This window comes from Delphinapterus leucas, unplaced genomic scaffold (assembly GCF_059928025.1).
Source record: "Delphinapterus leucas isolate spDelLeu-1000000601 "Yukka" unplaced genomic scaffold, BTC_Dleu_Yukka2 spDelLeu_asBTCV2_sq25, whole genome shotgun sequence".
Classification (NCBI taxonomy): Eukaryota; Metazoa; Chordata; class Mammalia; order Artiodactyla; family Monodontidae; genus Delphinapterus; species Delphinapterus leucas.
Genome location: NW_028322234.1, coordinates 16,608,542 through 16,893,435, shown reverse-complemented (window position 1 = coordinate 16,893,435; position 284,894 = coordinate 16,608,542). Strand labels below are relative to the sequence as shown.

At 50.3% G+C, this 284,894-nt stretch overlaps 7 protein-coding genes, 1 long non-coding RNA gene and 3 pseudogenes across 18 annotated transcripts in view; 4 read left to right on the top strand and 7 right to left on the bottom strand.

The window, feature by feature from the left end:
* Positions 1–818, bottom strand: part of NCLN (nicalin) — a 15,960-nt gene extending 15,142 nt beyond the window's left edge. The window contains exon 1 of one of the 4 annotated variants that reach the window (XM_089905683.1): positions 461–818. In XM_089905683.1, coding sequence (XP_089761809.1) covers positions 461–644 — 184 coding nt within the window. In that variant the 5' untranslated portion in view covers positions 645–818. The remainder of the gene's footprint in view (positions 1–460) is intronic. The other 3 variants (XM_089905682.1, XM_022557285.3, XM_022557284.2) reach the window with 3 other exon arrangements.
* A 4,531-nt stretch (positions 819–5,349) lies between these two features.
* On the bottom strand, positions 5,350–7,779 carry S1PR4 (sphingosine-1-phosphate receptor 4). Its single transcript, XM_022557481.3, has one exon. It carries the CDS (start codon positions 7,749–7,751, stop codon positions 6,594–6,596), a length of 1,158 nt encoding a protein of 385 aa, XP_022413189.2. The 5' UTR covers positions 7,752–7,779; the 3' UTR covers positions 5,350–6,593.
* An 8,951-nt stretch (positions 7,780–16,730) lies between these two features.
* On the bottom strand, positions 16,731–33,078 carry GNA15 (G protein subunit alpha 15). 2 transcript variants are annotated; one of them, XM_022557419.3, is made up of 7 exons: positions 32,648–33,078; positions 25,084–25,268; positions 23,324–23,478; positions 22,574–22,702; positions 20,089–20,218; positions 18,716–18,869; positions 16,731–17,726 (listed from the first exon to the last, which is right to left on the bottom strand). In XM_022557419.3, the coding sequence occupies exons 1-7, from the start codon at positions 32,790–32,792 to the stop codon at positions 17,500–17,502; spliced, it is 1,125 nt and encodes a 374-aa protein (XP_022413127.2). In that variant the 5' UTR covers positions 32,793–33,078; the 3' UTR covers positions 16,731–17,499. The 2 variants fall into 2 exon arrangements, with proteins under 2 accessions (XP_022413127.2, XP_022413128.2); XM_022557420.2 differs by lacking the exon at positions 32,648–33,078 and adding an exon at positions 32,141–32,387.
* LOC149744090 (uncharacterized) lies at positions 32,904–35,699 on the top strand. The gene is made up of 2 exons (XR_016391525.1): positions 32,904–33,097; positions 34,683–35,699. It is a non-coding gene; the product is annotated as an uncharacterized LOC149744090 (long non-coding RNA).
* A 4,015-nt stretch (positions 35,700–39,714) lies between these two features.
* Positions 39,715–59,182, bottom strand: GNA11 (G protein subunit alpha 11). The gene is made up of 7 exons (XM_022557328.3): positions 59,015–59,182; positions 48,342–48,526; positions 45,915–46,069; positions 45,370–45,498; positions 42,415–42,544; positions 42,177–42,330; positions 39,715–41,425 (listed from the first exon to the last, which is right to left on the bottom strand). Exons 1-7 carry the CDS (start codon positions 59,148–59,150, stop codon positions 41,235–41,237), a joined length of 1,080 nt encoding a protein of 359 aa, XP_022413036.1. The 5' UTR covers positions 59,151–59,182; the 3' UTR covers positions 39,715–41,234.
* Positions 59,183–81,945: 22,763 nt separating this feature from the next.
* Positions 81,946–90,583, top strand: TLE5 (TLE family member 5, transcriptional modulator). The gene is made up of 7 exons (XM_022557130.2): positions 81,946–82,091; positions 83,205–83,302; positions 85,669–85,732; positions 87,140–87,184; positions 87,853–87,915; positions 89,291–89,365; positions 89,455–90,583. Exons 1-7 carry the CDS (start codon positions 82,065–82,067, stop codon positions 89,674–89,676), a joined length of 594 nt encoding a protein of 197 aa, XP_022412838.1. The 5' UTR covers positions 81,946–82,064; the 3' UTR covers positions 89,677–90,583.
* Positions 90,584–105,337: 14,754 nt separating this feature from the next.
* TLE2 (TLE family member 2, transcriptional corepressor) lies at positions 105,338–125,330 on the top strand. Of its 6 annotated transcripts, none has more exons than XM_089905680.1 (21): positions 105,338–105,663; positions 105,741–105,838; positions 106,222–106,285; positions 106,761–106,805; positions 109,248–109,310; positions 111,400–111,555; positions 111,656–111,730; positions 111,950–112,133; positions 112,475–112,494; positions 114,072–114,179; positions 114,528–114,572; positions 115,154–115,303; positions 116,822–116,960; positions 117,795–117,955; positions 119,012–119,088; positions 119,822–120,071; positions 120,501–120,748; positions 120,878–121,025; positions 122,606–122,756; positions 123,556–123,632; positions 125,040–125,330. In XM_089905680.1, the coding sequence occupies exons 1-21, from the start codon at positions 105,640–105,642 to the stop codon at positions 125,145–125,147; spliced, it is 2,391 nt and encodes a 796-aa protein (XP_089761806.1). In that variant the 5' UTR covers positions 105,338–105,639; the 3' UTR covers positions 125,148–125,330. The 6 variants fall into 6 exon arrangements, with proteins under 6 accessions (XP_089761806.1, XP_022412835.2, XP_089761803.1 ...); XM_089905677.1 differs by having other exon boundaries at positions 105,538–105,663; positions 111,953–112,133; XM_022557127.2 differs by lacking the exon at positions 111,400–111,555 and having other exon boundaries at positions 105,342–105,663.
* Positions 125,331–127,173: 1,843 nt separating this feature from the next.
* TLE6 (TLE family member 6, subcortical maternal complex member) lies at positions 127,174–130,791 on the bottom strand. Its single transcript, XM_022557142.2, has 11 exons — positions 130,512–130,791; positions 130,387–130,409; positions 130,034–130,094; positions 129,849–129,952; positions 129,725–129,762; positions 129,128–129,380; positions 128,779–129,029; positions 128,345–128,486; positions 127,778–127,928; positions 127,438–127,514; positions 127,174–127,278 (listed from the first exon to the last, which is right to left on the bottom strand). Exons 1-11 carry the CDS (start codon positions 130,678–130,680, stop codon positions 127,174–127,176), a joined length of 1,374 nt encoding a protein of 457 aa, XP_022412850.1. The 5' UTR covers positions 130,681–130,791.
* A 22,656-nt stretch (positions 130,792–153,447) lies between these two features.
* LOC111165983 (uncharacterized) lies at positions 153,448–206,194 on the top strand (annotated as a pseudogene). Its single transcript, XR_016391524.1, has 10 exons — positions 153,448–154,633; positions 166,578–166,660; positions 178,600–178,664; positions 182,464–182,547; positions 191,064–192,427; positions 192,587–192,721; positions 193,106–193,158; positions 199,949–200,075; positions 202,247–202,436; positions 203,191–206,194. The product of XR_016391524.1 is annotated as an uncharacterized LOC111165983 (transcript).
* Positions 206,195–243,530: 37,336 nt separating this feature from the next.
* On the bottom strand, positions 243,531–244,401 carry LOC111165982 (protein FAM76A pseudogene; annotated as a pseudogene).
* Positions 244,400–284,012, bottom strand: LOC149744089 (protein KHNYN pseudogene; annotated as a pseudogene).
* Positions 284,013–284,894: the final 882 nt, after the last annotated feature.

Genomic DNA, 284,894 nt, shown 5'->3' with positions numbered 1-284,894 from the left:
GGAATCAGAGAGAGAGGACCCAGGAGAAAAGGAGCAGGGACAGCTTGGCCTGAAGGTGGGAGGAAGCTCTGCGTTCTGGAGCATGTAGCCCTTGTCGGGGACGGGGCCGGGGTGCTGTGGCAGCCAGCGCAGCGGGTCCCTGGGGCAGAGAGAGCTGGGGGCCTAGCGTCGGTCCAGGTATCCAGGCTCGGACTTGCCTGGGATCTGGGTAAGTGTCTGGTGGCCCAAGTGAGGTCTGCGGGCTGGACTCCTGCTGGACAGGTAGGACAGGCAGGTCCTGGGGCCCGGGGAGCAGAGACCGAACCGAGGGAGGGGGCATCCTGGCCGGCATAGGCCGGAGCCCCGGAGACGGGAGAGGCTGAGCGGAAGGTCAGGTGCGAAGAGGCAAAGGTGGGGGAGGTCAGGAGCCCATGGGGAAAGCCCGGCCCCGGGGGGAGGCCAGGGGCCCGGGTCCACGCACCGTAGGGTTGTCCCTGCAGGTCGTACTGCTGCATGCGGTACACAGTGAACTCGTGCGCCGCGTCAGCGGCGGGCAGCGGCGGCGCCACGAGCAGCAGCACGGCGGGCAGGAAGACGATGAAGCCGAGCGGCAGGCAGGACGCCTTCAGCATGTTCTCCAGCACCTCTCCTGCTTCCTCCAGCATCCTGGCCGGCGGCGTGGCCGCGCGGGGCGGCGGCGGGGACGGGACGGCGGCAGCGGCAGCTCACGCGAACTCACCTAGGCATGAGTAGGTGCCGGGGTCCTGCGGGAGCCGCGCCGGGCAGCCCGCGCCCGCTCCGGGGTCCTGCGGGCACCGCCGAGGGCCGCCCGCCCGCCGCGCTGCCTGCTGGGAGTTGTAGTCCGACCGGCGCGCGCGGAGCCACCTGGGAGTTGTAGGCCTATTCCGTTACTCCCCGAGAGAAGCTGTGGTGGACCGTTTGACTAAGGTTTCACATAAACCCCAAGTCAGAAAATACGGAGACTTAAAAAAATATATATAATCGGCGGAACTTACTGAGGCCCTGTCTTTGCTGTGATAGAAGGTGGAGGGGGGAAGGGGGTTGTGCAGGACGTGACCTTGCGACCCGGAGGAAAGTTGGGAAGAAGGAAGAGAGGGGCCGGCCTGATGCGCTAGGTCTCCTGGGAATTGTAGTCTCATTGAACAAGCACAAGGGGTCATGGGAGCTGAAGTCTTCCTGGCAGAAGTTCGGAAAAAAAATCACTTAAAACTCCCAAGAAATATAGATGTTAACACCGTGAGGGCAAAGACTTGTGTCTGCTTTGTGCACTGATGTATTCCTCAGAACTTAACACAAGGCCTGGCACACAGTGGGTGGTTTATATAATTTTTGGATAAAAGAATGAAAGAAGAATCAAGAAATCATGACAGAAGTTTCCTAAAGGGATGTCGCAATGGATTATGGGACTTGTAGTCTGCAGCTTGGTGTTGTGCCGGGGTTGGTGATATATTTATACTTAGGCGTATTTATATTTGGGACATACTCAGTAAAAAAAAATAATATTCGCTCATCAGAAATTCAAATTTTACTGGGTGCCTTAAATTTGTACTTTCTAATCTGGCCCCCCTGAGAACCCAATTCTCTCTGGGCCAGGGGCCTTAAGGGGCATCAGTAACTCACACCCCCTTGTACAGACGGGAAGACTGAGGTCAGAGGGTGCAGAGCACATGGCCCTGGCCCACAGGTTCTGATACCGTTGTCTAGGGAAGTGGGCCTCCCTTCGGTCCCAAGTGAAAGGTGGCAGTTGTGTTGATTAACAGCATGGGTTCAAGTCCCAGCTCCTCCACTTCCCAGCTGTATGACCTTGGGCAAGTCGCTTCACCTCTCTGAGCCTCCATTTCCTCAGCTGCCAAATATGATGATAAATAATCAAACACTCTTTCCCGGCTCCCCAGGGGTGTGTGAGGATTCAATAAGATAATCCACGTGAATGCACTTAGAAACGATGAGGCATACATGAAGCGCTCAGTAAGTGTTGGTATTATGAGAACGCACCAAGCTCGTGCAGCCTCAGAGCCGCTGCATCCACTGTTCCTGCAAAACACTCGCGGGCCCCCTCCCACTTTCTGCATGGCTAGTTCCTTACTGAAATGATGTTGGACATTTCTTAGTTTGACGTTTGCCACCCCCAGCAAATTGTGACCTTTCCGCGGGCAGGTACCAGGTTGTTTATAGCTGCAACCCCATTGCCCAGAATAGAGCCTGACACACAGTTGTTGAATGAATGAATGAGTCATGAAAACACCAACACACCGGCCCCTCCCTTCCAGCTGTGTCCCTTGCTTCCGGCCATCCCCAGGCAGGTCCTAGGCATGAGGAGTCAGGAGTGGCTTGGCAGGGCAGGGAAAAGACTGAGAAATTCTGGCCCACATGGTCTTCATCAGCAAATGTTTATTACCTGCTTCTCCATCTACCCCCACTCTTCCAGGTCAGGCTATGAACAGGCAAGACACGCACACTCACCTAGAGACAAAGCAAGAAAGGGGCCTAAACTTGGCTCAGATAACGAGGCTTGGACTTTAGGGCTGCCCATTCCGCCTCCTCTCCTGAGCCTTGGTTTTTCTGTCTGTAAAATGGGGAGGTTCAACTAATCCTGCTTTGTGGAGATGAAACCTTGGGGCAGCCCGAAGAATGAAATGGAACATTCATTCTGAGTTTTCCAAAGGAGAGAAGGAACTGGTATTCATTCTTTCATTCATTCATTTATTCATTCATTCATCAAAGAGGCAGTAACAGACAGGGATCCAGAAGTCACCTGTGGGGACTTCCCTGGCGGTCCAGGGGTTAATACTCCACGCTTCCACTGCAGGGGGCGTGGGTTTGATCCCTGGTCAGGGAACTAAGACCCCAGAAAACAAAAAAAAAAGTCACCTGTCTGGGTTTGAATCCCAGCTCTGCCTCTTCCCAGTTGTGTGACCTTGTGTAAGCTACTTAACCTCTCTGGGTCTTAGTTTCTCCATCTATAAAATGGAGTTATGATGGTACCTGCCTCCTGGAGATTTTCCAAGGATTAAATGAGTTAGTACAAAGGTGACTAGGATAACGTTGAGTGATACATAAGGCATTTTAAAATGTTGTCAGGGGGTTTCCCTGGTGGTGCAGTGGTTGAGAGTCCGCCTGCTGATGCAGGGGACACGGGTTCGTGCCCCGATCTGGGAAGATCCCACATGCCGCGGAGCGGCTGGGCCCGTGAGCCATGGCCACTGAGCCTGCGCGTCCAGAGCCTGTGCTCCGCAGCAGGAGAGGCCACAACGGTGAGTGGCCCGCGTACTGCAAAAAAAAAAAAAAAAAAAAAATTGTTGCCAAACGCAAGTTCCTGTGCCCAATGCACAGTGAGGACAAACAAACCAAAAGTTGGAGTTTGGAGCAGAGAAAGGTTTATTGCAGGGCCATGCAAGGAGACCAGTGTCTCATGCCCCATAAACCCCGACTCTCCAAAGGGTTTCAGCCAAGCACTTTTAAAGGCAAGTGAGAGAGGGACGTGGTTAGTTGCTGCAAACTTCTTGGTTTTGGAATCCTTTGTTCTTGCAGCTGTGCAGGTCAGCTCAGGTCAGGATGTTCCTGTAAACCTCCAACAAAACAAATGTTATTCCCTATTCTGAAACATTTTACCTCTATGTGAATGGACTCTTAAATGTCAGAGCCTTGAGAATAGGCTCACCTGTATATTTCAGGCTATAGGCAACATTCTTGTACAAAGCCTGTCCGGAGCCTGTGCTCCGCAACGGGAGAGGCCACAACAGTGAGAGGCCCGCGTACCGAAAAAAAAAAAAAAAAAAGAGTCAGATTTGCTCTTCCCTATTACAAAATCAGACACTAAGTTTGAGGGCCTTTATATTCCTTGTCTTAACAACATCCCAGGAGGGCAGGGGATATCAATATCCTCATTTTACAGATGAGGAAACTGAAGCCCATGGTGAGCGGCAGAGCTGGGGAACGGTGATGCGTTACAGACACCTGAGCCACCTAAGAGCAGAAGTCAGGATTCATGGGAACAGTTTCATCGTAGTCAGGGAGGAAGGTGGGGGTGAAGAGTAAGGAGGGGAAGAAGTTCCCCAGGCTCATTGTAAGGCATGATGCTAGGACTAGTTCTCCCAACACTCTAGGTCATGGAGCACCTACTATCTCCTGTGCTGGGTGCCAGGGACATAGCTGTGGCCCAAACACTGTCACTACCTCCACTCACATGGAGCTCCAAGTCCAGGGGAGAAGGTGGATGAGTAACCAGGTGCGATCGGATCTATGATGGAGTTGCACAGGCAGGTGTGGGAGCCCGGAAGAGGGCTGAGGAGGAGAAATAAGGGAGACTTCCTGGAGGAGGTGATGCTAAAGCTGAGACCTGAAGGATGGGCAGGGCACGTGCCGGGCAGGCCACTCTACTGGGGACAACAAAGGCAGGTGCAAAGACCCCAGATGGGAGGGAGCAGCAAAGAGTGCAGCTCAGTCAAAGCAAAGTGTGACACCCCACAGGGCAGAGGGGGCCACAGGGCCAGCTCACACAGGCCCAGGACACAGGCTGAGAGCTTCAAGGAGGCCCAGGCTCCCCTCACACCAAATTCCACCGAGACCTCACCCTGCCTGCCACTGTCCCGAATAAACACACGTGGACCAGGAATCAGGAAAATGTAAGAAGTATCCCAGCTTATACATGCTTGGAACGTTTTCCAGTCCTGTCCAACAGAACTTTCTGTGATTATGGACATGCTCTGTGTCTACACTGTCCAAAACAGTAGCCACAAGTCCCATGTCCCATCAAGCACTTGAAGTGTGGCTAGTGTGACCAAGTGTTATGGGCTGAATTGTGTCTCCAAAATTCATGTCTTGAAATCCTAACCCCCAGGACCTCAGAATAGGACCTTATTAGGAAATAGGATGGTTATAGGTGTAATTAGTTAAGCTGAGTCACACTGGAATAGGGTGGCCCTAATCCAATAGGACTGGTGTCCTTATAAAAAGGGAAAATTTGCACACAGATGTGCACACAGGGAGAACCCATGTGAAAATGGAGTCTACAAACCAAGGGATGCCAAAGATTGCCAGCAAACCCCCAGAATCTAGGAGAGAAGGCTCAGAACGAACCAAACCTGTTGGCACCTTGATCTCAGACTTCCAGCCTTCAGAACCATGAGAGGATAAATTTCTTTTCTCTTTTCTTTTTTTTGACCGCACCGCTCAGCATGCAGGATCTTAGTTCCCTGACCAGGGATCCAACTTGTACCCCCTGCAGTGGAAGCGTGGAGTCTTAACCACTGGACCACCAGGGAAGTCATGAAAGAATACATTCCTGTTGTTTAAGCCCCTCGGTCTGTGATACTTTGATACGGCAGCTCCGAGAAATGCACCAAGAAACTGAATTTTTAAAATTCATTTTAATTAATTTTACATACCCACGTGTGGCTAATGGCTGCTTTATTGAAACAGCGCAGTAAACAGTTTCCCATCGCTGCATCCCCCATCCTGCAGGGGAGAAACGGAGGCTCAGAACGGAGCTATCCCATCCAGAGTGGCAGACGGGATGCTGACCCAAGAACTTGGCAAGACGGAGGCAGAAAGACCTGCGGACATTTTCTTGGCTAGGAAGATGGAAAGAGAGCACTTTCTACCAGCCAAAGGTGGCTACATCCGGAGGGTGGACCCCTGCGGCGCTGTCCCATACCATTGCCGCAAGTCCTGTGAACTGTCTAAATGCAAAGGAATTCCAAGTTCAGTCTTCAGTCGCACAGGCCACTTATCGAGGGCTCAGTAGCCACATGAGGGTCCCACACTGGCAGCACAGATGTAGAACATTTCCACCGTCGCTGAATGTTTTGTCAACACACTGATGCCACGCGCCATGGCAAAAAACACTGAGCGAGTACCGACCGCCTCCCGTGGTGGGTTCCGTCTGCTATAGGCCCATTTCACAGATGGGGAAGGAAGAGGCAGGTAGTGCTAAAGGGAGAAGTGGGTGAGATTTCCCCGAGGTCAGGAGGGCCAGTCGGCTCCCCCTCTGCTGGTCTCCAGACTGAGTCCTAAGAGATGCAGAGGCCAGAGGTGGGGGAAGGAGGCCGCCCAGGACCCAAGATGAGAGATAGGGCAGGGAAAGGGGAAGTGAACAGGAAGGGGCGGGTGTCGTGGCCCTCCCTGTGCTGCAGGCACAGCTCCAGCAGACCCACAGCCCTCATCCCATCACCCTGATGCCACATGTGAATAAGGGCCTGCAGCATCTCATCCCATCATTGAACTCTCGCGTTGCCGGGGCATAGACACCCCCCTACCCAGCCTAGCCCTGGCAGCCTGGGAGCCCCACTGAGGCCCACTGTGGGGCTGGGATTTCCTCAGAATCTCACAGGAGGGGGGCTGCGTACACAGCAAACCCATTCATCCCTATTCCAGCGCGCTCTCTATTCCTCCTGTTGCCTCCTGCCCCACGGAGACCGTGGGAAATCCACTCGGCGTCAGCAGCCTCAGGAGGCTTCGGGGAGGACTGCAAGGCCCTGGGACGCATGCCCCCGGCTGCCCTCTTCCTTCCTCTGCATCCAGCCTGCCTGCTGCTGCATGCCTGCGCGCCCGGGCGTGCACCCGGCAGCTGGACCACTGCCCCAACAGTGGGCTCAGATGCTCCGTACGCTGGAGATACTGGACAGGGGCTCCCGCATCCGGAAGCTGTGCGAGCGGGAGCCCCGAAAGCTGTCCCTCGGCCTCAGCGAGCTGTCGGTGGTGGAGGCGACGGATTGGGCCTCGGCAGCCCGGGCCAGGCAGTCCCCAGGCCCTCGCAGTCCCAACCGGAGACACGCACAGCAGAGGAAGCCCAGCACGGCCCGGCACACCTCCCGGCTGCGGAAGGAGTAGATGACCGGGTTGACCGCGGAGTTGAGCACGGCCAGCGCCAGGATCCAGTCCATGCCCCGCAGGTACTCCTGAGCCCAGACGTTGGAGCCAAAGATGTCGGCCAGCAGCAGGCCGAAGAGGGGGCCCCAGCACACCACGAAAGCCACCAGGATCATAAGCACCGTCTTGAGCAGCCGCTGAGCCTTGCGGCGGGCCGGGGTGCACGGGGCCTTCTGCCCGTTGGAGCGCACCACTCGGAAGATGGCCCCGTAGAGCACCATGATGGTGGCCAGGATGCAGGCGAAGACCACCACGCAGAAGAGGATGTAGCCCTTGGAGTAGAGCGGGAGCAGGCTGGAGCAGCGCTGGAAGGCGCAGACGCAGTTCCATCCCAGCAGAGGCAGCAGGCCCAGCAGGGCTGCCAGCAGCCAGCAGAGTCCGATGAAGCTGCACACGCGGCCTCTCTTGGTGGCCCCGTTCTCAGCCACCGGCCGCACCATGGTGGCGAAGCGCTCGCCCGCCGTGAAGAGCAAGCTGAAGGTGGAGGCGGCCAGCGCCATGAAGAGCAGGCCCTCGCGCAGGAACCACTGGGCCGGCGCCAGGCGGAAGGTGCGCGCCCCGGACAGCAGCACGTTGGCCAGGTACGCGGCGCCCGTGAGCAGGTCGCTGAGCGTGATATTCACCAGGCAGTAATACACCCAGCGGCGGGAGCGCATGCGGCTGGCGATGGCCACCAGCACCAGCAGGTTCTCCAGCACCACCAGGCAGCTCACAGCCACGAAGAGCCCGCGCAGCACCCCCAGGCCGCCCTCCTCGGGCCCGCCCCGCCCCGCCAGCCGGCCAGAGTGGTTGTAATGCAAGACGATGAGCCGGCTGTGCCCGATGGCCGCCAGCAGCTGGCAGGACTCGGGGGCCTCGGTCGGGGCCCCCGTGGCGTTCATCGCGGTCCCCGGGGGCAGACTGAGGCCCGGGGTGGTTCGCCCCAGGCAGGGTGGAGCCGCTCGCCTTGCCCGGTCTTGGTTTCCTGTTATTTGAAATTTCCTGTTATGTTCAAGGTACCCCCAGGGTGAGGGTGAGGGTGAGGCCGGGACGGGGAGGGGCATCCCAACGGTCGCTTCCCACCCGGACTCCCGGAGGGCGCTGCGGCTGCTGCCTGCTGCGAGCCCGCGGTCCCTCATTGCGGGTGGGGTCCCAGAGCGGGGGAAACCTGTTCCCCTGTGACACCCGGGCTGGATGACTTCCCCGCCCCCATGAGCTACTCCCTGCAGGACCCGCTGTTCCGTCACCGGCTCCCCAACTGCTCCAAACCCGCCTGGCACACAGTAGGTGCTTAATAAGTGTGCGTCAAGCGGCCGCACACACAGGAGCACCACCAGCTTCCTCAGCGATACCGCAGATGCACCCCGTTTTAGCCTCACGACAGGGCCAGGACCACGCAGTCCACAGAAGGGGAAACCGAGGCCTGGAGAGGCTGTGTCTGCCCCGGGTCCCGCAGAAGAGCACACAGCCGGGAGGTGAATCCCATGCACCCACACGTTTACCCGGGGCTTCCGTGGCGGGACCCTCTCTCCCCAGGTTTTCCGTTGCCTCTCCTGCCCCTGAGCTGGCTTTGCTGGGAGCAGAGCTGCTGGGGACCGCCACCCGGGGCAGCACCTCACATCTGGAGGGGGAGGGGCTCACAGAAGTGGGGAGCTCTCCCCACCGCCACCGCACAGCCATCCTGACCCGGCTCACACTGACTCAACCAGAGAAGGGTGAGGACGGAGGTGTGTGGGCACCAAGTCGGGGAGAGGAAGTCGGGGATGATGTGCGGAGTGATGTTTGGGGGGCCTGAGGCGGGGGGACACTGCCCTGACCAGTGTCTGAGGGGGGAGACACAGGTGTCTGAGGGGCTCTGGTGTCCCCCATGAGTGGCGGGTGGGCAGGACACAGGGGTTGAGGACAGCCCAGGGACTGTGGCCCCCTGAACCCTGAGTTCATTGCTCAGCTCTGGAGCAGGACAGTTACAGGGAAGCTCAGAGGGAGGGGCGCCCTGGGAAGTAGCAACATCTGGTCACTGGAGGTGACCAAGCAGAAACAGATCTGAAGGGGGGGTTGTGAGAGGAGGGGTTGTGCAGGCAGCTGGGGGGAGGGGGGAGGGGATGAGCACCCGAGCCCCAGTCCCGGCCTCACGAGGGACCACCTGACCCAGGCACATTCACAGGGAGACACATGGCATGTTCTGAGCCTGGGCCCTGGACTGAGCCCTGATCCCAGGCTGAACCCTGACCTTGGCCGAACGTGTGACCATAGGCTGACCCCAACTCTGATCCCTGACCCAGGCTGACCCCCAACCCCAGCTGAGCCCTGATCCCAGGCTGAATCCTGACCTTGGCTGAACCCATGACCACAGCCTGACTCCAACCCTGACCCCTGACCCTGGTTGAGATTTGACCCTGAACTGAACCCTGACCCCAAGCTGAGCCCCAATCCCAAGTTGAGTCCCACCTCTAGTGGAGCCCCAACCCCAACTAAACCCCAACCCCAGCTGAGCCCCTCACCCCAGGCTGAGAGAGCAAATTGAGAACTAGACTAAAATGCTATGAGAGAGCAGAGTTTGGCTAATTTGAGGCCAAGCTGTCCAACAGTGGTGACCTTCTGCCATGAATTACCTGCTGACTGGGTGAAAGGCCATACGTGCATTAAACCTTATTTAATCTTACGATTATCCCCATGCTACAGAAGAGCAGTCCCCCTTCTAGAAATCTGTCCTGAAAACGCAGCTTCAACAACACACAAGTGAGTATGCAAAAGGTTACTCATTGTCATTTGTAAGTGTAAAATATTGGAAGCAACCCAGATGTCTGTACACAGGAGAGAGGCTGATGCATTACACTGCACTTCACCATGGAGTACTACGCAGCCATGAAAAAGAAATGAGGGTGATCTCTGTGAGCGGAATGGGGTGATTTCCACGATGTATTGTTAAGTTGAGGGGGAAGTACAAGAGTATATGTAGTATGTTAACTTTTGTATAATAAAGAAGGGGGGAGTAAAATACCCACATATCAGCTTGCTTTTGCGAAGGAAAGATAAACCAAGAACCAATCAAATTGGTTACCTACAGGAGTGGATGGGATTGAAATTGAAGAGAGGAGGGGATGACACCCTTTGTGTTTTCCTCTTTGTATAGTTTTTAAACTGTTAATGCTTTCTATATTCAACAAAAATTTAAATCAACAACGATGGAGGACGGAAGCTTTAAGATGGACCATAAATAGAAAACAGATTAACTGAACCGTATGTCAAATGAAAAACATAACCTCACAGAAATAGAAAAGAACCAGCTTATGCAACTTTTGGACACACTACTCACTCTAAAGGCAAAGGGAACTGCAAAAAAAAATTTAAACTTGGTTCAGTACATTTGTTTTTGGGAGTGGTATAGATGTAGTGATTCTGAAACTATCCTGTACTGTGGGACTGAGTGAAGTAGCAAATGTGGCGAAGTAGCAAGTGTGTTGATATTATTAGGAATCAGGTGTTCACTGGGGGAGAAAGGTGCAAAGATGAAATAGAAGAGCCCCACAGGGATGAAATGGGATTAAAGTATCCATGTGGACTTGATATTTAAACACAAATCAATTTCCTAACTCCATCCACTGAGATAACCCAATAGGAATGAGCACACCTAGCACCCAGATCTTGGCTTCTAAATATCATGCCCTAAAAAAAAAAAAAGAAGGGATCCAGGACTCTAGGGAGAAATGACTGATTCCAGGGATGGGGCAGGAAGCATACAAGGTGAGCCTGGAATGTCTTGATGCACCAGAGAGTAAGGAACGGCTCCGAGAAGGATGGGGACCCATGGGAGAAACACAAGCTGGCCAAACCTGAGACAATTTGAGCATCAACAATGAACAATCTTAAAATCACACAGACATGGGTCTTCCCTGGTGGCGCAGTGGTTAAGAATCAGCCTGCTAGTGCAGGGGACATGGGTTCGAGCCCTGGTCCAGGAAGATCCCACATGCTGCAGAGCAACTAAGCCCGTGGGCCACAACTACTGAAGCCTGCACTCTAGAGCCTGTGCTCTGCAACAAAGAGAAGCCACTGCCATGAGAAGCCCGAGCACTGCAACAAAGAGTAGCCCCCACTCACTGCAACTAAAGAAAGCCCGTGCACAGCAACGAGGACCCAACACAGCCAAAAATAAAATAAATATTTTTTAAAAAAATCACACAGACAGAAAGTAGGATGGTGGGTGCCCGGGGCAGGGAAAGGGGGCATTCAGAGTTAGTGTTCAATGAGGACAGAGTTTCAGTTTTACAAGGTGAAAAGAGTTCTGCAGGTGGATGGTGGTGACAGTTGCAAAATGACGAATGTATTCATTCAGCCATACCTCTGAAATGTACAACACGGTTCATTTTATGTTATGTGTATTTTAAAAAACAATTAGGAAAAAAAAAAAAAAAGAATGACCATTCCATATGATCCAGCAATCCCACTCCCAGGCACGGACTCAGTAACAGAGTTTTAAAAAATCACCATTTGGTAACCATCCCAGCAATAATTGATCCAAGCAGGATTCGTCAGTGGATGCTAAAGTAATTAGGTGGAAGTTTGTTGGGGAGCAGGATATTTACATAATCTCAAAGTATTTTCCTACAGATGATTTATCGGTTACAAAGGGGAAAATGCCTTACTTAGAAACCGGTGAACAGCAGCTTAACCAAGACACCAAGTAAACACACAGGGAATGGGGGAAAAAAATGGGCTTCGTGGGCCTCCTGGGCCTCCTGATACAAGGCACTGAGAAGGACACATCACTTCTAGGATATTCCTGCCAAACGTGGATCACCTGCATCTGATCGTGGGAACCATCAGACAGACCCACACTGAGGGACATCCCAGAGAAAAATTGGCCTGGCCTCTTGGAAAGAGTCAAGGTCATAAAAGGTCATAAGAGACAACAACAACAAAAAAAGCCTAAAGCTGTCTCAGAAGAAAGGAGATCAGAGATATATGAAACTACATGCAATGAGTGACCCCCAACTGAATACAACAACAGGGGAGGGGGGAGGGGGGAGTTGCTATAAAAGACAATATTGGGACAACTGGTGAAATTTTCATATGGGCTGTATATTAAATACTATTGTTGTATCAGTGCTAGATTTCCTGAATTTGACCAACACCTTCTGGTTACATAACAGGAGGTGTTTGTTTGCAGGAAATACATTTGGTTTTTTTGTTTGGTTTTTTATTTGTTTGTTTTTTTGGTTTTTTGGAGTCAAGTTGCATGATGTTGCCCACTTCCAAATTACTTAGAAAAAAATTAAGAAAAAGAATAAAAAATGTGTATATTCTTTATGGAATAGATTGTATACTTTTAGATTATGTTTATAGAGAAATATAAAGCAAAAGGTTAACTGTGGGAGCATCTAGCTCAGGGGTCTGCAGACTTTTTCTGCAAAGAGCCAAATAGTAAATATTTTTGGCATTGAGGGGCAGACAGTCTCTGTCACAATGACTCTGTTGTCATCCGGAAAGCTGCCCCGGACCATGTGTAAATGAATGGGCCTGGCCATGTGCCAATAAAACTTTATTTACAAAAACAGGCTTAGAGCAGGTAGTGACCCCTGACCTAGAGGAAGGGTCTATGGGAGTTCATTGTCATCGTCTTGCAACTTCTGTAGGCCAAATATTTTCAAAGTCAAAAGATGAGTGAAGAAAATGTGGGTTTCCTAACTTTGTGGTCAGATTGTGGTCTCCAAATATCATCTCCCGTTAAAAGGAAGCAGGGCTCCTTGGAGAAATGGCCGGGTCCAGGGCTGGGGCTGTGAAGTATGGGATGAGCAGAAAGCATCGTGCTGTGCCAGAACTATGAGCTCTTTTTTTTTTTTTTCTTTTTGGCTGCACCACGCAGCATGTGGAACCTTAGTTCCCCAACCAGGGATGGAACTCATGCCCCCTGCATTGGAAATGCAGAGTCTTAACCACTGGACCGCCAGGGGAGTCCCCAGAACTATGAGCCCTTAAGGCCACTGGGTCACATCAAAAGGACTTAGGGACCAACTCAAAGAAGTTTCCACTGGCCAAAGATGAAACAATGTGGGCATAAGAAGAATAAGATATGCAGTGGATAGCAACACATCAGATGTTACATCCATGACTTCATAGTGACACAAAAGGAAAAAAAAAACTCTCTGGTGATCTTTTGTGGATATTGAGGAAGTAACAAATTATTGTGAAAACTGCTAAAGAAAAGTCAAGAATCAGACATTTACCCTGTCTTTCCTGCACAGCCTTTACTTCTGGGTAACTAATTACTTGATAGGGGAAAGATGTTTTTTCAATCATACTCCATTTTTTAAATTGCTTTAAATTGTGGTAAATTACATGTGACATTAAATTACCATTTTAACAATTTTTAAGTGCACAATTAAGTGGCATTAAATACATTCACATTGGGGCTTCCCTGGTGGCACAGTGGTTAAGAATCTGCCTGCCAATGCAGAGGACACGGGTTCGATCCCTGGTCCAGGCAGATCCCACATGTGCCACCATTACTGAGCCTGTGCTCTAGAGCCTGCAAGCCACAACTACTGAGCCCGCGTGCCTAGAGCCCGTGCTCTGCAACAAAAGCCACCGCAATGAGAAGCCCGTGCACCGCAACAAAGAGTAGCCCCCGCTGGCTGCAACTAAAGAAAGCCCACGCACAGCAGCGAAGACCCAACACAGCCAAAAATAAATTAATTAAAAAAAAATACATTCACACTGTCGTGCAACCATCCCCACCATCCATCTCCAGAACTTTCTCATCTTCCCAAACTGAAACTCTGTCCCCATGAAACACTGACTCTCCATCCCCCTCCCCCAGCCCCTGGCCCCCACCATCGACTTCCTGTCTCTGTGGATCTGACTCTTCTAGGACCTCATGTGAGTGGAATCAGACAGTACTTCTCCTTCTGTGTCTGGCTTATTCCACTGAGCATAAGGTCCCAAAGTTCATGCATGTTGTAGTGTGTGTCAGAATTTCCTTCCACTTTAAGGCTGAATCATGTTCCGCTGGATGGGTGAACCATATTTGTTTATCCATCCATCTCTCAATGGACACGGGTTGCTTCCACCTCTTGGCCATTGCGAATAATGCTGCTGTGAACACGGGTGTACAAATATCTCTTTGAGACCCTGCTTTCAGTTCTTTTGCTTGAGCTGGGTATTTTAACAGAAAAATTCCAGGCAATAAATGCAGAAGAAATGAAAGTGTTCAAAGTCACCATTTTTGCAACCCCTAATGATGTATGCAAGCAATGATCACCAGTGGCCACTAAGACCATTATGAGAGAGGTTCACGTGGAAATTTCACAGTAAATGAATCAGACTTGTGCCACCTGAACCCACTGGTCATTTTTAACGAGGTAGGGGAGGGAACCAACTGGGTGTTAATGTTGTTACATGTCTCACGGAGAGAGAGACAAAGACACGGAGACACAGAGATACAGAGAGAAAACAAACTAGATGTGTTGTCTGGAGGAGCTCACACCACCTAGGAAGTCCGCTCATGTTTCTAGGTAGATCGATTCACAGGGATTACAGGGGACAGAGGAAACCATTAATCCACACCAGGGAAACAACCCACCCAATCAGGAGGCTGGTAAACTCTACCAGATAAACGACCTGGTTTCTTCAACAAATAAATGGCAAAGAAAAAAGGTTGGGTGATGGTTATAGGTGAAAAGAGACTAAGAGATACAGCAACCAAATGCCACGTGTGGGCTTTGTTTGGGTCCTGACTCAAAGGAACTACCTGCGGAAAAAACACGTATGACATTTCATCAGCAGCAATGAGACATTTTGCCATCATGGGCCCACCAGGCTGATGTACTAAGAGGGACCCTGCGGCATTCTCGCCCAAAATGCATGCCGTTAATTACATCATGAGCAAACATCAGACAAGCCCAAATTGCGGGACGTTCTATAAAATAACCGGCCAGGACTTTTTTTTTTTTAATTTTATAAATTTCTTTCTTTTCTTTCTCTCTTTCTCTTTCTCTCTCTCTTTCTTTCTTTCTTTCTTGCTGCATTGGGTCTTTGTTGCTGCGCGCAGGCTTTCTCTAGTTGTGGCAAGCAGGGGCTACTCTTCGTTGCGGTGCGCGGGCTTCTCATTGCGGTGGCTTCTCTTGTTGCGGAGCACGGGCTCTAGGTGCACAGGCTTCAGTAGTTGTGGCATGTGGGCTCAGTAGTTGTGGCTCACGGGCTTCAGTAGTTGTGGCTCGTGGGCTCAGTAGTTGTGGCTCGCGGGCTCTAGAGCGCAGGCTCAGTAGTTGTGGTGCACGGGCTTAGTTGCTCCGCAGCATGGGGATCTTCCCGGACCAGGGCTCAAACCCATGCTCCCTGCATTGGCAGGTGCTGAGCGTGCCTAGAGCTCGTGCCCCGCAACAAGAGAAGCCACCGTGATAAGAAGCCCATGTGCCGCAACTAGAGAAAGCCCACGTGCAGCAACGAAGAACCAATGCAGCCGTAAATAAATAAATAAATAAGAATTGGGTGCCTAACTCAGGGGACCAAGGTCATGTTGACGGCATGTACTCTTGATATAATGGGACAAAACCTTCTTCACTTCTGTGCTCCTCTGACCTAAAATCTAAACCTCAGTCTAATCATGAGAAAAACATCAAACGAAACTCAACCAAAGGACGTTTGACAAAATACGTTTTAGGAGAGGTATCTGGGAACGTGACCTTCTTTGGAAATAGGATCATTGCAGATAGAATCAAGTTACGATGAGGTCATTTGGGCGGGCCTAATTCAGCGTAACTGGTGTTTCTGTAAAAAGAAAATCTGGACACAGACACACACAAGAGGAGATGGCCACGTGAAGACACAAGCAGAGATGGGAGGGACACAGCCACAAGCCAGGGATACACAGAGCCACCAGAAGCTAGAAAAGGCAGGAAGGACTTTCCCCTAGAGCCTCTGGAGGGAGCACGGCCCTGCTGACGCTTTAGTCTCAGACTTTGCCTCCAGAACTGTGAGAGAATACATTTGCGTGGTTTTAAGCCCCTCTGTCTGTGGTACTTCGTTACAGCAGCCCTGGGAAAGTAAAAGCTGTTCAGCACTCCTCAAAACTGTTAAGGTCATCAAAAACGAAGAAAGTCTGAGAAACCATCACAGCCCAGAAGAGCCTAAGGAGACGTGATGATGAAATGTCGTGTGGGAACCTGGGTGGGGTCCCAGGACAGAAAAAGAACATTAGGGGAAAAAAGGAAATTTGTTGGACTTCAGTTAATAATGGGTCAATATTGGTTCATTAATGGAAAAAAATAAGTACCATATTAATATATTAATAGTACGGGAAATCAGGTGTGGTTTCATAAGGCAACCCTCTGTATTTGCAATTTTTCTATAAACCTAAGACTATTCTAAAAATTAAAGTTTATTTTTTAAAAAGTAAAACAGAACAAAAAACCTCTTAAATGAATAATAGAATCTTGGCTTGGCCACCACCCAGGTGTTTAGCCTTAGTCAAATTATTCAGTTTCTCTGTGCCTCGGTTTTCCTATCTGTAAAATGGGGGTGATGGGGTTCGTGCTACATGGGCCTGCCCTGAGGATGGTGGGAGACCAGGATCTGGAGTAAGTGGAAGCATCATCATCTCCATCAGGGATAGGCGGTGGCTGCTGCTGGAATTTTGGGTGAGTAGCAACAGAAGGTCAGCTCAAATGTCCCCGGGGCCAGGGAGAGAGGCTGAACTCCACTTCCTGGCTCAAAGTGCACACAGTCCCACACAGCTCTGTGTACCATGCCCTACACAAGTGGGTGCACAAGTAGAACTTCTTCCTTCCTTGCTACCCTGCCCGGGACAGACGACCTGAGATGGGACCGCGCGGGGCAGGGGGTTGGTTGTTAAACAGGACGCCCCTAAGAAATCAAAGGTCTCCAGAATGTCATTTCTTTAATGTCCACCCTTCAAGGGGCCCCGCAGAAGGTGAGGTAATAAATACAGAAGGTTGTAAGATGCAGCACGCCCGGCCCCCAGCCTGGTAAGGAAGGGGGGCGGGGGATGCCTGTAGACCTCGGTTTCCTTCATCTGAAAACTGGGGCAGAACACTCTTCGAACCACGAGGCTCTGATACGGCGGCGTTTTCTGGGCGTCTTTCTCGTAAGAAAACGCAAGTCCCTGAGCTACGCAGACCTCAGGCTGGGATGCGGCTCCTTTCCGCTAGGGGGCGCCAGAGTCCGCGTCCCTCGGCATGAAGGACCACTCCCCTGTCCCGGGGCTGGTGCATCACCCGCTGGTGCATCACCCCCAAAAGGGTCCCAGACCCCTGCCCAAGGCGGGACATACCTGGAGGTGGGGGTCCTGAGAGGACCCCATCCACCCAAGTCCTAGATCCCCTGCTCTCTTCACCTTTTCCTGCACCCCGGCCTCCCAAAAGGCCATTGTGCTCCCTCTCCAAGGAGATACAGTGAGTCGAGGAAAGGAAGACACAGAGGCTGTCCTGCTGAGGGGCGGAGAAAGGAGGAGGCGCCGATCGGCCTTCCACCCCGGCTCACTCATGGCCCTTCTGCCACCTGGGCCTGGGGCTGGAGCGACAAGGGGCACCTGGGTTCGCTGAGCGCTGGCCCACCCCGCCCCCACCGCCCCCACCGCCCTCAGGTCCCGCCTGCCACGCGCGGGTCTGAGTCCGGAGCGTTGGGCCTAGGTCACAGCAGGTTGATCTCGTCCAGGTAGCGGGCCAGGACTGAGTCCCGCACGTCCTTGAAGACCTTGCGGATGTTCTGTGTGTCCGTAGCACACGTGTAGTGGCTGAAGAGGCGGCGGGAGCGCGAGCCCTTCCTGCTCCCATCTGCGCCGTCCACGCAGCTGGTGTACATGCCAATGTACATGTCCAGGATGAACTTCTTGGCTGCCTCCGTGTCCTGCTTCGGGCCTGGGGACAGGGGTGGGCAGTCAGGGCACACGGCTCATGGGGCAGGTGGGAGCCTCTCCCTCCTGGGACCAAGGTGGGCTCTGGAGACCCTGTCCCCGATATGGGCAGCAACAGGGCTGCAGGGACCACCCACCAAAGTTCCTGCCTGCCACCGCCATCTTTTGCCTTTCTAGCTGGTCACTTGACTCAGGCCAAGCCAATAAGAGCATCAGGTATGTGTTCATGTAGGTCACATGATCTGGAATGGACCAATGACACTGGTCTCTGGGACTTTGGGCTGAACTGTGTTAAAAAGAGACCCTCTCTCTTGGCTGGGCTTGGAGCTGGGGGGATGGGAGCCTGGAACTGCAGAGAAAGACATCCTGGGGAGGTGCAAATGGGGAAACCGAGGCCGAGAGAGAGGGGGGAAGGATGGCCATCCTGGTGAGGCACACATGCGATTCCCCCCACCACCATCTCACATTCATACACATATATGAATATTAATATATATATTCATATATATATATATGAATGAATGACTGGTGTCATTATAAAAAGACAAGAGACAACCAGAGACAAAGTCATGTGGTGACAGAGGCAGAGATTAGAGACATGCATCTACAAGTCAAGGAATGCCAAGGATTGCAGGTGACCACCAGAAGCTAGGAGAGAGGCCTGGAACAGATTCTCCCCTGGAGCCTCCAGAAGAAACCAACCCTGCTGACAACTTGATTTCAGACTTCTGGCCTACTGAACTGTGAGGGGAAAGATTTCTGCTGTTTTCAGCATCCAGTATGAAGGCTTCTGTTAGTTTATCCCCATTCTACAGAGGGGGAAGCTGAGACTCAGAGATCTTGGGCAGAGGACAAAGATGGGTCTGGAACTCAGGCCTGTCCCATTGCATTCGAAACCCCACTGGCTCTAGGCTGGGGTAGGACCTGGACCAGCATCTCTCTTGGGAGCTGCTTTTGGGAAGTGAAGGGATAGAAAGTTCTAGAACCACTCACCCCGGAAACTGGGGAAGTAGGTAGCCAGGTGGGAGGTGGGGATCTTCTCTTCCAGGATGTCGGTTTTGTTGAGGAAGAGGATGACGGAAGTGCTTTTGAACCAGGGCAGTTCCAGGATGGTGCCAAACAGGGCCAGGCTCTCCTTCATTCGGTTCTGGGTTGGGGGGCACAAGCAGGTCATTGATCCAGACGGCCAGCTGGGCCCAAACAGGAGCCCTCTCCCCACGTAGAGATGGGGCTGTCGGCCCCCCATCCAGCAGCTTGAGGCTCCCCAATTCCCACCCAGCTGGGTCTGAGTGTGGTGTGGCCAGCTGCCTATGTATGCCCGAGATGGTTTTGTGCCTGTACTGGTTTGGGTAGTGTCCCCCCCCACCCCCAAAATTCATATCCACCTGGAACTTCAGAATGAGACCTTATTTGGAAATAGGATCTTTGAAGATGTAATTAGTTAAAAATCGGTCACACTGGAGTAGGGTGGGCCCTAAGTCCAATGTCTGGTATCCTTATAAAAAGGGGACTTAGGACACAAGGAGATGGCCACGTGAAGATGGAGGTAAAATGGGGTGCTCTTTCTATAAGCCAAGGGATGCCAAAGATCGCCAGTGGCCACCAGAAGCTGGGAGAGCCTGGAACAGATTCTCCTTCACAGGGAACCAGCCCCACTGACACCCTGACCACAGATTTCTGGCCTCCAGGACTATGAGACGATACACTTCTGTTGTTTCAGCTCTCCCCCACCCCCATGCCCACCACCTCCCAGTTTGTGGTACTTCATCACAGCAGCCCTAGCAAACTAGGACATCTCGTGTGGCTGGACTGGAGCAAGGTCTGTGTCAGAATGACCTCAAATTGATTCTATTTGATTCAGTTTGAAAGTCGAAATTATAACATCTGATCCTTGGATCCCGAAACTGTCTATAGGAAACTTTAACCCTGAAAAGTGCACATGTCAGAGATGATAATGTGTCCGACCTTCACGCCGGGGGTTAATTAGGAGAAGAGTTCACGAAAAGGAGAAGAATTCTGAGTAAAAGCAGGACATTGTCCCCATGACCCACATTCCCAGGATAGCTTACATTGTGCTTCAGGGGGTGCAGGGGTGTGTGTGTGTCTTGAGGCTTGAGTGTCCGACTCTGTGTGTGTGTGTGTGTGTGTGTGTGTGTGTGTCAGGGTCCTGGCCTCACAAATGCTTGTAGATCTGTGTGTTGGGGTTCAATGGTCTGACCACAAAAGAGTGGACGGTGAAGCTCAAAGCCACGCCAGACACACAAAGACCCACTCAAGAGTGCCTGCTCAGCTGTGGGTCCCCAGGCCAAGATGGGGGTAAGAAAAGCAGGGGAAATGGTGCCCCTGCATCCATCGTGGCCCCTCACCTCTTGGTTGTTTTCCTCCAGACACTGGTCGTATTCGCTCAGCGAGGCCAGGTAGATGAGGGCAATCACATTCTCGAAGCAGTGGATCCACTTCTTGCGTTCTGACTTTTGGCCCCCGACGTCCACGATCCTTACCGGGAACAACTCCCTTTCAGAGTTCAGGCCTAATCGGGAGCCCCATGACGAGGCGTCCCAGACCCCAGTCATGGCTGGGACATGCCATGAGCAATATTAATAGCAACAAGAATAGATGCCAGCCACCTTGTGTGTTACAGCATTTCACCCCATGGAGCAAGTATCGCTATTATGCCCATTTTATGGATGAGGAAACTGAGGCATAGGGAGAGAGGGCACTTTCTAGAGCTTCTACTACACTGGGCTGCCTGATTTCTACCCCATGGTAGAAGACAGCTGGTTGCCCTCACTCTGCCCTGGTTCTGGCTGGGTGACAAGAGGGAAATTGCAGATCGTCTCCAGAACTCAGTTTCCCATCAGCTGTGTTCTAGCTGACCGTGAGAGTGTCCAGTGGCCACACAGACGGGCAAACGCCATCCCCTCTGTGTGTGGCCCAGGGAAAGGGTTCGCCTCCACCCCCCCACACACCACAGCAAAAGCCTGGGCCCTCCTGCCTTTCTGTTCTCTCTTCTAAGAAACGTGGGTTACTGATAACAAGCCCTGTGTCACTTCCCCAGGGATGGGACCATTACTCAGGCAGCTGGAAGGAAATGCCAGAAGCCTCAGAGCAAGAAGGGACTTGCCCTGCTGTACCGGAGGAAAATCCAGGCTGATGTCTGCAGCTCCTGATTCCTGAAACCAGCCTCTCTCATGATCCGCAGATTCCCTCAAACCCCGTATCCAGAGCGGGGTGTGTGATGCAGCGGTTGAGACTGGGGCTCCGATGGCTGAGATAGGTGTGGGGTATGCTACTTGCCAGCCTCCCAGCTCGGAGTCTCAGTTTCCTCTGAGCCCTCACCTTTGGCCTAAGAACGGACTCACGTTTCCCCATCTGATAATTCCCCTCCTCAGCCCAGCCTTACTTCTGAACTTCCCCAACCACTACTTTTACTCCTAAACTTTTACCAACTCATCCATCCATCTATTCATCCATCCAACCAATCACCCACCCACCCATCTATTTGTCCATGCGTCCACATACCCACCCATCAATCCATCCATCTGTCTATCTATCTATCCATTTATCCATTCATACATACATACACCCACCCACCCATATACCCATCCATTGATCCATCTATCCACCCACCTACCCATCCATGCATCCATCCATGCATCCACCCACCCATCCATCCAACCATCTTTCCAACCATCCACTCACATTTCCAAACTTCCACTCTGACCTTCAGCTGATCATCACCAGTGAAGCAAACTCAGCCCCTAACTTTGAGGGTCTCTCCATCTAGTGGAGGAGACCCAATGCAAACAGATAAATTATGAACCTTCCTGCTAAGGACTATTGCAGAGGCCAGAACAACATGGGGCCGGGGGGGGGTGGTGTTCAGGGAAACAAGGGATCAACATGGGTGGGTTGGACACTGAAGGGTCTCAAGCATCACCCTGCACCCTCCACAGGTCCCTGCCTAAGGTCACTGAAGATTCTCTAAAGGCCACTCCCAGAAGTCGCTTCTCTCACTGCATTCTTCCTGACCTCTCCTTGGCCTTTGACACTGACCATGACTCTGCATGGACCATCCTTTGCTGCACTGGCCACCCACACCTCTGGCTTCCAGCTCAGGCCTGTGTGCGCCCAGCCACCTCCCAGATGCCCCAGACCCCTCAGACCCAACCTGCCCCAAATGAGTTCATCATCTATTGTAACACCTCCTATCCTGCCACCACCACTGTGGCTCCACCATCTACTCTGTCACCTTGATGGGAAACCCATAGGGAGTCACTTTTGACTCTCTGCCCTAAATCCCATGCTCATCTAGTCCTGCCCATTCTACATCAGAAAGCATTCTCGCACTGTCCCCTCATTTCCATCCCCAAGGCCACTTCCCGGGCACTTCCCAACTCTTTCTACCTGAACCATGGCTCCTGCCTTCTCCTGGGTCTCCTGACCTCCAGCTTCAACCCTCATTTGGGGCTGGGTAAGCTCAAAGGGTGAGCTTCCCCAGCCCCAAATCAATCCCTCTGGTCTAGCCCTGACTGCACACTCTCTGTCTCTTCCTTCCCATCACCTCCTAGCTCCAGTGAACTCCTATTCATTCTTCAATGCCCTAATAACAATGTCCCCTCCTCCAGGAAGACGTACCCTCCCAGAGCTCTGGGGGCTCAGTTTTGGCTCCCCCAGGTCCCAATCCTGATTCCATGGAGGGGCTGGAGGTGTCTGTGTCCAGCCTTGCCTCCTTCAGCCTGGCAGCCCCTTTGGGGGCTGGGACTAGGCAACTCCTACTCATCCCTCAGTGCCCCAGTTCCTTTGCCCCTCCAACAGGAGCCTTCTCCACCCACCAGGCTATGCGCTCACCGCAGGTTGGTTTTCTGCACGGAGAAGCAGTACTCGTTGATGCCGGTGGTGGGCATGCGGCTGCGGAGCACGTCCTGCGAGGTAGGGATGTAGCCCTCCTCCATGATGCGGTCCAGATTTGACAGGTAGCTGTAGAGCCAGAAGCCCTGAGTCTTGGCCTTGAAACCTCCCTTTGCTTCTCAGGCCCACCACCCAGGGCCTGGTGAGGACCTTGCTGGGGGAAAGAGAGCCCCCAGGGCAGGGCCAGGATCTCTGGGGTCCCAGGTGGCTCAGGAGCACAGCCCAAGGCCATGGGAGCATCGGGAGAAGCAGCTTCACCCTCAGCAGCGTGACCCCAAGGACTGTCTCACTGGCGCGGGCGTCACCCTGGGAAAACTGTCACCCCAGGTGTGTCACTGCCCCAAGAACAGTGATAGCTTGGAGCACTAGACACCCAGCGTCGTACCCAGGACAGCTTCACTGCATGATGATGAACAGCGTCACCCCAGAAACGGTGTCACCCCAGGAATGATGTCACCCCATGAACAGTGCACCCCAGGAGCTGTGCCACCTGGGGAGCAGCGGCTCCCCAGGGACGGCCTCGCCCCGGGGCAAGACCACCCACAGCATTCCCAGCAGTGGGAGCTGGCCAGCCTGAGGCCCCTCTGCCGGCTCCGATCCCTGGGACTGGGTCTCCTCTGGCTCCGCCTTGGCACCGCCTCGCGCTCGGCACCCCGACCCCGCGCCCGTCCCCGCGGACCCCAGACTCACTACACTGCCGAGTCGAGCAGGTGGAAATCGCGCCGGCGCTCGTAGCAGGCGCGGATGCCGGAGTCCCTCCACAGCCACTGCATGGCCACGGCGTAGTGCTTCTCGAAGGTGGTCACCCTGTAGGGGTCCTGGCTCATGATCAGGTTGGCCCGGTGCTGGGGAGGGACAGACGGACAGGGGCGGGTCAGGGCAGCCGGGCGGGGCGGGTTGCCCTCCTGACGTCTCCACCCCCTTTCGTGCCGGCGTCCGTCCATGGGCACAGGCAGAGCGCACAGCGGCGCGAGGGGCCAGCAGGGGCTTGCTTGCGTGCAGGGAGCGCCAGTTCTGGGTGACCCTGCCTGGGGCAGTAACCTCTTCTCTATCTGTTCTCCTTTCTTTGCACCGGAAGCAGGCACTCCTGTTGTTCATGTCTGAAGATAGGGTCTTTACAGAGGTAATGAAGTCACAATGAGGTCATGAGGGTGGCGCTAATCCAATGTGACTGGTGTCCTTGTAAGAAGAGGAGATTGGGACACAGACACACACAGAAGGATGACCACGTGAGGACACAGGGAGAAGACAGCCATCTACGAGCCAAGGAGAGAGGCCTCAGAAAGAACCAGTCCTGAGGTCTTGGGGGTTGGAACCCTCATGCACTGCTGGGGCGATGCAATCTGGTACAGCCATTGTGGAAAACAGTATGGAGGTTCCCACCAAAATTAAAAATAGAGCCACTGGGAATTCCCTGGCGGTCCAGTGGTTAGGACTCCACGCTTTCACTGCTGAGGGTCCGGGTTCCATCTCTGGTCGGGGAACTAAGATCTCACAAGCCATGTGACATGGCAAATAAATAAATAATTTTTAAAAATAGAGCTACTCTATGATTCAGCAATTCCACTCCTGGGTATTTATCCAAAAGAATTGAAACTGGGACCTTGAAAAGATATCTGTACACCCAGGTTCACTGCAGTGTTATTTACAGCAGCCAAGATGTGGAAAGAACCTAAATGTCCATCGATGGTTGAATGGATAAAGATAGATATATCTCGAATACTATTCAGCCTTTAAAAAGAAGGAAATTCTGCAACAGGGGACAATGTGGATGAACCTTGAAGACACCATATTAAGTGAAATAACACAGTCACAGAAGGACAGATCCTGCACGATCCCACTTATATGAGGCATCTGGAAGAGAGGCAAGTTCATGGACACAGAGAGTAGAATGGGCTAGGGGAAGGGAGCTGGGGTTGCTATGAATAAAGTTTCCCTTAGGCAAGCGGAATACATTCTAGAGCTCTCCCTGATGACATTGTGTCTGCAGTTACTGATACTGCATCGTGCGCTTAAAATTTGCTAAGAGAATAGATTTCATGTTGAGTGCTCTTCACACCATAAAATAAAAATTTTAAAGAGAAGGGTGATGTGACGCACAGTCTGCATAGCACCCCTCCCCCCAGCATGGTAGGGCAGGGCTCAGGAACCAGTCCACCGTACTAATATTTCTAGAACAAAACGCCTACTGACTCAGGACTCCTACCAGGCATCATGGGGTCCAAGGGAGAGATGGCTGAGCCCTGGGGGTCCACGGGGAACCTGCGAAGTCGGTGGGGGGACCTGCTGGTGCTGAGCTGCCTGGAATGCAGAACAGGATCCCAGGAAACCTTGGAGGAGGTGGTTCTCAACAAGGACTTAGGGGATCTGAAGGGACACAGTCCCACCCTGAAGTCCTAAGGAAACCCCTCCCAGTGTGGCGCCCATGCGGTGAGACCCGGGATGCTCACCTTGCTCTCGGGCCAGCTGAAGGGGATCTGCAGCCGTTCCATAGCCTCAATCATGGTCTGCATGGACACGAAGATGTTCTGGTAGACCAGGCTCCGGAAGCTCTTGCGTTCCTCCTCCGAGTAGCCCGCCCCGTGGATGATGCGCATCTGCTTGATGAACGTGCTCTTCCCGCTCTCGCCAGGGCCTGGGGAGATGACTCTGCGGTCAGCTCAGCCCTCCGGGGCTCCCACCACCCGCCACCTCCCGCCACTAGGGTTCAAATCCCCGCTCTGTGATCCTGGGCAAGCAGCTTCATGGCTCTATGTCTCGGTTTCCCCACCTGTGAAACGTGGTTTGCTGGGTGGACGTGAGGGGTAAACTAGTTCATTAAAAGTTTGTCCCAGGAGGGGCAGCAAACCACGGCCTGCCGGCTGCTGTTTTTATTTTTAATTTTGGGGTTTTGTTTTGTTTTGTGTTTTTGTTTTTGTTTTTTTGTCACACCACGCGGCTTGTGGGATCTAAGTTCCCCGACCCGGGATGGAACCGGGGTCCCCTGCAGTGAAAGCGCTGAGTCCTACCACTGGACCACCAAGGAATTCCTGACAGCTGCCTGTTTTTGCATGGCCAGAAAATTTTTACAGTTTGCATGGTTTTTATATTTCTAATTCTTTTCACCCTTACAGTTTTTACATTTTTGTAATGGTTACAGTTTTTGCATTTTTTAATGGCTGAAAGGAATCCAAAGATTCCTTTTTGGTGACACCTGAAAATGACATGAAATTCAGGTTTCAGGGTTGGTCAATAAAGTTTTATTGGCACATGGCCGTGCCTTGTTGTATACAAATTATCTAGGGTTGGTTTCTCGGGACAGCTGCAGTATTGAGTAGTCAGAGACCCTCTGGCTTGCAAAGCTGAAAAGATTTACCATCTGGCCCTTTACAGAAAAAGTCTGTGGACCCCTGGCCTAGAGTGTGCTTTGACATAGTAAGAGCTACATTCCTGTCCACTATTATTAGCAATAGTAGTCTTTACCATGATTATAATTACTATTATTATTATTCGCTATAATAATTTCAGGAAGAGAAAGTTTCGTGAAGGAAATACAATAAGATAAATAGATAAAGAGTGATTAAGTGACTACTACAGCTAAGTGTCACAGAAGGCTTCTCAGTGGAGGTGACATTGGCATTGAGATCTGAAGGCTGGGAAGGTTGCTCTCGTGCCAAGATCTGGAGGAGGGAGCACCACGCAGTGGACACAGCACGTGCAAAGGCCCTGGGGCAGGACCAGGCCTGGTGTGTTGGAGGAATAGCGAGGAGGCCTGTGTGCTTTGAGCTGAGTGAGCGAGGGGGAGAGAGGGAGGAGGTGAAATTATGATTGTGGAAGGGGTTCTAAGGAGAAGGGGGCTTTGAGTTAGGCTGGGTAATCTAGGAGGGCTTCACTGAGGAGGTGACATCTCATCTGAGACCTGGCAGATGACAGAATTCATTAGAAGAGAAGGGGGAATAGCATTCCCAACAGCAGGCACAGCACATGCAAAGGTCCTGGGAGAGGACCATGCCTGGCATGTTGGAGGAACAGCCAGGAGGCCTGTGTGTCTGGGGCAGAGTGATCAAGGGGGAGAGAGGGAGGGGGAGGGCAGGGAGGGGACAGGGCAGGTCATGCAGGGCCTTGTGGGCTGTGGGTAGAGGAGGGGTGGGGCCTGACCCAGGGGCTCACAGGTGGCCCCTGACTACTGAGGGGAGGGCAGGTTGGGGAGGGGTGAACCCAGCCAGATGGGACTGTTCTGGTCCAGGCTGGACCCAGGTGGCCGCGTGGAGCTAGAGAGAAGAGGACATATGCACAAGATATTTGGGAGACAGAATACACACGACCTTGCTGATGGACCAGAGTGGGGAGGGGGTCCTTGCAGGCTCACCTACAGAATCTCCAGGGCCAAGTGCTGGATGAAACCACAGGGCCCTTCTGAGTGCAGGGTCTCACGTCAAAAAGCCGGTCATGGGTCTGGGATAGTAACACTAGAAACTTTGGAAGCTCAAAGAGCAAGGCCTGGCTCCCTGCTGTCTGAGCCCTGATATCTCCCTGTCTGAGCCTCTGTTTTCTCGTCTGTGAAATGGGCATGATAGCCAGGCGGGAGGTGTGGGGTCGGGAACCACCTCCAACACCTTGTCACCCTGCCGGCTCCTGGGGGACACTGGTGTGGGGGTCCCTCCAGGGGTGGGGAAGGGGACTCGTGCAGGGGGAACTGGGACCAGCAGCAAAAAGGGAAGGGGTGCCCTGGCTGGAGCCAGAAAGAGGAACGAGGAGCAGAGGAAACACAGCAGGGAGGAGGCGGGGAGTGTAGGAAGCAGCAGAGGACGGGGTAGAACTCTGTTGTACCGCCCCTGGGGGGCTCTCGTCCCCTCCCACTCCCAGCAATTCTGAAGGCAGCGAGGGCAGGACCCAGCGACACCGCTGCACTCGAGATCCAAGGAAAAGAGTCACTTTTCTATGGCCCTAAAGGACATTCATGGAGAAACTGGGAATGCCAGCGGGATGTGATGGTGACGGGATTCGGGTCGTGATGGTGACGGGATTGCATCACGCGCATCGCCTGCTCACCATTGCCCTGGGGGGGGGGGTGTCTTTGCTTTTTAGTGGGACGTAAACCCACTGAAGTACCTGGGGGGGAAAAGGTGTCAGGGCTGCAACTTTACTCGCAAACGGTTCTGATAAAAATGAATACGTATGTATTAAATATAATATATAAATGTATAACAAATAAACTATAGCTATGCATTATGTAAATTATAAGTATATACACATATACTTATATATAATGTGTGTGTATACATATATATATATATATATATATATAGAGAGAGAGAGAGAGAGAGAGAGAGAGCAGGGTGGGATGGGATAAAGGGCATGTGATAAAATGTTAACATTTGCAGAAGAATCCGGTGCAACTTTTTTATAACTCTGAAAGTATTTCAAAATGAAAAGTTAAGAAAGGGGAAAAAAAACCCTCAAGGGCTTCCCTGGTGGTGCAGTGGTTAAGAATCCACCTGCCAATGTATGGGACATGGGTTCGAGCCCGGGTCCGGGAAGATCCCACATGCCGTGGAGCAACTAAGCCCGTGCACCACAACTACTGAGCCTGCGTGCCACAACTACTGAAGCCCATGCGCCTAGAGCCCGTGCTCTGCAACAAGAGAAGCCACCGCAATGAGAAGCCCGTGCACCTCAATGAAGAGTAGCCCCCGCTTGCCACAACTAGAGAAAGCCTGCATGCAGCAACGAAGACCCAACACAGCCAAAAATAAAATAAACTTATTATAATTAAAAAAAACCCTCAAATGCCATGTGAGATGCTGCATTGGAGTCTGAAACAGAAAAGGGGCCGTGGTGGAAAAACCAGTGAAATCTAAATCTGGAGTTTAGTTAACAGAAATGTAATGGTACTGTTCCCACATTAATATCTCAGCTGTGATGAGCACACGGCACTTATGTAAGATGTCACCACGAGAGGAAGCTGTTTAGGAGGAGACGGGAACTCTCCGGACTATCTTTGCCACATTTCTGTCCTTCGAAAATGATTCCAAAATAAAAAGTTTCCTGCAAACAAACCAACAACAAACAAAAAAACGCCCCACAGTTCCACAATCTGAAATGCTTCAGTAAGAAGCCACATGTGTCTCAGATTCCTTGGATTTCAGGACGGGGATACATCAAACTCAATAAATATTCCTGCAGTAGAACCTCTGACTACCACAGGCAGTGAGATAAACCCACAGCCTCGCGTCCCACTGGGAAACCTGGGAGAGGGGCTGGTGTCCGGAGCTTCTGCTATTTGGAGGTGGAAGAGGTACCGTAAGCCCCGCTGTCCTCCTAGGGTGACGGGGGGTCCACACGCACCAGCTTGCCCGAGCCCACAAGAGGAATGGCTCTTGGCTCCACATTTCACGTGGGGCAACTGAGTCCCAGATCGGTTGGGTCATGCAGCTGGTGGGTGGCCAAACTGGGACTCAAACCCGGTTCTGAGTCCAGAGCTTACGGGCTTTTTAATAATCATTCCGGGAAGTTCCCCAGGCACTGCCTGAATTATCGTCACTAAGATTCCCACTGTTTTCCCATTTGCAGTGGAGACGTGGGGGCTCAGAGAGGTGAAGTGACTTTCCCAGGGTCACACAGCTACTGGAAAAGCAGAGGAGTAAACACAAGCCCTTGTGGATCCTTCACCTTCATCAAAGTATCAGTTCATGTGATGTTTCTACGGACGCTCGGAAGCTCGTCGGCTCCTCTGGGTGCTGCCAAGACGGCGGTGAGACCTACGGCAGGGGGCTGCACCCTTTGACCTTCCTCTGGGTTGCCCCCAAAAGTGTGGAGAACAAAGAAAGATCGCACCAAGAAACTTAATTTTTATTTATTTATTAATTTTGGGGTGCGTTGGGTCTTCGTTGCCGCGTGCAGGCTTTCTCTAGTTGCAGCGAGCGGGGGCTACTCTTCATTGCGGTGCGCGGGCTTCTCATCGCGGTGGCTTCTCTTGTTGCAGAGCATAGGCTCTGGGCACGCTGGCTTCAGTAGTTGTGGCACATGAGCTCAGGAGTTGTGGCTTGCAGGCTCTAGAGCGCAGGCTCAGTAGTTGTGGCACGTGGGCTCAGTAGTTGTGGCGCACGGGCTTAGTTGCTCCACGGCATGTGGGATCTTCCTGGACCAGGGCTCAAACCTGTGTCCCCTGCATTGGCAGGAGGATACTTAACCACTGCACCACCAGGGAAGTCCGCAACGGTTAATTTTGTTGAGATGCACCGATTTCTTTTTTTTTTTTTTCCTCTTCTGTTTCATTAAAGAAAAAAAATATCCTGGTTGCCACCCACAGCTTGGGTTTTGTGACTCACAAGTGGCTCACAACCTGAAGTCTGAAAAATTCCACCTTTGCAGCTGTGACTGTCCTGGAGCCACTGAGGAATCAGGAGTCTCTCTGCTCCCTCTCCTGATGTGGTTCAGCAAGCCCCCCAAATGGGACTGGGAGCTGCGGGGAGAGCTGTTGCCACCTGGCGCGTCCTCGCAGCCAGACGGGAAGTGATTGCTTCTTTCTGGGAATGGGTGAGGAAGTAGAAACTCGCAGAGGCCAGGAGCCGTGCCAAGCCCCAGGCATCGCGAGACGCTGTGCAGCTCCTTCCATGGGTGATGGCAGTCCCAGCCCTGCCATCCTCCCCTAGGAAACTGGGCCACTGGGACACAGGGAGCTGCCTGAGAGCAGACAGCTCATCTTCTTTGCCCAGCTCTGCCTCAAAACTGGCTGCAGACCCCAGACCCATCCTGCCGCCGCCCTGGGCCTCAGTTTCCCCATCTGTCATTGGGCTTCTGTAGAGGCTCGTTCACAGGGCAGTCAAGCGTGTGGACTGTGGAACCAGAATTCTAGGTTCCGATCCTGGTTGTGTGACCTTGGGCAGGTCGCTTCACCTCTCTGGGCCTCGGTTTCCCCGTCTGAAGTGGTTCCTACCTCACATAGTATGGACAGAGCTGGCTCCTTTAATTGCCTTATTCTGAGTCTTCCCCCTCCTCAACGTGGTGACCACTTCCTGTCAGGGACAGACCCCCCAGCCCCTTGGCCTTCTTCCTCCAAAGGGTCAGCCACCTCCCAGAAAAAACAAAAAAACTTTTGGATTCAATTCCTGTTTTTAAGGAGGGCAGGTGTGGAAGCAGCTCTCAGGGCTTGGATAGGGGTGTTGAAACCACAGTCCAGCGGGCTGTCCATAGGGCCACCATCTGTGCTTGGGCATGTGGACAACCTCCCCTCTCCCCTCTCCCACCCCTACCAGCAGAAGTGGCTTCCTGATTTGGGACTGGCTGTGCAGTGGTCAGTGGGGCAAGGGACTTTCCCAGCTCCAGGAAGATGTGGTAGAGCTCTGGGGAAAATCATCCCTGAAACAGGATTCATTCATTCATTCATTCACTCATTCATAAATCATGCATCGGGTATCTGCTCTACGTCAGGTCACCGTACTCCTGAAATAGATGCTGGGGACACAGGAGTGAATAAGATGGACATGGTCCTCACCTCTGTGTTGCTTGCTGTGTAACTGGAGAGACAGACAATAAACAAGGAAACAAGAAAACACCTGAGAGAGCGTCAGCGAGTGAGTGGTATGAAGAAAAATCAGGTGAGAAAGAAAGATGGGGCTGACTTTGAAGCCCGGGAAATCAGGGAAGACTTCTCTGAGGAAGTGACACTTGAGCTGAGACCTGCCTTGAGTGAAAGGAGTGAGAGCACCAGCCATGCAAAGGCTTGGGGGATGCTGAGAGCCCTTGGCAGGGAGAATGGCAAGTGCAAAGGTCCTGAGGTGTGGTTAAAGAAAACCCGAGATGTGCAAGGAAGTATCACTAACACTGCCAAACCCCTAGCCCAACAGGTCAAGAAAAATGGAGCAAAGACAAAGAATGAAAAAGGAGACATCACTACAAATCCCACAGACATGAAAGGATGACAAGGGAATGTTATAAACAACCTTATGCCTATACATTTGACAACTTTGAAGAAATGGACAAATTCTTTGGAAGATACCAATAACCAAAGCTCACTCGAGAAGGAATAGCCCTATTTATTAAAAACTAGTAAATAACATATATATACTAGCCTAGCTATTACAGAAAATGAATAGAGATAGCTATGAAATTAAATTCTTAATTAAAACCTTCCAGGCTCAGACAGCTTCACTGGGGTCCCATGCCCCCACCCTCTCCTCTCTCTCCACCCCTCAGGGCTGCCGCTTGCCACTGAGCAAGAGAAGAGAGAGGACGGCCATCCAGATGACCAGGCTCTTTGCCCCAGGACAGGCAGATGGGACTTTGGAACACTTCCCCGGCCCTCGCTCAGGGCTCAGGCAGTCCCAGGAGACCCTCCAAGACTGGCATCCCTGGGCTTAGGCCAGCAGGGTCATACACAGGGCAAGGTGGCTGGGGGAGTGGACACACGTGGACAAGAAGACATTAGGTCTCAGAGGCTTCCAATCCACCACACCCAAGTCACCCCCACTCCCTCACCCTGTTCTATTTTCCTCCTGTTCTTCGTGCTGCCGGAAATTATTTTACCTGCTTATTAGTTTGGGGACTTAACATCAGTCTCCCCCACCGGAAGCTGAGGTCCCCAGAGGCAGGGACACACTCCATCTCCTCTGCCGCTGTGCCCCCACGAATTACGCAGTACGTCTTGAATGAATGAACCGACCAGTCAGTCAATCAATCAATCAGAGGCACGTGGCAATGCTCTCTCTGCCCACACGACTCGTGCTGATAAACCACCAGAGCAGACCCAGCGCTCCAGAGGGACGGGAGGGTCTCGGAGGGCGAGGCTGGAGCTCCTCGGGCTGTGCGGCTCATTCCCTTCCTATGACGCGGAACCGGTGGGGCAGGCCGGGCCTGCCCGACAGAAGCCAGGCCGCCGGCCCAAACCGCCTCTGCTCCTGCAGATGCCCAGGAGATGGCCGGACCGCGGGACGGGCCCACAGCTCACCCCTTGGGACTAGGAACCGGGCCTCAGTCGACTCATCCTGAAAGTGGGCTCCCAGGCTGTCCCGCCCGGGGTGGCCGCGGACTCACCCAACAGCAGCAGCTTCAGCTCCCCTCGGTCCCGCTTCTTCTGCTCCAGGAGGATCTTGTTGATTTCCTGGTCGATCCGGGCCGCCGACTTCTCGTCCTCGGTCAGGCACCAGGCGCAGCAGCGCCAGGTCAGCGAGCGGGCCATGGTGGGGCCTCAGCGGGCACCAGGCGGCATCGCCCCCGCCCCCGCCCCCTCCCCCCGGGAGGCACCCCGGCCGGCCGCTCCGGGGTGGGCTTCTGACAGCCGGCGGCAAGAGTCTCCCTCGTCGTGGGGGTCTCCCCCCCTGGGACCCCCGGCTTCCCGGCCTTGGGCACCCGGCGGCCCAGCTCGGCGAGGCCTGCGGGGCGGGTCAGGGGTGGAGAAGGAGAGGAGATGCCGGCTTAGGGCTCCCCGCCCATCCCCAGACCTGCCCGGCCCGGCCCGACAGGTTGACGGCAGTAGAGCGAGAGGTGAGGTGGGCGCCCCGGGGGAGGGCGGGGCGGGGAGGAAAGGCCCGGCGTCTGCAGTCTGGGTCTGCGCTGGGCCTCCTTCCTCATTCTGGAGAAGGGGTGGACCCTGTCCTCCTGGGCCTCTGACGCCCGGCCCCGGCCACCCACCTCTCCCCCTCCTCTGGGCCAATTAGAAGCAGTCATCAGAATACCCCACAAGGTCTTTTTTAAAAGCACAGCCAGGGCCCGGCGTAACTTACTGTTTTAAGTGCTTTTGTGTTTGACGGGGTGGGGGTTGGTCATGCGGACAGCACCCCAAGTTCCTTGCCATTCCCGCTGCACAGATGGGGACATAGAGGCACAGCCAGGCAGTGACAACCCCCGGGGAGCCTCTCCCATCCGTGGGGCCTCAGTCTCAACTGCAGAGCTGGCAGCTTTGGGACTTTGGAACCGGGCCATTCATTCTTCTTGCAAACATTTATGCGGTGCCTACTGTGTGCCAGGCATTCTACGCACAGCAGGGACCCAAATGACAAAAAACCCGATCTCCCTGCCTTATGCTCTAGACAGACAGATAAAGAAATACCTTAAATATATGTATATCTAAGCCTATCAGATGGCCATAAATTGTGAGAGGAAAATAAAGCTGGGAAGGGGGATGGGAGATTGGGGGGGGGCTCATGTGTGGCTTGAAACAGGGGGTCAAGGAAGGTCACTCTGAGAAGACAGGCATTTGGGAGGAGAAGTTGGACAGGCAGCCTGGACATAGGGGGACCTTGGGAGTCAAGCCCGCATCCCAGCGAGGCCATGAGGCCCCGTTCCCTGACGACTCAGCCCTCAGGACCTTAGAAGCAGGAGGGGACACAGGGGTGGCTGTGTAGCTGCGTCCCCACAGAATGTCTCCAATCCAGCAGCTCTTTGCTGTGTTCGGGGACAGAATGCTCTTTGAGAGGTTCTAGAAAGCTCTAGAAAGTTCCCAAACACCCCTCCCCCCCCAGAGATACACAGAATCTGGGAGACCCCGGGCCCCTCCCACAGGCACTGGTGAGGCTCAGAAAGGGTGCGTGCTGTGCCTGAGGTCACACAGCCGCAACTGTCTGCCTGTGCCACGCCCCAGCCGGCACCAATGCGGTTTTCTTCGCTGTTGATTCATAACGACCAGCAGATGGGAAGTTCGATAGGGGCCCCGTTGGGTCACTGGGTCCTGGCAGGCACTGCCCTGCTCAACCCCGTTCCCACCCCCGACCAGATGGCCGTGAGGAGGGGGGGCCTGAGGCCTGGGTGACTTCCCACTACCGGGGAAGGTGAAGAAAAGCAGAAATAATAATCTGGGCCACACAGAAGCAGAACGGAGGTAACCAGCTTGGCAAAACCCAGAGGCCAGGCTGAGTCACAGACTGGAGGGTGGATGGCGGGGCAAGGCCGGGAGCACCTGGGGCCACCCCTCTGTTTCCCAAAGGACACCAGGCCCCTAACCCATCACACAGGGCCAGGGCGGCATCCCGCTGACTTAAAATAAAAACAGGCGCCTTGATTCCCCCTCCTCCAGCGCCCATACTCTGAATTTCTTCAGCCTCACAACAAATCTTTCCACTTCCCCAAACAGGCGAGGAGCTGCTTCCTCTCCAGATGAGGTGCCATCCTGGCGGGACACCTGTCACCTATTAGTTCATTCGGGAATAACAGGGTGAGCTGTGTGTGTGTTTAAAAAATACACACACACGGACTTCCCTGATGGTCCAGTGGGTAAGACTCCACGCTCCCCATGCAGGGGGCCCAGGTTCCATCTGTGATTGGGGAACTAGATCCTGCATGCCGCAACTAAGAGCCGGTGCAGCCAAATAAATAAATAAGTAAATTTTTAAAACGTATATTAAAAAAAAATACACACACAGACTTCTCTTGCAGTCCAGTGGTTAAGACTCCACCCTTCCACTGCAGAGGGCGTGGGTTCCATCCCTGGTCAGGGAACTAAAAATTAAAACAAACACACACACACACACACACACACACACACACAGAAAACACATAAAACATGAACATATAACCTAATAATTTCCTGTGAAACTGATACCCACGTGATCCCCACCCAGGCCAAGATTCAGGGTATCGTCAGCCCCAAGAGGGTTCCCAGACACCCGTTCCAACAAGACCCCCTTCCTCCTGCTGGGCAGTCGGTACTGCACCAACTTCTATGGTATTTCTGTGTTTGAGGGGTATTTTTGGTAACCAGATTTATTTTGCTTTTTGTTTTTTCAATTTACATGGCTTGGTAGGTGCTTCCTTTGGTGTACGGTTTTGTGTTTTAACAAATGTACACAGTCATGTAAATTATGGCTAAAACAGTTGACAGAACATGGTCTGTCACCTGAAGAACCCCCTCCAGGTACCTCTTTATAGCCAGACCCTCACCTGAGCCCTCACCCCTGGAAACCATTGATCTGCATTTTTTTTTTTTTTTTTTTTTGCGGTACGCGGGCCTCTCACCGCTGTGGCCTCTCCCGTTGCGGAGCACAGGCTCCGGACGTGCAGGCCCAGCGGCCATGGCTCACGGGCCCAGCTGCTCCGCGGCATGTGGGATCCTCCCGGACCGGGGCACGAACCCACGTCCCCTGCAACGGCAGACGGACTCTCAACCACTGCGCCACCAGGGAAGCCCGATCTGGTCTTTGTTGCTATGGTTTTTTGAATCTTTTTGAGACTGTCATATACATGGAATGATACACTGTGTAATTGTTGAGACTGGCTTCTTTCACTTAGCATCTGAGATCCGCCTATGCAGTGGGGCATGTCAGGAGCCCTCTCCTTTGGACTCTCGGGTAGTTTTCTGTTGTGTGGGTTCATCACCCTTTATCTGTTCACCCGTAGAAGGCCATTTGGGTTGCTCCCAGTTTGGGGGTGATCACGGATAGCGCTGCTGTAAGCATGCACTGTAGTCATCATCAGTGCTCATTTCTCTAGGATAGTTCTAGAAGCGGGATGGTTGGGTCATAAGGTACTTGTACGTATAACTTTGTAAGAAACGGCTGAATGCTTTTCTGGTGTGGCTTTCCCATTTTGCACGCCCATGAGGAATGCCCTGAGGGGGGCTTCCCTGGTGGCGCACTGGTTAAGAATCTGCCTGCCAATGCAGGGGACAAGGGTTCGAGCCCTGGTCCCGGAAGATCCCACGTGTTGCAGAGCAACTAAGCCCGTGAGCCACAACTACTGAGCCTGCGCTCTAGAGCCCGTGAGCCACCACTACTGAACCCGCGTGCCACAACTACTGGAGCCTGTGCATGTAGAGCCCATGCTCCACAACAAGAGAAGCCATCGCAATGAGAAGCCCACGCACCCCATCCAAGAGTAGCCCCGGCTCGCCACAACTAGAGAAAGCCCGCATGCAGCAATGAAGACCCAATGCAGCCAAAAATAAATAAATTTATTAAAAAAAAAATACCCAACTGTGGAACTGCTGGGTTACAAGGTATTTCCCAGATATTAGCTCCCTTTTGCCAAAGTGCGTGTACCAATTTACAACCCCAGTAGCTCTGGTAAGGTTTTTTTGTTTGTTTTTTAAATTTTTGCCCGTGCCACCGGGCTTGCAGAATCTTCGTTCCCCGATAAGGGATCGAACCCGTGCCCCCTGCAGTGGAAGCCCGGATTCTTAACCACTGGACCACCAGGGAATTCTCCCTGATGAGTTTTTTATGGACCTAAATTTATCCCATCCAAAAGTCTCTCCTTTATTCAGAAACGACGATCTCCTTGCTGTTCCTTTGGTATGAGAAATGCCCTTTCTGTTTAATGAGGAATAGGATGTCTACATGGTTTTACAGTACCTCACAGTCCTCAGCTGATGGGAGGCCACAGCTGGGTCATTCCCTGGCCACTGCCCTTGGCCATACCCAAGATCATGCCCCCGCCCCCACCAGGGCTGGCCCAAGGCTGGGGTACAAATGTCCATCCCCTCCCTTTATTAACTGATGAATCACGGATTTGATTCCACTTCTGCGAGTATATCCATACCGAAAGCAGGTTCTCCAGAGGGTCTTTCCCACCCAAGTTCACAAAAGCATGATTCACCGCAGCCAAAAGGAGGAAACACCCAGGATCCCCTCGCCGGCCACCTGGGCCGGCTTCGTGGGCGGGGTACTCGGGCTCGGAAGGTTTTCTGTCTTGAAAGCCTCCTGGTTTTGTAACAAGGGCCCTGCGTTTTCACTTTGCACCGGGTCGCGGCTGGTGCCCAGGCTCGGGGGCGCCGCCTACCGTCAGGGCAAGGGCCCGGCCGCTCTGTGCCTCGGTTTCCCTGTTGGAACCGGGATGCGGAGAGGACCTCCGGAGCGGATGCGCGTTCGCGCGGACGGGCGCGGAAAGCAGGCGAGCGGCACCTGCCGGCCGCGGAGGACATGACGGCCAGGCGCGCCGGCAGCATCCGCGGGCTCCCTCCCTGCACCCACCTCCCGAATCCCACTCCCTCCTCCGCCTCCACCTGGGACCACTCCATCATCTCCCACCTGGTCCAGCTGAGTCCCCTCCGTCCGGGTCCCTGGTTCCGCCCTCAGCCCCACAGTCTGTCCTCCCGGCAGCGGCCACCAGAGGGCGCCTGTGAGCACTGAGTCAGGCCCTGTCCCGCCCCTGCCCACAGTCCTCCAGGGTCCCACCTTCCTGAGGGTAAAAGCCCAAGTCCTCCCCGCGGCCCACAAGGCTCTGCACGACCTGCCCTGTCCCCTCCCTGCCCTCCCCTCCTCCCTCTCTCTGCCTCACTCACTCTGTTCCAGACACACGGGCCTCCTTGCTGTTCCTCCAATGAACCAGGGCTGGTCCTGCCCCAGGGCCTTTGCATGTGCTCTGCCCTCCGCCTGGCAATCCCCTCCCTCAGACCACAGCATGGCCCCTTCTCTTCACGTCTTCCAGCATCCTATTCATACGCCACCTTCGCCACTTTCTCTGAAAGCGCTTTCCTGAACAGCCTGCCTGAAATGGCCACTATCGCTGCCCATGACTCTTCCCTGCTTTTTTTATTCATAGATTGAGTCATGGTGATAAGTGCTGTCTCCCTGTATATGCAGTGCCTAGGACAGTGCCTGGCACACACGGGGCCTTCAGGGCATTTCCATCCCGCTGATGAATGAGTAAATAGAACTGGAGGGGGATATGGAGAAATGCGACCCTGGCGTACAGCTGGTGGGAAGGAGAAATGGGGCAGCCGCCGTGGAAACAGCCTGGCGGTTGCTCAAACGGTTAAATGTGGAATCGCCATTTGACCCAGCAATTCCACTTCTGGGTTTATAGCCAGTAGAATGGAAAGCAGAGTCTCAAAGAGATACTTGCACACCTGTGTTCACAGCAGCGTGATTCACGACAGTGAAACGGGGGAAACAACCCAAGTGACCATCAACGGATGGATAAACAAAGGTGGTCCATCCACGCAGTGGAATGATTCAGCCTTAAAAAGGAAAGAGATCCTGACACCTGCTACACCATGGATGTACCTGAAGGACATGATGCTCAGTGAGAAGCCAGACACAGAAGGACAAATACTGTGTGATTCCACTCACATGGAGTCCCTGGAGGAGTGAAATCCATAGAAAATAGGATGGTGGGGGCCAGGGGCTGGGGGAGGGGCGGGGAGTTATTGATTAATGGGTACGGAGTTTCTGTTTGAGGTGATGAAAATGTTTTGGAGACAATTACTGCTGATGGTTGCACAACATTGCAAATGAAACTAATGTCACTGAACTGTACATTTAAAAATGGTGAAGCTGGTAAGTTATATGTGTATTTACCACAATGTAAAAAATATTTTTTTTAAGGAAAAAAAGACTGAGAGATGGCAGGGAGATCACTGGTCCAACATCTTGGTTTGCAGAAAGAAATGGGGCCGGGGGGAGGGGCGCGTCTTCCCAAGAGGATCCTCGACAGTGAGTGGCCAGTTGGGCCCAGAACCCAGGCCCCATCTCTGTCCCCTGCCCCCAACGAGGAGGAGTTCCTCTTGCAGGATGCTCCAGCCCACAGCACAGCACATTGACCTGAAGTCAGGGACCCTGGGGCCGCAGTCCCAGCTCAGGGAAGGAGGTACACCCCGGGCGGCCGAGCTGCGGCTCCCGTGACCTCAGACCCCATCCTGAAGGTGCCAGGGCCCCGCAGGCCACACAGGAGTCAGGTGACACCCCGGGGACCTCAGGGCCCCTCTGCTGCCCCCCACCCCCAGTCAGGAAATAAGCCACAGGGGGCCGAGTGTTTAGGAACAAAATTTATTCCAATTTAAAACAGAATTCATTTCAGGAGAAAGGTATGAAAAGTCTATTTCCATCACGTATCTCTGGATTAAGGGGTCAGGGCCCCGACACGCTGCCTGAACATGGACAGCTCCGGCCACAGGAGACTGGCACTGAGCCGACGGCGCCCGCCCCTCAGCCCGCACGGACAATACATGCATTTCAAATGACAAAAGGTTTAAAAACAGCATTTTTATATAATATTCTTTTTTAAATAGATTAAGGTTTAAATTGTCTGAAATCAGGACTGTTTAATATACAAGTACAAGCGGGCGAGGTCACCCCCGCCAGCCAGCACGGCCCCTCACACCACTGGGGCGTTGGCACTCGGAGGGCAGTTCTGCTGGGTGATGTGACACAGCGGTGGGGGTAGGTTGGCACTCGGGCAAGCGCCTCGGAGGCGAGCGGGCCAGGCGGGGAGGTTGGGCACAGCAGCCGGGCTTGCCCCGGGATCTTGGCACTCCGGCCCCTCCGGAAGTTAACACTCTGGATGCACCCCCCACCGCCTCCCCCTCGAGGGCCTGCCCCGGGCTCCCTGTGCGTTGTGGGCCCCTGGGAGCCCACCGCCAGCGGCACCACCGTCCCCGGCCACACGTCAGGGCTATGGCACAAACCCCCGCAAGTGGACGCACGGCACCAGAGAGGGCCCTTCGGGTGGAGATGCCCGAGGAGAACAGGCCGAGAAGCCTGCCCCCCACCCTGGGCCCTGCGTATCAGGCACAGGAGGGAGGTGGGAGGCGGACGGACGGGGACAGGGCTGGTGCGGGGCTGGTCTGACGTGTGCGCTGTTTCTCTGCACTCCCTGGTCAAGGGCCGCCCTGAGCACTCACTCGCAGGGCCCAGGTGCGCGGGGCAGGTGCGGGGCGCCACCGGCGGGCCACTCCCGTCACGTTGGTGCAAGAAACCAACCACACAAAACCAACCACTGCAGTGCTCGGCCCACGCCACATGAGACGGCCACTTCCTCCCCCCAGAAACCGGCCCTCAGGCCCTCGGGGAGGCCCCCTCAGTGCGTGGCCGTGGCCAGGCTGAGGGCCCACCTCCAGCTGCCAGGAGCCCCGACAGCTCGGCTCCGGGCAGAGTGCAGGGCAGTGGGCACCTCCCAGCCACCCACAGCCCTGCCAGGGCGACCCTCCCTGTGTCTCTGCCTCTCGGGGACAGACCTGAGAAAATTCTGAAAGAAGTCCCTACCCCACCGTCACTGCTTCCAAACTGGGTACAAAATGGAACAAAACAAACAGTGGCTCCCAGTCCAAGCGGGCTTCCTCGGGGTTGGGGACCGGGCCCAGAGCCCAGGAGTGCTCCCAGCGGAAGACCCAGAGAGCCCCGATGCCCCGGGCCCCCGCAGCAGGCAGGGCTGTGAGACAGGGCCCCAGGGGCTGCTTTTTGTTTCCTCAAAAAAAAAGAAAAAATGGTTAGGCACTTCCCAGGGCGGGCAGCGGGGGGCGCCACCCACCCCCACGTCTTGGAGTCCGGGGCAGAAACCCGGCAACAGTGGTGAGGGCGTCAATAACTTAAACAAGGAAGAAAGAGAAGTCCCAGCCTCTGCGTCTCCACGCCTTCCGAGATCAGAAGAAAGCAGGCCGACAGCTGTCCCCGGAGGCCGTGTCTCGCGCCACTGGGGGCCAGGTCTCATCTCTGCCCGTCTTCTGTGGGTTCTCTTTTTTTTTTCTTTTTCCTTTTTATTTTTTTTTAGAAAAAAGCAAGCCACGAGTCAAGGCCAGAAAAAGGCGGCCTCTGCCACTGACAAAGATGAGAAGGTGCACGAGGTGTGTAGGAAGAAAGATGTACATCCCCTGATAACTGTGAAATAAAAACCATTTGTTTAAAAATATGAAAAAACCCCGACTCCTGGGGCAGACTGGCGACCAGCAGGCGGCTGGCGGGAGTCCGCATGGTCACACCAGGTTGTACTCCTTCAGGTTGAGCTGCAGGATGGTGTCCTTGACAGCGGCGAAGACGAAGCGGATGTTCTCCGTGTCGGTGGCACACGTGAAGTGGGAATAGATGATCTTGTCGCTGTCGGGGTTCAGGTCCACGAACATCTTCAGGATGAACTCCCGGGCGGCCTGCGCGTCCCGCTGCGGGCCTGGCGGAGGAGGGGGGAGGGGCGGGATGAGTCGAGGGAGCCGCGCAGCCCCCCTGCCCAGCAGCCCCTCACTCAGGCCCACCCGCCAGGCAGACCCACCTCCCACCTCCCTGGCTCCCGCCTCCCCTCCGTCCACCACCCCCCCCCCCCACTCAGGCATGTGTCCACAGCCCTGCTGCCCCCTGGCAGCCAGCCTCCTGCTCTGGCCCGCCGCCCACCCCACCCCCACCCCACACCCTACCCCACCCCCACCCTCCACCCTACCCCACCCCCACCCCCCACCCTACCCCACACCCCCACCCCCCGGCCTCCCGGCTCCTCAGGCAGCACCTCCGGGAGACGCCGGGGAGGGGGTGGCAGAGCCCCGACTGCCCCCCAGGAGCGCCCCCAGGGGTCTCCGCGTGGGGGGGTGGGGATGGCAGGAGGGGTCCGGCTCACCCCGTATCCCCCGCGCCTCGCTCCTCCCCATGCCCAGGCCCTGGGCAGGTGGGGACAGGCTGCCAGGCGGTGGCTGCAGGGTGCCCCCTCCCACAGACGACGCTCCCCCGGGGGACACGAAGCTCTCTCCACCATCCAGGGCCCTGCGAGGCGCCCACCGAGCTCTGGCCACACTAACTGCACCGCGGCCTCCGTGCGGCCTGGGAAACACCGTCCTCGTGTCACTCCAGAGTCGCCAACAAGGCCACCGAGGCCCAGAGAGGGTGAGGGAGGCGCTGGCAGCGTCCAGGACAGGCCGCTAGGGCGGGCTCACCGTCGAACTCGGGGAAGTAGTCCACCAGGTGGGAGTGGAGGATCTTGTCCTCCAGCAGGTCCTTCTTGTTGAGGAAGAGGATGACAGACGAGTTCTGGAACCAGGGGTAGGTGACGATGGTCCGGAACAGTGCTTTGCTCTCCTCCATGCGGTTCTGAGGGGCAGGCAGCAGGTTGGCGGCAGGTCCCCCAAAAGGGCCTGTGGGCACCCCCCTCCCTGGGCCCAGCGAGGGCCTCACCTCGTTGTCCGACTCCACCAGCACTTGGTCGTACTCGCTGAGGGCCACGAGGAACATGATGGACGTCACGTTCTCAAAGCAGTGGATCCACTTTCTCCGCTCGGACCTCTGGCCCCCCACGTCCACCATCCTGCAGGGCAGGGTGCACGGGCTCAGCACGGGGCTGCAGGTGACAATGCCCACCCCCAGCACAGCCGCCTCTGCCAGAGCCACAGCGACCCCTGAGGCATCAGAGCAACGAGGGCCCCCTCAGTCACCTGTCAGAGCCAGCAAAGCCGCAATACCATTAAGCCAGGAGAACACAGCACAAGCGGGGGGGGGGGACCCCCGAGACAGCCAGGCGCCTGCTTGCCGAGAGAGGGGCCCTGGCCTACAGGGGGCGCCGTGGAGCGTGTGAGGCACAGACCCCGGTGGGGCTGAGCCGGGCGACCTCGGATGTCCCACGTCTGGAAACCCGTCTCCCCTTGTTGGACACCACACGGCATCATCTATGAAATGCTGGAACCCACCCCAGCCATGGCGAGAGCAGGCTGCTTGTCCAGCGGGAGATGTCGGCACACAGACGCTGACACCAGGCAGGGCGGGGACACGCTAGGGACGGTGCCCTGACCATCACGACTGGTGACAGGTCCCCGCTTCCTACTTGTGAGTTTCTTAAGTTTTCTATGACGAGGAAGCCCTCTACTTTTTTTTTTTTCGGTACACGGGCCTCTCACTGTTGCAGCCTCTCCCGTTGCGGAGCATAGGCTCCAGATGCGCAGGTTCAGCGGCCATGGCTCACGAGCCCAGCTGCTCCGCGGCATGTGGGATCTTCCCAGACCGGGGCATGAACCCGTGTCCCCTGCATCGGCAGGCGGACTCTCAACCACTGCGCCACCAGGGAAGCCCCAAAGCCCTCTACTTTTGAAGACGATGGCGAGAAAGAACAGCAGCCTGAGAAGGCAAGGGTCCCCGGGCCAGGCCCGTCCACAGCTGCTGGACAGTCAGGCAGCAGAGGCCAATCCGCCTGGCGGGGGTTTCTCAGAGGAGGTTCTAGCAAGCACAGGCAGATGGCGGATGTGCCAGGGTGACCTAGGGGATGGGAGGGGGGTGAGTGGACACCAGGCCCACACGGGCTGCCGCTGCCAGTCCGGGGAGCGCCATCGGGCCGACGGCATCAGGGGCCACAGCCTTTCTGGAGCTGAGTCTCCCCAGTACAGCCAGGCGGGAACCTGGGCTTCCAGGGGCGGGACCGGGGAGGGGGGGGTCAGGTCTTTGCAGGAGGTCCGTGTGGGACCAGGCTCAGGCCTCACACATCAGGCCAATCGCACTGTCACTGGATGCTGTGTGAGCTCCGATCAAGATGGGGGCACAAGCTCCCTGCCCGGGCCCCCGGCCTGCCCTCTGTAAGCCCTCGACCAGACAAGGGGGGAGGTGGGCAAGGGGTGGGCTGGCCAAGGGACAGTGGTGGCAGAGGTGCAGGGCCACTCTGCAGTTTGGACAGCAGCAGAGCGCACACACAGGCTTGGGGGAGGGGCGGGAAGGGAGGGGGAGAGGCATTCTGGACAGAGGGCACAGTAGCTGCGGAGGCCAAGGTGAGGCCGTGTGAGGGGACCCTGGAACGTGGGGTCGGGAGGAAGGCCAGTGATAGCCCCGGCCTGTGCCCCGCAGGCCTCTGAGGTCCCGGACCCCATCGAGAATCTGACCAAAAAAGAAGGAAACCAAAATGCTGAACTCTCACCAGAAAATGTACCATCAGGCATGTGCAGTGTGATGCCTACAACTCCTAAGGGTCCAAGGGCACCCCGGGGGCTCTGACAGGTGAGAAAGGATGGGGGGCCAGCTGGGGGCACCCAGACTCTCCCCCTCTCCCAGAAGTTTCTGCCTGAGACGTGCGGGTCCCTGGGGGCAGAGGTGCGTCTTGGGTCTTGGGCCAGAGGGCACCTCAAGGCAAACCCAACAGACTCCCTGAACGTCCCCGGGGCTGGCGCTTCAAGGCAACAGGGCAGGACCACCACCAGCAGCGCTGTCTCTGGGGCCCCTGGGGTGGGCTCGCCCAGCAGAAGGGACCCCATGCAGTGGCGGGGAGGGAAGGCTCGCAGCCAGAGCAGGAACCCCACCCCGGAGCCTGGGCCTCAGAGCCCTGGGCGAACCGTGTCCCCCAAAGCCAGTCCCCCTGGAACCTGGGGACACAGCCTGATCTGGAGGCGGGGTCCCTCCAGATGGCACTAGTTCAGACAGGGTCACTCCGGAGCAGGAGCCCTGGATCCAGTGATCGGTGGTGTCACCGTAAGGAGGAAACATGGGCACAGACCCAGGGAGGGGCCATGTGATGACGGACGCAGAGACGGAGCGAGGCTTTTACAAGCCAAGGGACGCCGCGGGCTGCCAGCACCCCCAGAGCTGGGAGGGACCGGACAGCTTCCCCTCACGCCCTCAGGAGGACCCAGCCCTGCCGATACCTTGACCTCGGAGCTAGGAGAGGATACATTTCTGTGATTTTACGCTGCCCATCTGTGGTCATTTGTTACGGCTGCCCCGGGAGACACACTTGGCCTTGCCGCCTGGCAGCTCTGGACAAGCTGTGACCTCACGGGGTGGCGGGGCCCATCCTTGGGGACGGCCCTGAGTTCACTCTGGCCGCATGGGCTTCGGAACTGGGCCACAGAGGGGCCTGGAGCCACCTTCCCCTGGGGCCCTCAGGCTCCTCCACCGCCCGCCTGGAGCACCCCTGCTCTGGCCTGGACTCCAGACCACCCGCCCGCCCGCCCGCACGCACGCGCTGGCACCCTCCCCCCATCTGGGACCCACGCGGAGCCCGCACCAGGAGGCCGTTGCCCCCGGGGCCGCCTCCATTCAGCCCTGCCAGCGCCACCAGGGCCTGGCTCACTCGGAAACCTGGTGACAGCCACGGACAAGGCCCCTCTCTCGCTGCCCCACAGCGGGGGCTTGGGGCTGGGCCGGGGGCGCAGGTACCTGAAAATGATGTTCTCCAGGTCGAAGGGGTACTCGATGATGCCGGTGGTGGGCACGCGGACTCGCAGCACGTCCTGCTGCGTGGGCAGGTAGCCCGAGGCGGCGATGCGGTCCACGTCAGTCAGGTAGCTGCAACACAGCAGGCAGGGCCGCTCAGGCCAGCCCACCAGGGGCCTCCCGGCCGTCCCGGGTCTCCTGAGCACCGGGAGGGGCCCAAGCAGCCCAAGTACTTGGGACGAGAACGGACAGGGGCGAAATGAGGCTGCAGGGAATGCCTGGGACAGAACCCCGCCCCAGCTCTGAGGGACGTCTGTCCGGGGATGGGGACGGCGCCGGGGTTCCGAAGAGAGGCTGTGGGCTGGAGGGGTGGCTTTTCACAACCAAACCTGTCACTTTGGAATAGTTTGAGAGACACAGAAAAGGGGCAGAGAGACAATGGAAAATCCCCGCAGACACCCACCTCCCTGTAGGGAAATCGCCCCGTCACGGCTAACGAGGCGCCATGCAGACCCTCCTCCGCCCAGGCCTGGTCCGGCCCCACTCACTACTTGGCAGAGTCCGAGAGCTGGTACTCCCGCCGGCGGTCGTAGCACTCCTGGATGCCGGGGTCGTTCCACAGGGTCTTGATGGCACTCACGTACCGGTGCTCGAAGGTGGTCACCTTCTCCACATCCACCTCCCGGATCAGGAGCGCGTTGGCCTGTGGGGCGAGGGGCAGGCCGGGACGCTCAGCGCCAGCACCCGGCAACCAACTCGGAACCATTGACTCCCATTTCCCATGAACACGCGTCAGGACGACGCAAGGGCGACCGGCAGCGATCGCCCCCCAGTGCCAGGCCCCTAAAGGAAAATGCAGATGGAGGCAGCTCCCGGAAGCAGGGCCCACCCGGCCGCCACGCACCTCAGTGCCGGGGCACCCAAACAGGACAGAGGAACAAACACCACTGGCTGCCCCTGTGTTCCCATGCTGCAGGTAAGGAAACCGAGGCACAGAGAGCTGCTGTGACCTAAGAAGAACCTGCCCCCCGATTCCAAGCACACAGCTCCTGAAACCCTCGGGATCTCTGAAGGCATAGGTCCTCTCATGTGCAGCCTGGGATGGGGTCTGGGGACCAGAGCAAGCCACCAGGAAGGGGAGGCTGAGCTAATCATAACAGTCCAGTGGTCCAATGACTCATGCCCCTGGGATGGAGCCTCCACACAGACCCTGGACCACAGGGCTCGGAGACCCGCTCCTAAAGAGCCTCGCTGAGACACACCACCCCAGAGATCCACGCACGCGCACACACACACCTACACACACACACACACACACACCGCCGGGGGCAGAAGGCTCCCAGGAGACCCCTGTCTCTCCTCCAGCCTGCTCCACATGCCTGTGCTCGGGATGGTCCCACCCACACGGCTGAGGGACTGGGGAGGGGACACAGCTGGGCAGAATCCCAAACAAGGAATGAGGGGGCCCCAGCCCAGGCTCTGGAACCCACCGGTCGCCTCCCAGGGATGCTCTCCCGCCCCAGCCCCCGCACAACAGCGTCCTTCAGCCCCGCCTCACCCTCCCAGCCTCCCAATCTGGGCCTGGAGAAGCAGACACCAGCCCCAGAAAACCCCCGACTGCGGATGCATGTAGGCCAGGGACCAGACGTCTGTTTCTACGGCCACGCTGTCCCTGCTGCTGCAGCAAAAGCCGCCACGGATGACGTGTAAGCAAGTGGGCGTGGCCCGCGCCAGCAAAGCTGCACCTACAGAGACAGGCCTTAGTCTGCCAATCCCTGTTCCAGATGCCTCTGGACTTCCACGGTTAAAGTGGGGCCTGGACGCTGAGGGGCCTCAGCTGCGAGCAATCCTACGAACCAGAGGGTGAGAGGCTCCAGCAGGCCCTACATGCTCATTCCCACAGCCAGGCTGGCCGGGCCCCAGACCCAGTGCTGGGCCCTGTAGGGTCCCTGATGACCCGTGAACCGGGCACCAAGGCAGGAAGACGCCAATATCAGAAATCTGGTTGACTGGCCTTCTTAAGCTTCCAAGTAAACAGACTAATTTAAACCCTATTGGACATACATGGTCCAATACACGGTGCCACGTGCCAGCCCAGGCAAACTGCTGGAGTTGAAAGAGAAGTCCCCGAAAACAGATCCACAAAAGCAAAGCCAAGGGAGGCCGCCAGAGAGAGCCCCCTGGTGCACGGCCGGGGCAACGCCTCGGACAGCAGGCAGGCAGCCCCTCTGGAAGGCGAACCGAGAGTTAACCTGGACCTCGCACCCCCACTGCTGGGGACGCGCCCAGGAGAAACCAGGACAGGCGTGCAAACAAAAACCTGCACATGAGTGTTCCAGCAGCATGTCCGCGAGAGCCAGAAGAGTGGAAACAACCATGCGTCCGTCGATGGACGATGGACAAACCATGTGTCCCTCCACACAGTGAGCATCATTCAGCCACAAAGAGGAGAGAGGCACTGACACTCGCTACACCGTGGACGGACCCTGAGATCACGATGCTCAGTGAGAGAAGCCAGACACAGAAGGACACACAGGGTGTGATTCCATTGACGGGAAACGTCCAGATCAGGCAGGTAGATCCACAGAGACAGGGAGTGGGTTCCTGGTTGTCAGGGGCTGGGGTAGGGTAGGGGAGGTGGCTGCCAGTGGGGACAGGGTTTCTTTCTGGAGCGATGAGAATGTTATGGAATTAGAGGCAATGGTTGCACAACTCTGCGAATACGTTAAAAATGAGCGAGCTGCACACTTTGAATGGGTGACTTGGTATGTACGTTTTCTCAATAAAGCTGTTACTGAAAAAATAAGAGAACGTGCCACCCCCCGGGGTCAGAGGCCCTGATACAGTGCGTGGAGTGCCTGGTAGGACGCTGGCCCTCAGAGGGGGGCCAGGACTCACTCTGCCAACTGTAGGACGGGGCTGCGAACAGCTGCCAGACGCCCAGCCGTGCCCGGCGCTCCCACCCAGGGCCTCACCTTGTTCTGCTCGTACTTGTAGAGGATCTTCAGGGTCTCCATGGCCCGGATCATGGCCTGCATGGCGGTGAAGATGTTCTGGTACACCAGCTTGGTGAAGCCCCGCTTGTCCTCCTCCGAGTAGCCCGCCCCGTGGATGATGCGCATCTGCTTGATGAAAGTGCTCTTCCCGCTCTCGCCCGTGCCTGCAAATGGCCCAGTGAGACCCAGCGGGACTGGACCCGTGACCCGAGCCGTGGGCTCACCGCACCCTGCACACGAGAAGCCCCGCCCACAAGGAGCCCCGAACACGCGGAGTCCCGCCCACGAGGCTCGAGGTGGGGATGCGCCTGGCCAGCCGCTGCTGCCTGGACAACAGGGCGGGCCGCGTCCTCCCACGCACACCCTGTCTACAGGGGCAGCCGCGGCTCGGAGGAGGTCGGGACAACAACGTGGGCAGGGACGGGAAGGGAGCAGCCGCGGCACCTGCGGCACCTGCAGCAACTTGGGTCTGAATTCAACTCTGGCCGCAGCCGAGGAACTGGAGGCCAGGAACAGTGAAGTGTCTCCCCCAGATGCTGCCACCCCCTTAACTGGTCACTTGACGAGCTCCCTTGTCCCACATGCCCTCGTGTGACAACATCCCGCCGACCCACGGCTGTTCTGATCAGAACAGCTTTCCTTCAGGGCACGAGTTTGGCATCTGCGTCGAGGCCACGCTGGGCCTTCGCAGGGCGCCGGGCCATGCCCCCCACAGTCCCCAGCAGCCCCTGAACCTGTAACTCACCCAACCTCACGCCACCCCGAGACTGAGCGTGACTCTGGCGCTTGAACAGCCCCAAGGCCCATGAACAGCCCCAAGGCCCACGTCCCTGTCAGCCCAGAGGCCCTGTGGGTGCCCGGGGCCCCTCCCCTCTCTGTCCCACCACCCTCCGGGTGTCAGGCGTCAAGGCCCCACCTCAGAGAAGGGCGCACGGAGGCTCTGTCTCCAGGATCAAGGGCTGGCCAGCCCCACCCGGCACCAGCGCTGCGGCGGGAGGGAGGGCTCCTCTCCTGCTCCAGCCTCTCACCGCCCTGTCACCCTCTAAGCGGCAAACCCGTACCCCCACTTTTGTTCACCTCCACACGCAGGGACTGCAATTTAGTGGCTTTAATGTGCCCACAAATCTCTGGGATGTCTTCCATGCAGAGGGGGAGCCTGACCCTTCCCGGAGGGCAGGCTGGACTCAGTGCCTCCCTTCCAACCAAAAGAATCTGACCAAGGATGGCCTGTCACTTCCAAGACGAGTCACGGGGCTCCCCGTCCTCTGTAGGACTTTCGCGGGGGCCGGGGGGCAGCGCCGTCCCTGAGGGCCCATGTGGACAGGAGCCACGTGAGGGGCCACCCTGGAAGCGGCTTCTCCGGCCCCATTGGGCCTTCAGATGAGGCAGCCCCGGCTAACACGTGCTCTACAACCTCCTAAGGGACCCCGAGCCAGAGCCCCCAAGACTCCTGACCCTCAGAATCTGCCTGTGTGTTATTTTCAGCTACTAAGTTACAGGGTGGTTTTATTGCACAGCAGGAGAGAACTTCTACAGCCTAAGGACACATGGCCTCAAACCCCTACTTGATAACCAACACAGGTCCCCGCTCACCCATGCCCTGAAGCCCCCAGGCCCCCTCTTGGGGACTCAGAACCCCCCAGACTCGCCCCAGCCCGCCTGGGCTCATCCTCCCCACCCTGTCTCAGAGTCACCTGCGTCCCCCACCCCAACAAAGGGGCCTGAGCTGCGTCCTGCCCTGCACGCCATCCGGCTCACAGCCACCGGTGCCGTGGGCGCAGGGCAGGCAGCTCCCCTCTGCACTGGGACCCATCACCGCTGTCTTTCAGGGAGTCTCTCTCAGGCATCTGCTGCCCGCCTCCTTGCCCAGGAGCTCCCGGAGAAGACATGGGTTCTGAGCGGCCTGCAGTGACCACACCGCCCTGCAGCAGGAGGCCCTCCGCCCGCGTCTGAGTAACTGACCACGGATGCCTGAGCCCACCTGGGGAGACAGAGCAGAGGCCGCCTCACTGCAGCTGCCCCTTTCTAGGACCTCCATCAAGGCCCTGGGTCCTTTTACGAATAAAAGAATACGACTCTGGTTCTGTCACCGAGTGGTAACTACCCCAATGCCACCTCCCATCCCACCGCTGCCGCAACATCAACCAGAGGCCAGGCGCCCACTCCCACCAAGGCCCCACCACAGCTCTGAGGCAGGGGGGGCGAGGACCCCACGTAACCCCACACCTCCCTGAGGGGTCCACACACTCCCCCATCGCTGCAGGGGGCGGGGTGGGGGGGGGGAGGCGACACGCAGGAATGCCATGCCCTGCGTGGTTTCCTCTGGACCAGGGTCCCCGCACCACTGCTGACACTGGGGCCGTCCCGGGAACTCTGGGGTGTTAAGCAGCACCCCTGGCCCCGCCCCCTCAATGCCAGGATCCCCTCAGTGTGACACACAGACATCCCCAGACATTGCCCAGTGTCCTTTGGGGGCAGGACCCCCCAGGTGAGAACCCCTGTTTTTGACACTATGCTACTATAAAAAGATACGTGCCCTGCTGGTGTTTGGAAAGGCCTCTCACCAGAAACATCAGACCAGTGGCCACTAAAGCCCAACCCCCTGCAGCCACAGGTCAGCTGAGGTGGAGAAGGGCAGCCACTCAGGCCCCGGGGCGCTGCCCCTTGTGTCCACCCCCCTGAACTGCAGGAGGGGCAAGCGAGCTGCACGAGCACAAGGGCGCGGGGAGATCCAGAGAGAGCCTGCTGACTTCAGACCACAGCCAGCATCTCCAAAACGGGTGCGCAAAGGACAGGCAGCCCCCCCAGAGCTCCCCAGAGGCAGCGCAGGGCACCGAGGGTCTCACACACGTGCACGCGCCCGTGCCAACAGCCAAGGGACAGCGGGTGTTCACGGAGGAGCCGTGATCACCGGCCAGAGAGTGGCCGAGGGAGAACGGGGGACGCCCCGGTGCCCAACACAGACGACGCAGCTGGGACACGCCCCGAAAACCAAGAAAGACCCCTCGGAAGATGGACCCCTCGGAAGATGGACCCCTCGGAAGCCAGAAACACAACTGGCCCTGGAGACGTCGGGGGTCCTGGACGAGGCACACGGCCCGAACCCTGCCGGGGGAAGAGGAGCCGCTGCGAAGACAGCACCGTGATCAAGTGCAGGAGCAAAAGGCACTAGTGAGGTGAGGGGGCGGTGACGGGGCGGTGACGCGCCTCACGAGCAATCATGTCGCAATCCACGTGTCAAGTCCTCACGTGCACCCCTTAAACCACACAACACGCGTGGCACTTACGTCTCAATAAAGCTGGGGGAGAACGCAGCAAAAGGGACACCCTGGGGACAGTGCGGCCCAGGAGGTGGGACGGTCAGTGACCCCGCCCGGGCCATGCCACCTTGCCAGGAAGGACAGAGAAAGGAGGTTGTGGAGGTGGCGGCTGCAGAGGCCGTGCCCCCGGAGGAAAGCCCCACCAGCCGCATGTCGAGGGTGGCGTGTCACCTGTGCTCAGGGCCAACAGCGACTGAGTGACAGGTGCCAGTCCCAGCAGGCACCTTCCGGCAGAGCTGTGGGCCCTGGGCTCTGGAACCGGCAGGCCCAGCTGGCCAGAGCTCGGCCACCACTGGCCAGGGAGGAAGGGAGGAAAGGCTCCGGGGGACGCAGAACCGCCACAGAGTCCTCTCCAGGTGCCCACCCCCTGGCCCAACTCAGCCCACATGCTGCCGGCACCCGGTGCCGGGAGCTGGGACCCGGGCCCCCCAACACGCCCGAGCCAACAGCCTCCTGCTCAGAGAAGTCTCGGGGTGCGAGGTCCACCTGGACCTCACGGCCAGGCCTATCTGCTGTAGCCACCACCCGGGGGTCCCTGGCAGCTCCAGCTCATCCTGCCCGGCCCTTGGTCAGTTCCCCCTGAAGATCTGGTCATGGGGACTTCCCTGGTGGAAGATTCCACGCTCCCAATGCAGGGGGCCCAGGTTCGATCCCTGGTTGGGGAAATAGATCCCACATGCATGCCACAACTAAGAGTTCGCATGCCACAACCAATAGTTCATGTGCCGCAACTAAGAGTTCACATGCCACAAATAAGGAGCCTGGGAGCCGCAACTAAGGAGCCCACGTGCTGCAACTCAGGAGCCCGCAAGCTGCATCTGAGACCCAGCGCAACCAAATAAATATCTATATAAAAAAAAAAACCTTCAACAGCTGCCCACCAGGGAGAAGAGCAAGGCCCCCCTCAAGCAAGACCGTGTGAGACCCCGTGATGGGCCTCGTTCTAGCCACGCACCTGCACAGGTGCAGAGGGCACCTACCGCCACACCCCCTCCCAGCGAGGACGCCGAGTGGCCCCAGGTCCTGGCTGTACTCAGACTCCGAGCTCGTGTCTGTGGGTCCCCTGGCCCCCACTGTCCTCCACAACGCAACCAGCCCAACCTTGCACGAGGACAGCCGTGGCACTACGGCCCGGGGCCGGCGCGTGACACCACTGTTCACGTCGCCCACGCATCGGGCCCTGCCCCTCCCGAACGCCACCCCAACTCCCTGCACAGAAACCCAAACTCACGTTTTCCAGGAAGGGCCCCAGCGCCCCCAGTGCCCCACCTGCTCCTGGCCTGCTGCTCCCGTCTGTCCCTGCTGGGAGCCAGATCCCCAAGGGCGGGGCTCTGCCAGCAGCCTCACACCCAGCCCCAGCACAGGCCCGGCCCACAGAAGGTACCGCACACATTTTTCCCAAATGAACCAAATGAACTCAGCCCCAATCCACAGTCCCGGTTCTGTCACGTGTCCCCCTCAGGTCCTCTGCATCCCCTGTCCTAACTCCAAGAATGGGGGCCCCTGGGGGCACCACCCATGTGAGGGGTCCTGCCCCTGGGGGCCTGGCAGGGGCCAGACAGCACAGCGGGGCCAGGAGCCTGCAGGACGATCTCTGGGCGTGCTCAGTGGCATCACCAGTTGCCCAGCCGAGACTAACTGGAGAAGAGGAAGGAGGAGAGCAGCCCCATCCCTGCGACAGAGGGAGAAAGCCACTGTCTCGCCTGCACGGTCGGCCAAGGTCTAGGACCGCAGACCGGGAGGAATTATGTCTGAGCCCAGGCAGCCACTCCTCAAATGTGGGAGAGAAGAGGGGCAGGGAAAGGGCCTGGAGGACAGGAAGGATGGTGCTGGTCCGACATCATCCCAGTGGGACTCAAGGTGTGCAGGATCCGTGACCCCCGGGGCAAGTGGCCACGATCTAGCAAGAGAACACTAGTGTCAGAAGCTGGTGTTCAGGGCTGCCGCCCGGCCATCCCTAATTCTAGAATGTGGGCAGTGAAGCCAGGAACCCCAGGACCACAGGAGGCCCAGGCGAGAGCACTGCCGGGGATCTGGGCTCCTGGAAACACAGCCCGGAAATCCAACACGGCCCTGAGCTGTGTCAACAGGTCCAAGATCAAAGAGGCACGGCGACCTTCTGCTGGAGAAAGTGCAAACACCTCGTGCAGCCAAGGAAGGCAACTGCACGCTCCCCTCGCCCCCGCTCATCCATTCATTCAGTGGTACATCTATCACCCCACCTCCTGCTGGACAAGTGAAGGAGCTGAGGCACAGAGAGGTCAAGCAGCTTCACTGAGGTCACACAGCCAGTAACTGTCAGACCTCAACAGGCTAAGGTCTTCGGGCTTCACGTCCGTCCATCTCGTCATGGTCCACGGTCACCGCCACCCAGGGAAGTGAGCGAATGTGAGAGCACTGGGGGAGCTCTCCTGGGCCAGCCACGGGCCTTTCAGAGACACCGCAGCAGCGGGCGCCAGCGCAGACAGGGGCCAGGAGGGAGGACAACAGGGCAGACCTCGGGACTCATCCCTTCATCTGACCTCCACACCGTGGCCGCTAAGTCAGCAGGTCCAGCGTCCCCTGCCCAGGTGACTCCAGGCGCAGACACTGGTCCCCTGGGCCAGCCCCCCTCTTGTCCCACGTGCCAGGTCCTAGTGCAGCGCTTCCTGAAGCCTAACGCTCAGGAGTCGGGGAGACTGGTATGAGCCCCAGTCCCGCCCAACCCTGCCGGGCAGCTGGGCTGCCCGGCCTGGGGGACGGGAAGGCCCCCACCCACCTGTCGAGGCTCAGCAGAGAGGACCAATGGGGCAGAGACGGGGCAACCCGCCTCCGTGGGGGGTCTGACCTTTCAGCTCTAGGCCAACCGATGTCTGTAAGCAAACCTCCTTGGCAGGCACTGGGATCAGATCAGGAAACGAGAGGCCCAGCCCTGAGGGCCAAGCTCCGGAGACCCCACCGCAAGACAGGGAGGTCCCCGCTCGGCCGCAGAGGGACTGCCAGCCAGCGCAATACTGTGAATAAAGACAAAGGCACAGACGGCACTCCCCAGTTTGACATGCATCGCCCCCACTGACCCTCCCACAGTCCGGGAGTTGGGGGACGCTCTCCTTCCACAGCAGGGAAACCCGAGGCTCGGGAGGCACGGGGACTGAAATCCCACCGCGCTCTCCAGCTCAGTCCTGGCGGGACCCGCCTCCCAGCGCTGCCGGGGCAGCCTGTCAACCTGGGTAAAGCCCTCTGTCGGGAGAGCAGTGACCACGGGAGGGCACAGCGCCTCGCAGGTGTTGCGGCCTTCCCCCCAACAGCGCTGCAGGTGGGGAGCCGAGGCTGTGCTCGCTCTGGAGCGCCCCCAAGCCCACTCACGAGGCCTCGGGAGGGTGGCAGCTGCGAGCTGTGCCCCTAAGTCCCTGTCTGTCCACGCGTCACAGCAGAGGGCCACCATCAGTGGCAACGGGCCCCGGAGCAGGGAGCCTCACGTCCAGGCAGGATGTGAGGATGCCCTAAGTCAGGGCGCCCAGTCACCCCCATTCGACCTGCTTGAGGGAACTGTGTTCAGTTAGCCAATCAAAGCCACCCAGCAAACATCTCAGGTCCGCAGGGCTCTGTGCTGGGCCGTGGGGTGGCAGGGCCTGCCCCGGAGGGGGGATGTGGTGGGGAAAACGAAGGGGAGACACCTTGGTAGTGACCGGCCAGGCGCCCCACGCCTGGGCCAAGGGCAGAGACCTCGGCCACCCAGGAGCAGGGGGCTGGGGCGCATTGGCACAAAGTCCTCAGCCAGCAAGCCTGTGGCCTGGGGCCCGGTTGTGAGAGCAGCTGGAGTTCTGCCAAAAAATAACCCCACACGCGGGTGCCCCCGAAGCCCGTGGAGATGCCCCAATCCCGTCCACGGACACTGGGCTGACAGGCCCCGCGGCTCACTGTCCTGATGGGAGAGGAGCGCCCTATGGGGACCAGAGATGGCCGTTCCCCCTGAGTGCAGCCCAGCTCCGCACACCCGGCCCAGACCAGACCCGCCCACCCAGGGCTGGACTTTGCCCCCAAGGCCCTCCGAGGCAGAGCAGGGACAAACAGGCTCCCGTCCCTCCTGCCAGGGGTCCCCACTCGGCTCTGTCTGCAGCTGCTCCAAACTCCCAGCCCAGGAGTAGCAGTGACTGCGACCTGTTCTCAGGCCACAGGGAGAAGGGCTCCACCACAAAAATCAGAAAGTGAAACCTTTTGTGGTTAAACATCTGAGGCTCTCAGGCAGCGACCAGCGGAGCTCAGCCGAGGCCGGGAAGCATCTGTGCACACGGAGTCCGAAGCCCAGGGACACGCGTGGCGAGGCTGTGCTCGGGCCCAAGGGGAGGGAGATTCCCACTGGCCTGGCACGCAGGACACCGAGGGAGAGGGGCTCTGACAGCAAGTCTGGGCTCCTGCACCTCCAGGGATGGCGCCCACCCTTTCAGCGACACAAAATTTCATCTAACTTTTAAGCCCCTGAGACTCATCCTGGGGTGGGCCACGAGCGGTGGCCCAGGGCCCCAGGTGCTTCCAGCTATCGGGGTCTGCGGGGGACAGGCAGGGCCACCGCCAGGAGCCACGGCCACGTTCCACTCTGCGCCTCCAAGCAGGGCAGGCGCACCCTTCCCGCCGGGGCCACCACACCCCAGGCCGGATTCCGGCCCTTTCTACCGCCCTCGGGGCCACAGCGGGCTGGACAGGAAGCCTGCGGAACTGACCGCCCTGCTTTATTTAGAAATCCCGGAGCCACTCAGCTCCTGGAACGGCACTTCCTGCGGTAGGCCTCGGTTCTCAAGGGGAAACCTGTCCTAAGGAATGGACGAGGGGCCTCCTTGGTTGTTCTCTGCTGAGTGGCAGAAACGTGGGGGCAGGGGACTGCACCTGCACCAGGAGGGATCACGGGAGGCAGAAGCCGGCGGGCCTGCCCGGGACCCCCACCGGAGCTCCTAACTAGGCCTGGGGGTCCTCTTCCGTAAAGTGGGAGAGCGACGCCGAGCCGTGGGGATCCAGGTGTATCCCCTGCAGGGACGCTCACTACCCCCATTCCTCACCACAGACGACTGTGAATGAGGATGTGGCCTGGAGTAACAGGACCAACAAAACCGAACACACCTATCACACGTGTTCGTAGACGTGTTGCGTGTTGACGGCACACACATATGTGGCTCTGGACCGTAGTAACAAAAGCATTCACCTTTCAAGCACCCACAAAGCATCTGACAAAACAAGCGAACACTGATCGCATACCGGCTCTGCAACATGCATTTTACACTGTGTGCTAACACAGGGCAGGGGGTGATTCTGCCCCCGGGGGACACTGGGCCACACCTGGGGATGTCTGTGGTTCTCATGACTGGGGGTGCTCCCGGCATGGAGTGGGTGGGGCAGGGATGCTGTTCGGCACCCCCCGGCTCCCAGCACGTCCCCTGGACCTCCGCCTGGCATTCACAGCCGCCCTCCTGGTGTCATAAACCTTCACCTTGGACCCACAAGCTCTCATCTTCCTATCTGCCCCCATGCCTAGGACTTAATAGCTTCCCAGGAGGGTGCAGACTCCCTGTCCTGCAAGCCAGCAGGGGGAGGGGTGGGACCTCAGACCCAGGTGCTCCTGCAGCCAACAGCCCGCACCCATGGGTGGGCGCTGGACACATCCAGATCCCCTGCAAGGCTCCTCATCCCCGGCCCAGGGAGACCAGAGACACACAGCAAGGCTGCAGGATCACAGGCCACCGACCCATACCCTTGAACCCCACGTCAATCTGGAGCCTGGGTGCGCACAGGGCAGGCAGCAGGGGCGTGCAGAGGTTCATGCAGCCCCCAGCCCCCAGGCGAGGCCGACTGTCTGGTAACATTAACATGCTGGTAACTTCTCAACCCCCCTCTGAAAATAAAGTCTACCTCTGTTGATGAAAGGCAGCCAGGGCCATGCTGTCCTCCCAGGTGCCACTGGGACCCCACTGCAAGTTTCCTCCAAACTTTACCATTACTCTCTGCCTGTCTTTTCTGCAAAGATGGCCCGTTTTATAGCCTTTAGGTAAAGTGGAACGTTTGGGAAAAAAAACAGGGAAGGTATTTTAATCAAAGGGAGGACCCAGAGAGTCCCCACAGGTGGGAGAAGCGAGGCAGTCCCTCCAAGACCCACGGCCTCCAGCGACTCACCGCCTCCGACCCTGCACCGTCCTGCGGGTGGACCCCTCGGTGGCAGACCCCTCCTCCACCAGGGGCCCATCACAACAGCATTTCCAACCTTCCCCACAGTGCAGGAATGCAGCAGAGCTCCGGAGAAGGCAGGGCAAGGGCTTCGCTTGTGTAAACGACCTTCTTGCCTTCGACTGCGGAGGTAAGTCCTCCAACAACCCTTATTTGGGGTGACAACAGCTTGCCGACTGCTGGGCCGACTGGCTCCGTGCAACAGGTGCGCAGTGGGGGAGACGGAGACTTGGACAGGAATCCTCTCCAGGAGGGGGAAGAGGACCCAGGAGACCCGGCTCCCACTAGGACGTAAGGAGAGGGGCCGGACGGAGACGGTTGCTCCGTCAGGGCTCCACCCGCCCCGGCCCCAAGAAGAGAGAAAAGGCTGTCTTCTCCCCCACAGATTGCACTCCACTGGGGAGGGACATGGGTTTTCCGACTGGCCTCAAGGAACGGGGGCTGGAGGGGAACAGGCCCAGCCTGCAGGGAACAGGGCTCCACCTGGTGGGAAAAGTAGAGAAGGGATGCCAGGAGGCAAGGGGTGCGTCTTGTGGATTACAGCCCAAAGGTCTGGCCCTGAATAGATGCTGGGGGCAGCGAGGGGGCACACCTGTTGGGGGCAGGGATGGAGGGCCAGTCCTGTGCACGGAGGAGGCTTGTCTCCTGAGAAGGGGCAGAGGGCAGACCCTCGAGGGTTTTGGGGGCCCGAACGGGACAGCAGAAGCTGGCCCTGCAGGGATCAGGGGCTGGGCAGCAGAGGCACGGACTGATCCCAAAGGGTCCTGGGGACCCCGCCTGGACAGCAGAGACAGGGGCTGATCCTGAAGGAAACTGGGGCTTGATCTGGACAGCTGAAGCAGGCGCTGACCCTGCAGGGACTGGTGACCTGCCACGGACAGCATAGGCGCGAGCAGATCCCGAGGGTCTGGGGCGTTGATGTGGACAACAGAGGCAGGGCCTGGCCCCTCTGATGTCAGGGACTCAACCTAGACAACACAGGCTGCAGAGATCGGGTGGCCCAGAGGTGGACAGCACAGGTAGGCAAGGGCTGACCCCCGCGGGGGTCGAGCCCGCTCTGGACAGCACGCAGGGCCGCCCCGCCCGCCCGCCCGGCACGCGCACCGCCGGCCCGAACCCCGCAGGCCCGGCCCCACTCACCGAGCAGCAGTAGCTTGAGCTCGCGCCGGGCGTCGCGCTTGTCCCGCCGCAGCTGTTTCTCGATCTCGGCGTTGATCCGCTTGGACTCCTTCACCTCATCGCTCAGGCAACACGCCATCATGGACTCCAGAGTCATCGTCCCGGCCCCGGCCCCGGCCGCCCGCCGGCCGCCCCCGCCACCGCCCCCCGGCCGGCCCGGCCCTGGCCCCGAGCCGCCCCGGCCGCGCCTGCCCGGCCCTCGGCGCTCGGCCCCTGGGCCGGCGGTCCGCCTCGGCCGCCTGAGAGCACCGGTCCCGTTCAGCCGCTGGTCCCTCCCGGCCACCCTCCACCCGCGCCGCCACAACCACTGCCGCCGCCGCCGCCGCCGCCGCCGCCGCCGCCGCCAACCGCAGCCGCCGCGACCGAGCGACAGCGCCTCACAACCTAACCAGCGCGCGGACAGCGCCGACGGACAGGCGGCGCGGCCAATGGGAGTGGGAGGCGGCCCGCGCGCCCGCCGCGGGGGCGGGACTAGCGGTCGGGATGGGCGGGGCGTCGCGCGGGCGGGGCGGGGAGGGGCGAGGCGGGCGCGCCCGCGGGTTTGGTTGCGCCGACGTGGGAAGGGGGACGCGCAACCGGGAGCCGGGCGGGGCCGCCCGGGATTGTGGGAATGTGGAGGACTCGTCAGGCTGGCTCGGCTCCGCTCGGCTCCGCTCGGCCCCGCTCGGCCCCGCTCGGCCCCGCTCGGCCCCGCTCGGCCCGGCGGCTGTCTGGGCCCCGGAGCGAGAAGCTCGGACCCGCAGCTGCGGTCGCGAGGCTGAGCGACCCAGGCCCAACGCGAGGCACTGGGGTACCAGCCCTCACGGCCTCCTGGGGCGCCCTGGCATTACCTGACCGGAAACGAACCTTCCTCTCCTCCGTTCTTGGAACAAATATTAATGGAACGCCTTCTGTATACCAGGCCTGGGCTTAGCATTAATACAGAGCCTGCTATATGCCACGTATGGGACGAGCATTAATGGAGTACCTGCTGTATATCAGGCATGGACCAGCCATTAATGTAGTGCGTGCAGTATACCGGGTATGGACCAGCTTTTAATGTAGTGCCTACTGTGTAACCAAGCATTAATGAAGTACTTGGTATATACTGGGCAGGAAACAAACATTAGTGGAATGCCTACTGTAAACTGGGCATGGACCAGGCATTAATGCAACACTTGCTATATACCAGGCCTCGACCAGGCATTAGTGCAGTGCCTGGTATAATTCCAGGCAGGGAGCAAGCATTAATGAAGCACCTACTATAAACCAAGTACTGCCGGGTTGCTATGGGAGCATAGCCACACACATTCATTTAAGGAGCTTGGCTACTTTCACCCTGCACCGGCAGACCTGCATAGTTGCAACAGCCCTAAAATATTTACCATCTGGCCTCTTCCAAAAGGAGACCTAGAAGGAGGCCTAAACACAGGAAGCGCCATGTGTTTCTGTGCTCACCTGTCTTGAGATAAGGGGAGAAGGGAGGGTCAAAGTCTCCATTTATTAGTTGATTGGGACTGAGGAAAGTTTGGTTTCTTGAGACACTCATCTTGGGGGCTTCCATCCCCACCCCAACTGGACACGCAGCCAGAGCAGGGGCCGCTGGGGTCCCCCCACCAATAGAGGAAAGCTCCACTTGAACAAAGAACCCACAACCAGGGAACCTGAACAAAAACATTGGTCTTGGCTCCAACGTCCCCTCCTCCAGGGGAAGTGGTCAGGCCAGGTGTTCCCTGAGCACCCCTTCTGATGACACCCACACCCCACCCCGGCACCACCCTGCTGGACTTCCCCAGGCCCTTTTCATGGGCTGAAATCACCTGCTTTCTTCCCTTACTGTCCTGTTCCCTCCCCACCATGTTGTAGGGTATCTATGTCCTGATCACTGCTGCATCTAGACCCCAGCCTGGTACACAGTAAGTGCTCAGACACGCTGGCACCTGGGACCTGGGACCCTTTGCTGCAGTGCTTGCACCTGGAAAAACGTCTCCTCGGGCAACAAAATACAAAGAAACCATAAGGGAACTAGAAATAACTGTGTGCATGCGCAGTTGGGGCAAATTATGGACAACAAAATACAAAAAGACCAAAAAACCCAACTGTCACTTCTTTTTTTTTTTTTTTTTTTTTTGGCTGTGTTGGGTCTTCGTTGTGGTGCACGGACTTCCCATTGCGGTGGCTTCTCTTGTTGCGGAGCGCGGGCTCTAAGCGCTTGGGCTTCAGTAGTTGCGGTGCATGGGCTCGGTAGTTGTGGCTTGTGGGCTCTAGAGAGCAGGCTCGGTAGTTGTGACGCACGGGCTTAGTTGCTCTGTGGCATGTGGGATCTTCCCAGACCAGGGCTCGAACCTGTGTCCCCTGCGTTGGCAGGTGGGTTCTTAACCACTGGACCACCAAGGAAGTCCCAACTGTCACTTCTGAAGACCCGGAAGCAAAAGCAGGATACTGTGCAGGCCCACTGCACACTACACCACGAAAGGGGTGGGCAGACCACCTAAGTCACCTCTCTGGCCCAACCGCTGGACACACCCCTACCCTCACCTCATATAGGGAACCAGCTCGTTCCCCCCTGTCCCACCAAGGGAGTGAACAAGCAAGGGAACCTGTTGCTTGTTCTCACTCCCACCTGCTGCAGCAGGGGCCCTGAGTTTCTTGTCTGGCCTCATCAATTTCTATTCAGTAAGGAAGCCAAGGACGCTGGTCAGTAACAAATAAGTATTGCAGGGAAGAATGGATGAGCTCTTTGTTGTTTGTTTTCCATCTCACCCAACAGACTGTGAACTTCAGAAGGGCAGTGACTGCATGTGTCTCGGTCACCCTGGGGTCCGCAACGTCCAGCACAGAGCTTCAGTCCTCTTCCCTCCTCCAGCAAAACTGTGCACCAGTGCCGGCCTGAATAGTGATGAGTGGAATCACCCACCGACATGTGTGAGTGCCACGTGCTCCGGGATTGTCCATCTTGTTCTCTGCAGTGTCCCCACAGCCTAAAATAGCCCCTGACATACAGTAGGTGCTTGATACATGTTTGTGAAACCAATGAAGGAACACAGCTCTCCTGGGTGCGTCTTCTCTTGCTCTGGAGGAAAAAAATAATTGCGCTCTCTTCGCTTCTCTGCACCTATTCCTTGCCACCGCTGGCCTCCTCCTCACTCGGGACTTAAACCTCAAGATGGAACCTTCCTTTTGCTGCTTACTCTGGTGTAGACTGTCGGCGGGTGACTTAACTTCTCTGGGCCAGTTTCCCTGTCTGCAAAGTGGCCAGACTGTTGTTTTTCAGAGCGCTTGTTGTCAGTAGCCAAGGGGAAGGTTCTTGTCACGTACACAGTAGAAGCTTAATGTTTGCTGAAATATTCAAACACTAGGGAACTGTAGGATGGCCCCCCAGTGAGCCCCGCTTCCTGGTATTCATGGTCTTGTGTAATTCTCTGCCTTGCCTAGGGTGTGTGTTGAATTTAGTGATTCACTTCTAACAGAATACGGAGGAATAGACTTCAGACATTTGGTTACAAAAGGCCTTTTGCTTCCATCGTGGGCTCTCCCTCACTCGCTCTTACAGCAAGCTCTTTACCGATGTCTAGACCATCCTATTCTGCTCGAGAAGCACATGTGCAGGAGAACTGAGGCCTCCTGCCAACAGCCCAGGAGGGAACCGGTTTGGAAGCGGCTCCTCCAGCCCCACTGCATAGCTTGATTGCAAGCTCATGAGAGACCCCGAGTCAGAACCATGCAGCTACACCACTCTCAAATTTCTGACCCTCCCAAACTGTGTGAGACCATGAATGTTTATTGTTTTAAGGCAGCAAGTTTGGGGGTGTTTCGTTATGTAGAAATTAATAACAACACATGTACCCAAGAGAAACAAAAGCACAGGTGTACATAAGACCCGTACACACGGGACTTCCCTGGTGGTCCAGTGGTTAGAACTCCGCGCTTCCACTGCAGGGGGCTCTGGTTCGATCCCTGGTCAGGGAACTAAGATCCCACGTGCCGCGTGGTGTGGCCAACACAAACAAACAAACCAGCAAAAAAGACCTGTACACACATGGTGTAGCAGCTTTATTGATAACATCTCCAAACTGGAAACAACCCAAATGCCCACCGACAGACTGAGTGGATAAACAAAATGGGGTCCATCCATTCTCTGGAATATGATTCAGCCATAAAAAGAAAAACACACAACATGAATGAATCTTAAATGTCTTATGCTGAGTGAAAGACACCAGACACAAAAGAGGATGTACTGTATGATTCCATTTATATAAAATTCTGGAAAACACCTACTATGGAAATCTATAGTGAGTGAAAATAGATTGCTGGTTGCCTGGGGCTGGAGGGTCAGGGCGGGGAGGGGCCCAAGGAAACTTTCTGGGGTGATGGAAACGTTTGGCTGTGCCACGCGGCTTGCAGGATCTTGTTCTCTATCTTGATTGTGCCTGTGATTGGGGTAGACATATGACAAAACTCATCAAAATATACATTTTAAACACGTGCAGTTCGTGGCATGTCAATTACACCTTCATAAAGCTGTCAAAATAAGAAGTGTCCAAGGAGGTGGTACTTGTAAAGTACATAGTAGGTGCTTAGTAAGTGCTTAAATGTTTCAGAGGACACTGAAATGGAGCAGAATCCATAGGGGGTGGCTTGTCATTCTCAGCCATTCACTAAGTGCTCTCCTTGTGCCGGAGGTGGGTGGGGACCAGGTGGGTAAGATGGGGAACGGAGGCCCACGGAGAGATGGTGAACTGGTCCCAGGGCCCAGCTGGTGGCTAATTACTGACCGTGGCTTCTCCACCCAGAGGCCCAGAGAGACAAAGCCCACGGCTGCACTCCTTGATGGTTGGGAGGCCCTGTCCTCCTGTCCCCATGGCCTCCTCCCCTCCTCCATCCTCGAATATTGGCCTCCCATGCCCTGAAGGATTCTATTTTATGAGCAGGTCCGGGGGCCAGGGAACAAGGCCATTTCCTGGCACAGAGCTGAGAACGTGAGCAAAAGTGAGTGGGGCCCAGGCTGGGGGCACGTAAGGTGGAGGGGCACCTGAGGCCAGAGCACCAGCCCCGGAATCGGGGGCAGATTCCACTGTGTTCAAGTCCCTGTCCTTCTCTGGGCGTCAGAGCTGAAAATAGGGCAATCATCACCCATCCACGTGGACATTCAGTGTCAGAGGAACCAGAAAGGGGTCACATCCTTAACCCGACTTAATGCCCCAGCCTGCAATCCCAGAGGGTATTTATTTGTTTTCTTCTCTTTTAATTTTTTCTTATTTGGCTGCACTGTGCAGCATGCGGGATCTTAGTTCCCCACCCAGGGATTGAACCTGAGCCCCCTGCAGTGGAAGCGCAGAGTCTCAACCACTGGACAGCCAGAGAAATCCCTCTTTTAAATTTTTTTCAAAGGCAGGGACTTCCCTGGTGGTCCTGTGGCTAAGACTCCGCTCTCCCAATGCCTCCCAATGCAGGGGGCCTGGGTTCGATCCCTTCCCTAGGGAAGTAGATCCCACATGCCGCAACTAAGTAAGACCTGACACAGCCAAATAAATATTAAAAAAAAAAAATTTCAAAAACAGTGATCAGGGTGAGGGGTCTGGGTCTGTCTGGATGACAGTTTTGTAGACCTGAAGACACACAATGAATGTTTACTGCACAACTCCATAAATATTAGCTTTTACTCTTTACCAAAAAAGACATACAGGTGGCCAATAAAATAAGCACATTAGGAAAAAGCCCAGGAAAACCTCAGTGAGGTGCCGCCCACCAGAATGGCTAAGACCATACCAAGTGCTGGCGAGAAGCAGGGCAACTGGGACCCTCATCCACGACAGCTGGTGGGAATGCAAAATGGGCAGCCTCTGCGGAAAATAGTGTGGCAGGTTCTCAAAGAGTTCTTAAAATCATACACCTGCCACGGGATCTAGCCATTCCATTCCTAAGTATTTACTCAACAGAAATGAAAACATACGTCCATACAAAGATTTGCACACGGATGCTCACAGCAGTCTCACTTTAAGCTAGTAGGTCAGAATCAGACTGCCTGGTCCTCATCCCATACACACTGCCCTGCAGGCTGTGTGACTTTCAGAAAGTGGCCATCCCTCTCTGAGCTTCCGTTTCATCATCTGTTAAAATGGGGGTGAAGATGAGAATTTCCAGGCACCACTAAGCACATGAAAATATGCTCTGCACATAATAGACACCCAACAGTTGGTTTGTGTGAATTAAAAAAAAAAAAATGTTCAATATCATTAGTCATCAGGAAAATGCAAATCAAAACCCACAGTGAGATACTATTTTACATCCACCATGATGGCTATCATAAAAAAGACATAATAACAAGTGTGGGCTAGGATGTGGAGAAACTGGAACCCTCATGCATGGCTGGTAGGAATGTAAAATGGTGTAGCCGCAGTGGAAAACAATTTAGCAGTTCCTCAAAAAGGTAAACACAGAGTTACCATTTCACTAGCAATTCCACTCCTAGGGACCTATCCAAAAGAATTGAAAACAGGTGTTCAAACAAAATCTTTTTTTTTAATAAATAAATAAATTTATTTATTTTTGGCTGCATTGGGTCTTCGTTGCTGCGTGTGGGCTTTCTCTAGTTGCGGCAAGCGGGGGCTACTCTTCGTTGTGGTGTGAGGGCTTCTCATTGCGGTGGCTTCTCTTGTTGTGGAGCATGGGCTCTAGGCATGCAGGCTTCAGTAGTTGTGGCACCCGGGCTTAGCTGCTCCAAGGCATGTGGGATCTTCCTGGATCTGGGCTCAAACCCGTGTCCCCTGCGTTGGCAGGCAGATTCTTAACCACTGCGCCACCAGGGAAGTCCCTTGAACAAAATCTTGTACATGAATATTCACAGCAATATTATTCACAATTGCCTCCCCCAAAATGCAAACAACCCAAAAGTCCATCAACAGATGAAGAGATACACAAAATGTAGTCCATCTACACACTGGAATATTATTTGGCCATGAAAAGGGGTGAAGCACCGACACTCACTACAACGTGGATGAACCTTGAGAACACGATGCTCAGTGAGAGAAGCCAGACACAGAAGGACACACTGTGTGTGATTCCATTGATGGGAAACGTCCAGAACAGGCAGATCCACAGACACAGAGAATGGATTCATGGTTACTAGGGGCCGGGGAGGGGGTGGGGGTGACTGCTCATGGGGACGGAGTTTCTTTTTGGGGTGATGGAATGCTCTGGAATTAGATGGTAGTGGCAGCACAATATACTAAAAACCATGGAATTGTACACCTTAAAATGGTAGATTTGTGATTTGTGAACTATATCTCAAAAAATGTGTCAATGATTTAAAAAAACAATAACAATTCCCACATGGCCTGGCACACAGAAGGTATCCAATAAACATTCAGGATTATCATTATAATAGGCTCAATGGACACAATAGAGCCAGTTTTGTAATCAACATTTATTGAGCACCTACTGTGTCTCATGGTTCGGGGTGCGGGGATACAGCAATGAAAACGCAGACAAAGATTCCTGCCCTCATGGAGCCAATGTTCTAGGTAAGGGTAGACAGATAATAAATATAAAATAAAATATACTGGGTCTTAGGAGTAAATGCTTAAGAGAAGGGAAAAAAAGCACAGTAGGGGGTTTGGGAAGGGAGTGGAATTTTAAGTACCAGGATTAGGGAAGGACCCTCTGCAAAAGTGAGCAAGGCACCCATATATCTACCAGCAGCAGGGACAATGTATGCAAAGGACCTGGGGCAGGACCTGTGCCTGGCATTTTGGAGGGATAGGGAGAAGGCCCGTGTGGCTGGAGCAGACTGAGAGAAGGGAAGAGAGGGAGGGGGAGGGAGGAGGAGAGGGCAGGGAGGGGACGGGGCAAGTCGTGCAGGACCTCGAGGGCCGCAGGGAGGACTTGGGCTTTTACCCCAGGGAGGTGGGAGCCTAGGAGAGCAGCAGGCAGGGGCGGGGCGGGGCCTGACTCCGGTGCTCACGCGCGCCCTCTGGTGGCTGCTTCGGGGAGGACAGACTGTAGGGATCGAGGATGGGCAGTGTGAGCCGACAGCCTGCCTTTTACCCCCAGGAGAGAGGAATAGCTAACAATTTCTGAGTGTTATCTTCCTGCCAGGATCCATTCTCAACAGTTATGTGTCTGACCACGTTTATGCAGGAAGGGAGTATGATTATCTGATTTTCCCTCTTAGGATAAAGGCTAGAAGCGATCCCAGGACGGTGGGCACAGAGCAAACCAGGTCTGGACTAACCAGGTTTGTTTTGTTTGGTTTTGTTTTTTGGGTGAGCCACGACTTGTGGGATCTTAGTTTCCCGACCAGGGATCGAACCCGAGCCTTGGGTTTTGTTTTGTTTTGTTTTACATTTTTTACTTAATTTTTCTCAGTTGTGGTAAAATAAACATAATGTAAAACTCACCCTCAATCATTTTTAAGTGCACAGCTTGCTGGCATTAAGCGTATTCACCATTGTTGGGCAACCATCCCCACCATCATCTCCAGAACTTTCTCATCTTCCCAAACTGAAACTCTGTCCCCAGGAAACACTGACTCCCCAGCCCCTCCCCCAGGCCCTGGCCCCCACCATGTACTTCCTGTCTCTGTGGATGTGACTCCTCTGGGGACCTCATGTGAGTGGAATCAGGGAGTATTTGTCCTTCTGGGTCTGGATTCTCTCACTGAGCATCATGTGCTCAAGGTTCATCCATGTTGTAGCGAGTGTCAGAATTTCCTTCCTTTCTAAGTCTGCATAATATTCCAGTGTGTGGATGGACCACGTTGTGTTTATCCATCATCTATCAATGGAAACTTGGGTTGTTTCCACCTTTTGGTTATCGTGAATCATGCTGCTATGAACACAAGTGTACAAATATCTGTTTGAGTCCCTGCTTTCAATTATCCTGGGCATGCACCTAGGAGTGGAATTGCTGGGTCATGTGGTGATTCTATGTTTGACCTTTTGAGGAAGTGCCAGACTGTTTTCCACAGGGGCTGCACCATTTTCCATTCCCACCAGTGGAGCACGATGGTTCTGATTTCTCCCCATCCTCGCCAACACTGGTTACTTTCTAGGTTTTTTGTTTGTTTGTTTTTCATAGATGTCCTAATCAGTGTGAAGTGCTATCTCCCTGTGTTTTTTTTTGTTGTTTTTTTTTGTTTTTGTGGTACTCGGGCCTCTCACTGTTGTGGCCTCTCCCGTTGCGGAGCACAGGCTTCGGACGCGCAGGCTCAGTGGCCATGGCTCACAGGCCCGGCCACTCCACGGCATGTGGGATCTTCCTGGACTGGGGCACGAACCCGTGTCCCCTGCATCGGCAGGCGGACTCTCAGCCACTGCACCACCAGGGAAGCCCATCTCCCTGTGGTTTTGATTGGCATTTCCCTGATGACAAATGATGTCAAACATCTTTTCAAGCACTTCTTGGCCATTTGTGTAACTTCTTTGTAGAAAAGTCTACTCAAGCCCTTTGCCCATGTCTTCATTGGATTAGTTTGATCTGCTCTTGAACTTCATATATGTGCAGCCGGGCCACTAGCTCTCCATGCTAGCCTCCATCCACGTTGTGTCTGCAAGACGTGTCAAGGTCGTGACAGTACCCATTGACCATTTTCCATGCTGTGACCCCAGCATAAAGCTATCTTGCTTGAGGTCAACAGGCTTCAGGATTAGGGTTTCTGATTTGGGTCCTTCCCAGCCTGGACTCTGAGTCATTGCTTTTGGCCATCTGCAGGTCGAGAAATCAATTTAGTGGGTCATGACCCACATTTTTATTTTCAGTGATACAGTAGAGGAAATACAATGCTTCATGCTGGGAAACAGCAACTGTTATCTTGGGCACCTTTTATTGGGGTGATGTCTGTATTTAAATGTGTGTCCTGAGCATGTGTGTATAAATTTTTTAATTAATTAATTAATTTAGTTTTACTGGGTGAAGATGTCATGGTGAAAAAAGTTTGAAACCCCCCTCCCCCCTTATAGACTGAGTCTTTTTTTTTTTTAATGTCCTTTTCTTACTTTTTTTTTTTTTTTTTTTTTTGGTCACACCACACAGCTTGCAGGATGTTCCCGCACCAGGGATTGAACCTGGGCCACGGCAGTGAAAGCCCAGAATCCTAACCACTATGCCACCGGGGAACTCCTTAGACTGCATCTTATTTCATAATTTAAATATTGATGTGTGTGATGAGTTGATTCACTGGAATCGTGATTCCCAACTGGGGGTAATGTTGCCCCACCAAGAGACGGTCAGCAATGTTGGTGACATTTCTGCTTGTCATGACTGGTGGGGGGGTGATTCTGCCCCCAGGGGACACCGGGAGATGTCAGGGGACTTCTGTGGTTGTCACACTGTGGGGCGCTTTCGGCGTCAACTGGATAGGGGCTGCTCAACACCCCACAGTGCCCAGGCCGGCCCCGCACAGAGGATGACCTGCACCAGTGTCCAAGCGCAGAGGGGGTTAACTGGACTAGACTGTCTGGTGTGCAGCTCCGTGTGCAGCCCAGAGCCTGGCCCACGGTGGGCGCTCCCCAAGGATGTGCGGAGCGGAGGGGATGAGGGCTCCTTGCTCAGCCTCCCTCCCCGGGGCGCAGGTCCTGGGACACGCTGCCCCCATGTGGACGGTCGTGGAACCGCGGCCTCCGCTCCCCTGTGCAGGGGGTGGAGCCAGCACTGCCAGCCTGGCCTGACCCCGGGGAGAGTCTCGACGGGGCGCTGCCCACCTGCACTTTCCGCCAGGGTAGCAGTATTCTAACTCGGTGCTGCCCAACATCCTCGCCGCCTGTGTCCACTGAGCCCCTGAGAGGTTGCCAGGGCAACTGCGGACATGCGTTTTTCATTTCATCTCATTTCCATCAATTTCAGTGTAATAATATAACGGTGCAGGGTAAGTGGCTCCCATAGCTCTAGTCCAGGGTACCCTCCTCTGCGCCCGCCCCCCCGCACTGTGGACATTTGGGCCGAGCTGTGCATTGTGAAATGTGAGCAGCAGTCCTGGCTGGGGCAGGGCCAGAGATTTTGCATTCTTCCAAGCTCCCAGAGGAAGCCGGTCTGGGGACAGGTTTGAGATCCATTGCCCTACCCCAGGGTCGCCCCAGCACTGCTGACATGGGGCCGGCTTATCCTCTGGGGGGCCATCGTGGGCTCTGTGGGGTGTGGAGCAGCCTCCCTGGCCCCCACCCACTTGATGCCAGGAGCCCCCCCAGTATGAGAACCACAAATATCCTGACATCTCCCAGTGTCCCCTGGGGGCACGGTCACCCAAGTTGAGACCCCCGGGGTTAGGGATTCCACGGACCCCCAGGAGACTGGGTTCCATGACCACGTGACCTCTGAGGTCCTGGGATGCTGCACACATTTAAATACACAACTGAGAGGGAGGGAGGGGAGGTGACTCAGACACTGAGGACCCCCGTGGTTTACACTGCCTGACCATCGGGGATTTATCCTGGCATGTTATGTGAGCAGGGATCAGACTCAAATTTTCCCAAAATAATTAATACGGGGTCTCCCCCCTCTATTACATTTGGGGCCAGATCATTCTCTGGGGGTCCATCTTGGGCTCTGTGGGTGTGGAGCAGCCTCCCTGGCCCCCACCCACTCAATGCCAGGATCCCCCCATTCGTGACAACCACAGATGCCCCCAGACATCACCTGGTATCCCTGGTGGCAGAATCACCCCTGGCTGAAAACCACTGCTCTAGAACGTTCGAGACCATGCTCTCCATAGAATACCCTGCTGTGGTGAGCGATAATGGGCACCTTCACTGTCCAGTGTGATGGTCACCAGCCCCAGTGACTAATGAGCCCCTGAGATGTGGCCTGTGCAGCCTAGGAACTCAATTTTTAAATTTCCTTTCATTCAGTTAATTTACGTTTAATGCACATAGGCAGGGGAGCTCTGCAGTAACCAGGGTGGATAACGCAACTGGTAGAGAAGGCAGCCACTCATCCACTCATCCCTGGGCAGGAGGGGTCCCAGTGTGTGTGTGTGTGTCCGTGGGCATTGTGTGTCTCCACGTTGGTGGATGTATTTGAATTTATGAACTTTTAAAAAAATTATTGTATATCAAGCATTCATTGGCACCAGACCCTGTTCTGAGCACTTTACTGTCATTGACTCAAGCACTTTACAAAGGTAAGTACTGACATTATGCTCATTGTATAGAAGAAGAAACTGAGGTTCAGAGAAGACAGTTGCCCATGTGCTCTTTTTAAATTTTTAAAAAATTTTTAATTAAAAAAAATTTTTTTAGGGAACTCCCTGGCAGTCTAGTGGTTAGGACTCCACGCTTCCACTGCAGGGGGCATGGCTTCAATCCCTGGTCAGGGAACTATGATCCCGCATGCTGCATGGTGTGGCAAGGAAGGAAGGAAGGAAGGAAGGGAGGGAGGGAGGGAGGGAGAGAGAGAGAGAGAGAGAGAGAGAGAGAAAGAAAGAAAGAAAGAAAGAAAGAAAGAAAGAAAGAAAGAAAGAAAGAAAGAAAGAAAAAGAAAAATAATAAATTTTTTTTACCAAGTGCTCTTACTTTGTGCTAATGCCCAGCTAAGGGACACTCACATCTCATTTCATTCCATCCTCACAACTTTCTGGAACTGTTAGGACTCCTGTTTGCGATGAGGAGACGGAGGTGCAGACAGAGGACATGCCTTGGTCCCAGTCACTCAGCAAGTAGAAGGCCAGAGTGAGGATTTGAACTCACCTCTGTCTATTAACCAGGAGGCTACACTGCCTCCCAGGACTGTCTTGGGGTGGGGGTGGGGATGGGGAAGTTTAGGGACATACAGGCACAGGCGGGACTCAGAACTAGCCAGACTGGAGTTGGAATCTCATCTCTGTCATTCCTGTCTGTGTGACCTTAGGGGTGTGTCTTGCCCTCTCTGAGCCTCTGGGTCTCCTCAGCTATAGCTACTTCCTCCTGGGATTATTCTGGGGATTAAATCACATAACTCATTGCCTTAGTCTATTTGGGCTGCCATAACATAACACCATAGATTGATTGACTTAAACAACTGAAATTTATTTTCTCACCATTCTGGAGACTGGAAGTCTAAGACCAAGGCGCCAGCAGAGTCAGTGTCTGGTGAGAGCTCTCTCCTTAGGTGGCAGAGAGCCACCTCTTGCTGTGTCCTCACATAGCAGAGAGATAGTTCTGGCCTATTCCTCTTCTTATAAGGACACTAATCCCACCATGAGGGCCCCACTCATGACCTCATCTAACCCTAACCTCCTCCCGAAGGCCCCACCTCCAAATACCAGCCCACAGAGGATCAGGGCTTCAGCACAAGTTTGTTGTAGGGAAGACACCATTTATTCCATAGCACTCATGCAAAACACTAAAGGTGTTGCCCACATTCAGTTAGCATGTAGGGAAATATTTGCTGGTGGTCTTAGGATGGCGATTGAGATTTAAATCCTGGCTCTTCCTTTCATAGGCTGTGTGTTCCTGAGTCCATTTCTCAAATTCCCTGGGCCTCAGTTTCCTCAGCTGTAAAATGGGAGTGATCATCATGCCCACCTCAAGGGCTTGGAGCAGTGCTGGGGATATGAAAGAACTTAGTAGACTCTGGCCTCTTACAACGAAGAGAGTATTTATTTTGTTGGGGTGGGGGGTAGGTGGAGGGATCTAGGCACCAGAGAGCGAGGGGAGCGGTGCAGGTCCTGTGGGGTCTGCACTATGCCCTCCCCTACTACATAGATGGGAAAGCAGAGGCCCAGAGAGGGACAGAGAGTTGTCCAGAGCCACTCAGCCCACCAGCTGCAAAGCTGCAGCTAGCACTTGGCCCTTAGGTATCTCAGAGGAGGCAGTGGGGGCCTCTGAAGGGCAGGCCAGGTGGGCAACCACGCCTCCCTGCTCCCCACAGTCCCCAGATGTCCCCAGAGACACGCCTGCTGGGGGTGGCCTCCTAATCACGCCCCCTAATTACAGCACCTAATTACCACGCAGCCCCAGGGAAAGGCTGGGAACACTTTTTTTTTAAATAAATTTATTTATTTATTTATGGCTGCGTTGGGTCTTCATTGCTGCGGGCTTTCTCTAGTTGCTGCGAGTGGGGGCTACTCGTCTCATTGGGTGGCTTCTCTTGTTGCGGAGCACAGGCTCTAGGCACGCAGGTCAGTAGTTGTGGCTTGCGGGCTCTAGAGCGCAGGCTCGGTTTTTGTGGCTCATAGGCTCAGTTGCTCCATGGCATGTGGGATCTTCCCGGACCAGGGCTCGAACCCATCCGTGTCCCCTGCATTGGCAGACGGATTCTTAACCACTGCGCCACCAGGGAAGTCCCCTGGGAACACCTTTTAAAGGTCTTTAAACACCCCAACAGTGGCTCCCGGCCCTGCCAACGCCAGGCTCCCAAGGGTGCAGGCAGAAGCTCCGGGGAGAAGGATAAGCACAAAAACAAAACACACTTATTGTCAAGCTCAGCCCTGGGGGGCAGTGACAAGGCCTAGAGGCCTGGGTTCCCAGTCCCTGCCAGGCTGGTGACCTCCAGATGGGCCACACTCTCTCTGAGCCTCTCTTGTCCCCATTTGCAAAATGGGTTACTAGTAAATAAATGCGTAAAGAAGACTTAGACTGGTTCCCAGCATGCAGGAAGTCTGTGCCATCCGCAGTATCATTACCATTGGTTGTTGCTGTGGCCAGGTTCAATCCGTGGTTGGGGGAACTAAGATCCCGCGCATGTGCAGGGCCAAAAAAAAAAAAAAGTTACGGGCAATAATAAGTCCTGGCAAAGATGTAGGGAGATCTGAACCCTCTTCCAGAGCTGTTGGGAATGGAAAATGGGGCAGCCACGGTGGAAATCCGTTTGGTGGTTTCTCTAAAAGTTAAACCTGGAGTTTCCATCTGATGCAGCAATTCCACTCCTTGGTACCTACCTAAGAGAAATGAACATACGTGTCCACATGAAAATCTGTACATGAATATTCACAGCAGCGCTACTCACGATAGCCCAAAAGTAGAAACACCCCAAACGTCCATCAACAGATGAATAGATGGACAAAAGTTGGTCCCTCCACACACAGGAACATCACTCGGCCATGAAAAGGGGTGAAGCCCTGGCACTCACTACAACGTCGATGAACCTTGAGAACACGATGCTCAGTGAGAGAAGCCAGATACAGAAGGACACCCAGTGTGTGATTCCATTGATGGGAAACGTCCAGAACAGGCAAATCCACAGAGACAGAATGGATTCCTGGTTGTCAGGGGCTGGGGGAGGGGGATGGGGTGATTGCTCATGGGGACGGGGCTTCTTTAAGGGATGTTGAATGAAATAAGACAGATACGGAAGGACAAATACTGTCTGATCCCACTCACAGGAGGTCCTAGAGGAGTCAAAACCATAGAGACAGAAAATAGTTGGTGGGGGCCAGGGGCTGGGGGAGGGGATGGGGAGTGTTTCATGGGGACAGAGTTTCAGTTTGTGAAGATGAGAAAGTTCTGGAGATGATGGTGGCGATGGCTGCATGACAGTGTGAACGTGCACCTATTGCCACTGAGCTGTGCGCTTAAAAACAGGTAAGATGGTTAATTTTGTTTATCCATTCCTCTGTTGATGGAGATTTGTTTCCACTCTTGGCTATTGTGAATAATGGTGCTATGGACATTGGTGTACAAATATCTATTTGAATACTTGCTTTTTATTTTTATTTCATTTTATTTTTGGCTGCATTGAGTCTTTGCTGCTGCGCGTGGGCTTTCGCTAGTTGCGGCGAGCGGGGGCTACTCTTCATTGCAGTGCACCAGCTTCTCATTGCGGTGGCTTCTCTTGTGGAGCACGGGCTCTAGGTGCGCGGGCTTCAGTAGTTGTGGCACGCAGGCTCAGTAGTTGCTCCGCGGCATGTGGGATCTTCCCGGACCAGGGCTCGAACGCGTGTCCCCTGCACGGGCAGGCGGATTCTTAACCACTGTGCCACCAGGGAAGTCCCCGAATCCTTGCTTTTTAAATTCTTTTGGGTATATACCTAGGAGTGGAATTGCGGGGTCACTCTCCTGCCATGGTCCCCATTTTTTAGAGAGGGTTTCCACGTTATGGAGAAGGAAAATCAAGGCTTGGAGGTTGCACAGAAGTTGCACAGCTAAGGATCTGAACCCCAGTCTGCATCTTCCCCTCTGGTTCATCCCCCTCCTCCCCCATTCACTTCCCTGGCAGTCCAGTGGTTAGGACTCGGCGCTTCCACTGCAGGGTGTGTGGGTTCAATCCCTGGTCGGGGAACTAAAATCCCTCATTGGCCTCATTACTGGCTTAGGAAGGGTGGGGGATGAGGAACAGCTGCCACAGGGCTGGGAGGAGGGAGTCAAGTAAAGCTGGTGATGCAAGTGAAGGGCTGGATCCTGTTTTTATTTAAAATTTTGAAATTTTGTTCATCATGGAAATTTTTTCATTACTTTTGATTTGTTCAAATATTGCCTTATGCAAATCAAAACCACATTGAGATGCAACTTCACACCCACTAGAATGGGTATTATATATATATACTTTTTTTTTTAAGGACAATTTCAATTATTGGCAAGGATGTGGAGAAATTGGAACCCTTGTGCACTGCGACTGGGAATGTAAAATGGTACAGCTGTTGTGGAATACAGTTTGGTGATTCCTCGAAAATTAAACATAGGATTACCCTATGACCCAGCAATTCCATTTCTGGTTCTACACCCAAGGGAAATAAAATAATACATTCACATAAAAACTTATATATGAATGGTCACAGCAGCATTATTCACAATGGTCAAAAAGTGGAAACAATCCAAGTGTCCATCAACAGACGAATGAATGAATACACAAAATGTGGTCCATCCTTACAATGGAACATTAGCCACAAAAAGGAATGAAGCACTGACATACAATACAATGTGCATGGGCCTTGAAAACATGATACTCAGTGAGACAAGCCAGACACGAAAGGTCACATAGTATACGATTCATTTATATGAAACGTCTAGAACAGGCAAATCCACAGAAACAGAAAGTGTACTAGTCGTTTCCAGAGGCGGGGTGGGGGGATGCTAATGGGGATGGGGCTTCTTATGGGGGTGATGGAATGGTTTCTTTTCCTTATAAATTTTATTTATTTATTTATTGGCTGCACCACACAGTTTGTGGGATTTTAGTTCCCCAACCAGGGATCGAACCCGGGCCCCCAGCAGTGGAATCTCGGAGTCCTAACCACTGGACAGCCAGGGAATTCCCGATGGAATGTTTTGGAACTGGATAGACATGATGGTTGCACGCCATTGTGAATGTATTAAATGTCTCTCATAGTAAATTGTATGTGTATTTTACCACAATTCAAAAATCGATTGCACTAAAATAGTATTTATCTTGTTGACTGAGATTTTGGTCTTAAATTTTACGCCTGAAGAAAGTGCCTGACTAGAAAGTACACTCATCCTAGTCCCAGCCCTGCCAGAATTAAATAGGAAAGTCACAATACAGCTTCATTGAGAAGGTGACATTTAAGTCAAGACTGGAAGGAGACAAAGGAATTAGCCAAACTGGGTTGTGGGGATGAGCTTTCCAGGCAGAGGGAGCAGTCAGTGCAAAGGCCCTGGGGCAGGACCGGGCCTGGTGTATTGGAGGAACAGCCAGGAGGCCCGTGTGTCTGAAGCAGAGTGAGCGAGGGGGAGGGATGGAGGAGGGGAGGGCAGGGAGGGGACGGGGCAGATCTTGCAGGGCCTTGGGGAGGACTTGGGCTTTTACCCCGAGGGAGGTGGGACCCTGGCAGGCTGTGGGCAAAGGAGGGGCAGGACCTGAGTCAAGTATTTAAAGCCTGTCTGCTCTGCAAGGGGAAGGATTTTTGTCCTCCTTTATCACTGCTATAAACCTCCACCTAGAGCCATGCTTGGCACACAGTAGGTGCAATAAATGTTTACTGAGGGAATGAATGAATAACAGCTCCCTTTGGGGAGGGGGGCACTAGGGTACAGACCAGTAAACTCATACTGCCCTGGGGTCACTTAGCCAGGTTATGGCAGCCAGGGGCTCAAACCCAGGCCCGGACAGCTGAGGCCCCAGCTCCACCAGGCCTATCACAGGGAGGTCCCTGTGCACACGGCAGCCACCTGTTTCCTCCCCCGCCTCTGATTAATGACCCTGCAGCCCCATCCATCACGCGCCAGCCAGCCAGCGCCTGGCTCTGCCCTGGAGGCGCGGGGCCCAGCGCTCATTTGTAAGCAGGCTGCGAGGCTGGTCTCAGGCTGTTGGATACGTGAGACAGATCCCCGCCCCAACTTGGCCCCAGATGTGGCCCTAAGAACCCCAGGAAAAGGAAAGATCAGGATATGGACCCAAGGAGTAGGGTAGGAGCTGGTGGGGGTGGGTAGGATGGCAGCTTCCCAGACAGGAAGGTCTTCAAAAGCCCCAGTTTCCCCCAAATTAATTATACGATGAAGACTATTCCCTCCTGGGCTGCAGCCTTCTGCCCTGCCTTTCCCCGACTTGCCGGCATTCTGCTCTTTCTACCCGCAAAAGCTCCTCCACACAGAGGGCCCGGCTCAGCCTGCACCTCTCCTGAGCCTTAGTTTGGGGATCCCCTCTGGTCTCCTGACCTCCCACCTCATCTGCATCCACTCCCACTACCAGTAAGCATTTTCTACCACTCGCCCTGGTGGTCTCTCTCTGCTGCGCTAAGCCAGGGCTTCTCAGCTGGGGGCAATTCTGCCCTGAGGGACACTTGGGACTGGGGGTACTCCTGGGATCTAGTGAGTGGGGGCCAGGGATGCTTCTCAATACCCCACAGTGCCCAGGACGCCCAACCCCCCCGACCAGAGAATGATTCGGGCCAGAATGTCGAGAGTACAGACTGACAAACCCTGCTCTAAACTCTTCCATGGCTCCCTAGTGCTCTCCAGGTACAAGCCCAACTCCTCAGTGCAGAATGCAGGGTCCTGCATCATCTGGGGTCCTGGCCCTCTCCAGCCAGTGTTCCCACCATGACTTGCCTTCACACCCCACCTGGAGGGGCAGGACTGCATAGCGATCAAAGGCCCAAGGACCTGGGTTGACATCATGGTGCTGCCACCCACCAGCTATGTGATTTTGACCAAGTCTCTTAACCTCTCGGTGCCTTAATTTCCCCATATTTCAAACGGGCATAATGGTAGTACCCAAGGTTAAAATGCTAAAGCAGTGACTGGTTCATGGTAAAAACTCAAACAGGTAGGAGGGTGTAGAGAAAATGGAACCCTCTTACACTGGTGGTGGGAATGTAAACTGGTATGAACAGTATGAAGGTTCCTTAAAAAACTAAAAATAGAGCTACCATATGCCCCAGCAATACCACTCCTAGGCATATACCTGGAGAAAACCATAATTTGAAAAGATACACGCACCCCAATGTTCATAGCAGCACTACTTACAATAGCCGAGACATGGAAACAACTTAAATGTCCATCGACAAAGGAATGAATAAAGAAGATATGGTACACATATACAATAGAATGCTACTCAGCCATAAAAAAGAACAAAATAATGCCATTTGCAGCAACATGGATGGACCTAGAGATTGTTATAGAGTGAGGTAAATCAGACAGAAAAAGACAAATATCGTATGATATCGCTTACATGTGGAATCTAAAAAAAGGGTACAAATGAACTTATTTACAAAACAGAAGTAGAGTCACAGATGTAAAAAACAAACTTATGGTTACCGGGGGTAAGGGGGGGAGGGATAAATTGGGAGATTGGGATTGACATATACACACTACTATATACAAAATTGATAACTAATAAGGACCTACTGTATAGCACAGTGAACTCTATACTCTGTAATGGCCTATATGGGAAAAGAATCTAAAAAAAGAGTGGATATATGTATATGTATAACTGATTCACTTTGCTGTACACCTAAAAACTTAAACAGGGACTTCCCTGGTGGCACAGTGGTTAAGAATATGCCCGCCAATGCAGGGGACACGGGTTCGAACCCTGGTCCAGGACGATCGCACATGCCGCAGAGCAGCTAAACCCGTGCACCACAACTACTGAAGTGCATGCGCCTACAGAGCTCGCGCTCCGCAACAAGAGAAGCCACCACAGTGAGAAGCCCGCACAACGCAACGAACAGTAGCCCCTGCTCACCACAACTAGAGAAAGCTGGCGCACAGCAACGAAGACCCAACGCAACCAAAAATAAATGAATAAATTAATTAAACAGGTGGGTTGCTTTATTCATAGTCTGGGTCACACTTCCAGGCTTCTCTACCGCATGGTGAAAGGCCTGCCCTGACCCCACTGTACTGGAGATGTCTGTGTCCATCTCTGCCCACCCAAGGCTAGGGTCTGCTAAAATGGTCACCAAGAGCCCTAATACTTGGAGCTGCCTGCCTAGATGCAGAGAGCCTCCCAGGAGAAACGGTGTCTGGTCCCTGTGTGGGAGTGGGGAGATTTGGGAGCAGGGCTGGTTTGTTGGGCCTGTGACTCGTGCAGTCTTACAGGACCCTGTACTTGAAGGAAGGGCCCTGCTCTTAGTTTAATGCTCTGTTGTCACCATCCTGAAATTCCTGATCCTTTTTGAACCTGAGGCCCTGCGTTTTCATTTGGCCCTGGGCCCTGAAAATTCTGTAGCCTGTTCCACTCAGGGACCCCAATACGATTTGTGAGGTCTGCATATTCCGGAACCATTCGGAATAGTAAACTTTCTATAACTTTTTTTTTTTTTGGCCGCACCACACAGCTTGTGGGATCTTAGTTCCCCGACCAGGGATCCAACCCATGTCCCCAGCAGTGGAAGCAATGAGTCCTAACCACTGGACCACCAGGGAATTCCCCAGGAATAGTAAACTTTCTAAAAGTTTGCGCTTTTTCTCTTAGGGCATCGGGACTAGGGAGACCCTGCATCCTCCTAACTCGTCTCTGGCCCCACTGGATGCTGTTTTATTTATTTGCTTGTTTGTTTATTTAGGCCATGCCCTGTGGCATGTGGGACCTTAGTTCCCTGACCAGGGATCGAACCCGGCCCCCTACAATGGAAGACTGGCATCTTAACCACTGGACCGCCAGGGAAGTCCAACATGCTGTCTTATTTAATGTGTTACCTTGCTCGTGATGAATTTCTGGCATTAATTTTTATTTTAAAAAATATCGTGTTCCGGGCTTTCACTACCATGGCCTGGGTTCAATCCCTGGTCAGGGAACTGAGATCCCGCAAGCCGCACTGGGTGGCCACAGGAAAAAAAAAAAAATACGGTGTTAAAGTACTGTTTTACCTTGAAGGGCTTTTTGGGTGGAAGGGGCTTCAATTTTGCTTACTCACGTCAACCTAGTCCTAACCCTTCCTCTGCCCAGGAAAGGTGACCAGAGTCCTAACTCCAGATGGGAAAACCCAAGGCCCATCCAGGAGGCAAGGTGCATAGTTGATGGTGATAGTGATAATTAAGAGCTTGTCTATTTAGCACTTGCTAGGGGTTCACGTGTATTATTTCAACAGCTTCTTCGAGGCCTGAGTCAGTCCTGTCCCTCCTCTGCCCACAGCCCTTCAGGGCTCCGACCTCACTGAGTAAAAGCCTAAGTCCTTCCCACAGACCCCGAGGCCCTGCACCATCTGTCCCGTCCCATCACCAGCTACTGAATTTGCAGGGCCCTTGTTCAAAAATTGCAAAACAAGGGCTTCCGTGGTGGCGCAGTGGTTGAGAGTCCGCCTGCCGATGCAGGGGACACGGGTTCGTGCCCTGGTCCGGGAAGATCCCACATGCTGCGGAGCGGCTAGGCCCGTGAGCCATGGCCACTGAGCCTGCGCGTCCGGAGCCTGTGCTCCGCAACGGGAGTGGCCACAACAGTGAGAGGCCCGCGTACCGCAAAAATAAATAAATAAATAATTGCAAAACAAAACTGTGAGGCCCCTTGTTCAAAAATTATTAGGAATTTCCAGACCAAAACGGCAGATCATTAACCCAAGCGCAGGCCCTTCTGGGAGCAGCACCCATGTGTGAATGCAGGAAGCTGCTGCCTCCCTGCCCCCATCTCCTCCCAAGCAACCCACTCCGTGCCAGCCACAGTGCTGCCTCAGGGCCTTTGCACTGGCGTTTCTCCCTACTTGAATAAGCCACCACCCCCACAGCCTACTGGCTCGCTCTCTCACCTTCGGGCCCTCCTAGAGGCCAAGCAGGCCCCCTCTGACCTTCCTCTGCGAAAAATCGCACCTTCCCAGCCCTCCCTCCTTCTTTGTTTTCTCCATAGCTGTTACCACCTTCTGACCTGCCAGGGATTTGGTTCATGTGTTTGCCGTCTCATGTCATCTCCACCAGGGTCGGGACTTTGTACCCCTTCCCACCCCCACGTCCTGGAGCGGGGCCTGGAACACAGTAGGCGCTCCATAAATGTGTGTTGAAGGCATGGCTCCCAGGAAGTCGGTATCACCACCTCCTTTCTACAGAAGAGGAAACCGAGGCTCAGAGAACAGCCCGTAAGCCAAGATTACAGAGCATGTCCCTGGCACGCGTCCGGGTCGCGCCATGACTGCGCCGGCGGTTTCGATGGGGGCAGCCGGGCCCCCCGGCTCTGACACATGGGGAAACCGAGGCCCTGGCGGCTGCCTGGGCCACCCGACCGGGAGGGGCCGCAGAGAGGCGGGGGCGCGCCGGGCCCAAGGTCACTGCGCCGGCCGGCCCGGGGGAGGCGGATGGGTGGGGATCCGCGGGCCTCCCCGGGCGCGCGCCCCCCCCCTCGGCGGCGCGCACGGGGCCCGGGAAGCAGCAGCAGCGGCAGCGGCGGCAGCAGCAGGTGGAGCCGGAGCCTCCGCTTAGCCGAGGCCGCGGCCACTGCCGGCGTCGCCGCCATTAGACAATAGGAGCGGCGGCCGGGCGTGCGGGGAGGCGGGCGGCGGGGAGGGGCGGGGAGGGGCGCCGGGCGCGCAGGAAGCGGGGCCCGGGGCGCGCCGGGGCCGGGCGCGCGGGGAGGGAGCGCAGGAAGCGGGCGAGGCCGGGCGCGGGAGGCGGCGGCGGGGGCCCCGGGAGCTGCCGATCGGCGCCGGGACAAAGGCGCGGCCGCCCGGCGCCCCGAGCAGCCCGAGCCGGGGCGCACAGCCGGGGCGCAGCCCGCGCCCCCCGCCGCGACTGACATGATGTTTCCACAAAGCAGGCATTCGGTAAGCGGGGCCCGCCGGCCCGGCGCCCCCCCCATCCGGGCCCGGCACCCCTCAGTTCCCGGCCGGGCCATCCCCCCAGCTCTGGGCCCTGCGTCCGCCCAGGTCCTGACCCGGTCCCCCCAGTTCCCAGCCGGACCCTTCCCTCCCCCAGGTTCGGGCCCTGCGCACCCCTCAAGGACCAAGCCCTGCACCCCCCACTCCAGATCCCAGCCAGACCTCCCCACCCCCAGCTCGGCGTCTCTCCCCCACCTCCTAGGCCCAGTCCTCTACAGCTCTGGGCCCAGCGCTACTCCCCACCCCCAGTTCCGGGGCTCCCTCCCATCCCCGGTAGCTCCCTGTCCCCCTCCCAGCTTCCGGGCCCAGAGCACCCCCCACTAGCTCCCAAGCCAGGTCTCCTCCAGATCCCAGCTCAGATCCCCCCAGCCCCGGCCCCAGCTCCTGGGCCCTGTGCCCCCGCCCCCATCAAGCCAGCCAAGGCCTCGGCGGCCTTTGCCTCGGGCCTGGGGCGCACCGGGAGCCCCACCAGGCACCTCTAACGCCGGGGCTGCTTTCGGGGCTTGGGAGTGGGGGGAGACCGGAGGCGCACCCCTCCCGGAAGAGCGCGGCCCGGAGGAAGGGTGCTAGGAATCTGGGGTGCGCCCCCCCGGAAGATTTCGGGTGCTTAGAGAGGCCCCTCCCCCAAGGGGAGTTTGCGAGGAAGCCTCATCCCCCCCACACCGCCAGCTTGGGGAGGGGACCCTCTAGGACGCGTTCTCCCCCCTCCCAGAGGCAGTTGGGGCGCTCAGACGTGCACCCCCTCTCGGCGCTTTGGAGGCGCGGTAGAGGGCGCACCCTGCCCCCCACCAAGGGCGGGCCTTCAAACGCACCTCCACAGCCTGGGGGGGGCGGGGGACGAGAGCCTCCGGGCGCGCCCACCCCCCTCGGCTTCGGGCGGAGAGGCGGGGTCAGGAAGTGCGGGCGGGGGCCGCTCCGGGGGCTGTAAACACGGGCCCGGGAAGTAGGGCGGGTGGGGGGGGAACACTGCAGCTGCGCCGGCCGCTGCCTCAGGGCAGCGGGGGAGAGAGGTGGGTGGCGGCCCCACCGGATCCTGACCCGGGCCGCCCCTCCCCACAGGGCTCGTCGCACCTCCCCCAGCAACTGAAATTCACCACCTCGGACTCCTGCGACCGCATCAAAGATGAGTTTCAGCTGCTGCAGGCTCAGTACCACAGGTGAGCTGGGGCTGGTGGTACCCGCCCCGGGAGAAGCTGGAGCCCCCTGCTCAGATGGCAAGACTGAAGCCTGCAGCGGAGGTTGTGGCCCCTGCTATATATCTAGGCTCCGAAAAAGTAGAGGCGTTGAATGTCTTAGGCGGCAGGCACTGCCTTTAGCACTTTGCCGATATGAAATTCATTTAGTCTTTAAGACAGTCCCATTTTGTAGCTGAGAAAACTGAGGCACAAAAATTTCAATAATTTGCCCAAAGCCTCAGCTGTCTGGTGTCAGAGCCCCTCTCCCCACCCCCACCTCAATCTGCATTGGATAAAAGACCTCCCAACAGCTGGAGTTGGGGATGGGCCCTCCACCTCCCCACCCCCCCCCCCAAAATCTGTAGCATGTTATCTCTCTCTGCCTAGTTTTGGAGAAAGGGTTCCTGCCAGCCCGCAGAAAGGCGATTCTCTTTCCAGAACTGAATCTAACGTTTCTAAAGGGCTTGCCAATGTGCCAAATCTAAAGAGAAAGGAACTATTATTGTGTTCATTTTACACTTAGGGGAACTTAAGCCCAGAGAGGATAGGAATTTCCTGGGGTTGCACAGCAAAGAAGTGGCAGAACTGAGATTTGTACCCAGTCTCTGGGTTGAAGAATGCAGATTCTCAAGGTTTTGCTACGGAGGGGGGCTTTGAACTAGGAATCAAAAGGGGGTCCATGGCCACGAATACCTGTGGGGTCTTAGGCTCTCTCTGGACCTTAGTTTACCCACACAAAAGTATTCTTTGAAGGATCCCGAGTTGTCTCCAAGAAGAAATTGGGAACAGTGATATATTTGTTCTTTGGAGGTACTTCCCGTTCTCCCCATTTGCTGAAGATGGAACATACATCCTTCTGTTTAATCTTTACTGCTGCCCTATCATTGTGCTCATTTCAAAGGTGAGAAAACTGAGGCACAGATGGTTGAAGGGCAGGCCTAGGAACTTTGTTCTGGTCCTGTGATGTGGAGGGTTTAGGGGCTTTGCCTGGCAGGCCTGGCCTTTCTGAGCCTCTCTGGGGGGTCCACCCCCACCCCCACCCCAGCCTGGCCCATGCCCATGCCCATGTCACAGTGAGCACTGGGGCTGATCCAATTCCAGAGACCGAGCAATCTGACGATTGCTGCCACAGTGCTATGTGACCTCGGGTAGGCCACACCCCCTCTCTGAGCTTTGGAGTCTCCATCCGTTGGGCCTGGGCTTCCTGCTTTACACTGAGGGGTCCTACCATGTTGGGGGCTCACACAGGATCCACCAGTCCTTCAGGAAGGGCCAGAAATGCAGAGTTTGGAATGAAATTGCGTGATTTAGTTTTTAATGGTGGCAACAAATGCATATTTTTAAAGAAAGTTGGAGAAACCAACTGTGGCTGTCCTCCCAACTGGGGTATACAAGTCGTGGTCAGTCTGGCGAAGTGAAACTCCAGTCTCCTGGGGTGACTACAAGAGCAGCTAAGTTTTTATTGGGTGCTTGCTGAATACCAGCATTAAGAGTGTTTCTGGTCTTAATTCATTTCATCCTCACCACCTCACCCTCGGAGGTTGGAACTCAACAGACTTGGAGACCAAGACCCAGAGAGGCAGAGGGGTTTGCCCAGAGTCACACAGCATCAAAACAGCAGGGTTGAACTTTGGACCCAGTCTATCTGGCTTGAGTTTGTGCTCTCAGCTCTTTACCTGTCATCCTGACACCCTCGTGAGGGGCCTTTGAGAAATACCCAAAGCTTATCCTTGCTGGGGGAGCTTGAGAGAGGCGGGGGCGGTCACCATCTCTATTACCCAATGCTGGAAATTTATGCCCCACTGCTAGGGAAATCAGGACCCACAAGAGGGGCTTGGGTGCCTTTGAAGATTCCTTGGTAAATCCAATCCAGAGCCCTACCAGCCAACTCGGCTCTCGCAGCCTCTCCACCGTGTCTGTTTGTTCCTCCTTTGCTGGAGAGTTTTCCTCAGTGCTTGAGAGTATGGCGTCTGAAGCCAGCTTCCTGGCTGTGTGACCTTGAGCCCGTTCACTCAACCTCTCTGGGCGTCCATTGCATCATCTGTAAAAACAGAGTGATGGTAACAGCCCTGACCTGTTCGGGTTTCAGGAGAGGTAAAAGTTTCTTTGAATCCCTGTCTCAGCTACAGTCAGGGCATTTGCTCTGACTTTTGTTATTTTTATTATTTTCATTGCTTTCTCTGCCCCCAGATCTGCAAGGTTGGTTTCATAATCCACATTTTCTAGCTAGGGCACCTGAAGCTCCCCCTGCCCCATTTTCTGCCTGTCCCCCACCAAAGTTAGGGGCTCCCCTGCACAATGGGGGGGACCTCAGCCCAGCCCCCGCCCCACCCCGTGTTCTTTTTCAGTCTGAAACTCGAATGTGACAAGCTGGCCAGCGAGAAGTCAGAGATGCAGCGTCATTACGTGATGGTAAGCCAGCCCTGGGGTCCAGTGGGCAGGGATGGGGGACCCCTGGATCCCCCTCCAGCACCAGCAGCTGTTGCCCGAACCCTGGCCGCCACCTCTGGGATGTATGAGGAGTCAGGGTCAGCTCTCCATTCAGCCTGCCCCTGGGCCGGGCTGAGTCCGTCTTGCTGGCCTGGCTGCCGGCCCAGGCAGTGGCCGAGGTGCCAAACCACCGGGTTGCAGCCTGGGCCTGCCAGGTCCCCCAGCTGTCCTTGGCAGGAAAGGAGCCAATGGCTGGGAAAGCCAGGATCTGACTGAGGGAGCAGCCAGATCCCTCCCCACCCCCATGGTCCAGGCATCCCAGGCTTAACCCCTCCTTGCCCAAGCCTGGGAGGAGGACTCTCTGACGTGGGTGGGAGGGAAGGGGTGTCACTGTGTTCTTGGGCCTGACACTTGAGACCCTGCCTGAGCGCACACTGCCAGAATCACTTGCTAGGTTTCCTACCCACCAGGTGGCGATTTCTGCATCAACCCCACCCCACCCCCGCGCCCCACTGCGCCACCTCCGTCCAACCCAGAGCCCACTTCTCCCAGGCTGTGGGGGAAGCAGAGCCAGACACTGAACCTCTGGCCTCAGAGGGAGGGATGGGGCTGGGGCAGAGAGAGGGACCCGGGACTGGGGGACTCCAGAAGGGGGTGCTCCCGGTTTGAGAAAGACTGCATGGAGGATGGGGCATTGCAGCTGGGGTCTTGAAGAATGAGTAGGAGCTTGCTGGGCAGAGAATGGGAGACCACACAAAGACTTGGGAACAAACTTGGCTTCCCCCCCACCCTCCCTGGGGTGACAGAGGGGCGCCATGGGACTGTTTAGAGCAAGGGAAGGGGCAGGGTCAGATCTGGGGCGTGAGGGGGCTCGCTGCTGGCCCCAGAGCCAGACCCAGCAGGATTTGTTTATCCTCGATTATTTATACCCAGGAAGGCAAACTTCCCTGGAGTCCAGGGCCACCCGCAGACAAGACACATAAAGATAAAAGATTAGGAGCCTTGGAGAGAGAGAGAGAGAGAGAGTGTATGTGTGTGTCTATGTGTGTCTGTCTGTGTTTGTGTGTGTCTGTGTGTGTTAGAGGTTGGGGTGTGATCATTATTCCAGAAACCAGGGCACCCACACCGCTGCTGGGGCCCTGAAGCTCCCCCAGCTTCCGCAGCAGCCCCACCAGGCACCTGGGCCCCAGTGCCTGGTGTGGGTGTCTTCCCACTTCCATCTCCATCTCTTTCGCCTGCCCTCCCCTCCCCATCTCTCCATTTCTCCCCTTCTCCCCCTCTCCCCTTCTTTGTCTCTCTCTCTGTCACTCCCCCCATCTCTTTGTCTCTGGAGCCCCCCATTCTTCACCCGCCCCCATTTCTCTCTGTCTCCTCTCCGCCCCCATGCAGTACTACGAGATGTCCTACGGCTTGAACATCGAGATGCACAAGCAGGTACGCCCTCTTCCCCCCTCCCCACGCTTACTTCGGCACTCCCCCAGGCAGGTAGGAGCTTGCCCACCCCTTGGCTGAGCACCAAGTCTGCCTTGGTATCCTGTTACCTCCCAACCCACCCCCCTTCTTTCTTAGGCCTCCCTGATGGGTTTCTCTCCCTGAGGGGGAGGGGCAGAGACTTTCCGGGGACGTGCCACCCCCCACCCCACTGTCTCCCCTTTGCAAACAGCAGGGGAGGGGTGATGTGCCAACCCGCCCTGGAACCCCCAGATTGCCCCTTGCCCTGCAGCCTTGCTCTTGCCACCTGTGCCCTGATGAGGCTACCCTCGGGTATGTTGTAGAACACTGATGCCAGCTGCCCCCACTCCTTTTCCCCTCTCTCCCACGGAGCACTCACTACCTATCAGGCACTGGGCATCATCTTCCCAGGGCCACCGGGACCCCAAGCGGCTGGGCGTGGGTTTGTCCTGTGCTCTTAGCCTACAGGGCAGAGAGCCAGCCTCAGATTCCACCTTTGCTGCTGGTTGGGTGCCCGTGGGCCCAATGAGTTGACCTGACCCTGGGCCGAGCTGGCCTCTTCTTAGATTAGACAGAACCCCCAGGCCTCCTGGGGCTGGTCTGCGCCTGCCCCAGCTGCTGCCCAGGGCTGAAGCATCTGTGTGTTTCAGGCTGAAATCGTCAAGAGGCTGAATGGGATCTGTGCCCAGGTCCTGCCCTACCTTTCCCAAGAGGTGAGTGGAGCCCCCAGGCCTCCCAGGGCTGCGGGGAGGAGGCGGTAGATGGACCGTGAACTTTCCTCAGGCCCTCCGTCCTGCAGCCATCTGGGGCAGCAGCGTGCTGGGTACCCCAGGGCACACGCCTTCCCTCTCTGGACCTCCCAGCCACCAGCCAGTCTGTGCAGAAGAATCCCCAGGTTGGAGAAACCCCAGGGGTGCAGGGCAGTGGAGGGAGGGGCCTCACCCTGCTGTGGAATTCCCAGCCTGAGTGAGTCATTGCACTGTAAAAATGTCAGCTACGCTGAAGACTGCACCAAGAATTCTGTTTCCCTGTTTTGCTTCCGTCTTTCACCCCCTGAGATTCATCTGCGGGGCCCTGCTGGCCGCTGTGTGGACAGTGGGGCTCTCAGCACACATAGGCAGACATACAAACAGCTACAGATAATGCACAGATGTGACACTTAAACACACGGCACACAGACACACAGAGGTGCACACGGACAAACGGAGGAACCAGGTACCCAACTCTTCCTCTTTTGTTTCCTGGGGATCTAAGACTCTTGGTGTGAGGCCCACTCTGTACACACACAAACACACACACGTCTGGGTCATGTAAGGCCCATCTGCTCTCTGCCAGATTTACTCTTGATAATCATTTTCTCTTTAGCCCCCATCCATATCTTGGGGTCCCTCAGGTGATGCCCGGGAACAATTCCAGGAGGACACCATGAAAGCCCCAAAGAAGGGGACTCTTAGGACCCTGAAGACCTAGCCTTGTGGTTTCCGTTCACAACAGGGGCTCCCTGGTAGCCAAGGCAAAGAAGGAGCTTGGCAGATTCTAGCATCTGATGGCCAGAGAGACAGACGTTCAGGGAGGGCTGGGGTACGGGGTGGGGGATTGCCCTGAACCGAGACTCGTGCCCCAGTCCTGCCAGAATTCACTGGGCCTTCCCAGGCTGTGGAGGAAGAGGAGCTTGGGTTAGCAGATCTCAGCTCTCTTGGACCAGCAGTCCTGGTCTGAGCTCTTAGAACCAGGACTTCCCTGTACTGTTGACCAGGTTGTGCACTGCACTTCTGCTTCTTTGCACATGGCATTGGTCGTGGTTCAGGCTTTTTCAGACTCACCCAAAAGCTTTTTCCTAAGATTTTGGTACCAAGCCCTTAGGGTCTTCTCTGCATCTCCGTGTATCCCATTTTCCAGATGAGGAGACTGAGGCTGGATGAAAGGAATCAGCTGGAGAGGGGGGGGTTTCGGGAGGCGTGGGAAGCTGTGGAGAGGGAGGGCTCTAATAGCCCAGATGGGAGCGGGGCTTCTTCTGGGCTCTGAGCCACAAGCCCTAACAAGATCGGGGCTGATCAGTTGATGTCTCTCCACCCTTCCCCCATCCAGCACCAGCAGCAAGTCTTGGGAGCCATCGAGAGGGCTAAGCAGGTCACTGCTCCTGAGCTGAACTCCATCATCCGAGTATGTTTGGGGTCTTCGGGGGAAGCAGCGGGTGGGAGAAGGACAGGTGGGCCCAAGGGGACTAACGCTCCCCTTCCTCTGCCCTGCAGCAGCAGCTCCAGGCCCACCAGCTGTCCCAGCTGCAGGCTCTGGCCCTGCCTCTGACCCCACTGCCTGTGGGGCTGCAGCCCCCTTCGCTGCCGGCGGTCAGTGCAGGCACCGGCCTCCTCTCGCTGTCGGCGCTGGGCTCCCAGGCCCACCTCTCCAAGGAAGACAAGAATGGGCATGATGGTGACACCCACCAGGAGGATGATGGCGAGAAATCGGATTAGTGGGCGGCTGGGATGGGGGCTGGGGGACAAAGGGGAGACAGACACGGAGAGAGAGGAAGATTCAGCATAAGACACAGTATAGCTCGGGATTGGCTCAACTTTGGTAGTATTTATGGTAGCCGCCTGCTGGGGCCCTCGCCCTGCTTGTGTGCCACCCCCTGACTTGGCTCCTACCCCCGACTCCCAGCCTCCCTCCTCCTCCCCTGCAGCCTGAATGGGTCATTACCCGCTCATACCACAGATGAGGCAAGCTGAGGCCTGGAGGCACAAGTGGGAGGCCAGGTCCAAAGGGAGCAAGACCTCAAGAGGTCCAATACCCCCTGCACTTCCCCAATTCGCACACCTGTAACTGACAGCCCGCTGACCCCCCCCCGCCCCTCCTCGGGGCACACCCTGGCCTCACACCCTGGCACTGCATGCAAACACAATGCTAGCTGCCCCTCCCCGCCCTGGGCGCCCCGCGTCTCCCCTTCCCACTCACTCACCCTCTGCTAGTTCCCGCCGCCCACACCCACCTAGTCCTGTCCCCTCACCCATGAAAGAAAGAGGGGCCATGGACAGCAAGCTTCGCCCGGGGAACAGGGTGGGGTGGGCGACCCAGAATTCCCTTTCTCCCTTTTCCCAAATAAAGATGAGGGTACTCGAGTTGTCTTGGTTTTTATTTTTTATTTTTCCTTTTTCCAGTGTACTAGCTTGTCTTTTAAGAAAAAGGGATATTAAAAAAAAGAAAAAGACAGAAAAATGTTAAAAAAAAAAAAAAGCAACACCCACACCTGTGTCTGTATATAGCCTTTTAGACTGTCAGCCTTTGTTGTGTTCAGTCGTTTGATCTCTACGGAGAGAAGTGAAAATGCTGTATCGAGGGTGGGCTTAGCTGTGCCTTTCAAATAAAGATGTGAGAAGGTTGGTTGCTGTGTTCCTGCCTCTGTGTTGTGAGTTGCCCGCGGTGCCCCCCTTCCCGGAGGAGGAGAGGGCTTCAAGTCTGAGACCCCCTCGTCTGTTACAGGACTGGATATTGAGAGTCCTAGCTGAGTCTGGCTTGTAAATGTAGTCTAGCTCCTGAACTTGGCACCTAGCCCAGAGAGGGCCAGCTGGAGGCTCTAGGTCACACAGCACAGCCTAGGTGCTTGAGGTCTAGCCAGCCGTTTTGACAGGTAGGCAAAGGGACTCAGAAAAGCTAAGGGGTCCCTAGTTTCTGAGTCCCAGGCCAGAGGGTTCCTAAATGACAGTCTTTATCCTTAGAGACAGCTGCTGAGACTGGACAGTCACACTGCACACACAAAACGCTTTTTTCCAGATCAGAGAACACAGACCCCCAGCTGGACCTCAACTCTCCAAGGACCACTTGGAGCCCACCCTCGCCCCCCTGCATCCAAGCTGGACCAGCCCAGGAGGGGGAGCCAGCAGGAAAGGTGATTCCCAGCACACTTGGCATTTCAGTCAAGAGAACTTCAGGGACTTCCCTGGTGGTCCAGTGGTTAAGACTCTGCGCTCCTGATGCAGGGGGTGTGGGTTCGATCCCTGGTCGGGGAACTAAGATCCCACATACCCCGTGCTGTGGCCAAAAAATTTAATAAAAACTAAGAGAAGTTCAGGCTCCCCACCCAGGATACGGGCCTCGTGGCGGGGAGGTGGGTGGAGAGTGGGGACAGCCATCTGGACTTGGTAAGATCTTCGCAAGGGCTTCATGCCGCAGAAATCCCACCCTCGAGGAGCTGGGAGCACGAGGGATGCAAGGAATTCTCACCTGTCTGCCCAATCCAGTGGGTTCGCATGGGGGCCAAGGGCACAGGAAGGGAAGGAGGGAGAGACAGAGGTGATGATGAACAGCCAACCTCAGGGTAAATGTCCCCTGTCCCTAAGGAGAGAAAGGAGGCAGAGGGGACAGGGGGACCCTCCTGCTGGGCCCCTCCCCTCCCCCACTGCGGCCAAATCACCTCCAAAAATGCCAGTGAGATGGGATCGCTCCCTGCTTAATGTATATCCTTGTGCTGAAAACCAGAACTCATCTCTGCCCCTCTCTTGGGGAGTGTAAATTGTTACATCTGCCTCAGAAGGCTGCTTAGCACCCCGTGATACCCCCGGATTTGAATGCTGGATCCACCCAACACACGTGCCACAAGAATGTTTACAGCAGCTGTAATTAGTCCTCATTGCCCCAAACTGGAAACCACCAGCTGTCCATCAAAGGGCAGAAGGGTAAGTTGTGACATTAGCTGCCCGTGGAATACTACGCAGCCAGAAAAAAGAACCAGACCTCAGCGCACTTGACACCGTACATCTCGCACACAGAACACTGAAGAAGCCAGGTATGGAAAAGTCAATGCTGTGTGACTCCACTTATATAAAGAACAAAGACAGGCCCAAGGGACCCATAGCACCAGATGTCATGGAGTTACCAAAGGAGACTTCTAAGGCTGATGGTAATTTGGGAGTTGATTACACAAGTGTATTCACTTCGTGATAATTCATCGAATTGTTTGCTTACAATCAGGGCACTCTTCTGTGTGTTCTATTTCACAGTTTTTTTAAAAGGATTTAAAGAATAGATAATCTTTGGCCTCCATGGTCCTTGGAATAAATTCTAGGCCCAGGAGACCGCAAGGGCCTGCTACCCAGCCCTGTAATCATTCCTTCCCAGCAGGCTGCAGCCAGGTTGAAACAACTGGTTGTTCCTTGCCTAGCGGCCTTTGCACATGCTGTTCCTTCTGCTTGGAACAGTGTTCTTTTTTTCCCCTCCCCCCCATTCTAATCCCCCAGGACTCCCAGAAGTCACTTTTCTGAAGGCCACCCCTGACCCTCCCCCCAAAGCAAGGCTCTGGGACACCCCCACCCCTGGAGGGGAACAGTGGTTGTTATTAATTTGTCACATACTGATTCTGGGCATGGGGTCTCCAGCGTGGGTTTAAATCCTGGCTCTTCCTGTCACAGCAGGGTGATCCAAGCAAGTGGCTTCACCACTCTGGTTTTTGGTTTTCCCTCCCTATCTGTAAAATGGGTATAATCACAGAACCCACCGTTGTCATGAAGATCCTATTACTGACTCCGTGGAAAGTGCTTTAGCAGACCCTCACCCATTCATTCATTCATCTTTTTCATTCATTCATTTATTGCACCCCTACTCTGAGCCCTGGGGACACAGCAGGAAACAGGACACTTAAGTCCCCGCCCTGTGGCCGGCGGTAGGAAAATACAAAATGTGTCAGCAGGTGTCAGCAAGCAGAGGAGCTATGGCGAGTGAGGCGAGTGAAATCACTTGTCTGATCTGTTTCTGGGAAGAGGGTTCCGAGGATTAGCAGAAAGCCTGCAAGAGCTCACCAGCCCTCAGCTGATATTATTATTACTGATGTTGCTGGCAGATGAAGGGCGTTGGGGAGGGGGGCAAACCCGACAGTCCCCCTCAGGGGTCTTCGAAGCAGAAGGGGGTCCTGCCTAGCCACGGACACATCTGTGACCTGGGGTCTCTTTGAGGGCTTCGAAGCCCCTCATCCCGCCCGTGGGGCTGGGGAGGGTATAGGGCGGGCCCAGGAGTCCGCAGTGGGGAGCGAGACCAGAGGGTCCTGGAGGTACGCCATCGCGGCCGGGAAGCCGGGGCGGGTGGAGGTGCGGCCTCCCGCGCTTAACGACCGGGCTGCCGGCGACCTCGGCTAATTGATCCGCTAATGGGCCCCGCGCCGCGGGCACGCCTAATGAGGCGGGAGGAAGGGGAGGAGGGGGAAGGCGGGCGGGAGGAGGAGGGGAAGAGGAAGGATGGAGATAAGGGAGGGGGGAGGGGGAGAGAGGGAGGGAGGGAGGGCCGGAGGGAGGAGGGGGGTTAGGGAAAGGAGGGAGGAGGGAGAGAAGCAAAGAGAGGGGGACGGAGGGCGATGGGGAGGAGGGATGAGAGAGAATGAAGGAGCAATGGGGAGGAGGGAGGCGAGGGGGAGGGGCAGAAAGGAGGAGGAGGAGCCAGAGCTACGCTCCCAGCTCCTGGGACTGGGTGAACCCATCCCTTCTGACTCCCCGCCCCCCACCTAGACCCCAGGCCCTTCTGGGAGTCCCCTCTTCCGGCCCCTTCCCCCTTTATAGGGGTCTTTCCAGGGAGGGATCTGTGTACACCGGGGTGTGAGGCTCCCTGACTCTCTCTGAGCCTTGACTTCCCCGTGCACACAATGATGTCCACAGCGCTGGAGAGTCCCACAGGCCCCAGAGTGGCATGAGACTGACCCAGCCCCGTCCCCACACACCCCTCCTGCACCCCAGCACCCCCCCCCCAGAGCCAGGCCCACCTCCTCCTGGTTTGGCCTCCAGGGCTCAGGAGGGGTCAAGGACTAACAGATTCCCCAGCCCGGGAGAAGAACATCCTGTGAAGGCCAGCGAAAACTAGGATGTGACGCGTTAAACATTCACAGTCCAGGCGGGCCAGGTACGTCTACTGCCTGAAATATTTACGTGGCCTTCCTCCTTCCAAAGTCTGTGTGTTTGCGCCTTGGACTTGGACTTGGAGGAGAAACAAAAAGAAGCTGCAGTGACATGGAATCAGAGATCTTGGAATGACCACATGCTCTCCCCATTGTGCAGACAGGAAAACTGAGGCCGGAGGAAGGGTAGGAAGTTGTCAAAGTCGCAAAACAAGGCAGGGCCACAGCCAGTCTCCTGCCCTCTGCTGGCTGGCGGAGCTCTCAGCCACGCTAGGCACAAATAGAAATAATCAGGGGACTTCCCTGGTGGTCCAGTGGTTAAGACTCCGCGCTCCCAATGCAGGGGGCTCAGGTTTCATCCCTGGTCAGGGGACTAGATCCCCCATGCATGCCACAACTAAGAGTTCGCATACCACAACTAAGGAGCCCACCTGCTGCAACTAAGACCCGGTACAACCAAATAAATAAATAAATACATATTTAAAAAATAATCAGGAAAGCAACGCAAATCCTAAGGGTAACAGAAATCATAGATGGCTGCAATCTGAACATCTACCATGCTCTGGCTTCAGCTCAGGGCTTCAGCTACAGCTCTCAAATCAGTTCTTGAAAATGCCTGGTGAAGGAAGGACCATTTTACAGATAAAGAAACTGAGGCTTGAGATATAAAGTGACTCGCCCCGGGCACACAGCCACGGAACCAGGATTCTGATGTGGGAAGATGCAAGCTGCCAGGTCCAGATCTTAGCCTGGATCCAGTGCAGGTGGGCAGAGCTATGGCCGTTCCCCTTGCTCAGGGCCTTCATTCTAATTGGCCTCTTTTCCGTGTCTGAGGGTGACCAAGCACGGTGCCACCTCTGGGCCTGACCCTCTGCGTGGAACACACTGTCCCCACAGTCAGCGCACTCCCGGCCATCACCACCCCCTCTCTCCTGCTTGCTTTATCTTCACAGCATTGATAGCTGTGAACAACTTAGGTCAACAAATATTCCCTGTCCTCTGCTTTTCCCCACTCTGAGATGAGTTTCAGGACAATAGGAATTGGGTCTGTTTTGGTCACTGCTGAATCCCCAGGGCTTAGACTCCTGCCTGGTACACAATAGGTGTTCATGGAAGATCTAGGGACAAAGTGAGAAAATGGCAAAGGAGCCAGCGAGATGGGTGGGCCTGGGCCAGCCCTGCAGGAAGATGCCTGCTCAGTGGGAGAGACAGCTGCAGGGAGCATGGAAGGTGTTTGAGCGGAGGAGGGGCGCAGCCAGGTGCACGATGAGCAAGATCTTCTGGGGTCGCAGAGGGGCCCAGCTGGAGGGGAGACAGAGGCAGGGCCGCAAGAGGAAGCCCGCGCAGTATTTAGATGTTTTCTGACTTTAGGAGCTGCAAGAGGGAGCTGCATGCACCCCAAGCCCCCGTCCCACAGCCAAGCATCCTGCTCTGAGGGTCTCTCCCGGGATCTGCCCCTCTCTATCTCTTCACCCCCACTGCTTCCGGGAACCTCTGGGTCTCTGTCTCTCCAGCTTTGTTTCTGTCCTTCAAGGTCCTTCTCTATCTCTCTCTCCTCCCCCTTGATCTCTCCCCCCTACTACGCTCCCTCCCCGCCATCCTTGCCTCTCAGCCGACCTCGCCAGTACTCTCCCCACACCCTCCCCCGCAAACCTCTCCCACCCACCCAGGCCCCCCGGGCCGGGTTGCTGCGCGCCGGCCAGGCCAGGAAGCCCGCTTCTCCCCGCCCTTGACCCTCCGCCCCCTGGCGTCCTCCTCCCTTCCCCGCCCCTCAACCCCTTCCTCCTCCGCCCCCTTCGCCCTCTGCCCCTCCCCCCGCCACTCCGCCTCCACCCCTTTTGTCCCCTCCGTTTGCTCCTCCCCCTCCTCGGCCTCCCGGATCCCGGGCGGGGAAGGGGCGGTGCCCGCGCTCCCCGTGCCCCGCTGGGCCTGTCCCGGCCAGTTGGGGTGACGCGCTGGCCCGGCTCACGTGGTTACAGGTGTGTTCCCCAGACGCGGCGGCGCGGGGAACGAGGGGACGACCACCTGGCACGCGGCCCCCTCGGCCTGAACTGCGTTGGGGGGTGGCCCCGGGACCCCAGGACGCCAGCCACCGAGCGCCCACCCGGAGCGCGGCTCTCTGTGACCCTGGATAGATCCCTAGGCGTCTCTGGCCCTGGCCGCCTCCCCTCCCCCCACTCCGAAGCCAGACTGACCGGCAACCGGAATTTATTGGGCGCCTGATGTGTGCCAGGCTCTGTGGTGCCTGCCCTGGACCCAGGACAGGGCCCATCTTGCCCCTAGTGGAACCCACAGCGTGTAGGGAAGACAGACAACAAATAAACCAGCGAATAAGATAATTTCCAAGAACAGTCAAGTGCTAGGAAGAAAAATCCACCAGGGGCAGGAGACAGAGAATGACAGGGGGCTACTTGAGCCAGGAGATGGGAGGAGGCCTCTCTGAGGAGGTGACATTCGAGCCGAGACCTGGATCACAGAAGGAGCCTGCCTCAGGGAGATGGCTAGGGGTGGGGAGGTGTTCCAGGCAGAGGGAGCCCAGGACAGAAGCCTGGAGGCAGTTCTGCCTGGTCCACAGCAGGTTCTCATCCCCTACTTTGCAGTGCAGTTGTGAGCGTCAGACACAAGGTCAACTGAATAAAGCAGCTAGCCCAGAGTAATAACTGCCATGGGTACCATTATCAAGGGCAGCCCCCTTTTCCAGATGAGTAAACTGAGGCCCAGAGAGGATAAAATGTCTCTGCAAACCAGAAGCTGGGGAGTAAGATTCATATGAGGCCACAGGGTTCCACCCACACCTGTGCAGTGCCTGGGGGCTGGGTGAGTCTGCGGTCCAGCAGGGAGCACCCTCCCACCCCCACCCCCCGGCCCCAGGGGAGAGATGGAGGCACAGCTCACAGAGATGCCAGACGGAAGGGTCCAGAGGGTGAGGGTCTGGGATGGCTACATGGACTAGGAGACCCCAGGAGTTTAAAAATAGGAGATGCCTCGGACTTCCCTGGCAATCCAGTGGTTAAGACTCCGTGCTTCCACTGCAGGGACGGGGGTTTGATCCCTGGTCTGAGAAGTTCTGCATGCCGTGCCCGGAGTCCTATGACACAGGATGAAGAAATTTCTGTCATTACCCACATTTGACAGAATCACAGCAACACAACAGCTAAGGTAGGATTTGAACCCAGGCCTTCAGGTTGCAGCGGACCCCCGCAGGTTGGGTTAGCACTGGGCAGGTTGTCAGGGGCTCTGGGGCCCTGCCCCACATGTTGGGTGACCTGGGAGAGGCTCTGACCCTCTCTAAGCTCATCCCTTTATCTTCCCCACAAATACGTGGAGCAGGCATTGTGTTGGGCCTGGACAGACCATAAACACATAAGCAAATAAACTGTAAGTGTTCAGAGAGTGATGAGGCTTCTGAAGGACGTGAAATGATGGAGGCTGACCAGGTAGGGGGGTTGGGGGCTATTGCAGCCAGGCTGGCCAGGCCAGGCCTCCCCAGGTGCTGATGTTTTGAGCCAGCTGTGGTCTAGGCAAAGGAAACGGCTTGTGCAAAGGCCCTGAGGCAGGACCATGTCTGGTGTGTTGGAGGAACATCAAGGAGGCCGGTGTGGCTGGAAGGGAGTGAGTGACAAGGAGAGAGGGAGGGGTGAGAGTAGGAAATTGATGGGGATCAGATCATGTAGACAGAGGTGGGGAGTTTGGATTTTACTCTGAGGGTGATGGGGAGCTATGGAAGATTCTTGAGCAGAGGGAAGAATAAGATCTGATTCACATTTGGGTGATCAAAAATATGGGAGGAGTGGAGAGTGAGTGCATAGCCCAGCTGTGGGGTGTGAAGTGAGGCTGGGAGAGAAGGGCCCTTTGGAGCATAAAGGGAGTGCAAATGGCTACCCCGTTCTGAGCATTTACTATGAATTATTTTAAGTACTTTATAGACATGAACTTATTTGAAGATTCTATTATCAACCTCGTATTCCAGATAAGGTTACCCACTGAGCCCAGGTCCACCCTGGACTTCCAAAAGCCCTTTCTTTCTTCCCCCTGAGCTGTCCAGTTCTTGCCCAGGGGAAGGCTGGAGTTTGGAGCCCGCAGCCAATGCTAGTGCCTCTAGCCATTGGCTGCAGTTTCTCATCTCCCACTGGTCAGAGCCTACTGGGACTTTATGGACCCTTGTGAAAGTAGGCAGAGGGGTATTACACCCATGGGTGTGTCCACTCCCCACTTCACAGCCAGGGAATGTTCAGAGGTCCACTCAGCAAGGCAAAGGGTCAGAGCTCAAGGCTCCTCAATTCCAGGGCAGGGTTTAAAGTTGCCCCATCTTTCCTCTTCCATGTTGGTCTAGGGTTATATAAAGGCACAGCTCAAATGAGGCAACTCCTATGCATTCTGCAGAACCCCAGCTTAAACACCCCCACCTGACATCTAGGAAGCCTCTCCATCTTCCCAAGCAGACACCTCACTCCTGGCTCTGCCCCCACCCCCACCTCCACCCCAGTGCCTCCCTTTTCCCCAGCCCTGACCACTCTCAGGGGTCTGAGAGCTATGTGCTTGTTTTCCCCCTACTTCCCCAAACTCAGGAACCCCTCCTGCATGGCCTAGCCCTGGCTGCTCGCTTGGGGCCAGCAGAAAGCATTGGTTTCATGAATAAGTCTTGTGCAACCATCTCACTGTACAGGTGGGAAAACTGTGGCCCAGGGAGAGGCCCTCAAGAGTCTCTAGGTCACATGAGGAGGTCGGGGGCGCTAGAACAGGCAGGAGGGCGTCCCAAGTTCTTGGGTGGAAGGAAACCTGTGTGTAATTTTTCTGAGGGGGGCTCACCGCCAAGGTAACCGAGGCTCAGAGGTCACCTACGAGCCCTGGCCAGCAGGAGGGGACAGGCCTGGCTGGTGGCCCAGCAGCTCGGCTAGGGGGGCGGTAGGCAGAGGTTGGCGAAGTCGGAAGCCAAAGCCTTGGCCTCCCCGAGGGAGCCGCTTTCCCGGCCCGGGTCGGATCAATGGGCTGTAATTATACCGCGCCGGGCCCGGAGCCGACGGGGAGGGAGCGGGCGCTGGCAGGAGAGAGGCGGCGGGCGGGGGAGCGCGGGTCGGAGAGGGACCCACGTTACTTTGATTGACAACCCGGGCGAGCGCCGCGCAGGAGCTTCTGGGGCTCGTAGTCTTTCGTAGAACCCCTGTTCCAGTCTACTGTCCCGCTCGCGCCCGGGGAAACTGAGGCGCGGGGACCAGCAACCCCCTCTCCTCGCCTACCCCTGGGCCCATTCCTCCCCATCCGACCTGAAGACAGAAACTGAACCATGCTGGGAGCCTCCGGGCTCGAGTGAGAGTCTCAGTTCTTCCCCGAGCGTCCGCAGTGACTTAACGTCTCTACCTCAGTTTACCTATCTGCGAAATAGGGCGAAAGACGCTAGTCGGTCCAGCCTGCTGGCCTGGCTTTTGCAAGGTAGTATGTTGGACGAGGGACTCTTGTTTTTAAGGGAAAACCCGCCAGGCTTAGGTGGTGGATCGCTTCTCCCTGTTTTTTGGACACTAACCGAGCCGGAGATCCCCCCACACACACACACCCCGCCCCAAACCCGCCAGGATCAGGCGTCCACGAGGGTCTCAGTTCTCTTAGGGAGGGGGAGCCACACTCTCCATACCCCGCTGGGAGTGCCTCGCCGCCTTCTGATTGGCCCAGCCGATCCTAGCGCCTTCTGCCATTGGTTGCCGGTTCCTTGATCCCCATTGGCCAGCGCTCATTGTGACGTCACGGACCCATGTGGGAGCTCCGCGGGCTGATTGGCTGGTGAGCCCAGCCAACCACCGCGGAGAAAGGAATTTCCACAGTAGCTGGGGCGGTGAGGCTGATTTAAGGTGGTCTGAGCAATCCCGTGTCCCAGGGCTGCTTCTCAGCTTTTTACTTTAAAAAAAAAAAAAAAAAAAAGCAAAAACATCCACATCATAAAAACCCAGCCAGGAACCGGGGCTGCGTCTTTCTGTACAGTGGGAGGGGAGAGAGCAAAAGCTAAACCCCTTTCCCCAGTTTTGCACCTTCCCCCTGGGTTTTGCAGATGGGGAAACTGAGACCCCAGAGGAGTGCGGCTTGAAGCCCTGTATGGCAAATGAGTTAGCTGCGGAAAGCCTTCCCGGAGAAATGAGAAGGTTGTGCTAGACTGCCCAGGCTGTAACTCATGCCTGGCAGTCCTTTCCCTGCCTCCTGCTCTGGCCGGATGTGGCATTTCAGTAAGTTATCAAGTAAGTGCTGCCTAGGGGTCCCCCTGAAACTGTGCACCTCAGATTGGGACTTGAACCCACGTGGCTGGGACTCAAACCCGGCCAAAACCCACACTCTTCCAACTGAGATCACACACCTGGTTTCAGGACTTAATGAAGCTCAGGTTCTTTTTTTTTTTAAGTTTTATTTTTATTTTATTTATTTATTTTATTTGTTTATTATTTTTGGCTGCATTGGGTCTTCGTTGCTGCCCGCGGGCTTTCTCCAGTTGCAGCGAGAGGGGGCTACTCTTCATTGTGGTGTGCGGGCTTCTCACTGCAGTGGCTTCTCTGGTTGTGGAACACGGGCTCTAGGCACGCGGGCTTCAGTAGCTGTGGCTCACGGTCTCAGTAGTTGCAGCTCGCGGGCTCTAGAGTGCAGGCTCAGTAGCTGTGGCGCACGGGCTTAGTTGCTCCCGGCATGTGGGATCTTCCCGGACCAGGGCTCGAACCCGTGTCCCCTGCACTGGCAGGCAGATTCCTAACCACTGTGCAACCAGGGAAGCCCCGAAGCTCAGGTTCTTGATGTCTCAACGCAGAAAGAATTCAGTGAGAGACAAGTGATAGGTAAGAAGTGGATTTATTTAGAGAGAAACACACTCCACAGAGTGTGGGCCATCTCAGAAGGTGAGACGTGCACCAGGCTATGGGGTTGTCAGTTTTTATAGGAGTGGGTAATTTCATAGGCTAATGAGGGGGAGGAGTATTCCAGCTATTTCGTGAAGGGGTGGGGATTTCCAGGAATTGGGCCACTGCCCACTTTTTGATCCTTATGGTTGGTCTTGGAATTGTCATGGCGCCTGTGGGTGTGTCATTCAGCTTGTTGATGTGTTACAGTGAGCATACACTGAGGCTTAGGGTCTACTGGAAGTTGACTTGTCCGACTTATCTGCCATCTTGGACCCATTTGGTTGTAATCAGTTTATGTCATGTCCTCAGGCTATGTCATTCAAGGTTGTGCCTTGCCCCCTCCCCTCCTGTTTCATCCCCATCTCACAGACTGCTGAGCCTCCCCAAATTCTCAAAGCTGCTCCCCAAACGGGTTGCTGCTGCTCAGAGCAAATCATCTCCTCCTTCCTGGTAGATTACACACACTAAGAGGTGTGTGTGTGTGTGTGTGTGTGTGTGTGTGTGGTTTTGTGGCTTCTCAGGCAATCCACAAATCTGTATTTACCCTCCCCTGTGGAGTGTGCCTGGCTGAGGGATCTAAAAACTGATGGGTAAAAGTCCCTTCTTCCAGGAAGCCTTCTCTGAACTCACCAGGCAGAGCTCCTGTTCGTCCTCTGGGTCCTTTAGGCCCTGGGCACTCCGTTTTCCTGGCACTGATTAGGTGGGCCTGTGGTGTGTCCTCAGCTCTGTCCCACCCACCTTGGGAACCTCCCAGGCTAGGCCTGGGGCTGGTCCTCGCCAGGGCCCCATCATCTTCCCCATGAAGAGGTGTTTATAGAATAAATACCCATGTACCTGCCAACTTTAAACAGTCTGTGTGTGGAGGGGGAGATGCCTTTCGGAGAAGCTGCCTGGAGGAGGTGCCTTTTGGGTTGGGCTTTGACAGAATGGATTTTCTCCGGGCAGAAAAGGAGAGGGAGGGAATTCTAGAAAGAGATAACAACATAAACAAAGACCCAGAGGTGGGGAGGAGCACAGATTAGGTAATCTGGCTGATGTGGCCAGATCAGAGAGTGTTTGAACAGGTGGAGGGAAGTGAAGCTGGGCTGGGCCAGGTGGTGCAGGGCATCTGATGCTTGCTTGCCTAAAGATCTGGAACTTTGTCCCAAGGACCATAGGAAGCCATGGGAGGGTTTTAAGTGAGGGAGGGCCAGACTCAAACAGAAGGTGACAATAGTGAAAGCTGCTCAGAGTGAGAAGGTGGCTTGAGGTCCAGATGGGAGAGGATGAAGGGCTGGTGCAGGTAGGGGGCTGTGTGAATGGGGAGCAGGGTTGCATGGCAGGAGAAGGGGAGAAAAGAGGCTAGGCTGATGCTCTGTCCTGGGGGATCAGGGTGGACTGGGGCCCGACAGGGTGAGGGACAGGTCTGGGCGAAGGTGCTGCATCTAGTGGCCTGGGTAACATCCAAGGGGACATCCATTATTTGGTGGCTCTACTCACAGGGCTGGGTCTCAGGGTAGGACCAGGAGTGGAGCCAGAGCTTGGAACCATCTCCATGAAGGTGATGCCTGAAGCCTCCAAGAGAACATGGTGGCTCAGAGCCTGGGCAACCAGAGGTGTGGGCAAAGGTGACGTTCAGGTGACTGGGCTAGGAGGACCAGCCCTCAGAGAGGAAGGAGGGCCAACAGATCAGGAGGGCATGGGGGCAGGGAGAGGAAAGGCTGCTCTGGGCAGAGCTGCGAGATGAGGGTCAAGAAGGAGCTGTTGAACTTGAAGAGGTGGAAGGCTTTTTTTTTTTTTTTTTTGGCTGCATTGGGTCTTTTTTTTCTTTTTTTGCGGTACGCGGGCCTCTCACTGTTGTGGCCTCTCCCGTTGCGGAGCACAGGCTCCCGACGCGCAGGCCTAGCAGCCATGGCTCACGGGACCAGCCGCTCCGCGGCATGTGGGATCTTCCCAAACCAGGGCAAGAACGCGCGTCCCCTGCATCGGCAGGCAGACTCTCAACCACTGCGCCACCAGGGAAGCCCTGCATTGGGTCTTTGTTGCTGCACGCGGGCTTTCTCTAGTTGTGGTGATCAGGGGCTACTCTCGTTACAGTGCATGGGCTTCTCATTGTGGTGGCTTCTCTTTTTGCAGAGCATGGGCTGTAGGTGCGCAGGCTTCAGTAGTTGTGGCATGTGGGCTCAGTAGTTGTGGCGCACGGGCTTGTGGGATGATCCCAGCGTGTGGGATCTTCCCAGACCAGGGCTTGAACCCGTGTCCCCTGCATTGGCAGGAGGGTTCTTAACCGCTGTGCCACCAGGGAAGCCCCAGGAGGAGGGCTTCTGTCAAGAGAAGGCCCAGGAGAAGACAGAGGCTCTGAAGGAGAAGAGGATGAGGAAGGGGTACCACTGCTTGGACTAGTGGCCCAGAGAGGGGACCTGTTGTCTTCCCAGGGGAGGTAAGGCACCTCCTGGAAAGGTTTTGGAATTAGGACTTCACAGATGCCCCCAAACTTGGAATGATGAACTTTCGGCATCATGGAATTGTGGAACCCCCTGTTTCTTAGAATTCCCCAGCAGGAGTGTGGCCAGTGATTTCTGGTTTTAGCTGAATCTCCTGTTTCTTCTTCTCACGCCAGTGCCTGTTCATTTACTGAGCACTTACTGTATGCCAGTCTCTGCAGGCACCAAGACGGGCTCTGTCCCTACACAACCTAGCGAGGGAACCAAATAATGAGTACAACAACCCAAGAAGAAACACAATCATGTCAAAACAAAACACAAACGAAACAAACTCTGATAGGACCTAGAAAGAGAGAGAATAGGAGGCAGTGTTTGAGAATTACAGGGTGGAGTGGGTGAGCACTGCTTAGATGGGTGGCCGGGAAGGGCCTTTCTGAGGAGATGACATCTGAGCTGAGACCTGAATGATGAGAAGCAAGGGAACAGCATTCCAGGTAAAGGGAGCAGGAAGTGCAAAGGCCCTGGGGCAGGACTGTACCAGGTGAGCAGGAGAAGCCTGTGTAGCTGGAGCAGAGTGAATGAGAGTGAAAGTGAAGGAAGTTGGGATCACGGAAGGGAGGGTGGGGAGGGGGTTTGTGCAGGGCCTTGTGGGAAGAGGGAGGAGTTTGGATTTTATCTTGATGGCAATAGGGAGCCATCAAATACTCACTCCCTCTAACACACATACACACTCATATCTTTATCCTCAGGATCTCTCTTCCCCTCCCTTCCCATGGCTGCCCATCTTTATCCTCCAGGTCTCATCTCCAACATTACCTCCTCCAAGAGGTCTCTCCCAGACACCCCAGATAAGTAGATTCCCTCCGCTACCTCTATAACTGCCCCCTAAACTCCTCTTTGTATGCACACAGAACTTCATAATTTCCAAGCTGTGATCTTGCCTTATCCCCTGAACTCAGAGAAGGCAGGAATCTGTTCTCCATCCACCCTGGTGCCTGGAAGGATGCCTGGCATGCCATAGATGCCCAATGAATTTGTTAGGGCTTTTGTATGCTTCTGCTTACTCAATGACACAGGGGCAGCTATTAACAGGAGGCCAGGGATTTTCTCTGTCTGCTTCCCTGCTGAGCTCCAGTGCCTAGAACAGTGTCTGGTCCACAGTAGGCTGTAAACACGTGTTTGTTGATTGACTTTACAAACAACCCTGAAGTTTCTCAGAAGCATGATGGGAATAAGAATGTCCCACCTCCTACCTCACTGGATATTTGTGGTCTGCGATGGGAGATGGAGCCCGTGCCCTCAGCGAGACCTCAGTCTGATGGCAGAGATTCGTTTTCATCCTCCTTGGGACCTCTGCTTTCTAGGAGCCCATCATCTGAAAGGGGAGACAGCCCAGTCTGCTGGTGGTGGCCACCAGAACCCAACTCCCAGCTCTGGGAGTCTACTCTGTGCCAGGCCAGGCTGAGGGCTGTTCATGTACCGTGTCCTTTAAAAATAGCCCCTGCCTCTGCCATTTTACAGATGCGAATACTGAGGCCAGGAAAAGGCGAGGGCCTAGCTCTGCCCCCCAGCCCCATCCCTCACCTGGTCCCTTTCTGTGCAGGCAGGTTTCCCAGCCAGCACTCGGCAGGCTGCTGCCTCCCGACACTTGTCTTAGCCCACTTCCTCAGAAAGGCCATTTCTGGCCCCCAACTGCCCCTCCCCACCAAGCTACTCCCACAGTGGGCCACTAGGTATTTATTGCGCTTTTCTCTCATGGGCCCTCAGGGAGGGCGAGGGGGCGACGTTTGCGGGGTTGGACGCGAGCCTCAGTTTCCCGGCTCGTCCCTGGTGCAAGTGAGGGGTTGGTCCCAAGGCCGCGGCCGCGGTCGCGGGGGTGCACGGGGCGGGTGAGCCGGGGGGCGGCGGCGCCACCTTAAGGCGGCTCTGCCCGCGGCTCCCGGCCGAGCCCCGCCGGAGGGAGGCGGCTCTGCGCGGGGCCCGTCGCCCGCGCCTCTGAAACCGGCCGCTGCTCGCCCGACCTTCTGCGCCGGCCTCGCGCCCCCAGCCCGGCAGGGGCCTCGGCGCCCCTCGGTCCCCGCGACCCCGCGCGCTCGCTCGGGGGGCGGGGGACTCCGGGGTCCCCTGCCCCACGCCGCTGCCCCCTTCTTTCTCGGGCAGCCCCCCACCCCAGTCTCTCCCCCATCCCGCCGCCCCCGCCTCTCCGCCCCCGTCCCCATATCGTCAAGCTCAGGCGGCGTGGGAAGGGGGGCCTCGCGAATCGACAGGATGTACCCCCAGGGAAGGCACCCGGTGAGTGGGGGGCCGGGCTGCGGGGGGTAGGGAGGGTCGCGCGTCCGGGAACTCAGACCCCGGCTTCCCACCCCCAGACCCCGCTTCAGTCCGGCCAGCCCTTCAAGTTCTCAATCTTGGAGATCTGCGACCGCATCAAAGAAGAATTCCAGTTTCTTCAGGCTCAGTACCACAGGTGAGGGGGGGCGGGGGCGTCCCGCCCCAGGGGCCCCGGGATCTCACCCGGGGGCTCACCTGGGGGCGAAGGGCGGGGCCCGCTGGGGCGAAGGGGCGGGGCCTCCAGTGTGCAGGGAGGAGGGAGGAGCCCCAGGGGCGTGGGGAGGGAGGGCTTCCAGGTAGAATCGCAGGTGAGGAGGACGGATGGTCCAGTGCTGGGACATTTTGAGCCTGGGAAGGGATGGGGTGGGCCTGGGGGCGGGAGGTGGGGTGTGTGTGTGAGGAAGAGGGGCGGGGGAGAGCCAATCCCATCGCTTTGGAAACTGGCCCAGAAGGGGTCCGTGGGTGTCCCTGCTGCGGGGGCAGGGAGAGTGGGATGCCGATGCCCCGTCTCCTTCCCAGCCTCAAGCTGGAGTGTGAGAAGTTGGCCAGTGAGAAGACAGAAATGCAGCGACATTATGTCATGGTAAGGCGGGTTGTCAAAATGGGGCGGGGGGGTGGGGGAGAGTGGGGAAGAGAGCGAGTGAAAACACGTGGGGTGTGAACCCCGACTCCAGTACCACTCTGGGGCAAGTCCCCGGCTTGCTCTGGGCCTCATTTTCCCTCATCTGTAAAGTGGGCAGCTTGGGATTTCAGGCTGTCTCCCAGGGCCCTCCCAGCTCTTAAGAACAATAAGGCAAGGATGCCCACTTTCCTCATGAGCATCTCTGAGGGGCTAGGGTATCTGGGTACTGCCCCCCTCCCCCACTCCCTTGGGGAGAATGAAGGGGGTTCCTGCTTTCTTCTCTGGGCTCCCCCTCTGGGCCCCCAAGGAGCTGGGAGGCTCTGGGTCCTGCTGTGATCCCCCCCAGTCTGGAGGCTGTTGGAAGACCCAGCGTCACCCAGAGCAGCTGGACATCCATGGGCACGGTGGACATTGCCAGACAGCTTTTTCTTTGCAGTACTATGAAATGTCCTACGGGCTCAACATTGAAATGCATAAGCAGGTAACTGTGTGTTGGGGGTAAGGATGTCCAGTGGCGGGGGGTGGGGATGGAAGTTGTGAGAGGGACCCATCGCTCCCTCTGCTCCAGGGAACAGAGGTCTTATCCTGAAATCTCTGGGATCAGGGGGCCAGATTTCAGCCTCATGAAAGGAAAATGAACTTCTGGAGATCTTGTCTACGAGAGAGTCGGGCAGTGGACAGGGGCCAGGCGTCCCTGTCAAGGAAGGTTCATAGCAGAAGCCAGCAGCCAGGTCAGCCAGGCTGGGGAGGGACTTCTGTCCCAGGAGGGGGACAGACGGACAGTCTTAGAGGTCCCTTTCAGATCAGCATGTCTGACATTTGGAGATGGATCCTGAGAGTCTGAGATGGACCCCAAGGTTCTGTCGCTGTTTTGAATGTTCTGAGATTAACCCTAATGATCTGAGGTTCTGAGATTGTACTCAGCTTCTGAGTGTGATCTCAAGGTTCTGAGTTAGACCTGAAGGTTCTGCAATTGACTTCAGTTGCTCAAGATTAACCCCCAGATCCTGAGACTGAGCTCAAGATTTTCTGATGGTTTCTAAGGGCAGGCGAGGATTCTACCACCCATGCACCCTGATGTTTTCTAAGGGGATGAAAGGGACCCCAAGATTCTGAGGTTGAAGGAATCTTGGATTTTGTCCATCCAAATATTAGAATAAACGGGCAGAACCTAGGGTCTTTCTGGTGGGTGGGAAGAAGTAGGGGTACACTGGGAGTGCCTGGGGGCACCTGCCTTGGCGTGCTTTTCTGGGTCTCTGGGGGCTCTGTTGCGTCTGGTGTAGGTGGTGGGGGGCTTGTATGCCTGGAGCGTGGTGTGGTCCCATGGGTGCATGAGATAGATCCCCTTATAGGATGGAGGGTAAGGGATAGGGTACCGGCCCTAGGAGCCTTCGTTCCACCCTCCTGGTAGCAGATGGAGGACACAAACCTCACCCAGATACACACAGCACCCAGCACTCCTGTAACTGAGGCAGAGGCAAAGCACAGGCTGACAAAACACCCCCTTACCCACCCACATGCTTCCCCTCTGTTCAGCCTCTATGGGCGTCCCCGGCCCAGCCCCGGTCCCAGGTGAAACCTACAAGTAAAACCACACTCTTTGTATCCTATCTCTATCCTCTGACACCAAATATTTTGCTTTTGCCATACCAACGAGTTCTCCAGCTCTGACACCAGCTGGGTGTCCTACACTTCAGCTCAATCCTAACACACTACCCAGAGTCAGTGTAGACCCCACAGGTTCAGGGATCAGCCCCCCAGGACTGCCCCCACTTCAGATGCCTATCGCAAGTCCAGACCTCCTGGGCTTCTGACCCACCAGCTATACATCAAGGTTCCCGCGACCCACTCCTTGGTCTGATAATTTGCTATAATGGCTCACAGAACTTGGGAAAGCTCTTACTATCACCCTTTCATGATAAAGGATATAACTTAGGAACAGCCAGATGGAAGAGATACACAAGGCAAGGTATGGAGAAGGGCATGGAGCTTCCGTGCCCGCTCCGGGCGCCCCCTCCCTGCACCTCCATGTGTCCACCCACCAGAAGCTCTGGAAACCACTTCAGTTAGGGGTTTTTAGGGAGGCTTCATTACCTAGGCACGATTGATTTCACCACTGGCCACTGGTGATTGACTCAATCTCCAGCTCCTCTTGACTCCCCGGAGGTCGGAGTTGGGGGTGGGATTGAAAGTTCCATCCCTCTTAATAAACTCACGTGCCGGTGAAACGGGCTTATTGTGAATAACAGAAGATGCTCCTCTTGCCTCTAATACTCAGAAATCTCTAGGGGTTTAGGAGCTCTGTGCCGGGAACTGAGGCAAAGACCAAATGTATATTTCTTTCTTTTTCTTTAACTTTTTATTTTATATTGGACTATAGTTGATTAACAATGTTGTGTTCATTTCAGGTGTACAACAAAGTGATTCAGTTATACAATATGCATGTATCTATTCTTTTTTAAATTCTTTTCCCCCAAATGTATATTTCTTATATCACAGCATCACACCCCTGAGTGTGGTGCTCTGGGATCACCCCTGACTACAGCCCCTGGGCGCAGGCACGACCCAGAGAGGGGCCATGCCCGAGAGAGACCTGGGCCCAGCCAGGGCTCAAACTCAAAGCTTCTCGGGGTCCCAGTCTGCGCTGGGTGGCTGCGCAGCTGCTTTCTGGAAATCTCTGTTGAGTGGGTCTGGCGGATGGTGGATCTGTCTGTCCTGTCTTCCGGCTCAAGGCTGCCCTGGATATCAGGTGGACGATGTCCTCGCCAGGCTCTCAGTCTATCCCGGAGCCCGTGCCCCACACTCGCACCTGCGGGTGACAGGCCCCTCACCCCAAGCTTTGCAAAGGCTTGTTATGCCCTGGAGTGGAGGTTCTGGATTGACAGCCTCCCCTCCAAGCCTCCTCCCCATTGCTTCCTGCCAGGCTGAGATTGTGAAGCGCCTCAGTGGTATCTGTGCTCAGATTATCCCCTTCCTGACGCAGGAGGTGAGTGGGCTTGGTGGGGGGATGGGGAGCGGAGCTGGAAGAAGGGTGGGGGAGGGGGTCTGGCTGGATGCCACAGGCACTGGTTCTGCTGGGTGGCCTGGGGGCCTGGGCACTGGCTGGGCTGGGGCCTTAGGGATGGAGAGGGGGTGTTGGCTGAGGGGGAGGAGGGGGGCTCAAGCCTACAGCCAGGCTGCCTCGGTCCAAGTCCTGGCTGTGTGGCCTTGGGCTAGTGGCTTGCCCTCTCTGTGCCTCTGTCATGAAATTTAGAACAGTTGATACGTACAAGGTGGTGAAGATGATGCTGGGTGCTTAGTAAACATCCAATAAAAATTAGTCCTTAGCACTTTGTCCCTACATTATGTTGAGTGAAATCAGCCAGTCACAAAAGGACAAATACTGTCTGATTCCACTCATAGGAGGTGCCTAGAGTCATCACATCCATAGAGACAGGAAGTAGATGGTGGGGGCCAGGGGCTGGGGGAGGGGGGTTGGGAGTCAGTGTTTCCTGGGGACAGAGTTTCCTTTTGGGAAGATGAGAAAGTTCTGGAGATGGATGGTGGGGCTGGTCGCAGGACAGTGTGAATGTACTTAATGCCACTGAGCTGTGCACTTAAAGATGGTTAAAAGGGTAACTCTTACGTATTTGTAACCACAATAGTACAAAAAGGTGGAACAGGGCAGATAAAACTATAGAGTATGAGCACTTCATTGAAACTTAAAAAAATAAAGTTAGCCCTTGTGCGAATGCCCCAAGTTATTCAGGACCTTTGCATCCCCTGTTCCTGCTTCCATCTGGAGCATCCTGTCTCCAGAGAGACAAGAGGATGGATTCTGACACAGGGTGGATACAGGGGGGCCCTCACTGTGTTGGGGACCAAAAAAGGGAAAGGTTCTCCTCTTGGTTTGGACCTCATTGAATCTGAGGTTTCTGGGCTCTTGGGATGGAGTGAGATTCTGTCTGGTCTCAGACTTAGAGATGGTGTCTGAAAGCCCAGGATGGGGACAAGGTGGCCCGGAGTGAGAAAGGCCAAAACCACAGGAAACAGGGTAAAAAGACTTTAGGAAGGAGTGAATTAAGACACATGGGTGCCCCAGCAAATTCCATGCTTCTAGACTAGGAGTCAGCAAAGTACAGCCCGCGGGCCAAGTTACCGGCCCTTCGCTTGTTTTGTAAATAAAGTTTTATTGGCACACAGCCATGCCCACTCATGGCCTTATTGTCTATGGCAGCTTTCCCCATAAAATGGCAGAGTTGTGGAGTTTCCATAGAGACCCTCTGGCCTGCAAAACTGAAAATATTGACTCTCTGGCCCTTTACAGTCAAAATGTACTAATCCATGGCCTGGACACGCTCTCACAGGCATGACCTGTACAGGAGCGCCTGGTTAGCATCCTGACACCTCCTTAGCGGTGTCACACAGCCCAAATCCCCATCCTGGGTAGTTGCATGTGCACAAGTGGCCTTAGAGCACACACAGGAGCAACCAGCCGTGTGTGGCCATTTACATTTGTATTAATTTATATTTCTTTTAAAATGTATTACATTAAATTTACATGTAAATTTCTATTAAATTAAATTAAAGGAGGCATTCCGTTCCCAGTTGCACCAGCCACATATCAAGTGCCCATGGCCACATGTGGCTTCCGTATCCAACAGTGCAGACTGAGGACATTTTGTCACTGCAGGAAGGTGGGGAGAGGGAGGAAGGAGGGTGGGACGAGGGTGGGGCGTACGGGGCCTCTAGAGGCTGCCGGTTTGTATTTTGTGACCTGGGTGGTTGGTACTCGGGTACTGATTTGTACAGTGGTTCTTTACTGGAGGTGACTCTGCCCCCAGGGGACACTGGGTGATGTTGGGGACATTTGTGGTCATCACCCCTGGGGGTGCTCCTGGCATCGAGTGAGTGGGGGGCCAAGGATGCTGCTCCACACCCCACAGTGCCTGGGACGAACGCCCACAGAGGGTGACCCGGCCCCCATGTAAGCAGTGCCCAGGGAGGGACCCTGGTGTATAAACCCCGATTTCTAATTATTAGTTTGAACTGCACTTAAATGCTTTGTTTCTTTGTCTGTTTCATGATTTTGAAAGGAAAGGGAGAGAGGGAGAGAAAGAAACTACAAAGAGCAAGCGAGAAAAGGGACTTCCCTGGCGGTCCAGTGGTTAGGACTCCACGCTCCCATGGCAGGGGGCACGGGTTCGATCCCTGGTCAGGGAACTAAGATCCCGACGCCAAAAAAAAAAAAAGTGAGAGAAGAAGAGGGGCCCCGGAGGGCGTGGCCTGGGAGGTGGGGTTGCCGAGCAGATGGGGGGCTCTCCTGAGCGCCCTCCCCCCACCCACCCCCAGCACCAACAGCAGGTCCTGCAGGCCGTGGAGCGGGCCAAGCAGGTGACCGTGGGGGAGCTGAACAGCCTCATCGGCGTGAGTCTTCCGGCCCCCGCCCCGCCGTGGGTGGTGAAGCTGGGGGTGCCGGGTGGGCAGCTGGCCTGGGCTCTGGCCGCCCTGGAGACCTCAAGGGTGCCCCTTCTGCCTGGACCTCTGCCTGTCCCGGCTCTCTCTCCATAGCCTCTTGGTGGGGGTGGTAGGGCACGGCCGGGGCCCCGCCCCCACCCGCCCCTGGCCCACCCCCCTCCTCTCCAGCAGCAGCAGCTCCAGCCACTGTCCCACCACGCCCCCCCTGTGCCCCTCACCCCTCGCCCGGCTGGGCTGGTGGGCGGCAGTGCCACGGGGCTGCTGGCCCTGTCGGGAGCCCTGGCCGCCCAGGCTCAGCTGGCCGCGGTCGCCAAGGAGGACCGGACAGGAGTGGAGGCCGAGGGGTCCAGAGGTGAGTGGGCATCACCAGATGCCGCGGGCTGGGGGCACGCAGGGGCCCAAGGAGAGGATAGCAGGACCATCAAACTCACCAAAGGGGCTGCAGGGTCGCGGGTTCAACTCTGTTCCCAGTGGGCTATGTGTCCTTGGGCAAGTTCTATCCCTCTCTGAGCATCTATCTGAATGGTGCAGGGAAGGGATTGTCCACCCCTTGCAAGGGTGTTGGAAGGAGAAGGGGGTTTCTGAGCTGGGAAGGGGGTTTTATACACTGTGGAGGGCTCTGCGCTCTGGCACGGTGGCACAGACACCTCATTCTTTTTCCTTCTCTCTCTTCACCACGCCCCCGCCTGTCAGTGGAGAGAGCCCTGAGCAGGGTAAGTTGAGGGGCATGGGGGATTTGCCCTCTTATCTAACATTTGCTTTGTCTTCACATGTGGCTTAAGCTGCTTGTTCTGAGCTGATAGGGGCCTCAGAAGGAGACCACATCCTGCTTTCACACTGTGTAGCCATTTTTTTTTGGTGGGGGGGATGCCCATAAGACTAGAGTTTTATTTATTTTAAATTTTCCATCTCTAGCGAGTTTTTGCAATTGAATAAATGAATGCATGCTCAGGTAGCATTCCATCCATCCCTCCATCATTAATTTATCCCTCATCCACTCCATTTTATCATATACAAGAGTGCTGACCAATAGAAGTATCATGTGAGCCCTGTAGGTAATTTTTTAAAACTTGTTTAATTTTTTTTGTTTTTTTTTGCGGTACGTGGGCCTCTCACTGCTGTGGCCTCTCCCGTTGCAGAGCACAGGCTCCGGACGCGCAGGCCCAGCAGCCATGGCTCACGGGCCTAGCCGCTCCGCGGCATGTGGGATCTTCCCAGACCGGGTCATGAACCTGTGTCCCCTGCATCGGCGGCGGACTCTCAACCACTGCGCCACTAGGGAAGCCCTAAACTTGTTTAATTTTGAAATCATTACAGATGCCCAGGAGGTTGCAAAGAAATGTACAAGGAGGTCCCGTGCACCCCTCACCCAATGATAACATCTTGCAAAACTAAAATACCATATCAAAGCCAGGAAACAGACATGGGTGCAACCCACAGGGCTTATTCCCACTTCACGGTTTTACATGCACTCGTGTGTGTGTGTGTGTGTGTGTGTGTGTGTGTGTTTATTTATGCAGTTTCAGTCACACGTTTAGCTTTGTGTAAACATCACTGTAAATTTTCTAGTAGGCACATTAAAAAAGTTTGGGCTTCCCTGGTGGCGCAGTGGTTGAGAGTCCGCCTGCCGATGCAGGGGACATGGGTTCGTGCCCCAGTCCGCGAAGATCCCGCATGCCGCGGAGCGGCTGGGCCCGTGAGCCACGGCCGCTGAGCCTGCGCGTCCGGAGCCTGTGCTCCGCAACGGGAGAGGCCACAACAGTGAGAGGCCCGCGTACCGCGCAAAAAAAAAAAAAAAAAGTTAATCAGGTGAAATGAATTTCAATAGTAAATTTTATTTAACACAATGCATCTAAAATATTTCAACCTGTAATCAACATAAAACAGTCTTGTTTTTTTGTTTTTTGGGGTTTTTTTTTGGAGCAGAGAAAGGTTTATTGCAGGGTCATGCAAGGAGACCTGCAAGGTTGGCTCATGCCCCCCACAAAACCCAAACTCCCAACATAGAACAGTTTTAATGGGATCTTTTCCGTTCTTTTTCTTGTACTACGCCTCCAAGATCCGAATGCATTTTGCACTTAGAGCTCATCTCAGTTCACACTAGTGCCCCCCCCAGGGGACCCTGGGCAATGTCTGGGGACATTTGTGGTTGTCATGACCCCACCGAGTCTGCCCTCGGAAGGTCCCTTTTCCCAGATGGGAAGCTTGAGGCACAGATCCTAGTAACAGTGATGGGGATCCTTGGTTTTGGCTGGACCAGGACGCAGTCTGGGGCCCTGTGTCTCTGCAGAGTGCATCCCCCTCACCCCCAGAGAGTGTGGCAGAAGAGGAGCGACCCAGCGGCCCGGGTGGCAATGGGAAGCAGAGAGCGGAGGAGAAGGATCTGTCGGGACCTTATGTGAGTGAGGGGCACACATGGACTGGGGTGGGCAGACAGTGTGGGAGGCGGACCAGCCTGAGAGATTGATTGCCCCTGTGGGTCGAGAGCTGGGAAGGAGGTAAGGATGCCTCCTGGTCTCTGGCTCTTCCCCCACTGCACAGAGGAGTAAAGTGAGGCCACACAGCACCTCCTGGGCACTCAGCTCCATCTCCTCCATTGAAGGATTCCCCCCTCCCCCCGGCCTCCTTTGTACTTGAGCAAATGAACCAAACCACAGAATCCCAGTCAAACCCCCCTGAAGAGATGTGAGGGGGCGTGGAGGCAGGAGCATGGCCAGGGTGAGCTCTCTCCCCACTGTCCCCCCAGGAGAGTGATGAGGACAAGAGCGATTACAACCTGGTGGTGGACGAGGTGAGTCGGGGTCCAACCTCCTCCCACTCTGACCTCAGGACTAGGAGGTCTGGGCACAGAGCAGGCAGTGGGCTATCTGGGGAGTTGGGGGGCCCAGAGGGAGTGGGTGTCCTGGTGTTCTCCTCTCTATGGGATGGCTGGGATGGGGATGGCATGGGGCCAGGGGAAGTAGGAGAAACTGGGGCACCCCAGGCTGACCTCCTCTCCATAGCACAGGTGGGGAAACTGAGACCCAGAGAACCCTGGATGTGGGCAATGGAAGCGGCTTCAAGCCCTGGCTCACCGTGTCACTTTGGGAGAGTGACACCCCCTTCCCCGGCCTCACTTTTCCCCATCTGTTCAATGGGGGAAAACAAAACCAAGCCCATATATAGTCCTTGCTATGTGTGCTTATGTCATTTAACCCATTTTACGGCTGAGTCCACTGAGGCTCAGGGAGGTTTCATAATCCTCCCAAGGTGGGTCCTAGGTGCCCAGTCTAGAGGTTGGGGTAGAACACGAGCAGGGTATAGAGAGGGCCTCTCTATACCTGCCACTTTACCCCGCCCCCACCCCACTCATCATCACCTCCTCCAACCCAGGACCAACCCTCCGAGCCCCCCAGCCCAGCAACCACCCCATGTGGAAAGGCACCCATCTGCATCCCTGCCCGTCGGGACCTGGTGGACAGTCCAGCCTCCTTGGCCTCCAGCCTTGGCTCACCGCTCCCCAGAACCAAGGAGCTCGTCTTGGTAAGGAGTAGGGGAAGCCTTGAAACTCATTTTATTCATCCTGGGGACCTGGAAACAGATTCTACCACATTAGGTGTGGAGTGATGAGAAATGAAACAGGCTGTTGCGGTCCAGGATTCCCTTAGTGATTATTCTGCTGCCTTCCTAAAAGACGCCTCTACATCAGTCCAGTAACTTTTCCTAAGTGGGCTCACTCTGGAGCCGCAGTAAATCTGAAAAGGCAACTTTGTAAATAATATTAAAAGGCAGCTCACCATCTTATGTGGAAACCAAGTATCTCTTGCAATAAATAGGAAATCTGGTGAAAATAAACACAGTGAAACTATAGAATTGCTGGCTTGGCCAGGCTGATTCCAGCCCTGGGAGTGTTAAGGCCTTGGGGACACACCAGCCCCAACCTGAGATGTGGTCCCTGCAAGAAAAGATGATCCGTATCAGAACAACTCTCTCCTTGGGCCTCCTGATGTTTAATGCCAGCTGTATGGACCACCTAAAAGCACTCCCCCAGGCATTCTCAATTCAGCTCCTTTTGTCCCTGCCCCCAAATCTTCCCCAGACCCCTGCCCTGCCCTTACCAGGGAGACTGTGTCGGTTTCTAGGCCTCCCCTCCCAGCAGGTTGCTATGGCAACCGCCAAGGTTGGGGCTCCCATCGCATCTCTTGTGCCCTCCTCCCACTCCAAGGAGACAAAGAGGGGGAGGGGCAGCGCTGTTCTAATGGAGAAGCCCCCCCCCCCCCGGTCCCCACGTTGGCACCATCCACTCCCTGTCGTGGGTGTGTGAGTGTGGCTGTCACAAAATGTGTGACCTTGTAAAGGAAGGATAGGGTGCAGCCCACACAAGACGAGGATGTGAAGTTTCTTGAAAGGCAAAGGAAGCAACGGCGGGAAGCCGAGACAGAGCTTGTTCCTCCGTGAAGGAGGTCCGGCTTCCCCTCTCCTCCAGGGTCCCCACGGGGACGGACAGCAGTGGGGGAGCTCCTCGTGGGGAGCAAGGGAGTGCCCAGCAGTACCGGGTGAGGGTCTTGCATCTGGGAGCATACTGTGGTCTCCTACTTCGAGAGCCCATCCTAGAGTTTGTTCCTTGGCCCTGAAGGATGCGCCAGCCTCTAACTTTGTGCATCGCCTTCTCTGGTGATCCCTGTGCACCCACCATGCCCCAGATGTAGGAATGTTCACCGCATCCCTTACCCTGTGGTTGCCCTGTGTACCTTATCACCCGCATGCGCAGTTCTCCCAAGATTGCCTGGGTTCCCGTGGGCACGCACGTGTGTGCACCCCGTGGGGTGGACGCTCAGGCGCCCGCCTGGTGTTCCGATGCGTGCAGGGACACACACCAGGGGAGCGGGCCCCATGCTCAGGAGGTCGGCTGTGGGGCCCGCTCCCCTGGTGTGTGTGTCCCTGCATTAGCCCTGGCCTGCTCCAGGTGTACTCCCTCCTCCAACTCACCTTCTGCCCAGATCCTTGGGCTGCAAGGCACCAGGTGCCTGGGGGTGTTCAGTGCTGCCCTCTCTCCCCCAGAACGATCTTCCTGCCGGCACCCCTGCCTCCAAGTCCTCAGACTCCTCCCCGCCCCAGGACGCGTCCACCCCTGGGCCCAGCTCTGCCAGTCACCTCCGCCAGCTCGCGGCCAAGCCAGCACCTTCCACGGACAGTATTGGTGAGCACCTGCTGGTGCCTGCCAGGACAGGCCTCCTTTCCGGGGAGTTCTAAACAATGGTGGGGGGTGGGGGAGGCAGGACGTGTGGATTCCAGCTGGGGCATTGCCTTGCCCTTTCCATGACTCAGAATAGACACTGCCTCACTCTGGGCCTCCGTTTCTTCATTGTCTTGGCCCAGACAAGGGAAACTGAGGCCCAGAGAGGGGAAGTGACTTGCTCTGGGGCTTCAGCCCAGTGCTGGAGAGACAAGCTTTGGAGTTAGACAGGCTTGGGTTTCAGGCCAGCTTTGGACACTCACCAGCTGTGTGACCTCGGGCAAGTGATCAACCTCTCTGAGCCTCACTTTCCCCATCATTAATATGGGGATGACAGTGCTCCTCTTTTCTGTCTTATGGCCGGGCTTTGGCTGGTTCTGGAGTCCCAGAAAGAAACTAGCCCTGGAACTTGCCTTCAGGGAGCTCCCAGGTGGTGGGGGAGGAGACCCAGACCCCAAAATTCCCAGCTCTGTGTGATCAGGTCTGGGGTGGAGGAAGGGACCCAAGATGGGCCAGGTTGGAGGCAAGGGGTGGAGTGGGGAGGCTCAAGGATGTTCCTGAGATGTTGCTGGACATTGAGTCTGGGTTTTGAAGGATGAGTAAGAATTCAATAACTGAAAAAGGAAAAGGAAAGGCTTGTTGGCCAGAGGGAACAGCAGCTGTAAATGTCTGGAGATAGGACAGGGTATGGTGGATGCTGGGCCAGAGCATGAGAGCCCTGGAGCTCCCCCAAGGCAGTGGAAGGCAGGATCTGGATCCAACGTGTCTGAAGATCTGTCTTTGTCTCTTCTCTCTCAGCCCTGAGGAGTCCCCTGACCCTGTCCAGTCCCTTCACCACATCCTTCAGCCTGGGCTCCCACAGCGCCCTTAATGGGGACCTCTCTGTGCCCAGCTCCTACGTCAGCCTCCACCTGTCCCCCCAGGTCAGCGGCTCTGTGATGTATGGACGCTCCCCCATGGTGAGTCGTCAGGGTGGGAGATGCCAGGAGGTGTGAGCAGGGCCCAGGGGCTGGGGGCTGGGAGGAGAAACCAGGTACACACCCAAAGACCAGGGAATTGGGAAAGAGAGGAAAGTCCTGGCCTGGCAAGTGCATGTGGGAAGATGATCTGAGGGTCTCAGTAGTCCCACAAGCTTAATACAAATAAGCACCTGTGACTGTGGAAGAAACAACTGTGATTATGTTGCGTTAAGAGAACCAGAGAACCTCAGCCATGGGATGTGAGGGTGTGCTTCAGCCTGGTGTGCAGTTGTTTGCCCTGATTTTTAAGGGACGTTGGTGATTCTGGTAGATTGTAGAGGAAGGACTACCCCAGGGAGAGGACTGGAAGTGATGTACCATGGGAAAGAGTTGAAGGAGAGGCATGAGACTCCTGAGCTGGTGCGTGGGCCCCAGAGGGCAGTACTGGGACAGATGCTTGCTAGAGTGAGCCATCCTGCAGTGGGTGTAGATGCCTCCAGAGGGAATAAAATGCCTGTCATTGGAGTTATTCAAGGCCTGAGGCTGGGTGGGCACTTGCAAGGGGTGTTGTAGAACAGAGGTCAGCAGTGTTTTCTGTAAAGGGCCCGATGGTAAGTATTTTTGGCCTTGCAGACCAGTTGATCCCTATCACAACTACTCAACTCTGCCTTCATAGCTCAAAAGCCACCATAGACAACATATACAGGAATGGCTATGTGCCAATAAAACTTTATTTATGAAAACAAGCAGGGGGCTGGAGTTTGCTGACCCCTGTTCTGTGCATTGGACAGAAGATTCATCAGGATCCTTCCACCTCTGGGGCCGTAGGATTCCCCAGCCAGAGATCTTGGGGTTCCCTCATGTGAAAGCCTCCACTTTCCCATCTGTAGGATGGGTAAAGGAAAGGGCATCTCCCCTTTCTTGGGGAGGGGCTGATAAACAAATTGGGGGGTGTGTTCTCTGATAAACAGAGAGGAATATGGCAAGTGAGCATGGGAGAGGGCAGTTGTGGGTTTGAGTCATCCGCCCATGACACCCCCGTTGGCATGTTGGCAGATGGCATTTGAGTCTCATCCACATCTCCGAGGGTCGTCCATCTCTTCCTCCCTGCCCACCATCCCTGGGGGAAAGCCGTGAGTACCAGGGTGGGGCTCCCTGCCTCCTCTCAGGTGCTTACATTGTGGGGTGGGTGTTGGGCTTCCCTGCTGCCTTTCCAGAAAGTCTCTTCTGTAAGATAATCGGGGCTCCCGGAGTTGCTCTCTGTAGAGAGGGTTATGTAGGGGGTAGATTTTGTGCTTCCTTACTGCCCCCCCCAACCCCAGGACATTTAGTGATGTCTGGTGATATTTTTGGTTGTCACACCCAAGTGCTTCTAGCCTCTAGTGGGTGGGGGGCCAGGGATAATACTCAACACACTACAATGCACAGGACTGCCCCACCCCAGAGAATGACCCGGCCCCAAGATCAGTAAAACTTTCTGCCGTGACGGGAATGTTCTACACTTACAGCTGTCCAATCTGATTGCCATCAGCTATCTGTGGCTTTTGAGCACTTGAAATGTGGTCACTGCGACTGAGGAACTGAAATTTTAAATTTCTTTCAATTTAACTGGCCCTGTGGCTGGTGGCTGCTATTGGACTGCGTTCTCTGGAGCTCACAGGGCATCTTCCTGGATCCTCTGTTCCACGGAGATTCACTAAGTGCTTGCTTACCATGCACTAGGCCACGGCCGGACCCCTTCCTCTTCAGTATCACGCTGACCTTTGATCCTGGGGCCCCGTCCCTAAACGCATGGGGGCACAGGCAGGGGGGTGAGGGTGGGGAGGGTCCCGGCTCCCCGTGCGTCATGCCCCACCTCCCGTCCAGGGCGTACTCCTTCCATGTGTCTGCGGACGGGCAGATGCAGCCGGTGCCCTTCCCTTCTGACGCGCTGGTGGGCGCCGGCATCCCGCGGCACGCGCGGCAGCTGCACACGCTGGCGCACGGCGAGGTGGTCTGCGCGGTCACCATCAGCGGCACCACGCAGCATGTGTACACGGGCGGCAAGGGCTGTGTGAAGGTGTGGGACGTGGGCCAGCCGGGCGCCAAGACGCCAGTGGCTCAGCTGGACTGCCTGGTGAGGGCGGGGCGGAGCTTGCAGGCCAGCGGGGCGGGGCTTATAGGCCGACCCGGGTGGACCTTACAGGCCACCTAGGGGTGGGGCTATAGGCCAATGGGTGGAGTTTATAGGCCAACCAGGGTGGGGCTTGTTGGCCAATTTGGGGCAGAGCTCTTAGGGCACCCACAGGTGGAGATTATAGCCCAACAGGGTTGGGGCTTATGGGCCAGTGGGGTGGAGCTTATGGGCCAACCAGGGGCAGGATTTATAGGCCAATGAGGGTGGAACTTACAGTCCAACAGGATTGGAGATTAAGGCCAGTAGGGTGGCGCTTATAGGCCAACCAGGGGCAGAGTTTACAGACCTACTGGGGTGGTTTTTTCAGCTGGGCTCTGGCAGGCATGGCTGAGGGTGCTACCCCACGCCCTTGCTTCTCTCCCCTCCCAGAACCGGGACAACTACATTCGTTCCTGCAAGCTGCTGCCAGACGGCCGGAGTCTGATAGTGGGTGGTGAGGCCAGCACCTTGTCCATCTGGGACCTGGCGGCCCCTACCCCTCGCATCAAGGCGGAGCTGACCTCCTCGGCGCCCGCCTGCTACGCCCTGGCCGTCAGCCCCGACGCCAAGGTCTGCTTTTCCTGCTGCAGCGACGGCAACATCGTGGTCTGGGACCTGCAGAACCAGACCATGGTCAGGTGGGTGGCCGGTGCCCTGTGACCTCGGGCAAGCCCCTGCCGTCTCCCCTTTGTGCTGTGGGAGCGGCCTGGGAGGATGCTGGAACAGCACCTCCTCCAGGATGGACACCTGGGCCCTCCTTCCTCCAGGCAATTCCAGGGCCACACGGATGGGGCCAGCTGCATCGACATTTCTGATTACGGCACTCGGCTCTGGACAGGGGGCCTGGACAACACCGTGCGCTGCTGGGACCTGCGGGAGGGCCGCCAGCTGCAGCAGCATGACTTCAGCTCCCAGGTGCCGCACGGGATCTGGCAGAAGGGGGACACAAGCTCCAGGAATCCGGCCTCCCTTCCTCTCCCCCTGAGGCACCCACTTCCAGATGCCGGGCAGGACCAACTACCTGCTCTCTGTGCCCATCTTTCTTGTCCTTGAGACAAATTCACAGACCTTCCTCTTTAATTCTTCAAAGACAGCACAGGGAAGCACAAAGGAGCTGATTTGTATCAAGCTGTGGGGCTACTAAGACCCTCAGATCGTCTTCCCAGATGCTCTTGCCAAGCCATTCCTCTGTTCCTTTGTCTCTTGTGTAGCTGGTTTCTCCTGCCAGCCTTCAACCCCTTGACCCTACTGAGAGCTCTTGACCACCTCCCCCCACCAGGACTCATCGTGGGGGAGCTGCTGACCCCAGGGGACAGATAGGAGCCGGACACAGAGAGGTCTCTATTGGGGGTGCTGTGGAAGGCCAGATTGAAGGATGTGGTGAAGGGGTTGGACAGAATCATGGGGCTCCCCAGGGCTGAGCAAAGAGTCAAGGACAGGTCTCCAGATACCCTGGACCCAGATCCTGTCTCCCATTGCCTTAGGGGCAGGTTGTGAGCTCCTTGGCCTGTTCTTTAAGACCTCTGTGCTCTAGTCTCACACACACCATGCCATGTGATACCTCTGGACCTCCCCACTTACAGTTCTCTCTGGCTGATGTGCCTTTCCTTTCCTTTCTCCCATTGGTAAACTCCTACACATCCTTCAAAACCCATCTCCAGTTTGCCCCCTCCTTGAAATCTGGTGGGCACTAGCCCCCGAACTCTTTCTTTTTTTACCTTTTCTTTAGCTTGAAGCTTCCTTTGATAGGGAAATCAGGGGTGCAGGTGGGTATAGTTGTCCATCCCGTGTCCCCAAAATTTAGATGGGTGGCATATGTATCTGGTGATCCCATGGTGAATATCTCCCATCCCACCGGGCCCTTCTTTATACAGGAACACTTCTATATGTCCAGGAACACGTGAAACCTTCCAGGCTTTGCTGTGAATTTATGGTTCTTTCCACACATGTCTCATTTGTCAGTAAGACTTTGAGAGGCTTAGGATGGGTCAGGGTCTTATGCCTCTCTGTGCAGCGCTGGGCATGGGGCACAGACTTATGTAGCCACCACGTACTTTCAAATCAAAGTAAAAATTGGTGTTGCCAAGTGGGGAAATTTCCAAGTTGGGAGTCAGAAGGCCTGGTCTTTGATGGACTTGCTATATGACCTTGAGCTGGATGTGGCCTCAGCTTCCCTTCCACCATCTGCTAAAGGGGAGCTACCGTCCTTGCTGGCTTCGCCCGCTCCCTCCCTCCCTCCCTCCCAGAGCTGTTGTGCGTTCAGAGCAGATAATGGATATGAGGCCCCAGGGTTCCGTGTAATTCTGATTAATATTAATGATTCAACACGCAGTTGCCTGCTGTGCTCCAGGCCCAGGGCCAGCTGCTTCTCCACGCGGGAGCTGCAGCGGGAGAGTGTTGGACATCTCCCCTCCCCGCCCTGGCCCCCCAGCTCTGGGCATCCCCCCCACATCCCAAGGGGTTTTTCATCTCCTGTCTTCCCTCTTCACCCCCAGATTTTTTCCCTGGGCCACTGCCCCAACCAGGACTGGCTGGCGGTTGGCATGGAGAGCAGCAACGTGGAGATCCTGCACGTCCGAAAGCCCGAGAAATACCAGCTGCATCTTCACGAGAGCTGTGTGCTCTCCCTCAAATTCGCCTCCTGTGGTGTGTGTCTGCCGGTCTGGGGTGGGGACTCCGGGCTGCTGGGGCAGGGTTGCCAAAACACAACCACAACAAAAAAAACCCACGACAGAAAAAGAGGATCCCTGGTTTAATTTGAATCTTAGGTAAACAGCAGTCATTCCTTACTTGTCCCATTCTAAGTATTGCATGGGACATACTCTAAAGGACAAAGAATTAGTTAGCATAAGTAAGTAGATCCCAAGTATTTTGTGGGACATACTTACACTAAACAACACATAATTTATTAGCATAAGTATGTCCCTCAAATACGTGGGACATACTTATACTAAAAAGCAACTAATGTGTTAGTGCAGATATATCTCAAATATTGCATGGGATATACTTACACTAAAATTTTAATTTTTTTTTTTAGTATAGATATGTCCCAAGTATTTCATGGAACTTACATATACTTAAAAAAAACCCCGAACAAACAGATAATGTACTATATGGGACCCACCGGTACTAAAAATGATGTGTGGTTGATCTCGGATTCAGATGTAACTGGGCACCCTGTTTTTATCTGGCAACGTTCTCCTGGGGCTCCCCCTTCTTGAAGGCCAGTTGGAGCCCTTTGAGGCCTTGGCTTCAGTATCTGGAATGTGGCGGGGAAGCTCGAGCATCAGCTAAGGGGCCTCCTATCCCCCAGAGACGGGCAGAGGTGTGAGAAAGGGAGCGAGAAGAGAGGCCAGACCAGGCTGCCCCGACTCTGCCCGCAGCCCCCAGCCCTGGCTTCCTCCAGTCTGCCCCCCTCCTGAACTCCCTGCCCTCCTTCCCCCAGGGCGGTGGTTCGTGAGCACCGGCAAAGACAACCTGCTCAATGCCTGGAGGACGCCGTATGGAGCCAGCATCTTCCAGGTACTTCGTGTCTGAGGTCCCCAGCCCCGCAGGACACCAGGTGCCTGGGGACCCAGTGGGGATTGAACAGGGAAGTGTCCCCACCAGCCACGAGCTACTAAAGCAGAGCGGTCAGTCCGAGGGCCACATCTGTGCACAACCTGTTTTTGTTTTTAATTGTGATAAAATATATATAAAAGTTGCCATTTTAACCATTTGTAAGCGCACAGCTCAGCGGCACTAAGCACATTCACACTGTCGCGCAACCATCCCCACCATCCATCCCCAGAACTTTCTCATCTTCCCGGACTGAAACTCTGTCCCCATCAAATACTGACTCTCCATCCCCTCCCCCAGCCCCTGGCCCCCACTGTCTACTTCCTGTCTCTATGGATTTGATGACTCATATGAGTGGGATCACACAAGATTTATCCTTTTGTGTCTGGCTTCTCTCACTGAGCGTCATGTTCCCAAGGTCCATGAACGTTGTAGCAGGTGTCAGAATCTCCTTCCCTTTTAAGGCTAATATTCCACTGTATGGATGGACCACATTGTGTTTATCCATCACCCGTCGATGGACACTAGGGTTGTTTCCACTTTTTGGCTGCTGTGAACATTCATGTACGAGTTCTCGTGTGCATGCATGTTTTCATTTCTCCTGGGCAGATATCTTGGAGTGGAATTGCTGATAATTGTTTAATCTTTGGAGACACTGCCAGACCGTTTTCCAAATTTTCTGTTCCCACTAGCAGAGTGTGAGAGTTCCGATTTCTCCCCATCCTCAACGATGCTTGTTCTGTTGTCTTTCTTATAGCCATCCTGCTGGATGTGGAGTGGTTTTTACATTTTTTAAAGGGTTGTAAAAGAAAAAGGAGATGATGTAACACAGACTGATTTGGTCTCTGGACCTATGGCCAGAGCACATTTGGACTTAAATGAGCTTTCAGGTCAAAACCTAAAAATTTACTATTGGCCCCTTTACAGAAAAAGTTTGCAGAGCGCTGGTGTAGGTCATCCTGCTGTGAGCTCAGCCCTCTGCTGTGCTGTGTGGCCTCATGCTTGGTGCACACCCTCTCTGAGCTTCCCAGGAAAGGGCAGTTCTCCTGTTCCAGAGAACCGAGGTCTCACTCTTCCCAGGAGCATTGTCACCTGTCCAGAGGCTCAGCTCCAAAGGACCTTTCTCTGGAAAATGTGTCACCCTCCTTCCCTCCCCCCTGCTAGGCTCCCCACGCTGATAGGACTCCCCTGAGTCCTATCTTGGGCCCAGCCTGGACCACAGATTCACCCTTGTGGGCAGTCTCCTTGCCTCTTTGCTCTGAACTTGCAGGTGGTCGGGAGCACGAACCAGACCGTGCTGGCCTTGGCCGTGCTGGCCTTGGCCGTGCCTCACTCTCCCTTCTCTCTCCCCCTTCCCCTCCCTGTCAACAGTCCAAGGAGTCATCCTCCGTGCTGAGCTGTGACATCTCCGGGAATAACAAGTACATCGTGACAGGCTCTGGGGACAAGAAGGCCACCGTGTATGAGGTTGTCTACTGAGACACCACTCTTCCTGCACCCCTGGCCTAACTCCTGAGGGAGAGGCAGCCAGGACCGCCTCTCCAGTCCTACTCTGAGCACCAAATCTCATCTGCTCTCTGGCTGACCCCCTTACGTCCTCCCCTGCTGGATGTGGGACCAGATGTGCAGGGGGACTTTGGGGAAATAAATGTATTTATCACAGCCGCCTTTCTGTCTTGGGCTGAGGAGCCAGGCACCTTTGCTCTTTCTGGGCACTGTTCCGGAGGGAAGGCCACTTGCTGGCTGTGTCAGCCTCTTTTTCCTCACCTGGACACTGAAGGAATTCATTCTGCATGAAATGCTGAGGGGTCGACCACAGGAAGTGGGTGTTGTCTTGGGCCGTGTGGCTTCCATTGTGCCATGTAACAAACAGCCCCCAGATCTCAGTTGGTTGAAACAATAGATGTTTATTTCTCACCCACGGCCCTGTGGCAGGTGGGGCTCGACTCCAAGCAGACACTCAGGGCTCCAGGTGGAGGTTTTACCACCTCAGTGTGTAGCTTTTGAGGCTAATGTAGCAGGGGGGATGCTTTTACATCCTTGGCCCCAAAGCTTCACCTATCTGCTCTACTGCCAGCCTGTGGGACAGACTCACCCCAAGACCCTGCCCACGTACAGAGCGTTAGGGAATATGGTAGACCACGAAGGTTTTTGGGGTGCAGTCATGTTTCCTTTGAGACTCAGTGATAATTCCTAAGAGCCTAGCACACGGTGCCCAGCCCACGGTCAGGTGCTGAGCGGAGGTCACAGTCCCAGAGGAGGTGACAGCAAAGAGAAGAGCTAAAGGAGGAGAAACAGCCATTTGGAAGAGTGATGGAAGGATGTGCTGGGAACAGAGGGAACAGCATGTGCGAAGGCTCAGAGGTAAAGAGCTTGGCCGTTGTGGAAGTCAGGAGAGCAGGGACGTGGGGTTTCCTCCTCAGCTTCAGATCAGGCTTAAGCAGAGAAAGCCCGTGGAAATGTGAGCCAGATTTTGGGAGAGGCCGGTGGGGGTGGTGAAGCCATCAGAGCTGGGTTCTGGAAGTTCACAGGGGCTGCCACGAGGACCATGGGTTAGAGGGGGCTGGGGGGCAAAGTAGGGCTGCTGCTGGGAAACTTGTGGAGGGAGGTGGCAGGGTCGCTGCCGGAAACAGTCATGCCCAGGGGGTTTCTGAAGGCATGGGATGGAGATAGGATAATTCTCCAGTTAGGGAGACCAGACCCGTTGATGCCACCTGGGACGCTGCTCATCCCAGAGGGGCAGGGTGAGCAAATGGTGATTTCAGAGCCCTAATGAGAGGGTGGAGAAGTGCTGGCCAGCAAGAGCCACCCCTGTAAACTAGTCTTCCCCTCGGCACAGCTGACACTGGCTGCATAATTCTTGGTTGTGGGGCCGTCCCAGGCATTGTGGGGTGTTAAGCAGCATCCCTGGCCCCCAACCGCTCAAGGCCAGGAGCCCTCCCAGTCGTGACAAACCACGTTTGTCCCCAGTGTCCCCTGGGGGTCAGACTCACCCCCAGGTGAGAAGCACTGATCTAATGGAACACAGGTAACTTGGGAAGGACTGAGGACCCCATCCCTGGGACTGTGCAGGCAGGGCTGGGAAACATCTCTCCATGACATCAGATGAGTTCAGTGGAGTAGAAAGAAGGGCTCCAGGCAATTCCCTGGCGGTCCAGTGGTAGGACTTCATGCTTTCACTGCCGTGGCCCAGGTTCCATCCCAGGTTGGGGAACTAAGATCCCACATGCTGCGTGGCGTGGCCAAAAACAAAAAAGAAAAAAAAAAAAAGAAGGGCTCTACGTCCAGTTCCCCCGACGGCAAGCGTCAGTGGCTCTGATCCGATTCTCAGGGACTGTGGACTCAAGAGGCTCAGAGACCCAGGCTGGAAAAGTCCTTCCAAATCTCCACAAGATGACCAGGGGACAGGATGCAGCACTGCAACCGTGCTTTTTCCAAATGCTTTATTACACGTGACAAAGATCATAGGTCCAGTTGTGCTCACCCCACCCGCCCTGGTGAGCCCTCAGTATGTGATCTGGTACACTGAGGCGTGGTCCCTGGACCCCGTGACGATCAGATGGTTGCTGGGGGACACGTCACAGCACATGATGGAGGACGTCTCAGGTACCTGGAAGAGTTGGGGAGCAGAGCGACGGGGTTCACCCATCCTTGCCCTTAACATTTGCCCATAGATTCAAACGTGGTCCCTGGGTGGTGGTGGGGGTCTCTGCGTTTGGACCCCCGGGCTCAGCCCAATGAATGCCGCCCACCTGCCCCACCCCCGTACCTGGACCACTGTGGTCCCCATGGGCATGCTGAAGACGCTGACCAGGTTGTCCGTCCCCACGCTCACCCACCACTGGCCTGGGAGAAGGCAGAGGGGGGCCCGGTCATAGGGAAAGCTGGCAGCTGAGGGCTGGACCCCTGGGGATCTGGGAAACAGGGAGCCCCCCACCTCCCTCACACTCCTGCGGAGAGCATCACTCAGGGCGGTTCCTGCTGATGAAGGCCTTGGGGGGGGTCAGGAAGGGTCAGAAAGGGCTGGGTGGAGTCAGTCTTAGTGAGGCAGGGCCCCGTGGGAGGCTGGGGACCACGGCAGACTCCCCGCCGCGATCCTGGCCACTCACCCAGCGGGGAGAACTTGAGACCGAGGATGGTGCCGTCCTTACACCCCACCATGTGCTTCTGGCCCCCAAGGCTGGGCTGCAGCCACTGCTGGCCATTGGCTGTGCCCACCAGCACCCAGTCCTCCCAGGGGCTGGGGGACAGGCTCATTATCTGGGGAGAAGGCAGCGGGGAAACATTGTCCAGGTCCCAGCGGGGCCCGAGAGGTGGCAGGAGCACAGGGACCCATCCCCGGGGCTGACTGCCTGCCCGCTTCCTGATTGTGAGACCCCCAGAAAGCAACTTCACATATCCGGCCTTGGCTGGCTCATCTGCAAAATGGGTGTGGTCCTCTCTACTTTGTGGGATTATCACAGAGACTCAATGAGAATAGGAACCCCTGATACAGAGTACGAAAGCATCCAATGTTATCTGGGCAACTGGGGAAGATGTAGCTAAGGTCCCCTCTCTTCAGAGCATCACTGAGACCTGAGGTAACACTAACCCCTGCCCTTCCCGCCAGCTTCCACCTCCTTCAGTCCACAGCCCAGCTGCTACGTGGCCAAGCAGGCCCCATCCCAGCTGCACACCTGAGACTCAAACTGGTATTCCTGGGGCTCCCCAGTGGTCCTCAGGTCCCAGCACCGCAGGCAGGCGTCCAGACCCCCTGTCCAGATGTGCTGGTCTTTGACAGCGATGCTCTTGGCACCGTTCAGGTGACCCAGCAGGTCCCTGGCCAGGAGAGGCATTGGAAGGGGGGTCAGGGCTGAAACTCTAAGCTTTGGGCCCCGGAGGACACCCCCCTCCAATCACACCCGGGTGACAGATGGGGAAACTGAGGCAGGCAAGAAGTACCACAACTGGGCTTCAAGGACCCAGCCACAGTTTGAACCTGGGTCTTCAACTCTCAAATGCAAGAGTTCTTTAGGGAAAGGGGCTTTGGCCTTGAGACTGCTGGGTCCCTACTCAGGGATCCAGGTGGGAAGCAGCCCTCAGGGTGGCCCCGCCCACCCCTGGGCCACACCTGACCACGCTCTGGTTCCGCAGGTCCCAGATCCTGACACTGCCATCGGTGAAACCGGCAAAGGCCAGGTTGTCCTCAGGGCTGGCGGCCAGGGCCTGGCAAGTGAGGCCCGCACAGGGCAGCTCCGCTCTCACATACAGGGAAGGTGCTGTCAGGTCCCACAGGCTCACGCTGGTCAGGTTGTGGCCACCCGTCAGCAGGGCTGTGCTGTTTGAGAACAGCAAGCAAGTACGCAGGTAGGCCCCCTGGGTCTGGGGTGGGCAGAGCCTGGGGTGAGCTTCCTCCCCTGCAGGGTGGGGGGCTCTCCCTGCTCCCACAAGCTCCGCCCCAGAGCCAGCCCTACCCTCACCTGTACACGCAGGTAGCTCTCTGGAAACCTGGCCTCCACCACCTGGCTGACCAGGCTCCACACCTTGACGCCACCCCTGCCACAGGTGAAGGCGTGCCGCGTGAAGCTGCTGACGGCCGTGGCCAGCACGGGCTCCCCATGTTCTAGCCTCCGTATCTTCTCCACTCTGTGTGGCACGGCCAGCTTCTTGGACTGCCAGGGCAAGGCATCAGGCCTATTCCACGTGTTTTCAAAGTCCTCAGGGTCCCAGCATCTTGGGAGAGGAGGCCTCAGGGTCACCAGCCCGCCTGTGAGCCTCTCTGCCCAGAGCAGGGCACCTATCAAGCCCCAAAGGGGCTTCGTTCTTTGTCAGATTTGGAGTTCTCTCAGGCCTCATTTCTCCACGGCACTCTATATCCTCCCAGGTTCTACCCACACCCCTCCAAGTATTCTCCTTCTCCCATGACCAAACACTGCTCCCTTCTGCCTGGCATGTTTTGCCCTATCCCAGCAAACTCCTACTCATCCTTCAAGGTCCTAACCATCATGTCCCTTCCTCCAGGAACCCTTCTCACCCCCACATCTGGGCTCCCAACCACAAGGTTGGGACATACTTACATGGGCTTCAGAAATTGATAGGTTTTTACAGGAAGCTCCTGCGGGTGGATGAGGTCACAGCTGAGCCACATTCTCCTCCCGCCCCAGCCCCCCACAGCCTTTGTGTGGGGTGCGGGGGTCTCACCTGGGCCATGTGGGAGAACACCCCCTCTCCTACAGTGCCCAGTCCTGTGCTTCCCTTTCGGGAGCCCTCAGAGGAGTTGGGGGAGGGCGTAGCTGGGCTGAGAACTGGGCAGAGAAAAGAGTGGATCAGTGGCAGGTGTGGCTCCCCTCCCCCAGGGCGGGCTGCCCTCCTCCCACCAGGATTACCCAAAGTGTCCTTGGGGAGCAGTTTCACTCCCAAGTATCGTGGTGCTGGCTCCTGGCTTTCCTGCCCGCGGGAATTGGGGAGATCAGTTCAGACCAAAGGACCTGACCAGGGTTGGTCTGAGAACTGGAACACGGCAGGCGGGCCCAGGCAGTGTGGACAGGATGCTCCAACTGCCTGAAGTCCCATCCTCCCGTCCAGGCGGAGCTGCAGACAGGCTCAGGTCCTCTGAGGGTATCCAAGGGCTGAGGGTGGGGGAGGCATGCCAATCCCACAGGCATCTAGAGATCAAAGCCAGGGGGCCCAGCCAGGGCAAAGCCCACCCTTCCAGGTACCGAGGATTCCAGTTACTTACCTGGCCTGGCGCCTGCTCTGTCGCTATGACAACAGAAGGGGATGAGGGGGAGAAGCCAGTTCAACCGGTGCTGTCCCTCCACGCAGCCTGATTCCCCACTTCCCCTCACCCTCAGGGAGACTCACTCCTGCGTCTTGGGCGCTCCTGGGTCCCAGTAAAAATCTGCCAGAGCTGCTCTGTCAGAACATCCTGCCAAAACCGGGGCTCCGAGTCCCAGGATGGCCGCATGTCTGGCTGGTGGACCGTGTCCACTCCGGGGGTCTGCTGGAGCCAGTCAGATGACCTTGTGGCCATGATGTCTTCGAAGTCTGGCCCCTGGAGACTGGAGGGCTGTGGGGTCTTGGCCTCTGGGTGCTGGGGGTCCCGGTTGGGCTGCTCACTGGGGAACTCCTGGTTTCCCTGGTGCTGTAAGCACAGGGTCGCGAGGGACAGGAGGATGTACCCTTTGCCCCAAGCCTATCCCCACCCTACTCAAGGACCCAGGAACCTACCTCCCCCAGCTGGAAGCCCAGGGATTGGTTGCAGGTCTCCACTATCTGTAGGAAGTTTTCTGCCTGGAAGGGGAACGTCATCCCAGCTAAAGCTTCATTAAAGGACAGCCCTGGGTGCGAATACCTTCCTACAAGCCAGTTTCCCTGTTCACAAAGTGAGGCTACACCCTTGAACGTTTTTGGGTGGATTCATGATCACCTAGCAAAAAGCAAGCTCTCGGTACCCAGAGGCCACCCTTGGCTGCGGGTGACAAAATTGAGCCCTAATGACCAGTCACCAGTATAATATGGTCGCAAGTCAAGTCAGATCTGGGTTCGCATCCCAGCTGCTTTTCTTGGGATGTTTGGAAACAAAAGCCTGAATGCCACCCCCTTGCTTAAAATGGTTTCAAGAAGCAAAGCCGTGTGTACACATGTCCCCCTTATGGGGATGACATTTGAAGCTGCTGAAACATTGCAAAGATCCTAAGAAACCAATGGTTACCTCTTGGGGAGCAGGGCTGGCGACGGGGAAGTTAGGGGCCCTGGTGGGAGGGTCACTTATTTTATATTTAAAATCAAGCCACGTGGCTGCTACCGATTCCAGATTTAAGTGAACAGTTTCTGTGGTCATGGAAGGCACCCTAAATTTTCTTTTTCTCCCTCCCAGCAGGCTGCCCATCTGTTCCTTTAGGACAGGCTCCCTCCTATGGCACGTCCTACTGCTTTTCTCAAGAGCATTTATCTGGCCCAGGTACCAGATTTGTGTTTAACCTCTCCTTCCTCAAGACTGTACCTCCCTGCACAGCGGCTACTGGCTGCAGGTCACTATTTAAATATAAAGTTAAGTTTAATTAAAAATGCGATCCCTCCTATCCCACGGGCCACATTTCAAGGGCTCAGCAGCCACGTGGGGCTGGGGGCTGCCAGAGTGGATGGCGAGGCACGAACCTAGAATGTGCCTGGCAGCCAGCTGAGGACACAGACCACGCAAGACACGACCTGCCAGTACTGCCAGGAATTCGCTGTGAGGAGACCCATCTTCTCGGCCCGATAAGGGGCTCTACGGGAATGTGCAGCTATATTTAGTCCAGATGGACTAAATACAGTGATATGAGGAATGTTCTAGACCCGCCAGCTAAGGTTGAATACTTGAAACGTGGACGGTGCCACTTGATTGCCAATTAAAGTGTAAATAGCCACGTGTGTCCCGTGGCTACTGCAGAGGGTGACACGGATTTAGTCTTGGGCCTTTGGCTTTGGAGGCAGTGCCGTGGGCCTTCCGAATGCACATGCACCTCCATGGTGGATGCCAAGAAGCTGTCTGGCCCAGAGTGAATTCCAAAATCCTGGGGAAATATTGTGATTCACAGAAAGAAACAATTGCTAAGGAACGTGGCATAAGGCCTGTGGCTGTCAGTTCTGTTGAACGGGCACCACTGGCGTTCCCATTCTGCAGATGAGAAAACTGAGGCTCAGAGCATCAAAGTCAATTTCCTAAAGTCAGGACACCTGGGGCCCAGCAGTGTTTCCCTGCCTCCACTGGCAGCCTGGTCCCACCCCCTGCCCCTCGCTGGTTGGGGTGGGGGGGGGCGAGTAGGATGGTGGAGGGAGAGGCTGGAATGGAGGACCCCCTCCCTGAGCTCTGGGCGCTCCAGGTGGCTGCCTCCTAGGGTAGCGGGCGATGGATTCCCCAGCTGGGCCTCCCAGCAGCACGAGGCCCAGGGGAGCCTTCCCCAATCCTCCTTGGCTCGTTAATGCGCAATTTACTGGCACTTTAATGCACTCAGCATGAAAAGTGCTGCTGCCCCCTGCCTGCATGCGGGTCCTCCCTGGGGAGAGCTGTGTGCAGGCGGGCTGCGGAGCCGGGGGCGTTGCCACTGCTGCTGCTCAGGATTTTAAATACACAGCAAGGAGGCTGGGAGACAAGGAACAGGAAACAGGGGAGGGGGAGGTGGTCCCTGTGAAACCACAAGTCAGCTAGGGATCACCACCTGGGGCCTTCTGTTGGGGGAGGAGGGTGCTCAGGGGCGACCCTCCTGGGTCCTCCTCATCCCCTTACATCTTATTTATTTTTTTTGGCAGCACCCCATGGCATGCAGAACTCCCCCGACCAGGGATCATCGATCCTGTGTCCCCTGCAGTGGAAGTGCGGAGTCCTAACCACTGCACCACCAAGGAATTCCTCCCCTTATGTCTTGATACTCAGCACATGCTGTCAGTTTCCTGACACATCCACACTCTGACTGCTTCTCACCACCGAACTGGCTCGGTGACCAGCCTCCCGCACCTGGATGGTCCAACTGGACCCCAACTCCTATCCTGGCCCCCAAATATCCATCCTCCTCAAAGCAGCCACCAGAGGGCGCAAGTGAGCATCTGAGTCAGGCCCCGCCCCTCCTCTGCCCACAGCCCTCCAGGGTCCCACCTCCCTGGGGGTAAAAGCCAGAGTCCTCCCTGCGGCCCACAAGGCCCTGCACGACCTGCCGCGACCCCTCCCTGCCCTCCCCTCCTCCCTCTCTCCCCCTCGCTCACTCTGCTCCAGACACACGGGCCTCCTTGCTGTTCCTCCAATGACCCAGGCCTGGTCCTGCCCCAGGGCCTTTGCACAGGCTGTGCCCTCTGCCTGGTCTACTCCTTCCAGACATCTACACTCCCTCTCTGATCTCCTTCAAGAGTCTGCCCAAATGTCACCTTCTCAGCGAGCCTTCCCTGACCACCCTGAATTGTAACCCATTCCCACCTTGGTTCCCCCCACGTCGCCTTGGGGCTGCTCAATTCCACCCCCGCCTTGCCCAGCCCTCACCATCTGACACTTCTGTTTACCAAGCTCCTCTCACCCCAAGGGCAGCGGTTTGTCTGTGTTCTCCTTTGCTATTTCCCTGGCGCCTACAACTGCACTTGGCAAGGAGGTGATGGATAAATATCTGTTGAATGAATAACCGTGTTCTGGTTGCTTCCTGCCCCACCCCACCCCCGCCTCTGGATCTGTCTTTCCCTGTTCCCTGAGCTACCCACCCCAGGCCCCACTAAGTCGCAGACACAGCCCTGGCCCTCTGCCAGTCACATCTGGCACAGGCAGAAAGTCCTGCCAGCACCCAGGAGAAAGGGGCCAGGTGGCGGGAGGACAGGCGGGGTGGAAGCCATGCTCAGCCTGGGCAAGGCTCCCCGTGCTGGGAGCAGGGCCCCCAGTGCAGGCCTGTCCCTCCCCCCACCCCCGAGTGTGAGCCAGGCCCTTGGGAACCTCAGACACATGGAGACCGCATCCGGCCATGCCTGGCACATAAAAGCCCCTTCCTAGCACAGGCAACTAACCTGCGATGTGCTGACAGGCCCCTGGCCTCCTCCAGGCACGCGGGGACCCGCGAGCAGGACAGGAGGGAAGAGGCTCAGGACCAGAGATGCACTCCTGAGATGTGGGGGATCCACTGATACCCTGGGGATTCCACTTTGGGCCCCGCCCCCTCTGCCCCCAGCCCTCCAGGGCTCCCACCTCCCTCAGGGGGAAAAGCTCAAGTCCACCTCCGCGGCCCACAAGGCCCATTCACCTGCTTGTGATGTTCCTGGAGCCCCTGCCGAATCTCCTGGAACTGCAAAGGAACAACAGTGGTCACACTGGGAGGTGGTCAATGGAAGTGGGCAAGAGTGCAGAACTGAAATGCTGTGCATGTTTCTCCCCAGCTGTATGACCCTGGGCAAGTCATGCTACCTCTCTGGTCCCTGCTCTCATCAAATGGGATACTGCCTACCATACTCAGAGTAGGAAGTAATTAGGGAGACCCCTGGTTTTCATTCTAGGTATGAAGTGGAGGTCAAAGAGGGGCACAACCTGCCCTTGCTCCCTCCCTGCCCTCCCCTCCTCCCTCTCTCCCCCTCGCTCACTCTGCTCCAGACACACAGGCCTCCTGGCTGTTCCTCCAACACACCAGGCCCGATCCTGCCCCAGGACCTTTGCACAGGCTGTGCCCTCTGCCTGAAACAGCCTTCCCTGTTCTCTCTAGGGTGGCAGGAACTCCTTATCTTCCATGTCTCACTGTGAACGTGAGACACAGTGAGACATGGTGTCACTGTGTCTCACGTTCAAGAAGCCCTTCCTGACTACCTTAGCTCAAAATCTTGACTCACTTTCACCGCTTCACCTTCTATTTTCTTTTAAGCACTTACATTTTGTGAATCTTGTTTCTCTATTTACTTATTTGTCTCTCTCCTTCCCTTAGAGCTGCCGGGTCCTATGGGGTAGCCACTAGTCAAACGTGGCTCTTTAACTTTCAGTCAATTAAAATTCAGCTCCTTACAGGAGCTCAGTAGCCACATGTGGCTGGTGGGTGCCATACTGGACCCTGTTGATAGAGAACATTCTTATCTTTGTGGAAAGTTCCAGAAGACAGCACACAGTAGAACATACATTCCTGAAGGGCAGGGACTCCTATCACGTGCTGTACCCCTAACTCATCAACTGTGGGCTGAAGAAACTTCTCCTTAATTTAAATACAGAATTACTTGTTTTCACAGCAAGGTTATTAATTAAGAAAAACTCACATGAAGTTGTTGCTCACTGGGTTAACTCACTTGCCTAAAATAAGCAAAGTAAATAGAGGAGAGGGTGCCCCCAAACCCGGATCCTGAGGCCAAACTCAACAGCCTTTCCAGGAGGCTCCTGAGGGGCTACCTGGTGGTGGTGGTGGTGGTGGTGGTGGTGGTGATGGGGAGAGTAGGGGCGGGGCTTCCCGGAGAGGGCGGGGCTTCCCGGGCCGGGGCTCACCAAGTAGTAAGCGCTGTCCATCTGTGTCGTCAAGTGAGTGGGGAACCTGCCAGGAAAGACAAACCCGCTGCAAGAGGAGGCCTCAAGACCCTTCCCCAGAATGAGCCCTGCCCCCAGCCCCCCAGCAGGGCAGTTCTGGCAAGTGAGCTAGTCCCTTCCAGGTGCCACATTGAAGAAGGCGCCAAGACGAATATGATTTTAATGCGGTATTTTAAAAAAAACGTAATTGAATGCAAGCAAATTCACACTGAACAACAACAAAATCAAAAATTTAAATGAAAGCCAGGATCGGTATTACTGGCTTTCCTTTCCTTTTGCTTCAGCCTTCAATATGGCTCCTCCCCCCCCCTGCCCCCCCACCAGCACTGGTCCTGTCTTTTGGGCCATGGAGACAAGGATGGGATTCTTTCCCTCGGTGGGACTTAGGGCCCCAGCGGGGCCTCCAGCCCCCGAGAATCGCCCTCACCTGGGGAAGTGCTGCTTGAGCTGATCCAGGGCGTTCTGATAGTAGCCGGCCTCAGGATGAGCCTGGAGAGGTCGAAGGAGGGATGAAGAAAACCCACAGCCTCCCCGTATCCCTGCCGTCAGGTCATCAGCCCCAAAGAGGGTGAGGTGGGGCCTCCTGAGGCCTGAGGGTAGTTTGCTTTCTCTCTTATTACTTAAGTACCCACAGGGTATCTTCCATCTTGATTTTTGGCCTAAAGATGAAAATATTTACTCTCTGGCCCTTTACAGAAGCTTGCCCGCCCCTGGCCTAAACTGTTAGAAATGGTTTTCCCTGGGAAGTAATGGCGGGTGGGGAGGCGCAGAGAGGGACTTTTGCTTATAAAATAGTAACTGAGTAGGTGATGTAGCCCTATGTTTTATCACCTGGGTAATAATAAGTTTAAAAAGAAAGTGCCTTAAAGTATGATGGGTTACTGTCCCCAGCTGAAGGCCTGGCCAGCCGGCCCATGTCCATCCCTCAGGAGCAGGAGAACAAGATTTGAGCCTCTTGCCCCCTCCCCCAGGGGCTAATGCCTCACCATCCTTTGAGGGTGCCCGTGGGGGCTGAGATGGCCCCAAGAAGTCAGTCTTCAGGCTGGAGTCACAAGGACTTTAGCCAGGGACTCTAAAAGTAAAGAGGGGATGTCAGATCATGAGCGCAGAAGGCTGGGCAGTAGCAGAGGACAGAACTAGCCCCACCCCACCCTCAGCCTCCAGCACCACCCACCTTGGTCTTCTCTCCTCCAGGACTCAGTCCCGGGCCCCCAAACCCCTCCCTGACTGCCAGCACCCCACTGCATTCCCTACATCCTCTGTTCTTTCATTCATCACTCTGGTGCTTCCAGCTGTGCTGATTAGTGGTGGGGACCCCCTGAGGCCTCACCCTATGAGGTGGGGGGCACCGTATGGTGCCAAACATACTCCCTGACAGGAGCAGTTAGGGCTGGAGGTACCCCAGAGAAAGATATCAAAGCTCAACCTTAGTTTTGAGACAATTTCCTAAAGCACGGGAGAACATCATTTGGAAAGGGGTTTTGAAGGATGAGTAAGAGTTGGCCAGGTGCATTCGGAGAAATTTCTCAGACAGGAGGAAAGAGACATCTCTCTACCCCCAATCATTCCTGCGGCACCAAGCCCCTTCTTTACTTCGCTTCTGCCCCTCAGCTCCCCTCTAGGCTCCTCCCCAGCCCAGGGACCATGGGGCCCTCCAGGAGACTGGCAGGCCTACCCGCCTCCCTTAGGATGGCGGCCCAAGAGGAACGAGGAGGAAGCCGCGGGATCAGCCAAGTTCAGGCTGACAGGAAGCACGTCCCCCCATCCCCGGGGGCCAATTGACCCATTGGGCCCCGCCCCGCCCCGCCCCGGCCCCGCCCCACCGCCACCTGCAACGCGAAGCTGGTCAGTGAACTAGCAGCAGCTGCACGTGGGCTCGGGCTCCGCGGGCGGCCGCTGGCAGTACCGACCAATCGTGAGGCCGCTTGCCCACGTGGGCCACGGTCGCCGTCGCTGATTGGTCGGCTCTCCCCAGCCTCTGGCCGGGCTGTCAATCAGCGCGCGGGGCGCCGCCGCTTAACCCTTGCGGTCCCGCTGCGGGGAAGGGCAGCGTGCAGAGTCGCAGGCAGGTTGGGATCCAGGCGGGGATGAGGATATTTAGAAGGGCAAGGGGCTTGGAGTCAGAGAGTGCAACTTGAGGAGGGACTGGGCGGTGTGTATTTGCCTTGTTTGGTGAGAAGCCCTGTCAATTTTTCGTCTTGCCCAGGAGTGGCTCATGGCTGGGGGTGGGGATGGGGGGAGTCTTCTGCACTCTCACTCCAATCCTTAGATCTGGACTAAGAACCTTTTCCTCAATATTAAATAACGTGCAATGCAAACGAAGCTTCAGTCCCCTTTCTTGGGGAAAACTCAACGGCTCCCTTTTATCCAGGCTTCCTAGGAGCCAAGCCCGGGGCTGTGCATCTTATCAGCGAATTTTCCCAGCTGCCTTTCAAGCCCGGGGACCGAGACTCTGAGAAATCTGAGAATAAAAAGCCGGAACTGCAAAGGCCTTGAGGCTGGTACAGTTTTTCCAGGTTCAAGGCCAAGGAGGGAAGCGTAGTGCCTACTCTAGGCTTAGGGTAGCCTCAGAGATAAGTGGTGGGGTGTATGTGGAGGGATTCAGGAGTCCTGTTTTGGTGTGAAATGCCTGCTTGAGATGGGAAGTGGTCAGTCCAGAGTCTGGGGGTGAGAGGTCAACCCCAGAACATTGGCACTGGCTGTTCCTTCCTGGGCCAGGGAGAGTCTGTCCCCTGACTGCCACTGGCTGGATCCCTCACCTTCGGCTCTGGTACAGAGGTTACCACCTCAGGGAGGCCTCCATCCCCCCTTTCTTATTTTTCTCCAAATCTGGTTTCTGTTGGAGCTAATCTTGTAATCTCCATGGCCCTATACCCTAATGTGTTCAGAATTCACCGAGTGCTGACGGGATTCTCCCACTTGCTCTCACCTGGTCACAGGCACTTGGGTGGGTATGCTGGCTCGGGATCCACACAACCAGAGCATTCTCTCTTTCCCCCCACCCAAGTCTGTGCTTTGCCATGGGGGGAGGATGGAAGGAAACGGGTGACTGAGGGTTCAGATCTTTGGATGCGTAGCCCCCAGAGGTTATGATGTAAACACACAAATTGGGTTTTGTGGCTTGTCTATGGAGGACAAAGTGAGGACTGCCATGTACGAGCCACAAATAAAGGTTTTCACCCACAATCCCTCCACTGGCCCTTAATGGAAGTGTATTTTATTTATGGTCCAGACTGCTAATTGCCCCTCTCCCTGTTTGTAGACAGTCAGCTGGACATACCAGTTTATCCGAGGCTATCTTGTCTTCTACTGTATCCACTGGGTACCTGTGGTTATTTAAATTAAAATGAATTACAATTAAATAAAATTTAAAACCCAGTTCCTGGGGGCCACTGACCAAATGAATTTCAATTGCTTAGTATCCACACCTGACTGTCCACACTGCAGATCTAGAACATTCCCATCATCTTAGAAAGTTCTGCTGGTCAGTACAGATCTGAGAGTCTCTTTTTTTCTTTTAATTTTTATTTTATATTGGAGTATAATTGATATACAATGTTGTATTAGTTTCATAGATCTGAGGTTCTTAAAAAAGAGAAATTCCTAGGTCCTTGTAGAAATCGGAGCTGTTTTATAGCAGCCATTTCATCCTCACTCGTGGAAAGCCCCCGCACCTGGGGCTGGGGTGATAGTTGGCCCTTTGGCTGGTGTGGGCTCACCCCTGCTTCTTCCTTTAACTGTCCCCCGCTTGCTCCAGCCTGGCGGGCAGAGAAGCAGTCTCCCTGAGCCCTCAGGAAGGGGATGGATGACACAGCAGCTAGGAGAGAAGGAAGCAAAGATTTCCTTCTTGGCTCTCAAGTGCTGTGGTTTACTTTGGAAATCCAAGGTCTGGATGAAAGTTTGAGAGGAAAACAGCTTGCATTTCCAAAGCTTTGGAATTCCCTGGGCTCACCCCCAGGGACCTCAGACCTGGATGCCCAGAGGCCACAGGGTCACCTGGGTTGGGTGTAGACCAGGCAGAGGGCTCAACAGAGAGGCCAGGGTGGAGAGGGGCCTGTGGAGTGACCTCAGGGAGGTGACATCTGGGAGGTAGTGACAGGTTTCAACCCCCCAAATTCTCTCCCCCATCCCCAGAACCTCCCAGTGGGCCTTGTGGGCCACAGACCATAGCCAAGTGACAGGAGCGAGGGGGAAGCTGCAGAAGCCTGTAGGTAAACGGCCCTCGTGTCCAGGCAACAGATGAATGACCAAGAAGCAGCAGGACAGGGACCCTCCAGAGACACTGGTCGGGCTGGGAGATGCTCAAGGGCCCAACGCCCCCAGCTGTCCCCACTCAGCCACCACGTGAATCCCCTTGAACTTAGCCTGGCCCCAGGAAAAGTGAATTTATCAAATTACTCAGAATTGATTGAGGTTTGCTTTCTGCCACCTGGTGGAAAGAGGTTGGTATTCCTTCCCTGGCACCGCTGTCACAAATAACCACAAACTGGGTGGCTTAAAACAACAGAAATTTCTTCTCTCACATTCTGGAGACGGAGACGGGAAGTCCAAAATCAAGGCTTTGGCAGGCAGGGCCCTGCTCCCTCTGAAGGCTCCAGGGGAGGATCCTTCCCGCCTCTTCCAGCTTCTGGAGTTGCTGACCATCCTCAGCATCCTTGGTTGGTAGAAGCGTCACCCTAAGCTCTGCCTGTGTCTTCACGTGGTGTCTGTGTGCGTGTGTATGCCTGTATCCAAATGTCCCTTTTCTTACAAGGACACCAGTCGCTGGATTTGGGGCCACCCCACTCCAGTATGACCTCATCTTAACTAATTACATCTGCAAAGACCCTCTTTCCAAACAAGGTCTCATTCCCAGCTAACGCGGGTTAGGATTTAAATGTATGTTTTTAGGGGATACAATTCTACGCTCTACAAGGCTCAAAAGAAAAATTAAGTAACTATAGCAACCCACTCTATCCTCCATGAATCCTGACATCCCCCTTTTACAGAGGAGGAAAATGAAGCTCAGAGAGGTTAACTGACCTGCCCCGGGTCGTGCCGTTTCTAAGTGGCTAAGCTGGGATTTGAACCCATGATGTACATGCATAACCCTTATGCCCTAATGCCCAGATCTAAATTAAGCTCCCACGTTTGTTTGTTTTTTTTTTGCGAAATGAAATTAATTTTCCTTTATTTCAGGACTTTCTGAAATGGTTCATTTTTTAAAAAAAATTTATTGGAGTATAGTTGGGACTGCCCTGGAAGTCCAGTGGTTAGGGGTCCACGCTCTCACTGCTGAGGGCTTGGGTTTGATCCCTGGTTGGGGAACTAAGATTCCACAAGCCACGTGGTGCAGCCAAAAACAAAAATTTGTTTTTTATTGGAGTAGAGTTGATTTACAATGCTGTGTGAGTTTCAGGTGTACAGCAAAGTGATTCAGTTATACATATACATATATTCATTTTTTCAGATTCTTATATAGGTTATCTCAGAATATTGAGTAGAGTTCCCAGTGCTATACAGTGTGTCCTTGTTGGTTATCTATCTTATATATAGTACTGTGTATATGTTATTCCCAAGCTCCTGATTTATCCCTCACCCTCATCACGTTTCCCCTTTGGTAGCCATTAAGTTTTTTTCTGATATCCGTAAGTCTGTTTCTGTTTTGTAAATAAGTTAATTTGTATCATTTTTTTAAATTAGATTCCAAATATGAGTGATATCATATGATATTTGTCTTTCTCTGTCTGACTTACTTCACTCAGTATGACAATCTCTTGGTCCACCCACGTTGCTGCAAATGGCACTATTTCATTCTTTTTTATGGCTGAGTAATATTCCACTGAATGTATGTACCACAACTTCTTTATCCATTCCTCTGTTGACGGACTTTTAGGTTGCTTCCATGTTTTGGCTATTGTAAATAGTGCTGCAGTGAACATTGGGGTGCATGTATCTTTTCTAATTATGGTTTTCTCAGGATATATGCCCAGGAGTGGGATTGCTGGAAGCCCCACATTTTTTTTTTTTTTTGGCGGTACACGGGCCTCTCACTGTTGTGGCCTCTCCCGTTGCGGAGCACAGGCTCCGGACGCGCAGGCTCAGCGGCCATGGCTCACAGGCCCAGCTGCTCCGCGGCATGTGGGATCTTCCCGGACTGGGGCACGAACCCATGTCCCCCGCATCAGCAGGCGGACTCTCAACCACTGGGCCACCAGGGAAGCCCATGGAAGCCCCACATTTGAACTGTCCATGTAGCGATAGGTTGGGCCATCCCATGGACCTAAGCTTAGAGGAAGGTGTGTCCATCCCAGAAGTGGAGTTTTGGTCTCTGGGACCTGGAACTTCTGAAGAAATCCAGATGTATTAGTTAGCTACTGCTGCATAACAAAGTGCCCCCTAGCTTAGTGCCTTGAAATAAGAAACATCACCTCACATGGGTTCTAGTGGTCAGGAATCTGGAGGTGGCTTCACTGGTTCAATGCTGGGTCACTGGTGAACATTTATCCATGTTTCAGCCTTTCTTGTTTCCTTTTTTACAGGGATCATCTTCTGCCATCCAGAACTAAATTAAAAATCTCTTCTCAGTAAGGCTCCATCACTTTCTCTCTCTTGCTCCCCTAATCCTACTCACCACCACGTGATTTTTTGGTTTTATTTATTCTTATTTTTCAATTTATTTTATTTTTGGCTGTGTCGGGTCTTAGTTGTGGCACTTGGGATCTTTTGTTGCGGTTCGCAGGCTCTTGGTCGTGGCACACAGGCTTCTCTTTAGTTGTGGTGCGTAGGCTCAGTAGTCGCAGCATGTGGGCTTAGTTGCCTCACGGCATGTGGGATCTTAGTTCCCTGACCAGGGATCGAACCCGCGACCCTGCATTGGAAGGCGGATTCTTAACCACTGGACCACCAGGGAAGTCCCTATTTAATTCTTTCTTGTCCGTCCTGTCCATGCGTGGCTGAAAGGGTGGCTGGGTGGATGACTCTTGTGTTCACCCAAGTGCATTTTTTGGGGGCTTATTTCTCCCAGACGGCTGGGTCACAGGTGGGGGTCCAAGATGGCCCCCCGCAGGAAGCTCTGCGTCCTCTGACTCTTCCCCACCGGGGCTGGGCAGGGTGGTGGTACTGAGGTTGTCTTTTTTGTCTTTCTTTCTTTTTTATTTGGCTGCGCTGGGTCTTACTTGCGGCATGAGGGATCTAGTTCCCTGACCAGGGATCGAACCCAGGCCCCCTGCACTGGGAGCGCAGAGTCTTAACCACTGGACCACCAGGGAAGTCCCCTGAGGTTGTCTTTTGATGGCCAAGCCCTGGCCCCCTTGTTACATCCGATATTGTCAGTTCATCCCAATTCATATTTTGCCCTGTAAAGACCCCTCCACTGTGATTTAGTGAAGGGATGTGATCCAGGTGATGTCCCAACATCACCCCTCCGTGTCACGTGCTTAACTGACATGTCCATCCAGCCCCCTGGTGTACATTTAGGGCTCAGCGGGACTAAGGTTGGTTAAACCAGGCATTTTAGGCTGCTGAGGGCTTACAGGCAAACTCCCAGTTGGCCAGTTGTTCACTCCAATGGCATCATCTAAAGGGAGGTGGTGGCTTTAGCCCAGCGAGACCCCCACGGTGTGGAGAGGCTGCAGAACACCTTCCTGGGGGTCCAGCTCACTCCCTTTATGAGGTGGAAAGAGAGGAAGGTGGCCGTAGATCTCATACCCAAGGCGTGGTCTGAGTTGAATTTGTGGTCTCTGGCGCCCTCTTCTGGGGAAACTTTTATTACAGCTTCATTGACGTGTACAAAATGTGAGTTGACCTGTGTTTAAGCACAGGGTTCCTTGATTTTTAGTAAATTTGTCCAATTGTACAACCATCACGACAATCCAATTTGAGCAACTTTCCATCACCTCAGAAATGTCCCTTTTGTCCGTTTTGAGTGGATCCCTCCTTCCCAGCAGTGCCTGAGGGCCCAGTTGCTTCACATCCTCCCAGTGGGAAAACTTTCACATTAGGGGATTCACGGTGGTAGGAACTTCTTCCTTCTCAGAAGGGATCTCCTGGTAGCCAGATGCCAGCTTTCCCTCATCAGCCTCTAGGCTGTCCACCTCCAGTCCTGATTTAGAGGCTCATTTCTGCCCATCCTCTGAGATGGGACGCCAGAATCACAGAGTCAGATGGATCTGGGTCGTTGTGGTGGGTGGAGCCCTGGCCCTTCAGTTCCTCTGTTTATCCATCTTTCTATTATCTAGCATCTAGGATACTTTAAAATAACGTTCCACCAAAGAAGTACACTGACACGTTGCTTCTAAAAATGAAATAAATCCATTCTTTGGTAATAACTTTTAAGAGTGTAATCTGTAATAATACTGAATCACAATGCTGTACACCTGACGCTAATATATTGTAAAGCAACTAGATTTCAATTTAAAAAATATAAACACAAAATCAAGTGAAGCAAATGGAACCCAAAGATCTCAAATGACAAATGAGCATCCCCTGCTGTGTCCTCGGTGGGGTTCCTTGGAGTCTGCTGTTTGTTACTTTTCTTAGGTTATTTACCTTCATACTTTTGAGTCAATGGTTCTTAAACTTGTGTGTGAATAAGAACCCCCACTGGTGGGCGGGGGGAGCTTGAGAATTTGCATTTCTAGCCAGGCCGGCGGTGGGGGGAGTGGGTAGCTGATGCAGTTGGTCTGGCCATCCCAGTGTGAGAACCTGTGCTCTCCCTGGATTTGCAGTGCTGGACATGATGATTCCACGTGATGATGGAGAATTTCTCCTGTTACTGTCCCAATCTGTGTGTCTAGTTTATTATTTAAGGAAATACATGTGAGAATAAAATTCGGCATGAAAAACCAAAAAGAAAAAGCTTCCACGTGACTGAGGGAAGTAGCTTCATTTGGGACCCACTGTTTTCAACCACAAATAAGCTATTATAAAATTCCTTAAAGGGATGATCTTACCAGTTATATTCTTGGAAAACACAGCAATAAAACCAGGAAAAAGAATGAAAGCAAATGGTCGCGGACAATTAAAATAGATTACTCATGTTCTTTTATCACTGGTTGGCTATCTATATGCTTTCTAGTACAAACTAGGACATTACTTGGGGATAACTTTTTATTTTGATATAATTTCAAGCTTACAGAAAAGTTGCAATATCAGACTAAGAACTCCTGAATATACCATTCATCCACTTTCCCCAATGTTAATATCTTGTCCCTTTTTCTTTTTCATCTTCTCTCTGCAGCCAACTAGGAGGTTTTGCTAGTGAAAGGGCGCCCTCTTGTGGTCACTATTTTTCTCCACCGAACGTTTTCCTTGTATATTGTGGATACAATTACTTTGTCAGTGTCTATTTCACAAATATCTTCTCCTTGTTGTGGCTTGCCTGCTTGCTTTCTTCATAGTGACTTTCAATGAGCAAATGTTTAAAAGTTTAATGACCAACTTGATCTTTTATTTATTTATTTGGTTGCGCTGGGTCTTCGTTGCCGATGGGCTCCTTAGTTGCGGCAGGTGGGCTCCTTAGTTGTGGCATGTGAACTCTTAGTTGTGGCATGCATGTGGGATCTAGTTCCCTGGCCAGGGATGGAACCTGGGCCCCTGCATTGGGAGCGTGGAGTCCCAACCACTGCGCCACCACGGAAGTCCCAAGATTTTTCTCCTGTGTTTCTTCCAGATGCTTTAGAGTTTTATCTCTTACATTCAGTTCCATGATTCACTCTGAACTGACTTGTGTACACTATATTATGATGAAGTTATAGTTTCTGAATCGACAGACATGCCCTTAAAAAAGGATACCTATACGAATTTTCAATTCTCCCCAAATTGAGCCTGTTAATTTAATGCAAATAAACCAGCTGCAGCCCATCCTGGACACCATCCACTGCACAACTGAACTTCTCCAAACGCCTGAGATGACAGTTCACAGCCAGGAACTGCTCGCAGAGTCCCCAGGCCTGTCCCAGCCTCACCTCAGTCACCCTGGCAGCCCTCCCTGTACCAGAAGCATCCTGCCTAGAACTTGGAAAAAGGCTGGGGATGGGTCCCTAAAATGGGAGAGGGGGCGGTTAGGGCAGAGTAGAGGCTTCTCTGTGTGCGATTGGAACAAACATCTGTGCAGGGCCCTGGGGAGGCAGCAGAAGCAGCAGGTGCTCAGGGCCACTCTCCTGTCCACATTGGGATACATTATATTATATATGCTCTTTATATGGTTAATTTTTGTCCCTCCCCACTGGAATCTAAGAAGGATGAGGGCAACGATTTTTGTGTTCGTTTACTGCTGTCTTTCCCCGTGCAGACAATAGTCTGGAATACAGAGATGCTTAAAGAGCATTTTTTTTTTAGGAGTCCCCATGCATTTTTCCATCTCCCAATACAAATACATATATAGGTACAAAAGTGAAAACATGAGCTAGGTCGCCATCCAGTGGCCACTATAGGATATCACAAGGCATATATTAGTAACAAAAGCAACACGTAGAGAAATGAATAAAATATGACCCCATTTCCCCAAGAAATAAAAGACTTTCAGGGGAGAAACATTCCAACAATGGGAATGTCTTTTTATACGGGTGTGTTAGCCTGAGGAACATGTTCGGAGAAATAAGCATTTATTGCTTATGCGAGCTGCCATTGCTTATCAGAGTAACCTGGGCGCTCAGGGATTAGTGGGAGGCCACGCCCCCAGCAGTATCCCTGGGCCTCGTTAGGCGATAACCACGCCCACTAGGCGGATCCCTCCTTAACCGCGCCCACAACTTAATTTTGGTTTCAGGAATGACCTAGAGGGAAGAGGCCGGACATTGGGCCCAATCGCGTCCCGCGGGGGGGGGGGGGGGGCGGGGGAAAAAAAAAATCGCCTTTCTCTGCTCGGTGATTGGAGGATGCCGTTGGCCCTCCCATCCTCGGGGCTCCACCAGTCCCAAGCCGAAGGCTTGCCCCCTTTTCCGCTCCCAGCAGCCCTGGAGCCGGAAGCGGAAGCGGCGGTCGGGGAGTGGGCTACAGGCGGTGAGGTTCTGTTCAGGTGCCAGCCTGTTTCTCCAGGGGGAGGTTTTTCCTGTGTCCACCGCAGGTCCTGGCCCCGCGTCTGCTCTTCGGCCGGGGCTGGAGGAGTGGCGGGCGGCGGTGGGAATGAGTCAGAGGGCGGGGCGCAGTTCAAAGAGTAGGGGGCGGGGTCTTTAAAAGCTCGAATTCCCGGGTCCCGCCCGGGTGAAGGTCAGTGGGACTGGACTGAGCCCCGGAGGTTTTGGTTAGCGTGGGACCTTCTGACCCCCTAGGCCTTAGGACCTGGGTCGGACTCACTGTAGGATTTTGGGGAAGGATGGGTGTAGGTGAGATGTAAATGCAGCCTGGTTTCCATTGGCTCAGAGCAAAACTGAGCTCCGTGCAGAGGGGTCAGCGTTGGGTTTGGACGGCGAGTGGACCCAGGCCCTGTTTCCTTGGGAACCCCGAAGATAAGATGCCTGTGGATTGTATGTCCGGAAACCTCTTATCTGAGCCCTGCACCTGGGGGGAGATGGAGACGGATTCTTGGTATCTAAGAGAATCAGGCCTCACAGGCAGGAGAGGGACGTTGTCTTCCTTCTGATAGGACTTCGGTCAGAAGCTGTGCTTTTAATGGACAGAGTATTCAGCGAGGTAGACGGGAATGGCTCAAAAGGGAGTTGTTTTGACACTTTACAGCTGTAGCGTGTTCTTGGAGGATACGTTTCCCGATAATTTTGCATCTGGCTTTATCCGTCCTCCCAGCATGATGAATGACAGGGCAGGTACTTTCTCAGTTGATTTTTACTATCTCACTCGTGTCCCGTCAGACCTTCTGGTCAGCTGGGCGCCAGTCGTAGCCCCAAGCCTTAATCAGCTCTCCGGTGGTAGTAGGCAAGTTGCTAAGCCTCAGAGCCTATTTCCAGCCTGTAAATCGAACGTACATAACGGTACGTGCATTTAGCAAGTAATGTGTGGGATGTAAAGTGTGGACTATTATTTGAATTCCCTGGCAGTCCAGTGGTTAGGACTCTGAGCTTTCACCGACGAGGGCCCGGGTTCAGTACCTGGTCGGGGAACTAAGATCCCGCATGCTAAGCGGTTTGGCCTAAAAAAAAAAAAAAAAGGTGTTGATTATTTTTAGTGTCAGCTCATCATTGTGGTCGTCCTCCTCATATTAAAGTCTTAGACCCCTGAAATGCAGGCGGCAGAATGACAGCACTTACGACCTTGGACTTGGGAGAAAAGACTCTAGTATCAAATGAATGGTCTAGAGCAGTGATTTTTCAACCCTGGGATAATTTTACCCCCAGGGACACTTGACAATATCTGGAGACATTTTTGTACCACCTGGCGGGTGGAGGTGGGGTACTACTGGCATCTAGTGGGTGGAAGCCAGGGATACTTCTCAACACCCTGCCCTGAATGGGGCCGCACTTACAACTAAGAATTATCCCCAATGCTTAATAATGCAGATACGGAGATACCCTGTCTAGAGTGAGTGATGCATGATGTGGAGTAGACATTCATTAACTACCGTGATATCGTTATTCTATTATTGGTGAGTTTTCACAGAGAAATGATTTTCTTCCAGATCCAAAGTAATTCCTTAATCTCAACGAAACACCATTTCCATATTTGCTTTTTAATGAAGTAATTCAAAGAAATGTACAGAAGTAATATACCAGTTTTAACATTTAGCCATATTTGCTGCACACACTGGTAAAACAGTACAGATATTTGTCCCCCTCCCTCCCCAGAGGTAGCCATCTGTAATTTGACATATCACTTTCTAGTCTGTGTATGTAGGCTTTTTGTTTGTTTTTTAGAAGATGTTGGGGGTAGCAGTTTGTTTATTTATTTTTCCTGTGTTGGTTCTTCGTTTCTGTGCGAGGGCTTTCTCTAGTTGTGGCAAGCGGGGTCCACTCTTCACCGCGGTGCGCGGGCCTCTCGCTATCACGGCCTCTCTTGTTGCGGAGCACAGGCTCCAGACGCACAGGCTCAGTAGTTTTGTGGCTCACGGGCTTAGTTGCTCCGCGGCATGTGGTATCCTCCCAGACCAGGGCTCGAACCCGTGTCCCCTGCATTAGCAGGCAGATTCTCAACCACTGCGCCACCAGGGAAGCCGTATTTGTTTGTTTGATTGGTTGGTTTGTGTGTGTGTGTGTGTGTGTGTGTGTGTTTAAAAACTGCCATAACGGAATACTACTGTGTGAAGTCATCGCCTGCGTTTTTTGTTGTTTTTTTGCCCCCCTCCAGCATTATTTTTGGGATTTAGTTTTTATACCTCAGGGTTTCTCAAATTTAGCACTGTTGACATTCAGTACCAGATAGTTCTTTTTGGGGGGGCCGTCCTGTGCACTGTAGGGTGTTGAGCAGCATCCCTGGCCTCCACTCACCAGATGCCAGTGACAGCCCCTCCCCAATCAGTCGTGACGTTCAAAACGGTCTCCAGACACTGCCAAGGTCCCACCAGGGGGCAAAATTGCCCCTGGTAGAGAACCAGTATATATGTTAAGATGTAATTAGTTCCAGACATCTCCTTTGTATGTGGTATTTTTTTTCTCAGTGTTTTACTTTTGTTACCCACTTGGCTCCTTGGACTCTTTAATCAATAGAAATTGATAGGAAGCCAGATGAGGAATTGAGGCAGGGCTTTACTGGGACTCGTGCTGTGAGGGAGAGAAAACAAGTATCGGGGGCCCTTGCTCCCTCCCTGAGGCAGGGGAGCTGGTCCTTTAAATGGGATAGGGGGGCAGGTCCATGGGTCCCCCCAGAGGGGTGGCGTAGGTGGCCTCACGCCCTTGGTGGTGCTGTGTGCAGGTATCATGCACAGTACCCTGCTTTTCCCCCAGCACCTCAGAAATAGCAACTGGGTTTTTGGTCATTTTGTATCTTGTTCAGAATTCGCCACAACTGTGCTTGGATGCAGTTATTTTTAGTCCCTTATAGTTTCTTTGTATTCTGTTGCGGAGATTCTGGTGCTCCAGGAGATGTTTGTCCAGGTGCAAGCACTGCAGCAAAGGGTCCCAGGTCCCAGCCTATCTCAATTTGTGTAGTTAAGTGAACAAATTCTTCTTGTTAAAAACTGGGCAACGTATGGCACCAAATGGTATACTGTGAAAAAGAGGTCTCCCATGCCAGTCCTCATGTCACTTGGTTGAGCCCCTTGAAAGCCATCAAAATTTCCAGTTGCTTTTGTGAGTTTTTAGATCTGTGCATGTATCAACGTGTGTTCTTTAAGCCCAAGAAGACAACTGATGGATACATTTTCGATTGTAATAGAAAATGCCACATTGTCCTCAAAGTGGCTCCCCGGGGTGTGAAACGAGCTTCCCCCCCGAATTCTGGCCAGTACTTGAAAGCACACAGCTCTCAAGTTCATGGTGAGGTGGAAGGGTTGAGTCAGCTCTCACTTGTGTGGCTGGGTACACCTTACTCACCTAAGCTAGCTTTGCATCTTTTTGAAGTTTCCTTCTATGGCAAGATTCCCTGGCCACGTTTTGCAGAGCTCACTTTTGCTAAGAAGATTTGATTCTTCTGTCAATTTTAGTCCACAGTTTTTTTTTTTTTCTAGCATGTCTGATTTCTCAGAGTGAATACTTGCAGTTTTTGGTGTCCTGCAAGCTCTGATTTTTCTGGTGTTTTTCTTTCACGGAGGCACCTGCTGACCAGTATGATAGCCAGTAGCCACAAATCTTGTTTTTATTTAAACAGCTTAATGTGTATTTTTTTTCAAAAAGCTTCATTGAAATATAACTCACGTACCATACCATTCACCATTTGAAATGTACACTTTAATGGCTTTTCGTATTCACAGAGTTGTACAACCATCATCACAGTCATTTTTAAAAATAAATTTATGTATTTATATTTATTTTTAGCTGCATTGGGTCTTCGTTGCTGGGTGTGGGCCTTCTCTAGTTGTGGCGAGCTCGGGCTTCTCATTATGGTGGCTTCTCGTTGCAGAACACGAGCTCTAGGTGCACGGGCTCAGTAGTTGTGGCACGTGGACTCAGTAATTGTGGCTCGCGGGCTCTAGAGCGCAGGCTCAGTAGTTGTGGTGCACTGGCTTAGTTGCTCCGTGGCATGTGGGATCTTCCCGGACCAGGGATCGAACCCGTGTCCCCTGCATTGGTAGGCGGATTCTTAACCACTGCACCACCAGGGAACTCCCGTAGCAGTCATTTTAAGAATATCTTCACTAGGGCCTCCCTGGTGGCACAGTGGTTGGGAGTCCGCCTGCTGATGCAGGGGACACGGGTTCGTGCCCCGGTCTGGGAAGATCCCACATGCCGCGGGGCGGCTGGGCCCGTGAGCCATGGCCGCTGAGCCTGCACGTCCGGAGCCTGTGCTCCGCAAAGGGAGAGGCCACAACAGTGAGAGGCCTGCGTACCGCAAAAAAAAAAAAGAATATCTTCACTACCTCAAAAAGAAACCCTGTACCCTTTACCTGTCACCCCCTATCTCCCCAACCCCTACCCCAGCCCTAAGCAACCACCAATCTACTTCTGTCTTATTAGATTTCCCTCTTTGGGATATTTCATATAAATAGAATCATATAATATGTGGTCTTTTGTGATTGGCTTCATTTATAATGTTTTCATGGTTCATCCATGTTGTAGCATATGTCAGAATTTCCTTTTCAAGGCTGAATAATATTCCCGTGTAAGGATGGACCCCATGTTTATCCATTCATCTGCTGATGGACACTTGGGTGGCTGACACCTTTTGGCTGTTGTGAACATTTGTGTACAAGTATGTGTTTGAAGCTGTTCTCAACTCTTTTGCTAGATCCCTAGGAGTGGAATTGCTGGGTCATGTGGTAACTGTATGTTTACTCACTTGAGGAGCTGCCAGACCTTTCCCACAGCAGCTCCACCATTTTACATTCCCACTAGCAGTGAATGAGGATTCTGATTTCTCCACGTGTCACCAAGACTCGTTATTAGACTTTTTGATTCCAACTGCCCTAGTGGGTGTGAGTGTTACCTCGTCGTGGTTTGGGTTTGCACTTCCCTGGTGGCTCATGGTGTTGAGCATCTTTTCATGTGTTTATTGGCTCCCTGTGTACCTTTCTTGGAGAAATGTCTCTTTAGCTCCTTTGCCCACTTTTACTGGATAACATCTTTTTATTCTTGAGTTGTAGGAGTGTTTAAAAATCCATTCTAGATACAATTCCCTTATCACATATATGATTTCCAATTATTTCCTCCTATCCTGTGGATTGGCTTTTCACTTTCTAGATCATGTAAACACATCCCCAGTCTTGCCCCAACCCCTGTTCAGTCACCCTGGGTGAGCCCTCCAGCACCAGAAGCATTCCTTCTAGAACCTGGAAAAGGTTGGGGCTGGCTCTCTGGGGAGGTGGGGTGTGGGTGAGGTGGGGGTCGGCAGAGCAGAGGCTTCCCTGTGTGTGATGGGAATCAAACAGCTGTGCTGGGCCTGAGAGAGGCAGCAGAGGGACAGCTGCTCACAGACACTCCCCTGTTCCTTACCTGTGTACTGTGCCCTTAACATGTGCCCCCATACTGGGATTTATTATATTTATTATATATGCTATTAATATGGTTAATTCTTTCTTTCTTTCTTTCTTTCTTTTTTTTGTGGTACGCGGGCCTCTCGCTGTTGTGGCCTCTCCCGTTGTGGAGCACAGGCTCCAGACGCGCAGGCTCAGCGGCCATGGCTCACGGGCCCAGCCGCTCCGCGGCATGTGGGATCTTCCCGGATCGGGGCACGAACCCGTGTCCCCTGCATCGGCAGGCGGACTCTCAACCACTGCGCCTCCAGGGAAGCACGGTTATTTCTTTATTTTTAATTGAAGTATAGTTGATTTAAAATATTGTGCCAGTCTCTGCTGTATAGCAGAGTGACTCAGTTATACAAATACGTACACATATATGTACATTATTTTTTTATAATTCTTTTCCATTATGGTTTATCAGGATATTGAATATAGTTCCCTGTGCTATACATTAGGACCTTGTTGCTTATCCATTCTAAATGTAATAGTTTGCATCTATCAACCCCAAAATCCCAGTCCATCCCTCCCCCCAGCCCCCTCCCCCTTGGTAGCCACAAGTCTGATCTCTATGTCTGTGAGTCTGTTTCTGTTTTGTAGATGGGTTCACTTATGCCATATTTTAGATTCCACATATAAGTGATATTATTTGGTATTTGTCTTTCTCTTTCTAACTTACTTCACTTAGTATGATAATCTCTAGTTGCATCCATTGTTATTTTTTTGGCCTTGCCCAGAGGCTTGTGCGATCTTAGTTCCCCCACCAAAGATTGAACCCGGTCCCCTGGCAGTGGAAGCACGGAGTCCTAACCACTGGACGGCCAGGGAATTCCCAATATGGTTATTTCTTGTCCCTCCTCACTGGAATCTAAGAAGGATAAGGGATTTTTGCGGTCATTTACCACCATATTGTCCAGTGCAGAGACTGGTCCGGGACATAGGAGATGCTTAATGAGTATTTATTAGAGGAATCAGCCGCAGTTTTGTTTGTGCACACACAGAAAGTCTTGGAAACGTTACGCTGGTGACAATGTCTTTGGGGAGAGCGCTGGGGGACAGGGTGTTGGGACTGAGAGGATCTTTTTATTGACAATGGATTGCCACAAAAAGTCCTTATCCTTCAAAGAGACCCTATGCTTTTGTTTGGGCAGATTATCATTGTATTATTTAGTGTTTTTTTTTTTTAAAACTAGTTGCATAGAAATGTGTATGAAACGATCCCATTTTTCTAAAAAAATTAAGAGAAATCCTGAATATGGGCATATCGTCCTCGAGCACGGGGGGGGGGGGGTGGGGGGGTGGGGGTGGGGGGGGATGCAAACAAAAACCACGACGCAGAGGTGGAGACAAATAGAAACCACACCCCCGAGGAAGCGGCATCTGTTAGGTACGCCCCCAGAAAGGCGGGGACAGATACAGCTACGCCCATGGGGCGGTCTCAGCCTCAAAGCCCGCCCTAGATGCACGGATTCTGTCTTAGAGCCCAATCGCGTTGCAGTGGGCGGGAACTCCAGTGCTTCCGCCCAAGATCAGTGGATGCTGCTCGCCCCTCCCACCCCAGAGGTTCCGCCAATTCCCGGAACGTCCCATCTCTTCCGGCCAGCCGGCCTCGGAGTGGTGGTGGTAGCTTCCGCCACCGCTGGGCGCGGCCCCAGTACTCCGAGGCCAGCGGGGCTCAGCGAGGGTTGGGGCGGTCACAGCCCAGGGCGGAGCTCTACGGGCAGCGGGTAGGGTCGTTTTGACACGTCTCCTGCCCCATGGAGGTAGCTCCGAAGGCCGGTGGACCTCGGGGACCTAGGTAGGGGCTCCCGACGTTTTCACCCCGGGAGTCCGGGACCCCCGATGGTCCCCCCGCCAGACTCTCTCTGCCGGCGCCGGTCTGGGGTCCCACTGCCATGGTGGGCGAGTTGCGCCCCCTCCCAGTGCCTCAGTTTCCCTATTTATTTATTTATTTTATTTTTGGCTGCGTTGGGTTTTCATTGTTGCATGCGGGCTTTATCTAGTTGCGGTGAGCGGGGGCTATTCTTTGTTGTGGTGCGCGGGCTTCTCATTGCCGTGGCTTCTCTTTGTTGCTGGACACGGGCTCTAGGCGCGTGGGCTTCAGTAGTTGTGGCATGCAGGCTCAGTAGTTGTGGCTCGCGGGCTCTAGAACGCAGGCTCAGTAGTTGTGGCGCACGGGCTTAGTTGCTCCATGGCATGTGGGATCTTCTCGGACCAGGGCTCGAACTCGTGTGCCCTGCATTGGCAGGCGGATTCTTAACTACCGTGCCACCAGGGAAGCCCAAGCCTGGCTCTCTTTAAGCCTTCCTCAATATCACCAAACCTAGTTTCTTTCTTTCTTTTTCTTTTTTTTTTTTTTTTCCCCCACCTCCGCTTGCGGGATCTTAGTTCCCCAACCAGGGATGGAACCTGTGCCCCCAGCAGTGAAAGCACCAAGTCCTAACTACTGGCCGCCAGGGAATTCCCTCAGTATCACCGCACCTAAGCCAAATCACTGTAAGTCTTTTCTAGCACCCTCTTAGAGCAACCCCATGATTCCTTATGCTATGTGTTCTTCCTGGCTGCAGGGAGTGATAAACCCACTCTTTTCAACCACAGGCATGTGCCTGGTGGTCTTTGCCTGGGGAGGCCCTGATGGGCTAACACAGAAGCATTTCCGGCAGTGTCGGCACCTGGCAAGTATTATATTAGTGCAGCTGAGATTTTTATCATCATCCATCGCTCGTGCAGAAGGGTGCAGACCAATTTCTGACAAACGGCACATCCTCATTACTATTCATTTTCATCACAAATTACTTTCAAAAGCCAATTCTTGAATCTTGTGTTCGGGCATTTAAACCATTTCCTTCCATCTGCATTTTATTTCTTGTTGAGTGTGAAATAGTTCAAACAAAGGAAAGTTCAGAGACCAATAAAACAAATCCCTCGCATTATTTGCCACCCAGGTTTAATAAAATTGAACAGTGGCATTTTGGCTGCATAAAAATATAAAACATGTATTTGAAGCTCCCTTTGAAGCCCCTTCCACTCTCCCCAGAGGTAAGGGTTTAGCGTCTGTGAGTCTTTCTGTTTATGTTGTTACACTTTTACTACCTGAGTGAGCATCCTTGAGCAGTGTGTGGAATTCTTCTGTGGGTTTGGAAAGTTTACATAAATGTAAATGGTATTGTATTTCACATAGCTATCTTTTTTGAAAGACTATGAACCAGTCATTAAAATTGTATTTTAGGGCTTCCCTGGTGGCGCAGTGGTTGAGAGTCCGCCTGCCGATGCAGGGGACACGGGTTCGTGCCCCGTTCCGGGAAGATCCCACATGCCGCGGAGCGGCTAGGCCTGTGAGCCATGGCCGCTGAGCCTGCGCGTCCGGAGCCTGTGCTCCACAACGGGAGAGGCCACAACAGTGAGAGGCCCGCGTAACGCAAAAAAAAAAAAATTAAAAATTGTATTTTAGATTATCTGATGACAGAGGAAAGTGTTCAATATATATTATTAAATGAAAATGTTACAAAGCAGTATGTATAATATATATTTTTAAAATTTTTGTTGAAATATAGTTGATTTACAATGTGTAGTTTCAGGTGTATGGCAAAGTGATTCAGTTATACATATACATATATATGTATTCTTTTTAAGATTATTTTCCATTATAGATTATTACAAGATATTGAGTATAGTTCCCTGTGCTCTACAGTAGGACCTTATTGGTTATCTATTTTATATACAGTAGTGTATATATTTTAATCACAAACTCCTAATTTATCCCTCCCCACCTTTGGTAACCATAAGTTTGTTTTCTATGTCTGTGAGTCTGTTTGTGTTTTGTAAGTAAGTTCATTTGTATCTCTTTTTTTTTTAGATTCCGCATATAAGCAATATCATATGATATTTGTCTTTCTCTGTCTGATTTCCTTCACTTAGCATGATAATCTCTAAGTCCATCCATGTTGCTGCAAATGCCAATATTTCATTCTTTTTTATGGCTGAGTAGTATTCCATCATATATATGTACTGCATCTTCTTTATCCATTCATGTGTAGAGGGACACTTAGGTTGCTTCCATGTCTTGGCTATTGTAAATAGTGCTGCTATGAACATTGGGGTATGTGTATCTTTTCAAATTATGGTTTTGTCTGGATATATACCCAGGAGCAGGATTGCTGGATCACATGGTAACTCTATTTTTACTTTTTAAAGGACCCTCCGTACTGTTTTCCATAGTGGCTGCACCAATTTATATTCCTACCAACAACGTAGGGTTCCCTTTTCTCCACACCTTCTCTAGCATTTATTATTGGTAGACTTTTTGATGATGGCCATTCTGACTGGTGTGAAGTGGTATCTCATTGTAGTTTTGATTTGCATTTCTCTAATAATTAGTGATGTTGAGCATCTTTTAATGTGCTTTTTGGCCATCTTTACATCTTCTTTGGAGAAATGTCTATTTAGATCTTCTGCCCATTTTTTTATTTTTAGTTTTTTTATATATAGAGCTGTATGAGCCATTTCGATATTTTGGAAATTAATCCCTTCTGGGTCACATCATTTGCAAATATTTTCTCCCATTCTGTAGGTTGTCTTTTCATTTTGTTCATGATTTCCTTTGCTGAGCAAAAGCTTTTGAGTTTAATTAGGTCCCATTTGTTTATTTTTATTTCTATCACTCTAGGACAGAGATCCAAAAAAATATTGTTGCGATTTATGTCAAAGAGTGTTCTGCCTGTTTTCCTCTAGGAGTTTTATAGTATCCGGTCTTACATTTAGTTCTTTAATCCATTTTGAGTTTATTTTGTACATGGTGTTAGAGAATGTTCTAATTCGATTCTTTTATGTGTAGATGTCCAGTTTTCCCAGCACCACTTGTTGAAGGGACTGTCTTTTCTCCATTGTATATTCTTGCCTCCTTTGTCGTAGATTAATTGACCATAAGTGCATGGGTTTATTTCTGGACTTTCTATCCTGTTCCATTGATTTAATGTTTCTGTCTTTGTGCGCTTACCATACTGTTTTTTGTTTGTTTGTTTGTTTGTTTTGCAGTATGCAGGTCTCTCACTGTTGTGGCCTCTCCCGTTGCGGAGCACAGGCTCCGGACGCACAGGCTCAGCAGCCACGGCTCATGGGTCCAGCCGCGCCACGGCATGTGGGATCTACTCAGACCGGGTCACAAACCCGTGTCCCCTGCATTGGCAGGCGGACTCTCAACCACTATGCCACCAGGGAAGCCCTACCATACTGTTTTGATGACTGTAGCTTTGTAGTATGGTCTGAAGTCAGGGAACCTGATTCCTCCAGCTCTGTTTTTCTTTCTCAAGATTGCTTTGGCTTTTTGGGATCTTTTGTGTTTCCATACAAATTTTTTAATTTTTGTTCTAGTTCTGTGAAAAATGCCATTGGTAATTTGATAGGGATTGCATTGAATCTATAGATTGCCTTGGGTAGTATGTTCATTTTAACAATATTGATTCTTCCAATCCAAGAACATGGTACATCTCTCCATCTGTTTCTGTCCTCTTTGATTTCTTTCATCAGTATCTTATAGTTTTCAGAGTACAAGTCTTTTGCTTCCTTAGGTAGGTTTATTCCTAGGTATTTTATTCTTTTCGATGCAGTGGTAAATGGGGTTGTTTCCTTAATTTCTCTTTCTGCTATTTCATTGTTAGTGTATAGAAATGCAATTTCTGTATATCAATTTTGTATCCCACAACTTTACCTAATTCATTAATGAGTTCTAGTAATTCTCTGGCATCTTTAGGATATTGTACATATAGTATCATGTCGTCTGCAAACAGTGACAGTTTTACTTCTACTTCTTCTTTTCTAATTTGCACTACTTTTATTACTTTGTCTTCTCTGATTGCTGTGGCTAGGAATTCCAAAACTATGTTGAATAAAAGTGGCGAGAGTGGGCATCCTTGTCTTGTTCCTGATTTAGAGGAAATGCTTTCAGCTTTTCACCATTGAGTATGATGTTAGCTATGGGTTTGTCATATATGGCCTTGATTATATTGAGATATAGTCCCTCTATGCCCACTTTTTTGAGAGTTTTTATCATAAATGGATGTTGAATTTTATGAAGAGCTTTTTCTGCACCTCTTGAGGTGATCATATGGTTTTTATTCTTCAGTTTGTTAATGTGGTGTATCACATTGATTGATTTGTGGATATTGAAGAATCTTTGCATCCCTGGGATAAATCCTACTTGATCATGGTGTATGATCCTTTTGATGTATTGTTGGAGTTGGTTTGTTAGTATTTTGTTGAGGATTCTTGCATCTATTTTTCATCAATGATACTGACCTGTAGTTTTCTTTTTTTGTGATATATATATAATCTTAATTGGTTAAAATTTTTTAAAATTAATAAACCTTACCTTTTAGAGCAGTTTTAGATCTGTAGAAAATTTGAGCAGAAGGTACAGAAAGTTCCCACCTACCCTTTGCCCACCACACACACACACACACACACACACACACAACACACACACAGTTTCCCTGCCTTGCATTCATGTAGTACATTTGTTACAATTGATGAGCTGATATTGATACATTATTATTTTTAACATTTTTTATTGAAGTATAGTTGATTTACAATGTTGTGCCAGTCTCTGCTGTACAGTAAAGTGGCTCAGTTATACACGTATAGACATTCTTTCTTTTCATATTCTTTTCCATTATGTTTTATCACAGGATAGTGAATATAGTTGCCTGTGCTATACAGTAGGACCTTGTTGTTTATCCAGATACATTATTATTAACTAAAGTTCTTAGCTGACATTAGGTTTCACCCTTGGCTTTGTACAGTTCAGTGGTTTTCGACACATGTATAATGGCATGTGTCCATCATTATTGTATTATACAGAATAGGGTCACTGCCCTAAAAATCCCCTGTGCTCCACCTCTTCATCCCTCCCTCCCCCAATCCTTGGCAACCACTGATTTTTTTTTAAGTTTTTTTTTTTTTAATTTTTGGCTGCATTGAGCCTTCGATGCTGCGCATGGGCTTTCTCTAGTTGTGGCGAGCGGGGGTTACTCTTCATTGCAGTGTGCAGGCTTCTCATTGAGGTGGCTTCTCTTGTTGCTGAGCACGGGCTCTAGTCATGCGGGCTTCAGTAGTTGTGGCACGTGGGCTCAGTAGTTGTGGCTCACAGGTTCTAGAGCACAGGCTCCGTAGTTGTGGCGCATGGGCTTAGTTGCTCTGCGGCATGTGGAATCTTCCTGGACCAGGGCTTGAACCCATGTCCCCTGCACTGGCAGGTGGATTCTTAACCACTACGCCACCAGGGAAGTCCAACCACTGATCTTTTTATTGTCTCCATAGTTTTGCCTTTTTCAGAATGTCCTAGAGTTGGAATCATAGTGTGTAGCCTTTTGAGATTGGCTTCTTTAACTTAGTAATATGCATTTGAGGTTTCTCTGTGTCTTTTTGTGGCTTGATGGCTCATTTCTCTTTATCACTGAATAACATTCCACTGTCTGAATGTACTATACTTTATCCATTTACCTACTGAAGGATATCTTGGTTGCTCCCAGTTTTGGTCAGTTACAAATAAGGCTGCTGTAAACATCCATGTGCAAATTTTTGTGTGGATATAAGTTTTCAAATCCTTTGGATAAATACCAGGGAGTGCCATTGCTGGATCATATATTGAGAGTGTGTTTAGTTTTGTAAGAAATCACCAACCTGTGAAATCGCCAACCTTCCAGAGTGGCTGGACCACTTTGCATTCCCACCAACAATGGATGAGAGTTCCTGTAGCTCCACATCCTTGTCAGCACTTGGTGGTGTCAGTGTTCTGGATTTTGGCCATGCTCATAGATGTGTAATGCTTTCTCATTTTAATTTGCATTTCCCTGATGACATAGGATGTAGAGCATCTTTTCATATGCTCATTGGTATCTTCTTTGCTGAGGTGTCTGTTTAGGCCTTCTGTCCATTTTTAGATTGGGTCATTTGTTTCCTTATTGTTGAATTTGAAGCATGCTTTGTATATTTTCAACACAAGTCCTGTATCAGATGTGTGTTTTGCAGATTTTTTTTCTCCCAGTCTGTGGCTTGTCTTCTCATTCTCTTAGCAGCGCCTGTCACAGGGAAGGAAGTCCAGCTTGTCAAACCTTTTTTTAAAAAAATGTTTATGTATTTATTTTGTTGCACTGGGTCTTAGTTGTGGCACGTGGGCTCCTTAGTTGTGGCTTGCCAGCTCCTTAGTTGTGGCATGTGAACTCTTAGTTGCGACATGCATGTGGGATCTAGTTCCCTGACCAGGGATTGAACCCCTGCATTGGGAGCGTGGAGTCTTGACCACCACGCCACCAGAGAAGTCCCTATCAATCCTTTCTTTCATGGATCGTGGGGGTGTTGAGGTTGCAGGTGGAAGTGCTGTGTCTCAGTTGCATGGGTGGGTACAGATCACATCTGGGAGAGCTTGGCTGGTGCCAGGGCCTTTCAGGTGGCCTGTGGGTGCCGGAAGAGAGACATAGCAGGAGGGAAGAGGGAGTCAGCTGAAAGTTTTGGTTTGAGATCAAAATGATCTGAGCGTGGGTGAGCGCTGAGGGGAAGGGCCCCTGGGCTGGGGCTGCCGTAACAAAGGACCACCAACTCAGATGGCATCAAACAGGAGGAGCTTATTAAGGTGTTGGCAGGTGTCTGAAGGCTCTGAAAGAGGATGCTTCCTGTCTCCTCCAGCTTCTGGTGGCCGGCAATCCCTTGGTGCTCCTTGGCTTGTAGACCATCACGCCAGTCTCTGCCAGCATCTTCATGTGGCCTTTTTTTTTTTTGTGGCCTTTTTTTTAAATATTTATTTTTTTTATTTAGGCTGCACCAGGTCTTAGTTGTGGCATGTGGAATCTAGTTCCTGACCAGGGATCAAAGCTGGGCCCCCTGCACTGGGAGCGCAGAGTCTTATCCATTGGACCACCTGGGAAGTCCCTTCATATGGCCGTTTCCTTGTGTGTCTGTGTCGGGTTTCCCTCTTATAAGGTCACCAGTCATTAGATAAAGGCCTACCCTACTCCAGTATGACTTCATCTCAACTAATGAAATCTGCCATGACTTGTTTCCAAATAAAGCCCACTTCTCAGGTGCCAGGGGTTGGGCTTTGAACATATCTTTTTGGAGGACACAACTTGACCTGCAGCAGAGGGGGGACCCTGGCGGGTGATGACAAGGCAGGAGCAGAGGCCATGGGAGTTGGGGGGCGGGTTAGGCGGTGAGGAGTCCAGGGTGTGGAGGACAGAGCGCTGGGAGTGTCCTTGTTGGGGACTTTGGGACCCTGAATGATGCAGATCCGAGGGTGCTAGGTAGCACCAGAGGGAGAAGGGGAGTGAACAGGGGTGGGGGACGTGACAGAGACCAGAGAGGAAGTTGGTGATGGCAATGGGGAGAGGATGACTTGTGGGGGGAGTGTGGGTAGCAGAAATAGGCGGAAGAGCCTTTGGGAATGGACAAACTGTCCTGCTCACCAGGGGTACCAGTCATTGTCCTGATTGCAAAGAGAGACTTAGGACCTAAGACAGAAGAGGCTGTGCAGTGGCAGCCAGGAGGGGGGCCCGAGGGAGCACTCTGTCCAGAGTTCTTTCAGTTCTGGGAACGTTCACCCCCTCTCTTCCCTTTGTTCTCCCACATGGCCAAATTTCCATGTCCATATGGAGTCTCACCTGTTTGCACCACTGCATAGTTCCCTTGCATGGTCCTGATAAAGTTCATTCTACTCTCTGACACTTCAGTGCGGTATTTGGTCACTTTGAACTCTGTTGCTTTTATCATCCTTTTATATCCACGCTTAGTATCTGCTGTAGACTGAATGTGTCCCCCCAAGTTCATGCTGACTCCTACTCCCTCCCTTCCATGGGATGGTGTTGGGAGATGGGGCCTTTGGGAGGTCATTAGTCATGAGGGTGGGGCCCCATGATGGGATTAGTGCCCAGTCTGTGGATTCTGTTATGGCAGCCTGAGCAGGCACTGAATTATTATGAAATTTACTGAACTCACCTGTGCTGAGTTCCCAGCCCATCTGGTGTGTCATCATTGCTCAGGGGTGGCATCTTTTATTATTCATAAGACTGTTCCCTATCTTAAACTTGGGGTGGTTTTCATGTTAATCCTCTTCCCCTGGGATGGGGACCTGTTTGGGGCTGGCGTTAGTGACTGATGGCTCAGACAGGACCCAGAAACCATTCCCTGAGAGGCCACAGGGCCATGAAGGGGGACATTCTGGCATTGCTGCTGCTGAGCCCAGCAACAGTGGTACGGACGTTCTTACCAGACGGCAGCTGCCGACGGGTACCCCGAGTGAGGTGAATCCCTGGTCTTGGTGTGGGCACCTTCCCTCGGTGGGGATGCGGCATGGTCCTGCCAGAGGCTGGCCAGATGGAGGGCCAGGCGCCCAGCTGGCTGATGTCTGAGTTGGGCAGGCCATTTTCTGAGGGTGCCACTCCAGAACCCCACTCGAAAGTTCATTTGTCCCCTTAAACAGCCAATCTCTCTGAGCTGGTCTCCTCCTGTGCACAGCAGGGATATTGTCACCCCTTCCGTGGGCTGTGCGGGTGGGCCCTGGGTGTGATGCGGCCACAGGTCTCCGGGGGTAGGAGTGTGGTGGCCTGGAGGACTTGGGGATGCGTGGGGTCACCTGGCCTCTGTCTCCCCAACTCCCTCCAGCCCTGCCTGCTCAGGATCTTGTCCTCTCCATGAGGGGGACTCAGTAGAAGATGGGACGTTTGCTGGGCTTCTGATGATTTGGTTGTAAGTGAATGAGTGGAAAATCCCTCCTCCTTCAGAAGGACTTTCCATTTTTTTTTAAAGATTTTTTTCCACGTGGACCACTTTTAAAGTCTTTATTGAATTTGTTACACTATTGCTTCTGTTTTTATGTTTTGGTTTTTTGGCTGCGAGGCATATGGGATCTTAGCTCCCCGACCAGGTATCGAACCCACACCCCCTGCACTGGAAGGCGCAGTCTTAACCACTGCACCTCCAGGGAAGTCCCAGGACTTTCCATTTTCTCAAGGGTGGACACCTCTCCTTCCCAGCCTGGAGTCAGCAGCCAGCCAAGGCCGGGCTCCTGTTTCCCTCAATTCCCTGGGCCTCTTAGGGGCTGGAGGGGCTGCCCTGACACACGGGGTCTCTCTCACACCTCTTTTTAGCCGACTAGTTGCTGCATGTCCTGAGGTCCTGTGGGGACACAGAAGGAGCTGTGAGGCCCCAACGTCCCAAGAACTCGCGGTCCCCGTGGGGGGATGTTGACTTGTTCCCTGGGTGTTCCCTCCGTGCCCTCAGTGGGCCTGGGCCCGTGTGGACCCGGGACAGGTCAGGGTGAGGTGGGACGAGCCCGTCTGACAGCAGAGAGCCACGTTCAGCCTCCAGACCTGCATCAGAGAGATTCTGGAACCTCTAGCTGGTAGGCGATCACCGCCAGGCGCCCACAGTGCCGGCCAGGTTGGAGGGCGGGCTCAGAACAGCGCTGCGTGTGCTGGTTCCCCTCCTCAGCCAGCCCCGTAGGCGTGTGGGGTGGCGTAGGACTCAGGAGTGTTTGAGGATGTGGCCGTGGACTTCACCCCGAGGGGTGGGTGTTGCCGAATCCTTCCCAAAGGAATGTCCACGGAGAAATGATGCTGGAGACCTGGCCTTGCTTGGTAATACTGTCCACTCCTCCACGTTCCCTGGGCCAGGGCTCCCCGGCACTGCTGACATGGGGGCCGTCCTGGGCGCTGTGGGGTTTGGAGTGGCATCCCTGGCCCCACCCCCTCGATGCCGGGAGCCCGCCAGCGGTAACAATCCCAGAGGTCGCCAGACATGTGCGCGTGTCCAGGGGCAAGCTCACCTGGGTGAGAACAGGCAGGTTCACACCTTAAGGCAAGGTGTGTTTATTTGGCTTCTGCTCTTGCTTGAGTGTTCCCCCCCACCCCCACCCCGGATTCGGGAGCCGTGGCAACAGCACCGGGACCCGCCCTCAGTGAAGAGCCCTCCCCAGGCGGCCACGTTTCCCCAGCAGTGACTCGACCTCCTGTTTCCTGATGCCCTTTGGCGTGCAGGGTGAGGGCGACTGGGGGATCTGGTCCCCTGAAAACCATCACCTGTGTCCACAGAAGTCTGGGTCCCCGTTGGCAGGTCTAGGGTCAGATTTGCCAATCCTTGGAGCCCTGGAGACGGCAGTATCGGCTCCAGTCTGAGGGAAGGATTTGTAGTTCGGGGCTGTGTCCTCCTACACCATCCATCCCGCATCTTCCTGTGCGATCAGGAAGCCCCACAGACCTCCCAGGATCTCCCAGTGGGACCAAGAAGAGTCAGGGACTCTGGATGGAAAAATTCTCCAGGGCACCTGGAGAAAAACTAAATTTAAAAAAAAAAGTATTTGTCATTTCTACCCTTTGTTGCCAACATCAGCCGACCCCTCGGAGGTCAACACCAGCCCTGTTCTCTACCCAGTGGCGGATGCTGCTTCCCCACATTTCCCTTCACATTTGGGGGCCCATGTTTTAAGATATCTCTATGGGGTTTGCCTGCTTTTACTCACCTTTGTCCAGCCATTTCTTTCTTTCTTTCTAGCATTTTAAAATTGAGACATAATTCACATACCATAAAAGTCACCATTTTAAACTGTCCCATTCACTTGTTTGTAATATATTCACAGGGTTGTGCAGCCATCACCACTCTCTAGTTCCAGAACATTCTCATCACTCCCAAAACAAGACCCCCTGCCCATTAGTAGTAGTCAGTCCCCACCCTCCTTCCCCAGCCCCTGACAACCACAGATGCACTCTCTGTAGATTTGCCTGTTCTGGATGGTGTTTTTTTTTAATTTTTAAATTTAATTTTTAAAAATTATTTTTATTTTATGGTATTATTATTTTTGGTTACATTGGGTCTTCGTTGCTGTGCATGGGCTACTCTTCGTTGTGGTGCACGGGCTGCTCATTGCAGTGGATTCTTTTGTTGTGGCGCACAGGCTTCGGTAGTTGCAGCATGCAGCCTCAGTAGTTGTGGCATGTGGGCTCAGTAATTGTGGCACATGGGCTTAGTTGCTCCGTGGCATGTGGGATCTTTCCGGACCAGGAATTGAACCTGTGTCCCCTGCGTTGGCAGGTGGAATCTTAACCCCTGCGCCACTAGGGAGGTCTGTTCTGGATGTTTTACATCAATGGAATCACACTCTGTGTGTCCTTTTGTGTCTGGCTTCTCTCACCGAGCATCATGTTCTCAAGGTCCATCCATGTTGTAGTGAGTGTCAGTGCTTCTCTCCTTTTCATGGCTGAGTAATATTCCATTGTATGGATGCACACATAGTGTTTATCTGTTCACCAATTGATGGACATTTGGGTTGTTTCTACTTTTTGGCTGTTGTGAATCATGCTGCTGTGAACATTTGGGTACAAGTTTTTGTGTGGACATCTGTTTTCATTTCTCTTGTAACTCCATGTTTAACTTCTTGGGGAACTGCCAAACTTTTCCACAGTGGCTGCACAGTTTAACATTCCCACCAGCAGTGCATGAGGTCCACTTTCTCCACATCTTCGCCAACACTCTTTTGTATGAGTTTTTGTTTTCGGCCATGCTGTGCAGCATGGAATCAAATCCGTGCCCCCTGCAGTGGAAGCATGGAGTCTTAACCACTGGATCACCAGGGAAGTTCCCTGTATGAGTCTTCTTTTTTTTTTTTTTTTAATAAATTAATTTATTTATTTAGTTTTGGCTGCATTGGGTCTTTGTTGCTGCATGTGGGCTTTCTCTGGTTGCAGAGAGCGGGGGCTACTCTTTGTTGCCGTGTTTGGGCTTCTTATTGAGGTGGCTTCTGTTGTTGCCGAGCACAGGCTCTAGGCACATGGGCTTCAGTAATTGCGGCTCGTGGGCTCTAGAGCACAGGCTCAGTAGTTTTGGCACACAGGCTTAGTTGCTCCGCGGCATGTGGGATCTTCCTGGACCAGGGATCAAACCTGTGTCCCCTGCATTGGCAGGCAGATTCTTAACCACTGAGCCACCAGGGAAGTCCCTGTATGAGTCTTCTTGACCCTACTATGTGTGAAGTGGTATCTCATTGTCGTTTTGATTTACATTTCCCTATTGAGTAGTGATGTTGAGCATCTTTTCATCTGCTTATTGGCCATTTATATGTCTTATTTGGAGAAATGTGTATTAAAATCCTTTGTCCATTTATTTTTTTTTTGTGGTACACGGGCCTCTCACCGTTGTGGCCTCTCCCGTTGTGGAGCACAGGCTCCGGACGCACAGGCTCAGCAGCCATAGCTCAGGGACCTAGCTGCTCCACGGCATGTGGGATCTTCCCAGACCGGGGCACGAACCCGTGCCCCCTGCATCGGCAGGCGGACTCTCAACCACTGCGCCACCAGGGAAGGCCCTTTGTCCATTTTTAATTGTTTTTTTTTCTTTTTATTGTTCAGTGTTACTCTCTTTTTCTAAGAATTTAGTAATTTTTTTGTCCATTTTATTGTAGACTGGAGGACTCAGCTTACAACCAAGGAGTCAACTTCTAAACAGGATATTTTTGGAGAAAAGACATTGGAGGGCATAAAAATGGTAAGATTCAGGAGGGATAGATCCTGGTCCTTTGCTCTCAGTAAAGTCAGTTGGGATCAGGAGAGAAATGTGAGGCAAATGACTTTTATTCAAGACAAAATTGTATCTCTGGGGAAAGTCTTTGAAAAGTATGAATCAGGAGAAAACGAATGCAAACTTTTTCTGCCTAAAACCAGTTGGCAAATGTTTTTGGTTTTGAGGTCCGTGGGTTTTCTATGACAACACCTCAGGCAATAAAGGAAGGAACGTGTCCGTGTTCCAATAACCCCCTTTTCCCCTCCCAGTAACCCTTTATTTTATTTATTTTTTTTTTTTTGCGATACGCGGGCCTCTCACTGCTGTGGCCTCTCCCGTTGCGGAGCACAGGCTCCAGAAGCTCAGGCTCAGCGGCCATGGCTCACGGGCCCAGCCTCTCCGCGGCACGTGGGATCTTCCCGGACCGGGACGCGAACCCGTGTCCCCTGCATCGGCAGGCGGACTCTCAACCACTGCGCCACCAGGGAAGCCCAACCCTTTATTTACATGGGGTTGGATTTGGCCGGCAGGCCAGAGTTTGCCGGCCCCACCCTAAACCTAACTCAAAAGTTTTTTTTCTGGAACATTCCCAGAAGTAAACATTTCCACAGACGTCCCTCAGTTGGAGTGAGTGTTTGAAGGAGAATTCAGAATTAAACAGGGATCCAAAACCCACTTCCTGTAATCTGCCTCAGGAGGGCCACAAATGTGATGGAGTCTCTGGCAATGCATTCACCCTCCTCGCTTCACACACACTTACTAAGGACCCAGGCAACTCTCACACTTGCTCACACTCGCCCAGAACCAGAGACTCTGCGTCTGTGATCACAGCCGGGCTCATGCTGGGGAAGGCCCTATGGGGCAGAAGAGCCTCCAGGAGGAGCCCAGATGTGATGTGGCACAAGCGCCAGCAGGAAACTTGGGAAGTCCGTCATCCTTCCGGAAGCGCGTGAGAACTCACCAGGGGGAGGCCCTGCAAGGATGCCCAGTGCTCAGAGCCTTCAGCCCACACGAAACATATTAATAGTTCTACAGTGAAATGTAGAAAGAGTCATCCTAAGTGGGATAAATAATACTACAAAGTGCTGTACAAAAGTTGAGGTCAGATTTTCCCAAAAATTAATGCAGAAATGATCTTACATTACTGCAAAATGAGTTGCCAAAATTACACATTCAAAGACTTGTGGATTTTGGAATTGCAGATAAGGGTCTGGGGAGCTCTATAAAATTTCTAAACCTGTATGCACCTAATAACTTGGCCTCAAAATACTGTAAGAAAAAAAAAGACAGAATTAAAGGAGAAACTGCAAAATTCACAGTCAAAATGGGAGATTTAGGGCTTCCCTTGTGGCACAGTGGTTGAGAGTCTGCCTGCCAATGCAGGGGACACGGGTTCGTGCCCTGGTCCGGGAAGATCCCACATGCCGTGGAGCAGCTGGGCCCGTGAGCCATGGCCGCTGAGCATGTGCATCTGGAGCCTGTGCTCTGCAACGGGAGAGGCCACAACAGTGAGAAGCCCACATACCGCAAAAAAAAAAAGGGAGATTTAGGCACAACACTCTGAGTAAGAGGAAGTTCCAGCAGTTAAAAATTAGCTTACACAGTTGTTTTTCAGGTTTTCTCATAGCTTGATCTAATGAACTTACATAAAACTATTAAACCAACAATTAGAAAATACACAATCATAACGAACCCACATGGAGAGTTAACGTTAAAGTAACAACATATTGGATGCATCAGGGATTGCAAGCATCCTTAAACAATGGCTTCAAGAGGGATCTATAGGGCTTCCCTGGTGGCACAGTGGTTGAGAATCTGCCTGTTAATGCAGGGGACACGGGTTTGAGCCCTGGTCTGGGAGGATCCCACATGCTGCGGAGCAACTAGGCCCGTGAGCCACAACTACTGAGCCTGTGCGTCTGGAGCCTGTGCTCCACAACAAGAGAGGCCGCCATAGTGAGAGGCCTGCTCACTGCGATGAAGAGTGGCCCCCGCTTGCCACAACTAGAGAAAGCCCTCGCACAGAAACGAAGACGCAACACAGCAAAAATAAATTAATTAATTAATAAACTCCTACCCCCAACATCTCCAAAAGAAAAAACAACGTATCTATAGGGACTTCCCTGGTGATCCAGTGGGTAAGACATCAGGCTCCCAGTGCAGGGGGCCCGGGTTTGATCCCTGGTCGGAGAACTAGATCCTGCATGCATGCTACAACTAAGAGTTCACATGCCATGGTGAAGAAGTCCGCATGCCGCAACTAAGAGTACACGTGCTGCAACGAAGATCCCACGTGCCTCAATGAAGACCTGGCTCAGCCGAAATAGATAAATAATTTTTTTTTTTTAAAAGAGGGATCTATGTAGTGACAAACAGCAGTGTGGGGACTCCCCTGGTGGCACAGTGGTTAAGAATCCACCTGCTGGGGCTTCCCTGGTGGCGCAGTGGTTGAGAGTCCTCCTGCCGATGCGGGTTTGTGCCCCGGTCCAGGAAGATCCCACGTGCCGTGGAGCGGCTGGGCCCGTGAGCCATGGCCACTGAGCCTGCGCATCCGGAGCCTGTGCTCCACAGCGGGAAAGGCCACAGCGGTGAGAGGCCCGTGTACCGCAAAAAAAAAAGAATCCACCTGCCAATGCAGGGGACATGGGTTCGAGCCCTGGTCTGGGAAGATCCCACATGCCATGGAGCAACTAAGCCCATGCACCACAACTACTGAGCCTGTGCTCTAGAGCCCACGAGCCACAACTACTGAAGCCCGCACGCCTAAAGCCCAAGCTCTGCAACAAGAGAAACCAATGCAATGAAAAGCCCACGAACCACAACAAAGAGGAGCCCCGACTCACTGCAACTAGAGAAAGCCTACACGCAGCAATGAAGACCCAATGCAACCAAATAAATAAAAATTAAAAACAAACAAAAAACAGCAGTGTGACCTGATTTTGTTGGCAGGTGCAAGAACCTACTCACATGGTAAAATGGCACAGGACTCCACACACATGTAAATACACACACACACACACACACACACACACACACACACAAATGTGTGCATGAGAAAATGGCGAAATCTGAATAAGGCCTTTGTATTGTACCAAAGCCAGTCTCCTGGTTTTGACACCACACTGCAGTTACATAAGATGTTACCACTGGGGGAAGCTGGGGAAAAAGCACACGAGAGGTCTCTGTACTATTACTGCATCTTCCATTGACAGATGAGCAGATAAAGATGTGGTACACATATACAATAGAATACTACTTGACCATAAAAAAGAATGAAATAATGCCATTTGCAGCAACATGGATGGACCTAAAGATTCTCATACTAAGTGAAGTAAGTCTGAAAGAGAAAGACAAATACCCAATGATGTCACTCATATGTTGAATCTAAAACAGAACACAGATGTACTTACCTACAAACCAGAAACAGACTTGCAGACATAGAGAACAGACCTGTGGTTGCCAAGGGGTAGAGGGGATGGGGAAGGGCTGGACTGGGAGTTTGGGATTAGCAGATGCAGACTATAATACATAGAATGGATAAACCACAGGTCTTACTATACAGCACAGGGAACTATATTCAATGTACAGCAGTAACAATGTCCTGTGATAAACCATAATAGAAAAGAGTAGGAAAAAGAATGTATATATACACTCCTTAACATGGGAAAGGAAATAGTCACCCAAGTCCAGGAAGCACAGAGTCCCATACAGGATAAACCCTAGGAAAAACACACCAAGGCACATATTAATCAAACTAACAAAAATTAAATTCAAAGGAAAAGTATTAAAAGCAGTGAGGGAAAAACAAAAAATAACATACAATGGAATCCCCATCACGTTATCAGCTGATTTTTCAGCAGAAACTCTGCAGGCCAGAAGGGAGTGGCAGGATATACTTAAAGTGATGAAAGAGAAAAACCTACAACCAAGATTACTCTACCCAGCAAGGAACTCATTCAGATTCGATGGGGAAATCAAAAGCTTTTCAGACAAGCAAAAGCTAAGAGAATTCAGCACCACCAAACCAGCTTTACAACAAATGCTAAAGAAACTTCTCTAAGCAGGAAACACAAGAGAAGAAAAAGACCCACAAAAACACACCCAAATGGACTTCCTTGGTGGCGCAGTGGTTAAGAATCTGCCTGCCAATGTAGGGGACACAGGTTTGAGCCCTGGTCCGGGAAGATCCCACATGCCATGGAGCAACTAAGCCCGTGTGCCATAACTACTGAGCCTGTGCACAACAACAACTGAAGTCCGCATGCCTAGAGCCCGTGCTCTGCAACAAGAGAAGCCACCACAATGAGAAGCCCATGTACCACGATGAAGAAGTTGCTGCAATAGAGAAAGCCCGCACACAACAAAGAAGACCCAGTGCAGCCAAAGATACATAAATTAAATAAATTAATTAAACAAACAAACCCAAAAGAATTAAGAAAATGGTAATAGAAACATACATATTGATAATAACCTTGAATGTAAATGGATTAAATGCCCCAAACAAAAAACACAGACTGGCTGAATGGATACAAAACAAGACCCATATATATATATGCTGTCTACAAGAGACCCACTTCAGACCTAGGGACACATGCAGACTGAAAGTGAAGGAATGGAAAAAGATATTCCATGCAAATGGAAATCAAAAGAAAGCTAGAGTAGCAATACTCATATCAGATAAAGTAGACTTTAAAATAAAGACTGTTACAAGAGATAAGGAGGGACACTACATAATTATCAAAGGATCAATCCAAGAAGAAGATATAAGAACTATAAATGTTTATGCACCCAATATAGGAGCCCCTCAATACATAAGGCAAATGCTAACAACCATGAAAGGAGAAATCGACAGTAACACATTAATAGTAGGGGACTTTAACACCCCACTTACACAAATGGACAGATCATCCAAACAGAAAATAAACAAGGAATCACAAGCTTTGAATGACACAATAGACCAGATAGGTCTAATTGATATTTATAGAACATTCCACCCAAAAGTGGCAGAATACACTTTCTTCTCAAGGGCACACAGAACATTCTCCAGGATAGATCACATCTTGGGTCACAAATCAAGCCTCGGAAAAATTTAAGAAAATTGAAATCATATCAAGCATCTTTTCTGACCACAACACTATGAGATTGGAAATCAATTACAGGAATGCAGCAAAAGCAGTTCTAAGATGGAAGTTTATAGCAATTCAATCTCACCTCAAGAAAGAAGAAAACTCTCAAATAAACAATCTAACCCTACACTTAAAACAACTAGAGAAAGAAGAACAAAGAAAACCCAAAGTCAGTAGAAGGAAAGCAGTCATAAAGATCAGAGCAGAAATAAATGAAATAGAAATGAAGAAAACAATAGCAAAGATCAATAAAACTAAAAGCTGGTTCTTTGAGAAAAACAAAATTGATAAACCTTAGCTAGACTCATCAAGAAAAAAAGGGAGAGGACGCAAATCAATAAAATCAGAAATGAAAAAGGAGAAATCACAGCTGACACTGCAGAAATACAAAGGATTATAAGACTATTACAAACAACTATATACCAATAAAATGGACAACCATGAAGAAATGGACAAATTCTTGGAAATGTACAATTTTCCAAGACTGAACCAGGAAGAATTAGAAAATATAAACAGACCTATCACAAGTAATGAAATTGAAACCGTAATTACAAATCTTCCAACAAACAAAAGTCCAGGGCCAGATGGCTTCACAGGCAAATTGTATCAAACATTTAGAGAGGAGCTAAGGCCAATCCTTCTCAAACTCTTCCAAAAACTTGGAGAGGGAGAAACACTCTCAAATTCATTCTACAAAGCCACCATCACCCTGATACCAAAACCAAAAAAAGATATCACAAAAAAAGAAAATTATAGACCAGTATCACTGATGAACATAGATGCAAAAATGCTGAACAAAATACTAGCAAACAGAATCCAACAGCACATCAAAAGGATCATACACCATGATCAACTGGGGTTTATCCCAGGGATGCAAGGATTCTTCAATATATGGAAATCAATCAATGTGATAAATCACATTAACAAATTAAGGAATAAAAACCATATGATCATTTCAATAGATGCAGAAAAACCTTTTGACAAAATTCAACACCATTTATGATAAAAACTCTCCAGAAAATGGGCATAGAGGGAACCTACCTCAACATAATAAAGGCCATATATGATAAACCCACAGCAAGCATCGTACTCAATGATGAGAAACTGAAAGCATTTCCACTAAGATCAGGAACAAGACAAGGATATCCACTCTTGCCACTCTTATTCAACATAGTTTTGGAAGTCCTAGCCACAGCAATCAGAGAAGAAAAAGAAATAAAAGGAATACAAATTGCAAAAGAAGAATTAAAACTGTCACTGTTTGCTGATGACATGATAGTGTACATAGAAAATCATAAAGATGCCACCAGAAAACTACTAGAACTAATCAGTGAATTTGGTAAGGTTGCAGGATACAAAATTAATGCACAGAAATCTCTGGCATTCCTATACACCAACAATGAAAAATCAGGAAGAGAAATTAAGGAAACACTCCCATTTACCATCGCAAGAGAAAGAATAAAATACCTAGGAATAAACCTGCCTAAGGAGGTGAAAGACTCATACTCAGAAAACTATAATACACTGATGAAGGAAATCAAAGATGACATAAACAAATGGGGAAATATACCATGTTCTTGGATTGGAAGAATCAATATTGTGAAAATGACTATACTACCCAAAGCAATCTACAGATTCAATGCAATCCCTATCAAACTACCAATGGCATTCTTCACAGAATTAGAACAAAAATCTTACAATTCGTATGGAAACACAAAAGACCCTGAATAGCCAAAGCAATCTTGAGAAAGAAAAACGGAGTTGGAGGAATCAGGCTCCCTGACTTCAAACTATACCACAAGGCTACAGTAATTAAGACAGTATGGTACTGGCACAGAAACAGAAATATAGATCAATGGTACAGGTTAGAATGCCAGAGATAAACCCACGCACATATGGGCACCTAATTTATGACAAAGGAGTCAAGAACATACAATGGAGAAAAGACAGCCTCTTCAATAAGTGGTGCTGGGGAAACTGGACAGCTACATGTAAAAGAATGAAATTAGAACACTACCTAACACCATACACAAAAATAAACTCGAAATGGATTGAAGACTTAAATGTAAGACCAGACACTATAAAACTCTTAGAGGAAAATATTGGAAAAACACTCTTTGACGTAAACCACAGCAAGATCTTTTTTGACCCACCTCCTAAAGTAATGGAAATAAAAACAAAAATAAACAAATGGGACTTAAAACCTTTTGCACAGCAAAGGAAACCATAAACAAGACAAAAAGACAACCCTCAGAATGGGAGAAAATATTTGCAAATGAAACAACAGACAAAGGATCAATTTCCAAAATATACAAACAGCTCATGGAGCTCAATATCAAAAAAACAAACAATCCAGTTAAAAAATGGGTGGGGGCTTCCCTAGTGGCACAGTGGTTGAGAGTCCACCTGCCGATGCAGGGGACACGGGTTCGTTCCCCGGCCCGGGAGGATCCCACATGTCGCAGAGCGGCTGGGCCCGTGAGCCATGGCCACTGAGCCTGTGCGTTTGGAGCCTGTGCTCTGCAACAGGAGAGGCCACAACAGTGAGAGGCCCACGTACCGCAAAAAAAAAAAAAAAAAAAAAAAGGCAGAAGACCTAAATTGACATTTCACCAAGGAAGACATACAAATGGCCAAGAGGCACATGAAAAGATGCTCAACATCACTTATTACTAGAGAAATGCAAATCAAAACTACGATGAGTTATCACCTCACACTGGTCAGAATGGCCATTATCCAAAAATCTCGAAATAGTAAATGCTGGAAAGGATGTGGTGAGAAGGGAACCCTCTTGCACTGTTGATGGGAATGTAAATTGATACAGCCACTATGGAGAACAGTATGGAGGTTCCTTAAAAAACTAAAAATAGAACTACCATGTGACCCAGCAATCCCACTACTGGGCATATACCCTGAGAAAACCATAATTCAGAAAGAGACATGTACCACAATGTTCATTGCAGCTCTATTTACAATAGCCAGCAGATGGAAGCAACATAAGTGTCCATCAACAGATGCATGGATAAAGAAGATGTGGCACATATATACAATGGAATATTACTTAGCCATACAAAGAAAAGAAATTTAGTCATTTGTAGTGAGGTGGATGGACCTAGAGTCTGTCATACAGAGTGAAGTCAGTCAGAAAGAGAAAAACAAATACCATGTGGTAACGCATATATATGGAATCTAGGGGGAAAAAATTGGTACTGATGTACCTAGTGGCACAGCAGGAATAAAGAGGTAGACATAGAGAATGGACTTGAGGACATGGGGTGGGAGGACAAAGCTGGGGCGAAGTGAGAGTAGCATCGACATATATACACTACTGAATGTAAAATAGATAGCTAGTGGGAAGCAGCAGCATATCACAGGGAGATCGGCTCTGTGCTTTGCGATGATCTAGAGGGGTGGGTTAGGGAGGATGGCAGAGAGGCTCAAGAGGGAGGGGCTATGGGGACATGTGTATGCATATGGCTGATTTGCTTTGTTGTGCAACAGAAACTAACACAGTATTGTGAAGCAATTATGCTCCAGTAAAGATGTATTAAAATAAAAAGATACATGTACACCTATGTTCATAGCAGCACTATTATTTACAGTAGCCAAGACATGGAAGCAACCTACGTGTCCATCAACAGATGAATGGATAAAGAAGATGTGGTACACACACACACACACACACACACACACACACACACACACTGGAATACTACTCAGCCATAAAAAAATGAAATAATGCCATTTGCAGCAACGTGGATGGACCTAGAGATGATCATACTAAGTAAGCCAGAAATGAACTTATTTACAAAACAGAAACAGACTCACAGACATAGAAAACAAACATGGTTATCAGAGGGGAAGGTGGGGAGAGATTAATTAGGAGTTTGGGATTAACAGATACTACTATATATAAAATAAATAAAAAACAAAGTCCTACTGTATAGCACAGGGAACTATATTTAATATCTTGTAATACTCTATAATGGAAAAGAATCTGAAAAAGAATATATACACGTATAGATAGATAGACAGATACATGTATAACTGAATCACTTTGCTGTACACCAGAAACTATCACAACATTGTAAACCAACTATACTTCAATAAATAAAAAGCTTTGTACTTTAGCACTTACATTTTGATCTATAATTCATCTCAAAATAATTTTTGTTTATAGTGTGAAATTGGGATTAGAATTTATTTATGTATGGATTTCCAGGTGTTGCAGAACAATTTCTACCTTGTATTGCCTTTTGGCAAAATTAATTGAACATATATGTAGGGTCTACCACTGGATTTTTAAATTCCATTTCATCCATCAATTCAACTATCTTTTTAAAAAAATTTTTAAATAAATTTATTTATTTTTGGCTGCATTGGGTCTTCATTGCTGTGCTTGGGCTTTCTCTAGTTGTGGCGAGCGGGGGCTACTCCTTGTTGCGGTGTGTGGTCTTCCCATTTCGGTGGCTTCTCTTGTTGCAGAGCACAGACTCTAGATGCGCGGGCTTCAGTAGTTGTGGGACGCGGGCTCAGTAGTTGTGGCTTGCAGGCTCTAGAGCACAGGCTCAGTAGTTGTGGCGCGTGGGCTTAGTTGTTCCACGCATGTGGGATCTTCCTGGACCAGGGCTCGAACCCATGTCCCCTGCATTGGCAGGCGGCTTCCCAACCACTGCGCCACCAGGGAAGCCCAATTCAACTATCTTTATGGCAATACAACACTGTCTTGATTACTAGATGTATTAGTTTGTTGGGGAAAACTAATTGGAAGTATTTAGGGATGTGAACATTGCCTTCAATTTTGACTTAGATATAAATAGTAAATATGCACTGTCAATTGAGAAGGAATGCACAACCTAAAAGTTGAGAATTACGCCTTTCAGTTAGGTTTGAGGGACTGCTCCAAAGAGATAACGGAGGGGCCAGAATATATATGAGTTTTTTTTTTAATTTTATGTAGTTTATTTATCTGGTTGCGCTGGGTCTTAGTTGCAGCAGACGGGCTCCTTAGTTGTGGCAGGCAGACTCTTAATTGTGGCATGCATGTGGGATCTAGTTCCCCGACCAGGGATGGAACCCTGGCCCCCTGCATTGGGAGGGCGGAGTCTAAACCACTGGACCACCAGGGAAGTCCCATATGAGTTTTTGCAAAACAAAAAAATCCCCAGGTAGTCAGAACAGCTAATTAAAGGAAACCAGACATCTTATAAGTTAGTGAATTTAGCGCTTTTCTAGGTAAGGGAAGATGCGGAGTCTGGGCTTATTTTTATTTTTTGAACTTTATTAATTTAAGTATAGCTGATTTACAGTGTTGTGTTAGTTTCAGGTGTACAGCAAAAGTTATACATATATATCTATATCTATATTCTTTTTCAGATTCTTTTCCATTATAGGTTATTACAAGATATTTAGCATAGTTCCTGTGCTATAGAGTAGGTCCCTGTTATTTTATTCTTTTTTCTTTTAATACTCTATGCTAGTTTTGCAATACAGTACTTGTTTTGTGTGTGTGTGTGTGTGTGTGTGTGTGTGTGTGTGCCTGTGTATGTGTGTGCGTGTTTTAATTTTGGCTGTGCTGGGTCTTCACTGCGGCATGCGAACTCTTATTTGTGGCACGCGGGATCTAGTTCCCCGACCAGGGATCGAACCCGGGCCTCCTGTCTTGGGAGCGCGGAGTCTTACCCACTGGACCACCAGGGAAGTCCCTCTATTCTGTTTTAGTCTGGGCTGATTGAAATAATTCCTTTCCTATGCACCTTAACCATCTAGGGCCAGTATCCTGCTTTTCTCCATCCTGAATCGCCCCAAGGTGCACCGCTGAGGGCGGCTGCAGGGGCTGCTGGTTGTCCAGGCCCAACATCCTTTATTTACTGATGGGGCAGGCAACATTCTTAGTCCAGGACAGGCACTGTCAGGGCTGCCTGAACACCTGCGTTTTGAGCACAGATGGGTTACAAGATGATTTCCATATAAGGGAGTGAATTGAGCATAACATGAACTTCACATTTGTTTGGGTGCAGTTTTCTCCGAGGGAAACACTCGCTGAGCTTAAGAAACTGTACACAGGGACTTCCCTGGTGGTGCAGTGGTTGAGACTCTGCTTGCCAATGCAGGGGACACGGGTTCGAGCCCTGGTCCGGGAAGATCCCACATGCTGCGGAGCAGCTAAGCCCGGGCGCCACAACTACTGAAGCCCGCGTGCCACAACTACTGAGCCCGTGTGCCACAACTACTGAAGCCCGTGCATCTACAGCCCGTGCTCCGCAACAAGAGAAGCCACCGCAATGAGAAGCCTGTGCACCACAAGGAAGAGTAGCCCCCCGCTTGGCGCAACTAGAGAAAGCCCGGGCGCAGCTACAAAGACCCAACGCAGCCAAAAATAAAATTAATTAATTAATTTTTTTAAAAAGAAAAGAAACTGCACACACTCGGTTGAACAGAGCCTGGTAAGAACACATAGACACATACACACCACAGGAAAAGCTTTTCAGGGTAATTCCAGGAATAGTTTCTGAAATTTCAAAGGCAGCAGAATTACACCCAACCCTGCTTAGTAATAAATAATAGATGATACAAGTTATGAAGAATTACCACAAAATTCAGGGTGGTGGTGACCGCTGGGGGCTGGGGGAGTAGCAGTCAGAGTGGGGCACCCTCAAAAGACCAGGAGCTGCCTTAGTCTGTTCATAAGTGTGGGTGCCCAGTCTACGGTCCCCGTTTATTATTTATTCCTTAAGCTTAGCGAGTGAAAAAAAAAAAGCACAACCTAAATTTTGAGAATTATGTTTTATTTGGCAGATGTTCTGAGGACTCAAGTCCAGAAGACAGCTTCTCAGATCGCTCTGAGGGACTGCTCCAAAGAGGTAAGGGAGGAACCAGGGTACAGAGAAGTTTTGCAACAAAACCCAAGTAGTTGGAACAGCAAAAAGATTACTGTTAATTAAAGAAAACCAGGGAGTTCCCTGGTGGCCTAGTGATTACGATTTGGACTTTTCACTGCAAAGGCCTGGGTTCGATCCCCGGTCCGGGAAGCATCCCGCATGCCACTCGGTGTGGGCAAAATACAAAAAAAAAAAAAAATTAAAAGGAAAAAAAAAAAAAAAAGAAATCCAGACATCTCAAGTTAATGAATTTAGCACTTTTCTGGGTATGTGAAGATGCAGGAGTCTGGGCTCATTGAAATCATTCCTTTGCTGTGCACCTTGACTGTCTAGGACCAGTATCTTGTTCTTTCTAATCCTGAGTCCCCCACCCCCCCCCGCCCCCAGGGTGCACCGTTTTGGGGGGTGGCTGCATTGACCGAGGACTTGGCGGGCAGCAGCCCCTTTGTCTCCATCCTGAGTTCCGTCCTGGCTCACTGCTGGGGCTTGGGGGCGGCGGGGTAGGGCTGGTAGTGGCTGATGGCTTTATGGCCACAGCACCCTTTGTCTGCGGATATGGCAGGCAACATTTTTCATTCACAATCTGAGCACGATTTTTTTAACTTAAAATGATTAAACGTAGCGTACAACATTTAGTGCATTCTTTTCTGAGTGCCGCGTATTGTACTTCTCCATAATATTTCAAAGGCGATTTTAAGCATGAAACAATATCCAGTTTTCCAATATTTCCTTCACCATATTAGGTCACCCCCTCCCAGTATATTTGTTTTTGTTTTTGTTTTTTTTTTTGCGGTACGCAGACCTCTCACTGTTGTGGCCTCTCCCGTTGCGGAGCACAGGCTCCGTCCCTCCCAGTTTTGATTCCAATCTTGGTTTGGAAGAGATTCTAAAATCTTTCATTCCGGTCCCTTGAAACTTAATCATTGTTTTTGTTTTTGTTTTTTACAGATGTAACAAGAGCCCTAACTCTCCCTGTTGAAAATAAGGAAAGAGATTTATCCCTTCTCCTTTTGGTAGAGCATTTTCTTTAGAGAACGTGTGGTGGGATAAATTCTTTCTCTGTCCTTTGAAATGTAAATAAACCTTTTAAAAAACTAAATAAGCCTCTTGCCAGCTTTACCACCCGGGAGTCTTTCGGGAGGACCTGAGAGCCTTCTCCCTGAAATGCAGTTGCCAGGGGAGCCCGTGCCCCTCTGTGCAAAACTCCCTCCTGTCCTAAAGGTAAAAGTGGGGTTTGCCTTTGAATAAAGTCAGTTAACTAACACAGACGGTCACCCAATTACCAGGAGGAGTGAATTTGAACTAAGCATGACCGATGCTGTCGGGGTCTCTCACCTGAGGACTGGTTATGGCTTATCTTGAGAATAGGTATTCATGAGTTGCATCCATTTAGCTCCAAAAGGGGACGAAATGTTTTTCTGTTTTTGCAACCTCTTAGCAGATTGCCTGCGATGTGCCTCACATTTTGGCTTAGTGCTATCAATAATAAAAGTTTTTTTTAATTTTTATTGGAGTGTAGTTGATTCACAATGCTGTGTTAGTTTCTGCTCTACAGCAAAGTGAATAAGTTATACATTTATCCACTCTTTTTTAGATTCTTTTTCCATATAGGTCATTACAGAATATTGATCAGAGTTCCCTGTGCTATACAGTAGGTCCTTATTAGTTATCTGTTTTATATATAATAGTGTGTGTATGTCAATCCCAATCTCCCAATTTATCCCTCCCCCCTTTTCCCCGCTGGTAACCGTAAGTTTGTTTTCTACACCTATGACTCTATATCTGTTTTCTTTCTTTTCTACATTTGTGAGAGGTTTTCTGGTTGGCAGGAGGTCTTGTTTTGAACTCTTTGTGAATTAAAAATGCTACTTGCCGGGAATTCCCTGGTGGTCCAGTGGTTAGGACTCGGTGCTTTCACTGCTGGGGGGCCCGGGTTCAATTCCTGTTCGGGGATCTAAGATCCCAAAGCCCTGCGGGGCAGCCAAAAAATAAATAAAAATAAAAATAATTAAAATGCTGCCTTCCCTATCAGTAAACAAAGGACGTTGCAGCCATCACATGACAGCCACCCCTGAAGGGGAGCCCCAAGGGAACTCAAGGTGGAGACAGGATGTCCCCCAGCAAGCTGTCAGCCTCTGCAGCCACCCCCCACCCTCCAATGATGCACCCTGAGGACACTCAGGATGAGAAAGCCCAGGATACTGGCCCCAGATAGCTGAGGTGTATCTTGGAATTTAAAAAGCCACTAGCCTTAACTGTCTCTTCCTCTTTTATCTGAATTGCCTGATCCCGAGGCGCTCTCTCTCTCTCTCTCTCTCTCTCTCTCTCTCTCTCGTCTCTCTCTCCCCCATCAACCTCGCCTCCTGCTGCTTCCCCTTTCCCAGCAAAGGAAGACAGAAAATCAGAAGCAATCATAGCTCCCTTTATGGAGAAACCTGTTACAGGGAGAGATGAACTGTCATTGGTGCTTAGGCACACACCCTTGGACCAGAGCAGAACTTAGAGCTTTAGCTAAGGAATTTCCCAAACCTAGTCAAGATCCACCGGGATTTGCTAAGGAGTTTGAGTTAACCATCCGAACCTATGAGCCCAGCTTTGCAGATCTATATCAATTAATATAGCTGTTAGTTTCCAAAAGTAAAGCACAGGAGTGGATAGAGAAAGCAAGCTGAAAGACGCCCTTAGAGAATTTCCATCTACGTAGCCCGCAGACTGGAGCTGAATGCAAGCAGTTGGCTGGTAAACTACTCAGACTTATCCCAGGGCTTTTCCCCAAAGCCTTAGACTGGGCAAAGATTCAGCAATGTAGACAAAGACCAGAGGAATCAATCGCGGATTACTATGAGGGCTTCGAGAAAAACTTCAAAACAATATTCAGGCGTGACACCTGACTCATTCTCTAACCACCAAAATGTTCCTCTACTTAACTCTGCCTTTTTAGAAGGCATAGATGGTGAATTGGCTACTCTATTTTATTGTTATTATTATTTTTATTGAAGTAGAGTTGTTAATTTCTGCTGTACAGCAAAGTGATTCGGTTATAAGTATATATACACTCTTCTTCATATTCTCTTCCATTATGGTTTATCACAGGATATTGAATATAGTTCCCTGTGCTAGACAGTAGGACCTTGCTTATGCATCCTATATATAATAGTTTGCATCTGCTAACGCCAAACTCCCACTCCTTCCCACCTCCACCCACTTCCCTTGGCAGCCACAAGTCTGTTCTCTATGTCTGTGATTCTGTTTCTGTTTCGTAGATGAGTTCATTTGTGTTGTATTTTACTTTATTTTATTTTTGGCTGCACCACGAGGCTTGTGGGATCTTAGTTCCCTGACCAGGGATTGAACCCGGGCCCTCGGCAGTGAGAGCATGGAATCCTAACCACTGGAGCTCCAGGGAATTCCCTGTGTCGTATTTTAGATTCCACATATAAGTGATATCGTATGGTATTTGTCTTTCTCTTTCTGGCTTACTTCACTTAGTATGATAATCTCTAGGGCCATCCATGTTGCTGCAAATGGCATTATTTCATTCTTTTTTATGGCTGAGTAATATTCCATTGTATGTATATACCACATCTTCTTTATCTAGTCATCTGTCGATAGACATTTAGGTTGTTTCCATGCCTTGGCTATTGTAAATAGTGCTGCTATGAACATAGGGGTGCGTGTATCTTTTTGAATTATAGTTTTGTCTAGATATATGCCCACGAGTGGGATTGCTGGCTTATATGGCAACTCTATTTTTATTAACTGACAATCTTTTATCTCCTAGGATTGACCTTCGAGAAAACCCAATGGATAATTCTGATTTTATATTACTCACTGATGGTTCATATCTACAAGGACCTCATGGAAGGTAACAGGCTGGCTATGCCATTGTTTCTCCAGTGTCTATCTTTGAAAATGGTCCCTTGCCTTATATCTATTCCACCCAACAGGCTGAATTAATAGCACTAATAAGAGCCTGTTGGTTGGCAAAAGGAAAATTTGTTAATATTTACACAGCTAGTATGCCTTTGGAGTGGCATATGATTTTGGTATGCTTTGGAAACAAAGAGGACTTTTTTTTTTTTTTGGGGCCTCGCTGCATGTGGAATCTTAGTTACCCAACCAGGAATCGAACCCACATCCCCTGTATTGGAAGTAGAGTCTTAACCACTGGACAGCCAGGGAAGTTCCAAAGAGGACTTTTTAACATCCTCAGGACAGTGTATCAAAAATGGGAAACAGACACAAATGAACCTATCTACAAAACAGACAAACTCACAGACATAGAGAATAGACTTGTGGGGACTTCCCTGGTGGTGCAGTGGTTAAGAATCCGCCTGCCAATGCAGGGGACATGGGTTCGAGCCCTGGTCTGGGAAGATCCCACATGCCACGGAGCAACTAAGCCCACGCGCCACAACTACTGAGCCTGAGCTCTAGAGCCCTCGAGCCACAACTACTGAGCCCGCGTGCCACAACTACTGAAGCCCGAGCGCCTAGAGCCTGTGCTCCGCAGCAAGAGAAGCCACAGCAACGAGAAGCTGTACACCGCAACGAAGAGTGGCCCCCACTCGCCACAACTAGAGAAAGCCGGAGTGCAGCAACAAAGACCCAACACAGCCAAAAAAAAATAATAAATAAATAAATTTATAAAAAAAAAAAAAGAGAGAGAATAGACTTGTGGATGCCAAGGCAGAGGGGGTGGTGGAGGAGGGATGGGTTGGGAGTTTGGGGTTAGCAGATGCAAACTATTATATATAGAATGGATAGACAACAAGGTCCTACTATATACCACAGGGAACCATATTCAATATCCTGTGATAAACCATATTGGAAAAGAATATATGTATAAAAAAGAATGTATGCATATATATGCATAACTGAATCACTTTGCTGGACAGTAGAAAGTAATACAACATTGAAAATCAACTATACTTAAATTTTAAAAAATGGGAAATAAGTAGTGGAGTTACTAGATGCAATTTTTTTTTTTTTTTTTATTCTGGGTGTATTGAGTCTTTGTTGCAGCTCTCGGGCTTTCTCTAGTTGCGGCGAGCGGGGGCCACTCTTCGTCGCGGTGGGCAGGCTTCTCATTACGGTGGCTTCTCTTGTTGCAGAGCACGGGCTCTAGGTTCGTGGGCTTCAGTAGTTGTGACAGGTGGGCTCAGTAGTTGTGGCTTGTGGGCTCTAGAGCGCAGGCTCAGTAGTGGCACACGGGCTTAGCTGCTCCGCGGCATGTGGGATCTTCCTGGTCCAGGGCTCGAACCTGTGTCCCCTGCATTGGTAGGCGGATTCTTAACCACTGCACCACCAGGGAAATCCCTAGATGCAATTCTGCTACCAAGGGCACTTGCCATTGTTAAGGCATCAGATCATTCTAAGGGTGACACTGCAGAAGCAAAAGGAAATTCTCTAGTGGATAACACTCCCAAGCAGAAGCTTTACAAACCAACAAGGACCAACTAACCACTGCCTTTCCCTTTCAGCCTCCCAGTAACCTTACTGACATATTGTTCAAGTTTCAGAGAATGGTACCAGACAAAGAAAAAGACACCTGGACACAGAATGCAGGAAGATTCAACTCCAATACAGAGCTGTGGATAGGCCCAAAAGGGAAGCTTATCCTGTTTGGAGCTCAATATCCTATTTTACAATATACTCATGAGTTAACCCGTTGGAACCCAGATAAGATAGTGTTATGGGGTAAACAATATTTTTGGAAGCCTTCTTTTACTATAGCTCCAAAGGTCTATTCAGGATACAGTCCTTGTCCCAAATATAACCCATGGAAGCCAATCCATTGTTCTCAAGGACATTTTCCATTACCTGTGGGTCCTTTTGAAGTATACCAGATTGGTTTTATACAAATGTCTCCTTCCCATGGTTATCAATATGTTCTTGTTATGATTTGTACGTTTTCACACTGGGTTGAGGCATTCCCATGTAGATGTGCCACAGCACAATCAGTAGGGAAATTGATTTTAATATTTATTTATTTATTATTTTTATTTATTTATTTTGGTTGCGCCGGATCTTAGTTGCAGCATTCAGGATCTTCAGTTGTGGCACACGGGATCTTTAGTTGAGGCACATGGGATCTTTAGTTGCGGTATGCGGACTCTTGGTTTTGGCATGCATGCAGGATCTAGTTCCCTGAACAGGGATCAAACCGGGGCCCCCTGCATTGGGAGAGTGGGGTCTTACCCACTGAACCACTGGGGAAGTCCCAGGAAACTGATTTTAGAAAGAGTGGTTCCCATTTGTGGAATCCCCTCAGAACTACATCACGATAGAGGAACTCATTTTATTGGACAAATTGCTAAAGAAATTTGTAAGATTTGGCTGATTATGCAAGAGTTCCATTGTGCCAATCAACCCCAGTCTTCTGGGTTTGTAGAAAGACAAATGGAACAATTAAAACTCAATTGGCTGGGGGTCTCGGCTTCGATCCCTGGTGGGGAGCTAGATCCTGCACGCATGCCCCAACTAAAGAAATCTGCATACCGCAGCTAACTAAGAGTCTGCATGCTGCAGCTAAGAAGCCCGCGTGCTGCAACTAAGACCTGGTGGAGCCTAAATAAATAAATAAAATGAATAAATAAATAAATAAATATTTCTAAAAACCCTCAATTGGCTAAAATTATGAATGCTTATTCTTCACCCTGGCCTAAGGCCCTTTCGTTGGTTCTCCTCAACCTCAGATCCACCCCTTTTGGCAAACATCATTTGTCTCCCTTTGAGATTATCATGGGGAGACCAATGAGATTGGATGAAGGATTATATGAACCTAGATTATTGAAAGGAGATATATTACATTATCGCAAAGGCTTAATGGAATTATCAGCAGGACATTCTTTTTTTTATTGAAGTATAGTAGATTTATAATGTTGTGTTAGTTTCAGGTATACAGGAAAGTGATTCAGATTCTTTTCCCTTAGAGGTTATTATAAAATATTGAGTATATTTCCCTGTGCTATACAGTAGGTCCTTGTTGGTTATCTATTTTATATATAGTAGTCTGTATATGTTAATCCCAAACTCCTAATTTATCCCTCCTCTACCCCATTTCCCCTTTGGTAACCATAAGTTTTGTTTTATATGTCTGTGGGTCTGTTTCTGTTTTGTATATAAGTTCATTTGTATCTTTTTTGTTTTTTAGCTCCGCATCTAAATGATATCATATGATATTTCTCTGTCTTACTTCACTTAGTATGATAATCTCTAGGTCCATTCGTGTTGCTGCAAGTGGTATTATTTCATTCTTTTTTATGGCTGAATAATATTTTATTATATTATACATACATACCACATCTTCTTTATCCATTCATCTGTTGATGGACATTTAGGTTGTTTCCATGTCTTGGCTATTGTGAATAGTGCTGCTATGAACATTGGGGTGCATGTATTTTTTCGAATTATGGTTTTCTCCAGATATGTACGCAGGAGTGGGATTGCAGGATCATATGATAGCTCTATTTTTAGTTTTTTAAGGAACGTTCCTACTTTAACAGGACATTCTAATCTTGTATCTGAAGCTTATCACAGTAATTGATCCTCAGATGAAGATCAGATGCCCCATGACTTACAAACAGGAGATTATGTATACTGGAAAAGCCATCATTTAAAAGCCTCCCTCCAACCTTAGAAGGAAGGGCCCTTATCAGGTTCTTTTAACTAACTCAAGTGCATTAAAACTGAAAGGAATTGGGACTTCCCTGTTGGTCCAATGGGTAAGATTCTGTGCTCCCAATGCAGGGGGCCCAGGTTTGATCCCTGGTCGGGGAACTAGATCCTGCATGCATGCCACAACCAAGAGTCCACCTACCGCAACTAAAGTCCGCATGATGCAACTAAAAGATCCCGCATGCTGCAATGAAGATCCCTCGTGCCACAACTAAGACCCGGCGCAGCCTAAATCAATAAATAAATATTAAAAATAAAACCCCACTGAAAGGAATTGACTCTTGGATTTACATTTCCCACCTAAAAAGGGCCCTTGCACTGGACTGGTCTATAGAGAGAACTGCTGACCTCAAACTCACCTTAAAGTGATACTGTAATGATGCTCTAAAAAGAAAGAAACACCAATGCCAGGACCAGAAGAAGGCAACATCAGAAGTAGACAGCTATCCCAAGAGGCTGGACCTGACCCATAAGATTATTTATAATGTTTTCTTCTTGATTTCTTGGGCTTTTGCCCACAAATCAAATGTTTTTCCATCATGGGCATGATCCTATGTGAATTTAAGAAATCAATCCAATTGTTGGGTTTGTGGTCAATTACCTGCATCCAGTACTTCTCTTTTACCTTGGTGGGTTTCTCCTCTCCAAGGCTCTTATTGGATGGGCCTTAAAAAATTTATTTTAAAAGAAAGAAGCTATAGTTCTCTCCAGGCCACTACTGATATTACCAGATTGGACTTGGGCAATCCAACATATTTATTCTGACCCTGGCCATAAATATGAGTTTTCCCTTAAAGTTACTCAAGCTCAATCAGAACTATGAGCTAAATTTCAATTAAAAAATGTCACCTCTTGGGACTTCCCTGGTGGCACATGGTTAAGAATCCATCTGCCAATGCAGGGAATGGACATGAGTTCAATCCCTGGCCCAGGAAGATCCCACATGCCGCATAGCAACTAAACCCAAGCGCCACAACTACTGAGCCTGCACTCCAGAGTCCGTGAGCCACAAGTACTGAACCCCCGTGCTGCAACTACTGAAGCTCGCACGCCCAGAGCCTGTGCTCCGCAACAAGAGAAGCCATAGCGATGAAAAGCCTGCGCGCTGCAACGACGAGTAGCACCCACTCACTGCAACTAGAGAAAGCCCACACGCAGCAGCTAAGACCCGACACGGCCAAAAATAAATAAATAAATAAAATTAAAAAAAAAAAAGTCACCTCTTGATTACTAGGAGGGACCTTCCCTCAGTTATGGGATGGATTTATTTGGCTAACACCAGGCTATGGTCGTCTAAGTTTAAAGACGCCCCCCCCCCACAATGTGTTGCAAACAATTAAATCATACTAAAGATAATCAGCCTAAATACACTAGGAAATTAGGCTGGGTACCTTATAAAAAATGCCAATATGTCATTTCATTTCCCTTCAAGATAGTGACTGGGGAATTTCCTGGTGGTCCAGTGGTTAGGACTCTGTGCTTTCACTGCTGAGTGTGCGGGTTCGATCCCTGGTTGGGGAACTAAGATCCCACAAGCCGTTTGCTGTGGCCAAAAAAAAAGATAGTGATTGGTATGGAGCATTTTGGGTCAGGTGACCAGGAATATAATGGGTCACACCTAATGGGACTCGATGGCTTTGTGGGTTCAACCTATGGCCCTGACTTCTGCCATGATGGATAGGAAGATGTACTGTAGGATTCCCTTAGACGCAACCCCAGCAAATTTACCATCAATATGAGCCCGATGGACCAAAAGATCTGTGTTTCACTGGTAGGATCACTTAGCAGCTATTTTGTGCCTTCAGTAGGACTGGAAGATGTAATTTCCCACAGTGAAGCCTTAACAGAATTCACCCTAAGGCCTTAAATGATAGTAACCAGGCTATTAACCTACTGAATTCTGAGATCCCCATTATGAGGAAAGCTGTGTTACAAAATCATATGGTCCTTGATATCCTTACAGCATCTCAAGGAGGCACGTGTGCCCTAATTCAAACTGAATCCTGTGTTTTCATACCAGATGAATACTCCAATATAATACATTTAATAAGCTACCTGAAAAATCAGATTGCTGCCTTAGATGACCTACTTCCTAGCCTTGGTGATCTTTTGGGAAGCTGGTTTTGTTCTGGAAGCTCATGGCTTAAGTCCCTACTTGTGACTTCATTAATGTTACTAGGTATATTACTTATATCCTGTCTATTTTATAAGATATAAGATACTTATTTCCTGTCTATTTTATGTTACTAGGTATATTACTTATATCCTGTCTTGAGGAAATAGATCTCGTTTATAACTCTAGACAGAACAATTGTAATAGTGTAATTCTAGGTATGGGAAAAAGCAACAGGGGAAAACATTTCCTGGATCATAGTAAACTAGTAAGACAGGTGATCCAGAGAATTTTAAATTATCAACAGGGCCCCATCTGGGACTTCCTTGGTGGCGCAGTGGTTAAGAATCCGCCTGCTAATGCAGGGGACACAGGTTTGATACCTGGTCTGGGAAGATCCCACACGCTGCAGAGCAAATAAGTCCGTGTGCCACAATTACTGAGTCTGCATGCCACAACTACTGAAGCCCGCATGCCTAGAGCCTGTGCTCCGCAACAAGAGAAGCCACCGAAATGAGAAGCCCGCGTACTGCAACGAAGAGTAGCCCCCTCTTGCTGCAACTAGAGAAAGCCTGTGCACAGCAACGAAGACCCAATGCAGCCATAAATAAATATTTTTTAAAAAAGCAAAAAAAACCCAAGGCCTAATCCAAAAATTGGCATATCAACAGAATCTTTACCTGATCTAGGAATGAGCTTTCCTAGCACCATGGGACAAAATTGGTCATGAGATATCTCCCAAACATTGGTGGAATTTACGACCAATGGGAAACATTCTGAATGAAAAATGTTGCCTGCCATATCAGTAAACAAAGGATGTTGCAGCCGTCAAGCCATCACATTACAGCTGCTCCCGAGGTGCACCCTGAGGAGACTCAGGATGAGAAAGCACAGGAAACTGGCCCTAGATAGCTGAGGTGCATATAATAGGGATTGAAAGCAGCTCTTTTGCCCCTTTTCTGTTACCCATTTCTGTCCCCCACTAATCTTAAAAGACCTAATTATAGGAATGAGATCACTAAGCAGTTGATACTAACTCCTGACTTATGCTCTCCTGAATGTACACCATGCCTTGTCTAACCTGGTTGTTCTTTTCCTAGATGGAAAAGAAAAATGAAGAATAAAGCAGGTAAAAAATGACTAGCTCTCTATCTGCAACAGCCCCCTTAGCAATCCTGCAGGCAGATCACACAGGCAAGATAACATCTGAAGAGATGGTATCTGCTCGCAGTGGAGAAGGATGCAGAACTCAACCTCCTGCCTCGATGATTCACTGAGATTCTCCCCCACCCCCCTTTTCCCCCTTTAAAAACTGTCATGCCTAAGCAGAATCTTTGGAGTTGGTCTCGGACACAAGTCCACCTTCTCCCCAGATTGCCAGCTTTTCTGATTAAAGCCCCTTTCTCTCCTACCGACACTTACCTCTTGAATTATTGGCATATGAGCAGTGAGCAGCCGAACCTCGTGTTGACTTAAAAGAAATATATGCACAACGTGACAGCTGTGAGTTAAGTTTTATTTGGGGCACAATGAGGACTGCAGCCCGGGAGACAGCGTTACAGATAACTCTGAGAAACTGCTCCAAGGAGGCGAGGCGAGAAGCCAGGTTATGTAGAAGTTTTGCAACAAAGGGCAGGTAGTAGTACAAAGATTATTCTTAATTAAAGAAAACCAGATATCTCAAGTTAGGGAATTTGGCACTTTTCTGTGTATGGGAAGTTGCAAGAGTCTTGGCTCACTGAAATCATTCCTTTGATATGCACCTCAGCTCTCTGGGGCCAGTATCCTGACACATCCTGAGTTCCCTCAGGGCTCACCGGCTCACTGTAGGAGGTGGGTGCAATCGCTAAAGACTGTGACATCCTTTGTTTACTGATATGGTAGGCAGTATTTTATTTCTCAGCATCATTTTCCCAACCGCATTATTTTTGTTTTAAGAATTTTTAAAAAGTTAAAATTCTAAAATTATTTTTGTTTAATATTTTAAAAATTGAGGTATAGTTGATGTATAATATTATAGAATTTTCAGGTGTACAACACAGTGATTCACAATTGTGGACTGAAAAAAAAAAAGCACAACCTAAAAGTGGAGAATTATGTTATACTTGGCAGACTTTCTGAGGATTGAAAGTCAGAAGACGGCTTCTCAGATCGCCCTGAGGGACCTCTCCAGAGGTAAGGGAGGAACCAGGATGGATAGGAATTTTGCAACAAAAATCAGGTAGTAGAAACATCGAAAGATTACTGTTAATTAAAGAAAACCAGACATGTCAAGTTAATGAATTTAGTGCTTTTCTAGGTATGGGAAGATGCAAGAGTCTGGGCTGATTGAAATCATTCCTTTGATATGCACCTTAAGTATCTAGGGCCAGTATCCTGCTTTTCTCCATCCTGAATCCCCTCGGGGTGCACAGTTGGGGGCGGCTGCAGTGGAAGCTGACTTGATGGCTGCAACTTCCTTTGTTTACTGATATGGCAGCTGACATTCTTCCTCCATAACGCTTAGATTTCCAAATCTCAGGCTAAGTTTTTCTTTTTTTTTTTTTCGGTACGCGGGCCTCTCACTGTTGTGGCCTCTCCCGTTGCAGAGCACAGGCTCCGGACGCGCAGGCTCAGCGGCCATGGCTCACGGGCCTAGCCGCTCCGCGGCATGTGGGATCTTCCCGGACTGGGGCACGAACCCGTGTCCCCTGCATCGGCAGGCGGACCCTCAACCACTGCGTCACCAGGGAAGCCCTCAGGCTAAGTTTTTCGAAACAGCATTCATTTGTATTATTATTTTAATTAATTAATTAATTTTGGCTGCGTTGGGTCTTCGTTGCTGCCCGCGGGCTTTCTCTAGTTGTCGTGAACGGGGGGGGGGGGCTACTCTTCGTTGAGGTGCGTGGGCTTCTCATTGCGGTTGCTTCTCTTGTTGCAGAGCGCAGGCTCTAGGCGCGCGGGCTTCAGTAATTGTGGCACGCGGGCTCAGTAGTTGTGGCGCACGGGCTTAGTTGCTCCGCGGCTTGTGGGATATTCCCAGATCAGGGCTCGAACCTGTGTCCCCCTCATTGGCAGGTGGAATCTTAACCACTGCGCCCCCAGGGAAGTCCCAGCATTCATTATTAATTCACAAAATGAAAAAAAAAAAAGTTTAGGAATCATAAGTAATTTACTTGTAATTGGAAGTCACTTTTCTACCATAGGAAAGCATTTTAAAATTTGTCGCCCTGAACTATAATTTTAATGAAAGTGAATAAAACCTTTCCGCAAACCACAGAAAATGAATTTTCATAATTATGTTTATAAGTAAAATAGTCAGTTGTATTCAAGTTTATACTTTTTTACTCCATCTCAAGTTGGAGGGTATTTTCTGAAATGAGCAGTCATATGAAATGCTATAAATGTTTTGGGCTTATTTATTTATTTTAAATATTTATTTTTTTGTCTGCATTGGGTCTTAGTCGCAGTAGGCGGGATTTTCGTTGCGGCCCGCTGGCTCTTTGTTGTGGCATGCGGTCTTCTCTCTAGTTGTGGCGTGTGGGTTTACTCTCTCTAGTTGTGGCGCAGGGGTTCCAGGCCGCGTGGGCTCTGTAGTTTGCTGCAAGCGGGCTCTCTCTTGAGGCGTGCGATCTCAGTAGTTGTGGCGCATGGGCTTAGTTGCACCGCGGCATGTGGGATTGTTTTGGGCTAATTTAATCAGAACCTTAAGAATTTTCAGGTCCAACGCAAACTTAATTAAGCTTTTATTGCTTTTCTTTTTCAATCAGTTAAAATAGGAGTTCAATTGCTTTCGGGATATCACAGCCTTTTCATATTTCAAAATTATTTAGCAACACTCAAAAACAGATCTAAAAAACATTTCCTTGCAGTGTAAAATGCACACCTGAGAACTGTGGCGCCTCACACCTGTGGATATGCTGAGACCAGTCCTGTTCGGCGGCTGGGGCCTCAGGGTCCGACTTCACATGGGGTAAAGTTACTTGGCAGATCGCTCGAGTTGCTGATCTCAAGCCCCAGAGGCGGGGGAGGGGACGAAGGGCGGGGCTTTCCCGTGTCAAAGGTCACACTTCAAAACCTAACGTGAACCTGCCTTTCATGTGGTGATGTAACTGCGAGTCTGTTCTTAAAGGGAACATTTCCACGGTGACCTCGGCCCTTGCCGTGTCCCACCTTTTCTCATCTTCACTCCGGATATGGAGCGATCCGCGGGGAAACTGAGTCTGGACTTCCAGGTGCAGGAGGAGGACACAGGCGAGCCGCCCAGGTGGGCAGATGCCACACGGTGCGCCGCGCCCAGAGCCCGGTCTGCACTGAGCCCAAGTCCCAGGCGGGCGGATCAGACACGCGTGTGCCTGTGGCCTGCCAAGTAGGAGCAGGGGCGGGGTCTGGTTGAACTGTCCAATCAGCGACGACTGGGCGGGGTCTGGACAAAGCAACCTGGCCCGAATGGGATCAGGAGGGCTGTCCGTCAGGGCAGGGGCGGGGCACAGATTACTATCCAATCAGAGCCCGGGCGCCGGAGAGTCGTCCAATGAGGACGCGCGGCGGGCGCGTTCCCAACCCGCGGAAGTTTTCCTCAGCAGCCCCGCCCCTTGTGCGAACCCGCTTGGCCTCAGGTGATCCGTCCCCATCGCTCTCACCTGCCCAGGTTGCAAGGCCGCAGTGAGGACGCTTCAGAGAACCCGGAAGCAGTCGGAGATGGTGAGTGCGCGGCCCGGGTCCCGAACTTGGAAGAGGCTGCATAGAATAGACCGGAGCCTATCGAAAGCGGCGGCGGGCCGGGATCTCCCCACGTCCCACCCGCCCCGGGATCCCGACCCGAGTCTCCCCCTCGGCCTCGGGGTGGGGACCCGGCGTCCTGTCCCGTGTCGAGACCCGAGTCTCCCCCTCGGCCGCGGGGTGGGGACCCGGCGTGTTGTCCTCAGGTCCGGACTTGAGTTTCAGCCCTCAGCCGCTGGTTGTGGTCCAGCCTTCTTGACTGACCCCTCGGCTGAGTCGGGGTCCGAGGCAGGAAAGGATGGTCAGGCGCTGTGGGATATCCGCCCTGGACCTGACACATAAAGTCAAGTCTAGAGATGGTGAAGGAGACGGCAAATACTGCAAATACTGTTGCGATAGGGCCGAGGTTCAGATCCCAGAGATGTGCCAGCGTCTCCAACCGCACAGAAAAGGGCTTTTCTGTGTGAGGAGGGAAGTTGGGCGAGTGAGGGCGATGCGTGGACTGCGGGACCAGCGAGGCTGGACTGGACAGGGTCCTCTGGGTGGGCCCATTCTCTTAAGCTGACCAGGGACTTGTTCTGAACCTCATTGTTCCCTGGGTGCTACCCAAAGTTCAGGGGCTTGTGGGGGTGAGCCTGATGATGTGGGGGAAGAAATGAGATGCGGAGAAGCTGAGAAGGCCAGATATGGGGGGAGGGTATCAAGGGAGAACCCACGAGGCCCGCCCCTTCCTTGCACGCAGTGACATCGCAGAGTGTCTTTGTGCTTAAACAAAGGGCACCGATCCAGGGACTCCTCTGGCCGTCAATTGGTTAAGACTGCGCTTCCACTGCAGGGGAATGGGTTCTATCCCTGCTCGGGGATCTCAATCTGGCATGCCCCACCGCCAAAAAAAAAAAGACACCGATCCACAGTGACCTTGCCCACTGGACGGACCCCTGACTCAAGAGGTCCCCAGGCCCTCCTGTGGCATGTAGAAAATCTGTATTTAGGCTGCAAAGAACAAAGAACTTTGTTTGGGGGTCTTAAGAATCGCAATTTGGGAGACATGTTTGTATAAAAACGTGCCACCACCTCTAACCCACTGCCAAGGGCTTCTCTCTTCTTTGTGAGGACTTGAGAGCAAGGCTCTTTGTCAGGTCCGGGCCCCCTGTGGTCAGTGCATTCTAGACCCAGGTCTGCAGGGGCTTGTTCTGCAGCTCAGTGTTGCTCAGGGTCGGGGTGCGGGGGGCTGAGGAGGGACCCAAATTCAGAGGCCTCTGGGGGAGAAGTCTGAGCAAAGTTCGGGTAAGAAATGGCTGTTGACCTTAAAAATGAGTCAGTTATTTACCAGCAAAAAAAATTTTCTTTTCTTTGGCGAACGGCAAAGAATTGTAACTCAGGTAGACAAGGTATAGCAAAAGCCACAGACAAGTCCAATAAACTTATTTATCTCCCAGTGGGCAGCCCCTGGGGTGACAGCTGTTCTGGTCTTTTTGGTATTCTTTGCCTCTTTACCTCTGTCCTTCATCACCGAGCAGTGTTTTATTTGATTTTGCTTCTGCTGAATTTGTGATAAGTGAATATGAGCAGTGCTACACCAGTGACATCACATGGAAGGCTTCTGTGTGGCTCTCAGTCGCAGTCTATTTCACACGTGCTGCAGTCAGAGGAAAGGGGTCCCCCGGTTAACTCCTCCATCCAGTCCTTGTGGATTTTGCTCATGGTTGTCCCATGTTAATTTATTTATTTATTATTTTTTTAAATTTAGAAATTTTTTGTTTTGGCCTGCGAGGCTCTTCGATGTGGCACGCAGGCTTCTCTAGTTGTGGTGCGCAGGCTTAATTGCCCCCAGGCATGTGGGATCTTACTTTGGGATCTTAGTTTCCCCACCAGGGATCAAACCCTGGTCCCCTGCATTGAAAGGCGGATTCTTAACCCCTGCGCCACCTGGGAAGTCCCGTCTCATGTTAATTTCTGATCTGTCACCAATGCTGTTACACTCCTTTTTGTCTCCTGGGTCAAATGTATCACAAATTTTTTACTCTTGGGCAAAAATTGCCAGGTTGTAGATTATGGATGTTTTTAAAATACTAGGAAATGTGGATGTTGGGCTGGAGTCGAGTGTTTATTCCACACCCTTTCCAGCACTTGGAGAATCCACCTTAATTTTGTCTATCTCAAGTGTCTGAAACGGGATCTCCTTGTGATGGTATATTGGTTTTTACTGATAACCCGTTGGTGTTCAGCATTTCTTTTTTTAAATTTTCATTTTATATTGGAGTATAGTTGACTTACAATGTTGTATTAATTTCAGGTGTACAACAAAGTGATTCAGTTATATATATATATATATATATACATATATATATACACCTATTTTTCAGATTCTTTTCTCATTTAGGTTATTACAGAAAATTGAGTAGAGTTCCTTGCGCTATACAGTAGGTCCTTGTTGATTATCTGTTTTATATATAGTAGTGTGTATCTGTTAATCCCAAACTCCTAATTTATCCCTCCCCCCACCTTTCTCCCTTGGTAACCATAAATTTGTTTTCTAAGTCTGTGAATCTGTTTCTGTTTTGTAAGTAAGTTCATTTGTATCATTTTTTTAGTTTCCACATATAAGTGATATCATATGATATTTGTCTCTTTCTGACTTACTTCACGTAGTATGATAATCTCTAGGTCCATTTGTGTTGCTGCAAATTGTATTATTTCATTCTTTTTTATGGCTGAGTAGTATACGTGTGTGTGTGTGTGTGTGTGTGTGTGTGTATCTTTTTATGCATTCATCTGTCAATGGACATTTAGGTTGCTTCCATGTCCTGGCTATTGTAAATAGTGCTGCAATGAACATTGGGGTGCATGTATCTTTTTAAATTATGGTTTTCTCCAGATATATGCCCAGGAGTGGGATTGCTGGATCATAACGGTAGCTCTATTTTCAGTTTTTTAAGGAACCTCCATACTATTCTACATAGTGACTGCACCAATTTACATTCCCACCAACAGTGTAGGAGGGTTCCCTTTTGTCCAAACCCTCTCCAGCATTTGTTATTTGTAGACTTTTTAACAATGGCCATTCTGACCAGTGTGAGGTGGTACCTCATTGTAGTTTTGATTTGCATTTCTCTAATAATTAGCAATGTTGAGCATCTCGAAAGAAAATTAGTTTTAATACCAAGTAGGTTTTTTTTTTGGCTGTGCTATGTGGCTTGCGGGATCTTAGTTCCTTGACCAGGGGTCGAAGCTGTGCCCCCTGCAGTGGAAGCAGAGTCCTAATCCGTGGACCATCAGGGAATTCCCCCAAGTAGTTTTAAAAGTCTATGTGTATAAAATTTTAAACATTTACTTTCAACTGCTTGTTTCTAATGATCAGAGTACACTGAGATTTATATTTATGAGTTTGCATTCTGGAAATGTACTAAAAATCTGATTCTGTGATTATCTTTTTTTTTTTAAACATCTTTATTGGAATATAATTGCTTTACAATGGTGTTTTTTAGTTTCTGCTTTATAACAAAGTGAATCAGCTATACATATACATATATCCCCATATCTCTTCCCTCTTGCGTCTCCCTCCCATCTGTGATTATCTTAGTATTCTTTTTGGGTAGACATAGACAGTCATTTGAGCTATGAATAAAGGCACATGTTTTATTCTGTTATGACTATTGCACTTTGCAAATACTTTGATTTTTACAGATTGCAGGTATGTGGCAACCCTGCATCCAGCGAGCCTTTGGGTGCCATTTTTTACCAAGAGCATTTGCTTACTAATGGCTAATGTTTTAGCAATAAACTCTTTTAAAAAATTAAGGTACATGGGCTTCCCTGGTGGTGCAGTGGTTGAGAGTCCGCCTGCCGATGCAGGGGACGCGGGTTTGTGCCCCCGTCCGGGAAGATCCCACATGCCACGGAGCGGCTGGGCCCGTGAGCCATGGCCGCTGAGCCTGCGCGTCTGGAGCCTGTGCTCCGCAACGGGAGAGGCCACAACAGTGAGAGGCCCACGTACCGCAAAAAAAAAAAAAAAAAAAAAAAAAATTAAGGTACATACAAGGTTTTAGTCACAATGCTTTTGCACACTTAGTAGACTACCGTATAGTGTGAACATGACTTTATGCACCAGGAAATAAAAAAATTTGTGTAACTCCCTTAATTTCGATATTCACTTTATCTGGGTGGTCTGGAGTAAAAACTATCTCTGAGGTCTGCCTGTATTTTTTTCCTGGTAAAACCACATCATTGATCTTCTATTAATGATTTTAAAAAATCAAGCACGCACTAATCTCCATTAGAGAGCTTTCTATATCTATTATTACCAAGAGCTCAGGATGAGAATGCAATTCACATTGTCTTTTATGTGCCCAAGTTCTATTGTTTTTGTTTGTTTCTTTGTTTTTATTCTGCTCATTATCTTTAATTTTAAAAAAAATCTTTGTTGGAGTATAGTTGATTTACAATGTTATGTTAGTTTCAGGTGTACAGCAAAGTGAATCAGTTATACATATACATATATGCATCCTTAAAAAAAATTTTTTTTTATAAATTTATTTATATTTGGCTGTGCTGGGTCTTTGTTGCTGCGCACAGGCTTTTGCAAGTTGCGGCGAGTAGGGGCTACTCTTTGTTGCGGTGCGTGGGCTTCTCATTGCAGCAGTTCCAGTAGTTGTGTCATGTGGGCTCAGTAGTTGTGGTTCACGGGCTCTAGAGCGCAGGCTCAGTAGTTGTGGTGCACGGGCTTAGTTGCTCCGCAGCATGTGGGATCTTCACGGACCAGGGATCGGACCCGTGTCCCCTGCATTGGAAGGCGGATTCTTAAGCACTGCACCACCAGGGAAATCCCTATCTATTAGCTTTCATGTTAGTGTTTGCTTTCGCCTCTCTCAAGTAGATAGATACCTAGGTTGAAATTGGTGACTCAGTGTTCATCATTTTGAGGAACTACCAGACTGTCTTCCAAAGTGGCTTCACCATCTTACCTTCCCTCCAGCACTGGGTGAGGGTTCCAAGTTCCTCATGTCCTCGCCAGCACTTGTTTCTCTGTCTTTATATCCATCTTGGTGGGTGTGAAGACATGTCTGCTTGTAGCTTTGATTGGCATTTCCCTGATGAGTAATGTCCAGCATCTTTTAATGAGCTTATTGATTGATCAGTTGTATTCATTCTTTTTTTAATTAAAATTGTTTTAAAATAAATATATTTATTTTTGGCTGCATTGGGTCTTTGTTGCTGTGTGTGGTCTTTCTCTAGTTGTGGCGAGCGGGGGCTGCTCTTTGTTGCAGTGGGAGGGCTTCTCATTGCAGGGGCTTTTCTTGTGTCGGAGCACGGGCTTTAGAGTACAGGCTCAGTAGTTGTGGTGCACGGGCTTGTTGCTCCAAGGCATGTGGGATCTTCCGGGACCAGGGCTGGAACCCGTGTCCCCTGCATTGGCAGGTGGATTCTTAACCACTTCGTCACCAGGGAAGTCCCTAAAAATGTATTTAAAATACAAGTTTCTTATCAGGTGTGTGATTAGCAAACCCCAGTTGCAGCCCTGGGTGAGGCAGCCTTGCCTTCTTTGTAGCTGATGTATTTGGAATTTTTTATAGTTTAGATTGTCAGAATATATTTTGAATTAAAATTCTAATTTATAAAAATAATTGCTTGCTTTGTATTTCAGGGGTCTGGTGTCATCCATATTGTCCTAAAGATAATAATTAGGTGTTTTTTTTCTCTCTGTTCAAGTCTCCTTTGGCCCTATTGCCGTCAGATCCTTCTGTGACTCTTCTTTGTGGAACATTTTCCTCTATTTCTGGGCACATGATTATCTGAGAGGCCCTGCTGGCTTGACAGATCCCTCAGGAACCAGGCCTCCTCTTACCCCACAGCTGTCCCAGGCCCTGGGCCCTGGCCTGCATCTGTGCCCTCGGTGTCCACCTCATCCTGGCAGGGGGTCGTGTCTGCCTCTGTTGGATATGAGGGGACTGGCCCAGGCTTTTACATGCTTTTCAGTCCAGGCGAGAGTTGTTCAGATGCAGCGGCCCTGGAAAATCAGTGTTCACGGCCTCCTGACAGTCTGCTCCTGTTCTAGGAGTTTCAAGGAAATAACTTTTGACCAAACCAAGTATTCATTTCCTTCTTATCTGAATGATGATTTTATTTTCAGTCTTTACCACCTCAGATTCTTCTCTCTCACTGAAAACAGTTTTTTTTAAAAAATTGAAGTATAGTTGATTTACAATATTGTGTTACTTTTAGGTATACAGCAAAGTGATTTGGTCATGCATGTATATATATATATTTTTTCAGATCTTTTTTCATTATAGATTATTAAAAGATTTGAATATAGTTCCCTGTGGTATATAGTAAATCCTTGTTTATCTATGTTTTAAAACACATTTACTTTTTAAAATTTATTTATTTTTTGTGGCCATGCCGCATGGCACGTGGGAACTTAGTTCCCCGACCAGGGATTGAACCCATACCCCCTGCAGTGGAAGCGTGGAGTCTTAACCACTGGACCGCCAGGGAAGTCCCTGTTTATCTATTTTATATTTGGTAAAAAAACAGTTCTTTTTCATTATGTGTGCATGAGTGTTTATCAGATATTGCTTTTGCTTCAGTTTCCAGCACTTACCATCACTGAGTAAAATGCATTTGATTGGCTTGTGTGTGTTCATTTCCCACAGGAGTGTAAGCTCAGGAGTCCTAGGAATTGAGTCTGGTTCCCAACTGCCAGCCTCGCCATCCTCCCACACACGGGGGTGAAGAGGGAGCCTTGCTGACATGGAACCTGTGGCTGTTTCAGGACTCGGTGGGCTTTGAGGATGTGGCTGTGAACTTCACTGTGGAGGAGTGGGCTTTGCTGGGCCCGGCTCAGAGGAACCTCTGCAGAGACGTGATGCTGGAGACCTTCAGGAACCTGGCTTCTGTGGGTGAGGATGGCTTCCTCCCTGTACTTGGTCTTTAGAGAACAAATATTTCTTAACAGTTGTCCTTTCTTATAAGGGACAAGGATGGGAATATGTTGGAGAAAAGACAGACACAGTCCAAGCTTTCATGAAACCTACTTAGGGTCAGGTAGCTTTTCCATGAAAACAAAGTTTACTGTATTGATTGACTCTTTGTTACTCTTGATCAGAATCCTGAGGCTCCCTAATTGTGTAAATGTGAGCGTGGTCTCCAGTGTCACTTTGGGGCAATGAGAGCAGCGTTTCGGTTTTCATCCTGTGAAAGTTACACTGTGATCAGTACACATTTGACCTGATAATCTTGCTGTAGTTAAACCCAAACTCACCCATCCTCAGTGACTTGAGGACCAGAGAAGCGGCTCATCTGATGGATGGCTTGTGGTCCTCCATCCTCCCCCTGAGGAGCTTTTCTCCACGAGCAGGACAGCAGCCACGCACCATCTGATCTCCTAGTGGCAGCTGGGTCAGTGGAGATAGGCTTCGTCTAGGGCCTCTGTGCCTGCGATCACCAGGAGGGCACACCTCTTGGGAGGAGCAGGTTCTGGATCAGGGAGAGATATTTGGACATAACTGTTAGAAACATGCCTCTGTCTTTGAGAAGGTGATGTTTGTCATTAACCTGGCTTCCCTGTTGGACTTTTCATCCATCTTTGCCCACTTGGGAAGTCTTTCTGTAGCACCTTTTACAAAGAGAGCATTTGGGAATGTGCATTTCACCCAGTTCCTTCCTACTTTACTTCTCTGATAATATTGGTCTCAATATCAGTCTCCATCTTTCTCTCTCTCTCTTTTTTTTTTTAAAGAAGCAACATTTTATTATTTTTTAATTCTTTTGGCCGTGCCTTGCAGCATACGGGAACTTAGTTCTCCAACCAGGGATCTGTGCCCCCTGCAATAGAATTGCAGAGTCTTAACCACTGGACTGGCAGGGAATTCCCCAATCTCTGTCTCTTTTGAAGTATTTCTTAGTGATCAGGCTGCCACTTTGACTCAGTTTCCCTACCATGGTGGAAGTTCCAAATAGCCAAGGTCCTCATAAGGTTTTCTTGGCTTGAGTGTTAAATTAGGTGTAGACCCAGTTCCAACGTGTTGTGGGCATGTGTTAAGGCACCACACACCAACAATTTTTGGACAGCAGCAGGGCATCATAGAATTCAGGTCAATGCTCAGATTATCTACCCAGCAATAGCCACAGATTCCATGGCTGAAGGATTCAGTCCTATAAGACTCACCCCCACCCCCGCCATCTTCACACCCCACGTCACATGCGGATCACAAGGCCAGGCTGTTGCCAGCGCTTCTGACCAACCAGCTAACATTGGAGATTCCAGTGACCTCCTTTTAGACGTCAGACTCCATATGTAAGCCCAGGTTGTTAACCTTGACTTCTGACCGACTGGCTGTGAATGAGAGCTTTCCATCGCCCCCTCCTCTAGTCCAGTTATTTTGCTACCACACTCACAGGACTCAGGGGAACATTTTACTTACTTCACTGCCACTTTAATGTAAACAGATATCACTGAAGAATAGCCAGATGGAAAAGATTCATAGGGGAAGCTATGTCAGGAGGGCATGGAGTTTCCACGCCCCGTCCAGGTGCCACTCTCCCCGCATCTCCATGTGTTCTGCAACCCAGAAGCTCTCTGAACCCCCCTTTTATTGTGTGGAGGCTTCATTCCCTAGGCATGATTGATGGAATCACTCTCCATTGGCAAGTGATTCAACCTACAGCCTCTCTCCCTTCCCCATTGCTGGTGCTGTGTCCAGGGGTGTGAGTGGGACTGAAAGTTCCACCCTTTAATCACATGGTGTCTCCATTTGCAACCAGCCCCCATCCTGTGGTGCTTTCCGACAGTCACCTTCATGAATATAAATACAGTTGTGATGGAAAGGGCTTGTTATGAGTAACAAAACACTCATTTCACCCTTCTGACCCTGAAGCATTTTCAGGAACTGAGGACAGGAGACCAAATATTATTCCACTGCTTTTATTGCTCAGGAAATTCCAAGAGTTTTGGGATGCTTGAGCAGGATACTGTGGATGAGGACCTGATCTATCTGAGAAATATATGTCATTCATTGGAATGACCAAAAATATATGTATGTATTTTCTTTTTCTTTTTCATTTTTTGCAGTATGCGGGCCTCTCACTGTTGTGGTTTCTCCCGTTGTGGAGCACAGGCTCTGGACGCACAGGCTCAGCAGCCATGGCTCACGCGCCCAGCCGCTCTGCGGCATGTGGGATCTTCCTGGACCGGGGCATGAACCCGTGTCCCCTGCATCGGCAGGCGGACTCTCAACCACTGCGCCACCAGGGAAGCCCATGTATGTATTTCTTATAAACCACAGTGTTGCACATGACCATCCTTCCTTATAAATTTAGTTTTACATTTTTGAATCAGTCTGTGGAAAGACATCTACATATGGTCTCTTTTCTTTCCTTTTCCCCACCTTTTCTTCCCCAAGGATTTAGTTATGCTACCAATTGTTGCAGGCTCTTGCCCTCAAGTTAAAACCAGTGGATCAAGTTCTCAGTGGGATATTTTAGAGAATGTACTATGCAGTGAAGAGAAAATAGTAAGATTCAGAAGAAATGATTCCTAGTCTGTTTTTGGAGAAAACTGGGCATTTCATAACATGCATGATCAGCATGTAACCCAGGAGAGGCGTTTGAGGTGAGTGGCACTCCCACGGGGGTGGCGGTGAGGCAGGTGTCATCAGAGTGTTAGACTCACTTGAAATTGAATAGAAACCTAGTTAAACAATTGTGTATTCAGAGTATTTTCACAAGACAGTACTTTCATAAATATGATGTCGATATTAAGCATCTGAAACATAATTCAGTAGGAAACAATGGTCAGGAAACCTCATCTGGAAAACAGTGAAAGTTACGGTTCTATTTGAGCCCTCAGCTAGAGTATTAAATTTGTTGCACTTTGTAACAGTTGAAGAGCATTCTGGAAACATGCCAATGGCAAACACTTAGTCAACACAAATACTAACAATCATCGGTAAATCATTAATTAGTAAATTACTGATAAGTATTAATCCCTAATAATGTGCTTCCCATTTTGAACAGAAGTCATTTGGTGGAGAGTCTCTGTGAAGGTAAAGAAGATCATCAATGTGGAGAAACCCTGAACCAGATTACAAATCTTACTGTGCATAAGGGTTATCGCACTGCAGTTCAGCCCTATAAATGCACTAAGTGTGGAAAAACCTTCAGGGATTGTTCTTTCCAGAGGAATCAGCAAAGATCTCACCCTGGACACAAACCTTATCCATGTGAAGGATGTGGGCAAGCCTGCAGCTCTGTCTCCTGCCTAAATCCTCCTAGGGAAACAGACATTGTAGAGAAACGTGATAAACATCAGGATGCTGGGAGAGCAGCTAAGAGGTACATGAAGAGTGACAGTAGTAAACAGTCTTTAGAGCATAAGAAATCTGGAAAAGCTCTCACTTGCCTGCCATCTGTTCAGTGACGTAAGAGAGGTCATTATGGACAGAAATCCACGTGTGTGAAGTATGTGGGAAATCCTTCAGTTATTCCCAGATTGCACGGCATGTGAGAACTCACACTGGAGAGAAACCCTATGAATGTAAAGAATGTGGGAAAGCTTTCACTTGCAGCACACAGTTTCAAGAACATGTGAGAATGCACACTGGAGAGAAACCCTATGAACATAAGCAGTGTGGGAAGCCTTCCCATATTGCAAATCCCTGCAAGGACACATGGGAATGCACACTAGAGAGAAGCCTTCTCGCGTGTGTAATGAATGTGGAAAAGCCTTCCATTGTCCCAGGTACATTAGAAGGCACATAAAAAGACACAGTGGAATAAAACCCTATGAATGTACAGAATGTGGGAAAGCGTTCATTAGTCCCTCATCCCTTCGAGAACATATGAGGACACACAGTGGAGAGAAGCCCTATCAGTGTCAGCATTGTGGAAAAGTCTTCAGGCTTCAGAGATCTCTGCAAGGACACATGATTACCCACAGTGATGAGAAACCCCATCAGTGTCAGCAGTGTGGGAAAGCCTTCAAATATCCCATATCTCTGAAAGGACACATGAAAACACACAGTGAAAAGAAACTGTGTGAATGTCAGCAGCGTGAAAAAGCCTACTGTTATCTCGTATCCCTGCAAAAACACATGAAGACACACACCGTGGGAAAACTTGAATCCAAGAATAGTGGGAAAGCCATAATTCTGTCTTAAAAATTAGAAGTGGGAGCAAGTGTCAAGAAATTTTTTTTTTTACACCACATGGCTTGTGGGATCTTAGTTCCTCAACCAGGGATCGAACCCAGACCCCCTGCAGTGGAAGCATGGAGTCCTAAACACTGGACCACCAGGGAGTTGCTGAGCAATCTTATGAATGGAAAAAATTTTGGAAAATTTTTTTTCTTTTGTAAGTGTCTTATCCTTAATACTGATCTCAGTACATTAATTTGTACTTCATGTTGCTGATCTGAACATGTAATAAGTATCCCTCCGTGTTCGTCTCTACCACTTACATTTTGTTATCTCTGAGTTTATATCATTGTACAATCATATAAAACTTGTCTCATTTCCATTAGAATGTCTTTGATACCAGGGGTGCTAAGTGGCTTTTGGTTTGTGATTTTTTTTATGTGCAACTTGTGATTTCTTTCATTTTTGATGAACAGATTTTTGATTCTTACTTTCCATTATGTTCCTAATATGTGATCATGATATGAGGCTGGCATTAATTAAATATCTTTCCTTGTCCACTGTTAAGAGATACTGGAATCTCCTGAATCAATATTTACCCTCTCCTTGAGTCTTCATTACTGAAAGGTGTGTCTTCCAAGTTGTTTGTTGCTAGCAGATACCGTATATGTGTTCCTCCCAGAAATTAGTAATTGTGGAAGGTCATGGAAGATGACAGGCTTATCTGATTATGTTCATAATCTGACCTCTGTTCATGTCCATGATCTTGGTTGCAAATTGAACACAATAGATTGAGTTAAGAAGAGTGACCTGAGGGACTTCCCTGGCAGTCCAGTGGTTAAGACTCCGAGCTTCCAATGCAGGGGGTGCGGGTTCGGTCCCTGGTTGGGGAACTAGGATCCCACATGCTGTGTGGCCACCCCCCCCAAAAAAAAAGTAAAAAAAAAAAAGAAATAAGAGCGACCTGGTGGTGTGAAAATGAAAGCTCCTATCCAGATTGTTCTACTGAACTGGGTTGTCATCTTGGGTAAGGTGGGAAAATATATCCAGAGTCTTTCTGTTAGTGGTTCTGAGTTAAAGTTCTTGAGAAGAGGAAGATGCATGAGGTCTGGAATGCAGGAATGAGGAAGCCATGATTCTTTTTTTTAATTTTATTATTGTTTTGGCCAAAAAGTTCGTTCGGTTTTAAGTAAAAATAGAAAGTATCACATTTTTCATTTTCACCAAGAATTTTATTGAACAATGTATTCACTAACTGAACGAACTTTTTGGCCAAACCAATATCATTATTTTTATTTTTTTGGCTGCACCACTTGACATGCAGGATCTTAGTTCCCTGACCAAGGATTGAACGCTTGCCCTCTTCAGTGGAAGCATGGAGTCTTAACCACTGGACCGCCAGGGAAGTCCCCAAGGAAACCGTGATTCTCGGGTCTTCTGTACCATCAGGAGACAGAGATGCATGGCAGCCTACTGGCCCTGAGTTCTAGCACAGTTTTCTGACTTCTGGCTCTGCCCATACGGAAGAGCTCCAACTACACATATATTTGATGAGCAGTGAGAGTCCCCATAAAGCCTTGCCTGAATTTCTCGTCTGGCCTCATTTCAATTTCTGTTGATTAGAGAGTCCAAGGACCCAGGTCAATAACCATACTGGCAGAAAAACAGACACATACATAAATGGAACAGAATAGAGAGCTCAGAAATAAATACAATGTAAGGTCAATTAATGTAGGAGAAAAGATGCAAGAATATACAATGGGGAAAAGACAGCCTCTTCAATAAATAGTGTTGGGAAAACTGGCACCTACATGTAAGAGAATCAAACGACTTTTTTCTCACGATATATATATATATATATATATATATATACACACACACACACACACATACATACATATGCAACACACACACATATATATGTAAAGGCTTTGTACAACTCAATATGAACAAAAAAAACCCACTTAAAGAATGTGCACAAGATCTAAATAGACATTTTTCCAAAGAAGACATACAGATGGCCAACAGACACATGAAAAGCTGCTCAACATCACTAATCAGGGAGATGCACATCATAACACAGTGAGATAACACCTGTCAATGACACCTGTCAGAATGGCTATTATCAAAAAGACCACCAATAACAAGTGTTGTGAAGCATTTGGAGAAAAGTGTAACCTAGAGCACTGTTGCTAGGAATATCAATGGCTGCAGTCATTATGGAAAACAACATGGAGTTTCTTAAAAATAGAACTACTGTACGATCCAGCAATCCCACTTCTGGGTATTTTTTTAAGAAAACAAAAACTAATTCAAAAATACATATGCACCTCTATGTTCATTGCAGCATTATTTACAATGGCCGAGGTACAGAGGCAACCTCAATGTCTCAACAGAAGCGTGGATAAAGAAGACAGTGCATGTATGTACAATGGAATAGTACTCAGCCATAGAAAAGAATGAAATTTTAGCATTTGGGACAACGTATATGGCACTAGAGGGTATTCTAAGTGAAATAACTCAGGCAGAGAAAGGCAAATGCTGTGTGGTTTCACTCATGTGGAATGAAGAAAACAAAACATGGAGAGTCATGACAAAACAGAAATAGACTCACAGATACAGAGAAACAAGTGGTCGTCAGAATGGAGGGTAGTAAGGAGAATGAGTGAAACAGGTGAGGGAGATGAAACAAACTTCCAGTCCTTTTAAAGTCAGTCAGTCACAGGGATGTAATATACAGCATTTATAGAGTCAGTCATATTGTATGGTGGGAATTCCCTGGCAGTCCAGTGGTCAAGACTCTGCACTTTCACTGCTGAGGGCCTGAGTTCTATCCCTAGTTGGGGAACTAAGATCCTGCAAGCCATGTGGTGTGGGTCACGGAAAAAAAAAGAGTGAAGATTTCTTTCCTGAATGAATTAATGCAATTTTTAAAAAAAGTGTGATATTGGTGGCTGTGAGCAGGGTGGGGCTTCTGACAGGGCACCAACCCAAGTGGGATGTCACATGTACATTGTCTGGTTTGTGATGTCATGGATGCTTATATCATAATATTTCTGTCAAATGTATACTTTTTGCATTTTTCTTCATGTGTGTTTTAGTAAAATACTATGATGTCAATTAATATAACTCACCGCAGTAGCACCATAACCCATATTAAAAAAAAAACACTATCTCAAGTTTTCTCAATAGATGTGGAAAAACATTTTATACTAGTCAACATTTATGAATGACTAATTTCTTAATAATTTATGATGGAGGCAAGTTGTAATTATAAGGGAATAGTCTTAGTTCAGGCATACAAAAATGGGGTCAGGCAGCCATTGAGGATCTGGTCTTGGATAGGTCCCTCCTCCACTGTTAACTTGAACTTTCTTTGAACATGACCAGACCCAAGAACACGACCAGTTTTATTCAGAACACAATCCACCAATCTGAGACCTTATGTTCTCAAGGTCCCCCTTTGGAACTATGTAACAATTTCAGACCCCAACACATCCTTGCTTAACAAGCACCCTTACTTCTTGCCGGATCTAATTATAAATTTTGACAAACAACTTATGTAAAGTGTGGCCTTGCAGTTTTGCCTTTATAAGCTTCCTCCATTTTGTAGTCAGGCAAGATCCAATTCAAGTGCTTCTATTTTTTTTTTAATATTTATTTATTTATTTGGGTGTGCTGGGTCTTAGTTGCAGCTCACTGGGTCCTTAGTTGTGGCATGCATGTGGCATCTAGTTCCCTGACCAGGGATCAAACCCAAGCCCCCAGCATGGGGAATGCAGAGCCTTTTAAAATAAATAAATAAATGTTTGTGTATTTATTTATGGCTGCGTTGGGTCTTCATTGCTACACGTGGGCTTTCTCTAGTTGTGGTGAGCAGGGGCTACTCTTCGTTGGGGTGCGCAGGCTTCTCATGGCGGTGGCTTGTTGTGGAGCATGGCCTCTAGGTACATGGGCTTCAGTAGTTGTGGCACACAGGCTCAGTAGTTGTAGCTCGTGGGCTCTAGAGCGCAGGCTCAGTAGTTGTGGCACACAGGCTTAGTTGCTCTGCAGCATGTAGGATCTTCCCAGACTAGGGCTCGAACCCGTGTCCCCTGCATTGGCAGGTGTATGCTTAACCATTGCGCCACCAGGGAAGTCCCTCAAGCACTTCTTGAATCTGCATCTCCCAGGCTGCAGTCCTAACAAATCCCAAATCAATGCCTCTGTATTTCAATCAGGCCTCTGTTTCTGAAATATTGGTTAGTAAGGAATAGATGAGAACTGTCAATTGGCAAAAGGTCACTTGTCTAATAAAATTATACACAAACCAAGAATACCCATAGTCCTGCCCCCATCAGCAGTCTACTGGATATCCTAGCCGGTGCCATGAGAAATAGGTACAAGAATTATAAAGCGAGAAAAAAGTAACTTATCTTGTTTCATAGCTGAAACAATTGTGTATATAGAACCTCAAGAGTATATAAGGGAACCATAGGAAAAAAGACGATTAACAGGTTTTCTGGATGCAAACTCAATATAAAAATAAACGTCATGGGCTTCCCTGGTGGTGCAGTGGTTAAGAATCTGCCTGCCGATGCAAGGGACACGGGTTCGAGCCCTGGCCCAGGAAGATACCACATGCCGCGGAGCAACTAAGCCCTTGTACCACAATTACTGAGCCTGAGCTCTAGAACATGTGAGCCACAACTACTGAGCCCACGTGCCACAACTACTGAAGCCCACATGCCTAGAGCCCGTGCTCCGCAACAAGAGAAGCCACCGCAATGAGAAGCCCGCGCACCACAACGAAGAGTAGCCCCCGCTCACCGCAACTAGAGAAAGCCTGTGCAGCAACAAAGACCCAACACAGACAAAAAAAAAGTCATTACATTTCTAATCACTATGGAAAAGAGGTTGAGGATTTAATTTAAAAGATAATGTGTCGGGCTTCCCTGGTGGCGCAGTGGTTGAGAGTACGCCTGCCGATGCAGGGGACACGGGTTCGTGCCCCAGTCGAGGAAGATCCCACATGCCGCGGAGCGGCTGCACCCGTGAGCCATGGCCGCTGAGCCTGCACGTCCGGAGCCTGTGCTCCGCAACGGGAGAGGCCACAACAGTGAGAGGCCCGTGTACCGCAAAAAAAAAAAATAATAATAATAATGTGTCCAAAAGTAGAAATGACAGTCATGTCAAAATAAGTCTAATGAAAGATTGAACCTAATGTAAAAAATGTAGGATTATGTTGAATGATATCAAACCAAATAAATGGAAAGGTAAAGCATGTTCTAAGAAAGGAGAGAGCAGTATCACCGTGATGTCAATTCTTTACAAATACCTATAGTGTCTTCATAAAATCCCTTTTTTCTACAATCAGTGTTTCTTAGAACTTCACAAATCTCACTTCTAAGCTTTACAAATAAGAACAAATGTTTAGTAGTAGCAGTGTTTTTCTAAACAACGTTGGGGGGTGGTTAGCTTAAAATGATCAAGGATTAAAAACTTACATTGGTAGCTTAATTATGAAAATATGAAAGTAAACTATGTTCCCATAGGAATGGATGATTACCATTTAAAGAGTGAAAATTGGCAGAAGACCTAAATAGACATTTCTCCAAAGAAGATATACAGACTGCCAACAAACACATGAAAGAATGCTCAACATTATTAATCATTAGAGAAATGCAAATCAAAACTACAATGAGATATCATCTCACACTGGTCAGAATGGCCATCATCAAAAAATCTAGAAACAATAAATGCTGGAGAGGGTGTGGAGAAAAGGGAACCCTCTTGCACTGCTGGTGGGAATGTGAATTGATACAGCCACTATGGAGAACAGTATGGAGGTTCCTTAAAAAACTACAAATAGAACTACCATATGACCCAGCAATCCCACTATTGGGCATATACCCTGAGAAAACCACAATTCAAAAAGTCACGTACCAAAATGTTCATTGCAGCTCTATTTACAATAGCTAGAAGATGGAAACAACCTAAGTGTCCATCATCGGATGAATGGATGAATGGATAAAGAAGATGTGGCACATATATACAATGGAATATTACTCAGCCATAAAAAGAAACGAAACTGAGTTATTTCTAGTGAGGTGGATGGATCTAGAGTCCGTCATACAGAGTGAAGTAAGTCAGAAAGACAAATACCGTATGCTAACACATATATATGGAATCTAAGAAAAAAAAAATGTCATGAAGAACCTAGGGGTAAGACAGGAATAAAGACACAGACCTACCAGAGAATAGACTTGAGGATATGGGGAGGGAGAAGGGTAAGCTGTGACAAAGTGGCATGGACATATATACACTACCAAACGTAAGGTAGATAGCTAGTGGGAAGCAGCCGCATAACACAGGGAGATCAGCTCAGTGCTTTGTGACCACCTAGAGGGGTGGAATAGGGAGGGTGGGAGGGAGGGAGACGCAAGAGGGAAGAGATATGGGAACATATGTATATGTATAACTGATTCACTTCGTTATAAAGCAGAAACTAACACACCATTGTAAAGCAATTATACTCCAATAAAGATGTAAAAAAAAAAAAGGGTGATATACCTTAAACTTCACTGGCTTTCACATTAAAAATTTACCTAGGGACACCTGCTTTACCAGGAGCTTCTTTCCAGTTCCAGGAGTTGAAAGTGTCTGCTGAGAATCCCATCCCCACCCCACGGGCTATCCTGAGTAACCCAGTGAATGAAGGAAACACAGGGATAAATCTATGAACTTGGATTTCATAATGATTTCTTAATATGACACCAAAGGCACAAGCAACACAAGAAAAAATAAAGTGGACATCATCAAAATTAAAATCTCTTTGCATCAAAGGATACTGGAAAGACATCCCTACAGAATAGAAGAACATATTTGCAAATCATAAATGTGATAAGGTTTTATTGTCCAGAGAACATTAAAAAGCCTAACATGTCAATCACAAAAATGCAAACAACTCAATTAAAAAACGGGCCAAGGGCTTCCCTGGTGGCGCAGTGGTTGAGAGTCCGCCTGCCGATGCAGGGGACACGGGTTCGTGCCCCGGTCCGGGAGGTTCCCACATGCCGCAGAGCGGCTAGGCCCGTGAGCCATGGCTGCTGAGCCTGCGCGTCCGGAGCCTGTGCTCTGCAACGGGAGAGGCCACAACAGTGAGAGGCCCGCGTACCACAAAAAACAAAAAAAACAAAAACACAAAAAACGGGCCAAGGAGGTAAACAGACATTTATCCAAGGATAACATACTAATAGCCAATAAAGACACGAAAATATTCATCACTAATCATCAGGGAAATGCAAGTCAAAACCACAATGAGATAACCACTTTGCAACCACCAGGACGGGTAGAATCAAAAAATTAGAAAAGAAATGCCAAAGATATGGAGAAATTAGAACCCTGTACACTGCTGGGGGGAATGTAAAATGGTACAGCCACTACAGGTAAGATGTTGGTAGTTCCTCAGAAAGTTAAACATAGAATTAGCCTATGACCCAACTATTCCACTCCTGTCTTTACTGAAAGAGATGCTCAAATACGTGTACATGAATACTGGTTGCAGTACTATTTAAAATCGCTAAAAGGTGAAACATTCCAAATGTTCATCAGTGGATGAACGGATAAAGTGTAACCTGTACATAAGATGAGAATAATAGTCACAAAAAGGAAGGAATATCTGACACATGCTGCAACGTGGATGAACCTTGAAAACATGCTGAGGAAAAAAACAGGCAGAAAAGGCCAATATTGTATGATTTATATATACATATAAGATCCAGAATAGGCAAATCTAGAGTCAGAAAACATTTTAGTGGTGACTAAATGGAGGTAGGAGGTAGAGTTATCATGGCTATTACTGCTTTTAATTCTTTTTCAATGGCGATATAACTCACATACCATAACGTTCACTTTTTTTTTTTTTTTTTTTGCGGTACGCGGGCCTCTCACTGTTGTGGCCTCTCCCGTTGCGGAGCACAGGCTCCGGACGCGCAGGCTCAGCGGCCATGGCTCACGGGCCCAGCCGCTCTGTGGCATGTGGGATCCTCCCAGACCGGGGCACGAACCCGTGTCCCCTGCATTGGCAGGCGTACTCTCAACGACTGTGCCACCAGGGAAGCCCCGTTCACTCTTTTAAGTGTAAAACTCACTGTTTTTTGTATGTCGCTTACCTGTGCAACCATCACTCTATAATCTGAAAAAGGAAATAATAGCTTTTAACGTTTCAAATGTCACATGGACTGACTAAAGCCTGATCTGACATAAATTTCCTTGTAGTGTAAAATACACACCTGAGGTCTGTGGCCTCTCACACCTGTGGCTGTGCTAAGACCAGTCCTGCACATAGTCTGGGGACTGGGGGTCCGATTTCCCACGGGGCAAAGGTCCCTGGCTGAGGGCTGCTGACCTCTAGCCCAACAGATGGGGAAGGGGATGGAAGGCGGACCCTCCCCGTGTCAAAGGTCACCTGTGGGACGGAACCTGACCCTTCGTTGCACGCGGTGACGTCAGTAAGTCTTTGTTCTTAAAGGGCACAGACCCAGGATGACCTCGCATCGGGCCGACCCCTGACCCCGAAGGTCACCATAACAGGACCCCCTGCCCTGTCCCATTCTCGTCCTTCCAGTCCCCGCTCCGGACAAGGGGCGCTCCGCAAAGAAACTGAGTCAGGACATCCAGGTCCAGCAGGAGGACTACGAGGGGCCGCCGAGTGGCAGGCGGACGGCGAGTTCGCCTTGCAGGGAGGGGTTTCCGCTCGGAGACCCGTCTCGGGAAGGAGGCCGCGTAGGTACCATCTGAGGCAGACAACACGTGGCCTCAGCCGGCCTTTTGCTCGGGTTCCCAGGGAGTCCGTGATGCTGTCCAATTAGGAACGGCGGGGGCGGGGCCTGGAGGACTAACCTCTCATCTGTAAGTAGGGGCTGGAGAACTGCCCAATCAAGTGTCAGGGAAGAATTTGGAACCCTCCCCCACCAATCAGGGCGTGGAGTCCCGAACTCCGTCCAATCAGGGCGCGGGGCCCAGGGCACCGTCCAATTAGGGTCGGGGGCGGGCGCAATTTCGGCCCGTGTTGTCGTGGCTCTTGTACTTAAGCAGAGCTGGTGCGCACGCTGAGCTCGTGAGGACGCCAAGCTCTTGCGTGCCTGCCCCACGCTCTCCCAGGAGTACGTTCCCCATCGCTCTCACCTGCCCAAGTCTCGGGGCCGCTGGCATGACGCCGGGGAGAGCTCAGCGCGAGGAGGAGATGGTGAGTGCCCAAGCTGGGGCCGGAGACCAGGAGGGGCTGGTTGGCACAGGCAAAGAACCCGCTGGAAGCTGACGGGGTCCCGCGTCTCCCTCCGCGCTCCCCCTGCTAGTTTCCACCCCAATAAGCCCTCCGCCCTGGGGTGGGGTCTTGGTATCCTGTCCCGTCCCCACGCGGGGGTCCCTCCCCGAGTCCTTTGCTGGGTGGGGTCGGAGGGAGGACAGGACTTGGGGAGGGCGGTTGGGGTGGCTGCAGGGGACCCACCCTGGACCTGACGGTTCTGCTTTCACTCTGGCCTCAGTTTTCAGTAAAGGTAAAATAACGGATCCTTTCCCCCTCTCCTTCCACTTAGAGTAGTAAGTTCCTCAGGTCTGTTCTTGGTCTCCTGGCGCGGAGCGTGTTGTTTCGACTCGTGTTGTTCTGGGAAGGGTCTCAGGAATGTCCTGTCTTCCACTGCAGTTGTGGGGAAAATGTAGAAAGTTCTGTGGAATTAATTGAAGAAACCTCAGCTAAAGTTGGAGTGGAAATGGGTCTATAGGGAGAGCTCTCTGCGTCCCCCTCCCTCTCCCCAAGCTTCATCAATTACTCCAAACAGGTAGAGACCACCCTCTACATCTCCAACGGGAAGGCGCATCTTACTACCCAGCAGAAAGAAGAAAACCTCTCTGGGCCAGGACAGCCCAGGCACCGAGAAGCCTCCATATTTTGGACGCCCAGCTCCTCCAATGGACTCTTCGGTTATTATAGCCCCTCCAAACTACTCCTTTTCCCTATAATAGTAAGCGCCCCTTCATTATTCCCTGGGTTTGCCGGTGGTCCGTCATAGATTGCAATTACTCCCTCTATTGCTGAACTCACTTTTGCTGGTAAGATAAGTGGCTATTACGCTGATAAACTTGACAGTACACTGAAATAAGGTCGACAAAGAGGTGGATTCATGTCTTTATAAAAATAATAGTGACTCTTCCATACAAGTTACAGAGTTCCTGACGCTGTGGTCCTGTTCCATTTCCTGTTAACACGTGGCATTCAGATTAATGAAAGTTCTGTAAAATGTGACCTGTAAAAGCAACTAGTGTTCAATTCTGATTAATTTACAAACACTGTGTTACCATGAGGGTATTAGCTGATAACTGTTACCTGGGTTCTTGGAGCCCTTAATCAGTAGAAATTGATCAGGCCAGGTGAAGAGTTCAGGCAAGGCTTTATTGAGGTTCCTGCTACAGCACGAGGGAGCGAGAACAAGTAACTGGTGCCTTTGCTGGATCCAGGAGGAGGGGCGGGCTGGTCCCTTAAACGGGGTGGGGGTGGGGGTAGGTGGGTGGGTCGGGCCGGAGGGGTGGCTTAGATGGTCTGGCCACCCCCTTGGTGGTGCAGTGTGCGGGGATCATGCACAGGACTCTGCTTTTGTTCCGGTACCTCGGAAGTGGCAGTTGGGTTTTGGCGTTTTTGTATCTTGTTCTTAATTTGCCCCCACTGCGCATGCGTGCAGTTATTTTTCGTCCCTTAGAGTTTCTTTGCATCTGTTGCTGGAGGAGATGGTTGTCCAGGTGCAAGCACTGCAGCAAAGGGTCCCAGGTCCCAGCCTGTCTCAATGCTTGTCTTCTGAAAGGAATAAGCAGGATCCAGTTATTAAAACCATAAAAGTGCCCTAGAATTTCCCTCTACGTTATCCGTGAACACAGGTGGAAGCAGGGATCCTGCAGGCTCCCATTCACACTCTGGGAGGAGGGTCTTTGTCTCCTGTAAATGACCCACGGAGCTTGAAGCAGGGGCATCACCTGGGGTGGGGGACAAGCTGAGCGCAAAGCTGAGCCTGCGAGGGAGGTGAAGGGAGGTGCCCTGGGGTCTTGCTGCCCCCCTCACCCCGTGCAGGTGGCGTCCAGACCATGGAACTACCACAGGAGGAGCTGTTGATGCCATGATCATGAGGGGAGGGGACCCACTTCCAGTAGTGCTGGGGGTAGTGTGTCCTCTCTGAGGTATGCTGTGCTTCCCGTGGGGCTGCTCTTAAATCGTGTGCCTTTTGCGTTAAGTTAATGATGCGAAAATAATCTTGGCTCTCTGTGCACCGATGCGGAACAGAAATATGGAGACAGAGTTTTGAGGAAAAGAAAGAATAGCTGGATTCTTTGCCAGGCAAAGGGGGGAACACAGTAGGCTAGCGCCTCAAGAGCTGTGCCCCCTCGAGAGGGTAGAGAGAAGTTTTTTATACTCAGGACTCTTGGTCTGGGGTGGGTGATAAGGATCAAAGTTGTGAAGGTCTTGCATTTTTTTCTTGCATTATTTCAAAGTGGTCACAGCTGGCGTTAGGCAGCCTGGCAACCGGGTCTGGTATCCCTGAAGTTATAGGCCTGTGAAATAAAGAGCGCTACAAGGGAGTGTAGGGGGAGAAGAGTGCCAGGTGCAGAGTGTTAATTCATGTGGATTCCTAGAGTAATCAGCTTTGTGAAGGACAAGTCTAGCTACAGGTGTTTGTTAGTAGTAACAGCTACAGAATAACCAAGGTTGCTTATCTCTTTCAGGCCCGTTAGGCTGGTCTGTGCCTAAGCCCGTTTGCTTGTTTCTGTTTTGCTGCAACATTAATAACAATATAAACACCTGTGGACTCACCCCCCAGGTGTACAGGTAGGCCCTGGTACCTGTTGGCATCTCCGCATCTCCTGTGCTTCTCCCACGTCTTCTCTCCCTCCTGTTGCCAAGGTGACCTCTGTCCTGATTCTTTGTTATTATTCATACCTTTACCATCTCTTATCACCAAGCAGTGTGTCGTCTGATTTTGCGCCTTCAGTTTCCAATAAGTGAACGTTAGTTCGTAAATCACCAGTAATGTCACACAGAAGTTTCTCTGGGGTTCCTCAGCCCCAGTCTGTTTCACACGTGCTGGTGTCTGAGGCTCAGCTCTCCCGTTGACTCATGTGTTCCAGTGCCTTTGCTGCCTGGGTTCTTCCACGTGTTTTTTTCTTTTTTTGGCTGCACCATGGCTTGTGGGATATTAATTCCTGGGCCCCCTTCAGTGGAAGCGCAGAGCCCTAACCTCTGGATCGCCAGGGAATTCCCCAAGTGCATTTTTTGATTAGTTAGCAATGCTGCGACAGTCATTCTTGTTTTTATCTCCAAGTGCGAGGTGTGACTTGAGTTTCTGCACTTCAGAGAAAAAAGCGTGGCTTCGTAGCTTATGGATAAGTTTAAATTTACTCAGAAAATGCTGGTCGTGTCTGGAGTGTATTCTTGCCCCACTGTTTATTTCTTCCTTGTGGTCCCCATCGCTGAGTGACCTCGATAAATGTTTGTCCACCTCGAGTGGGAGCCAGGGTCTCTTTGTGGTTACGTAGGGTTCTTACCGGACGAGGGTGTGGTGGTTCATCTTCTGTGTGAGGTGTGTATTTGTATGTTTATTGATTTCTTCAGTTTTCTTTAGATGCTCTGGGCATGAATCCTTTTTCGTTTGCAGGCACTGCCAATATTTTCTCCCCATGTGTGGTTTATCTTTTCATCCCCTTTATTCTGTGCTGGTGAATGGACTCAGGGTTAACAGATATAAATTGGTCAGTCTCCTCCTTTGTAGCTTCTTTTTTATTTTCCTTATATAAGAAAAATCTGTATACAGAAGTCGTGGGACACTTGCCTTTAACTTCTGAAAGTAATTCCCTGGCGGTCTAGTGGTAAAGACTCTGTGCTTCCACTGCAGGGGGTACGGGTTCGATCCCTGGTCAGGAAACTAGGATCCCTCATGCCTCGGGCCTCGGCCAAAAAAACCCCCCAATAATCTGCATTAAATGGATTATTATACATGACATTGACAGTGTTACCCACCCCCCTACCCCATCGCCCGTAGACAGCCGTTTGTCCTGCGCTGGAGGAGATTCCTGCCCCATGTCCATTCTTTCCCCAGGTCTGTGAGTCCCTCCTCCTGCTAATGCTGTGTGGCCCCAACTACTGTCCGGACTTAAATGCTTTGATGTGTTTTAGGGAAAGTTCTTCCACCTTGTTCTGTAGGAAACTTGGCTATTCTTAGACATTTGACTCTCATTTCAGTTTTTAGAAGTAGTTTTTCATAAACAAACAAAAAAACCCGACCTGGTTTTGGATGTAATGGAATTTTGTTAACACTCTGCATCTGTTTGGGAGAGTTGCTATCATGATGGCATTGCGTCTCTTTTCCGAGAACACGTACCCTCTCTTTCTTTCTACTTTGATGTCGTTCGGTAACACTTTATAATTTTCCCTTTAAGATCCTTTCAGGGACTTCCCTGGCGGTCCAGCGGTTAAGACTCCGAGCTTCCATTGCAGGGGGCCCGGGTTTGATCTCTCGTCGGGGAACTAAGATCCCGCAAGCCAAGTGGTGCGGCCGAAAAGATAAAAAATCATTTTATGTCCTTCATTAGAGATTGCCTTGGAAGAAACTACAGCTGTCCGCACTGTGTCTGTCTGTTTTACTTTCACACAGAGCATTTCACTTCTGATACTTCTGGTCACCAGAGCTATAGGGGTTTCCCAGACCCAGCAATTCTGTGACACCAACCAGGTGTCCTACAACCCAACTCAGTTCTGACACCGTCCACCTGGAGACAGTGCCAGACCCCCCCCCCCACAGGTTAAGGGCTCAGTCCCTAAGGACCGTCCCTCCACTTTAGATGCTAATCGAAAGCAGCTGGTCCCTACGTTGCCCACAACTTCTGTCTGACTTGGCTACAGATCAGAGTTTCCCATAACCCCCTTCTCAGGTTCAGTTAATTTGCTAGAGTGGCTCTCAGAACTCAGGGGAACATTTGCTTATGTTTACCAGTTTAGTGAAGGATATGATAAAAGATACACACGGACGGACGTCCAGATGAAGAGATACACAGGGCGAGGTCTGGGAGGGTCCCGAGTGCAGGAGCTTCTGTGCCCCTGGACTTGGGGTGTGTCACCCTCCTGGTGTGGATGTGTTCACCTTGAAGCTCTCAGAACCTCCTGCTACTGGGATTTTATGGAGGCTTCTTCACACAGGCGTGATCACTTATTCACTCCGTTTCCAGCCCCTCGCCCCTCTCTGGAGGTTGGGGGGTGGGTCTAAAAAGCCCAAGCTTCCAATCATGGCGCAGCCTTTCTGCTGACCAGCCCCATCCTGGAGCCCACCCAGTTGCCTCCACAGAACGAAAGATGCTCCTGGTGTACTTATCGCTTAGGAATTTACAAGGGTTTTAAGAGCTCTGTGCCAGGAACCCGGGGTAGAGATCCCTATATAAATTTTGTATTATTTCGCAGATATACTTTAGGACTTACAATTTCTAACAAATTGAAAAGGTGCCATTAAAGTTAGTCTTAATAGTCTAGGTTATCTTCTAAGGGTGTCTTTTAGCTGCTGTTACTAGTGATTCACAATGTACCAAGATCTGTTTTTGTATTGCTTTTCTGGAAACTTACCTAAAACCCTATACTCTGATTATAAGCTTATTCTCTGATTCAGCTTCTTTGTGGATCTTCCATATGTAATACTTATTGTTATTTCATGTTGGACTGTATTTGATTTACAATGTGAGAGTTTCAGATGTACAGCAAAGTGATTCAGTTATACATATATCTATTCTTTTTCAATTTCTTTTCTCATTTAGGATATTATGGAATATATATTTTTAAATTTTATTTATTTTTGGCTGCGTTGGCTCCACGGCATGTGGGATCTTCCCAGAGGAGGGCTCGAACCCATGTCACCTGCATTGGCAAGCGAATTCTTAACCACTGCACCACCAGGGAAGCCCTATTATGGAATATTGAGTGGAGTTCCCGGTGGTCTTGTTGGTTATCTATTTTATATATAGTAATGTGTGTATTTTTTAAAATTAATTTTTATTGGAGTATAGTTGCTTTACATTGTTGTGTTAGAGTACTGTGTGTATGTTAATCCCAAGCTCCTAATTTATCCCACCCCCCCAGGTTTACTCTTTGGTAACCATAAATTTTCGAAATCTGTGAGTCTGTTTTGTAAATAAGTTCATTTGTATCATTTTTTCAAATAAGATCCAACATATGAGTGTTATATATTTGTCTTTCTCTGTCTTACCTCACTTAGTATGACAGTCTCTAGGTCCATCCATGTTGCTGCAAATGGCATTATTTCATTCTTGTTAATGGCTGAAAAATTCCATTGTGTATAGGTACCACATCTTTATCGATTCATCTGTTGATGGACATTTAGGTTGCGTGCATGTCTTGGCTATTGTAAACAGCACTGCAGTGAATACTGGGGTGATGTATTCTTTCAAAGCATGGTTTTCTCCAGATATATGCCCAAGAGTAGGATTGCTGGATCATATGCTAGCTCTATTTTAAGTTTTTTAAGGAAGCTCCATACTGTTCTCCATAGTGGCTGTACAGATCTACATTAATACCAGCAGGGTAGGAGGGTTCCCTTTTTTCCACACCCTCTCCAGCGTTTATTATTTGTAGACTTTTTGATGATGGCTATTCTGACTGGTGTGAGGTGGTATCTCATAGTTTTGATTTGTATTTCTCTAATAATTAGCGATGTTGAGCATATCTTTTCATGTGCTTCTTGGCCATCTATATGTGTTCTATGGAGAAATGTCTATTTAGGTCTGCCTACTTTTTTTTAAGGTTTTTTTTTTTTTTTTTGATGTGAACCATTTTTAAAGTCTTTATTGAATTTGTTACAATATTGCTTCTGTTTTATGCCTTGGATTTTTTGACCACGAGGCATGTGGGATCTTAGCTCCCCGACCAGGGATCGAACCCACCCCATACGTTTGAAGGCGAGGTCTTAACCAGTGGACTGCCAGGGAAGTCCCTTTCTGCTTATGTTTTGATTGGGTATTTGTTTTTTTGATATTGAGCTGCATGAGCTGTTTGTAAATATTGGAGATTAATCCCTTGTTGGTTGCATCGTTTCTAAATAGTTTCTCCCATTCTGTGGGTTGTCTTTTTGTTTATGGTTTCCTTTGCTGTGCAAAAGCTTTTGAGTTTAATGAGGTCCCATATGTTTATTTTTGTTTTTATTTTCATTACTGTAGGAGATGGATCGAAAAAGATATTGCTGCGATTTATGTCGAAGAGTGTTCTGCTTGTGCTTTCCTCTAAGAATTTTATAGTGTCCGGACTTGCATTTAGGTCTTTAATCCATTTTGAGTTTATTTTTGTGTAAGTTGTTAGAGATTGTTCTAATTTCATTCTTTTACATGCAGCTGTCCAGTTTTCCCAGCACCACTTACTGAAGAGACTGTTTTCTGCGTTGTATATTCTTGCCTCCTTTGTTGTACATTAATTGACCATAGGTGCGTGGGTTTATCTCTGGGCTTTCTATCCCATTCCATTGATCTATATTTCTGTTTTTGTGTCAGTAACACACTGTCTTGATCACAGTAGCTCCGTAGTATAGTCTGAAGTTAGGGAGCCTGATTCCTCCAGCTCCGTTTTTTGTTGACCCAAAGATTGCTTTGGCTATTTGGGGTCTTTTGTCTTTCCAGACGAATTAAAAAAATTTTTTTTCTAGTTCTGTGAAAAATGCCATTGGTAATTTGATAGGGATTGCATTGAATCTGTAGATAGCCTTGGGCAGTATAGTCATTTTGACAGTATTGATTCTGTCAATCCAAGAAAATGGTATATCTTTCCATCTGTTTGTGTCATGTTCAGTTTCTTTCCTCAGCATCTCATAGTTTTCAGAATACATAAACCTACCTCCTCAGGTAGGTTTATTCCTAGGTATTTTATTTTTTTGATGCGATAGTAAATGGAGTTGTTTCCTTAATTTCTCTTTCTGATCTTTTGTTGTTAGTGTATAGGAATGCAACAGGTTTCTGTGTATTAATTTTGTATCCTGAAACTTTACGGAATTCCTTGATGAGCTCTAGTAGTTTTCTGCAGCATCTTTATGGTTTTCTATGTATAGAATCATGTCATCTGCAAAGAGTGACAGTTCTACTTCTTCTTTTCCTTTTATTTCTTTTTCTTCTCTGATTGCCATGGCCGGAACTTCCAAAACGATGCTGAGTAAAAGTGGCGAGAGTGGACATCCTTGTCTTGTTCCTGATCTTAGAGGAAATGCTTTCGGCTTTTCACCATTGAGTGTGATGTTAGTTGTGGATTTGTCATATATGGACTTCATTATGTTGAGGTATGTTCCCTCTGTGCCCACTCTCTGGAGAGTTTTTATCGTAAATCGGTTTTGAAATCTGTCAAAAACCTTTCCTGTGTCTGTTGAGAGGATCAGATGGTCCGAGTGGCGTATCAGTGACCGAGCTGCAGATATTGAAGACCCTCATATCCCCGGGGCGAATCCCACCTGATCATGGTGTGTGATCCTTTTAATGTATTGCTGGATTTGGTTTGCTAGTTTTATTTATTTATTTATTTATTTTGTGGCCATGCTGCGTGGCTTATGGGGTTTTAGTTCCCTGACCAGAGATCGAACCCAGACCCTCAGCAGTGAGAGCGTGGAGTCCTAACCCCTGGACTGCCAGGGAATTCCCACGGTTTGCTAGTATTTTGTTGAGGATTTTTGTGTGTGTGTTCACCAGTGATATTGGCCTGCAGTTTTCTTTTTGTTGTGGTATCTTTGTGTGGTTTTGGTATCAGAGTGATGGCGGCCTCATAAAATGAGTTTGGGAGTGTTCCTTCCTTTGCAGTGTTTTGGAATAGTTTCAGAAGCATAGGCGTTAACCCTTCTCTAAATGTTTGATAGAATTCACCTGTGAAACAATCTTGTCCTGGACTTTGGTTTGTTGGGAGTTTTTAAATCACAGTTTCAATTTCAGTACTTGTGAGTTTTCTCTTCATATTTTCTATTTCTTCCTAGTTCAGTCTTGGGAGATTGTACTTTTCTAAGAATTTGTCCATTTCTTCTAGGTTGTCCATTTTATTGGCATATGGTTTCGTGTAGTAGTCTCTTATGATCCTTTGTATTTCTGTGGTGTCTGTTGTAACTTCTCCATTTTCATTTCTAATTTTTTTGATTTGAGCCCTCTCCATTTTTTCCTAGATGAGCCTGGCTAAAGGTTTATCAGTTTTGTTGTTTATCTTTTGAAAGAAGCAGCTTTTACTTTCATTGATCTTTTCTATTCCTTTCTTTGTCTTTAATTTCATTCATTTCTGATCTGATCTAGATGATTTCTTTCCTTCTACTAACTTTGGGTTTTATTTATTCTTCTTTCTCTAGTTGCTTTAGGTGTAAGGTTAGGTTGTTTATTTGATATTTTTCTTGTTTCCTGAGGTACAACTGTATTGCTATAAACTTCCTTCTTAGAACTGTTTTTGCTGTGTCCTGGAGGTTTTGAATCGTGTTTCCGTTTTCATTTGTCTCTAGGTATTTTTGATTTCTGCTTTGATTTCTTCAGTGATCCATTCGTTGTTTAGTAGCATATTGTTTATTTAGCCTGTATGTGTTTGTGTTTTTTTTGTGTGTGTGTGTGTTTTACAGTTTTTTCTTGTTGAATTATACTCTCATAGTGTTGTGATCAGAAAAGATGCTTGATATGATTTCAATTTACCGAGGCTTGCTTTGTGGCTCAGCATGTGTTCTATTTTGGAGAATGTTCCATGTGCACTTGAGAAGAATGTGTATTTTGCTGCTTCTGGTTGGAATGCTCTATAAATATCAATTAAGTCCATCTGATCTAGGGACTTCCATGGTGGCGCAGTGGTTAAGAATCCTCCTGCCAATGCCGGGGACACAGGTTTGAGCCCTGGTCTGGGAAGATCCCACATGCTGCGGAGCAGCTAAGCCCATGCGCCACAATTACTGAGCCTGTGCTCTAGAGCCTGTGAGCCACAACTACTGAGCCCACGTGCCACAACTAGTGAAGCCCCCACGCCTAGAGCCTGTGCTCCACAACAAGAGAAGCCAGTGCAGTGAGAAGCCTGTGCACCACAATCAACAGTAACTCCCGGTCACTGCAACTAAAGAAAGCCCATGCGCAGCAATGAAGACCCCTCGCAGCCAAAAATAAATAAGTATTAAAAAGAGTCAATGTGGGGCTTCCCTGGTGGCACAGTGTTTGGGAGTCCACCTGCGAGTGCAGGGGACGCGGGTTCGATCCCTGGCCCCGGAGGATCCCACATGCCACGGAGCAGCTGTGCCTGTGCACCACGGCTGCTGGGCCTGCGCTCTGGAGCCCATAAGCCACAAGTACTGAAGCCCGTACACCACGGCTGCTGAATCGCGCGTTCCTGGAGCCTGTGCTGTGTAGCGGGAGGGGCCACGACAATGAGAAGCCCGCGCACCACAGGGAGGAGTGGCCCTGGCTCACCTCAGCTGGAGAGGGCCTGCTCAAAGCAGCGGGGACCTGGCACAGCCAAAAGTAAATAAATAAATAACTTTTAAACAAAAAAAAAAGAGTCAATGTATAAATAAATAATAAGTCCATCTGGTCTAGTATGTCATTTAAGGCCTATGTTTCCTTACTGGTTTTCTGTCTAGATGATCTGTCCATTGATGAAAGTGGGGTGTTAAAGTTCCCCACTATTATTGAGTTACTGTGAATTTCTCCTTTGATGGCTGTTAGCACTTGCCTTATATATTGATGTGCTCCTCTGTTGTATGCGTATATATTTACAATTGTTATATCTTCTTCTTAGATTGATCCCTTGATCATTATGTAGTGTCCTTTTTTGTCTCTTGTAACAGCCTTTATTTTAATGTCTGTTCCATCCAATATGAGTATTGCTACTCCAGCTTTCATTTGATTTCCATTTGTGTGGAATACCTTTTTCCATCCCTTCACTTTCAGTCTGTATGTGTCCCTAGATATGAAGTGGGTCTTTTGTAAACACCATATGCACGGATCTTGTTTTTGTATCCATTCAGCCAGTCTGTGTCTTTTGGTTAGAGTATTTAATCCATTTATGTTTAAGGTAATTATTGATTTGTATGTTCTTATTGCCATTTTGTTGATTGTTTTGGATTTGTTTTTGTAGGATTTTTTTGTGATTTGATGACTAACTTTAGTGTTGTGTTTTGGATTCCTTATTCTTTTGTGGTTATCTATTGTAGATTTTCGGTTTGAGGTTACCATGGAGTTTTGATATAGCAGTCTATATACATACAAGATTGTTTTCACTTGCTGGTCTTTTAATTTCAGATGCATTTCCAGTATCCTGTATTTGTACTTTCCTCTTCTCACGATTGCTGGTTTTGATATCATATTTGTATGTGGATGATTTCCTGCCTCTGCTGTATGTTTGCCTTTAGTGGTGAGCTTGCCTATTTGTAATTTTCTTGTTTGTAGTTTTGGCCTTTTCTTTCCCACCTAGAGAAGTTCCTTTAGCATTTGTTGTAAAGCTGTATTGGTGGTGCTGAATTCTCTTAGCTTTTGCTTTTTTGCCATGCTTTCTATTTCTCCGTTGAATCTGAATGAGAGCCTTGCTGAGTAGGGTATTCTTGGTTGTAGGTTTTTCCCCTTCATAACTTTAAATATACTGTGCCACTTTCTTTGGGCCTGTAGCGTTTCTTCTGGAAAATCACCCTATCACCTTATGGGCATTCCCTCTTATGTTATTTGTTGCTTTTCCCTTGTTGCTTTCAGTATTTTCTTTCTGTCTTTAATTTTTGTAAGTTAATAAAATCTTTATTTATGTATTTGGCTGTGCTGGGTCGTATTTGCGGCACACAGGATCTTCAATCTTTGTTGCGGCATGTGGAATCTTGAGTTGCGGCATGTGGAATCTTGAGTTGCAGCATGCAGCATCTTTTATTGTGGCATGCAAACTCTTAGTTGTGGCATGCAAACTCTTAGTTGTGGCATGCAAACTCTTAGCTGTGGCATGCAGACCCTTAGTGCGGCATGTGAACTCTCAGTTGTGGCATGTGGGATCTAGTTCCCTGACGAGGGATCGAACCTGGGCCCCCTGCATTGGGAGCGTGCAATCTTCTCCACTGGACCACCAGGGAAGTCCCAGTTTTTGTAAATTTGATTAATATGTGCCTTGGCTTGTTCCTCCTTGGGTTTATCCTGCCTGGACTCCCTGTGCTTCCTTTCTTGTGATAAGGAAGTTTCCAGCTATTATTTCTTAGAATATTTCCTCGGGTCCTTTCTTATCCTTCTGGGACCCCTATAATGTGAAGGAATTTTGGTGTGTTTAATGTTGTTCTAGAGGGCCTCTTAGACTGTCATTATTTCTTTTCATTCTTTTTTCTTTATTCCATTCCAGGGTAGTGATTTCCATTATTCTGTCTTCCAGCTCACTTATCTGTTTTTCTGCCTCATTTATTCTGCTATTGTTTCCTTCTAGTGTATTTTTCATTTCAGTTATTGTATTCATTTCTGTTTGTTGTTTAGATCCTCTAGGTCTTTGTTAAATATTTCTTGTATTTTCTTGGTCTGTGCCTCCATTCTTTTTCCGAGATCTTCGATCATCTTTACTGTCATTACTCTGAATTCCTTTTTGGGTAAATTGCTTATCTCCACTTTACTTAGTTGTTCTTCTGGGCTTTTATCTTGTTCCTTCGTCTGGGACATATTCCTCTGCTGTCTAATTTTGTCTAACTTTCTGTGATTGTGGTTTCCATTCCACAGGCTGCAGGATTGTAGTTCTATTTTAAATTAATTAATTTTATTTTTGGCTGCATTGAGTCTTTGTTGCTGCGCATGGGCTTTCTCTAGTTGTGAGCAGGGGCTACTCTTTGTTGTGCGCGGGCTTCTCATTGCGGTGGCTCCTCTTGTTGCGGAGCATGGGCTCTAGGTGCGTGAGCTTCAGTAGTTGTGGCACTCGGTCTCAGTAGGTGCGCAGGCTCATATTTGTGGCGCACGGGCTTAGTTGTTCCGCGGCATGTGGGATCTTCCTGGAGCAGGGCTCGAACCTGTGTCCCCTGCATTGGCAGGCAGATTCTCAACCAGTGTGCCACCAGGGAAGCCCGGGATTGTAGTTCTTGATTCAGGTGTCTGCCCCCTGGTGGGTGAGGCTGGCGAAGGGCTTGTGCTGGCTTCCTGGTAGGAGGGACTTGTTCCTGCCCACTGGTGGGTATAGCTGGGTCTTGTCCCTCTGGTTGGCAGGGCCGTTTCAAGGGGTGTGTTTAGTGGGAAGCTGTAGGATCAGGAAGACATTGGCAGCCTGTCTTCCGATGGGCAGGGCTGTGTTCCCGCCCTGTTGGTTTTTTGGCCTGAGGCATCCCAGCACTGGAGCCTACAGGCTGTTGGGTGGGGCCGGGTCTTGCTGAGAAAACCTCTGCCTCCAGGCGGTTCACGCCAATGAGCACTCCCCAGAACTTACACTGCCAGTGTCTCTGTCCCCACAGTGAGCCACAGCCGCCCCCTGCCTCCACGGGAGATTCGCCAACATCAGCAGGTAGGTCTGGCCCAGGCCCTTATGAGGTCACTGCTTTTCCTCCCAGGTCCTGGTGTGCTCGAGACCTTGTGTGCCTCCTCCAAGAGTAGAGCTTCTGTTTCCCCAAGTCGTGTGGAATTTGGTGATCAAACCCCAGTGGCCTTCAAGTCCAGCTGGTTTGGGCACTCACCCTCCCGATGCCAGACTCCCTGGCTGGGGAGACGGATGTGGGGCTCAGAACTTTAACTCCTGTGTGTGAACCTTTCCAGTGTAAATATTTTCTAGTTCGTGGGTTGCCCAGCCGGTGGGTATGGAATTTGATTTCATCGTGATTGCACCCCTCCTGCTGTCTCTTTGCGGCTTCTTCTTTGTCTTTAGATGTAGGGTAACTTTTTTGGTAGCTTCCGGTGGTTTTTGGTCAGTGGTTGTTGAGCAGTTAGTTGTGATTTTGGTATTTTCATGAGGGGGACGAGCTCACGTCCTTCTCCTCTGCCATCTTGTCTCCAAGCCCCCACTTCATAGGATTTAATTGTCAAATATAGTGTCTGTAGAAAATGCATAAGCCATTGCGGGACCCACCTAAACCTACTAAAGTGGACATCCACGGAAGGACGGCCAGGCCAAGACCTGGATGAGTCCCTCACACCAGCCCCCGCTCAACATGACTCCCAGACAGGCCTCCTCTGTCGGGTGAGTGACAAGTGTGTGCCTCCCTGGGTCGCTGTGTTTTACTTCTGTGTGTTTTCTTTGGAGTGCAAATGGCATTCTGTCAGTTTTCCATTACTCAGTGCTGTTAGCTGCCCATGGGATGGCAGTCTGGTCACTTTTGCTAGTCTGTAGGGCCCTGTGATGGGGCTGCACCCTGTTTATTTCTTGATTCTACTGCTAGTAGCCACTTGGGTGGCCTTGAGGGTTTTCTGTTATGACATGTGCTTCTGAAAACTTTGGAAATCGTATACACTTGGATGTCTCGGCCTCATCTTCTCCAAATGGCCCATACTAGACCCGTTTCTCAGCCCCCAAACATCTTCTGTTCTGTGGTTGCCCTTTAGGAGGGGGATCAACCCTGCCCCCACCCAAGATGGGCTTGGTTGTCAGGGTGATGCCACTTGCACAAGAGGATCAGGAGATAGTTGGTAATCTGGGGAGATGGACGCAGCTGTGCGCTCTTGCAGGTGGCCAGAGGAAGAGCTGGTGGGGCCTGCGTCGTGGCTGGGTGTTTATGAGGTTTGATCTTCCCACCCACAGGACACATGGCACTCGTGGGCCTCCTTATCCATTCACATAGACCGGGCCAGGCAGGGAAGAGGATGGGGCTCTGAAAGTTCTTCCTAGTCAGACCACAGATCACATCACGAATGGATCCATCCTGTTTGTTGTAATTCACCTCCGATGTCTGCTTGATGACTGACACGCCTCATCTCAGCTAATCGAATGTGAACTTGTCTGAGTGTGAAGTTTAGAAGTCTAGTGCCCAAGCAGTGTAATGTGGTTAAGACAAGCAGACGTCGGAAGAGCGTTGGAATCCGCCGAATCCCAGGGCATTGGAGAGGGGCGGGAGACACCCTGGGGGATTCTGGGCTCTGCCATGCTTTTGTGCAGCCTTGCCAGGGCTGTCTACCCACATGCAATGAAAGGCCCCTTCAGGGAAACTGCCCCTGCCCTGGCTGGGCAACGAATAGTCCTCAGCCAAGCGGTCAGCAGCTCCATGGAAAGCATCTAGACACAAGGCATCTGCTGCACGTGGCTCGAGTGTTTGGGTATTTCCTGAGTGCCACCTGGGTTGTGGGTCCACAAGACCATTGTCACGTGGGAGGTGCCGGGGCACTGGTTCACCTCTGTCCTGCCAGCACCAGTTCAGTTCAGGAAGGAGGCCTCTGCAGGGGTGAGCCTGTGTGGTGCTGCATGCACAACCCAAGGCATCAGGGCAGCTGGGTGCCAGCAGCCCCGTCTCAGGGCCTGGGAGGGCCTCGTCTGCAGCAGGGCCCAGCGAGTGGTCATCGTGGTGCGCCACTGCTCTGTATTGCTAGGAGGGCTACCAGATGCCCGTGGGCAGTTAACGGCGCATGGTAAATTGGGCCTGCCGGCCTACAGACCCCTGGACGTGTGAGATGGTGGTGTGTTGGTTCCAGTGGATGAACCTACACTGACATGTCGTCATTACCCACAGTCCACAGTTGACTTTGCATGTATGTTCTGTGGGTTTAGAAGAAGATGCGTCCACCTTTATAGTATTCTACGAAACACGTTCACTGCCCTAAAAAATGCCCTGTGCACCTCCTAGTCGCCCCTCCCCCAACCGCAATCCCCAGCAACCACTGATCCTTTTACTACCATCTCCATAGTCTTGCCTTTTCAAATAGATTTAGAAAAATCTTTTGATAGGCTGTGATTTTTGTTTAGACTGTTGAAGTGATTTTTTAAAATTATTTTATTTTTATTATTTTTGGCTGTGTTGGGTCTTAGTTGCCGCACGTGGGATCTTTCATTGCAGCGCGTGGGCTTCTCTCTAGTTGTGGCCCACAGGCTCTCTAGTTGTGGTGCACAGGCTCCCGAGCGCATGGGCTCTGTAGTTTGCAGCATGCTGGCTCTCTAGTTGAGGCGCGCAGGCTCAGTAGTTGTGGCACGTGGGCTTAGTTGCCCTGTGGCATGTGGGATCTTAGTTTCCTCACCAGGGATCAAACCCACGTCCCCTGCATTGGAAGGTGGATTCTTAACCACTGGACCACAAAGGAAGTCCCCTGAAGTGATTTTTGAATGTTGAGCTAGCCTTGCATACCTGGGATAAATACCACTTGGTTATGGCGTATAATTCTTCTATATTATTGGATTCAGTTTGTTAATATTTTAAAAAAATATTTATTTATTTTGACTGCACTGGGTCTTAGTTGTGCTTTCCTTGAGGCATGCGGTCTACTTAGCTGCAGCATGCAAACTCTTCGTTGCGGCATATGGGATCTAGTTCCCCGAACAGGGAATCAAACCTGGGCCCCCCATGGAGTTTTACCCACTGGACTACCAGAGAAATCCCCAGTTTGTTAATATTTTGTTTGGGATTTTTACATCACTCTTTATGAGAGAGACTGATCTATAGTTTCCTTGTAATGTCTGTGTGGTTTTGTTATTAGGTAAATGCTTACCTCATAGAATGCATTAGTGCACATTCCCTCTGCTTCTGTCCTCTGAAACTAATTGTAGAGAATTAATTTCTTCCTCAAATGTTTGGTAGAATTCACCAGTGAACCCATCTGGATCTGGTGTTTTCTGTTTTGGAAGGTTAGTAATTATATTATTTTTTACTTTACTTTTTTATTGAAGTATAGTTGATTTACAATAGTGTTGTAGTTTCAGGTGTACAGCACAGCGATTCAGTTTTATACACACACATGCACACATACATATATTTTTCGGATTCTTTACTCTTACAGGTTGTTACAAAATATTGAGTATATTTCCCTGTGCTATACAATAGGTCCTTGTTGATTATCTATTTTATATATAGTAGTGTGTATATGTTAATCTCAACTTCCTAATATATCCCTCTGTCCATGCCCCTTTCCCCTTTGGTAACCATAAGTTTGTTTCCTATGTCTGTGAGTCTCTTTCTATTTTGGAAATAAGTTCATTTGTATGTTTTATTTTCTTTTATTTATTGTTTTAGATTCTACATATAAGCAATATATGATATTTCCCTTTCTCTGGTTTACTTCACTTAGTATGACTATCTCTAGGTCCATCTATGTTGTTGCAAATGGCATTATTTCATTCTTTTTTATGGCTGAGTAATATTCCATCGTATGTGTACCACATGTCCTTTATCCATTCATCTGTCAATGGAAATTTAGGTTGCTTCCATGTCTTGGCTATTGTAAATAGTGCTGCTGTGAACATTGGGATGTATGTATCTTTTTGAATTACAGTTTTGTCCAGATATATGCCCAGTAGTGGGATTGCTGGATCATATGGTAATTCTGTTTTTAGTTTTTTAAGGACCCTCCATACTGTTTTCCATAGTGGCTGCACCAATTTACATCGCCACCAACAGTGTAGCAAGGTTCCTGGAAGGTTACTGATTGTTCATTCAGTTTCTTTAATAGATATAGGACTATTCAGATTATCTGTTTCTTCTTGTGTGAGTTCTTGCAGGCTGTGTCTTTCAAGAAATAGGGCCATTCCATCGAGGTTATTAAATTTGTGGGTATAGTTACTCATAGTATTCCATTATTACCCTTTCAACATCCATAAGACGTGTAATTGATATCACCTAGTTCTTTGCTGATAGTAATAATTTCTGTCTTCTCTATTTTTTTTCCTAGTTAGTGTATGATTTTATTGATCTTTTCAGAGAGCCAGCTTTTGGTTTAGTTGATGTTCTCTACCAATTTCCTGTTTTAAATTTTATTGATTTCTGCTCCAAATTTTAGTATTTTTTTCTTCTGATTACTTTAGATTTAATTTGCCCTTTTTCTAGTTTCTTAAGGTAGAGGTTTAGAAAATTGATTTTTTATCTTGCTTCTTTTTTAATATATCCTTTCAGTGCTTTCTCTAAGCATTGCTTTCACTGCATCCCTCACATTTAAAAAAATTTTATTTTTGTCTGCATCGAGTCTTCGTTGCTTCGTGCGGGCTTTTCTCTAGTTGTGGCGAGCAGGGGCTACTCTTCATTGCAGTGCACGGGCTTCTCATTGTGGTGGCTTCTCTTGCTGCAGAGCATGGGCTCTAGGCACGCGGGCTTCAGTAGTTGTGGCTCACAGGCTCATTAGTTGTGGCACATGGGCTTAGTTGCTCCGTGGCTTGTGGGGTCTTCCTGTACCAGGGCTTGAACCCGTGCCCCCTGCATTGCTGGGTGGTTCTTAACCACTGTACCACCAGGGAAGCCCTGCATCCCTCAAATTTTGATACGTGTTATTTTCATTTTCATTAAGTTCAAAATATTTTTTATTTCTCTGGAGATTTCTTCTTTAATCCATTTGTTATTTGGAAGTTTGTTGTTTACAAGTACTTGGGGGACTTTCCAGCTACCTTTATGTTATTTCCAGTTTAATTCCACTGTGGCCTAAGAGCATCCATTGTGATTTCTGTTCTTTTAAATTCATTAAGGTTTGTTTTATGGCCCAAGATACGGTGTTTGTTGGTGATGGTCCCACGTGCACTTGAGAGGAATCTGTGTGCTGCTGTCTTTGGATGACGTCGTCCGTAGTTGTGAATTATATCCAGTTGTGGATGGTGCTGTTGAGTTCATTTATCTTCTTACTCACTTTTTGCCTCCAGGATCTGTCATTTCTGATAGAGATATATTGAAGTCTCTAACTTTAATAGTGGATTCATCCATTTTTCGATGCCATCGTATCAGTTTTTGTCTCTAGCATGTAGACTCTGTTGTTAGGCACACACACACTAAGTGTTATGTCTTCTTGGAGAATCGATGCCTTTATCATCATGTCATGCCTCTCTTTATCTCTGAGAATTTCCTTCCTCTGAAATCTGCTCTGTGTGAAATACAGCTACTCAAGTTTTGTGGGTTTTTTTTCGGTTTTTGTTTGTTTGTTTTTGGGGGCTGCGTTGGGTCTTCGTTGCTGTGTGCAGGCTTTCTCTAGTTGCGGCGAGCGGGGGCTGCTCTTGCGGTGCACGGGCTTCTCATTGCGGTTGCTTCTTTTGTAGCAGAGCACGGGCTCTAGGCATGTGGGCTTCAGTAGCTGTGGCATGCGGGCTCTAGAGTGCAGGCTCAGTAGTTGTGGTGCACGGGCTTAGCTGCTCCACGGCATGTGGGATCTTCCAGTACCAGGGCGCGAACCCATGGCCCCTGCACTGGCAGGAGGATTCTTAACCGCTGCACCACCAGGGAAGTCCCTCCAGTTTTCTTTTGATTGGTGTTAGCATGGTATGTCTCCATCCATTTCTGTTATTTGCATCTTTATATTTAAAGTGAGTTTCTTGTAGACAACCTATGGTTGGGTCTTGTTTCCTTGATCCACTCTGACAATCTCTGTGATAAGCTCCACAGGGGTCTTATGTAAGGGGTGCACAAGGGGAAGCAGGGGAGACTGTTGATTACAAGGGCCGCTGGTGAAGTCATATGAGGAACTTATGTTTGTTCATGCCTCTGGGGGCTGCCGTCTAGGGCATGCACTCATGCAAGGGGCTAGTGTCAATTCCAGGACCCTGAAGGCTGCTTGGCCCAACAGAATGGATGCCAGAGCAGCGGTACCATGGAGCAGCTTAGCTAAACCCTCGACGATCCATCCTGTGATTCCTCGGCATCAGGAATAGCAATCCTCTGAGTAGCAGATATGTCCAAGGACATAGATACTGAGGCCACGGTAGCGCACATTTAACCAGGGCAACAATGATGAGGCCTGTGACGAAGACTCCATAGAGTTGGAAACCCTTTTCTCAGCCACTACTCCTCCAGTGGATGGCAAGGCCCACGAGAACAAATCAGGGCCCTCAGGGAGTGTGGAGCTGAGATATTTTAGCTCTGTTCTGCGTGGCCTGTGTATCTGAAGGCGTCTCCTGGAGGTTGGCCTGTGCTCCCTTGAGTTGTTAGGGTTCCTACAGCAAGAGGTGCCCTGCAAGGAGCAGACTCACCTGGTTAACCATCACTGTCTGTGCTAGTGGGTCCTGCTGTTGCTGCATCAGACTCTGAGCACGGTGGAGCGTCTGCACGTGGTCGTTTAGGGTGGTTGGTCATTGCCGGGTGGCTTTTTTTTCTTTATTTTTGGCTGTGTTGGGGCTTTGTTGCTGCGCGCGGGCTCTTTCTAGTTGCAGCGAGAGGGGCCTACTCTTTGTTGCGGTACGCAGGCTTCTCATTGCGGTGGCTTCTCTTGTCGCGGAGCACGGGCTCTAGGCGCGTGGGCTTCAGTAGTTGTGGCTCGCAGGCTCATCGGTTGTGGCACATGGGCTTAGTTGCTCCGTGGCTCATGGGATCTTCCTGTAGCAGGGCTTGAACCCGTGTTCCCTGCATGGCCGGGCAGATTCTTAACCACTGGGCAGGCGGTTCTTAACCAGTGTGCCACCAGGGAAGCCCTGCATCCCTCAAATTTTGATAACTGTTATTTTCGTTTCATTAAGTTCAAAATATTTTTTATTTCTCTGGAGATTTCTTCTTTGATCCATTTGTTATTTGGAAGTTTGTTGTTTACAAGTACTTGGGGGACTTTCCAGCTACCTTTATGTTATTTCCAGTTTAATTCCACTGTGGCCTAAGAGCATTCATTGTGATTTCTATTCTTTTAAATTCATTAAGGTTTGTTTTATGGCCCAAGATACGGTGTATGTTGGTGACGGTCCCACGTGCATTTGAGAGGAATCTGTGTGCTGCTGTCTCTGGATGACGTCGTCCGTAGTTGTGAATTATATCCAGTTGTGGATGGTGCTGTTGAGTTCATTTATCTTCTTACTCACTTTTTGCCTCCAGGATCTGTCATTTCTGATAGAGATATATTGAAGTCTCTAACTTTAATAGTGGATTCATCCATTTTTCGATGCCATCGTATCAGTTTTTGTCTCTAGCATGTGGACTCTGTTGTTAGGCGCACACGCGCTAAGGGTTGTTATGTCTTCTTGGAGAATCGATGCCTTTATCATCATGTCATGCCTCTCTTTATCTCTGAGAATCTTCCTTCTTCTGAAATCTGCTCTGTGTAAAATACAGCTACTCAAGTTTTGTGTTTCTTTTGTTTTTCGTTTTTTGTTTTATTTTTTGGGCTGCGTTGGGTCATCGTTGCTGTGTGTGGGCTTTCTCTAGTTGTGGCGAGTGGGGGCTGCTCTTTGTTGTGGTGCATGGGCTTCTTATTATGGTGGCTTCTCTTGTAGTGGAGCACGGGCTCTAGGCATGTGGGCTTCAGTAGTTGTGGCTCACGGGCTTCAGTAGTTGTGTCATGCGGGTTCTAGAGCACAGGCTTAGTAGTTGTGGTACACGGGCTTAGCTGCTCCACGGCATGTGGGATCATCCAGTACCAGGGCGCGAACCCATGGCCCCTGCATTGGCAGGCGGATTCTTAACCACTGGACCACCAGGGAAGCCCCTGCCCTCTCACGTTTATCACCAAAGGGTGTTTGGTGTAATTTTGCTTCTTTCGAACTTTTAATCAGTGGGTATTCCCAGTAATACACTATTGATATTATGTTGAAAATGTTTTCCATCTTAGCCCAGTCTGTTTCACACAAGATGGTATCTGAACCTGTGAGCCATCTGATTAACTTATCCATTTGCTCTTGGGGCCTCTGTTGTTTCCAGAGTGTGTGTGTGTGTGTGTGTGTGTTCAACAGTGCAACTGCAGTCTTGGTTTTTTTTTGTTTTTTTTTTTGCGGTACGCGGGCCTCTCACTGTTGTGGCCTCTCCCGTTGCGGAGCACAGGCTCCGGACGCGCAGACTCAGCGGCCATGGCTCACCAGCCTAGCCGCTCCGCGGCATGTGGGATCTTCCCGGATCGGGACACGAACCCGTGTCCCCTGCATTGGCAGGCGGACTCTCAACCACTGCACCGCCCTGCAGTCTTGTTTTTATCCTTTTTTTTTTTTGGCTGCGCTGCGCAGCTTGTGGGATCTTACTTCCCCGATCAGGGATCATACCCGGGCCCCCTGCAGTGGAAGCGCGGAGTCTTAACCACTGGACCGCCAGGGAAGTCCCTACATTTCAGCTTTTTCGAATGCCTTATATTTGATCAGATGTCAAACATTATGAACTTTACCCTGACGGGTGTCTGGTATTTCCATATTCCTATCAATATTTGATGGATCTGAATTCAGAGAATCCTGTTGTTTACTTCTTTTGGGCCTTGGGTTCAGTGTCAAGAGCTTTGCGCTTCTCCCTCACAGTTAATTTGCACAAAACTTCACACTTAAGTCCAAACTAAAAATTCTCCAAAATAATATTCCGATTGGAAAAATAGGCCTGTGTTCTTTTTTATTTTTTAATTCATTATTTTTTATTTCATTTATTATTGGCTGCGTTGAGTCTTTGTTTCTGTGCGCAGGCTTTCTCTAGTTGCGGCGAGCGGGGGCTACTCTTTGTTGCGGTGCACGGTAGGCCTGTGTTCTCTTAATGGCCTAGTGTTCTTCCAGAAAGATGGCCAGTCAAGACTGGTGGTGGCCGTTGTAATTTCCCTCTGGGTTTCTGACAGTTTGGAAGGTGCATTAAAAAAAAATACCACCTCCCCAGTCCTTCAGTGTTTTCCCATTGTTAACCACCTCTGTAGATCTGATGCTTGTCTCATGTGCCGATAGCTGTGTTGGGCAAGGAAAAGGGAGATAAGATAGTTGTTGTCATTTGAAATGGGTGATCTTGATGCAGACATCGTTCATTTCTAGAGCATTTCTGTCATTTCTTCATAGTGCACATGGGGACGAAATAAACCAGGAATGGTCACAACGTAACTGCTGGGGCAATAAGTTCAGGATGTCAAAGGTGCTTGGGGAATTCCCTGGCAGTTCAGTGCTTAAGACTCCATGCTTCTACTTGAGGGGGCGTGGGTTCAATCTGTGGTCGGGGAACTAGGTTCTTGCATGCTGCCGTGGCTTGGCAAAAAAAGGAGAAAAAAAAAAAGATGTCCCAGGTGCTGTTAGATCTATGGGATGTGATGAGATGAGTGAACAAGAGGACTGTGGACAGAGCGGAAAGGTCTGACTCCTAAGGCTTAGATTTGAAGCTGGAGGACGACAGAGACTTGGGGGAACATAGTATGAGTCCCGTTCCCCTGGGCTGTGAGCTGCACCAGCCTTCCTGCTTGTACTGGAGGACGTGGGTTTGCTGCTCTAACATACGTGTTCTGTTTCAGGACTCAGTGGTCTCTGAGGATGTGGCTGCGGACTTCACCTGGGCAGAGTGGGCTTTGCTAAGTCCTGTTCAGAGGAACTCTACAGAGATGTGATGCTTCGAACCTTCAGGAACTTGGCCTCAGCAGGTAGGGGTGGCATCATTCCTTCACTTGTCCTTTTAGAGAACAACCTATCTTACTCTGTTGACCTTGTTCCAAGATTTGGGCTGAGAAACGGGCACATGTTAGCAAACACAGACGTGGTCAGAGGCCTCATGGAGTCTTGAGACTAATGAACAGCTTTACTGTGAAAACAAAGATCTGCTTAAACATCTTTTAAGATGTTTGAAGCTGACTTTTTAAAAAAATATTTATTTGGCTGCACTGGGTCTTAGTTGCGGCACACGGGATCTTCGTTGCCACGTGCGAGATCTTCCTTGCAGCATGCGGTTATCTAGTTCCCCCACCAGGGATTGAACCCGGGCCCCCACTGCATTGGGAGCGTGGAGCCTTAACCACTGGACCACCAGGAAGTCCCTAAGCTGACTTTTTATTTCTCTCTTGAGGCTCCTTAAACTGATAAGCGAGCATAGTTTTCAAATATTGGGTTGGGGCACCCTTCTCCGAGGAATACTATGCCTAAAACACACTGCAACATCAAAAACATAAACAGTCACAAATATTGGGAAATGTGTCGTTATAATAATCGTGAAAAACTATCAGTCCTTACATTTATGATTATGAATTTTTAAAAATATTTATTTATTTTTGGCTGCGTTGGATCTTTGTTGCGGTGCGTGGGCTTCTCATTGCAGTGGCTTCTCTTGTTGCGGAGCATGGGCTCTAGGTGCATGGGCTTCAGTAGTTGTGGCTCGCGGGCTCAGTAGTTATGGCTCATGGGCTCTAGAGCGCAGGCTCAGTAATTGTGGCGCATGGGCTCTAGAGCGCAGGCTCAGTAGTTGTGGCACATGGGCTCAGTTGCTCCGCGGCATGTGGGATCTTCCTGGACCAGGGCTGGAATCCGTGTCCCCTGCACTGGCAGGTGGATGCTTAAACCCTGTGCCACCAGGGAAGCCCGATTATGAATTGTTAATGTACTTCGTCCATATGTGGAACAATAGTGATGTAGATGATCGGTGGGGAGAAACCAAAGCGAGACTACAGTCTTACTGTGAAACAAAGACACCCTGCTGGAGTCGAATCCTACAAATGTACCGAGTGCTGGGGGGCTTCAGTGGATACCCAAGTCTAGAATCCCACCTTCAGTGTGAGGCTGGGCAGACGGGTCTCGTATCTAAGCGCTGATGTGAGATCTCATGCTGTAGACAAAACCTATCCGTGTCAGGAATGTGGGATGGCCTTTCCTTTTCTCTCCTCTTCAGAAACATGTCTCCCTGGTAAATGCCACGTGAGGAATGTGGCAGAACTCTATCGTCACTCATCTTTTCAGACATGGGAGTGGTCACAAGCGAGCGGAAAACCTATGAAAAGGAAAGAACATGGCAAGGTTCTTATTTATTGCTGTGCCCTTAGAAGACCTGTGACTACTCATAATGGAATAGAGTCTTGGGAATATAAGGAATGTGGCAAAGGCTCTCGTCGTCATTACACGACATAAAAGTACTCACCTTGTAAGTGTGAGACGTGGGAGAACCTTTATTCCTTCCTCACACCCAGCAACACAATTACGGTTGAATAGTATCTGCTTACTGACTGCAATGAGTCCATGAGGAACTGTGTGTTCACTCAGGAGGACGGCGTGAGAGACCTGATCAGGGGATCTCGCCCCGTGTTCGCCAGGTTTGTGGAAGGAGCAAGGAAGCAGGATTTGTGGATTGGATGTACTCATGGGGTAGTGTATGGAAAGAATTTTAGTAATTCTTACGTACAGAGCTGGAAAAATGGAAAAATGGAGTGGAGCTAACTTGTAATTGGGGAAAGTGGAAAAAGATCCTCCAAATATTGATACAGTAGGTTTGAGAGCTGGTCTTATTTTTGGTTTGGACAATACTTTTTGTGTTTTTAGACATGACTGTGCAGTGGCCTTATGGGTGTTCTCCTTATGGGTGTTCTCCATCCCCATCAGAGCGATGGTGTGGTTTTATGCCCCACGGATTGTTTAACAGAACCCGCCGACCATTCTGTGAGCGCCGGCAGTATGTGCCAGGTCAACTGTTGGGCTGTCAGGCAGCCCCTTCTTTTGTCCACAAGCAGATGAAGCCCAGCTTCAAGACCCTACCGTGTGGTACCCAGAGCTTTATTACAGATTTTGTAATCTGGATGTGTTCCAGAGAATGTCTGTACTTGGAATAGGATTAGTCTCGCCTGCCTTTTTTTTTTTTTTTGATGCAAAATGATCAGATGAATCCTCTGATGCGACAATGGCTGTGCAGTTGCATTTATTTATTTATTTGTTTTGCGGTACGCGGGCCTCTCACTGTTGTGGCCTCTCCCGTTGTGGAGCACAGGCTCCGGACGCGCAGGCTCAGCGGCCATGGCTCATGGGCCCAGCCGCTTCGCGGCATGTGGGATCTTCCCGGACCGGGGCACGAACCTGTGTCCCCTGCATCGGCAGGCGGACTCTCAACCACTGCGCCACCAGGGAAGCCCTGCATTTATTTTTTTAAAATATTTGTTTGGCTGCACTGGGTCTTAGTTGTGGCACACGGGATGTTTAGTTGCGACATGTGAGCTCTTAGTTGTCACATGCGGGATCTAGTTCCCTGACCAGGGATCGAACCCGGGCCCCCTGCATTGGGAGCGTGGAGTCTTAACCACTGGACCACCAGGGAAGTCCCTGCAGTGGCATTTAAACCTCTAAAGAGAGTACGGCAACGGTAACACGGAAATTTCCTAGAAATAAAAATGTTTTTTCCCCGAAGCCAGGGTCCTAGGTTACCAAACACAGTCAATGGAAATATCCCCAAATCTAGACGGTCTTTTGCAAAGATCTGCATGGCTTTGTAAAAAAATCGACATGAAATTCACAAAACCTACAGCTAACCGTTTAATAATATACAATTTGGTCCGTTCACTGTGTTGTGCAACCACCATCTCTAATGTGAAAGCCTCTTCCTCACGCCAGGACACCCTGTGCCCTTTAAGCAGTGGCTCCCTATTTCCCCTGTAGCCTTCCCGGCAAGCGCTCATCTACTTTCTGCCTGTATGGATTTGCCCATTCTGGTGATTTTATATAAAAGCAGTCACACGGGGACTTCCCTGGTGGTCCAGTGGTTAAGATTCTCCCTGCAGGGGGTGCTGGTTGGGGAACCAAGATCCCGCATGCCATGCTGCGTGCCCCCCCCCCCAAGTCACACAATATGTGGTCATTTGGGTCTAGTGTTTACTCAGCGTAATGTCTTTGTGGGTCATGCACGTTGCAGCATGTGTCAGCACCTCTTTCCTTTTTATGGCAGAGTGTGATCCCACTGTGTGTGTGTCCACCGCAGTTGGCCTACCCATTCGTACGCTGATAGATATTGGGGTTGTTTCCACCTTTTGGTTGTGGAAGAAAACCCCTGCTGCTCTGAGCATCCGTGTACAAGTTTCTGTGTGCACCTAAGTATTCATCTCTGTTAGGCGGATACCTGTGAGTGGAGTTGCTGGGTCATGTGGTGATTCTTTGACTTCTTGAGGTACGGCCAAACTGTTTCCATAGTGGCTGCACCTGCACCATTTACATTCCCATCAGCAGTGTACAAGGTTTCCTATTTCTCCGCATCTTTTGGGAAAACCTGTGTTTTATTTTTTTAAAAATTAGAGTCCCCACAGTGGGTAGGCCGTGATAGCCTAAGTGACCAATGATGTTGAACTTCTACTCGTGTATTTGTTGAAATGTATGGATCTTGTTATATCCCTGTAGTGATCATTAGGGAAGCTGACTGCTGCTCGTGGTTATTTGAATATGGTAAACGCAGGTTGTTTATTTTTAGGTGTGATAATGGACTTCGGATTATGTTTTTAAAAAAACATATATTCCCTAATATTCATGGATTAAATGGTATATCTGAGAGTTTCTTCAAAATTATGTGGAGAAATGAGTGGAGTAGAAATAAAAATGGAAAAGTGTTGTAGGAAAGTAATGGATATATACAGTTTTATTGTGTCTTTTCACATCCTTCTAAAAATCATTTTTTAAAATCATAGTTAGATACACATAAAATTTACCATCTTAAGCATTTTAAGTGGTATTAAATACATTCACATTGTTGCGCAACCATCATAATCCAAGCCCATAACTGAAACAGTAACTCATACTCCCCCCCCCAGCCCCTGCAACCACCATTCTACTCTGTCTTTATGAGATGTGACTCCATACCTCCTATAAATAGAATCATACAGTATTTGTCATTCGTGATTAGCTGATTCCAATGAACATGATGCCCTCAAGGTTCATGCATGTTGATGCATGTTGTAGCGTATTAAAGAATTTCCTTTTTTATTCCACTGTATGGATGGACCACACTTTGTGTATCCATTCATTCTTTGATGAACACTTACTTACATATTTTAACGATTGTGAATCATGCTGCCATGAACATGGGTAAACAAGCAGCTCTTTGAGACCGTACTTTCAGTACTTTAAGGGTACATACCCAGAAGTGGAACTGTGGGAGAATATGGTAATTCTTTCAGTTTTCTGAGGAACTACCATACTGTTTCCACAACTGCTTTACATCTTACATCCCTACCAGCAGTTCACAAGGATTCCAGGTTTCCACATCCTTGTCCATACTTGCTTTCTGGGTCTTTTTTTGTTTGTTTGTTTTTTTGATAATAGCCATCCTAATGTGTGTGAGGTGATACCTTATTGTAGTTTTGATTTGCATTTCCCTAATGATTAGTGATTCTGAGCATCTTTTCATGTGCTTATTGGCCACTCGTATGTTTCTCTTTTTTTTCTTATTCAATATGAATTTTTATTAACACACATTTTTCAAAGTCTGTACAAACCAAAACATCAAAAGGTCCGTAATCAAACATACAAATAAACAAAAGGTGTTACGAAAAGTTAGCTACTCAATTTCATGGTAAAACAGTGTCATGATTTTTAAAAACCAAAATTTCAAGACTGAGGTTTCTGCCTTCCCTTTTTAGAACTTGTGGAAAGTTAGAAAATGTGTGGATTTGCTTTATATTTATATTAAATGCCAAGACCTTAAAAAAAGATTTAGTATAAAATAATGTGTTTTTACATTGTCACTTCATGTAACAATTTCTCAAGTCTTTAAAAAAAAAACATGACTTTTTCACAGTCTTTTCCCCATAGTCGATGTAAATGCATCTGAAAAATATTATCTGACAGTTTTTTACTTAAACGATTCTCATTCAAAAACTATTTAGCACTGCCATTTCCCTTGCTTAGAAGGGAAAATTACATCCTCTACTAGAGTGATCTATAAGTAACATGGTCCATTGTTCCTCTTACCAGAAGGAAGTCACTCATTTCCACATCTCTGTCCAATTATGTGCATGGCTCCCCTTGTGAGAATGCTCACCAATTAGAAGCATTTGCTCCTAGGAAATGCCTAGCAAGTTAAGCTTACTGCTACACTTTTGGTAGACTGAGGTACAAATGTCATCTGCCCTTATGATTACCTCTAACTCTAGTTCCGCCCCCTGCATTATGATTCCAAGGTAGCTGGTTTTCCTGTTTCATGGCACACTACACGTCTCTAGTTCCTTTCACAAACATCATATAGAGGACCTGAGACAACGGCTAGAAATGCCAGTCTATCCTCTCACCTGGAAAAGGAAATCCATGTGCCTGAAGGGAAAACAGGACAAAATTCAGGCTGGGGCCAAGCTGCCTTTTATAGAGAAGCACCTGTTTTCAACACATTTCCATTAAAAGCAGGGAGTGTACAGGCTGGGGTGGGTGAGGAGTGGGGAAGAGGTAGAGTGATATCACTGTCCCAGTCAGCCTTACGGTCCCTACTAGAGCAGCTCACACTAACCTCCAAAATGCTCTGTAGTCCAAATATTATCCCATTTTGAATCAGGTAAAAAAAAAAAAAAAAAGTTACCTGAAAATGGCCCAGTGTGATAACGGATATAAGTAAAGGGTATTTTTTTAAAAAGAGGTGGCAGTGTGAGAATTTATCAGTCACATAAAACAGTCAAGAAAGGGGTAGGGGAGAGAAGTGTCCAGTACAACCTGGACAACCTTTCTTTCTGCCCTTAAGTGCCTTTTGGAGGATTTCTTGGAAGAGCATGTAAGAAGATACTTAACTCCATACTTACATATTGAATTGTTTCACCTTAGTAGTCAGTTTTTAAGACTCCAAGGTAGCAAGAAAGAAAAGATCTGATTCTTTTACTAAAGCTAGAGAGTAGGAGTTTTTTTAAAGAGGCATCACTTTTACAAGAAGAATGAGCTAGGCTACCATTATTCCTTTATCAAGAAAAAGTTTCTTTTTTTAAAAAAGTAAATTAAAACTCTGGCTATACGTAGTACAAAGTTCATACATAATATACCTGGAAAAAAAACAAAGAGTATACCCTGAAGCAAAAAGGTTTATTGGAGAGAAAAAGTCTCTTCCACGGTACCAAGTCTTAAGGTGGCAGTTTTCAGAGGGTGGCAGTGATGTAATTAATGCCAAACTGTTTGCTCATGGGTATGGCAGGACGCAATGATGGACCAAAAAAACCAAAAAACCATTCTGCACATAACACTGAGCAGTGACCAGCACACACACACAAAAGTAACAAAAGAGAGACAGTAGTACTGAGAGAAGGGACAAAAGAGAGACAGTAGTACTGAGAGAAGGGTTTGGGATAGAGAGAGGGGAGAGAGAGGGGAGTGAGGGAGAGTATGAGAGAGCCTGAAACCCCAAACATTCAAGCATGCAGTCATAATACAGCACAAACCAGGTGTTTCCGTTCAGCCCACTGCAGTCGCACAAAGAAGGTAACTATAGTAAAACAGAGATTTCTTAAGAAAGCTTGCAATTCCCAGAGAACAGCCAGGTTGCCACCCTAACCCAGGAATCCGTTGCTATTGCCAGGAGCATCCTTGTGGTCTCTCATTCCTGACTTCTCTGACTTCTTGTTCTTGGACAAGGCAGCTGCTTGGCTTCAGGAGCTCTCGGTTTTTGGCCTGCATTTGTTCTGTAACTTCTTTGTGGGTTCTTCTCTAACTCATCTGATCCTTTTTTTTGATGCAGCACCTTCTTCAGAGTGGCTACTTCTTCCTTTGGGCAAAGATGACAGAGTGGTCAGTGCCTGGTGAGTCCAGAGCCAGGTCTGAGGAAAAGCTATGACCATTGGTTGTGATCAACTCAAACCTGGATTTTTTCTTTGGGATTTCATTTTGAATTGAAGATGTAGGAAGTGTTTTCTTGCTGTTTCTCCTGGTGGCTGGCACGGGAAGAAGTGCTCAGATGCTTCCTCTGCTCTTTGGTCTTCTGAAGGACCCGTTTGTATGAAAGTGTGCACAGCCAGCGTAACAACTTCCCGTCTACCTTTTTTCTGTCATCTTTCCTGTCAAATGCACCCTGCTGCTTGCCCTGTTCACAGGAATGTGGTGGCCCATACTTCTCTGAATTTGTGCGGCGCTGGCTTTGGTGCCAGTGAATGCTGCAGTTACACTGCAGTGCTGCCGAGGTTTGGGCATTCCATACAACTGTACATTCTGAGCGCACTATTGGTTTTACTCTCCTGCCGGTGCTCAGTCCTACAGTCGGTGCGCTTCACAACATACAATCCGACACTCCTTGCACAGCTGCTGCCCCTGAGACAGCGCCTCGAAGGGGAAGTGCTGCTGGCATTTGGTGCGGGCGTTGCTCACCGCCCTACCGGTCCCGCCCGCCACTTTCTCTCTTGTGTGTCTCTTTGGAGAAATGTCTATTCACGTTCATTGCCCATTTTGGATTTGGTTGTTTGGGTTTTTTGTTGTTGAGTTTTAGGAGTTCTTTATATATTCTGGATATTAATCCCTTATCAGATACATGATTTGCAAATGTTTTCTCACATTCTATGTGTTGCCTTTTTACTCTGATGAGAATGTCTTTAGATTCACAAATTTAATCTCAAGCAGCCCAATTTGTCCTGCAGCCCAATTTGTCCTTACTGTTTTGTTCTGTTACCTGGGCTTTTGGTATCATATCCAGGTGTCATATCCAGGAAATTATTGCCAAATCCATTGTTAGAAAACTTTTGTCCTGTTTTCTTCCAAGAGTTTTATTGTTGTAGGTCTTACATTTAGGTCCTTGAGCTATTCAGTTAATTTTTTTTTTTTTTGAAGTGGGTCTTGCTTTATGCAACATATATGTTCTGTAAAGAAGATGCTAGGGTCAGGTCACATGAACGTTTTCCTCGCAGAACACGGCTTCATTGGTTTGGTGACTGCTCAGCGCTCGAGCAAGTGCATTAACCGGGGACTGCGGACTTTTTGACGCATTCGTTCAACTGTAAACAAACACCTGAATGAAACAGAGCTGCCATTGATAGGAAGGAACCCTGAGAGTCTTCTGCACAGTCAACCCTAATTAACCGTTTTGTAAATGGATTTGCGGGGTGCCCAAAAGGGACGCAGCCATTATAGGGCATATTATACTGAGGATGCAGTGTTAAAAAATCTAGGGCACAGGTCCTGGGGACAGAGGACCCTCAGCTCTCTGAAAGTGAGGTTTTGGTTAGGAAGCCTGTGCAACCACAGACAGATACACCTGAGGCTTGGTCCAAGTACCTTTCCTCCAAGAAGCTTTCCTCCACATTCTCATCTCTCCTCCCAACAGGCTTTTTTACCCCTGACTTGTAAGGTCACAGGCAGGCATAGCTGAGACTAGAAGCCAAGTCTCCCTGCAGATCCCTGCTGCCCCACTGTGACCCAGACCCCATAACACTAGCCTTTCCAGGGCCCAGCATTCCCTTTGATGCGCCCAGGAGCCCAGCCAGGCCTGGGACTCGTCCTGTCCTCTGGCCATCAGAGCAGCAGCCAGGAGGAGGAAAGGCTTAGCTTCCTGGCCACCTGTTCTACATTCCCCTCCCACCCACTCTAGCCTCCATCCCCAGCTCAGCATAGAGGAGGGGCCGACAGTCCCCATCTCCGTGACCCACCCTTCCCAGCAGCCCCCATTCCCTACAGAAACCCTGCATAAAGCAAGGTTAAGAAGTTAAGGCTGAGCAGAACCTCCTGAGATCAGGTCATCTTACAGACCTGTCCGCAGGGCCTCAGAGAGCTGGTTGACGTCCCGGCAGTACGGCTCCCGCTGCTGTTCTGTGAAGGGGCAGAATGCTGCGCCTCAGCAAGACCCCTGTGCCCTGACCGGCTTCTTCAGGAACTCATCCACTGTAGGGCCATTTCGCCCCAGTGGGTCATCAGGCACCATGAAGAGGTTTCCCACGAAGGTGAAGGGCAGCAGGCGCTCTAGTGATCGCCATCCACTTCTCAGACTCCTGCCAGGTCCCGGAACTGGTCATTGGAGACAATGATCCCATCAGTCTCTCTTCAGCCAGCTTCACCATGAACCTGTCGTCACAGGAAGAGATCCTCTTGCCATCCAAGACCCGGGAGGGAGGGAGGGAGAGCAGCCTGAGGGAATACAGCTTGTGCAGGAAGGGACCCTCTCTGACACCTTGGAGTCCCTACTGAAATGCCACTAGGCACAAAGACAGTTATGTCGCGGTGGCCACGGTCCCAGAAGTACTGCACAGCAATGGCAATGCCCCGGCTGGAGGCCATGCACCATGGCCACGTTGCTGCCATCGATGGCAATATGGCGGAGGTCTGGCTTACCTGGCACATTGGCAAGGCACAGGGTAAAAGGGTCCTGGAGAGCCTCCTGGAAAAGCAGTGTGCCAGTCACCAAATTACCCCCCCCCCCGGGTGCCTTGTTTCCATGGAGACCCCCGACCTCGAGCCAGGACCTGCTGCTTTTCTGCCCTGTCTCCGTCTCCTCTGTCCTCTGTCCCCTCGATCTCTGCAGTGCCAAGGGGGTTCAGGTGCTGGTGGGGGGCTGGGCACTCTCGGAGGTGAGCCTTCCCCATTATGGAGCCACTGCAGGAGAGAGGCTCCCTGGGGTTGTGCTGCCTTCTGACAGGGGCCCTGGGTGCCAGGAGACTTGCCCTGGACCCAGAACCTTCCTCCCTCCTGAGGCACCCCCTCCCTCCTGAGGCACCCCCTCCTTCCCTTTCAGAGGCACTGCCTGCCCTGCCTCTCCTCCTCCGGTGGCCTGAAGGCCACTTGTCTCTCCCAGGCCTCTTCCCCGGGCCACTCCTTCCACCCCAAATCCATCTCCCTGGGACCACCGTGCTTTGTCCCCTCCTTCCCCATAGCACGTCTCTCTCCCCTTGACTCCTGCCACCCTGCAGGTCCTGTGTCCAGAGACTCCTGACTCCCTAGTGCTGAGCACCCAGCAGACCTGGGCTCCCCCACTCCCAGGACGGGAATGCTTGGGGCCCCTGACCCCTGGATGCCTCTTGCACCAGGCTCAGCAGTTCTTCCTGGACAGCAAGGGGCAGCTGCAGCAAGGCCTCTGTGGGGCTATCCCCCCAGGACTGCAGCAGAGAAGAGAATTCTCTCAGCACTCCAGCGCACTGAGAGGCTCCAGGGGATGGCCCCAGCCGAAAGTCCCAGCTCAGCCGCTCCACCAGCTCCTCCACTCGGCTCTGGACCATGACAAAGGCCTCGGTCAGGCCGCTGACCATCAGCGAGCTGGGTGCCCCCGGCACCAGGGCTGATGTGCTCCAAGTCAGGCAATCAAAGGAAGAAGCCCTGGGCTCTCAGAAAGATGCAGTGCAGTTTGGGTGAGTAGTGAATTTCATTCTGTAGCTCTGGGCTGCAGAGACCCTTCAGGTACTCCTTGGCTCTGCTGGCGTTCTCCTTGGGGCCCTCCAGCTGCAGGCCAGATGTGAGGGTTCTCAGGACAGTCCTTCGGGAGGACGCTCATCCCCACCCTGAAGATGCGCTCCACATGGGGTTGCTGTTCTTGCACCGGCCTCTGCAGACACTGCAAAACGGTCATGGGACAGGGAGCCAGCCCCCCAGGTAGGCATGGCTCCTTGGCCGCCCAGCCCCAACGGGGACCTCTCTTCCCCACACCACGAACAGTTTTTTGAGTCACTTCCTGGCCAGGGGCAGAGTAAGCTGGGCCCCTCCCGGGGCTGGGCCTGCACTGAGCCCCAGCGTGCGCCCGCCCCTGCCAGCTGCTCCCTGCCTGAGGCCGGAGCCTTGGCCCAGGCCCAAGCCCCCCAGAGTTAATTTTTGTATATCATGTTAGGTAAGGGTCCAACTTCATTCTTTTCCATGTGGATATCGCATTTCCCAGCATTGTCTGTTGAAAATGCTGTCCTCTCCCCCTTGGATGGTCTTTTCACTCTATTCCCTTGGTCTATATATATCTGTCTTTATACCAGTACCACACTGTTTTGAGTACTGTAGCTTTGAAATCAGGATATAGGAATTGTCCAGTTTTATTCTTCATCAATATTGTTTCGGCTTTTCAAGACCCCTTGAGATTCTAATTTGAATTTTATGATGGGTTTCTCCTTCTGCAAAAAATATTGGGGTATATATAGTTGATTAACAATACTGTGTTACTTTCAGGTGTACTTATACATGTATCTATTCTTTTTCAAATTATTTTCCCATTTAGGTAATTACAGAATATTGAGCAGAGTGTCCTGTGCTATACTGTAGTACAGTAGGTCCTATTTTAAATATAGTAGTGTGTATATGTCAATCCCAAACTCCCAATATCTCCCTCCCCCTACATCTTTCCCCTTTGGTAACCATACGTTTGTTTTCTAAGTCTGTGTATTTGTTTTGTAAATAAGTTCACTTGTATCATTTTTTTATTTAAAGATTCCTCATGTAAGTGATATCATATGATATGTCTTTCTCTGACTTACTTCACTTAGTATGATAATCTCCAGGTCCATCCATGTTGCTGCAAATGGCATTATTTCTTTTTAATGGCCGAGTAATACTCCATTGTATATATGCACCACATCTTCTTTATCCATTCCTCTGTTGACAGACATTTAGGTTGCCTTTCATGTCTTGGCTATTGTAAACAGTGAAACGGTGCTGCAGTGAACATTGGGGTGCATGTATCCTTTCGAACCATGGTTTTCTCCAGATATATACCCAGGAGTGGGATTGTGGATCGTATGGTAGCTCTATTTTAAGTTTTTTAAGGAACCTCCTCCATACTGTTCTCCATAGTGGCTGTACAAATTTACATTGACACCAACAGTGTAGGAGGGTTCCCTTTTCTCCACACCCTCTCCAGCATTACGTGTAGACTTTTTGATGATGGCCATTCTGACTGGTGTAAGGTGGTATCTCTTTGCAGTTTTGATTTGCATTTCTCTAATAATTGGTGATGTTGAGCATCTTTTCATATGCCTATTGGCCATTTGTGTCTTCTTTGGAGAAATGTCTTTTTAGGTCTTCTGCCCATTCTTTGGGTGTTTGGTTTTTTTTGATATTTAGTTGCATGAGCTGTTTGTAGATTTTGGAGATTAATCCCTTGTCTCTAGCATCATTTGGAAATATTTTCTCCCCTTCTGTGGGTTGTCTTTCCTTTATGGTTTCCTTTGCTGTGCAAAAGCTTTTGAGTTAATTAAGGTTCCATTTGTTTATTTTTTTTATTTCCATTACTCTAGGAGACAGATCAAAAAAGATATTGCTGCAATTTATGTGAAAGAGTGTTCTTCCTATGTTTAGGTCTAATCCATTTTGAGTTTATTTTGTGTAGAAGTCCAGTTTTCCCAGCACCACTTGTTGAAGAGACTGTCTTTTCTCCATTGTATATTCTTCCGTCCTTTTCTTAGATTACTTGGCCATAGTGCATGGGTTTACTTCTGGGCTTTCTATCCTGTTCCATTGATCTGTATTTCTGTTCTTTTGTGCCAGTTCCGTACTGTTTTCATGTTTGTAGTATAGTTTGAAGTCAGGGAGCCCGATTCCTCCAGCTCTGATATTCTTTCTCAAGATTGCTTTGTCTATTTGGGGTCTTTTGTGTCTCCATCCGAATTTAAAAATTTTTTGTTCTAGTTCTGTGAATGACATTGGTGATTTGATAGGGATTGCACTGAATCTATCGACTGCCTTGGGTAGTTATAGTCATTTTGAAAATATTGATTCTTTCAACCCAAAAACATGGTATACCTTTCTGTCTTGTCATCTTTGATTTCTTATAGTTTTCGGAGTATGGGTCTTTTGCCTCCTTAGGTAAGTTTATTCCTAGGTATTTTATTCTTTTTGATGCAGTAGTAAAGTTTCCTTAATTTCTCTTTCTGATCTTTCGTGGTTAGTATATAGAAATGCAACAGATTTCTCAATTTTGTATCCTGCAACTTTACCAGATTCATTGATGAGCTCTAGTAGTTTTCTGGTAGCATCTTTACAATTTTCTACGTATAGTATCACGTCATCTGCAAACTGAGTTTTACTTCTTCTTCTCCAAGTTGGATTCATTTCTTTCTCTGATTGCCATGGCTAGGACTTCCAAAACTCTGTTGAATAAAAGTGGTGAGAGTGGGTGACTTCCCTGTTGGCACAGTGGTTAAGAATCCGCCTGCCAATGCAGGTGACATGGGTTCAAGCCCTGGTCTGGGAACATCCCACATGCTGTGAAGCAGCTAAGCCCGAGCACCACAACTACTGAAGCTTGCGCGCCTAGAGCCTGTGCTCTGCAATGAGAGAAGCCACTGTGATGAGAAGCCCATGCACCACAACGAAGAGTAGCTCCCGCTCGCTGCAACTAGAGAAAGCCTGTGCGCAGCAACAAAGCTCCAACACAGCCAGAAATAATAAAAAGAAAAACAAAAACAGAAAACAACCCAGGCTCGCGACTCCAAGGCTAGGGTGAGCTCTCCTGTTAGTAGTAATATTTCATACCTGTTGTCGCAAATTAAGCTCTGCCCATGCAACTCCACTGAGGATAACAAACTCTGAGCCTAGTTTCTCCTGGATTCTGCCCTAAGTACTAATTCACTAATTTACATGTCCTTTCCCTGTAATATAAACTGTGTATAACTGCTTTTCTGAAACAGGTCCTCCTGTGAGCTCTGTAGTGAATCCCCAGACCTGGGGCTGGTCTTGGACACCCCCTGACACCCCACAGTATGATAAGAAGTAATTCACTAGAGGAGCTTCACAGTCAATTGAAACTGGCAGAGGAAAGAATTAGTGAACTTCATCACTGACTGATGGTACAATCTGAAGAACAGAGAGAATAATGAATGAAGGTGGAAGAGCCTCAGAGAAATGTGGGGCAGCGTTTACTGCACCAATACCTGGGTGATGGCAGCAGGAGAGAAAGAAGCAGGACAAATACTCAAAGAAGTAGAAGCAGGACAAATACTCAAAGAAGTACTGGCTGAAAACGTGCTAAATTTATTGAAAATCACCAAACTACACATACAGATGTCCAATGGACGCTGAAGAATAAACTTGCAAAGCGATCCACACACAGATACGTCCCAGTGAAAATGGTGAAAGTCAAAGACAAGGAGAAAAGCTTGAAAGCAGCAAGAAAAACACCTTGTCTCCTAAAAGGAACCACTGTAAGACCATGAGCTGGCTTTTCAGCTGAAACCAGGGATGTTACAGGTAATGGGATAAAACACATTCAAAGTTATGAATATGAAGAGAAGCCACCGCAAGGAAGAGTGGCCCCCGCTCGCCGCAACTACAGGAAGCCCACACACAGCAACGAAGACCCAACGCAGCCGAAATAAATTAATTTTAAAAAATTAAATAACTAAGTAAATAAAGAAAAAAACAACTGGCATCACAAACAGGATGGATGGAGTCATGCTTGCAACTGACCTCAGGGAATAGGAACTGGGAAGCAGGCCAAGCACCACCTGCAGTGCCACCAGGAAATGCAACATGAATTGGTATCACTTGGAGCAACGTGCAGGGGGCCTTCAGCCCATCATCAGAGAGGGTCATCAGCACATCTCCCCTGTGACAGCCCGCTCTGCCAGTGCTGTTGAAACACACAGCTCCTGCCACAAAGGTTCCCATCCCCAGTATTATAGACATGATACTGACATCTCAAGGCTCCTATTTAGCTGTCCAGGATCCGGCCAACAGGTTTTACTTGGCCCCAATAATCGAAGACTCACAACCTCAACTTGCTTCCACTTTTTTTTTTTTAATTTTATTTTTTTATTGTCTGAGGATAGATCCTCGTGATGTGTAGCAGTCCCACAGGGGATCCCGCTGCAACCATTAAGTCAGTTCTGTTCGCCACGGGGGGCATAATAAAGGCTGATCCCCCGATGCCCCGAGCACCCACGGCAGTTTTAGGCTGTCAGAAGGAGAAAGGAGAAACCGAGGCACTTAACAGAGTCAAACCGACCCAAGGTCTACTCCCTGACGAGCTAGACTCAGAAACCGCACACCTCTGATCCATCGCACTGCCCTTAGAAAACTGTTCAGATCATGTCTCGTATCTGAATCAGGCAAAATTAACAATGGGAAACCGTGCCTTAAAGCCTGAATAGCTCCTGGACAGACAGCCACCTATGGTAACACCAGCTGAGTTTATGTATGATACCCATGGAACTGATACTTGCAGGTATTTAACCAAATGGGAAAACCTGACCAAAGATAACTTGTCCCTGAAATGGCCAAAATGGGGTACTTTTGATTTACCTACATGCACGTTTAATTAGAAAAAGCATACATCTTTATTGGAGTATATAATTGCTTCACAATGCTGTGTTAGTTTCTGTTGTACACCAAAGCGAATCTGCCATATGCATGCACATGTCCCCATATCTCTTCCCTCTTGCGTCTCCCTCCCACCCTCCCTACCCCACCCCTCTAGGTGGTCACAAAGCACAGAGCAGATCTCCCTGTGCTATGTGGCTGCCTCCCACTAGCTATCTGTTTTACATTTGGTAGTGTATATATAGGGAGGCATATTCTAATTGGGACCTGGAAGCCTCACAAGTGAGGAAATAATAAAATGGCTTCATTGTAAGAAACAAACCAAAAATGATTAGAAACGGTGGTGGCTGAATTAGAGAAAGCCTCAACCTCCGTCTCCAGCTTCTTTATGTTCTCTTCTTTCTGAGTTGCCCTGCTCTGCCCTGCCCTTCCTGCTCTCCCTCCTCCAACACCAAAAGAAAAATATATTGAATGCGAGATAGAAAATGAAAGCAACACCAAGTTTAAGGAGAAGCCCGTGAGCAGAGGGGAACCTGCTCTATCTACAGCCCCTGGACTAGGACAAAACTTAGGAACTTGACTAAGGATTTTCCAGATCCCTTACAAAGACCCTTTAGCTTTTGCTAAGGAATCTTACAATAAGAACTTACGAGCCTGGAAGCTCGTACATTGACTAGTCTCTGAAAGTAAAGCAAATTTTGGAAAGCACCTATGGAGGATTTTCAGAAGTGTGAGGCTACAGATCGCCAGAAATGTAGAGAAGTTGCCCACAACTTATATCAGGCTATTCCAAAAATCTTCCCACAGAAAGAAAACAGATTGGGCATGGGACTTCCCTGGTGGTCCAGTGGCTAAGACTCCACGCTCCCAATGCAGGGGGCCCAGGTTCGACCCCTGGTTAGGGAACTAGATCCCACGTGCCACAACTGAAAGATCCGCATGCCACAACGAAGACCATCACAGCCAAATAAATAAATAAAACACGTATTTTTAAAAAAGAAAACATTGGGCAAAGATCCATCAGTGTAAATAGAGGCCAGGAGAAACTATGATTATTTTGAAAGATTTGAAAAAACAAACAACACTCTGGCATGGATCCAGAGAGTTTTGTAAACCATCAGAATGATTCAGTATTACATTCTATTTTTCTCGAAGGATTAGATGAAGAATTGGCACGCCTGGTTAAAAGACATGAACTTGATTGGGCTACTATGCATACTAATGCCCTTGTCACTACTGCTGATAAGCTTTCTAAAACCTTATGGAAAGAAGAGAAGGAAAAAGCTGCCAAGATTATGACTGTGCAGCTACAGCAGTTTGGCGGCCCTCCAAAACTCACCTGCCCAAAATCCAAAAAACATGTACATTTTAAAAGGGATTGCCACAAATTCAAGCGAGACTTGGAACAAGGTAAAATTAAAAAGGAAGAGAGGGCTCTGAGGATGCCCTCTCGCTCGGGGTAAACAATCGATTCTCATGGTAGGGGTTTCACACTTTCCTGTGCAGGTTTTTAAATCAGAACCAATAATTGCTCAGCTAGGAACTGTCACAGGAAGACATGTATTCCTTTTGGTGAATGTGCTCCAATTCATCTGACTGGATGAGACCTTTTAGAGGCATATAATGCCCGTATTGCCTTGTCACCTATAGGTGAAATGATTTTAGATTTAGATGCTGAGAACAAAGGGAATGGTTATGAAAATCAAAATTCAGACAAATGGAGAGGAAATTAATGATTTGCTGTTACAGGACAGCTGCATGTAAAATCAATGGGGTTAGAACACACCCTCACAACCATGCACAAAAATAACCTCGCAATGGCTTAAAGACTTAAACATAAGACATGACGCCATGAAACTCCTAGAAGAGAGCATAGGCAAAACATTCTCTGACATAAACTGTACCAGTCAGTCTCCCAAGGCAATAGAAAGGAAAACTTACAAGCTTTTGCACAGCAAAGGAAACCATAAACAAAAGAAAACCTAAAAGACAACCTATGGAACAGGAGAAAATGCCTGCAGATGTGACTGACAAGGGCTTAATTTCCAAGATATATTGGGTGGGCCAAAAAGTTTGGGTTTTTCCATAATATCTTATTGGCCAACCCAATACAAACAGCTCATACAACTCAACAACAACAACAAAAATACCCGATCGAAAAATGGGCAGAAGACCTTAACAGACGTTTCTCCAAAGAAGAAACAAATGGCCAATAAGCATGAGAAAAGATGCTCAACATCACTAGTTATTAGAAAAATGCAAATCAAAACTACAGTGAGCTACCACCTCGCACAGGTCAGAATGGCCATCATTTAAAAGTCTACAAATAACAAATGCTGGAGAGGGTGTGGAGAAAAGGTTGGTGGGAATATAAGTTGGTGTAGCCAGTATGGAGAACAATATGGAGATTCCTCAGAAAACTAAAATAGAGTTACCATACGATCCAGGAATCCCAGTCCTGGGCATATATCCAGACAAAATTATAATTCAAAAAGATACATGTACCCTAACGTTCACAACAGCCAAGACATGGAAACAACCTAAATGTCCACAGAGGAATGAATAAAGAAGATATGGTACATTTATACAATGGAATATTACTCAGCCATAAAAAAGAAGGAAATAATGCCATTTGCAGCAACATGGATGCAACTAGAGATTATCATGCTAAGTGGAGTAAGTCAGAGAGAGAAAGACAAATACCCTATCACTTAAGTATGGAAATTAAATATGAATGTATCTACAAAACAGAAACAGACTCACAGACATAGAGAACAGACTTGTGGTTGCCAAGCAGTGGGGGGAGAAGGGAGAGGGATGGGAATTCAGGGTTGATAGGTGCAAACTATTACATTTAGAATGGATAAACGACAAGGTTCTACTGTAGAGCTCAGGGAACTGAGCACAGGGAACCATATCCAATCTCCTGGGATAAACCAGAATGGAAAAGAATATTTTAAGAAGAACGTACGTGTAAAACTGAGTCCCTTTGCTGTGCAGCAGAGACTGGCGCAACACTGTAAATCAACTATGCTTCAGTAAAAAAATAAAATGATTTGCTATACGAGTGCCTAAGGAATTATGGTCTCTCCTTCCTCAGATATTGGGAAAATTTAAATGGCTACTCCTATTAAAGTAACTATGGATAATTCCAAGCCTCTACCTAATATCCGACAATAGCCACGCAGACCGGAGGCATTAAAAGGAATGAGACCTATTATTCAGGAATTCCTTAAGACTTACAATTTCTTGCACCAGTCCCTGCGATACTCCCATTTTACCAGGAAGAAACCAAATGGAAAGGCCTGCAGGTTGGTTCAGGACCAGGGCTCTAAGTACTCTTGTGATTCCCTGCCACCCTGTCGTCCCTAATCCTCCCACACTGCTCTCAGCCATCCCATCAGACACCTGTTATTTCCCAGTAGTTGACCTACGGAGCGCATTCTTGAGTATTCCAGTAGAAAGGAAAGTCAATACCTCTTCACTTTTACATAGGAAGATCGCCAACCTACTTGGATAGTTATGCCACAAGGCTATACTGAAAGCCCTACTTATTTTTCTCAAATACTTAAAGCCGATTTGGCTGATGTACACTTTCCTAATGACTCTGCTCTGATTCAGTACATAGATAATTACTTTTGTGTTCTAGAACTGGACCGGATTGCCAAGAGACGCTATCCACTTGCTGCAACAATTAGTGTCAAGAGGCATAAAGTGTCCAAAGACAAACTACAATTCTGCTCACCAACTATGCGATAATTAGGTCATTTAATATCTAAGGAAGGATTGTTGATTGATTCTGAAAGGATTAAGGGAATCCTAGCTTTCTCACTCCCCCAGACAAAGAAACAGCGGAGAGGATTTCTAGTTCTAACTGGGTATTATTGCAGGAATTGGGTACCGAGTTTCTCCCTCGTGACCTAATAACCTCTATGCGTTACTCAAGTCTCATCAGCCAGAGGGACTTCCCTGGCCGTCCGGTGCTTAAGACTCCACGCTTCCACTGCAGGGGGCACGGGTTTGATCCCTAGTCGGGGAACTAAGATCCCACATGCTGCGGGGCATGGCCAAAACAATTAATTAATTTAAAAAATACTTAAAAAAAAAAAAAAACCTGATCAGCCAGACCCAATTGAATGGATGAACAGAAGGAGAAAAAGCTACAAATGCACTGGAACCTACACTAGCCCGGGCTCCAGCTCTGGGCCATCCTAACTAACTATAAACCACCATTTTCCCTCTTTGCGCCTGAAGACAGAGGACACGTCCTGGGTGTATTCACTCAGAGGCACTGTGACCACAGGATGTTATAGTCGCCAGTTAGATTTGGTGGCAGAAGGGCTCCCACCCTGTAGGAGAGCTATTTCGGCGACTGCCCTCTTTATGCAAAGGTACTGAAGAACTTCTCATGGGGTCTCCTCGGGCTGTGTTCCTCACTCAGTTGAATCTCTCTTAAGTTCCCATCATACTCAAGACTGTTCTGTGAGTCGCTTGACCTCTTACGAAGTATTGTTACTCTCATCACCCAGTATTACTTCCGCTTGCTGGCGTTAACAGCCTTAACCCTGCAACTTTGTTTCCAGCATCTCAAGATGACTGCATTAGACTGGCTATCTTCTAACTCTGAGGACTGATGTGCAAGAAGTTCCCATTGATAATTCTGGATTTAATTTGGTTTACAGGTGGATCCTACTTAAAAGGACATTATTGAGCTGGGTTTGCAATAACTTCAACAGTAGAAATAAGTGAAAGTTCTTATTTACCAGACACCAAGTCGGCCCAACAAGCTGAACTGATTGCATGACTAGGGCTTGTCAGTTAGCCAAAGGTCAAATAAACAATGTCTATACTGATAGCTGCTATGCCTTTGGAGTGGCTCGTGATTGTGGAGACCGGATTTCTCACCTCTCTTGGTCGGCCTATAAAGAATGGGCAGCTCATCTCAAAACTATTGGACTCCAGACAGCTCATGATCATGAAAACTACCTGGGCATTCCAAACCTGACTCAACAGAGGCCAAAGGACATGGATCGGCTGATGCCGCAGCCAAACAAGCTGCCTGAAGTCTTGTCCCTGCCCAATTTCAAGGCTCTCCCCTGCTCGATCACAACTCTGACAAAACTTCAGAAATTTCTTTTGCAGGCTCAGGAACTGGCTTCAGAAAATGAAGAAAAAAAGGGGGGCTATTTGGGTCCCATCTCACAAATACGGAGTATCTGCATGCGGTTGTTTAGGGGTGGCTGGTCATTGCTGGGTGTTTTTTTTTTTTTAAGTTATTTTTTGTTGCCTTTACTCCAGCAAGGACATTCCCTGGCCCACGGGCACCCGAGAAAATGGTATTATAGGGAAAACAGTGTATCTGGAAACCTTCTCCCACTATAGCCCATAAGGTTTATGACCTATGTTCTATCTGTCCTAAAATGTAATCCTGGTAAACCCCTTCATGGCTCGCAAGGCCACTTCCCCCTTCCTGAGGAGCCCTTGTAGGTTTGGCAGCTGGACTCCACCCACGTGCCTTCCTCTGAAGGCTATAAATGCATCCTGGTCGTGGTCTGCATGTTTTCACACTGGGTGGAGGCTTTCACACTGGGTGGAGGCATTTCCTTGCAGAAGGCCGGTAGCCTTCACAGTAGGCAAATTACTGTTGGGAAAAAAATTCCACTTTGGGGCATTCCTTCTGAGTTGCGTAGCGACCAGGGAACCCATTTTACTGGACAGATTATTAACACCACTGGTAAGATTCGGCCGCTAATGCAACATTTTCACTGCACCTGTCACCTCAATCCTCAGTGGTAGGAGAAGGGACCCAAGAGCACTATTAAAACACAATTGGCTAAATTTTCAGAGGCTTTTCATCTTCCACGGCCAAAAGCTCTTCCCTTGGTAACTCCTCAACCTTAGCTCTACCCACTTTGGTAAACATCAGTTGTCTCTCTTTGAAATAATTACTGGGTGGCGACCTGTGCCTTTAGATGAAGGTACGTATGAACCAGCGCTGCTTCAAGGTCACATTCTACATTACTGTCAGGGACTCATCAAAGTGCTTCAAGAAAATGAAAAATTAGTAACTGATTCCTTCCACGGTGAGCTCCTGGGAGAGGAAGACCTTATTAAGGGTCACGGGTTACAGCCTGGAGATGTTGGAAAAGACGTCAAAAAAGGGACTCTTTACAACCACGTTGGAAAGGAACATACCAGCTACTCTTAACAAATCCCTGGGGGGCAAAACTTAAAGGACTGATCTATTGGAGTCACATCTCTCACCTCAAAAGGGCCTCCCCTCCTGAATGGACTGCAACCCCTATTTGTGACACCCCACTTCCACTAAGAGAGGCTCTATTAAACCAGAATGAGAAGAACACGACAACAGTGGTAGACAGCTAACCCAAGAGTCCAGACCAGACCTGTAAGAAACTGCCTCTCTCCATCAACATTGAAAGTTATGGGACTTCCCTGGTGTTCCAGTGGTTAAGACACCCCCCTTTCCCTGCAGGGGGCACGGGTTCCATCCCTGATCAGGGAACTAAGATCCCGCGTGCCGTGCAGCACAGCCAAAAAATAGAGAAATTGAAAGTTACTGTTCTGTTTCTAGCTATGTTCTTAGACCAATATTTAGGATGGAAAGAAAACTCTTTAGTAAAACTATCACAAAGTATAGGTACTGGGGGAGGTTAACTGATTGCTGGATTTGTCATCAGATTAATCCGTCAGTACAAGGCCGATTAAACCCCTTGTAATTTCTGTCACTGACTTTTCAGATGTTTCTAATGGTACCACTTACTCAGACACACCTCCCTCTGGCCTAACTTTTCAGGTTCAAATTCTCCAAAACACTAATATGTCCGTCCCTTGACTGACACCATCTTCGGTTCTTAGAGATGGCACACAACTTACCCTAGGCCTCCCTCACTCTGTCCCTTACTTTTTTTTTTGGCTGTGCCGCACAGCATGCAGGATCTTAGTTCCCCGACCAGGGATCAGACCCGAGTCCCCTGCAGTGGAAGCACGGAGTCATAACCACCGGACCACCGGGGAAGTCCCCGTGTCCCGTACTTAATTAACAGAGGTCTTAAAGAGAAAGATACAAGTCACGTATGCCAGCAACTCCCCCACCTCCAATATCATACGGATAGCTTTTGGAAAGTCTGCAAAAGAAATGGCCCACGGTTTAATACTGTGTTACGAGAACTTCCAGTTAACGAAGCCATCAACAAAAGCGCTCTGGGAGGAGTCACGAGAACTTCCAGTTAACGAAGCCATCAACAAAAGCGCTCTGGGAGGAGTCACTTGTGCTCCCCCAGGTTTTGTCTTCATATATGGTATTGGAACTGACCCACCTTCCCAAGGGTATTCACATAAATGTCTGAAGAGCCGGCAAGTAGAAGGTTTATTTTATCGGGACGTTATGTTACCCCATTGTCCATCCAAAAAGAGAAGATGGACCTCCTCTTTCCCCCCATTACAGAGTCAGGAGATCCACGCGAGGAGGATACCAAAGAAACCTGGTGGCAAAGTCTTTTCGGAATCTTGGTTCCTAGCGCAGGAGTATATGTAAACAGGGATACTTAGAAACTTATCAGCCACCATTGGTCAGATGGTTGAAGCACTGCAGCACAGCAGAAATCCTTAGATTCCTTAGCCCTTAGCCCAAGTTGTGTTAGATAACAGAATTGCCTTAGATCTCCTACTGCCCAAACAGGGAGGTGTTTGTGCTATTGGCCACACGTGTTACACTTATGTTAACACCTCCAGAGGTCGAGACATGCCCGGGAAAAATTTTCCGAAGAGCAAAATGGTTACAAGATGTAAGAAAGAGTGATCCTTTAAGTCAGCAGTACCCAGTCTTTTTGGCACCAGGGACCGCTTTCATGGAAGACAGTTTTTCCATGGACCGGGGCGGGGGCAGGGAGGTATGGTTCAGGCAGTGATGCGAGTGCTGGGGGGTGGCAGATGAAGCTTCGCTCACCTGCCCGCTACTCACCTCCTGCTGTGCGGCCCGGTTCCTAACAGGCCGAGGACTGGTAGTGGTCCGCGTCCCAAGGGTTGGGGACCCCTGCTTTAAGTGACCTTTTTAGTCAGCTACCCTCAGGACGAGGCAACATTTTCCGGCTTTACAGACAGTTGTTATGTTCATTATGTGCACTGCCATTCTTTTCCTGGCTATCAAATTACTCATGACATGTATCACTGCTTGTTCTAAGTCTACGGCCAAAAGCACACCTACAATGATTGTACAACGAACTGAGATGACTGATCAAATGTATAATCTATAAAACTTGCACACCTACAATGATTGTACAACGAACTGAGATGACTGATCAAATGTATAATCTATAAAACTTGCCTTCATCAATTTATTTCTATGATTACTGCATTAAATTACTATGATAAAATATATGATGCTTAAACAAATTGAAAGTGCTGATCAGTTCTATAATTCTGTATAAGGTATAATTCTGTATAAGGTAATGGACATACACAATACACATAAAGTACAACTGGCCTAAGTGCTATTGGACACCTTAGAATTGGCTACCAGTCCTTGCCAAGCATCCTACTAGTGCATCCCCCCGCCCCAAAAGAAAAAAAAAGGACCGGGCTCTCAAGACCCAGCATGGAGGGACATGATGAATCGGAGGCAGGTAAGCAACCACCTTGGCACCAAGGGACCAAATAGTTGATCATCTAATGCTTTCTATCAAAAGATTTATGATCTAAAGGGGGAAGATGATGAGGGAGATCGTAAATATTTTATGGCAGGACAATCAAACTAAGAAAGAAAACAAATGACATGCTCCCTTTGTGGCAAGCTTTTCCCAGTGTTCAATGTGCATATCTATACAATACATTAACCGGCTCTCCTCAAAGCAGCAGGATGAAATCAACCTTTGAGAAAAAGATGACCCTTTCTTTAGACGCCAGCATTTCAATATTGTAATTCTATGACTAATATATTTCTTTTTCATCTCATACAAGGGTACAGGGGGTTGCACTGACCAAAGGCTTGTCTGTACATGGAATATTAAGGGGAAAAAAAACCCCCAACTTGTTGACTGAACTATGTACACAGTGCTAACCTGTCAATATGAGACATAATTTGTCTCAAAAATGTATAAAACTGCATCTCTGACTCCTGATCAATGGAGCCATTTTCAAACTTTCTGAGAATGTTTCCTGGGTTATAATCCTCAGTTTGACTCGAATAAAATTCTCTTTTCTTTTTTCTTAGCTTGACTGTTATTTGATTTTTTGTCAGCAGGCCTCACTGCTGAAATGGAAATTACACCTTCAGGAAAGGGCTATACCTGATGTCAAGGGCCTTTCCAGAATACAGGAGGATGTGGCTTCCGCCATGCTCAGCCCCTTGCCCTCTGACATGAAGATACAGTTAGCGTTGGCCTAACAGTTGCGAAGCCCCTTGGGACCAACTGTCTGACATGGAAAGGGAGCTGGTGTTCTTAACTGACAGAAGCACCACCCCTGTACACAAGGCCACCTGCTGGACAGCTGTGCCGTGCTTCCCTGCTAGTGGCATATCCCCTGTCTAGGAGGGCTTGCTTGGCAGAGTTGGTGGTGGTGTGCCTGGCCCTACCACTGGCCATCAAAACGAGAGTCCCAAGGACACAGATTTTCACTGACTCCCGAGCAGTAGCCAATGGGCTCACAGTCTGGTCTGGATAATGGCCTCCTTGGGGCACCTCCACTTGGAAAGATAGGGCAACACACACACTGATTATGGATACTCGTGGCTCTGCGTACACATGCCAACACCAGAAGGAGACCTGTTCCAGAGCCCAACATAAGCTACGACACAGGTCCAGACACAGCTATTCCTCCAGAGATGCACACCCGCTAACACAGTGGATCCACGGGGAAGCCTAAGTGGTGGTAGATGTTGCCCCCTCTGCTCTCAAACAAAACTCTGGAAGCCTCCCAGGTAGGCACATGCATACACCCCAGGCTACAGACCCGACTTCCGGTGAAACTGATTTTATCAGGCCACTGCCGCCCTCTGCTAGAGGTAGTGGGTATCCCACCACTGTCACTGATTCCTCCCCTGGACTTCTGCTGGCCACTCCCTCCAGACGTGCTGCAATCTCCTTCTTGACCAGGTATGTGCCCGTCCCTTCCGGCCCACCAGGCATCATGGATTCAGATCAAGGTACCCATTTCACCGCCCAGTCTGTTCGGTCATGGGCTCTGGCACATGGACTCTTGTAAAATTTCCAACTAACTTAGCAGCCCCAAGTGGCTAAACTTAAAAGAGATATACCATGGTCTACTCAAAGGCAGCCCCCCCCCAAGCCTTTAAACAAAGGTGGTCCCCAAAATGGACAAAAAAACATTACCACAAGCTCTAACGCTGCCTAACCCCCGACCCTCAGATCTCCACACACCAGCTGCCAGTCTTCTCCACGGACTCCTGTGTGAGCACGTAAAGGAAACCCTCAGCCCTCTGACGTCAGGCATCTGCTCAGCAGACGAATGCTCCCCTTGCCCACCATCTCACCGTCTTCCACGCACCTAATCAGGTCGATCAAGGGCTGGTTGTGCAACGTGATACAGAGAGAGATCCCCCAAGGGGACAAGCCCCTACCCAACTGCTTAGAGATCATGATTATACAGATTTTATTGGCCCACATGATGGCCCAGGACTAGCCGCAAATCTTAAGGCCACTGGCTTCGCCTCACTTTTTGAAAAGCTGGTTTATTAAACCATATTCATCAAAAGTTTTGCAGGAGGTTGAAGTTACAGCTCCAGGACCCACTAGCGCAACTTGCGTGCATCTCAGAGAAAAGACAAGAGGCTCCCCACCCTAGTGGATGCTGGTGTTGTTAGGAAATGAAATCCACAAGGGAAGCCCAGAGTCCAGTGTCACTACCAGCAGACGTGGGCCAGGTCCCCACCCGACTTCAGACAAAGAGACAAACAGCCTCTTGCCCCAAAGCAGCTACACACAGGATCCACACTTCTCAACTCGAAGGAGGCCCCAGCAAGCCAAGTGCACATCTGACTCTCCTTGGTTGTGGCTCTTAATAATGTGTACAGCCCGGATAGCAGGGTTGCTAGTGGACCCCTGGAGCCTAGTGCTGTCCCAGGAGCTGTGCGGGAACACATCAGCCAAGTGCGTGACTGCATCACGGGAGGGCTGAGTGCCAATGCGGGCAGGCCCTGTGAGAAGAGCTTCGGCTGGCACGTGGCTGGGTGTGGATTCTAACCAGAGCTCACCTCTCTCCACATTAAATGGTGCCAGTAGAAACGATGCTGAAACAAGTTGCTCCCTCCTTTTACAAAACCTCAAGTTATATATCCCAGGCAAAAACGGCCTTCCCAGTGTTAACCGAATCAGACCCAGATGGCTGGCAGTTTGGGGCTGTCATGATCCTACCATGGTTTCATAGGGTGAACTCCGGATTCTGAAGCTGTAGGCCACAACGTGTGCCTACAATCAGCCCATCAATGTGTCCGGAATCTGTATGCATCATGGATGGGATCCCCACAAGGCTTGGTCTTGGACATGGCCGTGCCCTTCCCAAGATGCACCCCTACTGCTCTGATGGAGCTTACTGATCCGCTCAACCACCGGCAGAGCCTGTGCTTGTAGCTGTGCCCTGCACAGGCCTCCAGCAGATCTGCTCAGAACTTAACACCTCTTAGCCACTCTGCCCTTCACGGGTCTCCACCTGGGAAGGCCACCCCAAGCACACCAACGTCTCAGTGGTGACGTCTCAACCCAAGAGAATTACGAGGGAAATCATGCTCCCCAAGCTCGTGGGACGGTGGGACCTTCCCCTCCCAGACCGCCTTCACATCAGCAGGGAAGAGACTGGTGACGGTCAACCTCAAGGTCGAGCTGCCCCAGTGCCTCCAGGTGATGGACGCTGGGGGGCCTCGAGAAGACTGTTTTTGTGAAATGGCTAATTCCTTGCCGCTATCACAATATTTACTAGGCACTACCATATATAAAATAGGGAACTGATAAGAACCTGCTGTATAGCACAGGGAACTCCACTTTGCTGTACAGTAGAAACTAACAACACTGTAAAACAACTACCCCAATTAAAAAAAAAAAGCAAAAAACAAACAGTAGGTCCCCTGCCAACTGCATGGCACCGGTAACGTCATTTGGCCTTCATGACAAGTCAAGCTGTGTATTCTAACCCCCATCGGCCACGGGGGGGACCTCCTCACAACGGTCCTACCTTGACCTACCTAGAGCCTATGATCAGGGACCTCTTGCCACCGTGTGTGCCAGCTGATGCGCCGTTGACAGCGTTTGCTCCCCACCCGATGCAGCCACAGCAGATCCAACTCCCTCGTTATTCCCACCACCACCTTCCATACTCAAAGCTGCTGCCCTCCTTTGTACCCACATCGTAGGCACAAGCCGCTCCCCGCTATACGCCAGAATCCCCTCCAACACCACGACCAAGTAGGCCACACCTGCCAGGACACGTGTATTTGTGCAAACCTCTGACAGCAGCCTCGGCCTTACAAGCAAAACAACGCTGTCTGTGTCTCTACGTGGGGCCAGACCTACATCCCCAGGTCACTAACCTGCAGTTCCTCACAGTGATCAGCTGTGTGCTAATTCCCTCCAAAATACCTTGAGCCTCACTCAGGCTAAACAAACCCCTAATCAGGACCCCGTACGGGGCACCCTGAGGGTAAGCATCAGGATAAGCAGAATAACCACCCCGCCGTCGTGGTGGTACTTTCTAAAGGCTGCTAGCTGTATGCAAGCACAAAGACTGCCCCTCACCCTGTACACTCACGGCCCCCAAATGATATTAACACCTCACTCAGATTCTGCTCTGGACCTGCCTCGAGCAGTCAGCAGCAAGCCCACTGGACCCTGCCCAGTCTGCAGCATATCCACGGAGATAACCCCTATGGTTACAATACTGTTCCTTTTAGGATCCCGGCACCCTTCACTCTTCTGACACTTTTCCACTAGAGCTGTCCTGCTCACAGAAAGGGCCATCCTGTCCCTGTCCTGTTGGGCCATCACCAATGGACTGGGGGGCATAGGAGCAACATCAAATATTAAAAGCCACCCAGCAGGGAATTCCCTGGTGGCACAGTGGTTGGGAATCCACCTGCCAATGCAGGGGACATGGGTTTGAGCCCTGGTCCCAGAAGATCCCACATGCCGCAGAGCAACTAAACCCGTGGGCCACAACTACCGAGCCTGCACTCTAGAGCCTGTGTGCCACAACTATTGAGCCTGCGAGCCACAACTACTGAAGCCAACGTGCCTAGAGCCCGTGCTCCGCAACAAGAGAAGCCACCGCAATGAGAAGCCCGCACACCGCAACGAAGACTAGGCCCCTCTCGCTGCAACTAGAGAAAGCCCGCGTGCAGCGAAGCCCCAATGCAGCCAAAAATTAAAAAAAAAGTCACCCGGCAATGACCAACCACCCTAAACGACCACGTGCAGACGCTCCACCGTGCTCAGAGTCTGATGCAGCAACAGCAGGACCCACTAGCACAGACAGTGATGGTTAACCAGGTGAGTCTGCTCCTTGCAGGGCACCTCTTGCTGTAGGAACCCTAACAACTCAAGGGAGCACAGGCCAACCTCCAGGAGACGCCTTCAGATACACAGGCCACGCAGAACAGAGCTAAAATATCTCAGCTCCACACTCCCTGAGGGCCCTGATTTGTTCTTGTGGGCCTTGCCATCCACTGGAGGAGCAGTGGCTGAGAAAAGGGTTTCCAACTCTATGGAGTCTTCGTCACAGGCCTCATCATTGTTGCCCTGGTTAAATGTGCGCTACCGTGGCCTCAGTATCTATGTCCTTGGACATATCTGCTACTCAGAGGATTGCTATTCCTGATGCCGAGGAATCACAGGATGGATCGTCGAGGGTTTAGCTAAGCTGCTCCATGGTACCGCTGCTCTGGCATCCATTCTGTTGGGTCAAGCAGCCTTCAGGGTCCTGGAATTGACACTAGCCCCTTGCATGAGTGCATGCCCTAGACGGCAGCCCCCAGAGGCATGAACAAACATAAGTTCCTCATATGACTTCACCAGCGGCCCTTGTGATCAACAGTCTCCCCTGCTTCCCCTTGTGCACCCCTTACATAAGACCCCTGTGGAGCTAACCACAGAGGTTGTCAGAGTGGATCAAGGAAACAAGACCCAACCATAGGTTGTCTACAAGAAACTCACTTTAAATATAAAGATGCAAATAACAGAAAATGGATGGAGACATACCATGCTAACACCAATCAAAAGAAAACTGGAGGGACTTCCCTGGTGGTGCAGCGGTTAAGAATCCTCCTGCCAGTGCAGGGACCATGGGTTCATGCCCTGATACTGGAAGATCCCACATGCTGTGGAGCAGCTAAGCCCGTGCACCACAACTACTGAGCCTGCGCTCTAGAGCCTGCATGCCACAGCTACTGAAGCCTACATGCCTAGAGCCCATGCTCTGCTACAAGAAAAGCAATCGCAATGAGAAGCCCAGGCACCACAACTAGAGAAAGCCCGCACACAGCAACAAAGACCCAATGCAGCCCCAAAAACCAAACAAACAAAAACCCCAAAAAACCACAAAACTTGAGTAGCTGTATTTCATACAGAGCAGATTTCAGAGGAAGGAAAATTCTCAGAGATAAAGAGAGGCACGACATGATGATAAAGGCATCGATTCTCCAAGACATAACAACCCTTAATGCGTGTGCGCCTAACAACAGAGTCCACAGACTAGAGACAAAAACTGATATGACTGCATCGAGAAATGGATGAATCCACTATTAAAGTTAGAGACTTCAATATATCTCCATCAGAATTGACAGATCCTGGAGGCAAAAAGTGAGTTAGATAAATGAACTCAACAGTACCATCCACAACTGGATATAATTCACAACTACGGACGACGTCATCCAAAGACAGCAGCACACAGATTCCTCTCAAGTGCACATGGGACCATCACCAACAAACACCATATCTTGGGCCATAAAACAAACCTTAATTAATTTAAAAGAATAGAAATCACAATGGATGCTCTTAGGCCACAGAGGAATTAAATTGGAAATAACATAAAGGTAGCTGGAAAGTCCCCAAGTACTTGTAAACAACAAACTTCCAAATAACAAATGGATCAAAGAAGAAATCTCCAGAGAAATAAAAAATATTTTGAACTTAATGAAAACGAAAATAACACTTATCAAAATCTGAGGGATGCAGGGCTTCCCTGGTGGCACAGTGGTTAAGAACCACCTGGCCATGCAGGCGACATGGGTTCAAGCCCTGGTACAGGAAGATCCCATGAGCCATGGAGCAACTAAACCCATGTGCCACAACTAACGAGCCTGTGAGCCACAACTACTGAAGCACGCATGCCTAGAGCCCATGCTCTGCAGCAACAGAAGCCACTGCAATGAGAAGCCCGTGTACTGCAACGAAGAGTAGCCCCTGCTCGCCACAACTAGAGAAAAGCCCGCACAAAGCAACGAAGACCCAATGCAGCCAAAAATAAAATAAATTTTTTTTAAATGTGAGGGATGCAGTGAAAGCAATGCTTAGAGAAAGCACTACAGGGATATATTAAAAAAGAAGCAAGATCAAAAATCAATAATCTAAACCTCTACCTTAAGAAACTAGAAAAAGGGCAAGTTAAATCTAAAGTAGAAAAAAATACTAAATCAGAAGAAAAAAATACTAAAATTTGGAGCAGAAATCAATAAAATTTAAAACAGGAAATTGGTAGAAAACATCAACTAAACCAAAAGCTGGCTCTCTGAAAAGATCAATAAAATCATACGCTAACTAGGAAAAAAATAGAGAAGACAGAAATTATTATCAGCAAAGAACTAGGGGATATCATTACACGTCTTATGGATTTTGAAAGGGTAATAATGGAATACTAGGAATAACTATACCCACAAATTTAATAACCTCGATGGAATGGCCCTATTCCTTGAAAGACACAGCCTGCAAGAACTCACACAAGAAGAAATAGATAATCAGAATAGTCCTATATCTATGAAAGAAACTGAACGAACAATCGGTAACCTTCCAGGAACCTTGCTACACTGTTGGTGGCGATGTAAATTGGTGCAGCTACTATGGAAAACAGTACGGAGGGTGCTTACAAAACTAAAAACAGAATTACCATATGATCCAGCAATCCCACTACTGGGCATATATCTGGACAAAACTATAATTCAAAAAGACACATATGGGCTTCCCTGGTGGCCCAGTGGTTGGGAGTCCGCCTGCTGATGCAGGGGACGTGGGTTTGTGCCCCAGTCTGGGGGGATCCCACATGCTGCAGAGCGGCTGGGCCCGTGAGCCATGGCCACTGAGCCTGCGTGTCTGGAGCCTGTGCTCCACAACGGGAGAGGCCACAGCAGGGAGAGGCCTGCGTACTGCAAAAAAAAAAAAAAAAAAAAAGATAAATACATCCCAATGTTCACAGCAGCACTATTCACAATAGCCAAGACATGGAAGCAACCTAAATTTCTATCAACAGATGAGTGGATAAAGAAGATGTGGTACACATACAATGGAATATTACTTAGCCATAAAAAAGAATGAAATAATGCCATTTGCAGCAACATGGATGGACCTAGATAGTCATACTAAGTAAACCAAAGACAAATATCATATATCACTTATATGTAGAATCTAAAACAATAAGTAAAAGAAAATAAAACATACAAATGAACTTACTTCCAAAATAGAGAGAGACTCACAGACATAGGAAACAAACCTATAGTTACCAAAGGGGAAAGGGGCGTGGACAGAGGGATATATTAGGAAGTTGGGATTAACATATATACACTACTATATATAAAACAGATAACCAACAAGGACCTATTGTATAGCACAGGCAACTATACTCAATATTTTGTAACAACCTATAAGAGTAAAGAATCTGAAAAAGATATGTATGTGTGCGTGTGTGTGTACAAAACTGAATTGCTGTGCTGTATACCTGAAACTAACACACTATTGTAAATCAACTGTGCTTCAATAAAAAAGTAAAGTAAAAAATAATTACTAACCTTCCAAAACAGAAAATACCAGATCCAGATGGGTTCACTGGTGAATTCTACCAAACATTTAAGGAAGAAATTAATTCTCTACAATTAGTTTCAGAGGACAGAAGCAGAGGGAATGTGCACTAACTCATGCTATGAGGTAAGCATTTCCCTAATAACAAAACCATTACAAGGAAACTATAGATCAGTCTCTCTCATAAACGGTGATGTAAAAATCCCAAACAAAATATTAACAAACTGGGGATTTCCCTGGTAGTCCATTGGGTAAGACTCCATGGGGGGCCCAGGTTTGATCCCTGTTCGGGGAACTAGATCCCACGTGCCGCAACTAAGAGTTTGCATGCCACAACTAAGAAGACCGCATGCCTCAAGGAAGATCCCTCAAGCCACAACTAAGACCCAGTGCAGTCAAAATAAATATTTTTTAAAAATATTAACAAACTGAATCCAATAATATAGAAGAACTATACACCATAACCAAGTGGTATTTATCCCAGGTATGCAAGGCTGGCTCAACATTCAAAAATCACTTCAGGGGACTTCCTTAGTGGTCCAGTGGTTAAGAATTCACCTTCCAATGCAGGGGACGTGGGTTTGATCCCTGGTGAGGGAACTAAGATCCCACATGCCACAGGGCAACTAAGCCCACGCGCCACAAATACTGAGCCTGCGCGCCTCAACTAGGGAGCCAGCATGCTGCAAACTACAGAGCCCATGCGCTCGGGAGCCCATGCACCACAACTAGAGAGCCCGCGGGCCACAACTAGAGAGAAGCCCATGCGCTGCAATGAACGATCCCACATGCCACAACGAAGATCCCACGTACGGCAACTAAGACCCAACACAGCCAAAAATAATAAAAATAAATAAAATAATTTTTAAAAATCACTTCAACAGTCTAAACAAAAATCACAGCCTATCAAAAGATTTTTCTAAATCTATTTGAAAAGGCAACCCTATGGGGATGGTAGTAAAAGGACCAGTGGTTGCTGGGGATTAGGGTTGGGGGAGGGGCGACTAGGAGGTGCACAGGGCATTTTTTTTAGGGCAGTGAACCTGTTTCGTAGGATACTATAAAGGTGGACGCATCTTCTTCTAAACCCACAGAACATACATGCAAAGTCAGCTGTGGACTGTGGGTGATGACATGTCAGTGTAGGTTCATCCACAGGAACAAACACACCATCTCATACGTTCAGGCGTCTGTAGGCTAGCAGGCCCAATTTACCATGCGCCATTAACTGCCCACAGGCATCTGGTAGCCCTCCTAGCAATACAGAGCAGTGGCGCACCACGATGACCACTCGCTGGGCCCTGCTGCAGACGAGGCCCTCCCGGGCCCTGAGACCGGGCTGCTGGCACCCAGCTGCCCTGATGCCTTGGGTTGTGCATGCAGCACCACACAGGCTCACCCCTGCAGAGGCCTCCTTCCTGAACTGAACTGGTGCTGGCAGGACAGAGGTGAACCAGTGCCCCGGCACCTCCCACGTGACAATGGTCTTGTGGACCCACAACCCAGGTGGCACTCAGGAAATACCCAAATACTCGAGCCACGTGCAGCAGATGCCTTGTGTTTAGATGCTTTCCATGGAGCTGCTGACCGCTTGGCTGAGGACTATTCGTTGCCCAGCCAGGGCAGGGGCAGTTTCCCTGAAGGGGCCTTTCATTGCATGTGGGTAGACAGCCCTGGCAAGGCTGCACAAAAGCATGGCAGAGCCCAGAATCCCCCAGGGTGTCTCCCGCCCCTCTCCAATGCCCTGGGATTCGGCGGATTCCAACGCTCTTCCGACGTCTGCTTGTCTTAACCACATTACACTGCTTGGGCACTAGACTTCTAAACTTCACACTCAGACAAGTTCACATTCGATTAGCTGAGATGAGGCGTGTCAGTCATCAAGCAGACATCGGAGGTGAATTACAACAAACAGGATGGATCCATTCGTGATGTGATCTGTGGTCTGACTAGGAAGAACTTTCAGAGCCCCATCCTCTTCCCTGCCTGGCCCGGTCTATGTGAATGGATAAGGAGGCCCACGAGTGCCATGTGTCCTGTGGGTGGGAAGATCAAACCTCATAAACACCCAGCCACGACGCAGGCCCCACCAGCTCTTCCTCTGGCCACCTGCAAGAGCGCACAGCTGCGTCCATCTCCCCAGATTACCAACTATCTCCTGATCCTCTTGTGCAAGTGGCATCACCCTGACAACCAAGCCCATCTTGGGTGGGGGCAGGGTTGATCCCCCTCCTAAAGGGCAACCACAGAACAGAAGATGTTTGGGGGCTGAGAAACGGGTCTAGTATGGGCCATTTGGAGAAGATGAGGCCGAGACATCCAAGTGTATACGATTTCCAAAGTTTTCAGAAGCACATGTCATAACAGAAAACCCTCAAGGCCACCCAAGTGGCTACTAGCAGTAGAATCAAGAAATAAACAGGGTGCAGCCCCATCACAGGGCCCTACAGACTAGCAAAAGTGACCAGACTGCCATCCCATGGGCAGCTAACAGCACTGAGTAACGGAAAACTGACAGAATGCCATTTGCACTCCAAAGAAAACACACAGAAGTAAAACACAGCGACCCAGGGAGGCACACACTTGTCACTCACCCGACAGAGGAGGCCTGTCTGGGAGTCATGTTGAGCGGGGGCTGGTGTGAGGGACTCATCCAGGTCTTGGCCTGGCCGTCCTTCCGTGGATGTCCACTTTAGTAGGTTTAGGTGGGTCCCGCAATGGCTTATGCATTTTCTACAGACACTATATTTGACAATTAAATCCTATGAAGTGGGGGCTTGGAGACAAGATGGCAGAGGAGAAGGACGTGAGCTCGTCCCCCTCATGAAAATACCAAAATCACAACTAACTGCTCAACAACCACTGACCAAAAACCACCGGAAGCTACCAAAAAAGTTACCCTACATCTAAAGACAAAGAAGAAGCCGCAAAGAGACAGCAGGAGGGGTGCAATCACGATGAAATCAAATTCCATACCCACCGGCTGGGCAACCCACGAACTAGAAAATATTTACACTGGAAAGGTTCACACACAGGAGTTAAAGTTCTGAGCCCCACATCCGTCTCCCCAGCCAGGGAGTCTGGCATCGGGAGGGTGAGTGCCCAAACCAGCTGGACTTGAAGGCCACTGGGGTTTGATCACCAAATTCCACACGACTTGGGGAAACAGAAGCTCTACTCTTGGAGGAGGCACACAAGGTCTCGAGCACACCAGGACCTGGGAGGAAAAGCAGTGACCTCATAAGGGCCTGGGCCAGACCTACCTGCTGATGTTGGCGAATCTCCCGTGGAGGCAGGGGGCGGCTGTGGCTCACTGTGGGGACAGAGACACTGGCAGTGTAAGTTCTGGGGAGTGCTCATTGGCGTGAACCGCCTGGAGGCAGAGGTTTTCTCAGCAAGACCCGGCCCCACCCAACAGCCTGTAGGCTCCAGTGCTGGGATGCCTCAGGCCAAAAAACCAACAGGGCGGGAACACAGCCCTGCCCATCGGAAGACAGGCTGCCAATGTCTTCCTGATCCTACAGCTTCCCACTAAACACACCCCTTGAAACGGCCCTGCCAACCAGAGGGACAAGACCCAGCTATACCCACCAGTGGGCAGGAACAAGTCCCTCCTACCAGGAAGCCAGCACAAGCCCTTCGCCAGCCTCACCCACCAGGGGGCAGACACCTGAATCAAGAACTACAATCCCGGGCTTCCCTGGTGGCACACTGGTTGAGAATCTGCCTGCCAATGCAGGGGACACAGGTTCGAGCCCTGCTCCAGGAAGATCCCACATGCCGCGGAACAACTAAGCCCGTGCGCCACAAATATGAGCCTGCGCACCTACTGAGACCGAGTGCCACAACTACTGAAGCTCACGCACCTAGAGCCCATGCTCCGCAACAAGAGGAGCCACCGCAATGAGAAGCCCGCGCACAACAAAGAGTAGCCCCTGCTCACAACTAGAGAAAGCCCATGCGCAGCAACAAAGACTCAATGCAGCCAAAAATAAAATTAATTAATTTAAAATAGAACTACAATCCTGCAGCTTGTGGAATGGAAACCACAATCACAGAAAGTTAGACAAAATTAGACCGCAGAGGAATATGTCCCAGACGAAGGAACAAGATAAAAGCCCAGAAGAACAACTAAGTAAAGTGGAGATAAGCAATTTACCCAAAAAGGAATTCAGAGTAATGACAGTAAAGATGATCGAAGATCTCGGAAAAAGAATGGAGGCACAGACCAAGAAAATACAAGAAATATTTAACAAAGACCTAGAGGATCTAAACAACAAACAGAAATGAATACAATAACTGAAATGAAAAATACACTAGAAGGAAACAATAGCAGAATAAATGAGGCAGAAAAACAGATAAGTGAGCTGGAAGACAGAATAATGGAAATCACTACCCTGGAATGGAATAAAGAAAAAAGAATGAAAAGAAATAATGACAGTCTAAGAGGCCCTCTAGAACAACATTAAACACACCAAAATTCGTTCACATTATAGGGGTCCCAGAAGGATAAGAAAGGACCCGAGGAAATATTCTAAGAAATAATAGCTGGAAACTTCCTTATCACAAGAAAGGAAGCACAGGGAGTCCAGGCAGGATAAACCCAAGGAGGAACAAGCCAAGGCACATATTAATCAAATTTACAAAAACTGGGACTTCCCTGGTGGTCCAGTGGAGAAGATTGCACGCTCCCAATGCAGGGGGCCCAGGTTCGATCCCTCGTCAGGGAACTAGATCCCACATGCCACAACTGAGAGTTCACATGCCGCACTAAGGGTCTGCATGCCACAGCTAAGAGTTTGCATGCCACAACTAAGAGTTTGCATGCCACAACTAAGAGTTTGCATGCCACAATAAAAGATGCTGCATGCTGCAACTCAAGATTCCACATGCCGCAACTCAAGATTCCACATGCCGCAACTCAAGATTCCACATGCCGCAACAAAGATTGAAGATCCTGTGTGCCGCAAATACGACCCAGCACAGCCAAATACATAAATAAAGATTTTATTAACTTACAAAAATTAAAGACAGAAAGAAAATACTGAAAGCAACAAGGGAAAAGCAACAAATAACATAAGAGGGAATGCCCATAAGGTGATAGGGTGATTTTCCAGAAGAAACGCTACAGGCCCAAAGAAAGTGGCACAGTATATTTAAAGTTATGAAGGGGAAAAACCTACAACCAAGAATACCCTACTCAGCAAGGCTCTCATTCAGATTCAACGGAGAAATAGAAAGCATGGCAAAAAAGCAAAAGCTAAGAGAATTCAGCACCACCAATACAGCTTTACAACAAATGCTAAAGGAACTTCTCTAGGTGGGAAAGAAAAGGCCAAAACTACAAACAAGAAAATTACAAATAGGCAAGCTCACCACTAAAGGCAAACATACAGCAGAGGCAGGAAATCATCCACATACAAATATGATATCAAAACCAGCAATCGTGAGAAGAGGAAAGTACAAATACAGGATACTGGAAATGCATCTGAAATTAAAAGACCAGCAACTGAAAACAATCTTGTATGTATATAGACTGCTATATCAAAACTCCATGGTAACCTCAAACCGAAAATCTACAATAGATAACCACAAAAGAATAAGGAATCCAAAACACAACACTAAAGTTAGTCATCAAATCACAAAAAAATCCTACAAAAACAAATCCAAAACAATCAACAAAATGGCAATAAGAACATACAAATCAATAATTACCTTAAACATAAATGGATTAAATACTCTAACCAAAAGACACAGACTGGCTGAATGGATACAAAAACAAGATCCGTGCATATGGTGTTTACAAAAGACCCACTTCATATCTAGGGACACACACAGACTGAAAGTGAAGGGATGGAAAAAGGTATTCCACACAAATGGAAATCAAATGAAAGCTGGAGTAGCAATACTCATTGGACGGAACAGACGTGAAAATAAAAGCTGTTACAAGAGACAAAGAAGGACACTACATAATGATCAAGGGATCAATCTAAGAAGAAGATATAACAATTGTAAATATATACGCATACAACAGAGGAGCACATCAATATATAAGGCAAGTGCTAACAGCCATCAAAGGAGAAATTCACAGTAACTCAATAATAGTGGGGAACTTTAACACCCCACTTTCATCAATGGACAGATCATCTAGACAGAAAACCAGTAAGGAAACATAGGCCTTAAATGACATACTAGACCAGATGGACTTATTATTTATTTATACATTGACTCTTTTTTTTTTTGTTTAAAAGTTATTTATTTATTTACTTTTGGCTGTGCCAGGTCCCCGCTGCTTTGAGCAGGCCCTCTCCAGCTGAGGTGAGCCAGGGCCACTCCTCCCTGTGGTGCGCGGGCTTCTCATTGTCGTGGCCCCTCCCGCTACACAGCACAGGCTCCAGGAACGCGCGATTCAGCAGCCGTGGTGTACGGGCTTCAGTACTTGTGGCTTATGGGCTCCAGAGCGCAGGCCCAGCAGCCGTGGTGCACAGGCACAGCTGCTCCGTGGCATGTGGGATCCTCCGGGGCCAGGGATCGAACCCGCGTCCCCTGCACTCGCAGGTGGACTCCCAAACACTGTGCCACCAGGGAAGCCCCACATTGACTCTTTTTAATACTTATTTATTTTTGGCTGCGAGGGGTCTTCATTGCTGCGCATGGGCTTTCTTTAGTTGCAGTGACCGGGAGTTACTGTTGATTGTGGTGCACAGGCTTCTCACTGCACTGGCTTCTCTTGTTGTGGAGCACAGGCTCTAGGCGTGGGGGCTTCACTAGTTGTGGCACGTGGGCTCAGTAGTTGTGGCTCACAGGCTCTAGAGCACAGGCTCAGTAATTGTGGCGCATGGGCTTAGCTGCTCCGCAGCATGTGGGATCTTCCCAGACCAGGGCTCAAACCTGTGTCCCCTGCATTGGCAGGAGGATTCTTAACCACTGCGCCACCATGGAAGTCCCTAGATCAGATGGACTTAATTGATATTTATAGAGCATTCCAACCAGAAGCAGCAAAATACACATTCTTCTCAAGTGCACATGGAACATTCTCCAAAATAGAACACATGCTGAGCCACAAAGCAAGCCTTGGTAAATTGAAATCATATCAAGCATCTTTTCTGATCACAACACTATGAGAGTATAATTCAACAAGAAAAAACTGTAAAACACACACACACACAAAAAAAACACAAACACATACAGGCTAAATAAACAATATGCTACTAAACAACGAATGGATCACTGAAGAAATCAAAGCAGAAATCAAAAATACCTAGAGACAAATGAAAACGAAAACACGATTCAAAACCTCCAGGACACAGCAAAAACAGTTCTAAGAAGGAAGTTTATAGCAATACAGTTGTACCTCAGGAAACAAGAAAAATATCAAATAAACAACCTAACCTTACACCTAAAGCAACTAGAGAAAGAAGAATAAATAAAACCCAAAGTTAGTAGAAGGAAAGAAATCATCTAGATCAGATCAGAAATGAATGAAATTAAAGACAAAGAAAGGAATAGAAAAGATCAATGAAAGTAAAAGCTGCTTCTTTCAAAAGATAAACAACAAAACTGATAAACCTTTAGCCAGGCTCATCTAGGAAAAAATGGAGAGGGCTCAAATCAAAAAAATTAGAAATGAAAAATGAGAAGTTAAAACAGACACCACAGAAATACAAAGGATCATAAGAGACTACTACACGAAACCATATGCCAATAAAATGGACAACCTAGAAGAAATGGACAAATTCTTAGAAAAGTACAATCTCCCAAGACTGAACTAGGAAGAAATAGAAAATATGAAGAGAAAACTCACAAGTACTGAAACTGAAACTGTGATTTAAAAACTCCCAACAAACCAAAGTCCAGGACAAGATTGTTTCACAGGTGAATTCTATCAAACATTTAGAGAAGGGTTAACGCCTATGCTTCTGAAACTATTCCAAAACACTGCAAAGGAAGGAACACTCCCAAACTCATTTTATGAGGCCGCCATCACTCTGATACCAAAACCACACAAAGATACCACAACAAAAAGAAAACTGCAGGCCAATATCACTGGTGAACACACACACAAAAATCCTCAACAAAATACTAGCAAACCGTGGGAATTCCCTGGCAGTCCAGGGGTTAGGACTCCACGCTCTCACTGCTGAGGGTCTGGGTTCGATCTCTGGTCAGGGAACTAAAACCCCATAAGCCACGCAGCATGGCCACAAAATAAATAAATAAATAAATAAAACTAGCAAACCAAATCCAGCAATACATTAAAAGGATCACACACCATGATCAGGTGGGATTCGCCCCGGGGATATGAGGGTCTTCAATATCTGCAGCTCGGTCACTGATACGCCACTCGGACCATCTGATCCTCTCAACAGACACAGGAAAGGTTTTTGACAGATTTCAAAACCGATTTACGATAAAAACTCTCCAGAGAGTGGGCACAGAGGGAACATACCTCAACATAATGAAGTCCATATATGACAAATCCACAACTAACATCACACTCAATGGTGAAAAGCCGAAAGCATTTCCTCTAAGATCAGGAACAAGACAAGGATGTCCACTCTCGCCACTTTTACTCAGCATCGTTTTGGAAGTTCCGGCCATGGCAATCAGAGAAGAAAAAGAAATAAAAGGAAAAGAAGAAGTAGAACTGTCACTCTTTGCAGATGACATGATTCTATACATAGAAAACCATAAAGATGCTGCAGAAAACTACTAGAGCTCATCAAGGAATTCCGTAAAGTTTCAGGATACAAAATTAATACACAGAAACCTGTTGCATTCCTATACACTAACAACAAAAGATCAGAAAGAGAAATTAAGGAAACAACTCCATTTACTATCGCATCAAAAAAATAAAATACCTAGGAATAAACCTACCTGAGGAGGTAGGTTTATGTATTCTGAAAACTATGAGATGCTGAGGAAAGAAACTGAACATGACACAAACAGATGGAAAGATATACCATTTTCTTGGATTGACAGAATCAATACTGTCAAAATGACTATACTGCCCAAGGCTATCTACAGATTCAATGCAATCCCTATCAAATTACCAATGGCATTTTTCACAGAACTAGAAAAAAAATTTTTTTAATTCGTCTGGAAAGACAAAAGACCCCAAATAGCCAAAGCAATCTTTGGGTCAACAAAAAACGGAGCTGGAGGAATCAGGCTCCCTAACTTCAGACTATACTACGGAGCTACTGTGATCAAGACAGTGTGTTACTGACACAAAAACAGAAATATAGATCAATGGAATGGGTTAGAAAGCCCAGAGATAAACCCACGCACCTATGGTCAATTAATGTACAACAAAGGAGGCAAGAATATACAACGCAGAAAACAGTCTCTTCAGTAAGTGGTGCTGGGAAAACTGGACAGCTGCATGTAAAACAATGAAATTAGAACAATCTCTAACAACTTACACAAAAATAAACTCAAAATGGATTAAAGACCTAAATGCAAGTCCGGACACTATAAAATTCTTAGAGGAAAGCACAAGCAGAACACTCTTCGACATAAATCGCAGCAATATCTTTTTCGATCCATCTCCTACAGTAATGAAAATAAAAACAAAAATAAACATATGGGACCTCATTAAACTCAAAAGCTTTTGCACAGCAAAGGAAACCATAAACAAAAAGACAACCCACAGAATGGGAGAAACTATTTAGAAACGATGCAACCAACAAGGGATTAATCTCCAATATTTACAAACAGCTCATGCAGCTCAATATCAAAAAAACAAATACCCAATCAAAACATAAGCAGAAAGGGACTTCCCTGGCAGTCCACTGGTTAAGACCTCGCCTTCAAACGTATGGGGTGGGTTCGATCCCTGGTCGGGGAGCTAAGATCCCACATGCCTCGTGGTCAAAAAATCCAAGGCATAAAACAGAAGCAATATTGTAACAAATTCAATAAAGACTTTAAAAATGGTTCACATCAAAAAAAAAAAAAAAAACCTTAAAAAAAAGTAGGCAGACCTAAATAGACATTTCTCCATAGAACACATATAGATGGCCAAGAAGCACATGAAAAGATATGCTCAACATCGCTAATTATTAGAGAAATACAAATCAAAACTATGAGATACCACCTCACACCAGTCAGAATAGCCATCATCAAAAAGTCTACAAATAATAAACGCTGGAGAGGGTGTGGAAAAAAGGGAACCCTCCTACCCTGCTGGTATTAATGTAGATCTGTACAGCCACTATGGAGAACAGTATGGAGCTTCCTTAAAAAACTTAAAATAGAGCTAGCATATGATCCAGCAATCCTACTCTTGGGCATATATCTGGAGAAAACCATGCTTTGAAAGAATACATCACCCCAGTATTCACTGCAGTGCTGTTTACAATAGCCAAGACATGCACGCAACCTAAATGTCCATCAACAGATGAATCGATAAAGATGTGGTACCTATACACAATGGAATTTTTCAGCCATTAACAAGAATGAAATAATGCCATTTGCAGCAACATGGATGGACCTAGAGACTGTCATACTAAGTGAGGTAAGACAGAGAAAGACAAATATATAACACTCATATGTTGGATCTTATTTGAAAAAATGATACAAATGAACTTATTTACAAAACAGACTCACAGATTTCGAAAATTTATGGTTACCAAAGAGTAAACCTGGGGGGGTGGGATAAATTAGGAGCTTGGGATTAACATACACACAGTACTCTAACACAACAATGTAAAGCAACTATACTCCAATAAAAATTAATTTTAAAAAATACACACATTACTATATATAAAATAGATAACCAACAAGACCACCGGGAACTCCACTCAATATTCCATAATAGGGCTTCCCTGGTGGTGCAGTGGTTAAGAATTCGCTTGCCAATGCAGGTGACATGGGTTCGAGCCCTCCTCTGGGAAGATCCCACATGCCGTGGAGCCAACGCAGCCAAAAATAAATAAAATTTAAAAATATATATTCCATAATATCCTAAATGAGAAAAGAAATTGAAAAAGAATAGATATATGTATAACTGAATCACTTTGCTGTACATCTGAAACTCTCACATTGTAAATCAAATACAGTCCAACATGAAATAACAATAAGTATTACATATGGAAGATCCACAAAGAAGCTGAATCAGAGAATAAGCTTATAATCAGAGTATAGGGTTTTAGGTAAGTTTCCAGAAATGCAATACAAAAACAGATCTTGGTACATTGTGAATCACTAGTAACAGCAGCTAAAAGACACCCTTAGAAGATAACCTAGACTATTAAGACTAACTTTAATGGCACCTTTTCAATTTGTTAGAAATTGTAAGTCCTAAAGTATATCTGCGAAATAATACAAAATTTATATAGGGATCTCTACCCCGGGTTCCTGGCACAGAGCTCTTAAAACCCTTGTAAATTCCTAAGCGATAAGTACACCAGGAGCATCTTTCGTTCTGTGGAGGCAACTGGGTGGGCTCCAGGATGGGGCTGGTCAGCAGAAAGGCTGCGCCATGATTGGAAGCTTGGGCTTTTTAGACCCACCCCCCAACCTCCAGAGAGGGGCGAGGGGCTGGAAACGGAGTGAATAAGTGATCACGCCTGTGTGAAGAAGCCTCCATAAAATCCCAGTAGCAGGAGGTTCTGAGAGCTTCAAGGTGAACACATCCACACCAGGAGGGTGACACACCCCAAGTCCAGGGGCACAGAAGCTCCTGCACTCGGGACCCTCCCAGACCTCGCCCTGTGTATCTCTTCATCTGGACGTCCGTCCGTGTGTATCTTTTATCATATCCTTCACTAAACTGGTAAACATAAGCAAATGTTCCCCTGAGTTCTGAGAGCCACTCTAGCAAATTAACTGAACCTGAGAAGGGGGTTATGGGAAACTCTGATCTGTAGCCAAGTCAGACAGAAGTTGTGGGCAACGTAGGGACCAGCTGCTTTCGATTAGCATCTAAAGTGGAGGGACGGTCCTTAGGGACTGAGCCCTTAACCTGTGGGGGGGGGGGGTCTGGCACTGTCTCCAGGTGGACGGTGTCAGAACTGAGTTGGGTTGTAGGACACCTGGTTGGTGTCACAGAATTGCTGGGTCTGGGAAACCCCTATAGCTCTGGTGACCAGAAGTATCAGAAGTGAAATGCTCTGTGTGAAAGTAAAACAGACAGACACAGTGCGGACAGCTGTAGTTTCTTCCAAGGCAATCTCTAATGAAGGACATAAAATGATTTTTTATCTTTTCGGCCGCACCACTTGGCTTGCGGGATCTTAGTTCCCCGACGAGAGATCAAACCCGGGCCCCCTGCAATGGAAGCTCGGAGTCTTAACCGCTGGACCGCCAGGGAAGTCCCTGAAACGATCTTAAAGGGAAAATTATAAAGTGTTACCGAACGACATCGAAGTAGAAAGAAAGAGAGGGTACGTGTTCTCGGAAAAGAGACGCAATGCCATCATGATAGCAACTCTCCCAAACAGATGCAGAGTGTTAACAAAATTCCATTACATCCAAAACCAGGTCGGGTTTTTTTGTTTGTTTGTGAAAAACTACTTCTAAAAACTGAAATGAGAGTCAAATGTCTAAGAATAGCCAAGTTTCCTACAGAACAAGGTGGAAGAACTTTCCCTAAAACACATCAAAGCATTTAAGTCCGGACAGTAGTTGGGGCCACACAGCATTAGCAGGAGGAGGGACTCACAGACCTGGGGAAAGAATGGACATGGGGCAGGAATCTCCTCCAGCGCAGGACAAACGGCTGTCTACGGGCGATGGGGTAGGGGGGTGGGTAACACTGTCAATGTCATGTATAATAATCCATTTAATGCAGATTATTGGGGGGTTTTTTTGGCCGAGGCCCGAGGCATGAGGGATCCTAGTTTCCTGACCAGGGATCGAACCCGTACCCCCTGCAGTGGAAGCACAGAGTCTTTACCACTAGACCGCCAGGGAATTACTTTCAGAAGTTAAAGGCAAGTGTCCCACGACTTCTGTATACAGATTTTTCTTATATAAGGAAAATAAAAAAGAAGCTACAAAGGAGGAGACTGACCAATTTATATCTGTTAACCCTGAGTCCATTCACCAGCACAGAATAAAGGGGATGAAAAGATAAACCACACATGGGGAGAAAATATTGGCAGTGCCTGCAAACGAAAAAGGATTCATGCCCAGAGCATCTAAAGAAAACTGAAGAAATCAATAAACATACAAATACACACCTCACACAGAAGATGAACCACCACACCCTCGTCCGGTAAGAACCCTACGTAACCACAAAGAGACCCTGGCTCCCACTCGAGGTGGACAAACATTTATCGAGGTCACTCAGCGATGGGGACACAAGGAAGAAATAAACAGTGGGGCAAGAATACACTCCAGACACGACCAGCATTTTCTGAGTAAATTTAAACTTATCCATAAGCTACGAAGCCACGCTTTTTTCTCTGAAGTGCAGAAACTCAAGTCACACCTCGCACTTGGAGATAAAAACAAGAATGACTGTCGCAGCATTGCTAACTAATCAAAAAATGCACTTGGGGAATTCCCTGGCGATCCAGAGGTTAGGGCTCTGCGCTTCCACTGAAGGGGGCCCAGGAATTAATATCCCACAAGCCATGGTGCAGCCAAAAAAAGAAAAAAACACGTGGAAGAACCCAGGCAGCAAAGGCACTGGAACACATGAGTCAACGGGAGAGCTGAGCCTCAGACACCAGCACGTGTGAAACAGACTGGGGCTGAGGAACCCCAGAGAAACTTCTGTGTGACTTTACTGGTGATTTACGAACTAACGTTCACTTATTGGAAACTGAAGGCGCAAAATCAGACGACACACTGCTTGGTGATAAGAGATGGTAAAGGTATGAATAATAACAAAGAATCAGGACAGAGGTCACCTTGGCAACAGGAGGGAGAGAAGACGTGGGAGAAGCACAGGAGATGCGGAGATGCCAACAGGTACCAGGGCCTACCTGTACACCTGGGGGGTGAGTCCACAGGTGTTTATATTGTTATTAATGTTGCAGCAAAACAGAAACAAGCAAACGGGCTTAGGCACAGACCAGCCTAACGGGCCTGAAAGAGATAAGCAACCTTGGTTATTCTGTAGCTGTTACTACTAACAAACACCTGTAGCTAGACTTGTCCTTCACAAAGCTGATTACTCTAGGAATCCACATGAATTAACACTCTGCACCTGGCACTCTTCTCCCCCTACACTCCCTTGTAGCGCTCTTTATTTCACAGGCCTATAACTTCAGGGATACCAGACCCGGTTGCCAGGCTGCCTAACGCCAGCTGTGACCACTTTGAAATAATGCAAGAAAAAAATGCAAGACCTTCACCACTTTGATCCTTATCACCCACCCCAGACCAAGAGTCCTGAGTATAAAAAACTTCTCTCTACCCTCTCGAGGGGGCACAGCTCTTGAGGCGCTAGCCTACTGTGTTCCCCCCTTTGCCTGGCAAAGAATCCAGCTATTCTTTCTTTTCCTCAAAACTCTGTCTCCATATTTCTGTTCCGCATCGGTGCACAGAGACCCAAGATTATTTTCGCATCATTAACTTAACGCAAAAGGCACACGATTTAAGAGCAGCCCCACGGGAAGCACAGCATACCTCAGAGAGGACACACTACCCCCAGCACTACTGGAAGTGGGTCCCCTCCCCTCATGATCATGGCATCAACAGCTCCTCCTGTGGTAGTTCCATGGTCTGGACGCCACCTGCACGGGGTGAGGGGGGCAGCAAGACCCCAGGGCACCTCCCTTCACCTCCCTCGCAGGCTCAGCTTTGCGCTCAGCTTGTCCCCCACCCCAGGTGATGCCCCTGCTTCAAGCTCCGTGGGTCATTTGCAGGAGACAAAGACCCTCCTCCCAGAGTGTGAATGGGAGCCTGCAGGATCCCTGCTTCCACCTGTGTTCACGGATAACGTAGAGGGAAATTCTAGGGCACTTTTATGGTTTTAATAACTGGATCCTGCTTATTCCTTTCAGAAGACAAGCATTGAGACAGGCTGGGACCTGGGACCCTTTGCTGCAGTGCTTGCACCTGGACAACCATCTCCTCCAGCAACAGATGCAAAGAAACTCTAAGGGACGAAAAATAACTGCACGCATGCGCAGTGGGGGCAAATTAAGAACAAGATACAAAAACGCCAAAACCCAACTGCCACTTCCGAGGTACCGGAACAAAAGCAGAGTCCTGTGCATGATCCCCGCACACTGCACCACCAAGGGGGTGGCCAGACCATCTAAGCCACCCCTCCGGCCCGACCCACCCACCTACCCCCACCCCCACCCCGTTTAAGGGACCAGCCCGCCCCTCCTCCTGGATCCAGCAAAGGCACCAGTTACTTGTTCTCGCTCCCTCGTGCTGTAGCAGGAACCTCAATAAAGCCTTGCCTGAACTCTTCACCTGGCCTGATCAATTTCTACTGATTAAGGGCTCCAAGAACCCAGGTAACAGTTATCAGCTAATACCCTCATGGTAACACAGTGTTTGTAAATTAATCAGAATTGAACACTAGTTGCTTTTACAGGTCACATTTTACAGAACTTTCATTAATCTGAATGCCACGTGTTAACAGGAAATGGAACAGGACCACAGCGTCAGGAACTCTGTAACTTGTATGGAAGAGTCACTATTATTTTTATAAACACATGAATCCACCTCTTTGTCGACCTTATTTCAGTGTACTGTCAAGTTTATCAG

Coding starts and splice junctions, on each gene's coding strand:
- S1PR4 (XM_022557481.3), bottom strand. CDS start 7,751: ATGAACGCCACGGGGGCCCCGACCGAGGCCCCCGAGTCCTGCCAGCTG.
- GNA15 (XM_022557419.3), bottom strand. CDS start 32,792: ATGGCCCGCTCGCTGACCTGGCGCTGCTGCGCCTGGTGCCTGACCGAG. Junction 22,703..23,323: donor CTGCTCGACTCGGCAGTGTA/GTGAGTCTGGGG, acceptor CTGGCTCTACAG/CTACCTGTCAAATCTGGACC. Junction 17,727..18,715: donor CTACTTCCCCAGTTTCCGGG/GTGAGTGGTTCT, acceptor CCCTGTCCCCAG/GCCCGAAGCAGGACACGGAG.
- GNA11 (XM_022557328.3), bottom strand. CDS start 59,150: ATGACTCTGGAGTCCATGATGGCGTGTTGCCTGAGCGATGAGGTGAAG. Junction 48,527..59,014: donor GCTCAAGCTACTGCTGCTCG/GTGAGTGGGGCC, acceptor GGCCATTTGCAG/GCACGGGCGAGAGCGGGAAG. Junction 42,331..42,414: donor TGGTGGAGTCGGACAACGAG/GTGAGGCCCTCG, acceptor CCTGCCCCTCAG/AACCGCATGGAGGAGAGCAA.
- TLE5 (XM_022557130.2), top strand. CDS start 82,065: ATGATGTTTCCACAAAGCAGGCATTCG. Junction 83,303..85,668: donor CTGCAGGCTCAGTACCACAG/GTGAGCTGGGGC, acceptor GTTCTTTTTCAG/TCTGAAACTCGAATGTGACA. Junction 87,916..89,290: donor TGCCCTACCTTTCCCAAGAG/GTGAGTGGAGCC, acceptor TCCCCCATCCAG/CACCAGCAGCAAGTCTTGGG.
- TLE2 (XM_089905680.1), top strand. CDS start 105,640: ATGTACCCCCAGGGAAGGCACCCG. Junction 106,286..106,760: donor TGCAGCGACATTATGTCATG/GTAAGGCGGGTT, acceptor TTTTCTTTGCAG/TACTATGAAATGTCCTACGG. Junction 123,633..125,039: donor ATGGAGCCAGCATCTTCCAG/GTACTTCGTGTC, acceptor CCCTGTCAACAG/TCCAAGGAGTCATCCTCCGT.
- TLE6 (XM_022557142.2), bottom strand. CDS start 130,680: ATGGCCACAAGGTCATCTGACTGGCTCCAGCAGACCCCCGGAGTGGAC. Junction 129,030..129,127: donor AGAGCTACCTGCGTGTACAG/GTGAGGGTAGGG, acceptor TGCCCACCCCAG/ACCCAGGGGGCCTACCTGCG. Junction 128,487..128,778: donor CGGAACCAGAGCGTGGTCAG/GTGTGGCCCAGG, acceptor TCTCCTGGCCAG/GGACCTGCTGGGTCACCTGA.